Source organism: Zosterops lateralis (genome assembly GCF_965231275.1).
Source record: "Zosterops lateralis genome assembly, chromosome: 2".
Classification (NCBI taxonomy): Eukaryota; Metazoa; Chordata; class Aves; order Passeriformes; family Zosteropidae; genus Zosterops; species Zosterops lateralis.
Window position 1 is genome coordinate 52,996,587 of NC_139763.1, and position 283,498 is coordinate 53,280,084.

General features: G+C 35.8%; 1 protein-coding gene across 2 annotated transcripts; it reads left to right on the forward strand.

The window, feature by feature from the left end:
• Positions 1 to 4,862: 4,862 nt before the first annotated feature.
• KLHL1 (kelch like family member 1) lies at positions 4,863 to 193,996 on the forward strand (the record flags this gene model as incomplete). 2 transcript variants are annotated; one of them, XM_083854480.1, is made up of 11 exons in its annotated part: positions 4,863 to 5,341; positions 62,285 to 62,467; positions 70,197 to 70,333; positions 85,495 to 85,691; positions 119,664 to 119,876; positions 138,090 to 138,276; positions 153,677 to 153,901; positions 175,716 to 175,878; positions 189,507 to 189,719; positions 192,786 to 192,957; positions 193,914 to 193,996. In XM_083854480.1, 11 exons carry the CDS (start codon positions 4,863 to 4,865, stop codon positions 193,986 to 193,988), a joined length of 2,244 nt encoding a protein of 747 aa, XP_083710606.1. In that variant the 3' UTR covers positions 193,989 to 193,996. The 2 variants fall into 2 exon arrangements, with proteins under 2 accessions (XP_083710606.1, XP_083710607.1); XM_083854481.1 differs by lacking the exon at positions 62,285 to 62,467.
• Positions 193,997 to 283,498: the final 89,502 nt, after the last annotated feature.

The window sequence follows — 283,498 nt, forward strand, 5'->3', positions numbered from 1 at the left end:
TCTTAAGGGAAATTCTCTGACCGTTTAAAAACTGCTGTAGGGTGTGTTTATACAACTGCCTGTGATCACGATGAAACAGACAGAGAAATGACTGTCCCTCAAGCTTATATAAGATAAGCAACTGCCCTTCTAGGCTCCTGCAATGCCAAATAAAATGTATCTGTTCAAGTCACCACTGGGGGTAATTCATATATAGTTTTTTGGTTTTTTTTTTTTATCCGGCATTACTAAGGAGACACTCATCAACAACTGTGGAGAAGAAATTTTTTTTACCACCTAAAATAAATGCAGCTGGTCATGTCACCACACTTCCAGAAACCTAGCCTGTGCTGAACTAGCTCACTTTTAATTGTGAGAAATTACATCACTTAACTTTTTAACTTACTGAAGGCAAATTAATTCTCAAAAGTTCAATCGCAGTTGGAAACTCACTACAAAAAAACCATACACAAGTACTGACAAGTGAATCAGCTCTAGTTTACTTTTTGTCTGGTTTTGTTATTCTTTTCTTGCCTTTAGAAAACAATCATAATAAATAGGTGTAGGTATATCTATGATATTTTAAATATGACTTTGCATACTATTATGGGAGGAAAATCAACTCAATAACTTGACTCGGAGGAATGCCACAGCATTATTTGTGTACATTATAAACAAATGAAGAGTTTAATTTCCCCCTACTACCATCTATTCCAAGTCTCTCAGTTTACTTATCAAAATAGACTCAGAATATAGCTACATACCATAAAAATTGTTCAAAGGCTTTGTAGACTTCAAAACTTTACATAGTAATTCTAAAGTATTACTTATTTGCTTGAACCACTTAGCACACTGACATTTTCTGCACTGAGTTTTGATCTCTCAATGGATGTCTTGTCCCATCAATTTCTTTTTCCACTTTGAGTACTCTATAGTTGTTTCACAGCATCTTTTTAACACCCTCTAGGCTCTGAATGTATAATTAACTACCCACAAAAAAAGCATCTTTATAGCTGAAGTGTATGTTCATTCATTCGTGTGAGAATTCCCACACTGAAGTGAGAACTGTTGTAAAACTATTCATTCTAGTATCATCCTTACTCAAAGCACAGTGCTCTCTCTCTCTTTTTTTTTTTTTTTTTTTTTTTATTTTTTTTTTTTTTCTTTCTTTTTCGGTGCTTATTCTCAATGAAATTTACCATCTTCTGGATTAAAATATGTGACAGGATAAAATTCAAACACAAAATTATGCCTTATCCTTTTAATTTGCTGAGAGGTATATCCCTTCTCTTACTAGTAACTCTCTCCCCAGTACATATATAAGCTCATCACTCTCAGATGCACTTGCTGCATCTTTTGACTTTATGTAATGCAGAGACTCACACAGACTAAGACTACTCTTAATCCTAAGGGGTTTCTTTGCATGATGGCTCCCCTGTTGCTTGTTTTATCCATCAATAACCAACTAAAACTCAACTTCAGTCCTAATCCACCAGTTCTCCCTGGGGTACAATATGCAAATAGCTTGACATAAATCATGTGCCTAAAACTAAACAGTACTCCAAACCTTTGCAATGGAAAGAAGGAGAAAAGAGGGTTAATAAAATCTGACTCTTTTGGATACCTACTCAAGCTTCTTTTCTTTGAAAGTGCTTTTCACTACTTGAAAGATTTATTAAAAGGATATATATCCCTAGGCCATTTTTCCTACAAAACATGAGCATGAGACTTCCTTAGGGACATGACTATGCGAATTTATTTCATTTGAAGAGCATTAGAAAGGCAGAAACACAAAGAGAAAGTGTCAGGAATCTGACTCATAACAGGAACATAAAGATTAACCACTTTCATCTGTTTGCCTAATAGATTAAAAAAATGAGCCATGAATACTTTCAAGCAAAGTCTGTAAAGTATTCAAGATTTGCATGGCAATGAATAATCCAGGGAAACAGTATCGGGGGTGGAAGTTGAGAAATGCTGTTTAATAAACAAAAAATACAATAGGATACACAGTATGCAACCAACGGACAGGAAAGTTTACCTCTGATGGTTATTATTTTGGCTATACTTCATGGAACTACTGAAATTGTCTGCCCGGGGAGGTGGTGGAGTCACCATCCCTGGACATATTTAAAAAAAGACTGGATGTGGCACTCGGTGGCATGGTTTAGTTGAGGTATTAGGGCTGGTTGGACTCGATGATCTCAAAGGTTTCTTCCAAGCCTGTGATTCTGTGAACACATAAGCTTTGGGTGGAAGGCTGCAAGACATCAAAATGTTTCCCTCTGACAACTTAAAACACAAGTGTAATTTCATAGTTCTGTTCATATGCCTATGTCAATCCCATATGAGTAGACTAACATATTTGACTAGTAAGCTAATTATTTTAGTGTAATTCCTATGAATAAGGTCCCTAGAACTCCAGTAGGAGAACCATTTTTTCTTCTTCTGGATGGAGAAGCAAGCCTAGATAGATTACAGATTTAAGGTAATACTTTTATGTACCAAATGATCAATTTAAATATTAATGCAGATTTTAAAATTACTAAAATTTATAACATGGCAAGGAAATGATGCAATTCTCCTCAAATCAGAATATCTGAATAGACCTGATCAGTTAACAGGTATTAAACACAGAAGAGATAGCTTTCTGTCTATCCATACATTCATTGATTAAAACTATTTTATACACAGATACTCTCATCTTTTAGAGCGTGTAACTAGACACTAAATAGCCAGTATTCACTGGAGATGATTTCATATATTTCAGCATAAGAGATGTATTTCTAGACTCCCAGAAATTACTGAAGTTTCATCTGCCCTATTCTAGATGAAGATTTCTAGGCATTTCTTCCTGCTGCTCTCCTAAGCAGCACATACTCGGATCAGTTCCTGGATAAAAATGAATTGTCTTCTGTTTGGTCTAGGATGGCTTTTGTCTCTTTTTTATCACTGAATACTGAGAAAAAAGCTGAAGCACCACAGAGTTTTCAGTCCCGCTGCTGTGGCATAAATCAATATTTAAAATGCACAGTGGCAATTTTTCTTCCTTTGAAAGCAGGACTTGGTGCCCTGAATTCTTTTACTGTTAAATCCAAGACTTTATCAGTGTTAAACACAAACCCTAATATTGTTTTGTATCCAGAAGCACTACTTCACTGATGAACAAAACAAAACAGTAATGTACTTGTCATGAAGTAAATATAACAGTAATAAAATTTTTAATTTGTGTTTGATTTTTGTGCTTCCCTGGAGGAATTTTCAAGCTATAATACTTTATGAATGAGGAGTTAAAACATTCCAGCTCAAGGGAAATAATTCCGTCAACCTTATTTCTTGATTTCACTGATTTCAAATAACAAACTTTTGAGAGCTCATGAGTGCATGGGTAAAGCTGGCCAATGTAAACATTTCTGGTTGAAAATGCAACGTATTTCATCACTTTCCTATGGATAAATCTTTTTCTAAAACATTACTTAGTAAGGTACAGGAGAATTGCAGGTATTCTGTGTATCATCTTATTCCCACCAACTTTTCATGCGTGGGGTTTATGAGCCAGCAGGTGACGATATGCAATTTTACTGCCATATCCTTCTCCTGCATTTCACAATAAAGCTTTTAATTCTGTAATTACGTCCCCGATGCAGTGCACTCTGTGACACCCCTCCCAAGTGGGCAGATGTTCCTAAGCAGATTTCTTACATTGTGAAAGGAACCTCCCTTGGGTTTAGCACTGTCAGGCTGCATTAAGAGCAGGTATGAAAGGTAAGAAGCAGATGTGTTGTGCTATTTCTGTTTGACACACCGTCCCTCCAGCCAATGTTTTCTACTGGCGCGGCAACACCGAGCCAACAGGCTAATGAATGGAGCCTGCAGAACACATCGTTAACCTGTAACCCCATCCAGTCTGCATGCACTCTATTAACTCTGTACTCCAATCATTCACGTTTTTGTGTTTACTGCTGCTGATACATTTTTTGTTGTACTTTTATAATATCCAGCTGTCTCAGAACCCAAATGCCCAGGTGAGGAGACCCGCACTGGAGGGATGAGGAGGCAGTGATGGGCAGGTAGTGATGACCTCCCGACTCACCTGCACGACCGAGCCCGGAGCATCTTTCCCCGTCTCTCACCCCGCCGGCCCCGAGCACATCTGCGTCACATGCAGGGGAGGGGCGGCTGGCTGAGCGGCGCCCAGATAGACAGAAAATTGTATACCCAGGACCTTGACAGCCTTACGGGCGGGATTTTTTTTTTTTCCTTTTCCCCTCCTACGTACAGTGCATATAAAGGAGCCCCGATTTCCTTCTGTGCCAGCTCTCGGGCTTTGCCATCCCAGAATACGGCGGGCATGGGACTCCCCAGAGAAACGGGATGGGAAGGCGGGAGGTGGAGAGAGGCTTCCAGGTGACTTTTCCCCTCTGTCTGCGCTCGGTCACGGAGCTCTGGGAGACTGAGGGAGACTGAGGAGGTGCCGCCCGCCCCCGCTGTGGCTGCTGTCGCTCCTGGGGGCTGCAGCTCGCTCCCGCCGAGCGGATCAGCGCATCCTTCCTTCCCCGCAAGTGTCCGTCCCCCCTGAGAGATGTCTCTCATTTCTGCCTCTCTCTCCTCCCCTTTCCACTGATCGCCGTGCAGTTCTCGCCAGCTCTGGGCATCTCTCCCTCTTCCTCCCTTTCCTGCTGGGTGTCTCTGCTTCCTCTCGGCTCTGTGCATCGCTCCAGCCCTCCTCCCTCTCTCGCTCTCTCCCCGCACTGGTGTGTGCGCGCATCTCTCTCTCTCCGCCCGGCGCCCGCCGCTCCGAGCCCTCCGAGCCCGGCCCTGCCCGAGGAGCCTCTGCCGGAGCTGCCCGGCCCTGCCCGGCCCTGCCCGCCCGGCGCGGCACCATGTCCGGCTCCGGCAGGAAAGACTTCGACGTGAAGCACATCCTGCGCCTCCGCTGGAAACTGTTCAGCCACCCCTCTCCGGCGGGCGGCCCGGCGGGGGGAGGCTGCCTGCCGCCCGACAGCAGCTTCGAGCACTGGGGACCGAGCCAGAGCCGCCTGCTCAAGAGCCAGGAGAGAGGCAACGGCGTCTTCTGGAAGAAATCCGCCTCCTCCGCCTCCTCGGCGGCGGCCCCCGCGGCCGGCCCGCCCCACGGGACGCCGCTGCCCGCCGCCGGCCGCCCCACCGCGGGGCACGGCCCGGGGCCGCCGCCGCCCCGCACCGTCTTCTACGTGGAGTCCCTGGAGGAGGAGGAGGAGGAGGCGCCCGGCGGGATGGAGGTGGCCCGGGAGCCCGAGAAGCCCCCGGCGCCGCCGGAGCGGGAGGAGGCTCCGGGGGGCCGCGGCGATGGAGGCGGCCGGGCAACAGGTGACGGGCACAGGTGAGGGCAGCGCGGCCCGGCCGGGCACCGCGGGCTCTGCGGGCAGTGTGCCGGGAGGGCGAGGGCTGGGGACGGGACGGTTCCTGCATTTCAACTGGCAGGGGTTGGAGGAGGAGGGAAGGGCTCCCGAGAGTCCCGGGAGGAACCGGCCCCTCATTGCCGAGGTGCCCGAGGCAGAGATGCTGCCCTTGGCCTGCTCCTGGCCTTTGCCCTGTTCTTGGCCTGCCCCTGTCCTGTCCTGTCCTGTCCCTGTCCCTGTCCCTGTCCCTGTCCCTGTCCTGTCCCTGTCCCTGTCCTGCCCCTGTCCTGTCCCTGTCCCCACCTGTGCCCCGCTCCTGGGCTGCCCCTGCCCTGCCCCTGCCCTGTCCCTGTCCCTGCCCCTGTCCTGTCCCTGCCCCTGTCCCTGCCCCTGTCCTGTCCCTGTCCCCTCCTCTGCCCCGCTCCTGGGCTGCCCTGCCCGAGGAAGGTGCCTCCCAAAGCCGGCGCTCCGTGCTGGGGATCGGCGCTCCCCAACTTTGGCAGAAGTTTATTACAACGCTGGCGGGAGGTGGTGGTGATGTTCTGGGTACTGGAATGACAGGTGAAAGCTCGAAAGTGAAAGCGTCCGCTTTCTTGAAACTCGGTGTTACAGCCTACCTCAGAGAAAAATAACACAAAAAATTTAATAGTTATCAACAGAGTTGATAACTATCAATAGTTATCAACCTTAGAGGATGTAAGAACAAGACATGTCCAGATTCTTGTGTTTGATACAAATGCGTTAATGTTCAATTGAGTTTCCTTCCCATTCCTTGCCCTCCTCACCCCCAGCTGAAACAGAAATTAAAATAATTTGAAGAAGCAAACGTAGCTAACAGAGCGCTTTCAAAAAAACTTTGATACGGATAGTCCTAAGGGTAAAATGATTCATTGCTTTAACTCTGCTTGCTCCTGCCTCCCATGGTTAAGATTACTTCATTTTCATTTTGCTTGTGGTTTTTTTTTTTTCCTTCCTATGGAGAGAAATGTACTATTTCTAAACATGAAAAGAAATGAAAGAATTTTTTATGTATATATTGAAAGTAAAATGTATACTATTAAATATTTTATTACATTAAAGGACAGCACTGTGCGTATGTTTGGATTAGTACAGCTGTAGATAAATATATATGTGTGTAACTTTGAGTATGTTACACCTTTTAAGAGAGCCCTAAAGCATATATTTTCTCCTTGAATCTCTCATTGTTTTTTTTTTTTGGTTAGGATGGTTAATTTCAAAGGAGCTACATAATTTAAACACATGGAATAACTGCTAAGTGACTTAGGGTATATTTTTAAAGCAAAACCAATACTGAAGTTTTTATAAACCTTGGAAGTTATTCTGAGCAACAAGAAGGTGCTTGTCTTAGGATTCAATTCAAATTGTTATCAGATACACTTGAAAGGTAAAACACAACCTTAAAACTGTATCTTCAAGGTTTTTGAAGAGGGAATGGGAGAGGTTAAAAACTATTACAAATATAGTTTCATTCTATAGACTTTTCATTTAGGTGTGTCACCGATCTGAGATTCTGTAGAGATCTGCAGACTAACAGAAACTTCCTGTGTTTTAATGGCACCACTTGATTTGTACAGAAGAGTCCACTTGATAGAATGTGTGTGACATTATGTATCTGATTATCTATCTCTTACTGCTCTTGATTTTCATAATCCATTTATTCCATGTTCTTCATTCATTGCTACTGAAACAACACATCTAGTCATCAGTAGCTCATGAAGAAATATACTCAGATTTGTTCAGATTTAAAATAACTATGTCAGGAGATGTGATTTTATTATGAATGAAAATGCCACTTTTTAAGGTACAAAAATGTTTAAGGTAGTTTTAGAGTCTAAGGCTTGACTTTCTGTATCTCATCAAAGAACTTTTCATCTACCTCTATGAACTTTGTATGTTATGTCAAGAGGTGGTCTAGTGCTCCAGAAATGACAGTTCTGTGCTTATAAGTTCTATGGTCCAACAATCTTCTAAAGCCCTGGGAAGTTACGTCTCACTCATTCTGTAGACAAAACTCTTTTTATAAATGTTTTTTTCTGCTGTTGACATAAATGTACAAGTGAAAACTCCTTTTTTTTTTTTTTTTTTTTTTTTTTTTTTTTTTTTTAGTGTCTACTTGGTATCCTTGTATCTCCATAAGAGTTTTGGTTGGATTCTTGTTTGGGAGTTTTGTTTATTTATTAGTTTATTTTTATTATTTGTCTTTCCCAGTTGATCTCCTCAGCTTGGTACATGAATTTTGAATTTTGTATCCTTTTTCAGCTCGTCTAGGTTTGTTTTTCAGTGGAGTTTTAGTTGCTGTTTCTACATCTAAGCTAAACACTAAGCTAGAGGATCTTGAATTCTTGTTTTAATTGTAATGTTCTGTTAGATATTGTGGGATTTATTTAATGAGAGATTATGATTGTATAATAATAAATACATTCTACTTTACTGATTTGGGTTTTTTGCATGTTTCTGAAGAACATCCTGTCATGTCAATTGTACAGTACATCTATGCATAAATAAGGTTATGTGGATAGTCTTACTGGCATTAAGAAGACAGAAGGGTTAGGTAGGGAGTGTTATAAAGTACTTAGCTATTGTTCTTTTCTCCATATTGTATCTGTAAAAAGAAAAAAAGCTTTACAGGTAACAATTAGTGTTAGAACATGGTCTGATTGCTTGAAATTGCTTGGAAATATCATACCAAATTGGTTTAGAGCTGGCATGACAAAATTGTCAATAGATGCAGTGGATATTTAAAGATTTTTTTTTTTTTTTTTGATCTTCATTTCCTAAGACAAAACTGTTAAGAAAAAAAAATCTATAACACGAATTTATAATTAAGATTTACAAATCACCCACAAAATGCTTGGAAAATACCACTGCAAAGATCCATCAGAGCCCCCAAGTTTATAATGGAGATTTTACATGATCATGATGGCTCTTTTCAGGTGACATGTTAATCAACCCCCAACATGAATGAGATTCACTCAAAAGGCAAAGAGTTAGTGTTTTAATTCCTCCTTCCTGAGGGGGTGGTAGCATGTTTTGCTCGCCTTACACTGTTCAAATCCTATGGAGATGTAATTCCTCATGAGCCCTTGGCACTGTTCACAACTACACTCAGTACATGCCTCACAAACTAGTAACAGGTTTATTTTTACAACAGCCCTATTTTACAGTGCAGGGGTAAGCCAGAAAGAGAGAAAAAGAAAAAAAACCAAACATTGAATTGATTGGTTTCAGAGCATATAGCAGTTTTCTCCCACTACTTTCTCTGTTCTCAGTTGCACCCATAGATGATGAGCCCATCTGCAATCCAGTCCCAGATTCCTCTGGTTGTGTGCAAGAGGAGTGGAGAACACAGGATTCAATTAACATTTTGTTTAAGAGACAGTTCCAAGAAGAATATGCCAGATATGCCTAACCCATGTAAAGCAAGCGCTGTCTTTCATAAAATGTACAAGAATTTGAAATTACAGCTTCTGAAAGAAGATGGCAAGTCCTCCCACCATTAGATACTGTCTGATAGTGTACTGTTAAGCAGGAAGCAAAAGGACTGAGTACTGTGCCTTCTTCACACAACAGAGTTTCATGCTCAAATATTGAGTCACTAGAAAAGTAATGAGGAAGGCATTTTACTGTGTTTCTGTCAAGTTTGTCAATGGGAAGTAAAAAAATTCAGTATTAATGGAAATCCAAAAGGTTAATGACTGAGAGAATGATTTTCTAATTCAAACATTAACTGAGAAATTTAGTTTGCAAGTCTCTGTGGTCAAAACTATTTATTTAAATTAAATAATTATGATCAGTGTAGAATCAGGAACATAAAAATGTGCATGGTTAAACTATATGATCAAAGCTTTTGTATAAGCATTTTTTTTGTATTTTTCTGTTCTGAGCCCACAAATCCTGCATTTTGATGCTTTTACCCATTAGTCTCTCCCACTTCCAAGTCTTCCTTTTCTCCTAGCAACCTACAACTTTGTGGTTGGCATGCTGCTGTAAAAGTTATGAATTTGAAACCTGTCAGGAAGAGCAACATTCTCAATTCAGCTTTCTAATTTAATGAGAACATATTTTGACCATTTTAGAAAATGCAGATAAAATTGTTATAAAAATTTGCTACTTGACTACTTTGTGTACTCATGAGAGGTTTCTGGTCTCTGGTTTCTAAGTAAATGGAGTTTCCTGTTTACAGCTTTCATCTTGGTACTTTGAGCTTACTAACAGAGGAGAATCAAGCTACCTTCCTGTGTCTCAGTCTACCCTGTGAGCTCTCACAACTTCAAGTATTTTCACAACTGATCATGGCTGTGGCCTTTCTGAGGTGGTATCCACATTTGAACCATAGCTTTTGCTATGATAACCAGATCCTAATTAGATACTAAACAAGTCAAATTAACACCTGCTAATGTTTTTATACTATGTCATATGGACTGCTTTGTTAAGAAGATAAATTAATGCTTGGGGTGAAATATAGATCACACAATCCTGCATTTCTGCGTTACGGAAGTAGAAGAGAATAATCCTTTTTTTTTTTTTGTCATGAGCCAGTTTTTCAACTTGATTATGAAACTTCTAAAAGTGGTTATATAACTTGTATGCTTTTATATATCTTACTTTTAACTTTCACAACAAAAGAGTCAGGTTTCCTGCACAACACAGGCCACAGACCTTTCTCCTCCAAAGCTCTTATTCATTCTCAGAGGATCTATGCTCTGTGCATGGGATGCAGAAGAATCAAGTGATAAAAATAGTCCAAGATCATGTAGCTGAAGACTGTATATATATACGTGTATGGAATTTGATAAGTTACAAGGATAACCTAGGTCTAGAATTTCCTAACTTTAAAAACTGGCTTTGGTACTTGTAGAATAGCATTTCTAAAGCTTGGCTGTTTGGTTTGGTTTTTAACAAAAGAAGCAGAAGAACACACAAGTCACTTCATATGCTTTCATTTCTTTTGTTCACTTGAATGCAGAACTGAAACTTGAGGATTCAGTGAGTATCCCATTGGCACTTGGGCTGCTAGAATAACTGACATAAAAAGAAAGGTCTTAATTTTTATGTGGGTATTTACAATGGTGATTGTGTACTTTCTCTGCAGAAGGATTGAGGAATTCAATAGCTGAAGAATCTTTAGAGTTTTCGGCTTCATTTGAGATGCTAGTGACAAGCAAAGATTCATATATTCATATAACTTTCTTCTTGGTGCTCCCAAACTTCCAAACTTACTGTCTTTTGTTACATGCTTTTTTTTTTTTTTTTTTTTTTTTTTTTTTTGTTTTGTTTTGTTTTGTTTTGTTTTGTTCCTTCTTTCTACCGTCTTAAAGGATTCCCAGGTTCCTTCTTCAAATCCTAGGTTTCTTACCCAGAAATCATTACTTGGTTTTACCAACTCCTCTTACCATCTGCTTCATTGATTTACTTACCAAGTTACTTTCTGTCCAGTCTTGCCTGTATCTTGTCCTAGATACTTCCAAAAATAAAGTCAAATTTCCTCTAGTTATTTGACAGCTTTCTGGACATCTCATATTCTCCTGTTTCTCCCTAACTATTTTGTATTCTTTGAATTTCAGTATCATTTAAACCTTCCCTTATCTCCTTTGTAATTTTTAATAAAATTCTAATAGAATTCCCCTTCCTATGTTTTCACCTCAGCTCCCCATTTTACTTTGTTCTCTGATTTGTTTCATCACTGGCTGCCAAGTTGATGGTACTATTTTCTGTGTTTAATGGGTCAGCAAGACACTTTAGTTTGAGTAACTCATTCAGTCCATGATGGGGATTTATCTTCTCTAATCTTTATCTTAGATACACATTTTTGAATAAGGTGAATTATCTTTCAGATGTCCCTATTTCTCTTCACTGCATGTAACAGTAGTCTAAAGTGGCTAGTTCAGGTTCAAATGTTCAATTTAAATGTTTCATGTTCAATTTAATTTGATAAAAAGAACATCATTTGAAGTCTACATTGCAAATTCAAACTGTTTAAAAAGATAGAATAAAAGGATCGAATTAATTGAATCTATTATATTTTCACAATGTTAGTAAAAAGCATATCACTCATCTCAATGAAAGTGTGGATGCTGGTAGAAAACATGAGCCCATTGAACAGACTAGGAAGCAAAGGAGCAGTTTTTTGGTTGTTTTTAACCATATACTTTCAACATTGACAAAACCAACCATTCTTTTTTCCTCTGAACTAACTTGCACTGTTTTACAGGAATATTTTTTAAAAATACAGCATTAAGAAAAGATTTGGCAGTGAAAATATCAGTTGCACAGGGAGTGACTGAATCAGTAAAATACCTCGAGAAACATAGACCTCTTAAGGGTAACATCAAAGAACATTAAAAAAGGGAAATGCTTTTTCAAACTTTTCATAGTCTAAGTGAAAGCACGAAAAGAGAAGAGCCATCTTGAAAATTCAATTGATGGTGAATCTTTATATATAAGTCTGCAGAAATACCGTTGCCTTGAATATAATTTTTTTCCTCAATAAAGCCATTTTCAAAATAATAATAGTAGAGGCCTATATAAGTCTATATATGCATGTATAAATACTTATCATCTGCATTTCTCTCTTAATGTAAACATAATAAGATTTATATATATTAAAAGTGCATATACATATCTTTTTAATAAATAAGTTAGAGTTGATTCCTCTATAATGTTTTCATGAGCAGTGAAGTTCACTTCCATATTGTACATGGAAAAATTTAGAGCATATTGTTGGAATCTCTTAAATTCATAAGAATGCTGCTGATACATATAGATAAGCATACTCTTAACACATGATCATTGCTTTTTAGCAGCTACTTCTCATCTTTGTGACACTTTTTTTTAAACCCTGTTGGAAAGAGTTTAAGAGTTTGCTCTTTCGTTTCATATCTTGCATTTTTCAAGTGACAACTTCTCCTTAAATGTTATGCTGTCATGTTTTGGCAGAATTTCCTAGCATACAAATTTCCTGGTGTTTTTAGAACGATTTTTTAGAATACAGAATTGATGACCTAAAGTAAACTACTTACACTAGGGAAATAACATTATTAAAAGTTCCAGAAAGGAAAAAGTTCTGTAAAGCGTTCAGAACTGCTGCAACTTCATCAGAAAGATAGGTAACTGTGTAATCATACATAGTAATAATGAAGAAAAAACCCCAAACCCCAAATCCCCAAATGTTAAATTTACCAAAAATTTAATTTTAACAGTATCTAAAATTTCTGATTTTTATTTCAAAGAGTCATAATTTATCAATAATTTAAGTCAAACACAGATCCAAAATACTTAAATGTTATGTTTTTTGGTAAGAGTTTTAGTAAAGCTTATAATTTTGTTTAGATGTTTTTCCATTAGTATTTAAATATTTTAATTCAAAATTTTCAAAAGTGTTAATTTTAACTATAATATCAGGTTAAAACATTATCATCACTTACACTTTAAAAATAGTCTTTTAAGTGAAAACATTTTTCTGCAAAATAAAAGAAAGTTTCTCCAAAATTCTTGTTAAAACTTACCTGGAAGTTTTGATACATACTTCAAGTTTTTGTCACATTGTTCTTTCCATGTCTTCTATTTCTAACTGAAGTCTTGAATATTTGTGCTGGCTGTGCTGAGGATTACTGTTAGTTAGACCAGTGTTACAGTTCTATAGCCATAGTGATATAAATTCAAGGCGTCAGAACTGATTGTCATGAATAGCCTGATTTTCCAATTTATAATTACCACATTTGTAGCCTTATTACTACATTTGTAATCAAACCTCCTATTTCTTTATTTTTCAGTTCTTTACTGTGTATCTCCCTGCCATGTTTTGGCTGTCACACAGACCTTTCCTACCAATTAGGATCTTGAATCCACTCCTTCATTTACTCAGGCACATCTTATCTCTTGATTTCCATGTTCACTACTTCATGTGAAATTTGATCTGTTCTACTTGACCCATGAAAAATATTGACTTCAATTAATTAGATAAAATATAAAATAGATGATGAGTATTTAATGCTCAGAAATGAGCCAACAGAAATACACAGAGAGAATTAAGACTTGGTTCGATGTGATGTGTATTCCAAAGTTTAGACTTCAATTTATTATATTAAAATGAAATGTTAGAAATAAAACATATAAGATTATGTAAAATTGAAAATAAGAGGTTTTATATTTTAGTGTTTGCCATTATCTCAGAATTTACTTGAGAGGTGGAAATGTCTTTTCAAAACTTAAAAATTATTTATTGAATCTAAATCAACAATCTTTATCACAAGAGATTGATTTTCTGAGTTTAACAAGGCAATGATTTTACTCTAATAAGTAGCTGGGTATAATTCACAGAACACATCATCTGCAGTTCATTCTTTTTTTAATTGTATCACTCAAGTTTTGTCTTTGACTATGTTTCATCAACATTAAAATATTCAACCTTTTGTAACATTTGTATTTTCCTGTCATCTGTTTTCATCCTTCTCAATCTAACCATATGGAAAAAGCAGCATTGTTTTGACCTTGGTATCTTTTTGCTGCTATGTAGATTTGCTTTGTGCATGAAGGAAAGCAAAACCAGATCAAATAAAAAAAACATGAAAGAAAGATCCTTGAATCTGAATGGGTATAATCACACGCAGCATCTTTGCCGAATACAGTCTTAGGACTGAATCTTATTTGGCCTCCTAATTCTTTCTAGAGATTCTTCAATGGTGTAAGTGATCTATACCTAAAAACAGAGTGTTGAAATATGTGAGGAAAGAAAAGTACATGATGCATACCTCATGAGTAGTTCTGTTGTGCTGTAGGATTTTGTTGAAACTATAGTTTCTCAGATTTTTTTGTATTCTAGATGGGAATAGGTTCTTTCATAGCACAAAGGTTGTTTTATCTTCAGTAAGAAGAGAGAAAACATGATATTCCTGCATCTGTATTTGCAGGAATATATGGCACTTCAGATACTCAACCCTCACTTCTTAGATGGAATTCTGATTGCCTACAGAGATGTAACTTCTTTTCATGTTCTAGACCAGTCAGGTACATCACCAGTCCAACCCTTCAGGCCAATCTGGTTCACTGCTTTTTTCTCATATTCCTTGTTATTTCTCTAGTTATAAATTGGAATCTGTAATGTAAGTGTACCTCCATCCACTTCTAATTTCCACATGCATGGCTATATTTTTATTCGTGCAAATGATAGTAGTTTATGAATGTCCAAAAGATTAAATTTATAAAATTATTTTTATTACAGAGTTTTTTAATGCTAATAATCATGTTAAATGCAAACCTTCTGTGTGTATTGTCTGGTGGCTCTATTTATGATCTCTTTATTTATTGAGTTCTCTTCTGTCAGTTGTTTCATCATAATTTTTACTATTAACTTATGCACAAAGATAACCACTTTTTATATCAATTATCTGAAACTCAGAACAAAAGCAACCCTTCAAAGTAGCAATAGTAAGAGCAACTCCAAAGTAAATGAGAGATCAAAAATAGGGAAGGAGAGAGGAGAAAGGAAGAGAGAAAATAAACAATATAGAATAAACTACTCAATATTTTCAGTTAGTGGGAACAGTTTTATAAATTATTTCTACTCTTCTATTGATAGACATAAGGACTTCAAACTACTGTCCTATCTCAAAAGTTGTTTTTTTAATAGAAGATGCTTCAATTAATAATTGTTTGTTAATCAACAATGCCTTCACCAACATATTTGATGATAATTAGTTCTCCTGAATTAAGTTTTTGCGTATCTTGACTCAGGTATTTTAATTTAGAAGATTAATGACCTTTGTTTGAAAAGTAATAGTTTTTGAGAGGATAGAAATGTAGATGAAAATGAATGTTTCTGTATGCTGTTCATCGGAGATGTAAATAGAATTTATGAAAACTGCTATAAAAGGGATTGAAGAGGAAAGCCTTAACATGCAAAATTAGGATCAGGAGTTGCATCAGTAGGAATTCTTCATATGTTTATTTTGCACCCAGTACTTTCATTTTAGTCAATAAGGACTAAATAATGAAGTAAAGCATATGCTTCTTAAAAAAAAATGAAAAGAGTCTTAAATGATTCACCCACATGTTATAGGAGAGAATTAAAATGCACAATAATCTTGAAGAAAGTAAAAGACCTCTGAAAAAATGAATATGGAATAGTGCAACTTGCTATCCTGTCACAACAATAATCAGCAGAGATGTGAAATAGGATCAAACGTCTAGATGGCATTCTGCAGAAATGTTGCACTTAGTACAAAGCAAGTAAAATATGAATCAAGTATTCCATACTGCTGCTAAAATTTAATCACAGAAGTAGATGAACAGACACATAGCCTGTGAAAAAATAATTCCTATTCTCTGATCTGTTTGGTTAGAACCTCAGCTCCACTGTATTGTTCAGCACAGTCAAGAAATGCATGAATCGTTTGAAGAAATTCCAGGTAAAAAAAAAAGAGTTACTATCATTTTAGGAAACATGTTGTACCAAGAAAAGATTATCACAGGAAGGAAATGTTATTGTATTTTTTAAATGCCAAACGGATTTCCTAGTAGTGGTGTGAACTCTTTTAATATCTGGGATTGTAAGATGATAATAAACTAGACAAACTTCTGTCAGTCATGACGTGTTTAGACACGACAGTCTTTTTGCCTTGAAGAAAGATGCACATTCAGTAATTTCTCACAGACTGCCAGTACTTTCTATGAAAAGATGGCCTGCAGATGCTGACAAAGCATAAAAAAATTTGTATGGGGACATAAAAGTTTTTATCATTCTGTTTTTACAACAGTCATTGAATATATCTGTTAGAATTTAAGTACATCCTCTCTTTAGGTTTTATAACTTTCATCTGATTTGCTCTTCCACTGGAGTACTGTGGTGTGCCAAATCTCATTACTGTGCAAAACCAAAATCAGTCCCCCTCATTTGGACATTTAATATAATGCACAGACTCATATCTTAGAAAGCTTAATGTGTAGAGAAATTTCACCAGTTGAAAGTGAATGCCAGTACTATTATTTGTGGGGGGTTTGTTTGGCTTATTTGTTTTCGGTGTGTGTATTTTTCTTTTTTTTTTCTTTTGTCGTTGTCGTTGTTGTTGTTTTGGGTTTTGGGTTTTTTAAGACAGAACACTGAAGCAAAAAATTACTTAATTGCATGTGGAAATTTATAAACTGAAACTAGCTATTTTGAGCCTGAGTCCTTAAAGGCAAGATCCTGAATCTCCATCAAGTAAATGTTATGGGAAAAGATATTTACCCACGTAATTAATAAATAATTAAAATTATTAAAAAAAACCTCCATAATGAAAACTTATGTATTTAGTTCGTTAGACTGTAACTCTAATTATATGAAATCTAGTGTGTTCTTTTTTGTGCACAGGCTTCGTTATCCCCCACAATTATCCCACTCTATGTCATATTTCTCATTACATTATCTTAAAAATATTGTGGAAAATATAATGAAGTTTATTGCTTCCAGACAGTGACTTAGATACAAAATAAAAACTTAAAAGCAATTTTGTATAGTTTCCTGATAGCAGGAAGTAATGGCTAATGCCTTCTCTCTCACCACCTTGAAAGCTGACAGGTTGATTTGACTTCAGGTGATGCTGTTTTCATGACAGGCTTCAAACATTATTAAAACTGAGAGTTGAAGTAAAATCATTTTATTTGTAAGACTCTTAATCCTCTCATAGTAAAAGAATACGCATCATTAAGAGTGTAATGCATAGAATGAAACATGGTTGTCAAGTCAAGGAGATTTCTGTCTGAAGTGTCCCGTTTCCTTTGTAGTGATGACTGGAAATGTAGCAAAAAAGAGGCATTGAGTAATTAGGAAAGGAAGGAATGTGAATTATCTTATGAACTCTAATCTAAGAGGCTTACTTCAGAAGGAGAAATTCATTGGAAGGTTTCTTTCCAAATTTTGGTGATTAAGAAATGATACAGATGTTTATTAAATCTTTGGTCTGCTGTTGGAATTAATTCCTTTGCGCATGACACAAGAATATTTTGAAAGGATTAGTGAAAAAAAATATAGAAAAACCTAGAAAAGTTGTGAGATTAATTAATCTCAAATGGAATTTAGAAAGTACCCTTTTTGCCTTTTTTTTTTTTCCCTGCAATCTAAGTTCTTTTACAACAGAGATGTGTCTAGGTGTATGTTATTTTGCAAGGTGAAGTCATATAACATCTCTCTTCAGAGACTTGTTTTTCCTCTCTTGCCTTTTTGTGCAGTCTAGACAGAGCCACTCATGATTATTGTACTGTTGGAAAAGCTCAATATACTTCAGAGTCTTTACTTAGCTTGACGTTTTATGTCAGCATATGAAAACAGAAGTTGAAAAAACCAACCCAATCCAACAGATGGTTTGTGCATTCTGCTATAAGCAGTTGATAGATTCTCTTTCTAGTCTATGCACTGTCTGCTAAAAAGTTTTCAAGAAAGTATGATTATGGCCTAAATCGAGCAGAAAAATGTCAGTGTGTCTTTTTTTTTTTAATTTATGTTAAACTCTGAGGAGTCTACATCTTTCAAGATATGTATAGTTGTATGTTTCTGTGATATACAGAATATAGATATTAGATATGTAGATATAGTAAGTCAAACCAGAAAAATGCTGATTTCTACAAGCATTGCTGCCTCTCTTTGCAAATGTCATGTTTTACTATCTGTTGCAAACTTTGCTGTCAGGGCCACAACACTGTAATGAAACTTTTATCTCTGTATGTTTGAACATATTGAAATAACAAGTAGATGGGTCTCACTTTCCTCACTGATTTGTATTGATTTTTAAAAAATATTTTTTCATTATTTGGTCCAAGATTTCCTGGAGAAAATACAGATAGTAATATTGGCTTTTTTATCTTTTGAAAAAAAAACCCGACTGCATTGGGAGAGAATGTGATGGAGCTCAGAAAACTACTGTTCCCTTTTGTGTGCAGGTGAAATTTAATTTATCTAAGATTCCTTACCATTACCATAAAAGGCAATCTTTCTGTTAGAAAACAAACTCTAGCATCATATCAGAGCAAACAGTAGTTGTAATTACTCCCTTTCCACTTTTGTGAACGTTTCTCTCTTCAGGAACATAGCTTTGTCTAAAAATACCAAAAAAAATGCACCAAAACCCTACTTTATGTCATGTACAGTAGACAATTTTAAGAATATCAAAACTCAATCTAAAGCTGATCTTATTTAAAGATAAATTATCTATCAAAACAGGTGTTCCTAATGACTATTCATGTAAATATATTGTATGCCTTGTCTTTACTGTGCAGTATTTCAGAAAATCTTGTAAGACTATGCGTATTTTTGCCATAACCTTTGTCTTCCAATCCCGATTTCCTTTATCTCATGCTAATTCATACAAGAATGTCTGATGAGTCCATGTAGCAAATGATTACATTAAATTAGTCCATGTAGCAAATTTATTTAGGCTTGCTTGAAAATTAATGGAAAGTGAAATGTGCTGAAAGTAGGAACAAATAATTCTTGTGTGTACAATTTGATCATTCTATTCTAATTCAATTCACTATGAATAGAAGGGTCAGTCAAAAAAGATTTGATGTTTCTTTTCTGTACACAAAGGAGAGATGAACATGAATTTTTCCATGAAAATATTTTTGTGATAAAATACTGTTTTATAAAGAAATAGTGTGAAGGAGTTATTCCACTGCTACCATTTATTGATTAAAATTAATAATTAAGATTTTCAGAATTACTAAAATTTCCTATATGGCATATGAAAAAGAAATTCCAGTCTCATTAAAAAAAATCACAGATCATAATTAGATAGTTAAAAAGCCTAAAAAGTATGACAAGAACTGGTACTAAAGTATTCAAATTATATGTTTGATTGAGCTGATAAGGACTTTTTATTTTCTAATTTTTGCATTCTGATTCATTAAATCGTCAGGGTTCTGACTGCATTGTTAGAATAATGGAAAATTACTTATTTCCATCAAATGGCTCAAGAGATGATTTCAAATTTAATGGAAGAAGAAGAGAAATATATTTTATTATTAATTCTCAGATCACAGATCATATTTTGGCGAATTTGGCCACCACATGAATGTTTTTAAATTGTGTACTTTTTCTGAGCACATAAATTCTTTCCTGTGAATAGTTATCTTGCTTAAGTAATCTTTTGGGTTTTAGAGTCTCCTTTGTTTATATAGACTTGCTATATGATTGAGAATGGATAAGTAATAAGTAACATAAGTAATAAGTTGTGCATGGATGGACTTTAAAGTATTCCATGCCTTTTGAAGAAATATGCTAAATTAGTCTTGTATCAAAGTTTATAATTTACCATCAGCATAATATTTCAGTCTTATTTTCCATTACTGCTGATAACTACTCAGTAAGATGCAGTGTCAAAAGGAAATGAGCCATGGAGATCTCATATATAGGAAATAACATTTTTGTTAAAAGCATAATAGAGGCAAAAAAAGCAGTATTATTCTTCTGCTAAACCTTTTGTCACATGCTATGTATTGTCCCTGCTTTATGACCTTTTCAAATGGCATTTCATTTTAAATCTCTACATTGTATTAGAAACTAATTTCTGAGATTAAAGCAACATTACTTAGGTTTTATAATTAGAAAATTAAAGAGAAATGTCATACAAACCAGAGGAACTAGATTTTTTATAAACCTCCCCTGACTGCTATAACTTTTCTTGCTATTACTTTTGTTTATTGGATTACTAGGTCAAAAACAATTTAATGACTTTTCTAAATTTTCTTTGCTAAAACTGCAGGCAGCAAGCTTTGATGATCCTCTTTCAGCCTTGTTTCTCCAGTGATACATTAGTTTCTTCAATTTAATTTTACCCATCTAAAAGAAAGACACATAGTTCAGTAGTCATCTAGTCAACTTAATGTACTCAGTGTTTGAGTATAACTTGTCTGAAAAAAGAAGATGAGCATATACTGCACAAGATGAGTCCTCTCTCTGTGTGATGAGAGGGAAGCAGGATCACAGTTCCTGAGTGAGATCATTATTGAGGTAGAGTATCTCAATGCATCATAGCCATTTACACTTAGATTACCCATTTTGGTGTATCTTTCTATGTTCTGTAGTAAATGGAGAAAAAAAGAAATACTTTAAGCCATGGTTCAGCTGATGTATATCAGATGTCTACAGTAGTATGGGTTAGATTGTGCTTAAGAAGTGCTTAGATTTCTATACTACCCATTCTATGTTTCCATAAAGATGGTCCATGAATAGAATAATGAAGAATAGACTAGGGCAAGGCAGAATCTGAACTTTACTCTTCTAATGTGCCTAAATTTCTGGGAAGGCACCCAAGCCTCATCATCTTAACCTAAAATGATAAAAAGAATGAATTAAAAGATAATAAATACTACTTTAAAGGTAGAAATAAAGAATATTTTTTAGCTGCTGTCTTTCATTTATAGATGGAGTTACTTCAGATTACATATAATACTCCATAAATGAAGGTATTAGGATAAAAATGTAACTCAGAAGGTTCTTAGATAGAAAACAAGAATTGCACAGTGCTGCTAAAGAAAATTATATAAACTATATTATAACAAATATTCTACAAATTAGAAAAAACAAATGCAAAATGAAAACTTCGTAAGTTGAGTTACTCTTGTAAGTAACTTGAAAGTGTTATTTTCAGTCCAACACACATATTTTTCACCTATAGACCTATAAACCCTCCACCTATAAATCCCCAACTTTTTAACATTACTGAACAACCTGCTGAATCATCTATTTGAATTATTTTGTATTTAAGAGCTGCATATAAGAATTTCATACAGAGATACTGTTGAGAACAATTTCAGACAGAAATATTGTTGAGAGCTACTGGATGAACATTTCTGAATTCAAACAGAATGTACTCAGATTGAGGTCCAACCTTAGAGAGCCCCATAGCTATTGACAGTTCTGCTCCCTACTGCTATCGACTAAAATACTTTTGATGTCTGGTGACCAGTAGTTCCTGATCAAATTTTGAGATTGGCCAAGACAAACCAATTGAAAGTTTTGAAAGAAAGTTCGTAACAATTTTATTGGATCTCAATGGTTATTTTCCTTTCCTTTTTTTCTTTTCTGTTATGCGTTGACCAAAAATAAATATAGCATGAGAAAGGAGTATTGGAAAAGCATATCCATAAAGCAATACAATGAAATCTGTATTTTTTTACTTTCTGGTAGATACACTTGCTGTCTTTTAAACAGAAATTATCACAAGCTCAACTCTTGTCTTAATATTTCATAACCTTAAGCCTTATGAAACTTTAACTCCCATATAAAATTTTAATAGATTGTAGAAGATGCTGAATAAGAATGTTTAGAAGGGGGTTCTTTCACAAAAAGAAAAAAAGCACTGAAGTAATTGTGAATATTTCATATTGTAAGAACTAGCTTCAATGTCAGCCTTCATTTTTTTGAGAAAAAAATTCCATCAAAAGGTTAGTTATAACCTTTGGAAAATGTTACTTTAGTAATACCAAGCAGGGAAGCATATGAAATGTTTGCAAGCCTTTGTGACTTTAGTACGCATGTTTCGGATGTCAATTAAAAATATCATCACTCAGGGAAAAGTGCATTTGGAAATAAACATTGGCAAAAACTTTGTCCTCCAGAAAGTATTTTGAAGGAAAACAAATAAGAGGGAAATGATTGATATGTATTTCAAAATGAAGTCTGGAAGCCTCATTTCATTATGGGAGGTAAATAGCAGCATTTGAGTTTTCATTCTGACTGACTATACCATTTTGCTTGGCTTCATTAGTTCCTCTAAATTAGAAACCAAAATAATGAAGGACAACAAAATTTAAGAAAGTCCACTTACAAGATCATGCCTGAGATCAAGAGTATTTGGCCACAGCTGGATGGGGTAGTCCATTTATGCCAAGTTCTTCCAGCCGCAAGTAGGTTGCTTAAGGCTATATGTGGTGGTACTATATTAATAAATTCTTTGCTAACTGGTATGATCAATGCCTATCAAATATTTTTGTGTTTCCTATCCTCAACTCAGAAATAGCTTCAAGGATTGAAATGAGGGACATTTTGTTTTGAGCTGTCATTTCTTTGCCTCCTTTCCATGCCCCAGTTGCTCTGTAGTTTACAGCACTGTCAAATATGGGTCACCTTATCACTGACTACACAAGTTGTGACAAGCATTAATGTGAAGGGGAGTTTTATTCAGAATAAAAGAAACAGCTTCTCAGATTATCTTTCCTTCTTTTCTCTCACCCTTTTTTTGTCCTGTTTTTTTCTTCTCATTTCACAGCATTGAGCTGTATTGCTGTCACAGCCCTGTGAAAATACTACTTTGTAAACTGCAAACATAATAACATTGCTGGTCATGACAAATGACTCAAGTCAGTCTTTCCTATTAAGTCCATGTAATGGCTGCAGTATGTACTGTGCTGTACTGAAGAATTAGAGTATAGCCTCTGCAGGAACTAACCTACCAATTTTTAACCAGAAGTAAATCAGACAATGATGAATTGTCTTCTTTAGGAGTATTCATAAAGTCTCTACTGTGCATTTTCGGTGGAGGCAAAAGTTTCCCAGACTTCTGCAACCTTGTGCAGCTTCTCTGTACTAGTTTTCCTTTTATCAGGTTCTGTTTCTAATTTCATTACATTCAAATTTCCATGGGGACTTTGAGAAGGTTTGATACAATAAAATGATATAAAATTGACTCTTCATTTTACATCTGGAAAGTGTGGGCTTTAGAGGCATTACCAGTAACTGACAGGGATAAGATGCTCACCAAGGTGCATGTGCCGCATTATCTTAAATGTGTGGTATCTGATTCAAGAGGTGATTATAAGAAATATTTCTTTTAAATAGTATGACTTTGGTGTTACATTATGCATTCTAGATTACATATAGATACATACACAAACAGATGAATTTTCTATTCCCACAGAATAAAGATACTGAAAATCTCTGAAAATGAAACTATGGCTGTATTTTAAATTCTAAGAAAAAAATCATCTTTATTAAGAGAATGCTAAAATAAAGAGGATTAAAATTAAATTACTGCCGTATCACCTTTTTGAGAAGTTAAAGACAAAAACTTACTGCCAGATCAAAGATTCCAACATCTGACTTAGTATTAAGTAGCTGCTAGCATATATTGACATAAGGAAAGAGTATGAAATAGTATACCACATTTAGTAAGAAAATAAAATTATCCACAGTGAATCCAGAGTTATCTTCTAAGTGGTAATAGCCAATTTTTAGCCAATTTAGAGCCTATTGTTTCCTGTATGTGGTGAGTCTTCCCCAGTCTCCTTGATTTGGCAGTGGTCACTTAATTTAATCTAGTTTTATCATTCAAATGTATTACTCAGTCATTTAGAAGCATGAGATCTTTCTTAGGCCCCTATGATCAGGTTAGATGTGATTATAATGAGTAATTTAAATAAAATATTTTATATACTCATTTTTCTTAGGTAAATAATTAACAACAAACCCCTCAGACAGATTGTTCAGGGATGTTTCTGTGGAGATCTCTTCAGTGTGAAAAATGACCATTCATTTCAATTCTCAATTCCAATCTTTTAGCTGATCATTAATTCATCAAAGATCTTATTTTTCCTTTAAAATAGGATAGTTTCCTTCAAAGGTGCTGAGAGGAGGACTTAACCAAAATTTTATTGAAAAGAAAATATACACTGTTCATATTATATTCATATAATTGCTGATTCCTTTACATACTAAAACTTGTAAGCTCAGAATTCTTCCTAGTAACCCAGTTTGAAACTGTAACTTATATATTCAGGTGTATATGAATCCTGTTTCTTATTTCATTTTTATACTAATTTCCTTGCAATAGAGGTAAGACAATGACTAGACATCTTCTTACAGTTGATGTCACAGTAATAGGTTCTGTCCATTATTCTGATACCAAAGGTGATTCAAGCAATAGCTTAAACCACAGGAGATTGCTGTGTATTTCATTAAAAAATTGCAGATGAATAGCAAATTATCCAGACAATTTATTGTTTTCTATTTCATAAATCCTTTTATTTAGCAATTTCATTTTGTGACTACTTGTCAAATTTTGTTTCCAGTAAAGAGAAGACATCTGGTCAGAGAACATACACGTCCCTCTGTGACTGAACTCTATTGTAAATAGACCATTAGAAAAGATACATGAAAAAAACCCAAAACAAAACTGAATGAAGCATAGGACTTCCCCTATATTTTTAAAACCTTGAAAAATACATATTTTTATGCAGTTTCTTTCCAGATATGATTCACTCCTTCAGTGTGTGATACTGCAATATTTCTGCTATCCATATCCTGTTCTTTGCTAGAACTATCATCTTCATTTCAGGAGAGTCTTCAAAAAAAAAAAAAAAAGGAACAGGCATCTAAGAATATGAAACTAAAACATTGTTTGGTTTTAGAGCTGTCATTCTGTCAAGCTTTTTGAAAAATGCATCAAAAAATACAAGTTCATAATAACAAAAAAATAGAATGGGAAGGAACAATTTATTTCCTCTTATTTTCTATAATTTTCAATCATTTCTCAGTATACAAGGCAAAATTAGAGATATGATAAAGACTTAATTTTTAGTAAAAGTTAATCCAAAGATTAATTTTTTGTAGAAATGCATAATTATAAAATCAATTATATTTAATTTCTGTTATCAGATGTTTAGTAATGAGTGTTTAAAGCTCATCAAATAGCCTTCTGGCTTTGTTAGTACAAAGAGATAATGTGACATCTCACACATAGATCATTTGATGCTCAGTGAAGCTCATTTGAGCTACTTAAGTTTTACCATTTATTTGGGAGAAGGATTAGCTTCCTCATTACATTACTCATATATAACAAAGTGTCTTTGGGAAGGAAGAGCAGAAGGAAGGAAAACCAGAGTAATTTAAATGCTGTTTAAAAGTTCTCAGCATTTGGTTATTCTCCAGATAAATGTCCATGGAGGTGTACTGTCCCCTAAGATAAAGGTCAAAGTTCAGGAGGCAGTCCAAGCCCAGGACATGCCCCAGAACATAAGCATGCCTGTTACTGACTGGGTTGGGAGTCTAATCTCTCTGGGTTCTGGGACTTTTGGTTGGTTGGGTTTTATTTATTTAACTTCTAAGTTACTTAGCAGAAAGCAATCTGCTTTAATGCTGGAATTCTGATAAATACTACTATATAACCATATTACCTCTTGAGTATTCTGGAAGCTTCTGATAATGCAGGAAAATAGTATGAGAAAGAGTTTCTCCCTTTTGAAGAAGTCAGTTCAAGTGGTTTGTTTATTGATCTTTCAATGCCTATGTTTGTACTGTACTGTAACTGATAAATAATTGCAGACTCACAAGAACTTGAAATATGATGGTGAATTACACTGTTAATGAATTCTGTGCCCAAAATTTTCCTATGAAAATTTTAGGTGAATAAAACTCAAAAACAATTCTTCAGTAAAATGCAGTCACCGACATTGTAATTTTATTTCCTTTTTTAGGAAAGTTTGAACATATCTCTGTGAAAGATTGTCTTTATTCTTTAAAGGTTGTTGGTTTTTTTTTAATTATTTATGCTGACTAAAGGATTAAAAAGGTCTTCATAAACTTAAAAGGCTAGACTAAAAGCATAGTTAGGGAATTATGTAATCACACCTAATTTCCTGCTCAACTTTTAAATGCACCTAGTAGGAAAAATTCAGAGTAACTCACAGCAGCCAGCTAACATGAAGCACAGGCAAATCGCGTTAACGTAAATTTATATATGTATACATATACACACACATACATACTTGTCTATTTGATCAAAATATACCTTTCTGCTTAGTGGAAACTCTGTATAGGAGATAGGCTTGGATGTTGTTACATTAACCATTCATTTCTGCACATGAACAGTCATTCCTCCCCTGCCATTGAGGGCTGAAAAACTGGGGAAGAGGAGATTAAATAACCCCAAACAGTCCTGTGGAGAATACCAGAAGGGTCAAGCATATCCCATGACACATAATTTGAAAAAAAAATTAATCAGTTTTAGTAACAAATATTTTTGAGAACTATACAATGCAATAATGCTGTAAATTATTTCTATAATTGATAAAAAGACTACGAAGTTCAATGCAATAATTCCCATGAGCCTTGTAGAGTTTTGAATTAAGAACTCATCTCTAGAAAGACTTACTTCAAAATAGAGCATGTGTTATTATTTAAAAATAAATTCAATGTGTTACAATTTAATTTTATGAATAAGATATATACATAAAATATTAGAAAATATGTTTCTTTTTTTTGTTGTGCAGTACTTGGCATCAATATGCTTTACTGAATATATGAAAATACTTTAAAATATTTGTATCATTAAGAATTTATGACTTTTTAAGTAATTGTGCTTTAAATTAAATAATAAATCAAAATATTTGGAAAGAACATGCCAATTGTTTTGGTATGACTCTCAGAAAGATAATATTCTATGAATTTATGCCAGCCCTGCAATGCTATTAAAAGTACCATCTTGATGTCAATCTAAGAAACATTATGTTACCTATACAATAGTTCAAATTTTAAAATTGCTTTTAATTATATTATTTATTCTATATGAACTGGTAAAATTTAAATAAGAATGTATTTGCTTTCCTTAATGAGATCTTACAATAAGAGTGTCTTCATTTCAGTTACTCTTCAATATGTAGGGAAAATCACATTGATCAGACCAGAGGGACATCAAGAAGTCTCTCCTAGGAAAAAGGAATGAAAAACTAACACCTGTGAATTCCTTCTAAATAAGATTCTTACAAAACAGCAGTAATGTTTTCATGCTTGAAAATTTTATTTTCAACTTCTGACTACTGAACCCAGCAGAATTGAAGGAGCCAGTCCTCCTCCTTTACACAACAGTGGAGTTGAAAAGGGAAAAATAATTGAGTTTAACTTCTTTTAACTAGCTGTTTTACTAATGTTCAGAATGCTCTGTAAACAAAATCAGAATAAGGATTCACCAGAAAGGCCTTATAAAGATACAAGTTGTAGTTCTTATTCTGTAAAGTGCTGCCAGCTGTTAAAAGTTATCAGTGTTGTCAATCAGTAAGGTAAAATGTGTGTGTGTTGGAGGACCAAAAGCATTGTCGATTGTCTTTACAGTGCTAAAGAGGGAAGTGAGAGCAAAAGATGTTTCTCTCCTACATATCTCCCCACCGTGTTCACGAAAGAGCCCATAAAGGCCCTTAGCCTTGCCTAAGCACATGACTGGCTTTAGGCATCTAGTTGAGGCATAAAAGTGAGGAATACAAGAACTTACCATAATTCTTCTAGAAAAAAAGAAAAGTATTTCCAGGTTATCTAGCACATTTTCGGTCCATTACAGCAGCTAACTCAGGTGATAAGCAGAGCCTTTCCTTTCCTCATTAGCACCTTCAGCTTTGTGACTCCTTCAAAGGCAGGCAAGAGAAAAACAAGGGAACATATGGTAGTGCTGTAAAAGGTACAGAATCAGTCTCTTTTTGTGGAGGGTAGACTGAGAAATTGCTCCCAGCAGACACCTCCTAATGTATTCACTCTAAGCAGTTGCTCTCAGTATTTGGCCAGTGTTGGTCAGTATTAAGCCATGAAATGTGGAATCCTGCTTGAAGGAAACATAGTTGTGTATTTCCATGAGTCCAAGATTATTCAAAAAATTAGATTTGCTGTGGTATTAAATTTCTTGTAGTCTTCTCTTGCTGTCTTTCCTTTGTTCTGCCTTCACATGAGCCTGTGACATGAACATTAAAGAAAGGTGCAAGTAGAGTTCGATATCAGGGAGATGAAATGACATTTAGAAACAGCTTTGTTTTTATTATGGACAAAAATCCAAATAGGTATAGATTTTTACATTCTAATTTAAGACCATAAATCTCCTGCCCTTTAATGAGACTGTTACTGTCACTGATTGTTGCAATTTCAAATACCTTTTTGAAAAATGTATGAGGTTTTAGAAACTCAGAAACAATCAAGTATTTTTTCTACTAATTAAACTGAACACGTTTGTGTGTCAGCCACATTTAATTGAGAGTGTTCTGCATGCATATATGTTCAATACTGCAAAATTGTCATCCATTAAGATGCTTTTGCTTAGTATAATATCAGGATAAACAGAGTCAGCGTGCCTAACGTAAACAGGAATAAAAATATAAAAGCAAATTTATGTCCTCAGGCATGAGCATACATAAAGCATCCCAAGGAACAACATTCTAAAAAGGCCCTCTTTAAAGATGTACTGAAATGTTACAGTGGTTATTTCTTGTTTAAAAATGGATGGCAAAGTATTTCTAAGCTGAACAGCAGGCCTGTAGACACTTAAATGTTACTGAGTTAATTAATCTAAAGTAAATCTAAACGGCCACATATTGGAAATCCTTGAATTAGAGCTGTCCATTAATGTCTTAAAATTTTCTATGCATGGATTGAAGCAAGTGAACTCTCTGTTCCCTTTTACTGTTGTATTTGCCTTCAGGATTGTTGATCAATCTGTCAATCAACAAGTATCGCAGATACCCCCTTAGAATAAAATTTGTAGCTAAGCTTGTTATCCTTAAGCATTAAGCTAGAATTGCACACAGTTGTACTTAGGCAGCTAAATGTCAACATGTCAGTCAGGCATTGATCCATCTAAGTCTCTTCAAACATCTCTACTAAGAGACTTTTGAAATAGCACTGCTAATATTTCATTCAACAGAATAAAATACTTATTTTTTTAATCACTATTCTTTTATTTCATGTGATTTTTTAGAGCAAGAAAATGCACTTTGAGATTCTGATCTGGAGAATGTACTTTAGAAATACTCATTTGTTTATCACTCCCATGAAGTGATGCAATCATAATCATAATATTGTCATGTGCTTGTTATATGAGACAGCTGATGGCTTGTGTGGCACCGTCTATCAGCTATATACAAATAACTGCTGAGGATAACAGTTGTGATACTCCCACTTAGCAGCTTTGTTGGGACCCTCTTGGCTTCAACAGAATGTCTTAAAGAACAATCATGAAATGTGAGCTGTTAGGAGAATATTTATCCATTGACTACCCTACTCTTTGAGCCCTACACAGTGTCCATGGTTAATGAAATGAGGAGTTCCTTTTCATAGACTTTTCATAAATCCAAAGCTCAGAGCTTATATGCCATTATTTATAATTCCTGTTGCATAGCTGGATGCATGTACTCATCCACTTAAATGCTGTTGGATTTTGCTGATTTCATTAAATACATTATTAAGAGTCAGCAGTAGCAATATAACTATTAAACTCAAGATTTTTTTTTTTTTTTTTTTTGCATATAATGGTCAAAACAGTACCTGTTCCAGTTCCTTTTTAATGTAATTTTCAATATTTTTATCTACTTTTCAGGACCAGTAAAATTTTACTTGCAACTTCTGACCACTGAACCAAACAGAATTGGAAAAGCCAGTCATTTTACTTTTCTCAGTTTCTGTGATGTAGACATTTGAATGTGGTCAAGCACACATCATTAAAAGAAAACCCAAATAATACATTCAGAGGCCTCATAATATCCTTGCTAAAGGAAATGTCTGTAAATGTTCAGATGAATACTGCTCTAAGCTCCACCAACAGCTAAGTTCAGTTCCTCTGCACAGATATCTAATGCACAGATATCTAATGCCATTTGACGTGCTTTAACATGTCTGAGATGTGTTCCATGGGGTTGACAGGTACTGTACTGGATCTGGAGGAGACCATTCTTTATGTGACACCATCTGAAGATCAGACAAGACACGTGAGAACACCTTAGATTGCTTCAAGATGCTGGAATGTGGGCAGCTGTACTGATATCATAACATAAAGAATGTCACAGTGACACCTTTATGCTCAAGGCATAAAGACTTTTGTCAGTAAGAAATAACAATTTTAAATATACAGATTTGTCTTGTGTTTACTTGGTGAACAAGTGTACTACAGAAAAGATAATTTTTTAATCCCACTTGTAACATTACACATTTTACTAATTTCTCTATTTTAAAACAGCATAATAGGGTGATAATTAACATTACAAAATACTTGTTTCTTACTTCATACATGCATGCAGCAGCCTTTGTTTCTAATATTAAAAAAACAAACAAAAGACCTCCAGCATATCAAAGAGGAAATAGATTGTACTGTAATTTGGTTTTGACTATTGTAATTTCCCTTCTGGAAAAAAAGCCACCACAGTTATGAGCCATACTGTGATTTATGATGACATAGCACAACTATTGTATTGAAAAACCAATGTTCCAATAGAGGAATAAAAGTTGTTAATTGTGATCATGAAAAGAAAAAAAACCTTCCTGAAAGTATTTAAGTTTCATATATCACACCTGTTTCCATTTATTATTTTCTCACCTATATTCTAAAATAGAGAGCAGACACATTGTTTAATTTTTGCTGTTTCTTTACGTGTTATAAGTTCTTCACTTAAATGGGTGCCTCCATCCTGAAGTTATTCATGCTATATATTCACTTCAGATGCCTTGAAATTTCAAATCTAGGGAACTATTTTTGTAGATTATTTCACTTTCAATAGACACTCTACTGCAAAGGCTTATTTAATGGGACACTCATCAACTATGTTCCTTGAAAGAAATATTGTCTCTTACTTCAGGAGTTTGAAAGCAGCAAAGCAATGGATTTATAACAATTAAATCAAGGAAAGATCATTGTGTAGGCTTGAGACACATGGAGCACATACACAGAATTTCACTGTGTTACTTTTATTCTCAAGAAATAAACACTGATCTTATAAGATTGTGGTAAGAGATAAAGCCTATCCTCCTATCACCTGTATTTGAAGAATAAATCATGTCTAACCAATCTCTTTGTTAGATTGACTTTCTCAATTAATTAAAACCCAGGAAAGATTTTGGCATTTAAACTAACTGATAAATGGACTATTGATATATGATGTAGGTGTAATCTGCCTCTGGTAAGTGTTCAGCTGCTTAAAAACCAATCACGGGATTGGTGATGGGTTATTAAAGACTTGTTGTTAGCTAAAAGGATATTTATTATAGTTATGTTTGGAATCCACTTTCATCCACTATTTTAATTGCTTGAATAATAAAATAATACTATCTGCAGGTGAAAAACAAAAGAGATTTAAAAAATTATTTCTATTATAAAAGTCTTATCTCTCATTGATTTTGAACCATTTGGAAGGAAAGAGGAAAAAAAAAAGGAAAAATCTGGATTTTGAGACACAATTTTCACACACACACGCAAATTACCCATGGCTAGTGTTTTACCAATCACAGATCTGTATATCCCACAACAAATGCAAGGTAATTTACATGAAAATATTTTTCTTGCAACAGTGATAAGCTATTCCACGTTTTTAGTGTCTGTGGCTAAGAAATGAAATTTCGGTCACTGATGTGTAGTCTTTTGGGAACATGTTTAGCCTGAGATATAAACACCACAAAAGATTATAACAGATATCTCTCAATCTCATTCACTAAGCAGTTTTGAGAATTATCCAGATATCTTTTAGCAATTTTCTAGGTTTGCTTAATTCTTACTAGGCAGATGGTCAATTCTTTATTTTTTAATTTATTTCATTTTAATATTTAAATCAATTTTATTTTAGCTCTTTGTCTGCTATATCAGAATCCCAGTACAGTTTATATAGTGAGCATTTCTCATGTCTCCTGCTCGGCCAAATGCATCTAAATGATGAGCACTTGTCCTGCTCAGCAGAACCCTTCTGACTCACCCTGAGGAATGCACCCTCATGTAATTTACAGAACACCAAGAAGACCAGGAACAAGAGTGTCACCCCTGCCACCCATTTTCTGATTTTATTGGACTATTTAGTGTGCAGTGGAACTAATTTGCCTTGTGTTCCTGAGTGATGTGTATGCACAAATGCTGTCTTGGTACCAGTGCTGTTTGAGAGACTTAAAGTCCTCAGCCTTCCCCAACAAGCTGATGCCAGGTTTCCTAAGCAACCTGCTATGACTTGTTTACTCTTCCCCTGCCTTCCATTAGCCTTCACGACCTGCTGTCCAAGGGCACTGTGAGTGGTGTACCTCTGAAGTGGCACCTCCTGGTGCACAGCTAATGTACATGTATGTCTCCTGAGTAATCTTAGGTCAATTTAGAATTGTTCTGCTTACTGACAGTATCATCGCACAAAGAAACACGCTGTAGCAATGCTGCATGTGAGAAAATAAGGAAACAAGACTGGCAAAACAAATTAGGATCTTACTGTAGCTTCTTTTGAGACCATGATAGTGATCTACCTCTGGTGCATGCCTTTTCTCATCTCTATATCCCAAAGTCACACTACAAGCTAGTTCAGTTATTTGGCGCTGTGAACATTTCACAAGAATTTATCCACAGGTGTCAAACTCACAGCTGTCATTATGAACCATCTTCCCTTCTGATAAGTCAGCAGCTGTCCTGCAGGCTCATCTTTCTCCCTGCCTGACTGTCTGCTCCTAAGGATTTCAAGCAGCCACTCAGTTACTCTCTTCAGTAACACCAGGTTTCTAAGTGCACTTGCCATTAACTGCAGGAAAAGGAGCAAGAGCTCATCTTACTGAGCAGAATCCCAGACACTGAAACCAGCTGGAAAGCGAAGAAGTGATAATAAAATTTGTGGTATTGTTGTTGTCAAGCTAAGGTGCTTCCACATAGAAGCTCAAGAAAGGAAAATTAATGCTCCCTCAAGATTTGTGCAGTTGTGAGACTATTCTAATTTAGGGTACACGTCTGCACATATGCATGTGTGTGTATATGTATACGCAAGAGATATTTGTGCAGTGCAAGTGCAGTGCAAACCAACTTGGCAAAAGTCACTGTATGCCTCTGGATGAGATCTGCACTGTTAGGATTTTTTTCTAAAAAAGGAAAAAGGAAACCTGTAATTAGATTTTTTTTTTCTTTTGGAGATCAGAGCACTTTTACAAAGCTATTTACCACACAGTGAAAAACCTCTGCTGCAATTGTGACAGTAAACTTATTCCTCTTCTCGTCTGTTCTCTCATTCCATACAGGCAGTGATGACAGAGTTTATTTTTCAAGAGTAAACAATTTTTGTACTTACCTTTTCTTGTTTATTTATTTACATTTTTCAGATTTATTAGAGTATTCCTAGGTTTGTTTGTTTGTTTTAATCCAGTTTTCTGAAATCTTTGCAAGAAGGAATCTTTTAATAAGCATATAGGTTTCTACTTTTTAAGATACAGCTAGATAGTAAAATAAGCAATCAATCTGTGGATCATTTGTTTTCTCAGTTCAGCATATTTTCCCAGGAATCAGCATGATTCCTGCCATAACAGTACTTAATGAACCAGTACTTCAAAGCCCTTCTATTTGTTGTTATTTTGGCCACTGGTAAGTAGGCTATTGCAACTAATGCTTAACTGTGGCCAGATCTATGAGAAGGAAATGACAGTCCATATAGTTTTATGTAGTCAGTAAAGAATTTCACAGAAGCTTAAAGGTTTTGGGTTTTTTCTGAAAAAAATCAATTGCAGCTGAGAAATCCTGTATTTTTGCTGTTGCTGTTGTTAGATGTATACTGAATGATTGCCACAAATTAAGAGTGCACATGCCAACCAGAAACTGTTTCATGTAGCATAAATGCAGTTTTGTTTTAAGAGAGATTATAATTTTATAGCTAGATCATATTAACAAATGTAGATAGTCATAATTAATTTATGCTACTGCTTGTCCTCATCAAACTCATTGCTGCAGAGTCTTTCATCCTTCTCCCTAATCAGAAATATGAAAAATTCTCCCAAAAGGCCCTCTTCGTATCTATTCCCTTTCCAACCCACACCACTGAAATATTCCTAATAATAAAGTAATGAGAACAAGCTCACAGGACATGAAGTAAACAAGCTCTGGAAAATAAGCTCCAGCTTTCAGTTGCCATTTTATTCAAAGTAGCAGTTTCTCATTATCAAAGCATAATTTAAGTGCATGGTATTTTCCGTGAAAAAACAATAGAGAACAAGGGAGAATAGAATGGGAAGAAAAAAATAAACTTTACAGAACATTTTTGTAGAATTGCCTTTTTTTAATTCAAACAGAAAACAATGTTACCTTAAAATTTTCACCTCCCTTAACTTCAAGACTGGGTGTATACAAATGATTTTACTGCAAAAGTGTATCTCATATTTTTGGGAGGGTTGAGGCGAGGGACAGCTGCCTAAGGGAAGCAGAACAGTGAGAAGAGGGTGACCACAACACAGACACTGATGGGGCACAGCCCTAAAGGATCTGAGCACAACAGATGGGGACCAGGGCTTGTAATGGGTCTGTTGCTAACCCCAACACAGCAAACAAGGAACCACAGCCAGGGGGCTTCAAAGGGGATCAAGACTATAAGGAGACAAGGCCAGAGAAAGGCCTGGAGACAAAGCTACAATATAGACAGCAGTGTAGTTTTACTTTTAAAACAATTCCCTTTCATCTTTATCTTAAAATATTAACTATATTCTTGCATGCCTGAGAAATCAGCAATAACTCAGAAAACTTGAATCAAACCTGTATGACCACCAGTCTCTGTAAACATTGGAAGGAAAAGTGCAGTCTTCCATTTTTTATTCCCCCATGAAAACAGTCTGCAGGTGCTTGTGGGTCCTTCAATTTAGATCTAGTTCAAGACATTAAATATACAGTCAGGACTACAGGCATACAGAGGAGGTTAAGTATTGTCATAGTCAAGATGGCCACTGCACTCAGAGTGCTTCAGTAAAAACATCCGGGGGCTTCAAGTATCAGCACCACGTTATCGAGAAGCCTTTCATGCCTTTTCTATGTAGCAATTCTATGGGCAACTCCACGCAGCTCTAGTTCTTTCTCTCCTTCTCTTTTCCTGTTGTAATTCCAGCTCACTGCTGCCTATCCCTGGCATGGCTGCCTAACCCTGTCTATCCCTTGTACAGTGGCTGACCTTATCTGTCCCTCACACAGCCTCCTGTCCCTCCTTCTTCACAGCACGGCCAGCAGACTCCAATTGACTATAAACTAACTCACTCTTTTATCACATCCAGCTGTGAGGGCAAGGCTGTTCCCTCTCTTTGGTAATTAACACAGCTGCAATGTATCGGAGGCAAGATTACCTTTAGTACTATCTCCCCACATTCTGTCTCCCCACAAAATATATCAATGAAAAATTCTGAGCAGGACTAAGAAACAAAGAAAACAATATTTTTGTATTTAAAACATTAGGAAGAAATATACTCAGCTGACCTCAGAACCTGATAGGCAGGGCATAATGAAAATACAGCAGTCATATGCCCGATATAGTGCATTTGTAAGTTTACTTTGATTGAAATGCTATCTGATCTGGTTTTAATTTGTGAGATCATTGTTAATGTGGAACTATTAAAAGTACATAATAGATAGCAGACATAGTAACAATATGCATATTGAAAGTGAACTTCTTGATCAAATCCTTGAGTTAATCTTTAAAAAAACCAAACAGAATGTTGGCGAATATGTAGATGTCCAGAGAAAAGTTTGTTTCTTCTAACAGTTCAAAAGGCCAGCTACATGTTACAGACAAACTAGTCTCATTTTAATCCTAAGAAAATATTACAGAAGTTGATATTGTATGCACTATGAATTAAATAATTCAGAACAAAAGAGCTTAATGAAAGATAAGTTTTATCAACTCAGTTAATTATCTTTTTTCAAAGGAAGAAATGGATACAATCTTGTAACACACTAATAATACATTTTGACACCTGTAAGGTTTTATGTTAGCCCTTCATAAGGTTCTAATTTAAAAGAAAATAGTTGGGTATGGGTTTTTTTATCAGATAAATGAAGTATGACTTGCATTGAGTTCATTAATTTTCTCTGCTCTAGACTTTATGCTGTCAACATGCATAAATATGTAATTATTTTAAAGGTAATATATGAATGTATTGATGCAATCTGCACATTATTCTGAAATTATAGAATCTTACATAATAATTACAAAATAATATGATCAGCATCTGTGCTAGTAATACAGTAATGCAAAGGGAATCTTTAGAATACAAACTATTTCAAGTAGCCATGTATATCTGCTAAGAATATAGAATATATTCCTGTGTAGGAATAGCATCCTTGAAGATAAAAATAAAGAGAGGGTCAACAAATTTTGATAGCAGAAAGAAGAAGAGATCAAGAAAGAATATATGTGGCAATGATGATGACATCATAGAACTACACATCCTGCGCTGGTATGTGTTTTGAAAAGAGTGTTGATCTGAAAACCAAACAAAGCAAAAAACTTTAGAGAAAAAAAGAAGAATGATCTGATAATTATGCATTAGAGAACATTAATAAGCAGGGTAATTTATTTTCGTGACTGAGAGGATTTACAAAGAATTTGATCATCACCCAAATGCTTGTACGCAGGAAAGCATTTTTTTGTGTACCCTAGTCTATGCAAGGCAAAAGCATCGCCATGTGATTTCTGCCTTTCTGGATTTCAGAACTGGTATTTGAGTTGTCTTGCAAATCCTGAATCCTTTCTGAGCAAGCAGAATAAGTAGGAATATTACTTATTTGAAAGCTGTGTGTGTTTGTACTGAACTCAATTGAGTTCTCATGAATGTTTTTTCCACATGACTGTGGGGAATTCAGTACTAAACTGCTGCAATCATTCTCTTCTGCATCATGTAATGTGTTCCCATGTGTATGGCTGCATTCATCTTCATGTATGCTGGGGCTCTTGCTGTCCTTTGCTCTCAGGCTTGTTGGTAAATATGCATTTAACCACAGCTTACTGTATCTTTGACTTAGTAAAATGTTTCTTCCAGGGATATTAGTAACAGTTTGGACTCTAGAAAACATTCAAGAAGGCGTAATCAAGGAGGCTGATCTGACTCAGCTTGGAAGCTCCTGGCAAATGTGCACAATAAATAAAGAAGCTGTGGATTAATATATATTTGGAGATAAGACTAGTTTTTCCATTTATTCTATTCTTTACATATTGAGGCAACAATTCAGTTGTTTCAGTTTTATGTTTCTGATGCCAACAAATTCCATGTATATTGAAAATAGTATCTCTAATCCAATAAAATATCACATGCTTTTTTTCCCCCCTCCAACTCCCCCTGCCCCCTATTTGCATTGTCACCATTGAGCTACAGTCTTTTTTAGAGGAAGCCAGGAATTTCCTATGTAGAATCCCTTAAATAACATAATTACACTGACTGGTAGAGGTATGGGCTCTGAGGTTTATTGAAATTATTCCATTCTGTCTTGTCTCCAGAGAAACAATGGAATGTGGAAAGAGACAGAATAAAAAATAGAGCACAATTTATACTTATCTCTGATTCTCATTATACCTTTACTGAAGGACCATTTTTCTAATGAAAAGCATGGGTCTCAAGCTGCTGTAAAGGGTTTTACTTTAGTGATTTTGGAAAAATATTTAGCTAGGCTTTTTTGTTCTTACTTGGTTATCCTTTACTTCATGAAATACAAGATTTAAATGAAAGGAGGGTTCTGTTGTTGAAACATTGTATTAATATACAGGAGATTTAAGTTTAGGTTTTGGCTTTACTTCAAGCTTTCAGTGTAATTTTGTGGACAAGTCACTTAATCTCAAAATTGCCACATAATCTGTGGAATATAAAGATATCTGTGAATATAAAGATATTCTTACTTTTCTTTTTATTATGCCTGAAAGGTAGTAGTATTCTAATAAAATGTGCTATTAAGCTCCTTGAAAATAGGGGGTTTCTTGCCAAATATTGCAAAAGATATATTTCTACATCTTTGTAATCTCTTTACATTTTGGTAAGTTGCCCTATAACTTAAAAAAAATAAAAAAAAATAACAGGAGCAAAAACAATTAGTTGTTTAAGAATTAGAAGAAATCTGATAAATCCTCTTCATGATGAAAGATTTTCTTAGGACACAGCTATAAAGGCTGATGTATAGACACATTTAGACATGCTTGTTTATTCTACAGCTGATCTGTAAAACGTGTTTTAAAGACAAGGAGAACCTGAATCCATAGGATCATGGAATCATGTAATTGTTTGGGATGAAAGGCACCTCAAGATACTTTAGATCTCACCCCCCTACCATAGGCGGGGGCACCTTCCACCTTCCAGGTTGCTCAGAGCCCCATCCAACCGTGCCTAGGACATTTCCAAAGGTCAATGGAAATGGTAGCATTGGGATTTGTATGCACTACCAGTGAAAATGTTAATTCTGATAAAGGACTTAACACTGAGGATATTAACTAATTGTGCAGCCAAAGGCATTTTCTCACAAAAAGTATGTTTAAATTACAATTGGTAATATTTTAAATATTTGAGTTTTTCATTATTCTTTCCAAGATATAAACAAATCAGCAAATTAAAATCTTCAAATATGACAGAATGAAAGTCTGGTACAAGTGAAAATGAAGACTATGGTTAAATATAATTGCAGGATACATTGTCATATTTTTTAACTGCTGTACATTAACCTGCTTTTAGGCTGTGCATTACATGACTTTGTCTAATTAAGGTTTGCCCTAAATGAAAGAAAGAAAAGAAAAAACTGATGACACATAAACTTCTTCTTTACTCAAGATGGAGAAACAAGAGAGAACAATAAGAGACCCATCAGAAGATACTGGAAGGATACTGGGAGTGGGGCAGATTCTTGAGGAATAAAGTAATGTACTTGGATTAAGATCAATGCTTGCAAGTATCAACTATTTGTAACTCCTGCTCATCATCTACATCTTTCTTTCTTTTGTTAAGGGATTTTCTTTAAAAAACAAATAAAAATTTTGGTTTATTGTTTTTGTTTACGAAACTGGTTTTTAATCTAAGAAGACACATTTCAATCAGTGGGGAACACTGCTCAAACCTCACTTTCTCCAAAGAGCAGTGTTTCTTAATCTGAACAAGAGTGCTTCTTAAGGGCATAAAATCAGACATGCATAACGATCATGAAGAGAGGAGATACAGGTCTTCTAAGCCGTGTCATTCAATGTTTATGCCAAAGCATAATTATCTATTTAGAGTACCTGCTTATATATTAAAACAGAACTTTGAATTAGTTGCATTCTCCCAAGGAATCTGAAGGTTTTGAAATGGTTAATTCTAAGTAGTAAGCAAGTAATGTGAAGTGGTTTTAAGGAAAAGGAAAAATAGTGAGGTGATTCAGTTGAGCTGAAAAGTGAATACTAAAGACATATCTATGGAAAGACAGATAGCTTTGAAGAAGAATAATTGGGGAAAAAAGTGATTATGATTAGAAGGATTAAAGTCTATTTAAATATGTGTAGTATATTAAACGTTAAATGTGTCTTTCAAACATTTGTAAAAGGAGTTAGATTAATTGTTTCTGTCAAAGATGTGTTTGCTATTGACAAGATGGTACAGGACAGCTTAAAGAGCTTTCGGCGATTAATTATGAATGCCAGTTTGAATCCTTTAGAATATATATCTTATCAATATACATAAAATGTATGCACTAAAAAAAAGCCTTTTAAAAACACATTAAAAGCTGGGGGGGAATAACTCAATCAACTGATGGCTAAGTCTTTATTTCTGCAAAGCTTAAAAGTAGTGTGAGGAGGCTGGGGAAAGCACGGTATTTCTGGTCCTTGGTCTTGAAATGAAACATCCCAAAATGACATGTTACTGTATTTTTTTTTTCCTCAGCCAACATTAAACTTGACATTTGTATGCATTAAAATCTCAAGACAAATTATAAAGGCAGAGTTGTGAAAACGCAGCGTAGTAACAATTTCATGTTTAAAAAGCAGAATTTGTTGCAATTCAATTTCAAGTGACTTTAGTCTGGAAATGTATAGTAAGTAAAAGTAGTGTGAAGTACACTGAAATAGGCTTTTGGCTTTCTGTCCATGTATAACGTGGGAGAACTCTGAGTGGACAGCAGTATAATATCATTCTACAGAAGAGATGCTGTTGTATTGTTGTTCAGATAGATGTAATATCACTTAGGTGTAATACTGTATTCCAAGCTTAAGAATATAACAAGTTCCTGACAGAAATTCCTTCTACATGATCTTCTCTAGAGCCATAAATAACGTGTTTCAGTTACATGATGTAACATAGTCAATGTCAGTGGTCAGTATTGTCTGGAGAGGGCTTCCAGTTCAGGATAGTGTGTCGTCACATAAATAAGAAGGTTTCCTGGGCTGGACAGCCACAGAACCCAGAATTCTGGGTGTCAGACCCAGATCTCCCACTGTCTGAGGAGATCCCTCTTACCCAGAGCCATTACAGACTGTTACTTTTGACAGTTGGACTCAATGATGTTAAAGGTTTTCAACCTAAGTGATTCTGTGATTAGTTAAGTCCAGAATGGGTATATGCCTCTTCATCTCTGTTTTATATTTATGTTTGTCTGGAGTAGTGAGGGAATCTCTTTTATGCTCTATGACTGTCTTTTCCAATCCTACGCCATAAGAAAATTCAATCCCATTTCTTTCATTGATACTCCCTGCTGGGTCAATTAAGTGTCTCGTTATCTTAACTGTTATGAAACAAACAAGTTTTTCTGTCTTCTACATCTCTACCTGTAGGTGCACTTATTAGTTTCATTTCTGAAAGTAATAGGCATACTGTTAGGCATCTCATTATATCTATGAGTGTAATGAACTGTAATTTAGGCTTATATCCTTTGGATTTTGTTCACCCTGTAGCAGATTTTACCTGGCATTATTTTTTTACCAGTTTGGCTCTTTTTGGTCAATCAAGGGTGAACTGATGTAAAGTTACAGTATCTGCTATCTTGGTTCTTAAAATCTGCTAGATCTCTGGTTTTAGAGGTCAATGAGCCAGCCTTGTTGCACACATTTGCAAAATTTATATAAGAGATGGGTCAATGCTCAGACAGTATTTCCAGGAGTAAAGAGAAAGGGTAAATTTATGTTTGTTTCAGCCATTGACAGGGCATGGCAACAAACAGCTGTTAAGTTCATTAGAGGTCATTTTGTATAACGTGTTTCATCTGTGAATTAGTTTCCTTTTAGGCAGCATAATAGAGCTTGATGGGAAGGCTAAATTGGCTCTGTTTTTGTGTCTCTTAGGTTTAGATTTATACTTTAAGCTTTATACTATAATAATTTGGAGTTAGTAATTTATCAATAAGAACTGGAATTAAATTAATGTGGAAAGTTCATCTTATAAAAATGTACTCTTCTGTTTCATTTGGTTGCAAGAGTAGAATAGTTGATGCTTAGGTATGTAAGGATAAATGCCATACTATAGTTAATATGTGTATCTTATCAAAACATCGTTAGGAAAATAAGAACATTTTAATGATAGGCACGTTTGGGGTTGGTTTATTTTTAATTGGGAAGGATAAGGATTAGATTTCAGTTGAGTTTTTTTTAATTGCCTTTTTTTTCTTTAACAACAGTAGCTTTTATTTCCAATTACATTTTTGTTATAAAAGCTGCCAGCATTTAAATGCATATCCATTTCGTCTGAGAGTAGAACTGTTTGGTGTAGAATAGTTTTATTGTGCTAAAACCTTTAAATAGATTAAGTAACTGTATCATCCTTTTAAAATCAAGTAAAATCCTTTTGCAAGGATACAAAGTAAATTAATTGTAAAAGTAAAATTTACTTCATAGTAGTATAAAACTTTATGTACCCCAGAGGTTATCCTACTAGATTTGCAGCTCTGACACGTAGCAACTTTTTTCGTGTGTTGATACTACAGTTATGCAAGAATCTATTCTTAGTCTTCCCATTTTAAATTATTCCACAAATCTAGATATAAAATACAGCTGTGCTAATGAGTAAGCACTGACAGTGAAAAGTGCATATTGGACTGTAAAGGAAGACCTTGTTAGGTGGTTTAATGTTACAAGCTCTGAGAAGTTAGGAGTCCTTTGTTCACCTTTGCTAATAACTAGCGTTCTCTTTTCCCCTTTCCTTCTTGGAGAGACTCTCTGGGTGAAGAATGACAGTGTACTTGTGAAGAAGTGTGCACATTCAAGTATTCAGCGTTTTTTTTTACCTAAATACTTTAATCTAAGTGTTTTAATGGGATTTAAATGCTTAGATTTTTAAATGTTATTTTCCATTGTTTATAATATTGTTCTTTAAATTGGCTTCTTGGTTTAATGTACTTAAGCTGCTTGCATGTGGACTTTGAGCCTAGTTTGTCTGTAGCTCAGAATAATCTGCTGGTATGTTTGAACACACAGACTTTCAAGAATACACACCATGACAATTGAGACAAATCCTTTTTCTTTCTGTAAAAAATCCTCCCAAGAACTTTCAAAATATGATCCACCCTACTGTCAAAGTACTAAACCCTGCTGCTTCTTACCTCAAGCCGTGATGGAACACAAAGAAGAAATCTACTCAATCCTAAGTGTCTTTTCCAACCTAAGTAATTTTATGACTCTGTTTCAGCTATTGCAACGCACAGTTTCTGATACATTTTCTTTACTAATATGGGTGCAGCTATTGAAATTTATTACATTTGGCTGCCTACTTTACATTATTTACAGAAAATGCAGCATTTTGCTAAACTACAAACATGATCTGGTTAATTCTGGCCTTCACTTTTTCTTGGCCAGGTTTGGGAGTTTTGGGAATACCACTTCATATGTTAATTACACAGTTTCTCTTTTACTAAAATGCAGTTAATAACGATAGGCTTTATTTAAGAACACTGATTTTTGAATGTGCAGAATATATCTACATAATATATGAGTTTAATGGAAATATTAGATTGGTAAGAGTAAATTAGTATGAAGGATCATATAAAATCATGATGATTAACACATTAGTGTTAATCTTTTAATCTGTTTTGGTTTTGAATCTAATAAAACCAAAGCAGTCAGTTCTTTGCATATTTATGTCTTTCCTAAATGTATCACATATGAAAAGGCATTGTAAGTAATTGAGTTTTTTAGTTTTTCAATAACAGGTGAGCCAAAATCTCTGGTTGAGAATAGCTTGATCTAAAATCCAATCAAGATAATGCTACCATTAGTTCATTAACTAAACTTGTCTGAACTGATGTACAGTGGATTACTGATATCTTCTGAGAACTAATGTCTTAACCATACAGTTCGTGCATCCTTGGAAGTTTGTTTTTTTTCCCTTTCAAACCATTGTTAAGAATAACTAATTACAGCTACCCAGACTGGAGGAGGTCAAAAAGTCATACTCTGATCTGACAGCTATGGTCATAATTACTGTGCAAAATGCATGTGAAATAGATGAACTTCACAGTGAACCACTTGAAACGTCACAGATGATCGCTGACCTTATTGAATTCCTCTTGCATCTCTAGGTCACTAATACTGCTAACTGTGCTTGATACAATTTTGCTTTCATTCCTTCTTTTGAATTGCACTGATTAGTTTTTATGTTAAACTAAAAAGTAAATGTTATATGCCAGAACTCTTGCTGGGTGAATTGTATATATGTGTCTTTGTGTGTTTGTTCATATATACCTACATGCATATATATATATGAAAAATGGTACATACAAAATGCATTATGCACAAAAATGTATAAATATATAAATGCCTAATAGATTAAAGTCAAAGGAAAACCCAGAATAGAAAGTGTTCTGGCACGTCAGATACCTGACTAGTCTGTTCCCTCTCTCCATTCAATAGCTTTTCTGGAGTGTGGGAAATTACAGGTAAAAGGCTAGATTTTTACTTTTCTTTTAAGAAAATGTAGATGCTAATTTCTGTCTCAAGAAGCCACCAAAAAACTGTAGGAAAAAGTGTTAATGCTATATTTTAATATCTTTTTCTCTACTGCTTGAGGAGTGTTAAATGATGCTCATGCAAAGAAATCTTGCTTAGCCTGAGGACTACTGTTTCTTTACCTTAGGGAGAAGCACTCTTGAGGTCCTTTTTCCACTAATTGCTGGTGACGTATTTTTTCCATAACTTTTTGATGTGTCTTACATTAAAACACTTTTTGAATTGGAGAACAAAATCAAGTTTATTTGTGGTATGAGAAAAAGAATGAAGGGGTCTATACCAGCAAGAGGAGTGGCCTTTGACCTTGGTATTTCCAGGTGCTAGAAACTGGGCGGTTGGAGTGTCTGAGTTGGGCTGCTGGAGACATCCAGAAGTTGCATTGGGCATAATTTCTTTCTCTTGGATTTTATTATGCTCCCTCTTATAATGACTATGTTATAATTATTATTAATAATTGCAGTTAATAAACTGTTCTTATCTCAACCCACATGTACTTTTTTCTGATTCTCCTCCCCATCCCCCTGGGGAGCAGAGTGGGGCAGGCAGTGAGCTCACGGTGACACAGCAGTGTGCATTCCACCATTTAGAATTTCTATTAGAACAAAAGTGTTTTCAGATATTGCAGATGTATCCTAAGTGTAACAGCACAGCATTAGATTTGACAAGCACTTCAATGAAACCATTTAAGTATTAAGGTAAATTTGTGATGTGGGATTTGTAACACAAGAACGTGACTTAGATACACTTTTGAGTTCAATATTTAGTTTAAACTTCTTTTGCATTTCAGCAATGGTGCAGAAGGTTTTCCACAGAATTAAGAGTTCTGTCATATATAATCAACTCGCTAAATAAACTAACATATTAAATGTTTTCCTAAATATTTTTATAGTCTGAGATGCTTGAGGAATTATGTACTAAATTGATTTTTTCTTAATTTCTATTATAACTGGTTTTTAAATCATCAGAAAAGATACTCTCAAGAAAAAAAAAATGAACAAATAAAACCCAGACCAGTAACCTTTTAGTATCTTTTATTGTAAATAGAATGATACTGTGCCTTTTTAAAAAATTATATACTTGTGCCAGCCATACACATAAATAATTTAGTAATAAATTTGCATTAAATTAAAGTATAAAGTCATAATGATAAAGTAATCATTAATTGCTTAAGGGAAGTAAGCAAACTATTCCAAAAGCAAGAAAAGTGATAATGAAATGTCATTTCAAGAAATTTGTTACAGAGACAGCATATAATGACAAGAATAAGGATTGGAAGTTAGGCTTTTTCAGTGTTTAGGTTTTTCAGTGTTTTAGGGATGAGATTCTTCCAGATATGCACAAGTAGAATAATCTTGAATAAGAACGGTTTTGGAAGAAGACTCAAAGGGTTGTTTTTGTTGGTTTGGTTTGTGTTTGGTTCTTTTTTCCCCAGTACTTCATGCGCCTTTGAAATAACTCTTCTTGATGCCTTGTCAGTAGTGGTGTTTTATATCGGAAAAGTCTGTCCAGAAAGAATGACTAGTATTTTACAATCTGTCGCAATTTCATGTTATGATTGAGAGATTTCATACCATTATAGGATGAATGAGTTGCTCTTTTTGACAGTGAGAAAAAAAGATCATGTCAAGCACACTGGAAAAGCTTCAATGAAATATGAATCTTGGAAATCTATTCCTGCCAATAGCATAATGCATCCTTGACAGATGCCCAAATACAACAGCTGAGAAGCCCAAAAATTAGTGGGCATGCACACATCAATATTTTAAATTGAATTCTCCATCACAGCAAATCTTGGCAGACATCAAAATCATCAGCAGGTGTATTTCTTAAATAAGAGTCAGTCTCATATACAGTTGTACCTAATTTTGTGATATATAGTATGCAATGATTGCAATTATCCAAAAAACATTTAGTAGTAACTGCTATATTATGGTTGCACAGTCTACAGAGAAGATATACTAGTTTGTTGCTCTGTTTAATAGTAACTCTTGTTTTAGTTTCTGGCTATGAAAATGTGGTGAAAATGAATATTAGGATTGTCAAAATAATTTGGAAATAAAGAAATTCTACTCCACTGTAACATGCATAAAAAATACAGGTGTACTGCTTTAATCTTTTATTAGTGACCAAAAAAAAACCCCAAAAAAACAGGTCTAGTTGGGGATTTACTGGTGTGGAGTAAAGTTTCTTGACTTTTAATTGGAAGTGTCAGTGGTTTTCGTTAACCTGTGAAAGAAATGCATAATCAAGTAGTTATTGTTAAAGTAATTATAGTTAGCATTACTTCCTGTTGAAAGAAAATACTGCATGGTATAATGTGGTAGATAATTTTTTGCTTCGGAATAAGAAGATTAGCAGAAACCTTTGTGTTTGTCCTTGCACTCCTAATGAAACATGGGTCATGCTTACAGGGATTGATTTGTCTGCTAAGTCTGGGAATGCAAGTTGCTCAGGTACAGGAAGAAAGCTGACAACAAAGCTCTCATAGCCTACAGACATCTCTGGCCAAGAGACTGAGCTATAACATTGCCAAGTTGTCACATTCTGCTCTTAAGCATATGTGTACGGTAGTTTGATGTGTTCCACTTATAAAACCTTTTCATACAAGTTGGATTTTTAAGTGATGACTAAATGAAATGAATTCCACAATTAGAGCTCTTTAACTATGCATTTTGTAAACTACTCATCCCAGGCATCAGTTTCAAAAGTGAAAAATTGTCATATCTATAATCATTCTTAGGGGTAGGCTAGTAATTACAGCTTTAATGTCTTCTCTTTTGTCTTACAGCTGCCAAAAATATGGCAACATTCAGTCATGACTGGAAATGGCTTTTCAGCAAAATAATCTCAAGCAAATAAATGGATATGACAGCAGATAATGCTTTCTATAGCTATAATATATAATATTATCTGTTGAATTGAATAAATAATGAACTTACCAGGGCAGTGCAAAGGACTAGACTGTCTGTACAAATCACAGAGCTATTTAAAACGTTTCAGATGCAATTAGTTACTTATAGTTGGGTGTTTTGTTCTGTTTTTTTTTAAAAATTTACTTAATTTTTTAAACTAAGGGTAGGATTTCCTGTTAATTTACTTCTTTTCTCCTCAGACTTCTGATATGGAGGAATACTCTGGTAGCAAAAATTTTGACACACAGCAACAAACCCTGGGGAGATAAACACACCGTGTCCCTTTTCCTGATGTGAGATTGCCATAGAACTATTCAAATCTGAGGACAGAAGTGAACACTCCCAATAACCTGACAGACTGATTGGCTTCTCAGAAATGCCCTATGCTAGCATATTCATTTGGGTTCTATATGAAACATGGTGAGGTCAGACATGAATTAAGACTGGTTTTGTTGCACTAATATGAATTGCTTGTAATAAATTCAGTTTGATTACACTAGTCTGTCTGTAGCTTGATTGGATTTAAAGTAATTGAAGAACAATCTTAGTTCAGCCTCTATATTGTTGTTCTGTAGATTGCCGAATTTGATTTGTTGAAAAAGCAAGTTTTATGTAAATCTCTATATCTTTGTGCAACAACAGCTTTTCATTTTTTTGATATTTAATCTGTTGTAATGTTTTTAATTTGTTCTGATTTCATTTAATTTGAAAATTTTGAACGTGTACTAGAAAACACAGGTGAAGGCTATATATATATATATATATACACACACACGTACATACATTTGAACTGATGTAGTAAAATGAAAAAGTTCTAAATATGAATCTAAAAGACTGTGGTACCTACTTGATTACATTCTTCATGATCTTTGGCTGTTTAATCCCAGAGGGATATTGGTAGTAGCTTTCTCAAGTCTGAGGCATACTAAACAGGCTCTTTACAGTAGGCAAGACTTTCTATACCTTCTGAGTCATGTGAAGGAACATTCTAAATATATTCTTAGAACTTAATTTGTCTAAGTAGGATTGCTTTCATTTAAATAGGCTTTAAAATGTCATTAATTACTGAATTCAGGTAATGTCTAGATTCTTTCCAGTTTAAAAAATCATTTAAGTTGCCTTTGTTTGTTTAGGCACTCAGATATGTTCTACTGTGTTTGCATTTCATCCAAAGAATGACTAAGAATCAGTGAAAATCTATCTTTCTAATCTTGGGTGCAGACATAAATACTGTTTCAGATATTTTTAAAGTGGGTTGATTAGAAATAGATTTCTGTTTTCTGTTTTTATATTAATCTTCCCATTTCTAGTGAATATTAGATTGCTCAAAAAAGATGAATAAGTAGTAATATTCAAATGCACTGCTATATTTTATAACATTTTAACATTTATAACATTATAGCATTTTTATAATAGGATATTATTAATGCAATGTATTCAAATACCTAGTATTGTGATGAAGAGAACATTCATGAGTTATAATTCTAAGATATTATTGCACAATTTCAGGTATTTTTCTTTTGATACGTTGTATAACTATAGAACTAAGTAGAGTTATATTCACAATCAGTGGTCATTTTAAAGAGTGTTTCCAGAGATACGGGGTCGGATGGATATCACATTAATTATGTTTAATGTATAACCCATAATAAAACCATTTAATTGATTCATGAATGATCTAAGAAGTTTGAGAAAGTATTGTGTATTTGGCTTCAGCAGTCATATCTTAATGCTGTTTAATAGCTTTATAAAGGTTGCAGATGTTTCTAAAGATGTAGCATTTTAAATTATTTTCTTGAATAATATGAACTTTAATTTTTTTGTTTTTTCAAGTATACTTGAACTAGAATTTTATTTTTATCCCAAAGTTAAAGAAATAAGTATGAAAAAGCCTATCTGTCACAGGTCTTAACTACTGTTTGAATAATAGTATAATTCACAGCTACACTATTCTATGTACATGGAATTTGATTCAGATAGTCAGGGAATGGAAGGCTCTGCAAATTAGTCCATATGCACCGAAATTAGCTTGACATTTGAAAACATATCTTCAGAAAGCAAAAGCGAGTACATGCAAGAAAAAGAATAAAGTAGACTTGAGACTTGACTAGGCAGACACTTTTTGAGATGCAAACAGTGGCAGTATAAATCAGCCTGGTTTATAATGTGCCTGATTAAAATAAATCTTATTCTAGTCAGTTGTTGTTAATTTTGAAATGGGGGGGTCACTGAAGCTAGTTGGAAGTGAATGCTTACAATTCTGTGGACCTGAGAAAAATAAGGGATTACATACTTTGTAATAGAAGTGGGTATTTTTAAAACACTTGACAAGTTAATGAATATTCCATATGGATTAAAGGTAAAATATAGCCAAATAATCGTTGATACCATGCTTTAAAGCTGTCCTAAGACAGTAAGAGAATTTATGTAATTTCTTTTATCTCCAGTCATCAAAGAAATGCAAGAGACATGAATAGGTTTTATCTCTATGACCTGCAGTTTGTTTCTCTTATTCTCTAAATATAAAGTGAGAAAGAAAAGAAAAGAAAATGGCCTCAAAACAATTTCTGTGATGTAATAGCCTAAGAAAAAAAGATGGGAAGCATATGCAGCAATCAGTGTTGTTACAACATACTCCTGGACACTCCTCTGCTCATACACCAGTGTTGCGTTATAGAGAATGTAGGGAGAAGCATAGTTGTTCGGAAATCTAAACATTCCTTTTGTCATCACTGGAGCTCAGCTTACAAAGGAGGCTGTTGCTGCAATGTTAAGTACTGAAATGGCTAAGGATGAATGCCCATGAGGAAAAAAGATTCTCAGGTTCCTTAAATGTTTAATGCAAAAGGCTAAGTACCACAAAATGGACATCCATAAAAGCCATCACACTTAGAGTCCTCATAAACTAACTCATTTAGGACAGGTAAAAAAATAATAAAATAAAAAGATACCTTTCTTTGTATCTTGCCCTTTTTTTTGTGTGTATCTCTGGAAGTACTTCCACCTGTGTCTGACTGGCAGGCAGGACTGTCTCATATCTGTGTCCCACTAAAGATGTGGGAAAAAATGTGCAAAATTCCCGATCACAAAAGTCTGGCTTCTTTGTGCTATTTGCAGCTAATTCTGTTAATGCTCTGCTCTTGATTCCTTTTCCAGGGAAAGGTCTTACTTTGGGTTTTACAGACTCATCTGTGAAGGAGAGAGTAAAAGTATTTCAGCTACTTCATCTTTTAGGAAAAACTAAGCAAAAGGCAGAGGGGTACAAAAAATACCTTTGCTTTAATGGGAAAAAAAAAAAAATCTGAATTCCAGGTTTTGTCTTTACGTTTGTGTCACACTTTGGATAAAAAGAAAAAAAAAAAAGAAAAAAAAAAAGAAAAAAAATCACAATCAGTAATACAGAAAAAATAACATTGGGAATTTTTTCAGTTCTGTGAGGTAAGCATTAATTATGCCACAGGCTGCTCTGTTGCTCTCTGTAACTGTACATAATATTGAGGCTTCGACTGGCGGTTTCATACCTACAAGTTTGCAAATTAAGGGCAGTATTTAATGTGGATGTGTGTGTACTTACCTTTTTATTTGACTCAGTGTAGCATATCACTCTCATTGCCTGATTTCAGCCTCTCTAGATAGTAATTTTACAAATACTGTGGTAGACAAAAGCCATATTAATGGCTAGGTGTTTGTGCTACCATGCATGCATATGAAAAATTCATTAGACCTTTTTTCATATTGATCATAGGATGAAGAACACAGTCTGGGTTTGTGCTGGGTTAATGAGTGGTAGCTATTATCAAATATGTAGACTTTAATTGCTTGCAAGTCAAATTCACAGTGTTGTAATGATCCTGCAGTGTAGAAACTGAAACCATCAAATTCATCTTAGACAGGATTCACCAAATTGTCAATTTTAATTGCTGTTTTCAGGATTAGCAAAAAAATGTACTGACACTTCAAAACAGCAGGGCAAAATCACCTAGAATTTATTTCTGTATTTCAGACATATCTTTTTCACTGATTTACAGGTGCAGTGAAATTTGTGAGAGTCATCAAAAGATTGTGACACTTGATAGATCTGTAATAAATAACAGGAAGAGATTGTATGCTGCTTTCCCCTGAATGCTGTGCAAGCTCCATAAAAGCTTTTCTTGAAACAGGACATGGGCTGAATCATTCATACAGTTAACTGAAGGGCAGTTGTGTGCATAACGTGTGTTGTGATCTCCCACTTCAAGTGCAGTGCTTAACTGAACTAGAATTTTAATCTGGGAATTTTAAAGATCCGGTTTCCAGTGGTCTTTGGCATGATTTCCATCACAGTCATAAAGTGTTTTAAGCTCTGACATGCTATCTTATGCTGTGGAATATTAGCACATAATATAGTAGCACAATGAAATTTTATTGAAATGTATACTAAGCTCAATATTCATAAAATACTTGCTTAGCCTTATTTGAATGCCATTGCCATCAGTCACATATCACTTCTGTTTATATAAAGTCCCCATGTCACAAATTAAATGCTGGAAGAAAATGTCTCTTAATAAAAAATAGATCAGCATCCTTGTGTGTGTTTGTGCACACACTGAATGAGTAACTGTGTCAGCTAATTTATCTAGTTTATCCATGTAGATATGGCCATTCATCATGACAAGACAGTTAACACATGACACAAGCATCTCTCTTAGGCATAATGCAGACCATCCATTCAGAAAATAGGGCACTGTTACAGAAGGAAGCAAAAGCAGCTCTATTTTAGGTGTGTCACTAGTAAATTCAGCACTGCTCTTTTATAATCTGAAGTGGTGTTACTCTGAGTAGCATGGGATAGAAGAGAGCTTCTGTGTCAGTGGCACTGGCACTGATTTTTATATGATGTTTTAAAGTGGCAGTTCTTGGAGAATTACACACTACTGATAGCAGCTGTTAATGGAATTATAGCCAGAGCTGCCTGAAAGATATGGGAGTTTTCCTCCATAGCATATTAGAAAACTCTCCTGTGTGTAGTGTTGGCTTAATCAGTTTCTGAATGTACAATCTTTAGTGTGTATGTTTGTAAAAACCTCATTCTCTTTGGAATTATATGCATAATTGTTAGGTGGTGATATTTAAATGATATAGGAGAACTGCTTTGTAATGTTATTTTTGAGCATTTAAGAAACCACAAAGGCTCAGTGCAGTTTGTCATCTGGAATAAGATGTATTAACAACTGGGCACCAAGGAAACTGAAAGTCTGTGTTTTGTGAGAGCATGAAGCCTGTGTTTTTGCTATCACTGCTCAGCTGATAATGCACTGTGGTATGCAATACGTTTCCATTAATTTTGAGCTATTAAGAAAAGGATTTTTTCTCATTTTCACTATGGTCGGTTTTCTTCCTCTGCCTGAGAAGCAGAGGAATGAATAGCCATCATGAGCATTTTACATCTGCAAGAAGACAAGGAAATACATCTCCAACCTCTTGCGTTTAACTGCTCAGGCCAGTAATATTCACCTCCTGTACAACAGTCTTTGTCCTTCGTCTCAGACTTCCCAGATCATAACTCCCACCAGGAGGGCTTCCACTTCTGTAGGGAAGTTGAGGTTAGCTTAAATTAAGTTTTGAATTTCTAAGTCCTAATAATCCTTTTCATTCAACTTTTGGTTAGTAGAAATGGGGAATCATAAAATGCTCGAAAATATTTAACCAGAGTATTAAAAAAGTTTCATGGAGTCAGTCTGTCTTCATAATGGAACTGGTGTATCCCCATTGCATTACCAACTGGGCAATTAAAATATGGGTGGACTGTGAATGCATTGTGACTACTTGATGCCTGTGATGAATGCAGGATACTTTCCTGTTTTATGTATTTATTTGACATAAGAGCATAAGATGTTTGGAAGACAATAAATCAACTTTTGGGTTTGGTTTTGTTTTTAATGAGAAGCAAGAAATCTCCCAAATATAAGGAATTTCATTTTTGCAGTGACATAATTTTATTTATTCATTGTTCCAACTCAGAGTCAAAATCTTCATTAACTGAATATGGTGAACGAGGGCAATGATCTTGGTGGGATTGGGGAAGAACAGAGAAAGAATGCCTGTTTAAAGAAGGAACCTTGCTTCTAAAAGAAGCTTATTCCTGGTCTAAAGCAAAGTTGCTTTCTTTCAGCAGGAATTTTGTCTACTGCTATGACACTAAAAGGAAAGAGGGAAGGAAAGCAGAGCAGCTGGGCTATACTCTGATGAAGCAAGCTTGCTCGAGTCTTGAACTAGAAATACAGAAGTATTACTGTGAGCAGCCTAAGAAAAGGTGGTTATGCTTCTTGGTTGTTCTCCAATAGTGTATTTTTCTAAAAGTTGAGGTTTCCTGTGGCATTTTTCTGTATTGTGTTTTCAGGAAGAATGAGTTACCTCCTTTCAGGAAGCAACCTGCTTTTGACTAAATTTTCATTTTACTAAAAGCATGCATTGGGGAATTTTGCATAGCATGAGCAAAGCAGTTGCTAAAAACTTTTTCAGTTGGAAGGGGTAAATAAAATGGATATTTTCTCAGTAATGGCATCATTTCTGCCTAGGCTATCTTTCATTTTCCCTCTCAGAATACATAAACTGGAAAATAAACATTCCCATTAGTAGTACAGACCTGTAACTTTTCAATATATGCACCTAGTATCTGTTTGCAGGGCTTTCATACTTGTGGGCTGTTTCCTGTATTCTCCATGATCAAAAAATAAATTCATACAGCAAGATCCAATATAATAAAAAATTCTCTCAGCAATGCGAATGTGTAAAATATATCAGCATGTGTCCAAGTCATTAAAATATGACTATGTGTTACCTAAGAGAACTCTGAGTTAATCATTGATTTTCCAGGAACAGCTGGAACAAACTGCTCCTTCTATTTGGGCGTGCAAAGCTGAAAAAGCAGTGGATGCAGCATTAGCTGTGTGTGGGAGAGAGCAGTCCAACCAGCATCTTTTCCTGTTGCATAGCAAGACTGTTTAGAGGCAGAATCGATTGAAGGTATGGGGTTGGGGGCAGAAAGTGTAATTTGTCAAGGAAGTGTGATGGCTGCTAACTTGTGACAGAGGTTTCTAGTGGTACCATTATTACTATAGCTGTCAGGTGCCTGGCACCACCAGTATGATGAACCTTAAAAAATCAGCTTTCCTTCAAAAGTTTTCTCTGGATTTTAGAAAGTACTTAGAACTTGAAATAGGGTTTATAGAATGATCATCTTTGTGTTGAAATAAGTTTCAGAAAGGATGGGTGATTTTAGGTATGAATTTTCTGCTGTGCTACACTACAGTAAATTGTATTTTAACATGGTGAGAGAAACACTATGAGATCTTAGTTACATTTCAAAGGCACTTTAAGAAGCAATGAGTAGATTTGAATAAGTATTAAAAAAATAAAATATTCCTTTGATTGGTGCATATTTTGCAGAACACATGAAAAAAGAATAAAATATTCAGTGTCTTAGATCCTATCAGGCAACTCAGCTATCAGACAGGAAAATAAATTTGTTTAGTTTTTATTTGTATTTATAATTTTTCTGTCACGATTTAGAGATTTTTGATTTTCAGGGAAAAATAAAAAGTGAGAGCATGTGAGAGAAAGAGTCCTGCAGATGCCAAGGCCAGTGCAGGTGTGGGAGGAGATGCTCCAGGCATTGTTGCTGAGATTCCCCTGCAGCCTGTGGTGCAGATGATGGTGAAGCAGCTGTGCCCCTGCAGTCCACGGAGGTTCATGGTGCAGCAGAGATCCACCTGCAGCCCTTGGAGGAGCCCCACACCAGAGCAGGTGGATGCCTGAGGGAGACTGTGACATTGTGGGAAGCCCATGCTGGAGCAGGCTCCTGGCTGGACGCATGGAGAGAGGGATCAACACTTGACCAGATTTGCTGGCAGGAGTTGTGACCCCAGGGGTGCCATGCTGTAAGTTCTCGAAGGACTGCACCCTACGGAAGGGACCCACCCTGGAGCAGGGCAAGAGTGTGAGGAGTCCTCCCCCTGAGGAGGAAGGAGTGGGAAAGTATGATGAACTTACTACAATCCCCATTCCCCATCTCCCTGTGCATCTGAGGGGGACAAAGTAGAGAAATTGTAAGGTTGAAGCCAGAAAAAGGGAGTTATTGGGGAAGGTGTTTAAAATATGTGCTTTATTTCTCATTATCCTCCTCTTCTGATGGTTATTAAATTAAATTAATTTCACCAAGTTGACTTGTTTTTGCCTGTGATGGTGATTTTTTGAGTGATCTCTCGTGTCATACATTAGGTGTCTCAAAAGCTGTTAAAATGAGATCTGAAATTCTGAATTAAAACAAAGCGAACCCTCCCCCCCCCCACAAAGCAAACAAAACCCCACTCCAAAATATCCAAAATACAAAAATAATCTTAAAAGACTGAATTGAATCAATTATCATATGTGAAACTGAATGAAGTCAGTTCCCTTCTCTTTACTCTTAAACTTGCTCTTTACTAAAAGCACACTTTGGGGAATTTTGCATAACTTGAGCAAAACAGTTGCTAACAACATTTTTGACTGGAAGGTTTATATAAAATGGATATTTTCTCAGTAATGGAACCATTTCTGTCTGGATATCTTTCATTTTACCTCTCAGAATACGTCAGTTGGAAAGTAAATATCCCCGTTAGTACCACAGACCTGTAAATTTTCAGTTGGAAACTTCTCTATCAGAATGCTTTTATGTATTACATCTTTGCAAAAATTCATAAGTGAATAAAATTGATAAAAGCTATCTTTATAAGTATTTTGTATTTTTTTGAAGATGGTTTATAGTTGTAATATAAAACAATATCAAAATGAAACTTTTTTAACCTTGTCAAATAAAAGCTTTACAATGTGGCATTTTTCTGTCTATTGAAGAAAAAAGCCCCACCATCCTAACCCCCCCAATCTCTGACTTAATTAAAAATCACCTAACGAACAAACTTCAGACTATACTTAATTTTTTTCTGCAAGTATTAAATTTATTTATTAAGTTTGAAATCATTCTATTGATAATTGTCAATGCTCACTCTCAATCTTTATTTGGAAATTCCATTTTTTTTAATACTAGTCTAAGCTGGGCTGGACTGCTGAGCCAGTTGTTCATCTGTGGAATCTAAATTGCTGGGAGCTGTAAGTATTGCAGAGAGGTGCTGAAAGTAATATTGACAGAAATTAGAGCACAATATTGGTAGGAGTACTAGTAGAGATGAGCAAAACCTTACGCTGTTTTTAACACTGGGCACTGGACTGTGGAGCAAGAGGAGAGGAAATAGGAAGCTTGAACTAGTTGTTTAGAAGACTATAGACGATAAAAGGTGAAAAAGTATGAATAGATAAAGGATCAATTGAATGCTTAAAGAATGAACCAAACGTCATAACAGTTTAAGTGGTTCCTGGGTCATAGGACATGGAACAAACTCATTTCATCAATAAAAGTATTAAATTCTGGAAAAAATGGGGGAAGACTGAGGGAAGCTAAAGCATTTATCATCAATATTACTGAATTCTGTAAGTAATTGCTTTCAGAATAATGAGGTGTTTTAGTAATTTTTCATTAATTTAATTAATTTTATTTAACATTTTATTTTTACAACAAGAAAAGGCAAAAATATTATCATTTTAAAAAGAACCGAAATCTAAAAAAACCTGGTATTTCAGGAGGCTATGGGATTTTTGTGTTGGTTTATCACCACTGGCAATAGAGAGGTCTATGCTTGTAGCTTAGGTTAGGTCATTATCTAGTGAAGGATCATAGATAAAAAAAATATCTGAGAGTGTTTTGAACTGATTCTCCCTTTCTCAGGAGAGAGTTCACCAACATAAGTCCATCCCACAGGCAGCAGTTCTTCACAGACTGCTGCAGGGAGGTCACTCCTGCATGGGCTGCAGTCCTTCAGGCATAGACTGCTCCAGCATGCCCCCCTCCCCGAGAGGGTCACAAGTCCTATGAAAGAAAACTTGCTGCAGCATGTGCTCGTCTCTCCACAGGTCTGCAGGTCCCTGCCAGTGCCCTAGTGCAGCATGGGGCTCCCACGAGTTCATAGCTTCTTCTCAGGCCTCCATGTGCTCTGGTGTGGGATCCTCCATGGCCTGCAGGTGGATCTCTGCATCCGTGTGGATCCCCATGGGCTGCAGGGACACAGCTGCCTCACCATGGTCTGCACCACAAGTTGCAGGGGAATCTCAGCTCCAGCACCTGGAGCACCTCCTGCCTCTCCTTCTCCACTGACAGGAGGTGTTACTACTGTTTCTGGTTTGCCCAGCCTTGGCCAGCAGCATGTTCACTTTAAAGCTGCCTGAAATTGGCTTTGCTGGACATGGAGGAAATTCTAGCAGCTTCTCACAGAAGCTACCACTCTACCCCATCCCCACCAATAAAACCTGGCCACACAAGCCCAATACAGCTCCTAAACAAGGGAAGTATTTTTTCTCTATAGAAGCAGTTTGGTGTAGGTAGTCTGTTTTCATTGTCCTTCCCATCTTTCTGAAGAGCTCCTCAAACAATTTATCGAAGATCACACAGTGAACTGGTAGCTAGTATTTTGTTTCTTGTGCCTGGTAATACTCTAAGATGTACAGAAGTACAGAACAGTAGAGGATTCAGCTGTATTTTTCGCTGGGAACACAGATGTCCTATGACTGTATTTTGCCTTATGGTGTTCAGAGAATGAGTTACGTTAAAAGTACCTTGATTCACAAATTGCCTTAGGAGGAGACACCATTGTAAAGTATACATTACTCAGGTTTATCTGCAGAATGAGTTTATAGTATGCACTGGATTCTTTTATTATTATTATTATTTTACATAGAAAAGGGTTCTCTGAGGCAGCAGCAATACATCTCTGAGCGAATCTGGTAAAAAAAGTTCTATTTGATACTCTGATTATTTTTGTATCTGGTACTTCTACCTGCTGAAACTCTGAGCAGAGCCTGTAGTTGCAGATATGATTGCTGGTAGCAGAATGAAAAGCATTGCTTTTGTTCACAAACAGAACTTTAGCCTTGCTGTTGCAGTAAGAAAACTGTTTAAAGTCTTACAAAACTCCCTCTTGCCTTTTTGCAAGTGATCACTAATGAGAGCCATGACTTCTGACAGTCCATCTTAGATGGTGCAATTCCACAGGCTATTGATTTCTAAGCATTCAATAAGTAATTTTTGGAGAAGGAATTGTGTGAAGATTTTTTTTTTCACTCTTACATATGGAATACTTCTTCTGGTTTTGCAAGTTATAAATAGCAAAGCACTGTTTCATTCACTGAAGAACTGGATGTATTTCGTTTCTTGACTATGTATTTTGGATATTTACCCAATAATAGACACTAAATTAAATTGAACAGCTTTTGGATAAGTTTGCATGATCGATCCTGCATAAGTCAAAACTGAAAAAAGGCTAAATACAACAGGATTTAATATTCCAGTGACAATGAAATTATATTACATTTTTCTGGTTAAAGAGTTCTTTATTTGGGGCCAGGGCCTTCAGTGGAATGAAGAATAAATGTATTCAAATGGAACATTTTAAATACCTGAGTACTCTGCAAAGTTTTCTGCTATACTCAGTGATATAAATCTGCTGTTTTCTGAACCTCTGTGAATATAATTTCCAGACTGTAAACATTTCTAAATCTTAGCCTCTGTTTACACAGATAAATGTGGTATAGTTTCAAGTCATATGAATACTCTATTTCACAGTACTTGGTTTTTTATTCCTTGAATAAATTCCTCAGGATATAGTTTAGCTACTGATTTTACTAATTACTTAACAAGAAAATTAGCTAAAGCGGTGTGCTTTTTAACTCCTTGACAACATTACTGTAAGCCAAAGGTTTTAATTTCTCTATTCTTCTCAAAATCAGTTGTTTTTTCTTTCTAGTAAAAGAGGAGCATTGTGGAGTCAGATTTTTTAGATTCTCTAGGGTACTGTTTCTGTTTACACTGTTGTAAGGTTTGTAATGGCTCAAAGACTGGATTTTTCTCTACAGCTTTGGGCTCTTTAATAATTTCTCTTTTAAGTGAGAGCAGGATGCTGTTCTTAGCACTGAAAATAGTCTGTACAAACTTGCTAAGGTGGATTTTTTTCTTTTTTTATTATGCAATATGCAGTCTAGTTTGCCATTTCATAATAAGCCATTTAAGACTATTGGTAATTTGCAATGTTTGTAATTTTTATAGGCAGTTTAGTGTTCTCATTCTGCAGTATCACCCTTCAGTGATACTTCAGAACAATGCTGTAATCTTGAGAAAGGTTTGATTTTCTTATTTCTGTGCTATTAACTAAGTAGTTTAAAGGGTTTAGTCTGGATAACTACCAAATGTTTGAAATTTCCACACTGAGTTCAGGCTTTGTACTTGCCAGCTGAGAAAGATTATGGAAAAAGTCCACCTGGAGTCTGTCCAGTTCACTGATTACAGGATTTTGAGGTACAGAAATGCTGAAAAGGGTTTTGAAAGACTCAGGGAATTTTCCGTCAAATTTGTGTTGGAGTTGCTGCCGAATGCAATCAAAAAGCCTCTCACTCCATTTGTGGTTCAATTTGCTTGCACCTAAACAAGAACAATATATGCAAAGAGAAAATGTGATTTTCATATTGCTAATTGGCCCTGAGTACTTATATATGCCTTTCACAAACTGGTAATTGGTAATAAATAGTAAATAAATGATAAATTTGCTTTAACTAATTCCTACTTTAACAAGTTGCTATCTTATTTAAAGCATTGATTATGCAGACAGAGCATTTGTAATGAAACAGCTCCTGAATAGGACAAGTAGCAGGCTTTTTATCTGGGCTTTCTTAGAAAATAAATAAAAGATTAACTTATTGTCTTCTACTAAGCTTATTGCTTGCTATTTTTCATGATAATATTTAAAATATGCTGGGTCTTTGGTGGCTTGCTTTTGAGCAGTCATTTGCTGACTTGCTAAGGGGCATATACTGAGTTAGAGGGTAGAAAATGTTGCTTAGAAATGGCTAGCAGGAAAGAGCAAAATTTTGGCAGACATTGCCTAGCAATTCAAGAGCAAAACAGACTAAGCTTATTACAGTCCAATCTTACTTAACAAGACCAGCATAAATTCAGTCAGAGTACTTCTCTTTTTATGACCTGAAAATGACAGCATTTTGAATAGCCAAAAAGATTTGGGACTAGTAACCTATCAATTCAAATGTAAGCTGACCTAGACCTACCTTTTGAACTAACAAACAGTATGAACCCATTAAGATCTGCTCATTCCTGTTACTTTCATTTCTCAGAACTGCTGTTTTTGTCACTTCTGAATTCCCCAGAGGAGAGGAAGAAATGTGTCTGTTTAAACCTATAAACCTCATTTATTAGGCATTAATTTATTTCTTCTAAATTACTTGACATTCTAATTCTCCACTGATAAAGCTAAAAAAATCAGTGTATGGCTACAGTCAAAGGGAAATGGAAAAAAAAAGCCAAAAAAAAAAAGGTGAAATATCTGCCCACTGCCCATTCTAATGGGCTTAGCTCTATCATTAGAGTTTTATGGGAAAGCATCTGTGGATCAACCAAAGATGTGAAAATAAACTTGAATTTGTGATCAACATGGTTTGAGTCCAGATTAGATAGGAACACATAAGCAAATTATGTCACTCACAGAATGAATGTGTTTGTTTTATCCAGGAGGAAATATCTGGCATGAAGTACTTGACAATACAACAAAATTAGCTATAACAGAATTAAGCAAATGTTTCTTTCTAAATCACCAGTTGGTAACTGTTTCTGTTGAGGAATCACATATAATAACATTTTACCAGTTCAGTTTCTTATAGAAAGGCTGACACATATTGTAACCTTTGTAGCATAAAAATAAAAATATCAATAAATTTAAATCAACTGATATTTTTTTACTGTCCAGTTTAATATTGCAAAAGTGAATTTACTTATTTTAAAAGAAGTGTAAATAAATCTAAGTTACTTAATTTTAAATTATAACTCATTCTGTTAAGTTAGTACCTGTACATGGCACAGAATAGGTGTTGGGGTGGTGAGATACAGACATAGTTGCATTGGTTCCCTGTAAAATTATCTGCATGTCACCTTCAATTAGGCAGGATTCCAGCTACTTGAAAGGAGTGCTGTGAAGCCTAATGATTCCTGTGACAGGAAGATGGACCAACCCTTCCTCCTTAAACCTGTTGGACCTTGTACAGTGGCTGTAGGGGACTATGTGGAACATTTTTGGATAAAAACATAATATAAAAGCAAATCACTATAACATCTCAAGAATTAGGTTTGGATCTTTTTGGTTATTATTTTTTATTTTATAACTGCCTTTCATCCCAATTTTTAAGAATTATCATGTTTATGTGCTTTTCATTTTTTTCCCAGCACCAGGAGTGTAGACTGCATTTCCTTACATGTCTTTCAATATCATATTTTTAAGGTAATACCTACTGAATTCAAACCTTGAGTAAGGAAACTGTTGTATTATACTGTAAATAAAAAAACATTTCTTATGTGCTCCTTAATATTTATATTTCGATAGAATATATAAAATAAGATGGGTTTGAATTAATTTACAATACTGTTTCATATGATGGACTAAGATATGTTTTCTATTGCTCTTCTATTGTTTATGTAAACTCTTTTGTATATATCTAGTTAAAGAAAAAAACCCAACAGCTTTCTCTGTGAAATCCTTCATTTTCAGCACTGCAAGTCATATATATAATCTTAAGGCTTTCATTTGAATCCATCTCATTGCATATTTGTAAAAGAAGAGGGTATCATCTGTGTTGAGAACTATTTAGAAATTCCAGCATAGTTTCCTCAAGGACTAGTGCTGCCTAACACCTTGTCTGATTTTCCATTGCAACACTGAACTCAGTAAATTCAAACTAGGAATAAATGTCTATATAATGAACAAACAAACAAACAAACAAACGTTTTTCATCTGTTTATTTGGCCTTTTTCTTCTTTCTTTTAAATATAGATCATTATCTTTGCAGGCTAAATTCAGTTTTATTAATAAGTCTTTTGGGTAAAAAGTAGGTTTGTAATTTTTCACTGTGTAATTAATCAGAATTCATTATAAATTAAGTCAATTAGGGTTTTATTTTTCTTTCCCTAGAGGGTGTAAAATGAATGTGAATTTGAGAAAGTGAACTAGAGTAAGTGCTCAGAATCACTGGAAAGATAGGATTGTTTTTTCCATTTCTCTCCCACTGCAGTAGGATTTTTCCATCTTATATTTACAGTGATGAGAACAGGGAAAAGATGTACTTGTAAAATGTAAAAAAGATGTAAAAAAGATTTACTTGTATCAGATTCTAGAAGCTGTGATGGAGTCAAAATTTGGTCATATTTTACCAACATGGAGTTTCTCTTGTGGTTTACAGACTGTCAGGAGCCAACCACTCCTTGCCACCCCACTGTGACATGGATTCATGTAGCTCTGAGGAATTCTACCAGGCTGTTCACCATGCAGAGCAAACCTTCAGGAAAATGGAGAGCTACTTGAAGCAGCAGCAGCTCTGTGATGTTATCCTGATTGCTGGGGATCGCAAGATACCTGCACATAGGTAGGAGATGAGCATAAAATATTGAAATTACAAAAGTAAATTGTTTGGGTATGTGTATTCCTTAGAACAGTGTTTCCTTTTGTTCATTATGATTCTTTTCTCTTGCTTTAAAGACAGGTGTAAGTGGCTTTAAAAGGTGAGTTTGAAGGTTGGGGCTTTGAACGTAAGGGTTTTTTGTACAGATTTCAAAAGTTCAAGTAGCACTCAACTAGCAAACTGATGGTGAGTGTGACTAACAATTCTCCCTGCTGTGATGCTATTCTTATGTGAAGAGAATGTAAATTTCTGAAATCGGATGCTGTATAGCTACACTGAGCACAGCATCATTTCTAGCTTAAGACCCTGATCCTATGAAAAGTCTGTCATACAGTCTCTCAGGCACTTATAGTAGAGTACTGAACATTTTCTTTGTATGACCTGTGCCTTTCAATGAACTAAAAAATTTCTTATTTACTTTTAATTATTGGATAAAATTATTATTATATTATAATTTCTAAAATTCTGTGAGATTGTCTGGTATTAAAGCAGCAGGTATTTATGAAACTATACTTGGTTTTGGATAAAAATTAGAGCTTAAAATAGTTATTTGTCATTGAGATTTTTGTCTCAGAAATAAGTTTTCATTTAATGCATGGAAATAAAAGTATGATCCTAGAGTTTATATTAAAATACAGAGAATAATTCAGAATTTCCAGGTGAGCAAGTATTTTTGCATCTGAACTCTGCATAAGGCTGCAAACCAAGGGTAATCTATTCCCTGCTTGTGTCCTGATTTCTATGGTGAGATGCTAAATTCAGAGCAGGATTATGGTTCCCCAGCAGGAAGGCAGAAAAACAGACAGTCCATTTCTGAACTTGGACCTTACAAAGTTCCTTTTACTCTGAGTGAATATGGACACAGAGACTATTCCTGTTGAACAGACACTGGATAGTCTATATTCCAACTCCTATAACAGTAAGTGAAAGAAAGAAAAATGCAATATACAAGATGGCAGAGCCAAAGTTGTTGTTCAAATGCTAAGAAGTAAAACCAGACAGAATCTTCATTAAAATATTTAAATCATGGGGTTTTTTAATTAGTTTGTTTCAGTTCTTCTACTATTTTTAATTATTATTAATTATTGTTAATTATTATTAATTATTGTACCAATTATTCTTCTAATATTATTATAGTAATTATTATATTAGTTATTCTTCTACTATTTTTAAACAACTGTTTATATTTGGATGCGCACCTCTTAATAGTAAATTTAATTTCACATTTGTCATTTCAATTCTACAGCATAAATAAATCCTTCCTGAGCTGGAAACATGCCCTAACAAGAAGACTAACCATGAAATAATACCCCTAATCTTATTTAAATTTTCTAATAAACATTTGGACACCTTTACATTTCATTTTCTACTTCTCTGTGGTCTGCAGTCAAAAGTACAAATCTCAGATAACTGGAAAAGTTTTAATAGTGTTTATTTGATGTTGGTTTAGACAGGTATGGCTGGACAAGCAGAGTGAGCTGTTTATTTACTGTAGTCATTACAATCCTAGAAATAACAGATTCAACTCTTCCTGCTCAAGTCAGGATCAGCTGAAAGGTTAGACCATAGAGGTCATACCCAGTGAGTTTTTAAATATCATCTCTGGTGGATGTTCCTTTCTTGTTACCTTGTTCCAGTTTTTGTTATCTTCACTGTTTTTAGTGATACAGGATGTGTCATCCAGGCATTTGCTCCAAGATCTTGGTGAGGCAAATGAGTCTATAGGTGCCTACATCTTTCTTCTCAGGGACTGACATGGAAATTGACTTTTCCAGTCTTTGCAGGAGAAACCTCCTGCAATTATCATGATCCATTACAGATAGGACAGAGTGGCTTTTCAGTAACATTGTAGAGCTTCATCCAGTATTACACCTTAGACTTGTCCTCTAAACGACACACCATACTTAAAATAAAAATTAAAAAAAAAAAAGACTGAGCAGTACACAAAATCTTTCAAAAGCTTTCCATTTGCTTCCATTTGCTTCCAAGGTATTTACAGAAACCCTTCTTTACTATCAAATCCCTTAATCTGTACCTGACCTTTGGGCCTCTCTAAATCTGGGGTTTTCTTGCATTGAAACAATGTTTCTATATTTCTTCCACATCATTCATCTCTGCTTTCATTTTCCATGTACTCCTGTTGTGCATTTGGGAAGTAAATATTGTTCAGAACTGTAGTGACATGATCATGACCAGTTGTTTCCAAGGTAAATGAAAATTGTTAATCAAGTAATAATCACTTGGGCCAACATAAAATTAAGAATATGTGTTTGCCACCAATGATTTGCTTGTTTTGAGTGAAGGCAGCTTACATGAATTGCACTGGTTTTAGATACTGTGCTTGAAATGCTGTCTTCTGAGGACAGCTGCTGAAGAAACATCAAAAATGCTGTGAAGAAAAGAGCTAAAGTCACTGCAAATGACAGATAGACCTTAATATTTGTGCTGGAGAGTTCATTAAAACTTCCATCTAGGACTGCATAAATGTTAAAATGTCTCTAAACTCAGACTGTAGTTTAAGACATCTTAATTAGTGATGCTGCACAAAACAATATAGGAACTCTATGCTGAAGGGAAACAAAAAAAGAACAAAAAGCTAAAATTCACCTACCCCTATCCAATTAAAACAAAACACTCCCAAATAACAGAGACTGGATTCAAGAAAACAGAAAATTCAATAAAACCAGAAAATGCAAAGGTGTAGAAGGGGAATTAGATCCTCAGCTTACAGTTCTGCCTTTCATTGCACCTGTTGAGAAACCAAGAAATCTACTTTTGTTGTTGTTAAAATATAGTCAAGTATAGTTGAGTGTATAATGAGAAATCCAATTTTTTGTTTTCTGTTTCCTCTTATTATCAAAAAAGCATAAAGATTTTTTCTTTCTAAAAGTCAAGAAAAGGATCATGGGGGACTCTTACCATGGCAGAAAAGGTAGTACAGAACTACTGGAAAGTTACCAATAACATATGAAACAAAGAAGTACTTTAGTAAGGTCACCCAAATCTTTCTAGAAGTATTCTAATGACATATGAAGATAAATTTAATGAAACTCCTTCAACAAAATGCAGTTAGCATTGTCTGTTTCAGTGCTCTGAGTGGTAACAACTTTTTCAGTGCATTTTGGGTGCTACTATAGAGAAATTTTTTTAAAAAGTAGTATTAGTATAATGAGGAAAAAAATATTGGAGAAAGTTTAGCTGAAAAGTAAGATGAAAGAATAAAGAACCAGGCAGAAAAGAAAGGAGGATTAGGCAGAGGAGAAAAGGAAGTCTAGAAGGAGGGAATGAAAGAGCTAAAATGCACATTATGTAGTCTGCAGACTTGTTTTCTGGCACTAGTTGGTAACAGATGTATGTGGAAAACACAGACTAAAAGCAGTAGAGCAGCCCTGTGTTATTCCCAGATATCTGTAAGGTTTGAGGAACTCCCCATATCAAACATTGCATCTCAACAGAGCTGTTTGACACAACACACTGTCCATGAGTTTAAAAAACAATTCATTCAAGTAATATGTTTGGGAAAGAACAACAATAGCAAAAAGTCCTGCTATCAGAAGAGCAGCAAGGCAATTTAGATAAGCTTTTAATATTAACCTTGACTGATAATCTTGATATGGGGTTTGGGCTGCTGACAAGTTGAATATGAGTCAGCAATGCCCTTGCAGCAAGGGGTCAACCATGCCTTGTGGTACACCAAGCACAATATCACCAGCCCATCAAGGGGTGATTGTCCCTTTCTGCTCTGTGCTGGTACAGCCTCACCTTGGGTCTTGTGTGCAGTTTTGGGAGCCACAGTATAAGGGGATCACACTGTTGGAGTGTGTCCAGAGGACAGCATCTAAGTTGGTGAAAGATTTTGAAGGGAAAATGTACATGGAGAGCAGCTGAGGTCACTGGGCTTGTTCATCTTAAGGAAAACAAGGCTGAGGGATGACCTCATCACAATCTACAGCTTCTTCAAGGGGAGCAGCAGAGGGCAAGGTGGTGATCTCATCTGTCCGGTGACCAGTGACAGGACCCAAGGAAATAAAATGAAGTCAGAGGAAGTTCAGATTGGATATTAGGAAAAAAAAAAAATTCAGCAGAAGTTTGGTAAGTCACTCTAACAGGCTTCCCAGGGAAGTGGTAAGAGTTCAAGGAGCATCTGATCATGTGCTTAATCACATGGTTTATTTTTGTTTTAGGAGCCTTAAGGGTCCTTTTCCAGCTAGAGATATTTTATTACTGTATTAAAGCAGAATACTAATGCTATTACCTTATGGACTGGAAGAAGGTGCAGTAACTGAAATGGACTTCAAAGGGTGAAAGAACTTACTCTCTTTTACTTTGAAACCAGTCCCCCTTGTCATATCACTACATGACCATATAAAGAGTCCCTCTCCACCTTTCTTGTGGGCTCTTTCAGGTACTGGCCGGCAGCAATTAAGTAATTCCTAAGCTTCTGTTTTCTAGGCTGAAATAGCCAAATTCCCTCAATCTTTCCCTGTGGGAGAGGTGCTCCACCCCTCTACTCATTTTGGTGGCCCTAGACTTACTCCACCAGGTTGATGTCCTTTCTGTGCTGTGAATTGTACTACTATTCATTGAATGTGAGATTTCATTCCTTTCAGAACTCAGAGCTTAAAATAGCAGCTTTTTAAAAGAAATAATACTTATGAATGCATTTGTATGAGTCTATAGAGATATGTATACATATGCATACTTTCACAATGCCACCTGTCAAAAGGTAAATGAAAATTAAAATGTAGTGTGGAAACATTCTAAATATTGCCATTTTTTTCTGCAGAATCTTTGTAAATGGAAGCTGTTCTTATGCAGTCTTATAAAAGACTTATAAAGACTTATAAATGACTTATAAAGGTCTTATAAAAGTAACCAGAAATTTATCAGGCTGAAATTAGTTGTAAATGGAAAGAAGACACTTAATCTGGAGAAAATCTTTCTGGGTTCACAAACTCATTTTAAGCCATGAGTTACCTGCTCTGAGTCTCAAGGATGAAAGAGTTTATTATGTATTCTCACTGCCAGATCAGAAGTTGAAAAAAGTGACATCCTCATCCACCTGACCTTTCTTGATTAATAGGTCAGCATGCCTTTAAACCAAGATTTAGGGCTATTTGGAGCTTTCTGATGTACAAAAGGCAGCAGATCATTACAAATTAATTGATCTCTTTGATTTCTCACTTTTGATCTTCTATCTCAACCCTAGAACACAATAAAGATCTACAAAAGGTGTCACCTTTTAGAATTAAGTGTAATTAGCAAGTTCCTCTCACTTGAGTTCAACTTGCAGAGCACTTCCAAGGTAAAAGTTAGCATCTTGAAATCAGTTAACTTTTTTTGCTTGTAGTAAGTTGATGAAATAGCTGATTCAGTATTTCCGTTAACTATTGATTAACATAAGACACTTAAAAAAAGCAATCCTGTTTTTTTTTAATCAATCTGTTCAAAAGCTTGTCTTGTTTCTGTAGGTGAGCTGCTGTATCACAGACCCTTCTGCTCATTTAAGCCATTTAATAGGTGGTACGAACCAGTAGGGATAAACCTCTAAGAAAAATGGGTAATGCTGGGGATCTGACATGTGTCTTATATATTTTTCTTTTTCTTTTTTTTTTTTTTTTTTCCACTTTGGACTGGCTCTTGTGTGTTCCTGTAGACTGAATGCTCCTTTGCAGCTGAAATCCATTAGATAGCTTCTTTGACTTTACTCATCCAAATTGTGGAAATTCATGTATTTTTATTGAAGTTTGTGAAAGAGAATTAATTCTTTCTGTTATTTATTTTCTGCCCTCCCTCTGTTGTTTTCTGTTTGTTTTATATATATATATACAGTAAGACTCTATACACACACACACACACACATACACGCACACAGAGTAAGATTATATAATAAGTAGCTGCTGAACATAAATTATGTGAATTTGAAATACAAAATATTACTGTTTGAAAATATTTCCACTGATCATAAACTGATGTATTAAAATTTCTCTTCATTCATTCGTCCAAGGGTTTTGGTCTTGCTTTTGGCAAGTGACCAAGTTGGATACCCATAGCTGAATTTAAATGATGGCTAGTAAATCTGAAGCAACAGCTAATGCAAGATGGCCTCAAATGAAAATCTCAATCACATACCTAAAATCTATCTCCGCTCTCTGTGAGAATTTTTATCTCATAGAAAATCATCAGTATTTAATGCTGTTTTTACTTTCTGTCATTTTTGTGATTCTTTATTTAAGCATCTATGAACAATAAAGTCACTTATTTATAAATGGTCAGAAAAATCTTAGAAGATTTACAAAGACAATAATATATGAATAAGATAAAATAGAATAAATAAACAAACATTGAAGCAAATATTCGTCCATGGTGAAAAAATAGTTAATTAGTATTTTTTGGTGGCAGCACCAAAGTCTATTTCTAAGTTCATCTTTTTGTAGTCATCCACTGACTTTTAGTCATTACATAAATATAAATGTGAACTGTTTATGAATTAGGATGTTTACTTTTAAAATTCATGATTACTAGAGTTGAACACAACATGAAAAATGATATTATACCTATTTAGTAATTTCCCATCATTAGAGACAAAGATCATATATATGTCTTCAAGCTGCCCTACTTGTTGGTAGAATATAGCAGCTTAAAGCACTGGAAAATTATGAAGTCAATTCAAGCTGTCATATTTTACTTAGCTATTGGGGTGAGCTAAGAGACCAAAGACAATCAATTACCATGGCAGCCGATAAGAATTAACTCGTTTATCTTTGCAAATTTTTTTTTAATAATAATAATTTGCCCTGAACAAACTAGCTAACAATATACAAAAGGCTATTTTTTTTTCTCTTGGTTTCCAAGTTCTCCAATTGTGATTGTTGTGTCTTTTATTAATTTGTTTGTATATCGTGTTTTCAAATTAATACAGAAATGTGGCCATCTTTATGGAAGCACATGGTATGCTATTCATAGCTGTACCACTTTTCTATTTCAAGATCATCTGTGAATATTCAGTCCTAACAAGATCAAAATTTCACTGTAGATGGTATTTGGAAGAATGTCTTTACTTAAGGCCCCAGTAATTACAGTCATACCTGATACTTGGTGTAGTATTGATATATCTAGATCAGATCCCTAAACAGCAAGCGGTGCACATTTTGTAGGTATTTTCAAAAATTTTTGGACATGTTTAGTAAGAAAAACATTGTCTTACACATTGATTCTATTACTTATTTCTTGTGAGTATCGTGTTAAGCTGCTAACAGTTTAGTGGAAGATTTTTAGATTGTCTAAAGTCACATGCTGTTATTAAAGTTTATAGCAAATAAGCCTTTAAGAACAAAGAAGAGTACCTCTGGAGTATGGAATGCCTGTCATTATTGTCTTTGATACTGAGAGATTGTCTTGTTAACAGTTGGGACATCTGCATGATTGGAAGATTATCAAAAAACTGAGTGCTAATTTCTATGTCTGTTTTATAGTCATATGCTAAAGTACTACTTGGTTCATATCACAGGAGGCAAAAGCAAATTAGAATTAAATGTCATTCTGTGTTTTGCTGCCAATGTGCATTAATAATATATTCCTCCTAATAATTTTTAATTATTATGAAAATAATTTAAAAAGAAGTTTATAAATATGTGAAATTTCAAATAAATATGTTCAAGCAAATTATACCTGTTTCTAACTTTTTTTACAGACTTGTCCTCAGTTCTGTCTCCGACTACTTTGCTGCCATGTTTACAAGTGATGTTTGTGAAGCCAAGCAGGAAGAGATCAAAATGGAAGGCATAGACCCCAATGCACTGTGGGACCTTGTTCAGTTTGCATATACAGGTATTGTGATGCATAGGTTATATACTTCCTATAGAGGCAAATGTTGATATTTTTGTGTGCTACATTCCAATTAATTGTATTTTTGTTTAAATATTTTTCTTTTTAGTCTTAATCATCCAAAACGTTTATTTACCATTTCTAGGGATGAATTCAGATTATCTCTTATCACCAAACTGTACACTATTTTAGACTTGTCAAGTTTAATAGGACGGTCAAGAAAATGATACATGTTTATTGGTTTTCAAATACATAGAAAGAGTGCCTCATATGCACATAATTCAAATTACATAAGATCACTGAAGGAACAGATGCATTTTTTGGAAGAATAATCCTATGTTGCTATCTTAATCAAATCTCAGTTTAAATAATTGCATAAATCTTTAAAAATTTGAAAGAAAAAAAATTTGAAATTTAAATAAGAAAATATTTTAAAAGTTTTTTTTATGACCTATATGTTTTCACTTTAATTTCCTTTCATATGCTGGTACTCTGTTTTGAAGTGTAAACCTACGAATAACTCACAATTCAGAGTTAATAACTCAAAGCTCTCTTCTGAATAGTTTTTGCATTTTAATGCATTTTAGATTTGGGGTTTATTCTTCTTGAGCACATCTTGTTATGCACATTGTAACTGAAGTGCATTAATCTGAAAGAAAGAATGTTAGTGTTGCAAAATAAGGTAATTAAAAGAGTGGAAATGCCTCTAAGATTTGCCTCGAATCAAATAAGTATAAGATATATACTGTTTTCTATTTGTTTCCTAAAGGACATCCTTATATTGTTTAAATTAACCATATTTTATCATGATGATTCTATCGTATATTCGATTTAGATTCAATTTTAAATGGATACTACAAACCCTGCAGTTTTAATCTGCTCTAAATACACATATAATAATTTAATCACAAGTTGCTGTTCACTTCAATATATTTAATCGGGATATGTTCTGGGTTTTTTATGACATAATAGCTTTACCATCTTAAAAGAAAACAGAAACGGCAAATAAACATAATTTAAGCTAAAAGTACTCTTTTTGAGAATAATGTTTGAGAAATAAAAGTTCTAGGAATGTAAGACTGTGATTTATGTAGTACTCTACATGTTAAAAACATGTAAAAACATGTTAAAGCCATGTTAAAGTGGCTTTGCCCCTCAGCAGTGTGCATCATTATTGTGGTTTGAAAGCAAAATGAGTGAGAGGCTCCAAGTCAGTCATACAATTTATTAAGAAGAAATGTAAAAAGGTAAAAATAAAATAAAATAAATGCAATAGCACAAAGGACCGCTGACAGAGTCAGAATACAACCTGAGCAGGATGGTGGAAGCAGTCCAGATGAGGTGGTCTTCCTGAAGCAGTGATCCTGTAGAGACATCTGGTAGCTCTGCTCCTCTGGGAATCCAGTAGATAAGAGCTGCTTGTATCTTGTACTGTCCCAAATCCCAGATTATATCCAGGTGGGAATGCTTGGCTCCTCCCCCTGGGTGGAGCATCTCACAATGGGATGATGAGTCGTGAAGTGGGTCCTTGATGGCCCATTAAACAGAGATAACTCCTGGAGGGAATTACCTGTGAGTCATGGGCAAGGCATTGATGGGCCATTAGCAGAAGACACACCAAAGGCAGGGGGCCTGGGAAAACACTGCCCCACTTGGTTTCAACAGTTCATGAAGATGGTGATAGAATAAATACTTTGTGTACATCCTACACTACAGCCCAGGACAGTCATCCAGAGGGTTTCAAGCTAGGGATCCATGAAATGAAATATTTCACATTAGAAGATAAAATCTGATTCCTTGGTGAATGAATGGCACAGGAATACTGGGGCAAAATCAAGAATACCTTGGCACATAACAGCAAAAAAGAGTATGGGTAATGTTAAATCATTTTGTAGGAGGAAGGTTAAAGAAAAAGGAGGTAAGAGAAGGGACAATGTTGTTCCCCTGGAAAGAAAACTGTGGAAATACTCAAATACTGTATGGTTGTTTTGCCTCAGTTTTCACTAAAATATCACTTGGAAAGATACAAAAGAGTTGCTATTGACAACAAGAGATAGCATGTAAGTGTAGATTAAGGAGAAAAGAAGATTCAAAGGAATGGGGGCGGGGGGGGGGAAGAGAAACATTTTCAAGATGAATGAAGCTATCTAAGAACTTTATGGTTATCTCTGAGAACTTTTGAGACTGGATGAGGCAATGAAAAAGTAGAAGCAAACCTCTGCTTACTAAAAACGTTTAAGATTTTCAGCTCTTATATGCTCCTTGATTTCTCTATGCCATGTGATGCACTCTGTTCAGTGTATAAGATGTAAAACTTGAAGGTCTCTTTTTGGTGTGAGGTAAATAAGGGCCAGACTTCACAAATGGATAAAAAGAGAACTCCACAGCTAATATAATTCACATTTTTTAATTTGCCTTATATGAATTTGCATCTATAATATTTGTTCATTTAAAAAGCCCAAACTGCCTCAGAAATGGCAACATTATGTACCATTGTAACATCATCTTGAAGAATTAGAAGCTTAAGATGATAACCAAGATCTCTAATGTCTTTCACTTGCAGTGGTAATACACCATTATTCTTTTTTTCTAACTCATTGTGGAGCCTAAATAAGACTAAAATGTCTTAAGTTTACACTTGCAAGTTTCACAAATACTTACTGACAATGGAAGAGTGATGAGAGTTGGGAAATGTGAGACAATTTTACATGCTAAAAGAGTAAATATATTGGATGCCATAGTTCATTCTGTTTTGATTACTCTATCTTGTGTTTCTCTTCCTTTGTGTTCTTTATCCTGACTTATTCTGATTTGTCCCTATTTATTCTTAGCTTGTTTCTTTATCTCCTGAAGTTCACGTGGGATTGTTTCTTTCTCTACTCCTTTTCTCTGCATCAGATACCTTAGCAGACACTTAAATTTCCTAGCTACAATTATGCTAATAAACTAAACAACACTGGGGAAGGTTTGCAGGCACTGGAACACAGTTGTCTCTATTGACCCTGGCAGTTTTGACCAAATCCAAATAGCAATCTCTCTAAAAAATGGTGGGTATACCTTGAATACAGAGCTTATCACTGATGTGGCCAGCCTTGCACAGAGAGTCAGAGCATTCAAAAGTGCTATGAAAAATTCAGTGATAACTCACTTGATTTGTGAATTCTTAGAAAATAGTCCCAGACTTATTCAGTTTATTGAAATTAAATAAAATCTAGGCTTCTCAGTTAATCATTCTGTTTTCCCTTGACATTGCCAGAGCAAAACCTTAATTTTTTTCCCCATTTTGTTTCCATCACCTCACATGATTTATCTAGATTCATAGTTTCTTATCTCCTTTTTTGCACTCTGACTCCTTATGTACCACCAGTCTAGCTCATGCCCCCTTTCCCTTTGAGTCATTTCACTTTCCTTGTGCTGCGTGGATATGGACAAGTGGAAATTTAAGAAAATAGCCGCTGTTTGGATACCCAGAAACACAGAAGCCAACAGAAATTCCCTTTCTGACTTTCGATCTCTAATCTGGAGCATGCATCTGTCTAGACTTAAAATGTCTGGAGATTCTGGCTGCCAAATTCCAATTACTGACTGCACAATATGTGAAAACATTTTCAGCAACTCATATCTGTGACGAGTTTAGCTCTTTATTGTTTCATCTCAGGAACAGAAAACAATTTGGACAAATGGGCAGCTATTTACTCCTATTTTCTTTTTCCTGTCACTACCTTCTTAACTCAAGGAGCTTAAAAAAAAAATCACATATAGTTGCTCCTGTTACAGAGAAGGCTTGGGGGCAGCTGAACATACCAGAAAAAATACAGCTGAACATGAACCTGTTTCCAAAAATGTAGAAGTTAAAAGTATTACTATGCAAATATGTTTAGATGTGATTTAAAGATGGAACCATTTTGATATCTTATTATGTGTAATTCAGTCAAGTTTGTATTTTTTTATAATCTAGTGAAATTATTTCATTTTTACTGTGAATCATATATATTAAGTAGGAGTTAAGGAAGGATAAAATATATGCGTCTATGAAAAGTATTATTATAGATGAAGATTTGTAAACTGATGCCAGACCCTTCACCAATATAATCTAGTATGGTTGCAAAATACCAGAATTAAAGTGCAGCAAAGGGGAGATTTTGTACACCAGGCACAGAAGGAAAAGTAGTCCTGGGGTGCATCAGGCACAGCATCTCCAGCTGGGTGTGGGAGGGGATTATCCCGCTGTGCTCTGCACTGGGGCAGCCTCAGCTTGAGTTCTGTGTGTGGTTTTGGGCACCACAATATTAAGAAAGACATTAAATTATTAGAGAGTGTCCAGAGGAGGGCCATGAGATTTGTAAGGGGATTGAGGAGAAGCTGAATTCACTTGGTCTGTTCAGCCTTGGGGAGACAACATTGCAGTTACAACTTCCTTATGAGCGGAAAAGGAGAGGCAGGCACTGATCTCTTCTCTGAGGTAACCGATGCAAAAACCAAGGGGATGATCTGCAGCTGTCTCAGGGGAGGTTTAGGCTGGATATTAGAAAAAAAGGTCTTCACTCAGAAGAGTGTGGGCACTGGAAGAGGCTCCCCAGGGAAGCGGTCACAGCATCAAGACTGAGTGTTCAAGAAGCATTTGGACAGTGCACTCAGGCGCATGGGGTGACTCTTGGGGTGGTCTTGTGCAGGGCTTAGAGCTGAACTCAGTGATCTCTGAGGGTCCCTTCCAACTCTGCATATTCTGTGATTCTGCGATTCTGTACACAATTAGATTTCTAAATAATTGGCAAGGTAGAACTACCTAGTGATGAGCAGAGCATCAAGTCTTTGTACACCCTGGATTAAAACAGCTCCTGAGTGAAGGCACATGCCGATCTAAGAGTAGTTACAGGAAGGCAGAAGATTAGACAACCAAAAGTACTGATTTAAAGATAATAAAGGGTGTTGAAGTTTCTGTGAAGATTCAACGTGAATAATTATGTAATTTTAAAGTTATATGATCGATGTACCTATAAAACAGAATTTGATAAAAGCTAAAAAAACTGGTGTGTGTTAAAATATGCTCTATAAAGTCTGTATTATGTCAGTCTTTGGGTTGTTTGGAAGTCTTTTGGGATTTTTTAAAAATATATTTAACTTATTTTTTGTAAACAAATTAATAAGGTAGCAACTACATATTGTTTTATCTGAAATAAGCCCAAAGTTTTCTAATGACATAGACTACATTATAATGTAATTACAATTTATGTAATTGAAATTATGTAGATGATGTAAATATATTAAAAAAACATCCCATCAAAATTATATGCTTCTTGTTCTATACCTAAGCTCACAAGGATAAATCAAAACAGCTGTACCACTGTTTTTTGTGAAGGATATATTTGACCAGTAAAAAAAATATGCAACTTCATTAATCTATCCACACTTTGCTGCATTTTGTTGGTTTATTTAGACAAAGTATGTTTTTGTCTGTAATATAGCAGAACTGTAACTTAATAGGAAACAAAACTTCCTGTTTACATATCTACTTCTTGTGAGCCAGCTGAGGAAATCTGAAGCCAATGCATAGGTGCAATGGCTGTGCAGAAAGCATGTTTCATTTTTCAAGCAGCAAGGTGATTGATAGCAAAAAAAAAAAAAATGACTGAGATCTCAGTGCCCTGGGATAGATGGATATGTAATCTTTGATCTTTTAAGAATTCAATATAAGCAGTTACACAGAAGAGTGTTTTGTCACCTCATTTTCTTAGGTAATGCTTCTATCTTGATCTTAAAACTTGAGTTTTCATTATTTTCAATTGTGCTTCAAGAGTTCAGAGAAGACTGAAACTACAGATTGATATTCTGTTGTTTTTCTGCTATTGGTGACTGTGGGAGCCCTTCTTTGAAGATACAAAAGAGCTGTGATGTTGCTATAGATTTCCTATATCGGGAAATCTAATTAGCATCGGGATATCTAATTAGCATGCATTCCCGACAGTGATCAGAAGAGTAGGTGGTGCTTTCATACCCTTAATGAAACTGAAAAAGCAAAACCCATTTGAGAAATAGAAAACTAAAATTCCTTGATTTATTTATACATATCTGAAAAAAATAGAGAATGTATCATACATAGAGGAGGTTCAAGCCCTGCTGTGTAGCTTTTAATTAGATTTTTTTTGTGAGATTCTTTAATTAAAGTTTTGTCAAGTGTCTTTGTCAGCGTTATAGCTAATAACACAGGGCAGACAGCAGGGATGTAGCAAGTAGGAGCATGCCTTTAAAAACAAGGACCCTTAGGTTCTTTCAGCATGGAAACTATATTAATTAAATATCCCAAGGAGGCTTCTGTCTTGGTTTTATGTGGGTTTTTTTTTTTGGTTTTTTTTGGTTTTTTTTGGCAGTCAGTTGTCTATTTGAACAAACATCAAGGACAACTCTTAGCGTACTTTCTACTTATGCCAATTAATAGTGTCAGAGTCCAGAGGTTATCACAGCCAGTGGCTTATGCAACAACATGCTGTTTGAATGTGACTGCCATAGTGTGGAGGATGACAGTATTTGGAGTAAAACTGAGGCCATTTCGTTCTCATTAGCCTCAGTGCTAGAGGGAAGTCCCAGACAAGCTTAACTCAATGGATACAGCGTAAGGGATTTTATTAAAAGCTTGTGCTCAGAGCATGAGCCTGGATTTTAGGTACTGGTGGCATTTTTACAGTGTTTCAGGCTACTCCTCTCTAGTATATATTGATCACATTGAGAAGTGGAGCTACCCTGATATTGTAAAGGTCCTTGTCTCTACCTCTGTGACGTGGTGAATTTGTTCAAGAGTTATTTGTTCTATAGTATCATGATAGAGATCCCAGTGAACGTGGACCACATCTAAGTAGCACTTTCTAAGGGAGACAATTACCTGCTGCTGTCCCACTAAATTTTCTTTGCCATGTATTCAATGATCGGCTTTGCACTTGCAGAGAGTAGGCCCTTAAATTTCTAATAATTTAGATGGAATATAATTTGTTCCAGGAACTCTGGGATGAGTAAAAAAGGACAAATTAAGGTAAGTGAATGTATCTGAAAGACTTTGTCAGCTGTTGTGTAATGGAGAGTACAGAAAAATGGCCATATATCGTACTAGATGCTCATAGACCTTAAATAAACTTAACTTCTGGATATGGAGAATTCCCCGTGAAACTATCTTCTAGAAGCAGATACTTGTCATACTTTTCAGGAGTCAATAAAGAGAGTGTTACAAAGAGTTATCCAAAGATTTCTTTATCAGAGTTGCTCTAGTTTAGGAAGTAGGAAGTGGTAGTGATGGCATAATCTGTAGAGCCATAGTTCAGATTATTTGTCCATGGATGTTCCACATTGACTACACTTCAAAATTCATATGTATCTTTGTTCCAGTTACATTTCAGATTGACATTTTCATATATAATGTTCATCATAAGATTCTTATTTATGCACCTGAATTAAATTCTCAGCTATCCTGCCCATGTGTACAATGCAAGAATCTTTCAAAGTTTCTCAGTGTAGCTGTAGGACTAGACTATTGTCTTCTGTCCTCTGTGAATGTCAGGCTGCTTGGGAAAAAATACCTTCCTTCACCAAATATTTTTTCTGATCCCAAAACAAACTGTGGGTTTGAAATAATTCAGGTCTGTAGGAAGAACTTCAGAGACACATTTATCTTAAAGAGCTGCAGAGGCTGACTGCCTCCTTAATTTTTATTTTTTTTTAAAGCCAGCCCTACTCTGCAGATATTGTTTCTATCTGGAAGAGATGTTTTCCATTCCTGTCACTGAAACACAAAGTCCTTGCTCATTCCTGGAGCTCCATACTCCAATGAATTGTTATTCCTCCTTTTACCCTGGATACTTCATTAATGGACAGAATTGGCAATTATGTATTAGGAAACAGCTGTTGTCTCATTCTTTTGGCAAAGTATATGAGAATTGCTTAGAAAGGAGCTCTGGACTGGATATCCATAAATTTTGAGGGTTCAGAACGATCTAGAATATTATGGAGAGATAGATAATGATTGTGTTTCCTCGTACTGTGATACAATCTGCTATTCTGGAGAAGTCAATAAAAATAAATTCAGGCAGACACAGGGAAGCAATGAGTATGAAGAGGAAGAACAGATAACTGGGTGCACTGCAGGGTGCATTTTTAAAGATATTCTGTGTAGGCTCAAAGTTCTTCATCTCCAAAGAGAGATTAAAATAAGTACTGAACATTAATACAGGACATGGCTGGAAAGTGAGTGTTCCTTTGAATGGAGTATCATCCCTCTGTGTTGCCATCTGGTACATGCCAGCCTGTTGCTTAAATGGCATCAGTGAAGTGGTCAGACAGGCTGCTGTAGGATGGCCTGCCTCTTTAATGTTCCTTTTTGGAGGTCCTGCATTGGAGATGTGTACCCATATCCATTCTCTTGAGCTCAGCTGCCTAGCTGTGTATCTTCAGTTCTAAAACAAGAGCAAAAGAATCATGAAAATTGCAATGGTAATTTTTGAGAAAGGTCCTCACCTTTCAGGTGTTTACTCCCGTTCCTGTATTGTAAAACACATTCACTGCCTTTCTGCTCTGTGCTGACAGCAGCTGTGATGAAGTGTACTCTCAGAACAGGATGCGACTGGAGTACTCACTTCTCCCAGCAGTGCAATCCAGCCCAAAGATTTCATTAGGCTGTAAGGTGGGCTCATAAGCAAAAACCTTTTCTTGGCAATTGGTGCCTCCATTTCTGTAACTTTTTGTTCTCTAAGCATGGCTTTGAACTGCTCTGTACTACTGTAGCACAAGCTGCTAAAATGTTGCCTGAGACATTAAGAAGCTTATTCTGGCAGAGGTGAGTGCTCCTGCTTCTGAGCAATCTTCAGATGTGGAGAATAAAATACTGCTCCTTCAAAACTGAAAGCTGAGCTCCTTTGTCCTTGAGACATTTTTGTTCTTTTTTTTCCCCCACCAGAGGCCAAAGCTTGACTGTTTTCTGTTTAATAGAAAGGTCATATTTCTCCGTGATGTACTCGAGACTTGGTACAAATCTTGTGAAATGAAACATTCCTCCCATTCTTAAGCAGAAGTTTGTTTTTGTTTACAAATGTAAATTCCTGGAATGGCTTTTGATGTGTGCAGCATGATGAGCAGAACATGCGGTGTGGAAGCAAACATAAGTGCTGAAGTCCATAAAAATAGTTAAGGCCTTATAGATGAAATGAGCTTTTTGGAATAATTCTTATCATCTCCCAGCCTGTTTTGTGAAAGACTGCAAGATTTGTGCTGTTTGAAATTTAATTCGTAACTACTATTTGATATTTTTTGAGGTAGCTTTTATCTTGGTTTGTTTTTTTTTTTTTTTTTTTCTTTAACCTGTGAGTTTTTATTCATCTATTTATATACAGAATGAAGCTTAAAATTTCCAAATACAATGCCTGTATATTAGTTGAATTATTGGTGACAAAATTACTAACATAGTGGTCATCTGTGCAAGTACAAACCAGTAATATTTAGCATATAATCCCAAGAATTATGTTCATATTTTAACAATTTTTCTAAAAACCGTATCTTCTATCACAGAGTGCTTACATACTGTTCTTCACATTTGATAAAAAGGTTTTATGAAGGTGAGGTTCACAGCTAAAATGGTTTGCTGCTTTTAGTCCTGTTATTTGTATATGTATCTTACAGGTGACTAAGTTTAAGTATATAAAGTGAGCTAAGGTGTGTGAATGGAATAAGGAGAAAATAACATTTTAACATTTCTCTATAAAAAGCTGATGTACATGAGTCAATGGGCAAATTTTCTTTAAAACCTGACAGTTATACAAGAGAGGTGTTTTGGCTTATAGTTTTGAAGATTTTTTTTTCAGCACAGGAGATGAAAAGGTAGCACACTGTGGATTATTTTTGTTAATATAGTTTTCTGATCTTTAGCCAGACATTTGCAAGATGTTTCCTGCTCAGGGGGATTTTAATTTGTTAATAGCATTTCCTTATCACTCTGCAATGTTGTAATTTTCCATGCTATTTAAATAAAGGGAAGTGGCAGTACTGATGAAGGATCATGTGATTGAGCCAGTTTAGTCCACTTTCTCAAAGATACATCATTAGGTTGTAAATAATTGTGCAGTATTTTAAAAGAGAGAATCTAATTAATTTATAAGAATTTTTATATTACTGTGATGGCAACTTTTTCATTTTTTACAAACTGCATATTTACAGCTCTGGAATAATTAATGAAATTATTTTATGCATAATAATACTTAAAGAAAGGGAGCCTACAAGAGAATTGGAATGGGAGTATATACAAGAGCACACAGCGACAGGACAAAGGCTTCAAACTGAAGTACAGTAGGTTTAGATTGGATAATAGGAAAAAATTCTTTACTGTGAGGGTGGTGTGATTCTGCAGCAGATTGCCCAGAGAAGCTGGAGATGCCCCACCCTGGAAGTGTTCAAGGCCAGGCTGGATGGAGGAAATCCAGTCTAGTGGGACATGTCCCTGTCCACGGCACGAGGGTTGAAAGTAGACAATCTTTACAGTCCCTTCCAACCCAAACCATTCTATGATTCTAAATGAACACAATTAGCCATAGAATGCCTACTTCCTCAAGTACAACTGATGAATGTGGTCTGCAGCAAATAATTAATAGAAAATAAAACACAGTTTGATCAGAAGAAACCTCTGCTAAGTGAATATATTGTGTCTTGTTTTCTTTTCTGAACACATCTTCACCTTTATAATAAGTATAGAAGACAGTACAACCTAGAATTTATCTTTTAAGGCATAGGTCAAACTGGAGACTAAAAGATGTTCTGCTACACAGAAGATACTTTTTATAGTATTTTTCATTGACTGGTGTTCATGGATAGGCATAAAAGGTGATTTTACACACTATGTCACTACCAGGAATTGACCATAACAGAGAGAATTGATCATCAGAATTGAACCTAAAGAGTGTTTCATCACCTGAAACCTGATGGCTTTACTGATTCCAGTGCTGTGTTTGGGAGCAGATGGACTGAATTCATATCAACAAATATGACTATCAGTAGTGTCTCAGTAAATCAAATGAGGGTGCTCCTTTTGTAGCTGAAATCAAGCAATAGCCATTCAGGGAGTGATTATTCTTATTCTGCAGTACATGACTGAAACATAGCAGGTGAAAACTACTCTAAGACCTTCTATTTCTCTCTGTGGACTGTAAAAGGAGATCTTGGGTGATTAGGTGAGGTGGCTACTTCAAAGTACCTAAGACTTGGAATGATTAAGATAAGCAATGGCAAAAAGGTTTATTTTAGCAGTGTGAGGCATAACACCTTTTTAATGAGCTTTTTCAATTCTTCAATGGAATTAGATGCTGTTTCAAGAAAGCAATTTCTTATTGTAGTCAATTAATCTACCATGCATAAGATGAATAAATATTATCTTGATACCATTTACTGCCTTTAAAAAAAAATTAGACCTCCTAAAACTGATTAGCCTATAGAAATAATTCCATTCAGCAGCATTTTGAAACTGCAACACAACTGATCAAGACATGTGAAATAGAAAGGTTAAAAAGATAAATACATGATTACAAAGAATTAGTTTTAGCCTTTATTTCTATTTCCTTGGCACTTCCCATGATTTCCCTTGTACACAGTTACAACACTCTTAGGCATGATGAGGAGTCTTGCTATGAATGGGTAAGTAGGTAATTACAAAAGAGGAAAAGAACTACTGTGCACATGATGTAAAATGATATTATGATGTCTTACAAATTCTTAACATTCATTGCTTATACACAGAGAAAATGGTCTGTACCTACTGAGTTGTCTCACCACAGGTCCAATCTTTTGGTCAAATAGCTGTGGGAGGCTGTTCCTGTGAGACACACTGACCTTATTAATATCATACAAAGGTGGGCAAAGGTGCAGTGATCCCCTGTAAACTCAATGTAAACTAAAATAGTTCTAATGTATAGTCAGCAGTGCAGAAGAGAGAATAAAAGAAGGAAAAAAAAAAGACAACAAACCAACAAAATTTAAAAAAAACAACCAAACAAATAACCCCAAACACAACCAAAACCCCAAAACAACAACAACAAAAATCAAACTAAAACCACAAACCAACCCCAAGTCAAAACTGTCCCTGAACTTGGGAAAAGACTTGGAAACAGAACAGGAGTATCTGTAAATGCTTATATTATCTCTGCTTCACGTTTGGTAATGAGGTAATAAAATTTATGCAGTCATTATGAGAATGCATGCTAAAGGCAGGCATTTTAATTTCTGCATAGGCAATGCACATAAAATTTTTCACAAATACAGCTATCATTTAGAATAGCAATTAGAATACATTAAAAGAACTTTGATTGTTTTTTCCTCATATTTTTTCATCTTAATTAATGTAATACAAAAGGAGATTTTAAACTCTGGTTAATTTGTTTTTCTCAGACTAAGGCACTTGTGCAAGCTTCTTATTGCATAAAAAATGTGAGGGGGAGGTGAATTGAAGAAGCAGTAATATTAATGCCCCTTGAATATCCCATTAAGCATTTTTAAATAGATGCTTGGATCTTCTAATTGCCAATATGAAACTGTTAGAAGATTTCATATTTTATATACACAGCCCCTTAACAGCTTTCTTTTTTCAAACTCTGACCATGCTAGACACTTGAGATCCCAGAGGAATTTGCATAAAACTGTCATAGCATTCTTCTGAAAAAGGGAATACAGCCCTTGTGAAGGTGTCTTGATATTTAAAAAGAAGATAAGTAAGACTTGGAAAACATTTAGCTGGATTGAAAACCTATCTAACATTGAAGCTAAAAGAATTAATAACAATAAACTCTTGAACTCCTATTAAGTGTACTTTTCTAGCTTTTATCATAGATATATTAAGTAGTAAATAAGTATTTCTGAATTTAGTCAAAAATAAGTCAAGCTATAATATATTCCTATCCCCAGATATCCCAAAAGCCATTGTTTACTTCTATTAAAATTACTCTATTAAAATGTAAAGCAGAAATGTGTTTGCACTCTTCTATAAAAATGTGAAGCATCTTCTTCAAAACATCCATGTTAGTTGCATAAAGAAATAGATGATTCATAAGAGAGACAGTATTTTTTATTGATTTAAACTTAGTTTAATTCTACTGTTTCTCAACTAAGACTGTACCAGGACTAGTGCACCTTAAAGTGAACGCATAATATCTCAATTTGAAAACAAATAGATCAATGTGGTTTCAAATGATTCCTTTGGGTTCCTCTCCCAAAGCTTCCTTTAGTAATAAAAAGGCCAAAGCTGTGAGACTGTTACCTTTCCTCATAAAGTAGGATATTGAAAGTGATTCTCTCTATAGTTACATCACTTTGCAGATGCTACCTGGATCATTGTAGGGCCAGAGACTTTCTTGTTCATTGTCAAAAAATAAACAGCATGTAAGAAAAAGAAATTTAGAATTCCTTTTTTGTTGGTTTTAGTTTTGGTTTGTTTCATTTTGTTTCCATTTCTCAGTTCATCTAATTTTCAAAGGTGTTTTGCATATTTTTAGGTTTTTTTAACTTCTCATACCAGGATGTTCAGTTTTAACCTGAAAACAACTATCTTTTGAATGCTTCCACTTTACACAGTGGAACTGTCTTCCAGAGTATAGATTGTGTGTTGAGCCAGCCATTACCTGCAGGCATGCAGCAAATGTGGGAGTGTCATTGATGAATATATGGGTCAGCCAAGAATCTGCTGCTGAGGGTGCCTTCTGACCACATTGCATAAAGATGTGGTGTACAGAAATTGTGAGAAAAGGTTAGATAACATAAAGAGAAACTCATGTGGCATTAATAAAAGAATAAAAACAAGGAGAGGAAACCCACTGAAATTAGGCTGTGCGCTTGATCTGATGCTCTGACCTTTGCAAAATGGTGTATTATAACTAAATCTAGTAAAGTGTAACTTCACAGTTTCCATTTTATATTAAAAGCTCCAGATAGAGTGAAAGGAGAAAAGATCAGCTGTGCAGTGTTAATGTTACTGTATTTTGAGTTTGGTATTGCAACATATAGCATCTTTTCAATGGCATGCTGTTGTGAAATTGAGGATTTTAGAGCTCCTTACTGCCATGCAATAAAATTATTAATATTTTTAGATTTTTTTTTTTTGTGACAACAAATACGAAGTTTTTGTGGGAAAGAATGAGTTTATCTAGGTGTTGAACTATACCTCTAAGAGTAAGATCAATATACACTTAATCCCCTTATAGTCGGAAATGATTTTTCAAGCACAGCACAATGAAATCAGAGGTATTTTTTGACAATTTGAATTAAATTTGCAATTTTATTTTCTCATTCTTTACAGTTCTCTAAAACATCCTTGTAATTTTTAGTTTGCAGTTTTTAAAGTAATTAATGTAAAAAATTTATACAATTCTAATGTAAAAATAAAATTTAATATTATGGTTGGGGGGAGCATTATAACAAGAATTACATATTCCAACCTAAAATAAATGATTCTTAATGCTTATTTTATTCTATTTTACCTTTTATTTATTAAAAAGTGAGTCAGTCTGCAAGGTAAAGATAATGACTTGGAAATTACAGAATTAAGTGTAATATAGGTACTAATTAATGGTTCTTTTCCCTAATATAAACTATTTTAGAGAGACTATGTGTTATGAAAATCCTGCCATATGTTACTCAGATAACATTAATCCCAAAGTCACATTAAAAATAAGAAACACAACGTTTGAAGACTGTTAAGCCTTGTTTTGAAGATATATTTATGGGTTTATTCATACTATAGTAGGCAGTTATTTCATTCTTTTCAGGGAAGTAAATGGCTGTGAGGGTTGCTCTGTGCCACTGAAGATAACACACATTTTATCACGAATTTCAATGAAAAAAAAGAAAAGAAACCCAACAAAAAAACATCCACAGCCTGGTTGATATCAAGATATTTCAAGTCTTCTCTTCCATTTCCCACAGTACGGTCTCTTTTTTAATGCCTGTTATATAGTTGAATTAATAGTAGTTTAAAAAGAAGTATTTCTAATACTGTAATTTCCAGGTCAGTGGGGTGTTCAGTCAGGGAGATTAATCCTTCTTTTCTTCACTTTTTCTGTAGAGTTATTTATATAGAACATCTTTCAATACTGTATCTTTTGTAAATACTAAGTAAATAAGTTTGCATTTGTTATCAATATTTATTTTTTTAGGCTGCCTGGAATTAAAAGAAGACACCATTGAAAACCTCCTAGCAGCTGCCTGCCTCCTCCAGCTCCCCCAAGTCGTAGAGGTGTGCTGCCATTTTCTAATGAAGCTTTTGCACCCATCCAACTGTTTGGGAATACGAGCGTTTGCTGATGCACAAGGGTGCACAGAGCTTATGAAGGTGGCTCACAACTACACCATGGTAAGGCTGTTTTGGAATATCTAAATTATAGTCTTATGAATCTTGTATACCTTCTACAAGTAGAAATACCTTGTTAGTTTTTGGATTGAAATTATTCTGTATTTGGAACTTTATATTATAATTCGTCCTTTTGAAACCATCAAAAGTGATGATTCCTACAAACTTCAGTGAAGTTATGGCCACTGGCCTTCTATGATGGATGCACTGTTTGCTGGGTCAGAACTGTTCATAACCTATTTAGATGCATGATCACATACAGGTGATAATAGTAAAGTGTATGTAAAGTGTTATAATACTTTTTAATCACTTTGGTTCAGCTTTAGGGAAGCTTTGTAATTGACATTGTTTTGCATGGAAACACTATGAAGGGAGGTTCTGTTGGGTAGTGGGTTTGAGGTTTTTTTTGTCAAGAATTTTAGTCATCCTTTTAGTCATCTCTGAAGTAGATTAAGACAGGAGGTTCTAGAAATAAGGGATTTTATCTGATAATATTTAATATTTTTTTCTAGTTTCATCTGACAGAACAGGTATGGAATTAATGTCAAAATTTAACCAGAATCAATGAAGAAAAAATATGCTACTTATTCAGAAATTAAATCATATTGGTAGCCATTTGATTTTTCATAGTTTGACAAAATTAAAGACATCTGGCTCAAGAAATTAAACTTACATAAAGAGTAGATTATATATCATTTATGAGAAATAATGGTTTCTTTAGGTCTCTACTGCAATTATTATTGAAGTAATAGAGCACATTTCAATGAATCTCATTCTCTTGTTCAGCATTTATGTCCTTATTTTATTTAGTCTTTTCTGTAACTAATAACACATTACCATTCACAGGTTAACTGTGTTTTTTACCACTACAGTTCAGGTAGTTGTACCCATGTTACACTTCTGGAGGGAGGTGTGTGCTAGTAAGTTAAACCTTCTTCTGCCAGCAGAGAGAAATAAGCTGTCAGAGTAGCATTCATTTGCTCTTCTTTGGAATTAAATTGTATTAGTAAATTGTAAATTTGATTGGTGACATAAAGGCAAACCTCTTCAATCAGATTGGTCAGACCAGAGGGACAGCAAGAAGAAGTCCCTCCTTGGAAAAGGAATGAATAACATAGGTATAGTTTACAAAAACATTTTTCCTATTTACAGAAAATTCCCTGGGAAAAGAATTTCAGAAAACCAAAACATCTAGGGCACGAAACCAGGGCTACAGTGTATCTCAAATTTTAGCTCTGTGAGTCTTCTACACTGTTACTGCAAAAGCTTGTTGTGAATAGGAAGTAATAGTACCCCCTTAACCCTGGAATCTTGTGCACTTGTTTGCTTGAGATGAAAAACCTCAAAGCAACAATAGTTCTATACTGGTGTAGGAATGGGGAGCAAGACAAAGGTTTTCAAATAATCGTGGAAAAATGGAGTTATAGGTGTAGCTTATATGGTAGATTGTGTAATAATTTTGAGATACCACTCAAGTTAAATCTCATCTTCAAATAATTTTGCTTCTTAGCTAATTACATAGTTGAAGTTAAATATTCATTGATTCATTTAAAAAAAAAAAAAAAAAAAAAAAAAACACCAGGTAATAAAACAGTAGCTCTCTGCTTGCATTATACCTGGCAAATGTTATACAGCTTTTCTCCACCGATTACTTTTAAGGAGAAAATAATTCACTATTGTCTTCACAATGGCATTTTAATGAAAATCAATATATTTCCATGAAATATTTTGCTTCATTGTTTCTATAAATGTTTTAATCTTCATTTTTCAAAGAAATCTGCTTGTCTAGTCTCAGACTTGATATAAGTTCTAAATTACACTGTTGTTATCTAACTCACCTTGTGCTTTCACACAGCATGATATGAGGACAAGACATTTGAGCTCATAAATTTCTTTATACTGAAGAAGAAAAAGCTTCTAAAGAGCAGACTAATTAATTTGAGAATCCAGTTTACAGGAGATATATAATTTGAAACACATTTTCTGTCACATTGAATAACTTCTATTTCCCTAACCATGAAATCTGTGGAAACAAAGAATACAAATTCTTATTTGCATTGTACTCACAGGTATATCCTATATAATGTAAATAAAATTTGTTAACCATAAAGTTATATATACCTTTCCATGAGCAGAGGTGTAGTATCCCTGGTGTTTACTGGGATATTTAGTCTTCTGTGTCAAATATCAAATTATTATTTTGAAATGCAAAATCTAAGCAAGGAAGAATAAATGTATTCATAGAAGAGGGGAGAAAGTGAGGAAATGAAGAAAAGAAAAGCAGTGAAGGAAAACCAAATAGCACTTGAAAAATCTTAGAAAATACATTTCCATATAGCAAAATATGAGATTGGTGGAAGAAAAGAGGAAGGTAGATTTCATAAAAATTTGTTGAAAAATGAATGTTGGAGATTTCTATGTTTTCCTTCTCTGTACTTTTTGGAAATGCAACTTTGATGGCAACATTTTAAACAAAAGCTTTACAAGGAAGAAGCTAACATGAGAAAAAATGTAAATTGTCATTAATTTCCTTTTTAAGCATGTCAGACCTAATGCAGTTTGTTTTATATCTGAAGTATGAAAATGTCCTGCCAGTGTTTTATGGTGGGATTTTTATTTTTTAAATTATTTTAATGAATCTGCTAGTTTGAATGGCAGCATAAATATCCATGTCTCTTGATTTAAGGCTTCTGTACTTAATTGCAATCTGGGTTGTTACTGGCTTGTCAATTTCTGAAAGCTTTCAATCTGCAGAACCATATGTCTGATAAGTTTAAATTCCTAGTTTATTGCCAGAGTTAAGTTAGATGATAGTTGGGTGAAATGCATGTGTGATGTCTCTTTTAAAAAACATAAGAGCAGCAAAATGGAACCTATTAATAAGCTGAACCAAATTATTTCTTCTAGCAAACATCTTTAATGACCATTCTTTATTCTTCCAGTCATAAGGGGCTTCATATGTAGGGAAGCTAACCTCTAAAGTCGACAATTTATCAGCTTGTCATACTTGTCAGAAATTTAGGTCATGCTGTATGGACTTATTGGTCTCTTTAGAAAACAGAGTAAAGGGTAATTTGAAATTGTGATGGCCACCTAGTTGGGTTGCAATTGTTTTTAGAGTAGAAGATGTTTTCAAATATGCTGTAATTTGAACCATTGTGTGCTTATTGGTGAAGTCCTATAATAGACCATACTAGATTAATGGACTCTGTGGCTTTAATGTACCATTAGCCCTTCTTTGCTAGATTGGTAAATACTGAAAGAGGAAAAGTAAATCGTGTTTTTCCTTAAAAGGATAATTGCAATTTGGTTTTAAAGCCTGACAAATTATGAAAAAAAAAAAAAAAAAAAAAACAAAAAACCAACTCATACTTGGTCTGATTTTGAATACAAATTTGCTTTCTCTCTCTCAGTAAAGGCCACGGTTCTGCTTGTGTTACAATGTATAGATAATGTTTAGAAATTGAGAGTGTTACCTTCCAAGATATAGTACCAGATTCTTCATCTCATTATCCTGCCATTTGACTTAAACCTGATTGCTTCAAACAGAAAATTGAAATACTCGTAGATATAGCTGTTTAATCTATCAGTGCTTCACCTCTCAGGAAACTTCACTTAAACCTCAGGGATCATTTTGCATCTTGAAACTGCAGCTTGAGAGTTGAAATGATAGAGCTTGTTCCCTATTTTTATTTCACCATATTTCAAAATGAATTGCTAAACATAAACTTGTAAAATCTTCAAATTACTTTGATGCACTGAGCAGAAGAATGGCCATAAGTAAAAATTCCTTGACCAGAATAACATAAAGGAATAAAGTGATTGATGTGAGTGTAACCCAGTCATAATGTTAGCAATATAAAGGACCCTAACGTATGTTACAGTTCTAAGCTTGGGAGATGCAGAATGTTTACAAGTGCCTTTGAATTAAGTGGTAAGAGACGTTTAGCTTCTCAGAGATGCAGTTCTGTGCTTTGCACTGCAAGGGTCATTAGTCCCAGCACAACAAAACATTATTCAAACTTAATTATGAGCACGTAAGTAATCTCAGTGACATGTACTGACTCTATATGGGCTCTAATTTACTGAGAATTCTGATTGTACTGCAGATGGAGAAACCATTTAATTTAGTTGAAGTGTATGCCTTATGCAAATTTTTAATGATCTTTTATGGCGAAGAGCTTCTGTGATCATTTTATTAGTTATGTTTATTATCTAGGTTACAAAATTTCACAGTTAAAACCTGTTGGGCTGGAGTGGGGGAGGAGTGATATATAAAACCTTTCCTTTCCATTTACAACAGTTTATCCTGAAGCATATTGAAATACTGTAATGTTACTCCATATTCAAATTAAGAAAAATATTTTTGATATATTCCTAGATGATCATAACAGGCATTAATGAGTTGTAGTTGTACATTCAGACATCAGGGGTTTATTTCAGTGTTAGTATAGCTTTAACTGAAGTCAGATAACAAGGGAGGTAAGAAAACTCTCTGCTATCATAATTTAACAGTTCTTTAATGTCATAGTAAGGAGTAGGATCCCTCAATTTAGTGTTCCCACTAAATCACTCCAAACCATGCACTGCTCACTCACTCTCCCTATTCCTTCCCCGTCCTCCTGCAGAGGGACTGGAGAGGAGAACTAGAGGCACAAAAGGTGAAGATCATAGGTTGAGATAAGAACAATTTATGGGAAACAGCAGTGAGATAAGAAAAGGAACAGTAGCAGCAATAATACTATACAAATGACAAAGTGTACAAGAAGAAGGCAAATGATTCACGTGTTCACCATGGGAAAACCCCACACAACAATACTCAACTGTTTCATCTACCACCTACTTGACCTGGAAGGGAGCTTTTCCCAAGTCCCTGGAAAATAGTATGAGGTGGTGTAGAATAACCTCCAGGTCCTAGCTGCTCACCCTCTTAGCTACTGCAACAATTAACCCTGGTCTGGCTGAACCCTGTCTGTACTGATTAACATCATGTATGTACAGGGTCATAAGGTTGCTTTCTACTATTTAATATAGCTGACCACACACTGCTCAATAGATACTGATCAGATAACAGCTTTTATAACTTCAAAATGTGCTTTGTTTTGATCACTTTGACCTCTTTAACACCACATTGGTGACATGTGGATAAACAGACAATGAGGTGGATGGAAAGCTGACTGAACAGAGAGGCCCAGAGACATGGGATGTGTAGTAAAAAGTCGAGCTGGTGACCAGTAAATAGTGATGTTCCTCAGGGATAATTTTGGGGTCCAACACTATCTAGGAACTTCAGTAATTATTAGCTGATAGGATGGAGTCCTCTCAGCAATTTTGCAGATGTCATCAAACTGGCAGGAGGAGGTAGGTGATTGATATGTTTGAGAACAAGTCTGGTATTTAGACGGCATGCTGGAACAATGGGCTGAAGGCATAGAATCACAGAATCATTAGGATTGGTAATTACCTCCAAGATCAAGTCCGCCTTCAAACTGATACCACTATACCCACTAAACCATGTCACAAAGTGCCATTTTTACTTATTTTTTTTAATACCTCCAGGGATATTGACTTCACCAGTTCATTGGAGAGCCTCTTCCAATGCTTCAGAACTCTTTCAGTGAAGAAATTTTTCCTGATTTTCAACCTGAACCTCCCTTCGTGTAGCTTGAGGCAGTTTCCCTCTCCTTGTCTCTAGTTGCCTGGGAGAGGACACCAAACCCCATTCAACACAAGCTCCTTTCAAGTAGTTGCAGAGAGCAATAAGGTCTCTCTTGGACTTTCTTTTCACCAGGCTAAACTACCTCAGTAACTCCAGTCACCCCAATAAGATTTATGTTGCAGACCCTTCACCAGCTTTTTGGCTTTACAGTCATTCATCCCCAAGCATGCAGTGTTGTTTGGGGATGAAATGTTGTTATGACCCAAGTGCAGTACCTGCACTTTGCCATGTTGAACCTCACACCATTTGCCTTGGCCCATCAATACAGCCTTTCCAATCCCTCTGCAGAGCTTTTCTACCCTTCAGCAGATGACACTCCTGCCCAATATTTTGGTTCCTGCAAACTTACTCAGGATATACTTGATTCCCTCATCCAGATCACCAATAAAGATGTTAAAAAGGCCTGATCCCAAAAGTGAGAAACATCACAGAGTTCAGCAAAGGGGAATGCAAAGTCCTGCAATGTAGGGACAAATAGCCCCATGCACTCCTAGAGTCTGGGAAGCAACTGTCTAGGAAACAGCTGTGCAGAAAAGGACACCAAGTTGAATGTAAACCAGCAATGTACCCTTTCTGCAAGAAGTGAGAATCAGTGTGGGTGAGGGTGTATCAGTGAGAGGGAGAAAGTTGAAGAAGGTGATTCTTCCCTATTTGGCACCCATGAGACCACACAGAAAGTGTTGTGTCTGCTTTTGTATTCCTCAGTACAGGAGAGACATGGATATAATGTCCAGGGGAGGTCACAGTGCTGGTTGGGTGCTGGAATAGTGCATGAGGGAAGTCTGAGGAAGCTGGGCCTGATGAACCTGGGGTACTGAGGGAGACCATACCGCTCCCTGCGTTTACACAGATGACGGAGAGAATACAGACAACAAGGTGCCAGGCTGTTGTTGGGAGTGCAGATTAATAGGAAACAGACACAAATTAGGATACAGAAAATCCCAACTGGATATTAGGATTATTTTTTTTAGAACATTGAGAGTAGTTAAATAATAGGAAAGTAACAACCACCGGAATTTTTGGGATCTGTTCTTGGAAGTATTCAAGACGTGACTGAAAATGTTGCTAAGTAACCTGACCTAGTTAAGACATGCACTGAGCAGGGACTGTGACTAGATGAGGTCACTTTGAAGCAAAATTATTCAGTAAGGCTATTAAATATATTTCCTGTGTGCTTTCAGTGATCTTAGATATGAGCTGTGTATCCAGGGATGACACAAAGCAAAAGTGCAGATTTATTTTTTTTTTAATTTTACTTTTCAAGCAACGTGCAATGGATGGTTTTCCTGGAGCTAGCATTTAACTGACTTTTATTAGCAGTAAGCTATTGGTATCATGTTAGCAACAAGTTAACATTAACACACTGAAATTTTAAAACATTCTGCAATTTTCTATTTCTTATATTTATAGTACTAGCTTGGAGTAAAAATTTTAATTACATCTCTGTTTAAAATACTTCCTAGATTTACATAGAATGCTAATTTTAAAGAAATCAGGGTCCCTTCCCTTGACTAGTTAAATTCTGATTTTTAAAGCTGTTATTCTAATACTCTGTTTAAAGGTTGCTTTTTTATAAGATCCTTCCTCTCTCTAGCATCCCTTGCACAAGTAAATTAAGTTGAAAATACTCCAAAGATACAAGTGTAATTAAAATAAATAATATTACTAGAGATACAGAAATTAAAATGAAAAACATTTGGGAACTTACAATCCAGTATCAATTATGCCTGACTGGGAAGTATATTTTTTGAGGTTTAGAATTTTCTCTGTTTTGTCCCTTTAAAGCCATACTAGTGATACAAAAAGTGAACAATTGCGAAAGTGCAAACACAAGCAAGAGTCACAAAATCCTTGCCACTTTAAATTCAATCACAAAATTTGATCTTCTATTTCTCTTTACAGGATGACTTTCTTAAAATATTTCATTAGCTTTTTCTTAATGTAAACTATTATTGCTATTATTGTGACTCCTACTCCCAATTTCTTTTTTCTTTTTTTTGTTTGTTTTTTCTTTTATTTTCTTTTTTCTTTTTTTTTTTTCTTTTTCTTTTCTTTTTTGAAGATAAACTGTACTTTATAGATCAGCTTTCACACTTTCAGTATTTTTAAGATTCTTACTTGAAAGCAATAGTCAGCACTTAGCTCAGTGTGCTGCTTTCATTTTAAGTTCTCCTTAGTTCAGCTGTGACATAGCATGTTACAATACCACTCCATCAAGACACAGTTGGAGAAGAGGAAGTTAAGAGCGTTTCAAGAACTAGCATATGGACAGCAACATAATTAATAGAAAATAGAAAAGACAACTGCTGGTAGTAAAATGCTGTGAAATCTGCAGGAAAATAGTTAAGGAAATAGTCCACAGTGCTTTAATCACAATTTGATGGCTTCTTAATCATCAGGAAGTTGAATTTGGTTGCCTAGATGCTACATTAAAAAGGTTAGTATGGCAGAATTCTGTATGATTCCTAGAGAAGGCTGCTCTGAAAAACAGTGCTCTCAGCTGAATACCATTTTTACAGTATACACAAGTCTCAACTTCCTATAGCTTTAATGTTGTTTTTAATGTTCTTGTAGCTTGAATGTTTTTTTTTTTTTTCAAATTTATTCTAGTTCCAGAAAACTGAACATTTAGCAGCAGTGTTAATATCCCCTTGAACTAATACCTTCTATGCTTTAGACATATAATTGCCTACTAAGGGCATATAATTGCCTGCTAAGGGTACTCTGATACGTCTCTTATTAGTATTATGACAATTGTCTGTGAGATCAGCAGATCTACATCTCAATCTCTCAAGTGAAGAATATATCCATTTATAAATCTTGCTTTATCTGACTGAACTATAGGCAACAATAAACTAATGCTCTTCGAGGCAGCTCAGGACAAGCAGACTCAACCTAACAAGCACTGGTGAGTGCCTAAAATCAGCATGAATCTGTTGCAGTGTGCAAACTGCAGAACTGCAAACATCAGACTAAAAAAAGCACTCCAAAGATAGTGAATCTTGGAGGATTTTCTTGGCTTTCATGGAAAACAAAGAAGATGAGAAACAAGGTAGCTGAATTTTGTAGCTGTAAATTCAAACCTTTGAGTCTGTGTACCAGTGTAAAATCAAATATCTGGCATTTTTGCGTGTCTTTGGTAAGGTAAAGTATGTGACTGGGGATAAGCATTCTTTCTTTGTTTTCATGAAAGTATTCATGGCTGGGTAAATAAAACCCCTACATGAGTTCTTAGATTGTGTGTGTATAAAATTAGTTGATGGCTAAATTCTCTGAAAATGTAGTATGTATTGGATTTCCAGGTCAGGGGTACCAAGAAAGCATGACATAAGCTTTAAGTGCATTTTCTCTCTGATATTCCCAAGACTTTAACATTGAGGAGGAGTCCTTTAGGGTAGAAAGAAGATCCACTATTGCTTTCTGTGGGCATTTCAGACAACAAAGAATATAGTCTAACTGGAATATGTACCTGTTGGGAAGTGAAAAAGAGCTAACATTGGACAGGGTGATTGAACTGGTACTTTTATGGGGAACTCTGGTAGGAAAAACAGAAGGAAAAATACAGGAATGAGACATGATAGAAAAGAGGATCTTAGTCTTTGGACTATGGTTGAAGTAAACAGAAGAGTATATGATCAATAAAAATTTTACTCTGTAGAAACTCCAACATCAACATTCTTTTCCCTATTCATTGCTCTGCTTTCTGAAATCATCAGTAGCTCAAATTGTTAAAATGACTTGAAAATATTCAGTTTGATCTTATCTGCCAATAATGTGTTCAGTATAATGCAGGGCAGACATATCATTTCTCTGTTGACTAAGAAAGAATTTGCAGTCATACAAAAATAAAGACAATGAAATCTCAAGGAATGGTATGTTTTTTGATGCTTCCAGTACTGCGAAAAAAAAAACAAAAAAAAAAAAAAAAAAAACACTTCAGAGTAAAGGTTAGCACTGAAGCCCTAGAGGTCTTTCCTGAAGCAATATAAGAAACAGAGGCTTTACAGTGTTCTGTCAATGTACAGGAACCCTTCAATACAATAATGACAGATATAAGAGAATCTTAATACAGAGCTACTGAGAAGAAAACATCACCTGCAAGTATTTCTTCCTACCTGGAGCCAGGAGAACAAAAGAGTGCATGTTCTTACTTAACACCATTGATATTAAAAAAAACCCAAAAAAGCCATTATAAATAGATGAGACTTTGATCTCTCCATTTCATTGGCATGTTACTCCACCCTGAGATTTTTATATGCTAAATATAAAATATTTCATTTTCATATTTCATAAAGTATTTCATTTTATTCATGTTCAGAAAACTTCTTGTGGAATTGCAAACTTTCAGAAAGTTTTTTCTGTTGAGGAAACATCACAGCCTTGTCTTAATAAAGACTTGGGTGACTGGATATAACGAGCTGTAGCAGACAATACAATGACAATACAACTCATTCTAACAGAGACAGAGTATGACAAGCCTTGGTACAGGCTGTGGGTCAGCAAGCAAGGGAAGAGCAAAACCTGAAGCTGCCAGAAAGATGTATCATATCGTCAAGGACTGATTTTATTTGTGGCCTGTGTGGCACCTCTTCAGTAAGAGGGATTGGGACCAGGAGGGCAGGGAAAGGGGCATATTGTTATGCAGGCACCCACCACTGAGCTGCAGAAATTACTGTGTTTCCCCGGGTTCCACTGTGGCAACTCACATTTAGGGCCAGATTTGGTAGCTGGAACTGTGTGTGGGCTGTATGTGTGGGAGTGTGAAGTTTTTCCTGACACAGCTTACCTGCTGCTTTGGTTCAATTATTAAACTGAACTTTTGCAGCATCACATTGTCTGGTGCTCTTTCTCCCTGCCCCTCCTCCTTGACAACTGTTCATGGTGGATTTTTTTCTTGGCATCAAGAAATAACAGGTCATCTCATATTGATTAGAAAACATTATTACCAGAAAGACTTTCCTTTTTTTTTTTTTCTTTATGAAAACATATAATTTAAAAGCAGTTACATTTTTGTAACTCATTTAGACTTAGAGGTTTTAAAGACATTGTAATACATGATAGCTACAACAGAATTATATATATATGTCTATATCTATACATATATACACACACACATAATATTCAAAACTGAGTATTTTTATCTAAACATAATAAAAGTGCAATTAAATCTTTATGGAAGAGCTTATCAACCACATTGAGTCTGCCTTTTTCTTACAACCTATTCTGAAAAGGAACAACAAAACTATACAGCACCAATAAGGTGTGATTTTTGTGTGAACAACATGTAAAATGCAGGAGGCTAAGCCTGGAAATATAGCTGTATGTAATTAATTACATAATTTCCTTTTTTGCCTCTTCCTGTCTTTCACAATGTCATTAATTTCTTTCACTTTCCTTTGCCTGTGTCCTTCTCTTCTTCCTCCCTCTGTCCTTTCAGCTCTCTCTCCTCCTGCTTCCACCTTCCCTTTGTCCCTTTCCTGTCCCTCCCTCTTTCTCTTCCTGCTCCCTTCCTCGTTGATTCCCATGCTTTGCTGTCTTTCCATACATGATGGGTTGTACCTCTTGGTCACTTAAAGTAGACACACTCTTAGTACTTGTCCATAGTAATTCTGTTCTACACAGAGAATACATAATGGAAACCTTAGAAATTAAGCTGGAAAGGCAGTAAATATTGATAAATCCAAAAGGATAACTGGAAATGACAATGTATGTTAGCTTCAAGTATGCTTTTCATTCATAAGTATATATATATAAAATATATAAATATGTAATTATGTACATATATAATACATAAGCTATATTATATATAATTACAGCTGTCAGGTTCAATGTGATGTAATTATAATTATAAAAGACTTGATGCTGTCTAAGCACTGCTCAGCAACAGGAAAAACAACCCTGTGTTATCAATGTTGCTTTCAGCATAAATGCAAAAGTAGTCCCATATTAACTACTATGAAGAAATATAGCTCTATCCCTGACAAAATCATTATGACCAAGAAGTTTGTTAGTTTCAGAGTGGAAATAAGAAACTCGTTGACCTCATCACTTAAAATACTCATAAAAATATTTCCAAATTTTCTGAAAATGTAACCAGTGCTGAAATGGAATGAAAACAGTAATTATTGTTGCAAGTGTTGAAATTTTCTAGGGAATGGGGAACTTTTATCCATTCAGCATTCCCCTAGGTAGAGAAGACTTTTTTCAATTAAAAGTTTTAGATGATCCTCACTCCCATGAAGATTTGGAATCTGGAGATTCTTTTTCTTTTTTTCATGATCAGGCTTGTCTTATTACTCTATGATCCCACTGAACATGACCCCAGTTTTGTGACATCCAGTGTACTTGCAGCCTAGCAGCTGCAACTGTTCTACAGAATAAGATGAATGGGTCAAAAATTAAAAGAAATATAACAAGGAAGGAAAGATGGGAAGAAGAATAAAACCTCTTTGTCCGAGTTATTCCTTTAAATAACTTTGAATCTTTCGGAAGTACATTTCCAAATGCCTGTCTGAAGATGACTGCTTCTGGATTACTTCAAAAATTAAAACATGCTTCAAAAGAAGATGAATCAGTTGCTTCTCAGAAGGAAATAGCCTTACTTGATTTTGAGATCATTATCACATCTAGTACTTCTAAAAGTGTTTAGAGTAGCAAAAAATAATGTAATTTAAACGGATATAATTTCATTAGAGTCATTAAAGCTAATACTTGTTTATACCAGCTGGCAAACATATACTTCTAGAATCACCCTATTGAGATTGTTTCAACTGTTTTTAAGGGTGTTGTATATTCCTCCATTACTCTCCTTATATTTTTTTCTTTGCTTGCAGCCCCTGGAATTATTTGTTCAAAATGGTGCCATATTAACATCATATACCTGATGTTAACCTGTTTAGCCAGGGTGTTTTACAGGATTGAGCATATTGATATGATCTGAGTGTCCTCCATAAGGGAAACATTCCTGAGAGTAAAATGTAGAGAATTCTGTGGATATTTCCTGGGGCTTTTCTGTGGGATGAAAAAGTTGGAAAATCTATCACTTAACACTGATGTTGCTAAAAACCGGAATTTGCAAGGATATTCTGAATGACTGTAGTGCCCATAATAAGACTGACAGTTGACTCAAGGTTAAATATAATTACTCAAAAATACTCAAGCCACTGAAGATTAGACTTAATATCAAGAAACTGCATTTCATTCTCCCCTATATCATTGTTTTGGAACACTAGAATTTTCAACTTCAGTATGAATCCAGAGTTACTAAACTCTCAATTTCTTGTCATAGACTTGACTGGAAATTTTAGTGCTCAACAGAAAGTGTAAGTCATGGTAGTTGCATATTTACATTCTTTTTTTTCCCAGTAGTTCATGTTTGTTGTCAATATTTCTATTTCATTCTTATAACTCCCCCTGGTGGATTATGTAAAATATAAAAAGACAGACTCTAAAAGAATATGCCTCTAGAGGCTGATTTTACAACTTTCAGTACTAAGAATATTTCAGTTAGTGTTTTATAAATGTATGCGCTATTTATCTTGATAGTGGCTATATGTATTACTTAACTTGATATTAATTCTCAGAGAATCTCTGAGGTTTTTTGCTTGTCTGTAATGTGGGTGTCCTCTGTCATGAAAAGGAGAGTTTATTAAAAAAAACCCAAACAACTCAAGCCCAAATAAAACCCAGTTCTAATAAATTGAACAGTCTCAAGGCTGTCAAAGATAAAAGGACTGTCAGGGCATTAATGAGAAATACCAACCACAGAGAATTGTCTGGGCTGGTTACTTAGCACTAACATTATTTTTAATGTGCCCACAAGTGAGTTAATTACATACTCTATGGAAAAAAAAAATGAAGAATGAAGTGTCTGAATTTGAAATTATATTCTAGAGTAAGAAGGACCAAGAGAAGAATGCTACAGCACAGGAAACTCTAATGGAAAAGAAACATCATAGTGATACGTAATTCCTTATGCACTCAGGTTAAGACAGAGCAGCTAACTGGAGAAATTTTCATTTAATGTGTGAAACTGAATTTTATACAGATAGCAACTAGTTGATTGCTGTGAATATCTTCCACAAGTATGAGATCATATGGCTTTTTCATTAAGAAAGTGAAAAGTAGTTAATGGAGTGGCGAGCAGGTAATTAGTAAGAATTAGCACCTATGAAAGAAATTTTGATAAATTGAAAATGGAAGAATATTAAAATAGTGAAAAGTGTCTGTTGGAGACCTGTAGAACCAGATTTTAAAATAAATGCTGTTGTTTTTCAAGTTGTAAAAGTGGGATGTTTTATGAGGAATTGTCGTTGTGGAAGATTTGAAGGTGTAAAAAATGTAGCAACTAACTATTACTAATAAAAGTAGGGGCCAATCATTTCTGGAGATAGTAGTTGCCAGGTTTCTTTACCAAATAATTACTAAGCCAATGCAAATTTATGACCTCATGGTTTGAGAGTGTGATTGAAACATTGGTTCTCAAAGATAAAATTTATTCATATGAAGACTTTACATAAAAAGAAGGATAAACAAAAAATGGGTAGTACTTAAAAGTCTTGATTGCAAAAGTAAAACGCTATTATAATAAATTAGTCAGCTTGACCAAATAGTTATTTACAACCTAGATATTGAGGAGATATAGATCTTTAAAAACAGAAGTATAACATGGTATGAAAAGGTATGAAAAGTTTTGAAACTACTTGAATTTCACATTCCTAGAAAGAGGGGAAATGCTTACACAGAGAATTCTAAACAAATAAATAATTTCCTCAAACACAAACCCACAAAACCAACTTTAAAATGAGCTAAGAAAATACAAGTAATGAAAAAATCATTGCAGAAAAAGTAGAAATCAGTAAATACAGACATAGTGGAAAGTGCCAGGAGCAGATTTTAATTATTTCTTTTCAAGAAATGCAGGAAAAAAATAGAAGATTTTAATTGCTAAATCAAGAAAATAACAGTGTAATTACAGTGAGATGGTGAGTGTGTCTACCACTAATTGTATAAATGTCATGAAACTTCACAGGAACAGAAATTTGCTTATAATAATTGCACTAGTTTCCCACATGTAGACAAGAGCGGGATGTGCTTCAATGGGAACTGAAGTTCTTGAAAGGAAATTTACCACAATTAAGATGAAGCTAAAACTTGGAGTTCAAAATATATGTTAGTGATACAAGTATATGTATGTGTCTTTTTACATACATATATTTTTATATATCCATATCTATATCTAGATAGATACAGATAAACACCCAAATATGTGTGTGTGTGTGTGTGTATATATATATATATATATATGTATATGTGGAATAGATAAATAACTCCCTTCTGTGTCAGTCTGATGCTGTGAAAAAAAAAATAAAAAAATTAAGCTAATTTCTGGATGCAGTGGTGGAATTTGGGATATTTTGTATAATTCTCATGTCACCATTTTTAAATAGCACTTGACATTTTGAGGGTGTGAAGAGGGGAGACACACAGGATTATAGGACAAGAGAAAATGTCTTGCAATAAATATCTTAGAGTGCTCAGGCTGTTTCAGCTTATTAAAAAGAAAAGAAGATGAGGTTCTTGATGACAGTGTATCTCCACAGGGAGAAACTAGTGTGAACTAAAGAGCTCTTTAATCTAGTTGAGAAATCTTAGCAAGAGCCAATTCAGTTTAGATGGATTGGAAATAAAGTACTTTTCCATCAACAAGATTGCTTAAACACTGGAATGAACTGGGACAACTGCAGTGAAAAGCGTTGAATTCTCCATCTCTAGGTATTTTCATCTCAAGATTGAATATGTTTGAATAAAATTGAGACAAAACAGAAATTATTCTTAGTCACAGAGTAATTGGTGAACTGTATATGCAGAATGTATTTGGTATACAAACCCCCCCCAGATTAATGACCTAACTAGTTTTCCTGGCTTTAATTCTAAATACTTGTGTCATCCTAATCTATTTTTTTTTCCTTGTTAGTGCTTGATATATCCTGTTAAAAAGGTGCAGCAGAGGAGCAGGCTGCCATTCTGTTAAGTCATGAATACTGAAAACTGAGTGATGGGGAATTGTGTGGGACAGAGGCCAAGTTCTCTTTAACAGCTGCTCAGCAGGGGGGACATTTTAGAAATTTAGAGTGTCATTAGAGAAATTTTGCTAAATAAGGAATCCGCAGTATCAGAGAAGACAGGAAATTTCTTAGCTCAGGAGGAAGCTATAGCTTAGAGGCAGTGGACTTCTTTTCAGGGCATTACAGAATATTTTAAGTTGGAAGGGACCCACAAGTATCATCAAGTCCAACTCCTGGCCCTGCACAGCACCATTGCCAAGAGTCACACCATGTCGCTGAGAGCATTTTCCAAACACTTCAGAACTTAGACAGACTGTGTTGTGACCACTTCCCTGGGGAGCTTCTTCCAGTGCCCATTCACTCTCTGGGTGAAGAACCTTTTCCTGGTATCCAGCCTAAATCTCCCCTGACACAGCTTCAGGCCATTCCCTTGGGTCCTGTCATTGATCACCAGAGAAGAGTCTTCTTGCAGAAGATACAAAAAATTTGTTGCAGCACAGAAATATGCTGTAGTTCAGTCAACAGGAGTACTAGTTGATTGTGGTGTGCCTACTAAGGGAAAGATGCAGGGAATTTACCTCGGTGTTCCCGTGATTCTGGAGCCTTTCCTAATATCTAACCATTCTTTTGAAACCTTCATTGTCAAGTGTCATGAAGGTATGACATGAACACATAACTCATGTAATCTTAAATAAACTTGAATAGGCTAAATATTTGAGTTAGTTTGAAAAATACTTTAATGTATGGATTTAAAAATGTGAACAGAAATATGTGAATTCATGTAAATTCTCATAGGGATGCTGGCTATCCAGGAAATGAAGAATTGATTTATATAAGTAAAATGTCAATATTTCTGATACTGGAGAAATGAGCTACTTACATGTTACACATTAGAAACTATGCAAGTTTAAATTCAGATGATTGGTAGTTTACATGAGATGCAATACTTCTAACAGCTGCCATTATATCCCAGTGACAATAAAGAAGAGTTTCCTTTTCATTTAAGAAAGAATAGCAAGATTTCTTTATAGTTAAATGTTTCTAGGGAGAATTTATAAAAGACAGTGCATCCAGGTGGTTTCCTCTAGGAATACCTGAAACTTCCTTTTTTTCTTACATCCTTGGGAATTTATCTTTCCATCTGAAAGGTAAAATGTGTACAATATGCAGTGTCACTTCAATCCTTTTACAAAATTCAAATGGTAAATTTCGCTTATTATTAAACTAATGGAAACAATGAGTCTTTTTTGTGTATTTTGTTTCTGTTAATGTCCTTAATATATTGTATCTGGAGCTGAAAAGCACTGAAGAATATAAGACAACATTAGACCACCAAAATGTCCTGCTACTTCTAGTATGTTTAAATAAATTACATGACATTAAAAAATGCATGCAGCCCACATCGAATTTCAGTTTTCCATGCAAACATAATTGTCAGTAATGAATAGCTTTATCTGAATTAAAAAATATATATTAATTCATCCATGAATTCATATTTACACCAGTGCATACTTATTATTGACCTTTTAAAATTCATAATACAAACAAAAAGCCAGAGTTAGCTTGTATGACTTGGTCATGTTAATGTTGGTTGCCTGGTCTAAGCTTGGTTTCCAGGCCTCTTCTGTCATTAGTGGAGAAATAGAAGGTTCTCCAGAGGATATTTAAATGTCTTCAATCTCAGGGTAACAATAGCAATTTAGAGATTAAATATGAAACAATTTTTTGTAATGATTATATAAAATGTGGCTTCCACATTTATGGAGACGAGTGACCTCCACTTGTTCCTCTCAAAGAGTAATTCTCTTGCTCATGGTTCATTCAAATTCTGCATCTTGATAAGGAATATGTGACCATATAGCCACTAGCCAAATGTAGCCCCATCACTGTAACTATTCAATTTTCACTGTTCAGATTATTTTGTAGATGTAGAAATCCTAAACATCAAAGACAGGCTCCTGAGTTGTGCTCCAGAGACCAGATACTTCAGAAGTTGTCAAATTTCTTTTGGTGTTTTCCGGTTTCAGTGGAAAGGGTCATCCTTTCAAGCAAAGACATTAAATTCTAGTGGTGCCTACAGTTCCACATAAACAAGGATAGTTATTCTGTTTGCATTAGTTGATTAAGCAGTGATTTCTTATTTGCTATACTGATTTAATATTTATTCAGCACATTTATTTGTTTTTTGTTTAAAGCAGGTTGGAATTTCACTCATCCATTCCTTTAATAATGGGAAAACTGTCATAGATTGATTTAAGGAAAATGAGGTATAAATGTTATCATGTATAACATTTTCTTCATTGATTAAGCTTAAAATAAAAAATATCCTTTTCATTTCCATTTAATTCCCATTACATATCCCTTATATATCTTTATGCAACACACTCTTGTTAATAAGAAAAGAAATATAAAATAATAGCACATATTTCAGATTTATTTGATTCTAGGAATTGCCTAACATCTATATTTATTTAGCCTATATCTTCTTTTGTTTCAGTATGACAAGTGTTATATGCTTTATAATTATGCAAATTTTACCTGACAGGTTTCTAGCCTGTTGAGATTAGAGGTGCCTAGGTTGGGAAAGCTTTAAGAAGGAGAACTACAGGTTTATTTAGCTACTAAATGCAAGAGACAAAACACTGTTCATTATTCCATGTTAATGTAGATTTAATAGATAAAGGTAAACAAGAACTTACTTCCTAGTGTTTCATAACTTTCTTTCTTATCTTTTAGATTGTGATCTGTTCTAGATGATGCTGCTTTAATGTGATGCACTACCAAAACATTTATTTTTACTTTGCCCAGTGTTTAATTTTCATTTCTGAATTGACACCAAATGAAATTTTAATTTAATCAGATATGTGGAGTATTCTGTGCAAGATTAAGTCTGGTTATTTCTAAGTAAAGGAATGCTGTTCATTTTTTTTTTTTTTTTCATTTAGCTAATTATTTATGTTATGGAAACAATCTGCATTCTTGGAGCAGAACTTAGGCTTTTGTGTCCACTGGAATATTTTATCATTAGAGTCAATAATGAAAAAGGACTCTTAAGTTCTACCAACTTATTCTGTGACTACATCTCAATTAAACTATTAATTATAAAAAGTACTCCTTGGGAGGTCACTTTTTAAAATTTATATTGTTATTTTAGCTCAGCAATTAGTTAATTAGGATTTTTTATTTGATAAATTTATCAGGAAAAATGTGTATGAAAATCAACTCATCTTTCTGAACCTTCTTTCATCAGCACATTTCAATCAATGTCTGTTACGTTTTATTTTTTTACATCTGTGTTAGAATTCTGTAGTCTTCCCTGCTGGCAATGAGTTGGCTAGACAAGGCTGCTCAAGAAGTTAATCTGATGTGATTTATAAAATAGATACTATTGAAAAGACATGATATCAAAAATCAAAATATTTTTCACATATTTTCATTATATTATTTTGAGGTCCTATCAATTCTGAGATGTTATTTTAAACTTCTTATGATTTAAATTGATCTTTATAAATACAAATTTTCACAGGCATACTGTAACCTTTGGCATAAATGTTGTTCATGTGTAGTGATGATTATTAGAATTGCAAAGAATCTTTTCCATTTGTGAAACTAGGCTACATCTGGACTTTTTATGTATCACTTCCTATTGCAAATAAGGAGTTGAACTGTGATTTCTGTTAATGCTAGTTAAATTTTAAAACAAAAAAAGAAATAATGTAAATTTGCAAAATGCATTTGTTTAAACTGCATTTTCATGAAACCGAATTTTGCCAGTGGCACTGGTAGTTCAGTATAGCCTAGTGCAAAGTCTTAAATAGGTCTAGGCCTGTCAGATTTTTTTATTGTTTAAAGAGCAATGTTTTGTGCTTAACAGTAATATAATTGTACAGAAGGTGAGAAGCTGTGCACTACTAACATTAACTAAAGAAACATTTCTCCCTTCAAACCCTTTCAGCAGGGTTATATCTAGCCAGTATAGCTGCTGTTTGCAGTAGGGTTAAACAAAGTACAGTAAAGCCTGAGGACACTGCTGTCACAGCCAGGCAGGTAAGGAAATTGCTTTTCCTCAAAATAGAAAGGTTAATGAGAATTAATAGTTTCACTTGTGTTTCAATAAAGACTTTCCTAAAGGTAATATAGTGTTATTCCTTTCTTCTGTATCCTGCACTGAACTAGGTTTTTAAGGCTTCTTGTTAAAAGTTCAAAGCTGTTTCACTGACAGTTATATCCTTTTCATTTTCTTAAACTTCCAGTATGTGCTAAGAAGGTGCTGATACATCATCTCCCCACATATTTAATTTGTACAGAAGACCTCTTAGTTGGCATGTAGTAATATTATAGTGTTCTGTGACTAAATTCAAGCTACATCAAAGCTGGTTTTTTATTATATCTCAGATGCTTTATATTTTATTGTTGGCTTTGCTGTTGTTTACAGGGGTGGGACAAGTTGTTCTTTTTTGCTTTCATCTAGGGTATTTTCTCGAATGCTCCTAAAGGTTAATCAGTGTTCTTGTTTCGCATGTTAAACATACCAGAACGTTTTGGATTTATCTTGGTCGATTCTTACATGAACAATTTTTCTCTAAGATTTATTTTTAAAAAGTTATTATACCAGTCTTTGGATTGCTGAATGGAGAGCAACACACAGTCTACACATCATCTGAATGACATGCAGCTAAGGTCAACATTATTAGTTTTTAATGTGTGGACTCTCTACTGAAATTATTAAAATATTCTCTTTTCATGAAGGTGTGTACTGCATCTGTATAAAGACCATCCATATAGTCAGTTGCATTAGCCAGGGGATCAAAAGAAATTATTACTTCCTTCTACTCATGATGCTGTAATGGAATGCATTTTCCAGCTGGTGGCATTTCAATTGATGAACAAATTGAAGCAGCTATGAAGCTGAAACTGGAAGCACACAATATATGAAGAGAACCTAAGGGGCCATTCACAAAGAAAAGAGCTAAGAGAGATGATATTTTCAGCTGCCTACCAGGGGTTATGGAAGAGACAAAATCATTCTTTTCTTGAAGGTGCAGAATGAGGTGACATTGGGCACCAGTCCTAAGTTCCAAGTGAAAAACACAGTGAGAGTAGTACTCACTGTAGCCGTTTTCTCTGAGAGGCTGTGGAATCTCTGTGCTTGGAAGTATTCCAAGCTAGACTGAACAAGGCTGTGAGCATTCTGTTTCATCAGCCAACCAGATGCAATTTCTGAATTTCCTACATTCCATTGCTGTGCAATCAAGGGAAAATGTAATATTCACATAGCACTCAGATGTAATTATTTGTGACATCATGCAATTTTCAATTTTCAGTAGAAATTTTATGAGAATAGAGCTATGATTCAGATCAGATTCAAAAGCCTGTGGTGTAATGTCTGATACAAGTGTATGTTTATACATTTACATGCCCATAGATACATGCATTTGTATATGTATTTATATATTTGGGGTTTAACTGACCAAGTTCCATTTATGAAAAACACCATTTAATTGATAATACCCATAATTATCGACTTGCTACTCATGTAATTGAAATGAAGATAATTTAAAATAAATGTGGTAATTCTTGTAAATTAATACTAAATAGTAGCCTCTAGACAGGTGGCTTTATAAACTAAGCATATTCTGTGCACAAATTTGTGGTCAGAGCAATAAAAACTGTATCTGTGGCTCAAAAAGCCAAAACTATCAGCCTAGGAATGTAACTATAAATTCTATTTCATCCTGTAATGGGCTTACTGTGGGGTTAATAATTAGTGTTTCACACAGAAATTATGCTACATATTTAGAAAATAACAACTTGTACATGCAATCTCTTCCCATAAGTGAAAACTGTCAAAACTGTGGAAATCACTAGCTGTTATGAAATATCTCCTTCTACTTGGAATTGGACCTGTGACAAGATTGTCTCCAAACTTAATCAATTTTCCATCAGTCTTGTGCTTTTCATAAGACTGAACACACTGATTGTTTTGATTCTGAAGACATGAGCCATGTTCTGACACACAGAGCAAGAACTAAAAGTATTGCTAAACTTCTCTGCTAGTCTTCTGAGGATCTGTATTTTAGAGACATCCAAACTTTTTTATTTAAACCACTTTAATTCAGCTGTTAAACCTATACAGAATTCACTATGATGGTTGTTAGACAGCTTGGCATAGGTTTAGACAAAATCTGAGCTAGACTTGTAAAGTTCTTAGGGGAGTAAATAAACTTTATGTTAATTAGGATTTGATAACAATTTTAGAAATATATTTTCTTAAGCATTTATTCAGAAGTACACCTGATAGTTTAGCTATTGGCAGTGAATCTTAGAATATTGCTATGGCTTCCTCATGAAAGCTATCACAATGTACATTCACAGAAAGGATTTTGCAAACTGGTTTTTAAACATTGCATTTTTCTCATTACAAATATACACATATCAGCATACATTCATGAATTCTGTAGAATAAATTCCTGAATTAAAGTCCTAATCCTCTTTTTTTTTTCTTTTTCTCTTTTTTTTTTTTTTTTTTTTTTTTTTTTTTTTTTACATTTTGGCAGCTAGCTAAATTGCATTTGAATAACATATGTTCTAAACATATGTTCTTAAGTCTTAACATTCTTAATCTGTTATATGCATCAGGACCTGCTGAGATGTATTGCAACTGACTTATTTTTTTATGCTTGGTAAAAACTTCTTATTTTTAAGAAGTGAAATCCAGAATATATTTTGGAAATATATTACATAATTCAGTACCTCTTATTAAAGATTTTTGTTAAGTACCTGCTGGAGAAAGTGTGTGTATATATATATAAATATATATATGTATATTTATGAAAATACAGATACTTTGATTCATTTTCATTCAGAATATTGCTGTACAATGAAGCACAAGCACAGAATAGTATCTACTGCTGTCTGGTTTTATGTTTAACTATAACTGATAAGAGACAAGAACTTCCAGAGTTTACCAATACTTCCAAGTTTTCAATAAAATTCAAAATTAGCTGAAAATTTGCTTATTTTAAGTAAGGTTGTATTTGCTATGTAACTTTCTAAGTAACTTTCGTAGTAAGAAGAAAAAAAAATACTGGAGAGGCTTTAAGGGACACTTAAGACACAAATGACCTTGAAAGAGAAAATAGGATATTATTTCCTTCAAGTCAAGATTTCATCAAATCTATTTCAGCCGCAGGTTTAAAAGCAGAACAACAACAGCAAAAAAGGGAAAATTTACCTTTTATGGGCATGTGCTTAAATGATGTAGTTGGCTGCAAGGGATTCTATGAAGGCAAAACCTAAGTAGATTCAAACTGCTGTTAGATAAATTGAAGAGAACGCTGCAAAGATCTAAGCATCTCATACAGAAAATCACTAAAATTACAAATTTTCAAAATTTTTGATACACAGAGAAGATTGAGTATTCACTATTTAAACTCCTAATCATTTTCAAAATTGCATCTGGTGACTGATCACAAATGTACCTCTTCCTCTAAGCCCATGGAGCCTTTTTCATGTCCCATGAGCACTTAAACACTGTGTATCACCTAGATACCTAAATTCTGTGCAAGACTATCAGCTATCAATAAGTTTATCTGAATAGATGCATTTTTAAATATAATTGGTAACTTCTAAAACATAAGAGAATCGGAAGATCCACTAGTAAAAATTGAACAAATTCTCATGTTATTTCAAATTCTTCATTTTAAAGAATATTTCTATTTCTATTCTGCTATGTTTGGTAGCATAATTTCAGGTGTAATATCATGTAATAGTTTCTGTTTATTTCCAGAAAAAAAGTTATGTTTATTTGTGTCAGGTCCTGCACTTGAGTCACAACAACCTCATTCAGCACTACCATCTTGAGGAGGAGTGGTTGGAAAGCTGCTCAGCAGAGAAGAACCTGGGCCTGCTGGTCAACAGCCAGCTGAATGTGATCCAGGTGGTTGAGAAGCATCCTGGCCTGTATCAGCAGCAGTGTGGCCAGCAGGACCAGGACAGCGATTGTGCCACTGTACTTGGCACTAGTGAGGCCCCACTTTAAATACTATGTTCACTTTTGGGCCCCTCACTACAAGAAGGACACTGAGGACCTGAGGCATGGCCAGGGAAGGAGCTGATAAAGGGTCTGGAGCACAAGTCTTATGAGTAGTGTCTGAGAGAACTGTGATACCTGTGATAAGATACCTTATCACACTCTACAGCTCACCTGAAATGAGGTGGCTGTGAGGAAGGGATTTATCTCTTTCCACAGTAACAAGTGACAGGACAAGAGGAGGTGGCCACAAGTTGCACTAGGGGAGGTTTAGATCAAGTATTAGGAAAACATTCTTCACTGAAAGAATGCTCAAGCATTGAAATAAGCTACCCAGATAAGTGGTGGAATCATCATCCCTGGAAATGTTCAAAAGGTGCATGGATATGGCTCTTGGGGATTTGTTTTAGTGGTGAACACAATGGTGCTGAGTTAATGGTTGGATTCAATAATTTTAGAGAACTTTTCCAACCTTAGTGATTCTGTATTCCTATGGCCTTGGACACAGGCTAATGAAAAAACCACCTAAACAATCAACAGCAAGCCACAGCTATCAAGTTCTCTTTGGCTCCTTTCCTTTCCAAATAAAGAACTTACACTAAGAAATTAATGTGTATTACTGTTAGTTGACAGCATGAGAATATTTGATGTTAACTTACACTCTTGGAAAGAGTGAAACATTATGTCTGTTCCTTCCAAATTTGTAATTTTAAAAGCAGCAATAAAACAAGAGTAAATGTCAGTATAATCAATATAATGTACAGGATGACAAATGTTTTACAATTTCATTTTAGTCTGAAACTTGTCTTTTGGGATTTACAGAGTAGATTAATATATTTTCAGCATTCATTTAATAGTTTTTTAAAGTGTTTTATCAAACAACCTAATGTGACAAGTTTTCAGCACCCTTATACCTTGACAATCACTTAAAATCTACGTAGAGTGCTTGTTTTACTTTATATACCATTATTTTGTTGGAATGAGTGTGGAAATTCCATGGTTAATGGTCAGACATCTTTGTGTGAATCATTCTATTTTGTGAAATATTGTGGAGTACAAAAATTTTAGTCATCTAGAAGAGGGTCTATATTAATTTTTATCATGATTCTTGAGCATTGATCTGGATTTAATAATGTGCTTGAAACTTGTAAGTGCTGTCAGAAAGTGATTACCATATGAGTTTCTTCAAACTTGCTTATAATGTGGAAATCTTTAGAAGTCCCCTTTCAGTTGATAGGTGGTTCTTTCCCAGAATCATGTTTGTGTTTTGATGTTTGTCTAATTTGAAATATATTCTCTTTTTCCATACTAAAATTCTCAGGAATGCTTCAGTTTATGCTGGATGCTAGTTGAAAGGTGAATCAGAGTTCAACAATGGAAAAGAGAGTATGAAGAGAATGATTCAGGCACATAACTCAAGTCTTTCCTGAATTTTGTCTTTTCCCTACTTTTTGTTGTTGTTGTTGTTGTTGTTGTTGTTGTTGTTGTTGTTGTTGTTGGTTTGGTTTGGTTTGGTTTGGTTTTTTTGTTTGTTTTCTAGAATGCTCTTGGCTGGTATATACTTTTTCAATACAATAATTTATTATAAATAACTCAGAAATGCTATCATTTTCATATGTCTCTGATACAATATTTTATATATTTGGCTTCAGTTAAAATGACTACTGTATAAGAAATATTAACATAAACTAGCATTTGTAAAGATTTCATTTGTCAAACAAAACTTTAACTGAAACAGTCTCTAGAAACAGCGTACATGACATGACACAAAACATATAAGCATTGAGATGCATAGTGAAGACAGAAGAAACAGTATTGTTGCAAATCTTTATGGTGTGGAGACTTTTAGAGAAAAGCATTTCTCCTTTAATGATCTTGCAATTACCCATGAGTGCATTTTGATTTTAATGGCTACCTGTTTTTAATTCAAGTTTGAAGAACAGGAATACAAAAAAAAAAAAAAAAAAAAAAAAACAAACAAAAAAACCCACTGTAGTGATCTGATTGATGTTCCAATTTCCTTTTGAAATACTATCCTAATTACAGTATTTATTAATCATTTGTTAAAGTAGAGACTTTTTTTATAGCCATGATCTTGCATATGCCTTCAGCCCTTGCTTTGTGCTGTATTCCATCACATTTCAAGGCTAAGTAGGGTCAGGATAGGTCATTGAATGATTATGAAATTGCAAGTATATTTTTAGGTGTTACCACAAAGAGTGTTAATGATGAAGTAACTTGTTTTCACTCCTGAACATTACAACAGTAACAAGACTGTGAATGAACTGTAAAAGCAAGGCCATAACCACTCAGCCCCTTTGAGTTATTAAAGACCCAAGAGATTATTTTGAGGCTTTTAAGTTTTGGTGCTAATGGGCTCATTCATCAGACTGAGAAATTCATAAGAACCAGAAACAGCATATGAGTAGAAGACAGACAGGTTCAAATGGGGCATTAGACATACATTTTAATGTTCAGAATGATTGCTTCTGAAAGCTACTGTGAAAGTGGCAAATTATCCATCTCCGCCTGTCTTTGAGTCAATGCCTTTATAGGAAGCAATCTTCAGTGAATCGGATGTTATTAGGCTCAACAGAAGGGTAACTGGTTTGAAACAAAAACTGAAAGGGATTCCAAGGCAGTTTCCTGCTTTGAGAAACCGTTTAACACAAAGCTGAAAGGAATTGCTGATACTCTAGAGAGCTGTGCAGCCTTTTAGAAGGACCTGGACAGGTTGTGGAGACAAACTGTCTGAAATTCATCAAGGGCAAAAGAAGGTCCTGCACTTGGGGAGTAATAACTCTGTGCACCAGTACAGGCTGGGGACTGACCTGCTGGAAAGCAGCTCTCAGGCCACAAAAAGGGCCTGAGTGTCCTGATGGACAACAAGCTGTCCATGAGCTGGCAGTGAGCTCTTGTGGCCAAGAAGGCCAACAGAATCCTGGGGATGCATTAGGAAGATCATTGCCAGCAGGTCGAGGGAAGTGATGCTTCCCCTCCACTCACCCCTGGTGAAGCCACACATGGAGTGCTGTTTCCAGTTCTGGGCTTCTCATTACTAGAGAGACATGGAGCTGCAGGAGCAAGTCCAGCAGAGGGCTCTGAAGATGACGAACATCTCTGTTATGAGGGAAGGCTGAGGGAGTTGGGCCTGTTCAGCTTTGGGGAAGAGACAGCTGAGAGGGGCCCTCGTCAGTGCATATAAATATGATAAGGGAGAGTGCCAAGGTGATGGTGTCAAACAAGAGGACAAGAGTCGATGGACAGAAACTGATTCCCAAAGTTCCCCAAATATGAGAAGGAATTTCCTTACTGTGCAGACGACCACACATTGGAGCAGGTTGTCCAAAGAGCTTGTGGAGTCTCCCTCATTGGAGATATTTAAGAACCATATGGACACAATCCTGTACAATGTACTCTAGGATGACACTACTTGAACAGAGAGGTTGCACTGGGTGACCTTTCCAACCTTCCCTTTTATAAACTGCATCTTATGTTATTACAGTGGTTCTAACAGACATGTTCCCATCCTATCCACTGGGAATCTGTTCCAGAGCTTAATGCTTTAACAGCAAGGAATTTTTTCTTCTGATTTCCAGTTTTCTTTTAATCAGATTTGATTTATGTGAGTTTCCTGTTAGACTTGTTACCCTCAATTTTCCTTGTTTTCCTCTTCTGTGCCTGTAATCAGTATAAACAAGACAGGGGCTCCATTAGGACATAAATACGCTCACCTTTACATAAATCAACATTATCATAAATCAGCATGTTATCAACATTATTCTCATACTGAGAATAGTATGCAAAAAGCAACACTGCACCAGCTATTAAGAAGAAAATGAGCTCCATCACAGCCAAAAACAGTACAGAAGAAAAAAAGGAAAAGTTGTGCTAGGAGAGTAGGAAACATTGTCATGGTGACTACGTTGTAATTTAAACCCAGAAAATTGTCATTCTGTTGTCTACATGAGAAGGGTTGCATTCCTGCTGTGGAAACAGCACAATTTAAACAGCTGGGGCAGCTCATATTTTCCATACTTGGGAAGTGCTAGGGATAAATCTTAGACGAATAACAGCAAAACCAATCACCAGAGTCAGTACCAGTATGTATCCACACTATACAATACTGCACCATTGTGACAATATGCACTATTATTCTATATTTTTTGCTACTTTCAGTCTTTTAAATCCAAAGTGCCTCTGGATGATTCACAGTACTGATCTGTTCTGCTATGCACTTAAAATTGTGCTATGAACCTTTGAGATGACAAATACATAAATCTGGGCCAATTCAAGTCGGAGAACAGAATCATAGAATATGTCAAGTTGAAAGGGAGTCTCAGGGATCATCTAGTACAACTGCACAGGACAGTCCCCAAGAGTCACACCGTGTACCTAAGAACTTCTTGAACTCTCTCAGGTTTAGTGTTTTGATCACTACCTTGGGGAGCCTGTTCCAGTGCCCAAACACCCTCTGGGTGAAGAATCTTTTCATACTATCCAACCTAAACCTCCCGTGATCCAATTTCTAGCTTTTCCTTTGGGTCCTGTCACTGGTCATCACAGAGAAGAAGTCAGTGCCAGCCCCTCTTCTTACCCTCACGAGGAAGTTGTAACTGCAATGAGGTGTCCTCTCAGTCTCCTCCTGGCTGCACAGACCAAGTGACCCTCACCCACTCCTCATACAGCCTTTCCCTCAATCACCATCCTTATTACCATCCTCTGGATGCTCTCTAACTGCTTAATATCCTTCTTATACTGGGGTGCCCAAACTGCCCCCAGCACTTGAGTGAGGCTGCCCCAGCTCAGAGCAGAGCAGGACAATCCCCTCCCTTGCCCGGCTGGCCATGCTGTGCCTGATGCCCCCAGGACATGGTTGGTCCTCCTGGCTGCCACTGCTGACTTGTGTTTGACTTGTCATTGACTAGGACCCCCAGGTCCCTTTCCATGGGACTGCTGTCCAGCATCTAATTCCCCTGTCTGTACATCCAGAGTTACCCCTTCCCAGCTGCAGGATTCAGCACTTCCCCTTGTTGAACTTCATACAGTTGGTGATTGCCCAGGTCTCTGATTTGTCTGGGTCTCTCTTCTTGTCTAATGGGAGTTCACAATGGGCTGAAAAGTCCATTCTCCTTAGGGAAGAAATTGCATGGTATTGTAAAGGGGGTGTAGTCTTATATGATACATAGCTGATACGAAAAACAGGGCATAAAACAAGAGCTGTGAAATTCAGTGTAACACAGAAGCAATAATGCCAGACCGAAATAGCTTGGGAATTGACCAAAATCAAAATTTTCTTTCATATTTATCACTTCAGAATGTATAGTATCAATATGATTAAATATGAAAATCAGATGCAGTATTTATTCATTTATTTAAATGTTCTCATGAAAACTTAGGTTCTAAATTAAAAGTAGTATGAACTTAAATATTATGGACATTAGTGATAGCGTAATATAGCCTAAGTGAAAGCCTAGTATATGGATATCTGTTTTTTGGCATTAGTTTATGTTGTTTTAGTTTTTCAATTGCTAAGGTCACAGCATCCAAATCACAAAAATATAAATAAAACATTTTAAATAAGACCTTACATCCAAAACAGACAAAAACAAAAGTTAAGCATTTTACTTCATTGGTAACTCTGATGCAGTAGGTTCTGAATAGCACTGTCAGAATATGACATTCTTTTTCAACAAATGAAATTATTTAATATTTTTCACGTTCTTCATTATAAGTGATACATGCTGATAAGTGAAATCAATGACATAAACATCAATGAAAACTAACTTTTGCAAGATAATTTGATTACATGTGGCATAATCATTACAAGTTAAGATTTAAAAAAAAAAAGGCTAATTTAATTGTGTTGGTGACATCATTATAAAGACATATGGTATTAAATTCCATTTGGTAATAATTTAATTTTATTTGAGCCTTTATGTTCTTATGAAACATAATCTATTAGATACCTGGGCAATTGCTTATCTACCTTTAAATATAGATATGTCTTGTTTTGTTTACATGGCTCTACTGTCCTAATACTTCATGCTTATTTAATGCTAACCTTATGCATTGCTAAAAAGGTTTAAAAGTGAAACAGCTCTACCACTGAAATCTTATAACCCCACAGTAATAGTTACTGCATGGTCTTTTTGAGGAAGTGGAAGAGTAATGAAGTGACACAGCTTTGTCCAAGCAGGTTCAGAAACTTTCATATTTTCTACTGTAAGTTACATTTTCTGAATTAAAAGCAAAAATCTACTACTCCACTTAATTAAAACATGGAAAGGCTACGTGAATGATGTGTGCAGAACAGACCCAGTGCATCTTATGAGTCTTACAAGAGAGTGAAGACGGATCTACAAAGCCTCCTAAAGTACTAGAGTCAAAAATTACACGTCCTGGAGACTCATACAACTTTTTCACATAATCTTTGACATGCTTAAATGTTCAGTACCCTTGTTCTTATAATGAAGGTTAATCTGTCCATGAGGACCTAGGCATTACTGAAAACACTTCACTAGAACAGGGTGAGTGCAAGTGGCCTCCACTTAAGCCAATGGAAAATGCCATTGGATATTAGGAAAAAATTCTTCACTGAAAGGGTGATCATAGTGTGGAATCACCATCCCTGAATGTATTTTAAAAACACAGATGTGGTACTTGGCACATGGTTTAGTGGCAAAGATGCCAGTGTTAGGTTAATGGTTGAACTGGATGATCTTAAGTCTTTTCCAGCCGTAATGATTCCATGATTCTTTAACTGTGTACCTCAATTCCTATTTTGCACCTTAATCTCAGGAGAATTTAAAATTTATTTAATGTATCCTGAAAAGACGTCACAGACATCTCTTGTATCCTCTTTCCTAAAGTGCAAAAATGAAGGTCAGTCACATTAAGAAAAAAAAAAAAAAAAAAAAAGTGGTCATTTTTCCACAATTAGCATATAAGAAATTATTTTTGTTGTGATAAAACAGCTAGCCATTGGAAAATGCTTTGCAGCTTTAAATGAAATGAATCTCAAGGAATTAATATACTATCTAGAAAGATTTAATGTTCATTAGTGCTAATAAATTAAAGGAAATAGTATTTACCTCTGAAGAACAAAACCCTGGCTTTTATATATAAATCAGAATCATATATATGACATGTATATTATATATATGGATATATATGGTATACTTACTATATATATGGCATATTATATATATAAAACATGATATATATTTGTTACTTTCTGCAATACTCATGCCTGAGTAACCTGAAATTAATGTCACTCCAAATGTTTAGAAAAAGAGATTTGAGCTTGTATGTTTTGTCTGAATTCTGATTCTACAATCAGTACAGAGGCTGGAATAAGTTCTCTTTAAGCATGTATGCAGATAAAAAAAAAAATTAAAGATGACCAAAAAAATCTTAATCAAATCTAAAATTATTGTTCTGAAGTTAAAGCTCCTCCTTTGAATGTTATTCTTAATAAATTAAGTTGTGTGAATTCATACAATGTGTTCCACCATCACAGTGCTTCTCTGTAATATTAGGTTTTTGGATTAATATGCTATTGCAAAATTCAGTGTTGGTTCCTATTAAGAAGTAGAGTTACTTTTTTTTCATAATGGGATTTAATATCAGTTGAACCAGGCTTAATTAAACTTTGTCTTATAAATCATTTTATTGAGAAACGCAATGAAATTTTGTGAGCTTTTTGACTTTTAAATTAAAATGAATTAAGCCAGCTTGTGGTTAAGTGCCTGCCTACAAACTAGTTCTCTTACATTTCCAGGCTATTCTAAAATGTTCTAGACACACAATTTAAACTTTATCAAGAGGTAATTGTTTCAAACCTCGTTCCAGAAAAATATACATTTTCAGGGACCTATTGACATTTAATGCAGTAATTTTAAAAATAACTGAGTCATGTTTTGATCCAATTATCAATTATATTAAGGTAACTTAACAGCATGGTTAATATAGTCCATGACCACATATAGATCTTTGACTTTCTGTTCTGTCAGCATCCTGTATATGTATAGTTATAAAGTAATTCATTGAAAGTTAAGTTTTACATATAAAAGCATTCACATTTATAATAATAGGCATAATTTTCAACTTTCTATAAATTATTCTATTTGCACTTAAGTATTTTAACTGTAATTTCATTACACATTTCAAGGAACTTCTGTCTCATTATTTTGTCATGTCTATGTCTATGCAATATTCATCTCTGCTGCCTAATATAAAATAATATGCAGTTAATTTTTAAATAAATTTTCTTCAGCAGTACATATCAAAAAGTATGAAGTTGGTGAATTAAAATAAGGATTTCCTTCTAGTGAATAAGTCAGGGAAGGACAGCATGTGACATAGTAGAGCCAGAGTATAATTCTGATGTTGTAAGTCTTGGACATTATTTTCTTGTATTTGTTCTAATGTCCAAGCAATACTGTGTTACTTCTATTTCAGTTTAGATGACCAGTCAGTCTTTCCCCTGGCCCAGACACAAATGAGCAATTATAGCAAGGATTGATTGGATTTTGATATGATAAACTGAATTTAGTGGGTATAGCAGTGGAATTATCCACTTCCCTCAGTTTTGAGGTTCTTACATTTAAGTCCTTTACTGATGTTTTGTCGTTCTTTCTCCACTTTCATCTTAAAAATTCTATCCAAACCAGCATAAAAAATTCATTATTATTTTTCATCTATTAGATGTTGCAACTTATTGTTCCAAATATTGCTTTTTAAATTTTCAGTTTATACAAAAATATAGTTCTTTTTCTTTGTGCCTCCAGTCTTCAATTACTTCACTTTCTTCTTATAATTGTCTATGGATCGAGAATATGAAAACGCATTTATGATTTCTCCACAAAGATAAAGCACCCTAAAAGAAATTTTTGGAGAAAAATATCTGTAGAATTGTGATTCTACTGTGTCCTGTTCATGTAGAGTTCATAGTTCAGGGAGTGCTTAATTCATTCCTTAGGATTCAGACAACTAAATGCAACACACTTTTTTTTGTTTGTTTGTTTATATGTTTTATTCATTTGTAGAGGGCTTTTCCCGTGTTTTTTTAGTTCTGTCCTGGTTCTGTCCAGGACAAGGTTACTTTTTTTTTACAGTACCCAGCAGTGGGGTGTAACTAGGACATAGAGGTTAGTCTGTAAAACCTTATGTTAGTATATAAAACCGAGGGTGGAGGGGAAAGGTCTCTTCCGAGGGGAAAGGGTTCTTTCTGGTCAAGTAAATGTGACAGAGGGATCCATCTAGTATTGTCTGTTGGGGATGAGGGGAGTGGGTGTGGGAGCCATGGTTCTCTGTGAATCTTTATCTTTCTTGTTCCCTCTGTCATTAGTATTGTTGCTGTTACTCTTTGTCTCCTTACCTCATTGCTGTTTCCTATAAATTGTTCTTCTCTCATCCAGTGACCTACACCTTTTGTGCCTCCAATTTTCCTTTCCAGCCCACTGCAGTGTGGGAGGGTGAGGGGGAAAGTACAGGAGCAAGACAGTTTTAACAGTTTGGAGAGTCTCAGTGGGAGCACTGAACTGAGGAGTACTGTTCCTAAACCACAACAGTACATTAGTTTTCAATGCTGTGAGATATTAATTGTTGTAAGCTATTTGCATGATAACTGGTTATTAAAAATCTGTTCTAAATAAGGTTAAAAAAATTTCTTAATTCATAGCATTGATCTTCCCCTCAGCCTTCATATGTGTAGACAGAAATCTAGATATTCCTAACTCTATATGACTGACAAGTTATTTAAGAAATAGTGAAAGAAAGACAGTGAAAATACCCAGGGAAACGTAATATATGCATGTAAAGACTTGCAATATATTTAATGTGCTCAATTACAACTGAGTTTATAAAAAATTTTGAACAATAGCCTTTTCTTATTCTGACAATTTTTAATTATTATTTTACCACATAATCCTCATATTGTTTTCAAAATATATTTATATATGAATTTCAACTATAGCTGTGGAACTCTAATAGAATATATTTTGTTTTTCTCATGATTCTCTGCAAGGATATGGCAGAGCATACCCATATGTGGGTATGGCAGATATTGACTAATCCTATGGCTTATTAGCTTTAACAGTTATTTTTATTTTCTTGCAGTATTACTGAATCTGAAATACTTTTTTTCTTCTCAGGAAAATATAATGGAAGTTATAAGAAATCAAGAATTTTTACTTCTACCTGCTGAAGAACTCCATAAACTTCTTGCCAGTGATGATGTGAATGTTCCTGATGAAGAGACCATTTTCCATGCCTTAATGATGTGGGTGAAATATGATATGCAGAGGCGATGCAATGACCTAAGTATGCTGCTTGCTTATATCAGATTACCACTCCTTCCACCTCAGGTATTTTAAAATTATGTGGTCATCCTCATCATAACAACAAGAACATCGTCATTACTGTGTCCTTGTGGAAACTCTCATCAATTTATAGCTGCAACTTCTGAATAATCTCTGTGTTTAAAAGCAAACCTGTTCAGAATCAGGAAAAAATGAATGGTAACCTTTCAACCAGGGTGATCTCAATAAACTTGAGGATTGGGCCAACACATTCACAAGAAGGGCAGAGTTGTGAAACTGAAGAAGAGTAACTGCAGATTTCATAAAGTGCTAAGAAAAAAAAGGCAGAGTAATAAGGCAGAACCTAAGAAGAACAAACAAATCAACAGCAAAAAGACCCCAAGCACGTGGGGTTTATGACAGATACCAGGTTGAGAATGAGTAAAACAGTATGAATTAAGAAAATTGTATTGTTCTACAACACAAAATACTCTGTCACCAGGCAGAATATGTATGGAGTTATTATTCCCATAATACCTAGTGCTCCTAAGGCTGCACCTACACTATTGTTTCCAATTTTGTACTCCACGGTTTGAATGGCATAAGAAAAAATTGGAGAAGGTCCAGGGGTTGGCTATTCAGATGGTATGTCTAGGAAAAGAGAAGCAGAAAAAGTGGGCTTGTTCAGTCTAGTGAAAAGAAGGCTAAGCGATGACCTAATAGCAACTTAAGACCTGAAGGTAAGATCATGGAACCACATTCTTGAGTGCACCACAAAATGTAAGAAGAGACAAACACTGTAACTTGTAGCATGGACAGTCAGATTGGACATTGGCTTGGGGAGGAACCACTTGGAATGCAGTGAGCAGCAGTTTTTTTAAAGGTTAAGTGACCTCCTTTGTGGAAGGTTTTCCTGAGTTAGCTAGACCAGATCACTAAACCCAGTGTTGGCAGAAGCCCTGATTTGAGTGAGTTGGCCTAGACAACCACTGGCAGTCATGTGGATCTCCACTCCTATGAATGCTTCAATGGATCTGTGATTCAGGTTTCAGCTCATTTTGTCTGCCTTTTTTTTTTTTTTTTTTTTTTTTTTCCCTTCCCAGAGAGCTAAATAGCAATTTTTTTTCCGTAATTCCATAAATCAATCATTCTCCTTTCAGTTAGTGTACTGGGCTTGGCTAGAGTGGAGTTAACTTTCTTCATGGCAGCTGATAATATGCTGTGCTTTGCACTTAATGATAAAACAGAAGGTGATAGTTACCCATACTGTTAATAGATCCCTTGGGGCAGATTAGAGTGAAACAACACTGAATGGCTGGTGTTTTTAAACGTACACATGTAGGCTTTATTGTAGAACAATTCGGTTGCACAATAAAATAGATATATAGCTATTTACAATATAAGAGCATAGAAATATCACTTAAAATATATAGGAAAGAGAAGAAAGAGATAAAAGTAGAAAGACCTCACCACCTGTAGGCCTCAAGACGAGACTTATTTGGGGCAATTTTGATGTCTGTTGAAATGATGGTCACCATTTTAGTCAAAGTGAAAGTTTCAGACTGGATCACCTGGTGATGGAGGAAATCCCAGTGAAATCCACAGCACACAAAAGCTACTTGGTTTATATTCACTCAGGTAGGAAAGCCCAGATACCTCCCTTTGAGTGAAGAATTTCAACTGGATGATGTAATGTGGATAATTTTGGGACACTTTGGGAGTCTTTGACACCTTCTAAGATACAGCTGCCTATTACATCAATGAATTTGAGTCTCTTAAGACCCATTATGGCCCATCAGCAGAGATTGATACCTTCAGGCTATGTGTGAATGTCCCAGTACTCCCCTGAAGGGGAGTAGCCACAGCTGAACCACTTGAGTAAGGACAAAGAAATAGTATTTTGCCTTGCAGGATTTGCCTCTGTCCTTGTCTGGTTCAACACCAGCTGTAGTCTGAGGTGTCAGATGTGCTTGCCCTCTGCACCTGGGAGGTTACTTTGCACATGGCAGCTTGTTCCTGATTGTTTGAGCCATCAGCATTCCAATCTCTCTTCCAGTGTCACTTCTGGAGTGCCTCCTTTATCTTATCTCAAGTTCCCTTCACAGTCCAAATTCCTGTTAGTAGGCACATTTGGGGAGATGTGCGTACTGATGGTTGCAGATGAACAGCTGGATCCTTGCAGTTTTCTGCAGTGGGTTAAAGTCCTAGGATGATTTTATCAATTTTTGAGCCATTAACCATTTCAGTCTCTTACACAGTGCTGGTAACACGTGTTTTGGCTATTTCTGAGCTGCATTTATATAGCAAGGATGAAGGTGACTAGGGACTTGAGTACCTGAAAACAAAAAAGTTTAAAAACTGTTTATAAGGAAATTTAGAAAGAAATGTTTTATAGTGTTATACTGGTAATTCTTTTGAACTTTCTGTTCTATTTAATCTGGAAATTAAGTCTTATACACTGGCACTGATCTGTAATTGAGATCATAGATGTATCAACTGTAATGCTAAAAAAGCAAGGTCTTTTTCAGAATTAGAATCAAGATATAACAGATTTTAAGCAAAAATTATTGAGAACTGAGAGTGAAAATTTATTTTTTTTATTACCAAAAGGTGGAGTTTTTTTCCTACTATGGTTTATACTTAAATATGTATAAAATAAAACCTTCTGTCATTTTCATTGCACTGAAAATTAAATGTAGAGCTCTCTAGGAAGAAGCCAGGTCAAAATTAGCAGCTAATTATTGGACCTTTGAAAAAAGAAAGCCCAAAACTATTTATGTTCCTTACTTTTAAATATGCTTGAAAAGGATGAAGTCAAAGACTACAAAATTATTAACTGACTGGAAAAATTGTGCTGAAATCCACTTAAAATGAAAGTTTGAATCTATAGTCTGAGTTTCCATGATACCTCATTTCATTCTCAAGGTGCAGTAATTGGCAATGTAGTCAAACTTAGGTAGTACAATATCAAACAATGTAATTCATAATTTAGGAGAAGGCAAGCCAGTATTACCATGTTAAAAGGAAACCATCATGAAGCTGAAAATTAAATAATAGAACCTGCAATATTGCCAAAGGAACTTTTTTGCTTCTTTGATTTGCCTGGAACCATCTTCTAAACTAAAATGGTTCCTAGATCTTCATTCAGGTCAAAAAAGAAAGACTGGTGGTTTGGCCAACATAAGAACTTATTTCATAGGTTATAATAGGTAATAGTATAGGTAATAGGCAATATTATATAATAGATAATATAATAAGAAGAATAACTTTCAGTAGGTGTTCCAGATATTTTATGTTGACCGTACAGAAAACATAATTTATGCTCATTTTCATTCTGAAAGAATTTGGGGAGAGTAAAAACTTTGTGGCATCTTTAAACCTTATTAATGCTGAAGTATTTTAGATTATTTATTTGAATTGTTAATTTACAAGTTTATCCAATATTCTTCCTGTGACTTTTGATAGCATTCTTTACACAGAGTAAGTTAACTAAAAAAATTAAGAAACAAACAAAAACTGTATTTAAGAGGACCTTTTGTCAATTTTTCAAAAAATATAAGGAACTACTTTTGTGGCTAAATGGTGCCACTGTTGTCCTTGATTTTCAATTTTTGAATGCATTTTAAATAAAACCCTTTTAATCTTGAAAAAAAACCCCAAAAATATTACATGTAAAACAATACAGAAACACTACAGATAGTTTATATACAAGTGTGTGTGTGTGTATCTTTTTTTTTTACATGATATAATAAACATATTCATAATCACAGAATCAAAATGACAGAATGCCTGAGGTTGGAAGGGACCTCTCAATAATCTTTGGTCCAATACTTCTGCTCAAGCAGAGATAACCTGGACCCATTTGCACAGGACTGTATCTAAACAGTTTTAAGTAATTCCAAGGATTCTTCCAGTGCTCAATCACCCTAACAGTATAAAAGTGTTTCCTGATGTTCAGAGGAAACCTCCTGTGTTTCAGTTTGTGCCCATTGACTCTCATCCTCTGGGCACCACTGAAAAGAGACTGGATCTCTCTTTTATGCACCTTCTGTTCAGGTATTTTTGAACATTAGTAAGATTTCCCAAAGGCTTCTCTTTTCTGGGATGAGCTGACCCAGCTCTCTCAGGCTTCCCTCATAGGAGAGGTGCTCCAGTCCCTTCATCATCTTTATGAGCCTTCATTGTATTCTCTACAGTATGTTCATGTCTCTCTTGAACTGAGGAGTCTAGAATTGCACACATCTCTCCTGGTTTGACCTCACCAGTGCTGAGACTAGGAGAAGAATCATTCTCCTTGACTTACTGTCAATACTTTGTCTAATGCAGCTCCAGATATCACCTGTCTTCTTTGAGGCAAGGGCACAGTGCTGGCTCCTGTTCTGCCAAGCTGCTCTCTGGCTGAGTGGCCCACAGCATCTATTAGTGCATGAATGTACATTACACATACATATATGCATGGACATACAAATATACATATGAATTTATTTAATTCTTTTATAGTAGAATGTAGTTAGGAACTCTTCTTAGAAGTGAAAACTTATAATTGTGGAAAGATATATCCATTAAAATATGATTAGAACAGTTAAAGGTGTTCTCACCTAGTTCCCTAATGATATGTGATATAGTGATTTCCATTCCCAGCTCTCAAGGAGCAAAACATCTAAATTCTCACTAATTGTATATAGACAAAAGTCTAACCTTGTCCACAAGTGAAGCTGAAACATTAACTTCTGGCCATGAAGACTGATGGCATAGAAGAGATTATATCTGTGTCACTGAATTCTCCTTATCTTTCTCTCCACCTTTCCCAAAACACTGTAATTTATTCTATGTTTGTATCTCCTATTCCATGACTCAAGCTGTAGTGTGAAAGATTCAATGCAGTGCAGCAGCATAGTTGAGCCTCTGCCTATTTTGATTACCAATGATGTAATCACATTTACTAACATGAAAAGTTGGTTTCTGCTATTTGTCAGTGCACTGTGTAATGTATCTGTTAATGTTGATGCTACAGAATGAGCCAAGAATTTGTGCAGCTTCTTGATGCTACAGCATGAGCCAAGAATGTGTTGGGGAAAACATTATTTTTATGGTGTTTTTAAAAGTGTGAGAAGTTGCTAATGATACTTGGGCTGCTGAAGGAATTTACAAGGAAGAGAAGTTAACACGATACTGAGTACCTAGAATAGAATGACAGTAAAGATGAGGATATTTAGTGTTTTTAAGCAAAGATGTGCATGATGAAAAGAGCACAAATATTTCCATATAGAAATGCTTTAGTTAAAGCTAACTTGTATTCCACCAATCTGGTGGCTTTAAAAAGGCTGTTATTTGCATCTGTCTATAACAGTAGATCACTGGTTTAACTAGCAAAGCTAAAAATAGCATAGAGTAAAGCAGAGATATTACTGTCTTTTCCTCTGTAAAACTTTCAATAATATCACTTTTAGAGGGTTGCAAATCGCATCAGTAGGATAATGCATAGTCTTTAAGTATTAAATACACTGTGGCTCAGATTCAGTGAATCTGTTATAGACATCTAAATTAGATTTCTTGCCCAGGAACAGAAACAATACAGTCCTTATAAAACAAAATACTTAAACACCATGTAAGCCACTGGAGAAAGAGTGAACAGATCCACATGAGTTCTTTTCTTATGTTTTCAGAGGTGCTGTAGGTAAACTGTAGGAGGCACTGAGCCTCTAAATCCCCGTAGAATTCACACATTACATCTGACTGTACATGATCTTAAAAATGTATATGAATTTGCATGTAATTGTTGAGTAGAAACCCTTTACATCTTAGCTTAGATAACTGACATGATCGTGTAAACTTGTGAATTCCTTCCACAACTCAGCTGGCATTTGGCAAGGAAGTATTTCTTTGTACAACTAAAAAAACCCAATTAACCAGGCAGTTGTCAGACAGGTTCATTAAGTTCTGACCTTTTCAACACATATTGAACTAGAGGAAACAACTGAATGTTCCTTTGCTTAGCAAAAATGGAGGGTATCATTCTGTGTCAGTCAGTCTTTAAATTTGCCTCTGAGAGCAGTGTGATTGATAATATGAAATGAGAGGTTTTCTCAGTTCTCTGTCTCCAGTGTCACTAAACAAGTGCAGCTGATAAGAACTCACACCTGAGTAGAGTTCTAGGCTTTTAAGATTGGTTCCTACCTACTGGTTTGGCGTAAATTGTAAGAGTGTGTGTAATCTCTGTCAGCCTCTGCCTTTCAATCATTTCTAAATAATTGCATACTAAGAGATTATAACTTGAATTGGAAAAGACTGAAGGTATGATTCAGTTTCTTATTCACTTATGTGTGCAGGCTTCTCCACATCAGCTAGATTCCTAACTTCTCACTATAGCCAATGAAGATCTGGTGCACTTCCCAACACATAGGAACAAACCTGTGTGCTGATTTGAGAAGTTCCATGGATTATCATGCTGCCTGGATCCAACCAATTTTTCTAGAAACATTCCCTTATAAATCCAGTACTACATTTACTGGCTCTGTCTGGATTCTTAGACATCCTGTAGCATCTCAGGTGCTAAATGCTTGGTCTTGTGCAAGCGCCTTAGGCATCACTCAATTTAAATGCCAGCCTCTATCAGAATAGTATAGATTTGGGAATGTGAAGAAATTTGACAATAATTTAAACTAAATATTTATGTTAATTTCAAGTAAACAAAGATAAATTAATTACCTTAAGAATGAATAACTTCCCAGTCCCCAAAATATGATTTTCTGGCAAAATTCTATGATGATCTCCATATTCCTGTCTTAACTTATCAATGTAATAAAAAATTTGGCTTGAAATCTCCATTGCCTGTATAATGACACTTAGTGGGGTATAGCCAGTAGAAACAAGATAAGCTGGCATTTTTTGATTTTCTTATATAGATCATACAGTAAAGTTAACTTTTTAACTTTTTTATAGAGCTGCTCTGACTGTGAGTGTAGTTTGTCAGGTGTTACTTTACCTGAACAAAGATATGATGCTTCAATGCAGTGTGCAATATACAGTCCAGAGGACTTTTTTGCCTTTTAGATAGTTCTAAAATTGTCTGAAAATCCTGTAAATATGGCTGTGATATTTTTATGTGGACAAATGACATATGAACATTTGTAAATAGAGAAAATGATAACTGCTCAACACAGTTATGTGTGATGTCCATTTCCAAACACATTTTATTATCAGTAAAGTTTAGTAAATACCAGTCAATATTAGTAAGTTTTAGTAAATGCTTCAAAGCTGTCACAAGGTGCTGTTCAAATAAAGGAGTATGAGAACATAATTCTATAACACTATTTCTTTATCCAACACACAGGCAACTTCCCTGACTTTTTGTTCAGTTTCTCATGATAAACTGAGCATATGGTTTGCTACTAAATATTTGGGGGTAAATTTATTTAATGGAAGACTGCATTTTTCACTAATTAAATATATAAAAATACATCTGTTGCTTATTCTCTGCATTTTATGTGAAATGCTTAGGAGAATGTATGTTTCTTATGTCCCCACTAGAATGTATAGACTGTGTTCATGTGAAAACACATAGTTATGGATAAATTAGATTATATTAACTGTCAAATCAATTAGAAGCTTGGGTGATATAAATAATAGGATATCTTTTCTTGGCGTTTGAAATAGCTGCTTGCTTAAATGAGTTACATTCATAATACAATTACATTCACAAAATGGTGTCTTCAGTTTTGAGAAGACATGTTTTGCCTGTTGCTTATGTTTTTACAAGGTCATATGATCTGTAGTTATTTTTTGGCAGGTTTATATCTTTTTCACTCTTACTGACTATCAGATTGACAATCATATTGTTGTGGGTTTACCCTGTCTGGATGCCACTCTACCTTCTCCTCCACAGCTGGACAGGAGGAAGTACTATTAAAATTTCATGAACTGAGACAAGTTTTGCTGCTAGTTGTTGATGTTCCATAAATCATGCCTCCAGAGGTCATGGAAACATAACTTATTGAACATAGTTAGGACAGAGATCAGTCGCTGCTGTCAGCAATTGTTAAAAACAGGTAATTTTAAAAGCAAAAACCATTATTGCTGGTGATGTCATCAAAATCTGTCACTCAGTTAAAGAAGGAAGGAAAAAGGGAGGGCTAAGAAATAGATTGCACTTACCCTCTGCAATGTTAAGTCCCTATTATTTGTAGTCTAGTGCTGTTTTCTGCTTTCTTCCTTGTCTTTTAGATTGATTCAGCATAATAGACAAGCACAAAATAAGACGCATTTTCTTTTCTAGTTTCAGTTAAGTCATCAACATTTCAGAGATTGTGTATGTCTTAAAAGAATTCTTCATATTCAACATTTCTAACATTTAAACAGAAATATACTATCTGGAAAAGGTGCTTAAATACAGTCCCCCCTCTGTGATGTTTTCTCATCCATCCTTTTTGCCTACTTCTAAGACTGAAGGTTGGATTTGAATCAGGAAAATATTATTTATGGGGAAAAAAATGCTTCTTTTATGGTCCACTTCTTTGTACATATTCTCATATAAGAGTTTTATGAAAATTACATAAATTTTGGTAGGCTACAGCTAACTGCAGTTAAAACGTAACTAGAGTAAAAAAAAAAAAGCCAGTAATTTTCAAATATGGGCTGTTAGCTGTTATTGACTGAATAATGTTTGTATTTCATTTGTTAACATCTGTCATGCTTTTACCTAATCTCCTATTTATCACTTTCAGAAGAAAAAAAAATTGATTCAGGAGAACTTCAAATAAAGACATCTGTCTTCAAACAAAAGGAGACCAGCCAACATTTTGTCAAAGGCCAACCTTTTTGTTGCTTATGGTGTTGGGGTATTTTTTATATTTTATCTTTATTTTATTGTTTGTTTGTTTGTTTGTTTGTTATTGCGGTTATATTAACTTTTTGTTTCACTTCTTTTTGAATGAATTTTGGCCTTTTGAATGAAATTTGATATTTTCTTATTTCCTATGTAGTATTTTAATACTATGGCAAAATATACATAGCTCTCAGAATTATGAAAGATTTTTCTTTCCTCAAGGAGTAGAGAAGAAAAAGGTACTCCACAAGCCATTGATCTTACATAACTTTACCTAGAAACTTAATATTTACTTTAAAAAGCAATTTATCTTGAAATAAAGATATTTTTCTTCATTTTTTGGAGAATGAGCCTACCATGTTGAAGTAAAATGTAGATCTGTGTATCAGTAGAATTGAATCTTAGATTTTTGTCCTCCTTATTTCACCCTCTCTGTAAAATACATAGATTGATAAAATTGTTGTGAAATTATGTCACTAGAGGCATAAGCTGGGGTGGGAGGGTTTAAAACAATTGCTGTGTTCCTAAACTGAATAATGTTTGAATGAATAATATATCTGGTTGATAAGTCAATTGGTCAAATTAGTACCAGTTTCAAAGACAGACCTGGTTGTACAAGGAGTTCAACAGAACTCAATATGTGTGCCAAAAAAGCATGGGCATATTTAAAAATTAAGTTAAAATTTTAACACTGATAACAAGTGTTTACTTCTTATAGAAAATAATACAAAAGATGATAATAAATGAGTTTGTTAAATCATAATATTTGGAGAAGAGTTAATGTTGTGAAAGTGATTTCAATACCACAGTTTAATTACTTGCCACAGATGCTACCAATGAGTGTTCCAATTCCATTACTTAGTTTACTGGAGAGGAAGAGGGGGGAAAAGTCAGTTTCTTTATTTCTGTATCAAATGTACACCCTCAGGGAATGTGTGTGTACATGGTTGATTGTTTCTCTAATAAATTCTTTAGGGTAATGTAATGATAAGTTAAGGAAAACAAACTTCAACTATGCTTCAACTATATTAATTTTTTTGGTTTGTATTTTGTACTCTGATGTGGAGGAGGAATAGGGAGGACTTGGTTATAACTGAAGGATAGAAAGCTAGTTTAAAATTTCTTCTAAATATGAAACAATTTTTAATGTGTTGGGGAAAAGGAATTATAAATCAATTAAATACTGAACACATTTCCTCTGCCAGTGACTGTGGTCATCAAAAATGCAAGCTTAGTAGATGTCAGAATTCAGATTTCAGACAGAAAACACAATTAGATCTTTTTTCCAAAATTGCAGTCTGAGACTAATCACTATTACTGCTATGTGACTGATCTCTTTGCATTACGTTATCACCTGCATTCATACAGAGATCACAGACTTGCAGTCAGACTAATGAAAGTCTGTGGTGTCTAAGCAGTAAATCCTAATGTAGATTATTTATAATGGAAATGATTAGCCATATGTTTCAAGGCAGAACTGGTCTAGAGTTTCTTAAAGATCCTTAAGTCTGCTGCATCTTATTGCTGAGGAGAAAATAATCTGTCTGAGAATACAGAAATCTGAGGGATTTAGTATAGTCTTTCTTCCTGAGTTGGTTGAGCAGCTGGCTTGACTAACACAACATGAATAATTTAGTCCATAAGCAACACAAATATTGAATATCATATACTGAATATTTGTCTTACTACAGAAAAAGCCTGTAAATCTCTGAGCTAAAAAAACTTTACTGAAATCATTAATTAAACATGAATAAGAAAAAAAAGAACTTAAAACAGATCCAGAATGTTCAATGAGCTGAAAAAAGATGGTAGAGAGCAAAAGGAGACGTGCTAAATTTGAAGTGTTATTAATTGCAGATATTTTTAATTATTTTATTCCTAAGACAAAATATTGAAATTATTGTTTTAAAAGCTAGCAGAACCTCAAAAAATTAGAAATAGGCTTTTTTAAAAAAAAATCATTATAAGGTTTCTGATTACAAGTCAAGTGAGTAAAGCAGATGGTTATGTTGGATTTAGCTCACTACCTTCAATACCTAGCAAAACAAAAAGGTCTTTTAGTAATATTGGAAAGGTTCATATGTATAAAATGGGATTTAGAAATGGAGTTGAAACTTCAGCTACATATAGGATCAGTATGAGACCTTGAGTCCTCTATGTTTAGAAGTCCTCAAAAAAGTTAACAAAACTTATAGTTTTTTCATTGTTTAAAACCTAAAGGGGAGATTGAGGGAATGTTTAAGTATTTTCCTTTTCTTTATATAAAATCTACTTGCAAATCAGGATCTGTATAATAGATTACACTATTGATAATAACTCAGAGTGCAAAAATTGGCAGAAAATAATTTTGTGATTGCAATAGTAATATACTCAAGATATAGTAATTAAAAAAAAGTTAAGCAATAAATATATTTGCAGTAAATTCACAATTTTATAATTCTTGATGGAGTGTCTTCTGCTGTAAAAAACCAAGGGGGTTTTGTATATAAAATTGTCCCAATTTTTAAAATAATCCATAATTTCTGATGTCTTTTTATGATGACTATTCAAAATTTTAGCCTGAATTTTAAAGGATTTAAAATTTATTCTTGTTCTCCATCTTAAGCATTGTAATAATGTATGCTTAATAAATAGTCCCAAATATTTTCTCACATAAACAGTGCAAACATGCTTCTCTTCTCATTCCTATTCTCTTAGGGTTTTTCCATGAATACTTAATTTAGTGTGTATCAAAATAAGATTGACTGTATATTTCTCCTTATTTGCAAATATTACTGATGATTGAAATATCTTGCTGATTTTACTTTTCGTTAGTTTTTCTTACTTTATTTTTCTGAATAGTTAATAATATTACTACTGGACACTACTTAAATATCTAATGTAAGCATGTAAATTAATATCTTGCATTGTCAGGAAAGCCACATATTGATCTCTTACTAAAATCTGTTCTTTTCAAGAATAAATGTTAAGCAGAATATTTGCTTTATATTGGAATAGCAAAAATTAAAGTGATATTGAAAGAAGCAAACTATACTTTAATTCCATTCCCCAGTACCTGTGATTAATTTCATAATTATCTTTCATTTTTTCCTTGAGCAAAGGAAGAAAGTTAATTTAGAACTAATCCATAATATTGGATAATTTTGGATTCTGATATAATTTCACTTTTACAAGCATGTTAGCAGCTTCACACAAGAAGTATGTAGTTTGGATGCAAGATGCAGTATGAATGTTTAAGATGGGGAAAGCTGGTGGTGTGGTTTAACCCCAGCCAGCAACTCAACCTCACACAGCTGTTTGCTCACCCACCACCCATGGTGGAACGGGGAAGAAAATCAGAGGAGTAAAAAGGTGTAAACTCATGGTTTGAGATAAAGACAGCTTAATAGGTGTAGCAAAAGCTGTGTGCATGAGCAGTGCAAGAAATTTTACACCAAGCAGGTGTCCCACCATCTCCAGGAAAGCAGGCTTCCATTACATGCAACAGGGATTTGGAAAGACAGACACCATCAGTCCCATTGTCCCATAATTCTTCCTCTAGATTTTTATGCTGAGCATGAAATACCATATGATCTGGAATATCCCTTTGGTCAGCTGGGGTCAGCTGTCAGAGCTGTATCACCTCCCAGTCTCTTGTGTGTGGTGTGGGGTGAGAAGCAGAAAAGGCATTCATCCTGGGTAAGCCTTGCCCAGCAATAGCAAAAACATGCCTGTGTTACCAACAGTGTTTTCAGCACAAATCCAAAATACAGCCCCACACCAGCTATGAAGAAATGTAACTCTATCCCAGCCAAGACCAGTAAACTGGTAAGAAAATGTACTGTATTTTTTCAACTGAAATGGCAGAAACAAGGAGATCTGTTCCAGTGTCTCACAATGAAACAAAAAGCCAAAAAAAATTAAATTACTTAGATCACTATTATGTCTATCCCATAAGTTCAAAGGTTTTTAACAAAGTTTTCATACATTAAACAATAATCATTTTACCTGGAGAAGTGCTATCCAACAGAAGTAGCTCCAAGTTTATTCCTTCTGTAAAAAAAGAAGTAACACTTTCTGGGAGACTTTTCTTTTTTTCTTTCATATTTGCAGTGAAGCATAAATAGCCTGACTGATATTTCTTAAAATTTAATTTGCAGTTGCAATAGTATTACAGGCATTTCTTTCAATTCTCTTATAGTCAGAAAATAAAAAATTTCAAACAATTTATTCCTTTAACATGAATCAATAGAAATAGTTGTATTTTTATGTGCCCTGGTTTAGGGAAAAAGTCACCTCAGGACAATATGGCAATATTTTGTTGTAGGAACAACAACCCCTACCAGCTTTAGACAGATAAAAAATTCTTCTAATTGGAGCTTTGTCAATAGACACACAGCTTTCCTAACATGTAGAGCAGCTTGAGCAGGGTAAGACTGAAAGTACACTGAGAACTATTTTTGTAGTAAGTTTCAAAGCAGTATATTTATTCTTTCAAAAAACTCATATGAACCCTTTATTTGCTTTTCATTTTAATCTGTACAAAGAACAATCATGACCTTATATTTCAGAAGTCTATTCTTCCCTGGTAGCAGCACTACTGTGATCATCAACAAATAACCAGCCATAACAAATCTGTACATGGAAGAAGACTCATAAAAGGACAATGATGGCTAATCAAACTTCTTTCTTGAAAATTTTTCAAAATGCAAACTTTAGGTCATTAATTCTTCAGATTTTTGTTTCATATGCTAATGTGATTCTCTGACTCAAGGTTGTCAAGTGACTTGGGATATATTTTGGATCAAGGAGGAGACTTGTGATCTTTTTTAAATGAAATAGGCCATGAAAATCCACATTTCAATTATTCACAATGCATTTAAAGGACTTTTAATTTTGTTCCTCTGTTATAATTATTAATACTATTAAGAGAATTCTAATCCTCTGTTCTGTATGACATTGGCATGTAAGTTTCTAAGGGCAGAGAACTCTTTAGTGCTTCTCAGAGGGAGAATGGATCTAGACACTGGGATAATTTTTAGAGAACTAGAAGTTGCTTTCTGCCTGTGAAGAAATTAATGTGTTTGGGTATGAAATGTAATCCTAATCAGTGGTGTACAGAATAATTATACATTGTTAAGTATTATTCAAGATTCTAAATCATAATAAATACTCATGGGCAGATACAGACTACATAATGCATAATTTGGAATGATGCTGTCCCTCTTTTGGAAACATCTATCTCTTGGATTACAGATTAAAACTTTTGCATGTGCTTAGTATTTAATTTTGGCATACATGGAGTACTTTCTCACTTTGTTCACTTTTATAGCCCTAATATCTGTCCTGGAGGAAATGCCCATGTTTTTTTCTTTTTAGTGGTAGGAATCCAGTGGTGTTTCATCATCTTCTCTTTTGGATATTACTCTGTCTGATGCACAAATGAAGGTGGAGTCTGAGGTTAGTTCATCCTGCCTGAGTGAATATTGCCACACTTTACACTTTTCACAAGATAGAAAGCTCTATCTAAATAACCAGGGGGTATTCTGTGCCTCCTCAGAGGTATAAGGTCACTATGAAATCTTTGGTGAGGCAGCTCTTTGCTTCTTCCATTGCCTTGTAGTCTCTTCCAAGAGTGGAGTAAAGGAAAGAAGTGGTCTTTTTCTTTCCAGGTAGGTGGTATCCCCTTATTCCCTGGTAGTGGCTGAATTTCATCCTAGATGGCACAGAGTATAAAGGAACCAGTTCCATCTCTCAGATGATCATTTATTAGAATATATGCCACTTTGCTTAAGGTCATTCAAGTCAAGTGTTCAGATCCCCACAACCATAGCTGCAAATCACTGGGGTAACAGACAGGCTGGGAGACATCTGTCAGGAAGCAGCAAATGCAGAGCTGCTCATCAAGGAAGGAAGGAAGGAGGGAGCTGAGGGTAAGAGCAAGGCAGGTGACAGTCGGTGCAGTCCTGTGGTGCACCTGCTGTCAGTCACTGAACCAGTACCCAAATACTCCTTTTTTCCCGTTGGGCTTGATTTTGCTTTGGTAGTACTTGAGTGCTTTACACTCCAGATCTCAAATTGAATGGGTTTCACCGAGTTGAAACATTCCTGCTCTCTGCAACATGGTGCTGAAAGTCATTTGGAAGTATATCTAAGAAAGGACTTTTTGGGACTTTTAACTGGGAAAAATGAGAAACATGATGACATAAAGTGACAAAAAATTCTCAGGATGTTGCTACTCTGAGAAGTTCTAGCAATGGTAAAGTTAACTATGCTGGCGTGGCACATTATTCTAGTCTTTTGAGAAGCTACAGCTCTGTGAATTTCCACATTATAAAGCCCAGCAATATTCATTTAATATTAGATACAATTCTCTCTTAATGAAGTATGTCATAGATGTGGAAGAGCAAGCTGAACATAATACGGTTTCCAGGGAAATATCCTTATTAACTGAATTTCCTGATCAAGTGCATCCTGATTTAATAAAAATATATTGATTGTTTTGACATAATCAGGAAGGATAACTATGGAGCAGAAAAACTTTGAAGCAGATTAGTGAAATTTAGACAACGTGAGACAGCTTTATATAACTTCTGGTTTCTAAATAGTAGCCTCAATTTAAATTAATATTTTTGTTATTCATAATTTCTAGCCTTAGGAGATTCAGAAATACAGTGTTTATCACAAGTTAACTCATGTTCTAGAAAAGTTAATAAGAGGAATGAATAATTTTTTTAAGGAACATGAACAAATGTTTCCGTTCACCTTAAAATTTTAATTATATTTTTCCATTTTTTTCCTTTTTCTATTCATTTTTAAGATGAATTTCTAACTTTAAAGACAAAGAGATTAGGTTTTTATTTGTGGTTGGTGAATTAAGTCTCAGAATTTTGGGACAGAACAGTGTTCACAGATTATTTCTTCATTTGAAACACCTGGTATTTGCTTTAAGAACCTAAGCATTCCTGGGTAAAGGAGTAGCGGTCTAAAAAGAAATTACCAACATTATTGTTGGACTTTGATCCTTACTGGTATGATGAGCTTGCCATAAAAACCTTTGTCATCAATTTCATTAATTCCATTAAGCATTAAAAATCTGTGTAACTTAATTTTACTTTAAATTTTTACAGAGAAACTGGTAATTTGATTTCTTAGCTCTCTTGTGCTTGTATTCTGTTTAGTTGATGTTGACAGAGTACGATGTTTAGTTCTGTAGTCCTGAATGTGTGCTAAATCATTTTGCAATCCTCCTGCCTAAAATCTGGACATGATTTGTCTTCAGATCTTTGATTTTCTAGTCTACTGAGCAATGTGCTGAACACTGTAAAGGAAAAAAAGTCACAAAAAGAATAAATGAAAATTCTTAAGATTATGAGATAAAAATTAACCTAGTGTTATGAAATATCCCTAGCACCCCTGTTTATAAGCATACTTCAAATATTCTTATTTAGTAACATTAATTGAATAATAACCACAACGGGCACATACAAATACACAGAAACCTTTATAATAGAATCAAAGAATCATGGAATCGTAGAATCATAGAATCCTAGAATCATAGAGTGATTTGGGTTGTCAGGAACCTTGAAGATCATCTCATTCCACCCGCCCCTCCTACCAAAGGCAGGTGCACCTTCCACTATATCAGGCCCATTCAGCCCCATTCAGCCTGACCTTGAGGCCTGAACCTCCAGGGGTGGTGCATCCACAATTTCTCTGAACAACCTGTTCCAGTACCCCACCACCCTCAAAGTAAAAAAAAAAAAAAAAAAAAAATTCTCCTTATATCTAATTTAAGCCTACTCTCTTTCAATATGAAACCATTCTCCCTAGCTGTATCACTGCATACTCTTGAAAATAATCTTGCCCCATCATTCCTGTAAATTCCCTTGGGGTACTGGTAGGCTGTAATTAGGTCACTCCAAAGTCTTCTCTTTTCCAGGCTGAACAATCATAATTCTCTCAGTCTTTCCTCATAGGAGAGCTGCTCATTCCTCTAATCATCTTGGTGGCCCTCCTGTGAACTCCCTCCATGTCCTTCCTGTGCAGGCACCCCAGAGCTGGGTGCAGCCCTGCAGGTGGGGTCTCACCAGGGCAGAGCAGAGGGGCAGAATCCCCTCCCTGGCCCTGTTGCCCACACTGCTTTAGAGGCAGCCCAGACACCTTTGGCTCTCTGGGCTGGGAGTGCCCATGGCTGGGTCATGTCCAGCCTCTCACCCAGCAGCACCCCCAAGTCCTTCTCACAGGGCTGGTCTTGATCTGTTCATCCCCAGCCTGTGTTGATACTGGGCGCAGTAACACATATTGCCTTTCTTTCAGCCATAGACTCATTTAATGACTGATGCCTAAAATCAGCAGCAGACAACAACTGTCTACATGTGCCAGCTGTTAATGTTTTAGATGTCACAGAAAATGTGTTATCTGCCAAAAGCTGACAGATTGACAAAGGACATTTGAGCTTATTCTGCAGCCATCGAAGTCAAGATGAAATAGCTGAGAGTTCTTAAAAGGAATCTAGCTTCCTGTCATTAGGCAACTGCAAAACAATTTGCATATGTTTGCATATATATGTCTGTGGGAAGACATCCTCAGACTCCAGAAATTAAAATCTCCTGCTTCCTGGCCTTTAGCTTCTTCTCTGAATATAATTTGATCTCCCAGATACATGTTCCATGATACCTAGAAATTTACTGCACTGTACAGATATGCTGTTAAATGCAATTAAATCTTGGTCTAATTTGGATGCCTTAGGTTATCTGAGATACCTACATGGGTCTGGCAGATACGGCACAAAATCTGCATGAGCCTCTTCTGGCCTGACATCAGTGAGATCACAGAATCAAAGAATCATTCAGGACTCCTGAGTGGACCTCAGGAGTTCTATAGTCCAACTCCTGCTCAGAGCTAGGTCAGTTGTGAGGTTAACCCAGATTTCATAATTCAATGGGATGTTGAAAATTTAAATGGTGATTTACAACATCAGAAAAGCTGGTAGATATATATCTACAGGTAAGTGAATCAAACACAACATTTACAACTTGCAGCCTTCTTCTTCGAAATGTAGTAGAATATTCTTTTTCCTGTATGCTCTGAGCACTGTTGGTTTTGGGGTGGGACATCATTTCTGTTTGGTTTTAAAAATACTGAGCCTTCTGGGTTCTTTCAGTGTTGTTCTGGAAACCATAAAAAATAAGTCAGCCTACAAGAGAATGTTTATTTTTCTTCAAAGCCTTCAGTAAAAGATAAGTAAGATTGTAGCCTTAAGGGCTGGTGAAACACTGAGCTTAAAGTCCTTTAAAAATCAATTTACTATTTAATTTTATCTCTTATGTTCTAAGAAAAAACAGCTCTGCAGAACTATGTTATAGAATGAAGAAACATACTTGTGGTATCCATTTGTGTTTGTCTCTCATTGCATGGCATTGTTTTTCTAGGAATTTCTAGAATTATTTTTATTCACCTATTGTCATTCACAGATACTGGCTGACCTGGAAAACCATGCACTTTTTAAGGATGACCTAGAATGCCAGAAGCTTATTCTGGAAGCCATGAAATATCATCTTTTACCAGAAAGAAGAACTCTCATGCAAAGTCCAAGAACTAAGCCTAGAAAATCTACAGTTGGAACACTTTATGCTGTTGGAGGAATGGATAACAACAAAGGTATTATAGGACATTTGTTGCTTTATAATTTATAATTCACATTTTCCTTATCAGAAAATGGTGAAATAACTTTCTATTCCAGGATTGGTGGGGGGATGTTTAAATCAATCAAGAAATGTTGCCAAGATTTTTGTCTGATTAAAATCTAGTGATATTTAAGGAAAAGCATAATACAGTTAGAGAAAAGAAACTGAGTTTTGAGTTCATTCTTTGTTCAAAATTATTATGATTTTCAGGAAGAAATTTAACAAAAAAAAAATCTAGAATGACTGTAATATACTTTAGTTATAGATTTCTATAGTTTGTTTTTCCTTTATAAGTCAGATACTTGTCTCAGGTTTTTTTAAACCTATGATAAAAGGCAGTTTGATATGCAGTGTATTCGATCCTGAAGTAATTGTCTAAAATATTATGGATGATTCAAGGGTTTTCCAATGCAGAAGTTTTTAAGTCTTCTAAAGAAAGAAGATAACTACCTTCAACTAGATTCATAGTTTGTCAACAGATAAAGGAAAGTAAAATTACCCCCATTTTTCTGTGAAGTAGGAAGAAGTGAAATTTTATTAAAGGATTTTGTTGTTATTTGTTTGGAATAAGAGTTATGATGATAGGTTGTGCTTTCATTTCTGGTAAGTTTAATCCACTGATTTCTTGAATGGAATGAAACAAAATATTTGAACTAAAAGCTAGTTATATTACAAGCTTATAGACTCAAAAAGGCTTTATTATTATTATTTTGTGATATTCACTAACAATTCCACAGCATTTAAATTTTCATCTCCATATTTAGACTGAAGACTATACCTTCAGAAACTCTATTTCTAATATAAAATAAACTGTATTTTAAAAAAGTATACTATAGAATTGCATCTTCAATATTTCACAACTCTGTGTCTAGGTGTTGTTATTGCAGTTATTTCACTAAATAGTGGAAATATTGTTTGCAAAATGCCATGGCATGTTTTTCCCATCAAGCTATACTGGTGATTAGAATGTATAACATCTGTGCCTGTGTGAAAAATAAATGGGTGGCATCAAGAGAAGTATGACAAGCAAGTCGGGGCAGCTGATGGAATGAAGCTGTGTCAGGGGAAGTTTAGATCAGATATTAGGAGGAGGTTTTTCATCCAGATGGTGATTAGGCACTGGAAGAGGTCCCCAGGGAAGTGGTCACAACACAGTCTGTCTGAGTTCAAGCAGTGTTTGGACAATGCTCTCAGGGATGTGATGTGACTCTTGGCAGTGGTGCTGTGCAGGGCCAGGAGTTGGACTCAATGATCTTTGTGGGTCCCTTCCAACTCAGCACATTCTATGACTCTGTGACCCTGTGATTTTGCCCTTTGACCCTGCTATCTTGAGGCCCCACATGGAGTACTGCATCCACCTCTGGGATCCCACAGTGACATGGGGCTTCTGGAGCGAGTCTAGAGGAGGGCCACAGTGTTGATCTGAGGGCTGGAGCGCCTGAAAGCAGGCTGAGAGAGCTGGGACTGTTCAGCACAGAGGAAAAAAAGGCATCAGGGAGACCTTATAATAATGCACTTTCCAGTACCTAAAGGGGCCAACAAGAAAGCTGAAGACAGAGATTTTACAAGGACATGTAGTCATAGGACAAGGGGCAATGACTTTAAACTGAGATCATAGGTTTAGATCAGATATTAGGAGGTAATTCATTACTGGGGGAGAGTAATGTTGCCCAGAGAAGTTGTCCCATGCCTGGAAATGTTCAAGGCCAGGCTGGATAAGGCTTTGAGCAAAGTGGTCTAGTGAAAGATATTCCATATCGGGGCTTAGGAATTGGAACTAGATGATCTTTTGAAGGTCCCTTCAAACCCAAACTGTTCAATGATTCTATGAAAATAAGAAATTGTTGATGAAAGAACCAATACATATATATATATTCTTAAAGTAGCTGCAGATTTTTTTTGTCCTTTTAACATTTATAAACAGTTGTGTAGCTAAATGTTAGGCATGGATGTGCACAGAACATTGTCTTTGGATGATAAAATACAAATTTCCTCTAAGGACAAATTACAATAAACACAAGCATTCAGGTAGGAAATGACCCAATAATAAACCCAATTTGGGTGCAGCTGTATTTGTTCTCATTTACTATTAGAATCTGTTCCTCAATAAAAATACAGAAATATTTAGGATGACAGCAAGAGGCATATCACCATTACCACATCTACATACAGCCTATTTTGCAGATTCAGGTCAGGCAGAAGCAGTTCATTTCTGTAGCAGCAGGAGAAAACACAGAGCAACAGAGGTTCAGCTCTCTGTTGATGCAATCTCTGACTGAAAACTAGCAGGACTTTTACGCAGATTTACAGCAGATAAAAACTGCTTTGACGATGGGCTCGTTATGGCAGAGGAGCATCTGCATAGCAGGAGCCTGTGTTACAGCTGATGCAATATGTATTCCCAGCAACCCAGGCTCTGCAGCTGTGCCGTCTCAGCTTGCATCTGTTCAGCTCATCCCTCTTGTGATCCTGCTGTGTTCTTGACTAGCTTTTATGCCCAGTGAGTCTTGTTTCCACATGTCCATTCAGGAGGCCTGAGTGCTGTTTTCCTGCTTTGAAGAGTCACTGAGTTCATAAATCAAGCCTGGGCTGGGAGATGATGTTGATACTGTATTATCTCTCCTCAATAATTAGTAATTTATTTTTTCCCCCACAACTTTCTTCACTGGAAGGATAATACGGATGGTTGCAATTCACAATGATGTATTTTTAATACTTCCTGATGTTTGCTACCAAATGTGAAACCATTGCAAATAGTTGGATGAGCTAGACAAATTAGCAATTTATTAACTAGCATATAAAATAGTGGCTAAGTGCAAATATTATGAAAGCATTTGAAGGTTATATGGCTCATCACATAAAAAGTAGCCTAGCATGCTAAGTTTGTTTTGAAATCTCTTCTATAATTATTTCCCTTTCTATAAAAATGAAGTGATTATTAACCTCCAGCAAACAGCAACTGGAATTTTGCCTGATGTGAGAAAGTAATGCAGCATAGTACTAAATGGATAGAGAGGAAAGTATCAAAGTTAGATAAATTTTTAATTTTAATTTCTTAGAGAAACTAAAAGAATTTAAATCTGTTTCCACACACCTTTGCTTATTTATTAATTGTATTTTAAAGGTTCATATTGGAAACACATTTTCTTAGTATGTCTGCATTAATGGAATGGGATGCATTAATAGATTGTGGGTATGTCCTCCTGACAATGTTCCATTCACTTTACCCATTAATATCATCACACTGATTTCTCTAATTTGGGTTAGCAGTATTTAATCATCGAATAGTATACAGAAGTCCACATATAGAGGAGGATGATAGACTGAAATAAATGAGTAATTGCACAAAGTGGACATACAACAATTTTTAGGAATGATGAAGCACTGACTTCCTGCAGCCATCCTGTAACGCCAAATGTAGAGCAGAAGCCAAGTGGTAGAACATGATGTATATGGTTTACATTAGATGATGCTATGGAAAATTATGAGCAGGAAAATATGCAGCAAGCGGAGATTGGGATCAATAATCAAGCAGTGTTGCAGTGATGTCAGAATAGTGATTAATTTCTCCTGACGTGTTCTAGCTTATCTCACTAGGCAGTAGTTAGAATAATAAGGGACAAGGAGAACTTGCAGAAAAAAAACCCCAAAGGTGTTACAGTAACTATGATCCAAAACCACTGATATATATTGCTTTTGGAATAGTCCTAGACTAGTTCCTCAAAGTTCTAGACTAGTTATCCATTTACTGAATCGTAGTCTTTAAGTAAATACGTGGGAAAAAGAAATTAAAAGTTGCATGAGCAAGAAATTCTTCCATAAAAATGTGACAAGTCATTTTAAAAAGTGATGGAATAGTCAGTTTACTGAAACAGTGATATAAAATGTGTGTTTTTTCATTAATCTTGTGACTAGATATAAAATCTGCTGCAAAAAATAGCCTAGTAGTAAACAGGTACGGTTCATCATTAGTCTGTATCAAGCAATAATGAAAGTTCTTTTATTCTTTTATAGATACTTTTTAGAAAGATCTTTGCTATTGACACACATATATTAAAAAAAAAAACCCACCCTTTTAAATATCAAATTTACGCCTCCATTAATTTGTCCTTAACCATCCATGTTGTATATTTTTTCCCTTTTCTTTAATGTATTTTCAATCATTACAATAATCCTTTTTCCTTTATAAATATGGTTTCTCAAATGTGGTTTATTACTTTTATATATATAAAATTATTTCACAGGAATGTCATCTAGCATAGCTACATGAAGTTACTCATGTTCTAGTGAACTTGGAGATGTCCTTTTTTTCTGGGATTTTTAGTTTTGGAGTATTTGTGGGGTTTTGTTGGTTTTTTTTGTCTTGGTTTTTCTTTTTTTTTTTTTTTCCTTTTTGTTTCTAGCAAGACATTTCTCAAAGCAGATTTCCTTTAACCTTTATTTATTTTAATTTTATATTTTTCATTCTCATAGGCATATTTTTTAAAATGCTGAAAGAAATATTCAAAAACCTATTGTAAATACTGTCCAAAAAAAGGGAAATATCATGTTTTCCCTCTTAGGTAATTCTTCTTGAGATAAGTGTCAGAGTTGACTGTGACTTGAATCTGCCTCCTTCCTCTTCAGTATAAAGGGAATTTGTTAAAAAAAAAAAAAAAACCAAAAAAAACCAAAAAAAAACCCTATCAAGATTATATGGCATGTTGCAAGTTGTAAAAATTGCTACAAACTACTCTGTCTTCACATACATAAAACATTTGACAGCATTCATTATCTACCCATTTGATGCACAAAACTATCTTGAGTAAACATCTTATCTTCATCTTACTTGCATTTTCATTAGAAATATACAACGTGCGGTAACTGTGTTTATTTTCAGTATGTGGGTACTTAAAGTCCTGTATTTGTATAATATGCAAACAGCAAAATCTACTTAAGAAGATCAAGTATTTTCTGTTAAAATAAAGAGAAGTGCAAAGTGTTTATTACAGAATGTTTCTCTCTGATGTGCTTTTTGAAAAGTTTTGTATAAGTATGCATACTTTGTAAATGTACTTATGTATGTGTATATATCAGCCCTGGTCTGACTCCAGGAGCAGTCTCTGTCAAGCAGGAACATAAACATGTTACTGTTACCTGTTGCATAAATAGATGTTCACAAAGGAACTCAGAAGGGACAACTTGATGGTCCTTCTTGCAATCCTATTCTTTTTATTGATAACATCACATATATGTCATTACTACTCCTCTGTTTGAGTTTCTTCTGCCTTTGGTGATTTTTTTTTTCACCTGCGTTTTCTGTGAGGACATTTGTTATCTTAAAAAATCATGTAGTCATAGCCTTAAAATACCTCAGGAGGACAATAAGCCAAAATAAATTGTGCCTCTGACATTCCAAGTAGCTGTCTGAATAACAGTTTTTGTTTAGATACCTACAGTTTTTCTCTGAAGTCTTGTCTGCTCTGTTTAAGTAGCAATTCTATCTCAGCCAAACAACTGCGGTGGTTTCGTGTATCAGAAGTGAGTCATTTTACAAAGATAGATGTGAAGGAGCAGTGAAGGGTACTGGGCTTGTTTAGGATGCAGAAAAGGAGGCTCTGGAGAGATGTTATCACTCTGTACCGCTACCTGAAAGAAGGTTGTAGCAAGGTGGGAGTTGGTATCTTTTCCCTACTAGCAGGCAATACAACAAGAGAAAATGACACCAAATTTCACCAGGGGAGGCTTTGATTGGATATTAGGAAAAACTTGTCCACTGAAAGGTTGTTAAGCATTGGAACAGGGTGCCCAGGGAAGTCGTCAAGTCTCCATCCCTTGGAGGTGTTTGAAAGATATGTAGATACAGCACAGAGGGACATGGTTTAGTGGTTGCTTCAGCATTGCTGTGTTAAGGGTTGGCAATTATTTCCAACCAAAATGAGTCAACGATTTTGTGTTGACTCAGTTCCATGTAATACATTTCACTATTCTTATAATGTCTGGAATTCTTTTATTTTTTTCCCTTTTTTTAAATTTTTTTTCCTCAAAAAATTAACACATTTAACAGGTTTTTTTTAGACATAAAAATGTGTGTTAGCATAATCCAGTGTTTTCCCAGACATTCTCTAGCTAGCAATGGAAGACATTAGAAATAGAAAACAATTTACCTTAAATCTAAAATGCACTAATAAACAAAGTAACATTCCGTTAGCTTTAGGTTAACATTGTACAATGACCAACTCTGTTTTCTTTTTTCATGCTTTCTGGAAGACTGAACAGGAAAATAATAATGTATATAAACAGGAACAACAACACAGAGAAGCATACTCTTGTTGGAGTAACCAAGATACCATAGTAATATCATCATGGTGGGTTTTCTTGAGAAAATTAGAATAGCACAGTAAATGGCAGGCAGGCTATGCAGAATGAATAAGTAAAATTTTCAGTGTCTGCACTGCAAATATGCATTGAAACTTAGTTTTCCTTATAGGTTCCTTAAACAGAAAAGATGTAAGTTAGCTGTTTAAAAAAAAAAAAAAAAAAAAAAAAATCCACTACTTTTTTTAAAACAGAAAAACACACCATGGATTTGAGAAGAATTAGTTTGTCTTTTGCAGAAATTTGTACTTTTTAATGTAGCCCAGAAGTTCATTATTGAATATATGTTTGATAAACTAAAAGAGAGTCTGATTTTTAGTTTGATTTCCACAATAATAAAAACAAAATAAAACATTTCAAGATATAGATATAGATATATCTTATATTTAGCTAGCAAGAAAACATTCTGGAGACAGAAACCATAATTAGTGAAACAACATGAAGTTGACATGAAGGGAAGCACATGGAGAAGCACAAAGTCCTGTTCCTGAGAGGAACAACCCCTGGAACCAGTATAATTTGAGGGCAACCCAGGTGGAGAGCAGATTGGCAGAAAAGTACCTGGGGTAATTTTGCCCCACACGTCTGCCTAACAATTATTCAGATATTTGGAAAGAGCAAAATTGCATGTGCAGATTTGATCCCGTGTAACAGAGTTAGGGAGCATAGGAAGCTGTACAGAGCACAACCCTCTTCATCCATTGCCTGCTCCCTGGCAGACGTTGGATGGCAATTTTAAAGCATGTACTGTTTTCAGAGATGAAGATATGAAGGACTACTTCTCCCTGATTTAATTTGCTTTAGGTTTCTCCTGAAGGCATTGAGAAAGATATGCCTCAATATTCACTGCAGAGGTGAGAGATGTTCCCAGTGGATTTCCCGTCTGGAAGGTGGTACCATGAGAGGTCACTTTACATACCTTGCTACTAAGACAATGCAGTGCATCTCTTTGAAGACTGGGGCTGTGTCGTGGTTTGAAAGCAAAATGAGTGAGAGGCTCCAAGTCAAAATACAATTTAATAAGAAGAAAAGAAAAAAAGTAAAATAAAATAAATGCAATAATACAAAAAGGACCACTGAGAGAGTCAGAATACAACCTGAGCAGGGTGGTGGAAGCAGTCCAGGTGAGGTGCTCTTCCTGAAGCAGTGATCCCATAGAAAGGTCTGGTAGCTCTGGTCCTCTGGGAATCCAGTGGGTAAGGGCTGCTTGTACTATCCCAAACCCAGATTATATCCAGGTGAGAATGCTTGGCTCCTCCCCTTGGGTGGATCATCTCACAATGGGATGATGAGTTGTGAAGTGGGACCTTGATGGCCCATTAAGGCATTGATGAGCCATTAGCAGGAGACACCCCAAAGGCAGGGGGCCTAGGAAAACACTGCCCCACTTGGTCTAACAGTTCATGAAGATGGTGATAGAATAAATACTTTGTGTACATCCTACACTACAACCCAGGATAGGCTACATCGAGAATCAGGAAACAACCATTTTGGAACAGTTATCAGAAAAAAAGATGGCCAAAATAACAGTATTTGAGGTTTAAATACCCCTCTATCTCTTTTCAGTCATCAAATTGCTTACCTCTTCCTCACTCTCGCCAGATCTCACTGGAAATACTGGTCAGTCCTTTAGCAGCATCTCAGACAGGTGATGAAAGGACTTGAGCATCTCTCCTGTGAAGAGAGGCTGAGAGATTTGGGACTGCTGAGCCCAGAGAAGAGATGACCTCCAGAGGTCCCTTCCAACCTCAATTGCTCTGTGATTCTTCAGCATGTTAATGTAATTGTAGAGTAAAAGTAGAGCTTGGCTAATTACTTCACCAGAGGAATATGAAATACACTGGCTAATCACTAATGAGATAATGAAATGTATAAATCACACTAAAATTCTCTTCTCGTCCAGTTCTTATAAGCATTAACATGATTACTTCCTTCTTTTCGCTCCTATGATTTTCAATATGTTCCAAAACATTCAGTCTCATAGGCTAATTAGCAGTTAAAGTACTTTGATTTAGCAGTGCATTTCAGAATAGAAAAAAACAACCCATATTTTAACACCATCTGGTACTTTTTCAGTACTTATTTTATATCACTAAGTTTCTGGCTTTTTTTTTTTTTTTTCCCAGTGTAATTATCTTCTGAAACTGCTGATTCAGTCACAGTTTGAAATAAAAAGAAGATCCTGAAGTGATCTACTCTGAAGCCTCCATGGCTTCAAATATGAGAGAGGAGCCAAAGTTATCATACACAAGACAAATTTTATCATTACACAAACTTCTTGCCTTGTCAATCTGTTGCCCTGGAATTCAGTTCTGTTGGTACAAACTATGGGATTATGCAGGCAGCACAAGAGGCTTCTGCATTGTGGGTGTGTTAGGGGGATTATTATCCCAAGAACAACCCTCTGTTCCTGCTCATTGCTTCCCTGCAACTTATTCTATTGTCTGACGTTTCCAGTACAGATATCTTATTAAAATGTACATTAAAAAAAAGATAAAACTTTGTGTGATCTAGAGAAGACACATGCCTGGCAGATGAATAATTTAGAGAAATTCTATTCTATCAGAAACTTTATCTTTTTTTATGGACCAACGAATTTTTCTTCCCTGACCACTGAAGTTTCATTAATGGTTGCCATCTGATGATATTGACTTTAGAGTAAATCACCACAAATTCTGAGTCTTGTTCTGGAAACAGTTCAGTGCTGGAACCACCCTCAATAGTTAGTGTGGATAAGACTTAAAAATGGTGCCACCGCCCAGTGCAGTCCTCCCGCTCTAACTTGTGCCTTCAGCCACCTGACAAATCTCCTTGCCAAATTCTAGGAAATGCTCAAAAAAGTCTCTATTTTCGAGCACAGGAACATCCAACTAATCTTCAGTAGAGCTTTCACCTAATTTTTAATACTCTGAACTGGAAAACCAAATAAACACAATTAACTTTTTGAACTACAGAGGACACAATATAGAATCCAATCAGCATTATTTGGGTCCTACCCATGAAGATTAGGAATAGCACCCTTTTCAGCTGGCTTACCTTAGAGGGAAGTAATTGCAGCAAAATAAAATCTGCCAGAAACTGAGCTAAGGGCTAAGCAGTGTGAATGAGCATCTCTATATGAAAGACAATGAAAAATAATGAAAAATGGCTGGGGATAATGGGAAATTGGTACTGTTGCAACACTAAACTTCTTAGTTCACTCATTGTTTAAACCAAATAATGACCAAAGTAGCTTATTGATTTAGCTATGCTGCATAATGATCTGCCAATCAGATGAACCGTGTGCTTAGAATCCATATCAGTCATGCAGTAGATAAATTGCAATATTAGACACCTTCAATTGAAGACACCTTCAAAATATGAACTTACAACCTTAAATTTCTTAACATTATTCTTAAGGAAATCCCTCAAGATTCTAGTTACAGATACACATGTACACATACATACAAACACAATTACACGGTTTGTGTAGGTCACCATCACCTGCTTCCCACTGGTGGGAGCTCTAGAGGATGCATACCCCCTACTGCTGAATATTAATTTCCCCTAGAATTTGCATCTGTCCACATGTAGAACTTTCATTTTTATTGTCAACACATTATTTGCACAATTTTCAGTGGAAACAGAACTGTTTTTAAAGAAGAGGCATGAATTTGATGCTGAGCAAAGGTAGACTACCATACTGCATTATATAAATCATTAATAAAAGGAACATTTGCAAGTTTTAGACTACATGAAAATATAAAACAAATCATTAATGTTTTATGCAATAACACATAATGCTATATTATAAAACAAAGTGCACAACATCAAAGACATTGCCTAAAATCACTGTTGAAAAGCTGTCAGCTCTGATACTCTCAAAGATATAAAGGTTAGTGGAAAAAACTTGTATTAGTTTTAGAGAATTCTGCTCATATAGAATAATTGAATATTCCCAAAGGTTCTCTGATTTTTTGCTTCATATCACTATATGGCAAATACTTCTGACATTTAATACACATTTTCGCTAAGAAAAACAGTAAGATTCTTTTTTGTGTACATATTATAGATTTTTGGAGTGCTTAAAGGAATTTCCAGCAGTCTTATTACAAAGTGATGAACTGCTACCCTATGCTACCATTTTCTGTATAGCTATTTCTTTACCAAAATATTCTCCTTGGTATCTGCATCAGTAACCTCCTTAGGTCACATTTGTTCCACTTCAGTCACCATCTTTTCAGTGCAAAATGTAATGTTGCAGATCACTAGATCAAGGTCATAGTTTGGCGCCTACTCACAGCAGCGTCTCTAAATCTTGAACAAAATGATCAGGGTACATGTCAGCAACAGCTTTAGTAATAGCAAAATCAGCAGAAAGTCTTATGCGGAAAAAAAATGTAGACATTTTCTGATGATAAATATAGAACTCCTACCCTTCTTCATGGGTTTAAATAATGAATCATTCTACCAATAAGGAAAAAATAGGTACTTTTATGTGGAAATGTTTACACCAAATACAAAGATAGTTCAGCAAGGGGAATAGGTTTGGGATTTTCATCTGCTTCTGAAGCAATTTTCACTTTGTTTGTATGAAAAGTTCTGCATTTATACCTAGCTGAAATATACACATTGCATTCATAGTCTCAGACAATCTTCATTACTTCATGTAGCCTATGACAGCTTGTTCAAAAATATTTAAAAATATTTTTGAAGGACAGGTTTCTAGGTATTTATGCATTTAACTTTAAATATTGAGTTGCAAATAATATTGCTATCCAAATATTCTTTTTCACTCAAAAACCTTGCTATATTATTAGTCTTCTGTCATCAACTATGCAAAAAATGTGAGAGTGACCATCAGGTTTCTACAAAAATCTTGATTTATAAGTCCTTAGCAAGGAAATGAAACATGCTTAATTTTAGAAAAAGACAAAATTTGAGAGAAGATAATTAGAGGATCATTTGAAGGATTTCACCAAAACATTTTCACAAATTCATGTGCTTAAAAACCACAATTAAAACAAAGAAATAGAATTTTATATTTAGTGCAATGGTGTACTCCTCTGCAGATAAAGGTGAAAAAGTGAGAACTAGTACTTTACTGTTTCATCAGAAACAAGGGGTGGTGGGATTGTTTTCATCCCTGCTGCATTCACAGAGGAATTGCCAGCAGCATTTGAACATTAATGCAAAATTACCCTGATCATCTACAGCATTTCATTTCTGAAGTTTTCTTTCTCTGTAGGTCTCTCATTACTTTATAGACCTTGATTAATCAGGGTTTATAATGCCCATATGCACAATACACAAATACACAGAACTAATTTCATCTGATGCCCAGCTGGATCCTAAGTAGAATTTAAGTTAGGAAAAAAAAAAAAAAAAAAAAAAAAAAAAAAAAACAAAACAAAACAAAAAAAAAAACACCCACAACAAAAAAGTTGAAACATATCCAGAATATCAAGAAACATCATTATGTTCTTACCAGAAAATATTTGTGCTGCCACAGTCATGAAATAGTTACTACACACTTTTCTTTATTGTGCAAATAGCTATTAAATTAATTCTGTTTCACCTCACTGTCTTTTGCATATACTCTTTCTTCAGTGCTACATCCTGAAATTATTCGGTTCTAGAGGTCTATCCATCTGAAAAATAAGAGTTCGTGCATGTGTGTGTGTATAGAGGAATTGTCCAGGTGTGTAGTGCTTTTATTGTAAAATCTTCAATATTCTGTATGTTTGTTTTTCTTTCATCTTTGGAGTTTCATACCCACTATCTTAAAGACAGTCTAGTAAGTAATTTATTTCCTTTTTTACCATTAGACCACTCAAAAAGCACTAGTGATACCCAAGTGAAGGAAACAACAATAGAATAAAATTTTAAATGTAATTTCATGTACTTTTAAATATAGTTGATATTTCTATTTGGGTCTATATGTGTATTACTTATTCTGTGGTATTCCACCTGCTTTGTTTTGTAGGAAAATGTGTCTATCTCTGCATAATCAGCAGATATGCTTCAGCTCAGAATGAATAATGATTTTTTCCTTTATTTATTTTATTCATATTTTCACACTAAGCCAGTATCTCCAATTTCCATAAAAATATATACCAGTCACTTCCCAATGACTTCCTTCCATCCTCATGTTCTTGGAAAATTGGATTTTCTGGTTTTCTGAAACATGTAATCAGAATTACCTTGGTTTGTTCATGGAGGTTAGATAAAAGTCCTTGTCTACTGATTTCTGACATTGCTAAGACATCCTTCCACAGTCTGTACAGACTGGGGTAGGCAATATTAACCAAAACAGCTCATGTCTTTGAGTTTGCACAGTTTAGAAGTTGCTTCAGTTAGGAGTTGGCTCTGCAGACTGACATCCACATTATGGCAGAGAGAAGTTTCTTATCTCAGCTGGCATGTGATGCTACCAGTTTTTGCTTTCCACTGGAACCAGCATCTGGATGAGTGACTGTTCCTCCAGTGCGCCACAGCTTGGTGGTTTAAAAGCCTAGATACTGATCTCACCTTAGAAGTGATGAGAGTGAGTCGAGGTAGGGTTCTGTCCCTCTCTGTGATAGTTCCACATTATGTTCCCTCCAGATCTGGCATCAGAGTGAGTCATCCTCCTGCGATGTAACTATTGATTATATAAGCACTGAGCTTAGCAATGGTGAGGCTGCACATCAAATCCTGTGTACAGTTCTGGGCCCCTCACTGCAAGAAGGACATTGAGCTCCCAGAGCATGTCCAGAGAAGGGCAATGAAGTTGGTGGAGGGTCAGAAGTCTTGTGAGGAGTGGCTGAGGGAGCTGATGTTCTTTATCCTGGAAAAAAAAGAAGGCTCAGGGAAGAGCTTATCACTCTCTACAATTTCTTTTCAGGAAGCTGTAGCAAGGTGGGTGTCAGTCTCTTCTCCCAAGTAACAAGTAATAGGACAACAAGAAATGGCCTCAAATTGTACCAGAAGAGAGGTTTAGCTTGGGTATGAGGAAAAATGGCTTCACTGAAAGTGTTATCAGGTACTGGAATTGCCCAGGGAAGTGATGGAGTCTCTGTCTCTGGAGGTATTTAAAAGATATGTAGATGTGACTCTTGGGGTTTAGTAGATAATTTGGCAGTGCTGGGTTAGAAGGTGAATGATTTTAAAGGTCTTTTCTAACCTAAATTATTCTGCAATTCTACAATTCCATGTTCCACTTAGACTTCTGGAAAAGACAGAACTACTCCCCAAGGTCATAAAATATAATCTGCTGTTTAAATGCTAGAACAGATTTCCAAGAGATTTCTCCAAAACCTTGAGGTTTATTAATTTCTTAGCTCCAGAAGCCTTACCATAACTCAGATCTTTAAGGTCAATAGAGAATTAGCAGAAAAGGCTGTGAGAGAATCTAAGAATGACATTGATGTTGTTTTGAATTAAGATTCCTAAAAAATGGAAAACAGATGTTTCGTTGTCTTCACTCTGCTACAGGAGATTTTAGCAAAAGTAGCTCAAAGGTGTTGTAATCAAGATAACACAATGGCCTTGTTTGTGCTTTTTGATGCGCCCCTGGATACTTTAGAGCTTCCGCTTTTATTCTATTTCAGAGCAAATTTGTGATGACAACATTTGGCAATGTAATACTTTCATTCTCAGAGTATTACATGCAAATATATTCAAGCCATAAAATATATGATAGATGAAAAACCAATATTCCAATATGTTATTGATTTTATATACCCAGAGGACCTGGCTCCTAAATAGCTAAACTAATTTGTCTAGTAAAATCCTATTGGTATCAAGAATTTGCCTCCTGGATGCATAAAATCCTTTTACTTTCAAAATCAAAACTGTTGAGCTAAAGAAAAGAACCTATTCCTTTGTCAGAAATACCAGTTTTCTTCCTATGAAAGGTAGAAATTTATTCTTTTATAGTCTAAGCTGTGTGAATATTTGACCATATGTATGGGAATGAAGAACAGCCTAAATATTATAAAAAGAAATTCTCAATAATCTGCATTTAAAGATATCCTAAAGTCTCTGTTGATGATGTCTTTCAGTTGCTCCACCACCTTTTTGTTTTGTTTTGATTGCAATCAAAAAATAATTACTGTTATTTAAGAGGTCTTCTTTTCTTGTCTGAACTGCAGTCTAGAATGTGTCATATTCATGTACCTGTTAATGATTTTATAGGACCTATCTCACTTTGTGTAGATGATTTTTGTCATTATTCTCATTGCCATTTTTATTGTTAGTGTTATATCATCCTATCATCCTCATCCTCCTCATCATCATCATTAGAAATTAGCAAGCACCTTATTGGATAAATGGAATTTAAACAGTCCAGGAACTCCTGGATTAGGTGCTCAGTGTGTAATACAATAAAATATATTGTCGCAACTCAGCATTACAACTTAATGAATATGCATCTTTATAATATGCCCTGCAACACCTCCAAGAAAATGTGTCAAATAAACTGTACATTTTGTTGTTTCAAACATAAGTATTAATGAATTTTATTAATGAATTTACAGCTGTCTGTTTTAAACTAGGGTCAAAAAATAAGTATGTCTCTCTAAACTGAATGCAAAATTTGCTTCATATATATTGTGGCTTAATAAAACTGGGAGGGAATATAATACATCCAGTTGTAGTGTACATTATTGCTCCTGTGCTACACTTACATACAAATTGAATTTAAATTATGTCTTTTTTAATCCAGGTAACAAAACTATTGTTTTCATGATGTTTGTGTGAACTTGGTTCATGGCTTGTTGGTTCCACAGAATGAATTAATCCTAACAGAATTATTTTCCATAGAATTATAACATTTTATTATAATCCAAAGGATTAGTTCCAAAGAGTAAGGCTTCATAATTATGTTGATTTTTTTCTGTAGGATATTTAAACTTTGAAAGTGAAGGACTATTATGTGTATGTTAAAATAAAGCACTGGCTACATTTCAGATGAATTATTAAGTTATTCTCTTAAGCATGAATTTGAATGCATCTATAATTTTGATATTTGTAGTTCTGCTTTTCTGTCTCATCAGGAGCTACAACTATTGAAAAGTATGATCTCAGAACAAACATATGGATTCAGGCTGGAGTGATGAATGGTAGGAGGCTTCAGTTTGGTGTTGCTGTCATCGATGACAAGCTGTTTGTCATTGGAGGCCGGGATGGTTTAAAGACATTAAACACTGTTGAATGTTACAACCCAAAGACCAAGGCTTGGACTGTGTTACCACCTATGTCAACACACAGACATGGCTTAGGTAAGAAAAAAAAAAAAGATTTAAAACATGCCTCATTTTTTTGGTTATGTAACTTTTAATGGAAAACTCAGTACTTTTAAGCTATGGTAGCATTCTGACCAGTAACAATAACTGGGCTTTGCAATACTGTTGTTACAAGGTATAGAAAACTGAACTGTTCATTATCTGATCTGTTAAAACCACATGGTGTGATAGAATTATTGAAAAGTCATGGAACACAGAAATGGAAGACACTCATATGACTTGCTCCAAAAGGTGAGGATAACCCAGGGTCTCATTAACAGATTGCTTGGGACAGTTAGACCACACCGAATGATCAGTGTTTGTAAATATACACATGTAGGGTTTATTTTAGAACTATTTGGTTGCAATGGGAAGAGGGTATGTAGCCATTTTGGTTATTATTATTATCTGTACTAATATAGCAATATGAAAGCATAAAAATAACATTTAATAAAATGTATATGGAAAAGAAAGAAAGGAGAAGAGTAGAAAGATATTACCACCTGTGGATCTATGATGAGACATGATTGTTGCAATTTAGGTGTCTGTTGTTTGAAGTGATTACAGTCTTGATCCACTGAGAGTGGGGGAAGCACACAAAACACAGAATTCAGTGGAGGGGAGCTTTACACTGTCTTTTCCAACACTGTAGATCATGTGTTGATCCACACTGAAATGAGACTGGGAGTGCTTTCAGGGGAAGGTCTTCAACAGTTTATGACATGACAGCTGCCTCTCATGTCAGCATAGTTGAGCCATCAGAAGGGATGAATGGTCCCATGCCTATGTGTGAATGTCAATGTTCTGTGTGAATCTGACCTTCCAAGGGGGTAAGGTGGCTGGAGAGGGGGAGGAGGAATTTTACAAATGAACCAGCTTGTGTAAGAGAGGACACTCTCATGATAAAAAGAATTATCCTGCCTCTGCGAGGTCTACTTCTTATTGACCTCCAGTGGTGGGTGGTCACCCCCTCTGATTTATGCACACCAGAGGCTTCATCATCACCTACCCTAAAAATTTATCTCCTACTCCTTGGGGGATGCAAACCCTGGCCCAGCAAAGCACCCTACCACCTCCACAAATGGGCAAGTGCTGGAGCCATTAACATCTTCGACTCTCACAGACAGTGTAGGGATGAAAGTGTTAAAAGCAGTAGAATGGCGAGGAGGATGGCAGATTTGCCCAAGTGACCTTGGAGTCTGGAATGCCAAGGCCTGGAGAATAACAGTGTGGGAACCCCATATACATATTATGCCTATTGCTGTTTATCTCTGTTTTGAGAAGAAAAATTTCTGTTTAGAGATAACATAGTAGCTTTATGGGTATGTTTGAGCTCCCTGTTTTGGGAGAGAGATCAAAGCTCAGAGGTCATAAAAAGCCCAGAGGAGATCCCAGCATATTGATAAACTATACATGTGTGGGTGCTTGATAAATGGGTGCAAAAAGCAGCCTGGTCACCTGCTAGGATTGGACTAAGTTGTTGTGTTCCTGTTTGTGTCTCTGCCTGGGTGTTGCTTCGGCATCCTTTGGTTGGGAAGGAAATAAATAGGAAATATGCTCTTTTCTTTTCAGTGGTGGTTTTGTGGTAATTATGGCTGCCTGCCTGTGTTGACTCACACAACACACTGTCATCCTGTCCATTCCCCTGAGCTCCAATCAGCAAGTCCTTTATTGTGCTATTGCATCAATACCTCACAAAATGATCATGCTTTCCTGCCCTTCACTCATGTCATTGGACTTGTAAAGTGTATATGTACTGTTGCTGTTAAACAAGTCTTACAATAGAAAACAGTGATGGGAATTTGTATCAGATGGCATCATGGCACTAAATATCTCACTGATTTAAAATAGTTTCCTAAGTTTAAATTTAATTGTAAACTAGAAAATACATAATAAAATACATTAATTACATGCAAAAATACATCATGTCTCTTCTGCCAATGTACCAGAATTATACAGAGTCAGTGCAGTTCCCCAGGGTGGTAAAAATGCAATGACTTCAGCTGTAACTGCAGGAAAGTAGTAATACAGCATTAGGGTATGCTTAATAGCAAAAATATTTGTCTCAGTGACAAAAGAGATAAATCTATGCTAACAAACCCTTGGTGCTCAGTTAAAGAAAAAAAGTAATTCTAGACTATAATTTTACAGATGCTTTTGGTCAACAGATTTAAAAAATACCATTATAGTTTAAATTGAGGAGTGCTGAGACTATGATGGGAGAAAACCTGGTATATTTTCTATACTAGGAAAAAAGGAACAAACTAGGCATTTGGCCATTTGAGTTTTTGTTTGTTTGTTTGTTTGTTTTTTTTAATACTATAAAATAATTTTTAAATTTTTATATTGAAGTAATTCAGGCTTTTTGTAAACAACATGCAAAATGAGGAAAGAAGTCTAAACTTGGACGATTAAATGCAGTTTGTTTGGGAGGCATTAGAAAGGTGTTCTTTATTTGGAATTATGTACTAATCACATTATTACATGAGGAGCTTAGTTAATAGAATTTAATTGCTTTTTCATTTAGTATCCCATAAAGGTATTTCAGTAAGTTCCCTTTGTAATGAAAGTTAATATGAAGTAATACATATTTTATTTTTAATTATTTGTTTTCTAAACTCTATTACGTTATATCTGTGTAGTAATAATGATAGAGCAGTTTGAATTGGATTTTGTATACAGGATAGAAACAAGCACCCATCCTTTACATGGATGTCTTTTTGTTGACATAGCAAAAAAATTGTCAGATCTAGCCCATTGTAACTAAGACCACTATCAGGTAATACAATTCACTTTATCCTGTCTTCATATAATCTTCAATTGAGCCATGTGTATAGAAGCTGATATGTGTAGAAATGAGGAAATAAAAGTTGACAGGCCTATGTAGTGGAAGTCTATAGTGTAGGAAGTGATATGTTAGGCAGTTTCAAAGCTGCCAGTTGAAAATGAGTGAAAGCTCTTTTAATGGCAGTGTTTGAAATAAGTGGTGTTAAAGTACAAAAAAGAAAGGGCAGTCCGTGGGATCCAAAACTATTATTTAAAGTAATAGTGATTCTAATATCCCTGCTGAGTAGTCCATAAAAGAGGATGGAATAAGAAAGAGCAATAAGACACCAGAAAGGTGGTGAAAGGCAAAAATGAAATATGGAAAAGGTGAAACCTGACAAACAGGAGCCCCAAATCAAATTCCATATAGGAAAGAAAGAAAGAGAGTGAAAGAACAGAGACGTGAAAAATGTAAAACAGACTGTGGTTTATAAATTCAGCAGTTTTATGAAGCAACTCTGCATCCACTTTTTCAATTTCTATGCTGAACTTAATAGTCTCTGTAGAAGAAGAGACAGAAAGGAAATATGGAACCAATGATAGACTAACTAGAATTTTAGATATCAAATCCAGTGAAACTGTGATTTTAAAAAAATCAAACCAAAAAGCTAAAAAAATCGGTACTTGGCTTGTCTTAACAGAAGAAACAATTTAAATGCCACAGTGAGAAAATTAGGCTTCCAGTATAATTAAGGGACAACAGCAGTCTTTTCAGGTAGGTGTTCTAAATTGTCTTGTTCTTTCAATGAACTATATAAAGTGTGTCTAAGCTTCTATTTTAGATTTTGACTTTGGAAACATACTGATCTCACTATCCATAGTTAGACCCTCTTTGCAAGACAGTCAGCGTGGGAAGGAGGCTGACAGGACATGATATTACCTTGTAAAATCATGGACGGCTCAGAGTGGAAGCAACTTACATATTTTTCCTCCTCCCTTCTTCGAAGAGAGTATCTTGCCAGTTGTAATCATCTGAGTGAAAATGCTATAAAAATATTAATAGCTGATGGGAAAGCCTTAGATTTACATAGGGTATAGGCCTAGGGTAGATAGAATTTACTCTACCCAGAGTGAATGGTCAGAGAAGACCTAAAGAATTTCCATTTCTCAGTTTATAAAGGCTCCAATCTATTGTTCTGAAGAAACTAAATATGTAACATTTATGCATTTTAAAGGACCTGAGGGGTATGCTTGAAAATAGAGTGAATGCTTGCTTATAATCTGGATGTCATGAAACTGGTATGTGCAGGAATGAATATCTAAAAGACTAAGATTGAAACTCAGAAGTGGAAAGAGAATACATGTAGTTAGGGAGTTATAAGATAAAATATCCCAGAATATCTTAGCTGTTGCTGACAAAATATCAAATGGCACTATGTGTTTGCACGAAGGTCTATTTCTGTATGTCACTGAAAGGGAATGACCCACTGTGCTTCTTAGAAACCAGCTTGATTTTCAACTTTCATGCTTATTGCTCTAGAATCCAACTCATGAGTCAGAGGGAAGGGAAAAAAATTTTCTTGGGAAAAGTACAGGGATTCCTCTGTACCTTTCAAGTAGTAATGAGAAATACTAATAGAGGGAAAGATTGTGGAGAAACTGAACTATTTACTACATAGTAAATCTCAGAAGTAAGAAACCATATATAGATAACGAATATAAGTAATATAAAATATAAAAATCTAGACATAAAAATAATTATTTTAAGCATGTATATTCTTAAATCACTAAATGATAATTTAGAAAACATTTTATCTGCTTTTAAAAGTTGCAGTGGTTCGGCTTTCCAATGGGTGCAGCTCCGGCCAGCCCTGCCGCCACTACATCCAGGGGCCACTTTGCCAGAGGCGTGGGCAAACTCGACCAAGGTGCGGATGGTGCGCAGAATAGAAAGGCGGGACTCTCAAGAGATGCAACAAGGGGATGCGTGTCCCCGAGGCAGCGCTCCGAAGAGAGACGCTGGCCTCAAGATGGCACGGCTTTTTATTGAGTAGGTTCGTGGGTGGGATCGCGTGGGACCAATTAAAACTCTTTGCCAACGTATAATGAGGGATGCAGAACTTTTGAACCAGTAACAGGTAACTTGGGGAGGAGGAATACATGATGAGGGGGTGGGGAAGTTATATAACTTAAAGATTGACACTTAACCGAAAGGTGGTAAATAACTATTATGGGATGGGGTTACCAGGACAACCAGGATTTTGGCGGGAAGGTCTGGGGGAAGGGGAGAAGGAGAGTCTGAGTGAAGGAGAGAAGGAGAGGGAAGGAGAGGCCATCTTAAACAATAGTAATAAATACAAAATTATAAAACACAAATTATAAAACCAAACTGGAGCAGTAAAAACCCAATTGGAATTGAATTTAAGCACCACCACATCTCCCCCTTTTTTATTTTTTTGTGATGGCTTTTGGTAGTGTCTGCTTGGGGGATAGATGTTCTGTTCCGTGAGCCACCTCTCATCATCAGTCTCGGGTGAAGAAGTCCTCTGGGCCAGGGTATTCCTCATCTTCCCATGACGGGAGCTGCTGCATCTCGATCTTCTCGACGGGAGGAACATTGGCCCAGACGTTCTTCATGCTGAGTGACGAGGTGGCTGCAGTGATGGTCTTTTGGGTGACTCGTCGGATGATGCCAAATGCAATTCCAATTATAAGTAACAAAAACAAAATTAGGAGTCCTGTTTTAACTGCAGAATTGACCCAGCCTGAGAGTCCCCAGTTACCAAACAGTTGGTCAAACCAGTCCTCCTGGGGCTCTCAGTTGGTATCTGACTGGTCTCTCCTGTAACTTAAAATATAACAAAATAAATTAATTAACAAAAAGCCAGTGAGGAATGGGGAAGGAAGGAGCGGACCTCTCTTCCTCCGGACCAACGGGCTTCCTTTTTCTTCGCCAAGCTACATTTTTCACTTGATGATCCGATCCTTTGGAGGCCCTGGGAATGTAAGGTTTCACCCACTTGGCCGGCACCCATTTAAGTCCGGTGGGTGTCGATACGCAGGCGTATCCGCGTCCCCAAGTGATTAAATCATGTGGACCTTCCATTCTCATGGTCTCCGGGTCCTTGACGAGAACTGGCGGCTTGGACTCTAATTTCAAATTTGGATTCCCTCCAAAGTGCCTAATTATTGGGGGATTCATAAGTTCGAATGAACAATTTAGAAAATTAATTGTGTGCAAGGCCCTGGCTAATCGAATTTGGGGTGACTCCAATTTTAGAATTTGTCCCTGTTGATTGAGGACTCTTTTGATGTTTTGGTGTGTCCTCTCCACAATTGCTTGGCCTGTCGGGGAATAGGGGATGCCGGTTTTGTGTTCTACTCCCCATTGCTGGAGGAAGCTGCGGAACTCCTTGGAAATATAGCTTGGCCCGTTATCCGATTTGATGACCTTAGGGATGCCTAGGAAAGAGAAGGCTTGGAGAAGATGTTTAACAACATCCCCTGCTTTCTCCCCTGTATGGGCGGATGCATAGACTGCTCCAGAAAAGGTGTCCACAGACACATGGACGTACTTCAGCCTCCCAAACTGAGAGACATGAGTAACGTCCATCTGCCATACCTCGTTGCTGCTCAGCCCTCGGGGGTTTACCCCGGCATGCAAGGTTGGGACTGCATGTCGCTGGCAGCTGGGACACGTCGCCACAATGGCCTTGGCCTGATCTCGGGTTAGTTTGAATCCTCGGACCAGACCTGGCACAGTCTGATGGAACAGTTGGTGGCTGAGCTTTGCCTGCTGGAAAACGTTAGGCAGCGGGGCCTTCGCGACAGGGGCAGCAAGAGCATCAGCCCTCCTGTTTCCCTCCGCTATGAACCCCGGCAAATCCGTGTGCGACCTGGTGTGCATCACGTAAAACGGTTGCTCTCGGTGGGAGATCAGCCTTATTAGCTTCGAGAGCAACTTAAACAGAGCAATGTTAGTCACTTCTTGGAGAACTGAGTTCTCCGCTCTGGACACTACACCTGCTACATAACTCGAATCGGTTACCAAATTAAATGGTTCAGAGAACCTTTCGAAGGCCCTGACGACTGCGGCCAACTCAGCAATCTGAGGGGATCCTTCCACCTCAGCAACGTCAGACTCCCACTGCTGAGTCTGAGGATCTTTCCAAGTCACCACTGACTTGTGGGACCCTCCGGACGCGTCTGTGAAAACTGTCAAGGCATCGAGCGGTCTTTTGCTCTGAACACTCCTTAAATTTAATTTAAATTGAGCATCCGAATTAAAAATTTTGTGGGCAGGCCGATGGATTGAAATTTGACCAGTGTAACTGTCCAGGGCAAACTGAAGTGCTTCGTTCTCTTGAAGCAAGTGCTCTAACATTGCCTTTGAAATTTGGCCCGAATTCAACCGAATTGGTACGTGGATCACCTCAAAGTCGCAACCAGCCAGTTCTCTAATGCGGATTCTGGCTTTCCGGATTAATTCAGCCATCAACTCCTGTGGGCATGTCATCCTCTTGGACCTGTGATGGCTGAGAAAGACCCATTCTATAATAAGAAGAGGATCTCTCCCGCCTCGGTCCTTCCGGGGTATGCTGGTCACCCCGTTGTCCCATTGGAATATCATTCCATGGAGGTGCGGCAGATTTCCTAGAATGACAAATCGGAAAGGCAAATCAGCATGGCATCGATTTGCCTGTCTGGTGGACATCAACTCTTGAACCTTTTCCAGTGCTTTCTGTGCCTCCGGGGTGAGTGACCTAGGGGAACTCAGCCCCTCTCCCCCTTTCAATAAACTGAAAAGAGGTGCTAGGTCCTCGGTAGTGAGACCCAGCCAAGGCCTCACCCAGTTCAAAGCCCCACACAGCTGGTGCACATCCGCTAAGGTCTCAATTTTGGTTCTGATCGCCAATTTTTGCGGAACAATGGTCCGCTTATTAATTTCGAGGCCAAGATATTTCCATGGTGGCATCTTTTGAATTTTTGCCTCCTGCAACTCAAACCCTGCAGCAACCAGTGCAGCCACTGTCAGGTCAAGCGCATGCGTCAACAGGTCGTCGTTGGGGGCGCACACGAGCACGTCATCCTTATAAGGAAAGATGATGGCCTGGTGTGCAGCTGCACGCACGGGGGTCAGCAAGGAAGACACGTACCACTGGCAAATGGCGGGAGAATTTTTGACTCCTTGGGGAAGAACCCTCCAGTGATACCTCTTCCTTGGGGCCTCTCGGTTGATGTTAGGAACCGAGAATGCAAACCGCGGAGCATCGTCGGGGTGAAGAGGAATTTGGAAAAAGCAGTCTTTAATGTCAATCACGGCCAAATTGTAATTTTGGGGCAACATGGCTGGGGAAGGCATCCCTGGTTGGAGAGATCCCATGTCCTCGATGACCTCATTAATTTGTCTGAGGTCCTGGAGAAGCCTCCATCGGGTCTTATCCGATTTCTGTATTACGAACACCGGGGTGTTCCAAGGAGAGGTGGTCTCCTCTATGTGACCCTTCCGGAGTTGCTCTTCCACGAGCTCATTCAGCGCCTTTAACTTTTCCTTAGAAAGCGGCCACTGCTCCACCCAAACTGGAGAATCCGTTTTCCAATTCAGTTTTTGGGTGGGGCGCAGTTCAGTGACCGCAGCCTGAAAATTTTGTGGAGGGTCAGGGAATTCAATTGTTGCCCCCCACTGGGCCAGGACATCTCTCCCCCACAGGGGTGCTTTGTAATTCAAAACAAAGGGCTGGATGTTTGCCAATTGCCCATTGGACCCCTTAATTTGCACCATGTGCTTTGATTTTTTTGCCAATTGAAGGCCTCCAACACCCTCAACTTGCTCCACCACTGTCTGCAACGGCCAACGTGACGGCCATAGGTGTTCCGGGATTACCGTTACGTCCGCCCCCGAGTCAAGGAGACCTTTAATGATGGTGGTCTCCCCGCCCACCCTTAGTTTGCACACCTCCTCAGGTCTGTCATGTGTAATTTTCACGACCGTATTTATCTGGGGGTGGCAGGTTTTGCAGTCGCCCTCAGGACACACCCTTTCAGGGAGTGATGGTATTGCCTGGGCGACTATCTGTCCCTTTGACAGATAAATGGGTGGAGTCGTGCAGTGAAGCCAGAGTTCAAACCACTTGGGATCCGCAGGAGTGGTTTGGGGAACAATCTCGATCTCTGGCGGGGTATGTTTACAATCCCCCACGACTACATATGTTGTGCCAATTTTGTGCCAGGTACCTCTATTTCTAGATACCGCCACGCGGTGCCATTCATCATCACGGATCCACAGGGCATCAGACAACTGAAGATGAAAGGGCACTCCCTCGCTTGTTGTTGTCAAGGACTTTCCTGTGGAAAGAACAGGCACATTCGGGTCAGAATCATCAGGTGAACGACTCCTCAAAGTGGAGTCCCTTGTCTTGTCCAGTAAATTCCCTCTCAGAGGGCTCCTCTGCTGCCTCTGGGAAGAAAAAGTCAAGTCCGTTAAAATGTCATGTCCGGTACAACTCAAATCATCATTCCCCATTCCTCCTCCCCCGGCTTGGGCCACCCGATTGGGGTCATCGCACTGGGTGGCTCCGCGCTCCCTTATTCGTTTTTTTGCTGGGAGCGTCCTCCCCTCCCATTTCCTCCTCCTCCCTCTTTGGCTTGTTTAAATTCCTGAAACTCCCGTCTCAGGGGACAAGCCTGCCACCAGTGTCCTTGCTTGCCACATAAGGCGCAAGCCTTGTCAGCTGAATTTCCAGATGGACGCCTCCCTTTTGGTACCACGGCCGCGTTGTCCTGATGGCAGGTTGGGCTCTCTGCGGTTGCTGCATTCACGGTTTTCCGTCGCTGTTCCGGCCTTTCAGGTTTTGCTGATGTCATCAAGGGGACCACCTCAGTTACCACTTCGACATAGTCCTGTAATGTCGGCTTGGGAATCCGTGGAAGGGTCAGCATGGCCTGTTTGCAGACTTCGTTGGCGTGCCTGAACGCCAGCAACGTGACCAGCCTCTCCCTTGCCACTTCATCCTCTTCCTGCTGCTCTATGGCTACCGTTAGCCTTTCCACAAACAGCAGGAAGTTTTCCTGAGGTCCCTGAAAAACATCTGAATACGATTCCATGGGGCCGGAAGGCCGCATGGTGGAAAACGCCTTGACAGCAACCTTAGCAATCTGTCTCAACAACGGCTTTGGGAGGCTTTCAGCTTGCTTCTGGGGCATCTCCCATTCTCCCTCACCCATCACATGTGCCAGCGTTATCATGTTCCCTTCATTGTCCACAGCTGTGTCAGGGTCATTTGACCACCCTGGGAGGGCGTCCTGCAAGTGCCTTTTCCAGGTTGCAAACCAGAGCCGATACTCAGTTCTGGAATGCAAGCACTTGAATAGGTACTTGATGTCATGGGGGACAACCTCACTCCCGGTAACTTGGCCATCTAACAAACCAAGGAAGTACGGACTCATGCGGCCGTACTCCTTGAGGGCCTTCATGAGTTCCCTGACAACATTCTGGGACAACTGCTGCCACTTTGCCTCCTCATGCCCTCCCCTACCCCTCCTGTAGGTAACTGGAGCGATAGAAGGGACATGGGGACCATCACTTCCTGGATCCCACCCCTCCCCCTCCTTGCCCCAAGCGTGGGAACCGAAAGAAGGGGCGTGGGAACCGGGAGGCAGTGGGCGGGACTTGGGCGTCACCGAGGGGAGTGGCTTGCGACGGGAGGGGGGCGTGCCAGGGTCTGGGAAAGGCACGCCTTCGGAGGAGTGGTTTTGGGAGGAGACTCGGGAGGAGCGGCAGGTGGGGGGGTCATAGGAAGGGGTTTCAGAACAGTGACAACCTCGGGGAAGGGTGGAAGGGGACGGAAAAGGGTTGGGGGGGGAAAACTTGGGGGACTGGGAAGGGGAAGGGAACGGGAGCGGGGCCATGGCGGCGGCGGCGGCGAGCGGCGCCCCCGGCAGCGGGCTGGTGGGCAGGGCGGACAAAGAGAACGACCGCGTCAGGCGGCCGCCGCCATTCCGTGCCTCTGCCGCGCGAGCGCTGCGTGCCTGCGCCTCTGCCGCATGGCTGCCACGCGCTCCTTCCGCGTGGGCACCGCGTGCGCATTCCACGCGCGCGCCGCGCGCGCCTTCCGCGTGGACGCCGCATGCGCCTGTCGCATGGGCGGGGCGTGCGTCTGCCGCATGGACACCGCGTGCGTTTGCCGCATGGACGCCGCATGCCCGTGCCACGCGGTCGCCATGCGGTTCTTCCGCATGGACGCCTGCCACGCGGTCGCCGCGCGGCTCCGCGCCTGCCGCGCGGGCGCCGAGCGGCTTTTCCCCCGCGCCTGCCGCGCGGGCGCCGAGCGGCTCCGCACCGGCGCCTCCCGCGCCCCCCGCGCGGGCGCCGTTTAGCTCCGCGCGGGCATTTTGTGTGCATTCTTCTACATTAACACTGAACCGAACTCGGGGTTTGTTTAGGGAGGTTTGGGGAAGGGAAAATTCCTCGAGAGCGTGGCCAGTGCTCTGTCGGAGGTCCCGGGCAGACTGCCCTGTCTGTCCCGGGCGGGGGGAGGGCGTCCTGAGAGCGCCAGGGCTGGCGGGCTGGGGTATGCCCGCTGCACCTCTGAGGATGCCACGGCGGGGAGAAGGGGAGCGGGATACAGAGCGGGAAGAACGGGGGGAAACAGAGCTTTCTTCGGGAGACCGCTCTTTCTGCACTCCTTTCATGTTTTTTACGGCAGTTTGAATTTGCCGCGACCAGAACAGGTATTTCGCCGCATTTTCGTCCCCAGCGGCAGCTAAATCGGTAAGTTTTAAAACGACGGGCTGCCAATATCGGAGCTCCGTCACAACTTCCGGGTTCGTTACGGGGAAATGCAAATAGAGCGTGCGCACAAACTGCTTCAGTTCTCCTTTAGAAAACTTAACCTTATTAAAACTGAGAACACCAACAAAACAACGAAAAACGTCTTTCTGTTCTGCCGAGAGCCTGGCACCCATTCTCCACTTCCAAACCGTTCCGCAAAAAAAAATAAACTGAAAATCAAAACCCAGCACGAAAAACTCCGGTCAGGCAGCCCCCCCCACTGCCTCCGCCCCGAAGGTGCCTCGTAAAACAAAAAAAAACCCGCTTTAAACCCCGTCTGTGCCCGTGCGCAGACAAAAAGCGGGGGGGCTCCGCGCCGGGATCCGCCGAGTTCGCCGCGCCTTCCGCGGTCCCGGTCCAGACCGGGAATCGAACTCACGTCTCCCGCGCCCGGGCTGGCAAAAAGACGAGCACGGCGCCGCTCCCGCGATCCCGGTATCCCGGTCCCCCGACCGGGATTCGAACTCGGGTCGCGGCGGTCAGAGCGCAGAGCTCTAACCACTACACCACGGGCTCAGCCATGTCGCTCCCGCCTCGCGGCTTCCCGATACCTGCCGCGGCGCGCCCCTGTCGCTTCCCCCGATACCCGAGCGAGCTGCTTCCCGCTCAGAGCCGCGAAAACTTAAAACATAAAACAACAAAAAGAAATAAAAACAGGAACCGAAAGTAAAACCCGAGAGAGGAAAACAACCCCCCCCGAGCGCCGCGCGGCTGATCCCCCCAGGACAGTCTCTCCTGGGCTGGATCTTCCCTTTTTGGGTAGGGTGAGGGCGAGGGGCTCACACGCTTACCCGTCCCTGGTTCCTGCGTGGGTACAGCGGTTTGGTCTGGGGTAAATCCGCACTGAAGAGGACCCCACTGGGTGCTGTGGAGCTACCCTCTCCTCCCTCCCGGGAGCGCACCTGAAGGCTGCTTCCACTAGGAGGCGCGACGACAATGAAAAATCCGTAAAAGGTCCCGACGGACCGGATTTGACCGCGACGCTCTCAAACCGCGTGCGCCGCGTCAGTGCCGTCGCCGTCGAGCTGCCAGATGTTCGCCCACACGTGACAGCCCCGCATTGGGCGCCAGCTTGCAGTGGTTCGGCTTTCCAATGGGTGCAGCTCCGGCCAGCCCTGCCGCCACTACATCCAGGGGCCACTTTGCCAGAGGCGTGGGCAAACTCGACCAAGGTGCGGATGGTGCGCAGAATAGAAAGGCGGGACTCTCAAGAGATGCAACAAGGGGATGCGTGTCCCCGAGGCAGCGCTCCGAAGAGAGACGCTGGCCTCAAGATGGCACGGCTTTTTATTGAGTAGGTTCGTGGGTGGGATCGCGTGGGACCAATTAAAACTCTTTGCCAACGTATAATGAGGGATGCAGAACTTTTGAACCAGTAACAGGTAACTTGGGGAGGAGGAATACATGATGAGGGGGTGGGGAAGTTATATAACTTAAAGATTGACACTTAACCGAAAGGTGGTAAATAACTATTATGGGATGGGGTTACCAGGACAACCAGGATTTTGGCGGGAAGGTCTGGGGGAAGGGGAGAAGGAGAGTCTGAGTGAAGGAGAGAAGGAGAGGGAAGGAGAGGCCATCTTAAACAATAGTAATAAATACAAAATTATAAAACACAAATTATAAAACCAAACTGGAGCAGTAAAAACCCAATTGGAATTGAATTTAAGCACCACCACAAAAAGTGTTCAAGTGTTGACTACTTCATTGATTCAAAATTAATGAAATGCTTTACAATTAATGTTTGTATTTTCAAAAGGAATTATTGTTTATCAAATACTTTTGCATTGTGTGAAAGCTTAGGGCATAAATACAACTCCACAATTTTTGAGATCTAAGAATTTGTGTAGGATTCAGTTGCTTAAATAGGTATGTACAATGGAGTAGAACAACTGAGATGACATAATCTGATTTCTGTGGGAAATAGAAGCGTAGCATGTTTAAGATTAAATGATTTGTGGCTTAGGCTTGTTGCACCTGTTTCTCAAGGTACAACAAATACTATTGAGTAGACTGGAAACTGAGAATCTGGTAATGTAAAAATAACTTAGATTCCAGTTGCACAGGCACTTTTAAAATAAAGCCAAAGATGTTGTATTGGATATTTGTGTATGTGTGTATGATTTGAGAGATGTCAAAAACTTGAAAAACTATTTAAGATAAAAAATGAAACAAAAAATAATAATAATTTTTTATCAACACCTATTTAAATAAGCCAGCATAGCAATGAATTGCATAATATCTGAAAGGGCAAGCAGTATCATAGTTGCATCAATGGAACTGCTTGCCAGTTTACTAATTTCTGGCAGAATTACTCCTTCATAAAGCTGTAAGTTGAAAAAAATAATTATTCTGTATAATAACATTTCTTTACATAAATATTGACATGAAGTAGATATTTTTAATCCTATTTTTCTCCCTTGGTGAAATAAATAAAATAATTTCTAACAATAAATTTGTAAAATTTCAATAGATTTTTAAAATAAGCCTGCAGTGCAATATAAGAAAAAGTATCAGATACTAGAAACCTTAATAGATCCACAATAGCAAAACCAGTATGGGATTACACTAAAACAAGTGAAGGAGAAACACATAGGTAACACATATCTGATAGTAGAAATTTATAATGAATGAGTCATTGCAATAAATATTATGTATATTAAAGATGCATTTTGTGAGATGAATATGGAAAGCAATTACCTCTACGGTTTTTTTTATACCAAATAAATTTTGTTAGGAAGCAAAGCCTTTGAAGAATGAGTGCTACTAAAAGATTTTTTAAAACAGTTCCACCTGGAAAACATAGGCTGTAGGGTTCATGAGCAGAGTAGATCAGATACACAGCAAAGTACCTAAACTATTAACTGTACAGGCTGTCTGAGTTTTACCTCTTTCATGAAACATAACATATGTTGCTGCTTACTTAATGCTGGAAATATAATGATGAATGATACCTCTCTTTAGACCTAGTTTGAAAGATAATTTTGAAGTCAGTGAGAGCTGAACTTTCATATTCCCTTTTAAAAACTTTTGGTATGGCAGTTAAGCAATGATATTATTTTAGATAGTGCTTAAGCCCCAATAAATACACGTTTTTCTGTGGAGTTAAAATCTGTCAGAAAGCATTCCAGGAAGAGTAGAAAGCATTGAAATAGATGAGAAATATAAATAAAGGCTTGATCTAGCCTTAACACTTGGATCCATGGTAGCTATAAAATAAACTATAAAAATGTAGAAGATAAAAGGGATCTTTGCTCTTCCTTCTCTGCTATCTTGCATGATAGCTTCTTGTTTTTGTGTATCACCATTCCTACCATACTAAGGAGCCAAAAATGGCAAACTTACATCTTCCATTAGCATACAACAAAAAATGTCAGGATTTCTTCTAGGTCAGTTTTGTTGTTGTTGGCTTTTTTTTTTTTTTTTTTTTTTTTTTTTTTTTTTAATTTTACAACATAATAAATCCAAATATTTTGCATGTTGTCTGTTTGTAAAAGAAACCAGTCTTTGGAGATTAAAAATACAGAGCTGCAGAGACAGATGCATGAGAATTTCAGATTCCATTCTGGACATCAGGGCATATATGAACCTGGAGGCCGGAGATAAAAGGCAGGAAGAAATAAATGTCAATAAAATGAAGAGAATTAAATTAGCATTGAAACCAACAGATTAGGTCATACACTATTAGTATGATAAAACTGTAATTATTTATGATTAATTAATTTCCCAACATTGTGGAGCAACTATTTATAAAAGAAAAATCTCAAATGATATAATAATATTTTTGCATAGTGTTTGTTACAGTGCCAAACAGCTAGATAAAGGAAAAATTTCCAGATACTAGTTAGAGCATGCAGACAACTGAAAATATCATAGCACTTCATCCTATCACATATGTGATACTGACCAAATTGCACTGAGCTGGGCAGTGGTACTCCAGATTTCCAGAGCATGATGCCATACAGTATGGAATATGATTTTGATCCGTTGTGGTCAGATGAAAAAGATTCATATCCCATAAAAGTTCAACTCAAGATCCTATTGTAAATGTCTTATTTTTCTGCAATTATAGATCTTTCTGGGTACATCAGCATCTCATAAAAACAATGTTATTGTTAAGATGTGTGTTCTCCATCTTCACGTGGTGATTACTATGAACAGAAAGCCCCACAACCCATCATCTCCTAAAAACCAGAACAAATAAAAATGCCCAAACCTATGGCCACCTAAGCATTCAGTGGAAGAGCCACAACAGACTGGCTTACCAGAGCACAGCAATGTTCTGATATAGCTGTATTTTTTACCCCAGAAGCAGCTGTTAAGAGATTAGTTTGAGAATCTTTCTTTTAGGCAACATTGACTAGTAATATCTGCCTCTATGTAGTTAAATTATTGTTATTTTTTCCATGTGAAATCTTAGGAAAAATATGCCATTCTGACTGCTTTCACTTTGGGTTGCAACAAGGCCTGAGCATTTAAAAGTATCTTCTCTGCAATATTGATTTGCATGTGTATGAGATTTCTGCTTTGGATTTTTCTCCTAATCATGGGGAACATTGAAGGGAATTTTTTTCTGAGTTATTAAGTACCTTTTCTTTGTACTTTGCACCTTTACTAAGTAGTAGATTGTGACCCAGTTAACTAATCATAACAGCACCACTTATAATAATTTATGAGTCATGTTCTCAGGATAATAGTGTGGCAGAGTTGAGAACCCAGTGTCTTATCTACAAAACTAAATGTAAATAAAGGATCGACAAGCAGATCTTTGCTCCTATGAATTTGCATTATACAAGCAAGTTAGTGTTGGCCCAAGAGGGCAGTGATATTATTATAATTCTTTAAATCAGCCATGATACTTACTTGTGAATTTACATAGGAATAGGTATTTTCAACATTGAGTCACTGAATATTAACTAAGGAAGGTAGGTCAGGTCCAATTCCCCAGTTAATGACACACTAAGTTCCAAGACTGGCCTATGGCAGTCCTATATGCAGCATCCAAAGAACAGTGTTTGTATTTCCCACTCAGTTAATATTATGGCTTTGAGAAATAAATACAAGATTTAGTTCATCATTTAATTCATGATGCATAATTTAAGTAAATTGGACTTTCTTTGATATTGCTACTATGGAAGAAAAGTGGTTTAAGACTTAAAGAGTGAAATAACAGAGTAAGGAAAAGAAGCAATATTAATGACAATTAATACAGAATTGTATAAATATGCTTCTTTGGGTGTGGCGGGAAAGGAGATTGTTAAAAATGTGCTTCTACCTGGACACTAAATAAATGCAGAGCTTAAAAGGGTAGAAGAAAATCTGGATGTTATTTGATCAAGTTTCATACTTGGATAACAAACCACTGATTTGTCTTCTCACATTCAATGTCATGATATAGTGTATGTTATCTTCTTGAAAGGTAATGTCCTTATTTAAAGTAAAAGTTGTTGGATACAAGTATATCCTTGCCAGTTAAAATTTCATGTCTCTATAAATATCAAAATGCAGAGACTATAGTCAATTTAGCACCAAAGGTAATTTTTTCTTCAACATTTTGTATCCAAGTGTCAGTATGAAACTATATTTACAATTGTTTTATAAGAAAATGACACTTTTTAAAATTTTACTCTGTAAAATTAGGTTCATTAAACAGATAAGGAACTGCAGAATTAAAAATATTATAGGCAGCGCTCCTTTATTTTTTAACATTAAAGAAAAGCAATTTAAAATCCCATTCCAGTCTTCAAGTATAAATAATTGGAAATGTACAGATCGAGCACCTAATTAGGCATAATAGGGGTTTTGCTGCATAGCTTTGTGAAGGCAATCAAAAGGAAAATGCCTGCCGTTGCAAACTGGACAATTAATTTTTTAGATCTCATTTAGTTTAGAAAGAATGCTGTTTGCTTTTACAAATTCCTAAGTAAAAATGCCTAGAAGAATTATTTTCTTTTAGGTACTTTCTTTATTCAGGGAAACATTAAGGTTTCTCTGCACTGTACTTACTGCACTTAACTACTCAAGATATTGCTGAAAACCTGTCTTCTCTTAAGAAAAGAAGTTGCTTCCTTTCCTAAAAGGGATGTTCATAGCTGGTTCAGCTCTTCAAGTGTATGAGAACTAGGAAAGACAAACTATTCACAGTGTCAGGTAAATGAAAGTAATTCATCAAAATATGGGTAGAACAAATTACTCCCTCAATACCAAAATTATTATTTTCTACAAATTACAAAAGTAAGATCTGATTCCACCAATTTCCAGTTTCTTAGTTCAGATTAATAAGAACTTTGGTTATTTTATTATTGTCTTAGAGTAAAATACTCCTTTTCTGAATGTATTATTACTTTTGCCAGAAAATAACAAAGCACTACTATCATGTGAAAAATTAAATCCAAGAGGATTTTTTCTTTTCTTGTGCCTTAAACTGGTTTTGGCAAATTGTTGAGAAAGACGTACAGGAAGAAAACGTATGAGGAGGACCTTCTGTCCTTTCTCTTCTTTTGGCAAACTCTCCTGAAAGAGCTAACAGCATTATTCTTCCATGCAATTTGATTAATGACCAATAAAAGTTCAAGTGTCAGCTGGAAATAGTTATTTTCTCCATTAGAAACAGGAAAAGCCCATTCATGTAGATATTTTACGATATCTACATTCTGAGTGTAAATCTAGGAGAATGTTTATTATATTGTGGACATAGATGACAGAAAACAAAATTATGTACTAAATTATGTACAAAAGTATTTGTACCAACCAAATTATGACATTAGTTTAAGATACGTAAGGAACATGAAAACCTGTCTCATGAAGTTGAAATGAACTCTGATCTTCTAACATACTGTTGTTGACTACAAAAAGATGAAAAATCTTATCTCAAGAGACCAAGCAGAAATTGGTTGCACCATTAAAAAAAATAGAAATAAAAGGTATATAGAGTTCAGTACCTTTGCTCTTTAAGGAGGAATTCTACAGTGTGCTAATAGGATTGGAACTCTGACATTTCAACACAGACTACTTAAATGAATTTAATTTTTTTCTTCTATTAAAACAAATGACCTGGAACATTCAGAGAAGAGAATAGTACACTTCATCAGTTTTACTGGAAAATATTTTGCTTTGTGATCTTGGGGAATGTGTCCCTTAAGAATTTGCTTGTGGCGTTGCCATTTGCTGTTATCTTGGACTGTTCAGTAATTTCAGTCAGAGAAGAGGTGTACTGCAGTCCATCCTGTGTGATAAGGAGGCTACAGGCAACATCTTTAGGACTACTACCCTTTAGTCCATATGTGTGATGTAAAAATCACATAAAAGGTCTAGCATCTAAGCTTAGAATGAATTTAAAATAATTCAAGCTTGAATTCAATGCTTGAATATTGAATTCTTCATATAAGACACAGTCTCTCTGATATGAAATGTGTATTTATATACTTGGGTGAGATGATTACGTTATCATTACTACTCATTAGAATATTTTGAAACATATTATGCAAGCACTGCCTAATGGGGAAAGAAAATACTTCTGTGTAGCTTAGAAAGTTGCCAGCCTGGCTTCTTAGAAAACATAAGAATCAAATGTGGGGCTTCATAGATAGGGGGGTCTAAACACAGCTAACAGAGATGCAACCCAGCTCATGCAACAGTTTGTGCAGCAGCTTCCACAAAAGGGCACCAGAAACTACTGAGAGCAGTATATTGGTTTCTGCAATGGGGAAAAAATTAAAAGGAACTGTGCATCTCACAGGGTTCTGTCTGCATTGTATAAACTCAGAAAAGATTTCATGAGAAGAACAGAGCCATTGAAGACTATTTTCTGTATAAAACTCAGTAACTTAATGTTACTTTTCTCTCTTTATAACAAGAAATGCAGAGAAAAAGTAACGTTATATTAATGCAATGAGCATGTATCTCATTGTCATTAAAAAAAGCAAGAAAGTAGAAATCCATGAAAAAGCAGGAAGAATGGTATTTTGATTAAGGGGAAATCAGATTTCCTACAAAAAGTGAATTAAAAAATTGTAATGGCTTAATTTCCATCAGGAAATAGATGAGAATAATATTCAACTATGAAGGACTTGAAAAAAACTAAATGAATGAGATAAAAAAGGTAATTGAAGTAAACTCTATACCCTAATGAAAGTGCAAATAAGTTATTTAAGGAAGTAAAAGCTGGAAATTTCAAAACTGATGAGATGTGTTTTTATGTGCTTCATACATTCCTTATGAATTTCACTGCATTACAATACAACAGTGTTTAAGTGTGAAGGTGAGAGAGGGTTTGTGTGTTTCCACCACGTAATTGGTGTGAACATCAATTATGTGTACATGTATGTGTACAGAATTTTTTATCCCCAAAAGAACTTGATTTTCTGTTTAACTTTGCATTTAATGAAGAGTATATAGATGAAAAGCTGAGGAGAATCATGTTTTTAAACCATATATCATATTAAAAAAAATTCTTACAATGTAAACCTCTTTGTTAAACATTTAAGAATATTTAAAAATATTAGATACTGGAGTAAACAAAAATTCACCCCCCAAATGCATGTATTAGCATATAATCCAGTAATATTTATGTGACCACTGACACATCTTCCCACATGTTGTTACTGGTTGTATTCTGAGATAATGTATTGAGCTATATGGATCATGACTTCAATTTAATATCCACTTTAATATTCTGGAAAAATTATAACTGGAACATGCGATTGAATAGAAAGAATTTCTAGGCAAGGCAATGAAAACAATTGGAGAATGAGTTCTATAGAAAAAATAAAAGATTCAACCATCATTTGGGGGATTTTTTTTCTAAGGGTTTGTAGGATTTTTTGAATTATTTTCTTTATTAAGTTAAAAATATTGACAAGAAAATCAACACTCAAAGTGCAGCAACACTTTCTGTGAATGCTGAGATGAAACATGTTCAAACTCATTGATAAATATAGTTTTAAAGTAAAATAATTTTTAATGAATTACTTTTGTGAAATAGAAAAAAACATTCTTCCACGGAAAGTGGAAACTTCACATTGTTTAAAATTAAAGATAAACTTTGCTGCAAGAAAAAAAAAAAAAGCCCAACAAAAGCCATTCTCTGAAACTTTAATGATCTCTTTTTTTTTTTTTTTTGACTTTTTGATGAGTTCAAGTTGTGTAAAATGGAGTGAAGAAAAAAGAAAAGACATTGACTTAGAAATAGGACTGGATTTAGCCTGAGATTTTTCAGAGTGATGTTCATTTGGGATCATGGATTCATAGAATGGATTTACTGGGCTCACTGCCTTGTAACAAGTGGTGCTTAGTTATAACTTACCTTCCAGAGCCTTCTTAGCTTATCTGAAGAGACTGTGGGATAGAAAATTCATCAATTCTTTTGACTCGGTTAATTTAAACCCCTCATAGTTAAGAAATTGTTTCTTATTGAACTATTTTCAATTTTAGTTTTTACACATTACAATTTTTAAATTTTTTCTTCAGTAAATAAAAGAATCCTCATATATCCAACATTATTTTTCTGTGAAGGTGTGTGGTTTGTTGGTTTGTTTTTGGGTTTTTTTTTTTTTGATACAGTGAAAATGAGGAAACAGCTTACATTTCTCAGTCTAATTACTTGCTCAAGCCTTCAAATATGGTTTTTGATTCTCTACCAGTCCATCAATCTTCCTGCTACTGAAAAATTGTATAGTTTCTTCTATGTGATTGACAAAAATGGTGAAAAAACAGACTCCAACCCCTGTAGAAGCAATTCCATTCAGTGGAATTCCAGTGAAATCCCAGTGAATCTGGCAATTCCATTCCAGTGAAATCCCCCTTAGATTGACAATAGACAGAGATCTACCAGGTATCCAGTCCTTACTTTATTATGTGCTTTACTGCTATTCTAAAGAGCTAATTCATGATCAGAATGCTGAGATACTAAAGGGAATGCAGAAATCTAAGAGGATCACATCACTGACAGGTTATTCTCTGAAGCAAACACTCTTCTCAAGAAATGAAATTAAGTTTGTTTGACAAGCCCTGCTTTTCACAGAACCACATGGAATGGCATTAATTTTATTCCTGTTTGTTAATTCTTAATTAATTAAATCTCAAATTGGTACTTCCATTTTCATTTTGAATATATAAGTTCATTTGTTGGTTGTGTTTTGGAAACTTTTTTTTTTTTTTTTACTACTGATAGAGGAAACATACTTTTATCTTCTCTCACTTTCTCCTCCATTTTAGGAGTTACAGTGCTTGAAGGGCCTATTTATGCAGTGGGAGGACATGATGGTTGGAGTTATTTGAACACAGTTGAGAGGTGGGACCCTCAAAGTCAGCAGTGGACATTTGTGGCAAGTATGTCAATTGCCAGAAGCACTGTTGGAGTAGCAGCATTAAATGGCAAGTGAGTAGGGTGTGCTTACACAATTGAAACACTGCTTTTGAAAACCAATGAAGCTTATTTGTCATTGCTTTCCCTTATTAAGTTGCAGTGGCATTGAAATGTTCTGGAGTAGATCTAATGGTCAAAGCTGCTTTCATCACCCTGTTACTCTACAAGAACTGGTTTCAATGGTGCAAAAGCCATGCAGCAGACTAGCAGAAGCAACATCTAGACAAATAACCCTGGAAATATTGATCTAAAGCCATGAAGAGCTGCATATGGTTACGCATATATAGTCCAGCTTTGTTTCTTTTGCACAGCTCACCATATATTTAATGCTTCCCAGTAAATAGATACTCAATTGCATTTTGCATGACTTAGGTCAAAATTTTAAATTAAAAGAGATGCTAACTGTGTCTCAGAAAGTTAGGATGGACATGGCTGAAAACTAAAAAGCAGTGGTCTCACTGCAAAAAGTAGAAATATGCCATTGATTTTTTATTCTTTTTATCTGACTAGCCATCTTTAAAAAATATCCAATATGCCAAGAACTGCAACTTGAAATTATATGTAAGGACTTTTCAACTTCCTGTGCTATTCTTGCTACGTTACTGTTCCATGCAACTGAAATGTCCTGCATTCCTCAGCATACTGGAAATTAATATCTCATTTGAGGAAACATGATGTTGGTTTTAACATTTGGCAAAGAAAAAGATATTTTTATATGGAAGTTCTGAGGAGTTTTTTCTTGGTTATTCATTATGATTTCTTTCTTCTGCAGTGAATTAAATAAGTAAATAAATGAAATGCATCAGATGCTCTTTGAAGTGAGAGAGTTACAAACTATTCTATGTATGTATCTCTCACACTGCTGTGGGCCGTTTACATAAAATGGATACTTGGATGCTAAATATTTCAAAAGTGAGTTTCTTAAAAGACTTGAAAAGGTTTAGCCACTTCTTTTGTGCTTTAATGTGGGAAACTATTCCATTTGTAATCTGCCATTGCCCTATGGTTGACTTAATTTGTTTTCCATTTAAATTAATTTTAAGCAGAAAAATGAAAATTTAAATTTCTATCAGCTTATGATGGAAATAAAAAATGTAAAGCTTTCATATTCTGATCTCATCAGGCTCTGAGTGAGGTGATTGATTAGTAAGTAACCTCTTAGTAGTTCACAATGTATTGAAGTGTTTCTGAAGCTCACTTGTGCAGACCATGCAAGTAAATTATCAATTACTTTGCTGCTCAAACAAATTGAAAACAATACTATCTGAATTTGGCAAAACAGGGTGCACAGAAATTAATGTTATTTCACTGAAATACATTTTTAAATATAAACTGAAATTCTTATATCAACATCTCTCCTAAAATGTGAAAAGGATTGTGTCAGCATGTGCATTATAACCTAATTTGAAAAATATTTAATTATTGAAGCAATAAAATCCTACTGAATTTCTCAGAAGTTCAGAAAAATAACTATCTGAAGGGTTTTTTTTGTTTTGTTTTTTTTTTTTTGTAATTTTAAGCTGAGTCCATTTCACAAGGTTCCTTTCTATAATCATGTTGCCTTATTACATTTCGAAGTTGCAGTACTGTTTCACCAGGAGGGCTTAATGGAGTGTTTTCCTCTCCCCTCACAAAGGTCACCTGGTTGTTACCTCCAGATTTCCCAGAGTAATAGGATACAATAGTTACTATCCTTCAATGAGGAACACAGGCAATATTCATTTTCTTAAATGTCTTAGTTGTAAGGAGAGCTAGAAAAACTAATAAAAGATAAAGGTGGTTTTCTAGATAAAAGAAAGACATATGACAAACTTATTTTACCAGAATTTCACAGAACAATTTATCTGGTGCTACAAATGAAATAAACACTTAGGATGACAAAAAGGTGAATAGTACAGGGATTTGAAGAAGAAAGGGACTGTATGCAGTAACCAGGATGTCGCAGTTGTTCCTGGAATTCTTTAAAGTTCTGTCCTGAGTTAAAAGAGCATAACAGCAAGAGCAAGTTAGTTAAATTACCAGACTATTCAAAATGGCCCCAAAGGGAACAATATCATATGGTTCATGTTGGACACATGAATACACAAGTATTTGGATCACCTTAAGAAGCAATGCAAATAGAATATTTAGTAGTTTAAGTGTGAATTAAAAAGCCTTGTGTTTGAAGAAAATTAATGTTAAGAAGTGAAAGAAGAGGTGAAAAAAGCTGTATGTTGTTAGCACAGAAAAAGAACAGAAGAAATCTGGGGGAAAAAAAGGAAATGCTACTGAAGAATACACAAAGTTGTATTAATATTGGAAATGTTTATGTTGTATTATTGTGTGGAACTCTGGTCATACACATTGAAGGATGTTCAAGTGAAACTGCAAAGGACATATTATGTGTAGCATGACTATCAAGACTGTGTGTCATACCAAAGAAAAGCCACAAAACTGATACAGATGGCAAAGGAAAAGATGCACAAAATAGCTGTAATTCCACTGGGAAAATAGAGATGAAATAAAAGTAGTATGGGGACAATAAGATCGTGTCCACAAAGCTCTCATCAGGTTCTAAATGCCTGTTTATTGATTCATATAAAGGGTAATTTATAGTTTTGTGCAACAGCAAAGAGTGGAATCTGAGAATTTTCCTTTTCAGTAATATTTTTGTCTTCCCAAGTCAACAATTGGTTCTGGGTCGCACTAACATTGTATGCTGAGGCTTTGGAGAGTCCATATCCTTCATCTTCACGTGTTTCTCATAGTCAAACAGTGACACAAGAGTGGAGTGTGTTATCCTTACTATATATAAAAAATATCTTTTTTTTAACTTGATGTCATTATCAATTTTAATATATTTTAGTGAGTGTTGCAGGACTTACCATGACTGTAAGATTTCCTGGGATGAAATATGGTTAGTAATTCCTTCTGATATGGAAACAGCATCATCCTTTCTGCCTTGTTGCCAACCTTGCTGCACAGACTTGAAGAGAAAGAGTGCATGAACTTCCTCAGATCAGCAATAGATATGGGTGCTAAAATATTAAATGTGGGATGGAGATCTACACTTTGAAAAAACTGATAGAGGATGGTGCTTTTTATATGCAGATAATGAGTCAGAAGTTAGGATGACTTATTTGAATTCTTCTTTGGGGCTGGAGTAAGTGGCCTAAGTGGCGTAAACTGTAAAAGTAAATTGCACTAGTGTGCAATTTATACTTTGTGAGACTAGCATTCTACAGTTGTCAGCAGATTGTGCTGAACCAATAGAGCATGTCTGAAGTATAAGTTAGAAGCAAGGAACTGAGGAACCAAAAATGTGGATAATTCATCTTTTCCAGAAACATTTTATGTTTTCAGTGAATTTTTCAAGCTTTTCTTAATTTTAAACACAATAATAATAATAAAAAAAAATATACTTGACACCTTCAATCCAATAAATACTAGTCCTTTATTATCTTAAAATGTAAATGCCTCCAAATTTATAGCTAATACCATAGATATTTCTTAGACTTATATTAAAAACCTCTAATACATGAACCACTCATTCCCTAAGAACACGAACCACTCATTCCCTAAGAACACTAAACCTTTGTACTAATTTAATTTCAGAACATATTTTATGTTAATTGTGTTGATCTAAGTGAAAATGAAATTTAGTTTACACACTTTCATCAGGAATACATACTCCTCAGAGACATTCTCTGTATCATACAGATTTCTCTTATGCTGAACATTTTTGTGTCACTACCATATCTGAAGTTTTTCTATATTGCTCTATTATATGTCCACAAAGACTGCATTACAAAAAAAATTCCTTAGTTCCTACTGGTATGTTCGAAATTATCAATATTTTTTGAAGCAACTGCAGCTTTCATGGCAGAAAGTCTGGCCCTTTAGTTTTGAAACATTTAGCAGATATCAGTAAAGCTGTGTTACAAAAGAATAAAATACTCAACTTTTGATAAAATCTGCAGGCTGACTTTAAATGGTAGAACATCACAGCAGTGCCTTAAGTGTCAAAAATCATGACTTTGACACACACTGGCAAGCACTTCAATCTCATGCTAACATCTTGTGGAGTCAAGGAAAAGGAACCCTGCCCTTTACTGGTTGCCATATCCTCAAATTTGTGCTACAGTGAATTTGATATTTCCTCCTGCTGCTGTTGTTTTTATTAAATACCACACACTATTGTTGGTATATGATAGATGACAAAAAGCAAGGAATTGTTTAATCTTAGCTTTTATAAATACAACTGTGTGTTCTTTTAAATAATATTTTACTTTTATGTGAGGAAAAAAGTAAGTTTTATAAGTATTCGTTGTCTCAGAAGGAAAGTAAAAGAGCAAGGAGAAATGCTGCAAGAAGTATTACTCCCCATCAATATCCATCTGACCACTTACCATTTGTTGTCACAGGGAAAACAGGCTTGACTTGGGGAAAATTATTGCAATTTATTAGTAATAAAAACAGAGTCTGGCTAGTGAGAAGCAACCCCAAACTTTAAAATGACACATTTCTTCCTTCCTTTCCCAGGCTCAATTTATGTCTTATATAACCCTATAACCCCACCCCTTACTGGTGCAGGGGGATGGGGGTTGTGGTAATTGCTTCTCTCTGCCACTCCCTCCTCACACATTTCCCTTGCTCCATCACGGGCTCCCATTGGGCTGCAGTCCTTTGGGAGACAACCAGATAACCTACCCCAGTGTGGTGACCTGTATAGGCTGCTGTGCCTGTGACTGGTGATTGTCTTAGGCAGGAAAATGCAATGCCAATACTACAGGCAAGATGCATAACCTGACCCAGAGAGATCGTTTTTTACAGGAACAAACCCCTAAGCATAGATCCTCTTAATCCAATCCAACATGTTTAAAATTGGAGTTGTTTGGCAAGCCTCATCTCTCTTCATCGATTATGTTTCCATCCTTTTTCCTGTTTGCCTTAGACACTGATTTTTTTTTATATTTTTGTTGAAAGACAGTCCAATATAAAAAAAAAAAAAAACCACAGCAAAAAACAAAACCAAAAAAACCAAAAAACAATAAACAGTGCTTTTCTTGTTGTGTCCTTTAAGTAATTAGTTATTATCAATTGGTAATGTCAAATTTTGTCTCTTATTTAACTGTAACAGATGGAATTTAGGTCAAATTTCACATTCTATTAATTCTGCTTAAGTACTGATACTAATTGTTATTTTTTAAAAATGATTTTGTATATACATATTTATTATTTTTTCCCTTCACATACATGCAAATTAATTTGTTACATTTTCAATTTTGCTTGTTAGGTAAAGAGACTTTAATAACTATGTAGCTTTAATATTTTTTAATAGTTATTTATCTTTTTATATTCAGTTACATTAATTCAGTTCCACCACTTTTGCAATAATTGGATTCATTTAGTAATGGATTTTCATAAATTGGATTATTGTTTTGGCTGTGCTTTCCCAGCTATTCTCTGTTTCATTTTGAATGGGAAATTCAGAAAGCTAGCCAATAGAGATGTTGGCATATACACTGTGGAATGTTTTGTTTTCAGGTCATTTAATGAGAAAAACTGGAAAGAAACTTGTGTTATTTAGATCAATACTATGCCTGCTGTAAATAGCAGTTGCTTTATTTTAATATGTCCCTTATGATAATTATGCACCATTACAAAGTAACTACAAGAAAGTTTAGCCTGCTGAACCCTAATTTTTAAGAAAAATAACAAAATTCAAGCTAGATTAGTGTGAGCACAAGAAAGGTTCTTAAAAGTATCTTGTAGTTAGTCACTCACCAGGAATATGATTGCTTTGGACTGACCTTGGAGAGACAAAGGTTAATAATAATTCCACAAAGTCCTTAATAGTAGTTCAGTGTTTGGCACAAGAGAATTAGGAATATATTACATTCATATAACAACCTACAAAACTTGATTGTATGGCTGATTACAACCTCCTCCAGAAGTTCTGCTCCTTTGGCTTTCATGCATCATATAATAAACTATCTGTGGCATTTTCTCTTAGCAGAATCATTATGGCTTATTACTAATTCAGTGCCCTGGTCTGATCTTTTGTACTTTTGCACATAAATTCATATTTCTTACATGGGGGTCTCATGCAGCTCAGTAAATGTACCATTTAATTCAAAGTGCATCATATTCTCTCTTTCTCAAGCAAGATTTAACTTGTTATTTTACATCCAGCCTGTAAAATAGGAGACTCTGCGCAGGTTTACTTTTTTTTTTTCTGTGGGACTAGGCTAGCCTTAAAAACATACAAACTAGATAAATATACATCACTCTTAGAAGAGAACAGTGAAAAATCATGAAACTTTACTGTAAAGCCACTATTTTTCCTGAAGTCCAAGGCAGATGCTTATGTACCTAGGATGCCTTCCTCTTTAGAAACTAACTGATTGGTAGGAGACACACCCTGATCTGCAGTGTAGGAAGTTGATGGGCCTGTTTTTCTCTGGCTACACTGTGGCCAGGGTCCCACATGCTTGGACCACATTTCTATTTTGAATGTTTACTGTACATCTACATCTTTTAGTGTGCATGCCTCCACTGTGCCCTTCTCTTCATCCATCACCCATTTTCAACACACTTATTCTCCATTTTCATCACCCATTTAGAACAACATTTTTAGACTAGCTGGCTGTTGACTTGTACAGCCATCATGACTGTAATTTGTGATAAGGTCTGTCATTCAGGTTTTGTAATAAGAAACCATTACAACCACTACAGACATTACATTATGTCTGTAGTACATAATTCTTTTTTTCTGTAAGTTTTGTAATGAATGATAAATTCTGCATAGATGTACATATGATCTAGTATGGTATGAATTCATTTGGATGTGTACGGGTACATCAGACCAAACAGACGTAGTGAGTTAACTTAGTCCTAATACCTGGCAGAAAAAGGCAGTAGTGCCACTCCATCTCATTTAAACTTTTAAATGTAACATATGCACTAGTCTAGACAGTGGGAAGCAGCGTGGATAATGCCTGAGAAAATTCACAGCCTGTTTTTCAATTGTGCAGTTTCCACAATTAAGCACAAGTTTTTAAAACAACATTCAGCAATCACTGTTTTCTCTCTTGTAGTCAAGACTGCAAGAGGTATTAATATATGCTATTCTAACAGAGGTATTAGAATAGTCTATATTCTAGATTATGACTGACCTCTGGCTTTTCATTATTATCCTTAGTGGGTGATGAAGTCTGAGAATTCGAAACTGTCTCACACAGTACTTGGTGCCTGTATGCTGGGACAGGAGAGAAACCCTTGTGCAATGCAGCTGGAGCAGTCTAGAGATCCTCCCCATACCAAGTGTAGGCATTAACTTAGATCACACACACACACATATATGCACACATATGCATTCCTGTGTGTTATCATGTGTATTCACATACTTCCCGATTACCACATATATGTAAATCTGAAACAATATTTAAATATACACATCTGACTGAAATTAAAGAAAGCTAAATATTAATTTAATACTCAACTAAATATCTTTATGGGCAACATTTAGCCCTTACAACAGATACCAAATATTTACTGTGCTCAGCAGAATAGAATACCAAGCCATCTCCACTCTTAACTTCCTATTTTTCCAGTTTGAAACTTGATTAACTTCTTAATAACTAATATTGGGGCAGGATGAAATTTCTTTTGACTCAGTAGACCAGCTTCTGCTAAATTTTGCATTATTGGTTGAATTTTTTTAACTGAGAAGGGTTTGTTCATTGTAAAGATCACAAGCTAAATGATCTAAGACTTTTTTGCAAGTCATCCATATGATTGCAATGCATGGATAATTTTCATACTTCAGCAAAGACTAAGAAACTCCTCAATATTATTAAAGAAAGGAAGTATAATGTGCTTTAATCGTGGTTTTTAAGGCTCAAGTAACACTTCAAACTTTCATGCCAAATTAACAAAACAAGAAAGTATGACCAAAACCACTATATATCCCATCAGTGCTAATTTTTTTTAATCATAGCTTTTGTTGCTTGAGGTTTTTGTTGCTCTTATGCCTTATTGATGATTCACTTATTTTTTTACCAATCCATTTGAACTAAGAAAAATACCTTAATTGGCATACATAGTTATTGTCATGTAAGAAGAAAAAAAAAATTTCAAACTGCATGCTTTCTGCCCACAATCTTCTCACTAACTACAAGTGAATCAGTATATTAAGTGTGACGTAGATATTTTGCATGATGCTAAAATATAACAGTACTTTTTTTGGTTAAAAAAAAAAAAATAAAAAAATCATGCTGTCACATGTCTGCTTTCATCTCCCTAACCAGACTGTATCTCAAATTTGTCTGAGGAAGTTATTAGCTATTATTAATGAATTTTGTGAAACTCTTTTGCAATAGGAAGAATAGCAAACATAGTTCAAAGACTAGCTCACCAGTTTTCAGCCTTAGAATTTTTTTTGTTGAAAATTTTATCTCTGTTCTTACTATGCTTTACTCTAAATGTACTTTGAGCTATAAATAGTTTTATAACTTAATTTGAATCCTGAGAAGTTATTTCAGGTTCTTTTATGACAGTTTTTATGCTGCTGCTGTTTTATAAATATGATGTTTATTAACTTCTGGTTTTAATCAAACTCTTTCTTTCAGAAAAACAATTATTCTGTATCCCACTATGGGAAAAATGAGACACATATTGAAATTATTCTTCCTCAACTGTGGAAACTACAAAAAGGTGTAGATACTTTTAAATATTTTGGTCAAAATCATTAAATAAATGGATAAAAGATGACACAAAATATGGAACAACTGTATGGTCTAAAATTATTAAACTCACAAAGAAAATCAGTATCATAAACATTATCTCAGTCTAGCACAAATTCTATAGATTCACTAAGAATTCCAATTTAATGACAGTTTCATTGTATGTTTTTTAATAATAGAGCAAATAAAGGGCCTCATGCACATGCTGTAGTAAATGATTGATTTACAAAGACTGTTTTGCTTTACCTACTTTATCACCTGATAAAGTCAAGAATGTTTTTTCACTGATGGAATCTGCATTGATTCAAAGGTCTTGAATCTTGTAGCCCATATAATTCTGATTACAATTAAACTTGCTTGAAACAAGTTCTTTCTATTAAGAAAATAAAATATCCAGTGTAGGAAGTCAAGCTTTTTCAGAGCAATATTATCCATGCAAAGAGTGCTTTTTCTCTTAATATTTTATGCCACAGAATCATAGAATGGCTTGGGTTGGAAGGGACCTCAAAGATCATCTAGTTCCAACTTCCCTTTTGTGGGTAGAAACACCAGCCATTAGATCGAGTTCCCCATCTAACTCACCAGTAGTTACTACTGATTTAATTCCAGGAACTTTCTCTATAACTATTTTTTTTTCCATTTTTGGGGGGTCAAATTCTATTTTTAATTCACATCATTACTGCATTACAAATACACCAAGTGCCCCTCCAAGTTTACACACAGAAATAAGACTTCATTAATGCTTTCCATTCACAAAATTACTGTATTTTCAACTTTTGCCAGTGAACTACACTGGCTTAATCAAAGCAGCATGGATAAATATCTCTCCTCTCCTATAGTGTTATTCCTAGGCCAGGTATGGACTCATTTAGCAATACAGTAGTCCAGCGCTGATGAAAATTATTACTGTCCCTCTGTTCTACCAAGCAGGTATCTTTTGTGCCACAGTAATTCTCTGCTGCTCTTTCAGACACACTGAAAGGCCAGAAAAGGGTACAAAAGGGCCTAAGCTAAAGACTGGATGAAGTCTTTGATATTCACAGTGAAAGAATTTTGAAAGGGAAAACCTCATTAAGAAATGCAGCAAGGGCATGATTCGACTGGTTTCACAAGCAATACCCACCTCACATCAAAGGCACTCTGGTCTTTTGAGGTTGGCTTGTCAAACTGAATTTAAAACTGGCTCTTCTGAGTAGTTATCAAAGGTTTGTAATGACAGAACTGAGATAAATGCTTTTGATCCAGCTGGTCATGATTTCTCCTAATGTTTCCTACTTTGAAACCTCTACTTCATTTTTCTAGCCAATTATACATATACAGTTATAAATACATGAATGTTCAGGCCTCTCTCTCCATCTTAGTAAAAGAAGTGACAAAACCCTGAAAAGACAGAAGAGGCTGAGCTTGGCCTAATTTCATATCTGTGTGCAGTGTCAGAATCAGCTGAAATGTAGACCAAAAAAGAATAGAAATCTATAATATCTCCACAGGCAGAACTTTCATTCTGGAGATAAAAGTGCTCAGTACTGGATGCTTTCTTTTCCTTGCTGATCTTTCTCTCTAAGCAGAGATATATGATTATTATTTTTATGATAATTCTAGTTTTGATGGGATACACCATGAAGAGTAATTTAGCTAATTCAGAGAAATATATTATATTTCTCCCTATAGAACTTTTATTACAAATTTTTGCCAAGCTAGACAAAGCTGAAAAAATTGTTTAATTTAAAGTCATCTAATAAAATAGGACCCTAAGCACTAAAAAGGAAGTATGACTTAAATAAATTTAATTACAAATATTTCAAAAGTTTCAGATAGCTGTACAGTATCCTGAATATTCAGCATTTGTTGCAGTTTTCTCCAGTCTTTGTGAACATAGATTTGGAAATTTGACTGAAGACTGGAAGCAGCTTCTGCCTGAATTGTTCAAGCTCAGCCACAACCAGAGCTTTAAAACAATTACTTCATTTCCAGCTTTGTCTGAACTATTTTTATTTCACCTTTGTGAAATTAAAAAAAAATAAAATTTATGATTCCTTAGAGAGAAGAGATAGAAACATAATCAAACTCTAAAATGTTAGTTCAAATATATGATTTTGAAAATGAATTTTGTTCTGAATACAAGAAAGCATTTTAGCAACAGACTAGATGGTCCCAATCACTGGCCAGGTTTTATCAGCTACTTATGAACAGCATTTGCTGTCTTTTTACCAGCCATTCAAGAGTGCCTGCCTTCAGCTATATTTTATTAGCTGTCTTAATTGCAATAGAGGAATGAGAAAGTATGTTTCACTCTCAGTGTGCAAATACCAGTATGGTTCTTCCGAGCTGATCTCCCGGCCAGCTCTGCTCTTCAAATACCATATAAACAAGTTATTCCTTTGGGTCCAGATTTCAGACCTGAGGCGTGATCTTGCCTGGAAGGAGCAGACTCACACTTGGTGGTAATTAGGAAGGTGTTTATTCAGGCCAATGCCCCCAGTGCCAGTGTATGAGTGAGGATTTGGGCTCTTACCTGCCCTTAGAGTACAGGGGCGTTCCCTTTGGAAATGAGGGGGAGTGGCTTAGGTACAGGGGCATTGACATGGCCATTTTGGGGCAAAAGGAGTGTGGGGATACCTGAAGTCTTGGCTGAGCCACCTGGCCCTGCTAGGGCCATGAAGTACTAGGGTGTGTCAATGGATAATGTACAATGGGAGGTACAATGTGCTGTGAGTGGGCTATTGAGAGGATAAACGACAGGGGTTTGGGAAAAGGGGGTGTGGGTAGGGATGAACTATTACAGAAACTCAATAACAAAAACCATACAGAACTTTATAAAACTCAAAATCCACTGTAACATATCAGCTTATTGATTTATTTCTGTTAAAAGACAGTGGAATAAATAAGGACTTTTCATGCCACAAGAAATATCAAAGTGGTAGGGATTTTTACTAGGGGTACACAAGATTATTTGTACTGAAGTCTGCAGAAGTGTTAGTTCTTTGCAATATTTTACATGGTGTTCAGTGTTTATGTGTCCAAATATCTACTTAGAAATATATTTGAAAATCTCAGAAGTGTTAATCAGGGTTTATATTTTTGGGGTTCTATTCACTTACTGACATGTAGTTGGTCTACTGACATTTAAATTGCTTCAGGATGCCAGCAGTCATTGTTTTTTCCTACTGGTTTTCTACTGTACTATCTTCCATATCTCTCATCCTGGAAGGAATGTCAACATACCTTAAATGTCACAAAAATTGTTTTATCACTGTCTATGGGTAGCTGAACCAAGTCACATCTTTGAAAATAAAGATAACATCTTTCCAGACACCTATATGTAAATGTTTATATTTACATTTATATTACTGTAAATGTTTTTGGTCACATGATTAAATATTTTTTAGTGTTGTTCTTTAGGCTCAGCTGACTACTCTGAGCATAACAGCAAGTTAGACACTGTAGACATCCACAGATTAACATGATTGGGTGCCTTAATATTGATTTCATCCATAGATCTCTGATAATCATAAATAAAGTTAAATATATTAGGTCTGGATCCAAAGAAATAGTTGTAAAAAAGAAGTATATTTGCTTTAGTATCTCTCATAGAGGAGTATGGATTCCCCTGGGTGCTTTAGTCAGAGTTCAGGTATGTCTGTCAGGCACTACCAAAATGTTCTCAGGCTTCAGTGACATATTTAGTGGTTGTACAGCACTTCCTTATTCATCAGCATCCATACCAGTGAAATGTAATGGCAAATGCACATTTAAATGGCTCTGAATTCATGGAGTGCTTAGGACAGTAAAAGCTTCCAAATGAGTAATTGCTTTACAGAGACAGCTTTCACATCCGAAATTGCTTAGTGGTTGGACTTTAAAATAGCCTGTGTTTCTATTAGTTAATCTCCAGGCACTGTATAAAAGGCAACAGACTGCAAAAAGATTCATACAGAATGAATACAGCAGGGTGTTAGGGAGAAAGAACAATCAGAGCTATTTCCTCCTGGGACTCATTATAAAGGGTAGAACGAAACAAGTTTCTTGCCTGCAGATACTTAGAAACACAACAACTTTTTTGTTAAGACGTATTTTTATCATTTCCAAGTTTAAAATACTCTTCAGAAGTTGTCCATGACTTTCCAGCATAGCTCTATTCTCATAAAACGTCCTGATGAAGAAAAACAACACACCGTGCTCGAGGGTTATAATTTTCTTGCGTAGTAGACATGTTGCTGTTAGTGTAGGTAAGAATTTTCTTCAGCATAAGCAAGAGCCTTGAAACTGAGGTAGTACTTTTTAAAAATCCATGTTTAAACCACAACGTGATAATCTTATCTGCAATGCATTTCATATTTAATCTCTACTATATTCTAAGTGTAAAATTCATGCTGAACATTGATAGATTTTTTAATGTGGAATTTGTTGAATCAGATCTAGTTTTCCATGTTGTTTGTGCTTCTTAATACTTCAATGCACAGCAAAAACACAGAGAAAGTATAATAAATGGATTGCATATTTATTTGTCTGGATTTCCAGTTATAAATTTTCACTTCCACTTCCATCTCATAGATGATGAGCTTAGGCAGCAACCCAGCTTACATTATTTTTAAACCTATAGAGACAAACCTGAATGTCAATGGTGCTCTTGACTGTATATGCAGTAATGAAAGAATGAAAATATTCATTAGCAGAAAGAAAAATCTTCCTTTTTCTCTATGTGGACAAAGCACTAAATAGCACGTTAGTTTGGTAATAATATTGAAAACATCTGTGTTTGTTCACTATATGAGCTTCACATGATTTAAAAATATTATCTATTTTTTTTCTATTTTCTAATGTCAGATAAAAACCCCAGATACTACTTGTTTTTATTTCTGCAATTCTGAGCTCTTGTTTTATCAACATTTTTATTTGTGTGGACTTTCTTAGGTTATATTCAGTTGGAGGTCGGGATGGAAGTTCATGTTTGAGTTCAATGGAATATTATGATCCTCACACCAACAAATGGAATATGTGTGCTCCTATGTGTAAGAGAAGAGGAGGTGTAGGAGTGGCTACCTGTGATGGTTTTCTTTATGCAGTTGGAGGTCATGATGCTCCTGCTTCTAATCACTGCTCTCGACTGCTGGACTACGTGGAGAGGTATCAAACTATATACATGCATATTTTAAATACAAAATAATATCTGGTAGCATTAATTTTTTTAACTTAGTGATGGTAAAATTAAGCAGATGTCTAGATAATCCTAGAAATGTCTAATTAGTACTTACTTGAAAAGTTCTATAAAGGTCTGTGAAAGACAATCTCTTTGAAACTTATTGTCATCACTTTTTATTCAAAGTACTGTTATAAATTACCACAAGCACAAAAATCCACTCTTTTCACATTCCATTTAAGTAATTTTAGAACATGATATTATACATTGCAGTGTCACAAACTAAAAATTGTAGAGATAAAAAATTTTTCCTTGAAATAATTTTATAACTGGTGGACTGTACTGAAATGTGAAAAACTCTCATGCCCCTCACAGTGATTGATTAGTTTATAAGATGACTGGAATGCAATTTAGTGTGTCTGCATTTTATTTGAAAATAATGCATTATTTTCAAAAAATAAAAGCCCCTCAATATCTAGGGAAAACAAAGAATAATAAGTGATGAGGAGATAACTTTATTATTTTATATTTCTCTGAAAGTTTTTCCTTCTGTAAATATTGCAGGCCTGCTTTTTGCCTAAGTATCTTCTTTTTCTTAAGGAATGGGTCTCACCTTCAGTCATTTTGTCATTCTGAAGCAGCCCCTGGTAGAATGTGCTTTATTCCAGTACCAGTATGCTCCTGGAAGACTGTCAAACAAGACATAATATTTTCACATTTATTTTTGAGATTTTGGTAATATAGTGACAGCAGATACGTGGTTTTTTAGAGCTAATGCTAAAATCCTGCTCAATAGTAATTAGGCATTCCAGTTTACTCTCTTCTAAGGATGCAATTTTAAAGGATTTCCTCTGGATTCAAGCATTTTGAAATAAAATAATAGTTATGTTTCACTCATTTTCTCAAGCTGGCAAAGTGCAGTCTTCTATTCCTTTTTAAATGTAAAACAACTGTTTTCTTCATAAAAATTATAAATTTTTCAGGATATTTTGCAGATTTAATAAAGCAGGTTTTCTTTCTCAAATGTTACTCAAAACTTGATGGATTCTTGAAAACATAGTCATTTGACCTATAGTTTTTTCCCCTTCATCTCACCTTGATTTCAAAATGGATTTCTTTCCACATTCAGGAGCTTTTATAATAACCCTGCTCAGCCTGGGGCATACCTAGTTATTATAAAGATGACATATACACTTGCTTTTAGCAGCAAAAAGGATGTAAGAAATCTCAGGTATTTTCCTGGCAATTACAAAACCAGCAAGTTCTTGTGCAGTTCTATTTTGTTGACAGAATTGAGTTACAGGGATTCATTTTAGCCTTGCATACTTGTTTATTGGAAGAAGAAAAAAAAAGAAAAAAGGACCAATGATGATGCCAGTTTTATTGTTTTCCAGCTTTAACTTTTGTACCTCCTCACCTTGGCCCTTTTAATTTAAGAGCAGTGTGGGAAGGAGTGTATTAAACATTTATTACCTTTAGGCAGGCAAAGATACTGTGCACACTGGTGCATTTAACTGCATGGGAAACTGTTTCAGCTAGAGGCATTTGATGTTGTTGAAAAACTCACACAGTCTTTGAAAAAATCCACTAAAAATGTCAGATTTTTAGCTTGTTGTGTGTTCATTTCCCTTCCACATATTCAAGCAATTTTTTGCAGTATTTTCCTGTAAAGTTAGGAAAGATATTTATCATATATCTAGAAATTTGACATCTTATTTTCTGAGAAGTCCCCCAAATGCCAGGGTCAGCAGCTAGCACACTAATAGATTTTTTTCTTAAAATGTGTTTACCTCTCAAGGACATTATAAACAAGGCTACAGACAATACTTATTGTCCAAATTAAAAGTTATATTTATATAACTTTTCAACCATTCTGGAAAGTTATATAAATATAACCAAAAGTTATATAAATATAACCAAACCAAAAAGCTGTGACAAGCAAAACACTATAGCATTGCTGTTTCAATGCTTGTATTAAAATATATATAAATATAAATATAAATATATATATATATATATAAAATATTCACTGTTCAAATATGTAGGACTTCAAATAGTATCCCCACAAAACGCTTCTTGATAATGTGACTTATTAAAATATTTACATGTTTAAGCAAATTAATAAAATCAGACCAAGGATTTATAGACTAAAACTGCTTATTTTCTCCACTGATCACATGATTCTATTACATAGTAGATTTGCTTAAGGACAGATAAAATCAATTTTATTTGACTGTGATACATTATTCTGTTTTACTAATACTTGACATCTAAAAATTAGGTATCGAGTGTAACCTAATACTCCAGACATCCTTGATAACAAACTATCAAAAGATAATTAATATCTGGTTTATGCATGTCCACAAGAGTTACAATGGAATGACTTCGAAATGAAATAATTTTACCTTGTTAAGAAACATCTAAATGAAAACCTAGGTTAAATATTTAATTTTTAAATTAGTCATTCTACAAAAGGATTTTTCCCTCAGTTTTAAAAATTCAGTAGTGGTTATGTCTGAAAATGAGTATTACTTTCTTTACTTGAGGAAATACCAGGAGATACTAATTCTAATTCAATTAAGCATTAGCATACATAGGGAGGTTTTTAAAACTGCATAGTATAATTTCAGAAGTGAAAATATACTGAAATTTAATTTTAGAAATAATATTTCTAATATTCTTATATGCTACAGGGAATACCCTACTTTAAATGTATACATAACATAAATGAATTTTAAACACCCATCTATTCAAATATTGTTCATGCTTCTTTCTTAGATCTCTTTATGACATACTATCCTACAAATACCTTCATTTATTCTAGAAGGTTAGCTAAGCAAAATTTTTGAATCAGCAGCTAAAAGGTTGAATTGGGAACACAATAAATCTGTATCTTTTCTTTTTGCTGTTAGGCAGATTTTTTTTGGATGGGATACTAAAGGGTAGGGGTTTTTTTTCCCCCCAGGAAAATAAGAACTATATTCAAGTGAAAATCAACATATATTGATGCTTTTCTTCCCTCCACATACCCAGTTTCATTTTTCTTTGCTCAGGTATGACCCAAAAACTGATACATGGACAATGGTGGCTCCACTGAGTATGCCTCGAGACGCTGTTGGTGTTTGTCTCCTTGGTGACAAATTATATGCAGTAGGTGGCTATGATGGTCAATCATACCTGAACACTATGGAAGCATATGACCCTCAAACTAATGAGTGGACACAGGTAATTTTAAAGTTTATTTGATATATACACGTGTGCACACACACATATACACACATATATGTATGAATTTCCTGTTGTAAGTTTTCTTTAAACTTAGTGCAGAAAGGTACATACTTTGAAATCATGATCTTATCCTCAAATAGGCATTTAAAATAGGTGAGATGCATTATACTCAAGAATGCCTATTTCTTTTTATGATTGCAAGGGGGAACTTCTGTTGACAAGCTTAAATGTAGACATAAATGCTTTAAAGTTAGTGCAGAAGCTCATCTTTTTAATCTACTATGAATTACTGAGAAGAGCATTTTTATGATGTCCTGTAGGAAATAAGAAATTAATTTAGAAAGATTCTTTTCTCAAAATCACCAGTTCATGTTTAAAACCATTAATAAACGTACTTGGACAAGTAGTTAGGAGACATGCAAACAATGTTGTGATTCATACAGTTCCACTAATTACAGTGTGTTGTTACATATATATATAAGCTGACTCTACTGTGATAGTTTCAGCCAGATTCAGTCCCCTAAAGGTCTTGATACTTGTCTTGTCTTAAATACTGTTTAAAATTGCCAAACATATTCTAAAGACACTTGAACCTGTTTAGGAACACTGGAACCATACATTTCTGTATTGGTAGCTTTCACCTTGCCTCAAGCACTAAAGTGGAAGCATCAGCCACAGTCTATAGAATATAGAAACCCATTGCATATCAATGGTTCACAAAATTGATGACAACTCTAAAATTAATTCCTGCTTTCTGTTCTCACACTTTCAAATGAAAGATGTCAGGTGTGAGTAAGCAATTTTAAATGACAACAGTAATGTGGGTTTTGTTTATTTTTAGCAATTTATACTCCCATTAGTTTTGACCATTTTAAAATAATGTTGACACAGCACTTTGACAATGTTTTCGTGGCCTTTTCCTATTCAGTTAATTTGTGTCTGTTTTTCTGCAGATGGCTTCCTTAAATATTGGAAGAGCTGGTGCCTGTGTTGTAGTCATCAAACATGACTTTGTCAGCACTGCTTAGAATTTTACTGACTGTGAAATGATTATTTTTCTATGAGACAAAGAGAACGATAACTTCAGAAGAACAAGGATTTACACAGTGAATACACTGTTGACCACAAACTCGAAGAAGTTTGGAAGTGACAAAGATTAAGTATTTATGGCCTATATAATAATAAAACTGTTCACAGTCAGTGAACAAGAAAAAAGCCCCCAGAATATTGTAGGCGTAAATATGTGAATGTAGAGTAGTAAGTTCAGGTTTTGTTCTCATGAATGTATCCTGAAGAACTGGATGATCGTGGGAAATCTACACAGAGAGTGGAAAGGAATTAAAGGACAGTTTTTGTGGCTGCAAGAGAACTGCAGAAACATGGAAGTGTATTTAATCAATTTTAAATGGTGTTTTTTAAAAGAGAGCAGTGGATAGTAATATAATTTTTTTTGCTGTTCAGGTCTTGTCTTCAAATGGATCATGGTCTTCTCATTAAAGTGAGCTGTTTGACTTAACTGAAAGGAAGAGGGCTGGATATTCTTAGCAACTGAGTTTTGACTCTAGAGTAGGAAGAAATACAAAACTAAAAGAGGACTTTTTTTGTAACTTCAGATTGTACCTCCTCACCATTGTTAATGCATCTTATAAATGAGTCTCTTGAGGGGGAAGCGTGTGTGTTTAATCCACAAATATATAAAGCGGTCCTGTGGCTGCTCTGGGGCTTTGTTGCAAATATGGGAGTCAAACAAATTCTTTCTTAATCTTATATTCAATTTAAGCATGTGGGCTCTAACCTCATTGATGCATCTACTGCACGTTGGAAGCTCATGACAAGCTGGAAAATTCATCCCCTTATTTCATTGCATCATGTTAATGGATGAACCATGATAAGAACAGTCTATAGAGCCTCTTCTAACATATCAAGAGGGAGAAAAATCCTAGATTTTATTTCTTTCTGATGCTTGTACATACACAAGTTCGCCTATTTAGAGCTGCCTATTTATGACTTTCCACTTATGACTGAAAATAACTGCAAGTCAGGAAATCAGAATAAATGCAAGTGAAGTAAGGAAAATTAGACCATTTGATCTAATAAAGTTCATATAGTAAATATACTAGTGTCATCTGTGCTTCCCTTTAGGGTTGATAATTTCTGCCAGTAATGAGAGTTTGAACTTTTTATTTGGCAGTAGCTTTGATGCTGATGCTTTCTATCTGCTCAGCGGAATCAATTGGAACCTAAGGACACTTCTGGAATATGAAATTCTTCTATTCAGGGATGCACAGCTTCTGGGAACAGGGCACCAAATCTACTCCTCTAAAGCCTTGCTGATCCCATAGGAAACATTTCATGGCCCAAAAGCAAAAAGCTCACAATCCTCTGTTACTAACAATTTTGAGAAGGAATTCTGGTTGCACTAAAATGAGTTGTCTTAGTGGAAACCTCTCTAATCATTTGAGATGAAAAAATACGTAGAGTTTCCATCTTGGAACATTTGATTTGAAAATATGTCTTTCCTTCTAACAGCATCAAGGTCTTTGTATGCATGGAGGTCTTTGTTTACTGATATAAGCTGAACTGCAATTCTGAAGCCCAACTATATGGATTTAAGTATTTTAAATATTTCTCTGTCTTAATTTGGAATCATCTGAAAACACTTCAATATTCATTTTCCACAGCCAGTTGCCTTTTGAATTGCAATTAGTCTTTCACAGACAAGTGTATGAATTTTTCTCCAGCTACAACAAGTTGTTGAATAAAAAATGTCACTTCTCTAAAGATTTTGCTTCACATAAATGCAAGTTTTGGAGAACAAATGAAGAAGATTCTAGAATTATAACTGTAATTAAATATAGACATTGGCATTCAGTTGTCCTACAGCAATAGCTAAAGACTTAGAAATTGAATTTTAATTCTATTCCTAGAAATTTGTTTTGATTTCATTGTATTATACATAATAGAAGTATTATTGCTCTACCTATACACTGATCTTCAAAATTGGATTATTTCTATTAATTTCATTCTGGGGCAAACTTGTTTAAAGTTCCTTGATCATTATTTTCCTCCATTTATCCTCAATTTCATTTTTGATTCTCAATTTCCTTTTCTATCTTTTCAATTTCCTTTTATTTTACCAAAATGATTCTCATGTGAATTTTTTCAGCCTATTCCACTTCTCTTATTCTGAAAGAATAAAATTAGTGTTTGTATTATTTTGATTATGTAAAATCTAGCCACAATAAGAATTAAAATTGGCTTTCATATTCTTTTTATACAACAGCTACAAATTTCTTCTAAACAGAATTTATTAAGAATTTTAATTTTTTTTCTTACCATTATGTTTACTTTTACTAAAAGTAATAATAGTTTAACCTTTGTTTTCAAAAGGAATATATTTAAATCCAAGTTCTTTATAATTGTAGCCTTGATTTCTGTGGTTCACTAAGGGGTTTTTTATATTTACAGTTTTTTATTATCGACAATGATGGATGCTAGAAATATAATCCATATTAGGAAATATCTGCATATAAAGATGTCAATTAATAGCTATTTTTTAATGGAGCTCTTTAGTATTAACATTATGTCATCCAATTTTATAGAAAAGTTTTGCATTGTTGTCAAAGTCACAAATAAGGTAAAAATATTGTTGCATTGGCTCTAGTTGCAATTGTTCAATAATTATTTTAATATATGTTCTTGCAATCAAAATACTGATATTGCTTAAAAAATCAACATAAATTAAAAAAAAATCCTTTTACATATAGAACAGACTTTTTATTCATATGAAACTTGTCCAATTAAGACAATTTTAGGATGCTTTCAAGGACTTGCCTGCCTCATACTTTTACTCTTGTTAAGTTAACATTAATTGATGTAAGGCAACCATTTTGGTAAAGACAAAGGATCATTTCCTTGAGTACCATTCTCTTCTACAGAAATCTGCCATCAGTTGACCATTATTTTAAAAGTACTTAAAATATATCTAGACAGCTCTATATATTATTCAGATACTTTCAATACATTTAGAAGGCCCACATAAATTCCCTTAAATATGTTTATGTCTTAAATATTTTCTATTACTTCAACAGAAGTAAATCACAAGATAAATTTAAGCTTATACAAGTTTTAATTATGTCCATAAGCAAACACCAGAAATTGTGCATTGTGATTATGAATGAAATACAATTCTTCCACAAGAGTATTTACATTCTAGAAAACTTTCCTTATTATTTTGCCCACAATGAGCTGGGGAAAACAAAATGTGACCTATGTTATCTATGAATTTGTATTTGTTACTTCATGAGGAGTAAATTGAGAAGGCATTTCCACCAAGGCTTCATAAAAGCTCTTGCAACTGTTATCAAACAGTAGTAATAGATTGCATCATTTAAATTCCTGAACTATCCAATTCCTGGATTTTTTGCATTTACTGTACCAAGAAAATGTGCATATACTAGGTAATGCAGGCTCACTGCCAGCCCAGAATCTCAATATGTTGAAGTAACTCCAGATATATTTTTTTAAAAGCAGATTATCCATTCAGTATATCTGTTCTAACTTAAATGAGAATGCATAAAATGTTCAGCAGAATAATTATTCTTCAGCATTGTTCTAAATCCAGTGTAAAGTTGCTCAAATTAGCATAACCTTGCAATTCATTGCAAATTCCCTCATTATAGTTCTTCTTCATAGTTCATTGGGACTGGGTGCAGGACAGAGAAACCACTGAAAATCGTTAAGTCAGCAAAAGTTTGATTTCCACATGTAAGACTCCAGCTGTCAGACATTAAACCATAAAGAAAATTACTAGCTCAGGTAGGAATTGTAGTGACAGGAAACAATACAGCTTCGAATCAGTGGCTATTCACAGCTTCACCTTGGGGAATCTGTGCAGCTGCCAAATTCATTGCCTGTTCAGGGTTGCAAAAGTAGTCACAGCTGAGGTATAAGCAAGTTACACTTCTATCACCCCATATTTTCCCAGATTTCCTGTGACAAAATGATGCTTAAAAAATGCAAAAAAAAAAAAAAAAAATAATAATGATGAGAATAAAGCCTCTCTTGCAGAAGCCTAGTGCTTTCAAAATTAGGTCTGAATCAGGTTCATTCTTCTCTTAGGTGGCCTGGGTTGTGTTGAGTCTGAGGACATCTTTAGTGAACTCCTTCTAATGTCTCCAACAAAAGTATTCAAAGAGGGCTGCCTTTGATGGCCTCCAGTAAGAAATGATGTTCCAAAGGCGAGATGTTTCCATTAAATAGATGAGCATTCATTTTAGTCACCCCCACATAAGTGTCTGATACCATGTGAGATGCCAAAAATTATCTAAGTCGTCCGCACCGGTCTGGCACATATGACACAAATGAAGTCATGGAGTGGTAACAGAAGTTTGAGTGGGCTGTAAAGTATCCCAGATGATATTAGATACCTTTTTGTAGGCAAATAGAATCCATGATCTTTCATATATATATATTTATGTATGCATATGCACCCAGTGCCACTAGTTATTTGAATCTCTTATCTTACAACTGACCTATGTGATGGGACAGGCTGAATTTAAAACTATTTTACTTCAGGTTGCTTAAACTTGAAAATATTAACCTTGATTTTCTAATGAATGATACAAAATTGAACATAGGTCTGATATCCATTAATACTCATTAATGCTGGCAAGTATGGGAAATGCTACCTTGTTGAGATCCTCTTTATAGGGAAAATTATCTTTTTTTGCATCACTTCAGTCAAAAATTTGTTCTGTAAGCAAGCCAGGAGTAAATCACCCTTATTTAGCAGTTATTGAAAAAGAAAATCACCTACATTAGTTGCTATTACCTAATGTAGGCATTTTGGTTTTGTTTTTCTAATTAACAGTAAAATGTTTCAGTTCTGTAAAGGTTTAGGTGGCACGTTTCAGTCACATAGTGGAAAATCTCACATATAGACATAGTGTGAAAAAGACTATTTGGCTTAGGTTTTGGGGTGCTGTTTTGGGGGTTTTTTTGGTCGTTTTGTTTGTTTGTTTGTTTAGGGTTTTTTTGTACCTCTGCATATTTTCCAGGATATTAATTAATTTTAAATGGTAATTTGTCTCACTTGAAATGTAAAAGAGGAAGAAGACTTGCAATAGCAGACTGAATGATTAAATATCCATTTTGTAATATAGAGGGTTCAACTGTCTAAGCATCCACATCAGAATTATACATCCAAAGGATTTTCTTATAGCCAGAGTAGAAAAATGACTATTTCCAGAACATGATGCATCTCATTAATAAGGTGAAATAAATCACACTTTAAAAATATGTTTCTCTGCAAAAGTGTCTGAAATGACTAGTTCTGACGGAATTACTTAAGTTGGATCAGATGCATCTCGACCCTTTGATAAATGCCTAAAAGGAACTGGCCCCACAAACATTTATTTCCAGTAAATATGATGGGAATTTAATTTAGAATATAACTGCAAGACTCAAGTATGCATTGAACAAAACCTGATTTCCCTGTTCTGAAATCAAACACTCTTACGATATTCAGGGAGTGGATAATTTGGAGCTTTGAAATGACATGTAAAAGAAGCAAAATATATCTCTGTTAACCTAGAGGTAGGAAAAGTGTTTAAAAAATTTGAGCTGCAGCTCTCGGTTACCTAAATTTTAGATATCTTAGATTTCAGGGATACCGAAGCAATTTAATACAGTAGCCTGCAAAACGTATCTATATAATTAAACTTTAGAAGCTTTCAGGACATGAAATAGGATTGTTTAAAAACTTAGGACTGCTGTAATCAATGGGCATCATTATTCCAGGCCTTTGTGTAGGAAGAGAAAAACTGGAGAAAAGCAGGCACCTCCCACCAAAAGAGTTATCTCATCCAAATGTAGGCATACAGAAAAATCACCTGCCTGAAATACATTGTTTTCCTCTTTGATTTATAAAGGTGCCAATAAGAATAACCAGAATCAGGGACCTAAATTAGTAGAAATACCAACAATGAAGTGCAGAAAAATGCAAATGTCTGAAATTATAAATCTGCTTGACTTGCTTATAGATTTATCCACGTTATTATTTATCTCACAAGTAGTTTACACCATACTACATATTCTTTGACAGCTCTATGTATATAGACAATTAAAGAGATATATTTTGCCTGTTACTTTTGAAAAAAGTATCCATTGTACAGCTATTGTAGGTGAATTTCTTGTTTTTATGAAATTTCACAGTTTTGTGCAGTTCTGCACTAAGTGCAAAAGCACTGTGTTAATTGTTCATTTCATTATAAACTGTGAATGTTTAGCAGCTTCTGAAAGATCACATTCTTCACTCACAGACCATATTCTTTACCCTTTAAAGTCAGATGCTTATTTTTTTTTATTCAATTTTTCAAAATTGTGGCTATATTTTACATAAGACATTTTTATGCAACACATGTTTATGTGTCTGGAACCTTGAAGAAAAATACATGTCAGGATTCTGCTGGAATGAGATTAAAAACACACAAGCTTTTATAAATGCATTTTCTATGTCGGCTAATTAACATATCTTTGGTTATGTTTAGTTGACTTTAGGGAACTGATTCAGAGTTCTTAAAATATATATAAAGATAGTGAAATCAAGATTTTGGTTTAAAGAATTTAAAGAATAAACTTTACTTGCTTCACCACTGTCTTTCCCCTCTTCTTTCCTAAAAAGCAACAGCAACAACAACAAAGCAACCAAAAAAAATCCCAGAAAAGTTCTATGTATTTTTTAATTTAGTTATGCATTTATTAATTTATATTGTTATAAATTATAATTAATTGTAAAATTAGAATTAGGCAGAGGAAGAGCTGCAACCAAACTGACACAGAAGTAACTGTTATGCATACATTGAAGGTTTTCATTAACTGGGAAATAAAAGATCGTTTTTCTAGAATGGTCTAGTAAACAAAGTGTCAGGAGACTTATGCTAATGGATGACTCATTGTTTAACTAAAATGCTTCCCCTTCACATTGGATACCAAAATAACTTGTATCAAATTATGGCTGCTTGCTTTGAGGAAGAGAGGGGAAAATGAGATCTAGGTCTTTAATGCAAGAGGGACATTTTTTAAAGCAGGAATGATGTGGTTAACAGCATGTCACAAATATAAACTTTCCAATGCTGTCATATGAGCATGCAACTGTTTGCAGATGTATTATAGGATTTTTGCATCAAATGGATCCAGTCAGAAGTTTTGAAGGTTTAGTCAAGAACAAAGTCAGTATTGAAGAAATATCTTGGGATGTTGACATATGAGTTTACTTAAGGGGACTACAGAGGAAAATAAGTGTACAATGTTTTGGAATGTAAGACAATAAATACATTAAGAAGATGTATAAATATGGTTGTAAATACATTCAATTAAGCTGTCCTACGTTTTGCAATATTTGCAGAGCAGTTTACTGAATGTTATGCTTTTACCATGGTTGTGTTATATCTTGGACATGTATGTATAGAATGCAAGTGAAGACAATAGAGCACAATGTTAAACTCTTAATATGACTTTGTTTGACACAAATTGTTTCTAAGAAATTTGAATCTTGAAAATGTCACTGTGCAAAAATAAACATGCCTGTTTTTATGTGTTGCAGAGGTGATTCTTTTAAGTGGGTATGATAATGCAATTAGGGGTTTAGCTTGCATATTTCAAACTTGTCCATATGCAGTTTCACTTGTGTAGAACCAGAGGGCAAAAACCTTAGTACTCTGATAAACATTATTATTTGTTGTTTATCCTTAAGTCAGACTATCAAGAATATAATGGGATGACAAATAACATCATTAAAAATTCAGACTTTCAAATTTTTTCGATCACTTTTTATGGCAAACATAATGAATGAACTTCTTTCCCTCCAAAAGGCAAAGAATTCTACATGCAGAGCTATGTGATCGAAGTAGATCACGAACTGCAGGTGAGTTTTATATGCTGTTTAATATGACCAATAAGAAAATAAATTTTCAGTGGAAAAAAAATATACTTGTTCTGGCAAAACATCTATCTTGAATCACATATGTTTGAAGAGTTTTCTTGAATCACACATATTTGGAATGGTTTAGCATCCAAAATATTAACCTGGGGTATAAAATAAATCTCTCTTATAGGACCTTGGAGAAATTCATATTTCTTGGGTCTACCTCCAGATTCCAAATTTATTCTGAATTTATCTTAGAGTGAGATCCAGCATCATTCTACTGTCTGGCTAGACATTTCAGATTGACTGAAATTCAATCAATTTGTTTTCCCAGTTTTCATGTGTAATTTGGGAGAATCATGTATTCTCTATTTTTTAAATCTATTCCCTCACTCTGTGAAACATGGATCATATTATATACTTAAAATACACAGGATTTATGAGAAGATACACTGAAATATATTGAAGAAGATGTGGGAGGGATGCATGACAGATAGGTTAAAAAGTCTGCCAAAGTCAAATTTGAATAGAGACTCCTGAAGCATAAAGAATGCATGTACTAGAATTTTCATTAAGTCATTTCAAACTCCTTGGAGAGACAAATACTTTAGACCTGAGTGCATCAATAAGCATGAATTTTGAACGACTGATACCAGCCTTTCTATGGTGGACAGTTTTAATGCATAAACTTTGCTGAGTATGCACTTCTCTTTAACATTTATCTTAACCTATTTTGGATGCAGGATGAAGTGCCAAAATTCTTTTTTGTATGAAATGCTAGAAAATATTTAAGCAAGAAAATCTTTTTGTTCTCAGCTGAGTTTAACTTTGTATACAATGAACATTTGGCACATAATTTACTTTTCTCATGGTCTCAGCATTTCTCTTGAATAATATACAGTTAAAAAATGGGTAATAGTTTATGATTTAAATTAATGAAAAGGAGGTTGTCAAAAGCAGCCATATTAAATCATAGATTTTTTGACCTGCCAATACAGTACATGGCCAAACCTGTCTGCCCTGTTAACACAACTTTCCAAAAGGAATACAGTGGGGCTTGAGCCCTGATCACTGTATTTCAGATCCTAAACAGGATAATTTTTGGTTCTTGGAATCAAAAAACATTCTCTAATAGGAGGGAGAGGTTTTATTTATTAAACAGAGACCTTGAATTATTTAATACTTTATGGTGCAAGATTCAGTGTTGAATCCTCATATGAAAATGTAAGACCTGTGAAGAAATCTGTGCTTTCTTACTACTTACTCTTTTATGCAAACTTTCCTCTTTTTTTTTTAACCCATGTTTCATCCTACTCTCAGCTAACAATTACAGCTTTCTGTCCCCTTCATATGATAATTTTGTTCCTATTAATAAGTGCTACTGTTTTGTGTTTCCTTTCTTTTCTCAATTTTCTTCTTATTGTAGCACTCAACCTAATCTCTGAGAACTCTTCTTATTGATTCTTATTATCATGGGTTGCAATATCTCCTTCATGTCACTTTTAGCTGGAGCTCATAGATATGTTCTCTCTCTCAGTACATTTCTTTCAAATTCCTCTTTTTTTGTGTGTGTACATATACATCATCAAGAAATCCTGCTTGCACTGTACTGAAAATTGTTATATTACAGCCATCCATCCTTTAAAATTCTTTCCTTTTATCCTATTGTAAGCATTGGGAAATTTTTGTTTTATGAGGATGAATTATTAGTAATATCTACCTTCAAAAAGAAAAGAATTGCTAATTATACAGTCATGAAGACTTTGTTTTTCTTCATACTATCCAGAGGCAAAGTACTCAAGCTGCACAACATATTGCATAATTTCTCTGTCAGGAAGTTTTCCTATATGTAAAAATCAGTTATTACTGTTCATTTTCCTCTCATGATTGCGTTCAATGAAACTGTGAGGAGTTGAACACGGAGATTCAGACTTTACAAGAGATTCTTGTTAAGCACAGTGAAATGAAGAACTACAACCATTAGCAGCAAAGAGAAGTCAGGAAAAATTGGTAGACAACACAGACAAAATAATTATTCAGAGGGTCTGACTGGGCAGGAAAAAATATATTTAGAGGAGTAGACAGAAAATAAAAAAAACCCGTTAAAGTAGGAGGAGCTACATTTTAACAAAATGCTTAGAAGTTAACTGGAAAATTGATTAATAAACTTCAAAGGACATAAACTCTGCATTATTCCTATATCAAATCATTTTATCACATTTTGGCCAGGTCCTCAATTGTCCTGAGGGGACACTGCAACTTCAAAAAGTAAATTTTGGAAGCTTGGCAGTAGGAGGTACCTAAAGCTGATGCCATTCATTGCTAACTGTAAAGGTAAATGAAGATTCTCAGGAAAGACAAATGAAGCTAATGAGCTAATGAAGATTAACTTTTCTAATAACATTCACAAAGTTCTCTCGTCCTCTTTTTACAACAACATACTATTTCCTCTGGGAAAAAATGTGCAGAAAGAAACCATATTGGCATCTTCCACAATTTCCTTTTGCCCAAGGACTGAAGAAGTGTTACTTTGTGAATTCATGGTCCTACTTTCTCTCTATACCCTCATGTTTAACTTTTACATTTGCTATTCTCATCTACTTTGCAGCTGGTGCCCAAACTATGATGAGGGGATTTCACAGAACACAATCTCCACATTGCTGCAAATGTGCCATTAGGCAGCAAAGAATGAAAGGTTCATTGAGCCAGAGAACATGAGCACAAGTGTGAGAAGGAATATGACTTTCTAATCTATTAATCTGGGCATTCATCATGCAAAATTTCTGGAGTTTAGCTCTGCATAAAATGTTTCATATATTACATTTTGTAGTTTATGATCCTTTAACATTAAAAAGATATTAAGCAAAATAATCATCAATGTAATGATGTACTGGATCTTCTTATTTTCAGAACTTCCTCTCGTCTAATTTAGATAGTTCTAATCACTTATGTGCTGATTGGCTATGTACCCTGCATTGTAGCTTAGATTCCTGATCCTTGGCAGTTGTAGGTACATGAGCTTATATTTACACTCTCTGTACAGTTATATATATTCTTACCTCTTTGAATTACTTAAGGCAAACTGATGAACATAAACCCAGATATTTAACTTTCAGGAGATCTATTAATAGAAGTTCTAGGTAATTTTAACACAGTCCTACAGACCTGCATGTCATCAGAGGAAGTTCATGTATAACCAACCAATAAATATTTTATAAGTCTATTCTTAAAAAAAATTACATGCCCCACCAATGCACATTTTCACTGTAGATATGAAATTTAAAGTTCATTTAGTATTTGGTGGCCTGAAAATTCCTTAAATTGAGAGGCACAGCAAAAAAAAAAAAAAAAAAAAAAAAAAAAAAAAAAACAAACAGGTTAACAACAAGAAGTCCTACTCTAAAGGAATTTCCAGAATTTTAAAGGTCCAAAGAAATAAAACTGTGGGTAATTTTCTGAAGACAAAGACGGTATCTTTGAAGCAATGGAAATAAATTTCCTTGACTTTATCCAAACTAGAAGATAAAAATGTATTCTACTGAGTACACTTTCTTGCATTTCCTAACCTACACTACTAGGATCAGGAAACTGATAAATTTGTAAAGCAAAGAAAGATCATTTGAATTATGAAACCTGCTAACAGGTTAAAAAAAAAATGAAGCTATTAATACTTTTGTTTCAAAATCTATGATGGCACTTGTCTATAATGGCACTTGTCTATAATGGCAGCCTGTGGCCTGTGGTGAGTCAAAGAATTAAGCAACACCAGGGTATTTTTATTCTTGTTGTGTTTTACATAGCCTAACTACATATGTTACCTACCTATAACTAACCATCTCACTCATGCAGGTTTTATTGGTGTTGGTTTGAAAATATAGCAAATTATTTTAACTCAGAACATTAAATAACAGAAAATTGGTGGCTTTTTCTACTCGCTTTATTTTCTTTTTGATATTATTATATTGCAAGTCAAGGATCTTCATCAAACAGGCTGACATAAAAGAGAGGCTGTCTGAGCACAGGCAGAGCTCTTCAGAGTCTGACAGATGCCTTCATCTGATGCCTGGTACCATTACACCAAGATATGTTTGGGGTATAAATTACAAATAAAAATACAAATTTCAGTCTGCATAAAACTGGCTTTGAAGAGTTTGATGAATCCCATGGTTGTATAGCACAAACACAAAAGTGATCACTAAAATACCCTAGTATGACAGTAGAAAGAAGTCTAGAACTTCATTAAGTAACTCAAGCCTGTGTTGAACAAACAGTTCAGACTAAACATCAAAGGCCTTCTGCAGCTGATATTACTGGTAAAATGAAGTAATAACAAAAATTCCTTTATGATTTCTCCTGTGTATAAGGAGGAACAAAATGAAGGGCTTTCTGTTGTATAGGAAAGAAGAACATAGATTACCTGTTGGAAACACATCATCACAGAAGAACATTATTTTGAAAGTTCCAAAAAGAAAAAGAAAACCTGCCTGTAAGAACACAGAAATGTCTGCACTATTTCTCGTGAAAGATCCTTTGACCCTCTAATTTTATGTTTGAGTAATTGCCACCGCTGGGAGCTTCAGAAAAAGGTTTATAGGGTTATATTATCACCTACTCCTGCCCAACTTCTGTCAATGCCTGAAAACTTGGGTAGGTGCACTAATTTTTGTGTTGTAAAAAATCAAGAAAGAATGTAAAGAATTCCTGTGTTGTAACAAAGAAAGAATGACTGCTCTTTCCTTGTCCTCTCAATCACTTTTCAATTTACTTTATCCATTATTTTATATAATTCACTATCTTTCATCCATGGCATCTTTTTCTATCTAAAAAGACATATTCTTTTCATTTTACAAAGCTTACTCTGTAGTTTCAGTTATCCTTGTCAGCCTGCTACTACTTTTTTGAAGTATATTATACTATATCATGTTAGATATAGTTCCTAAACTGGATCTCACATTTAAAATTTAGGTATGTCCTGGAGGTTCAGTGGCATCAGTATGTTTATTTTTTTTTCCTTTATTTTAGTAGAAAGTTGTGAGATATTTACCTTTCATGGGTCTGTGCATTATGATGGACTTATTGTAGATTTATTCATAAAGATTATATAATCTTTAAAGATCATTAGATTTATTTGTAAGATCTCTTTCCTAAGAATAAATAATTTACAGATGTTTTTAATTTGTTGTAATCAAGGCCATTTCCCACACAGTATTATCTGTATTGACATTTAATTTTATCTAGCTTTTTACCAATGTATTAGAACACTCAATTCAGGATTTGGTTTTACAGTCAAGCATAATTTTTTATCAGTTGCAAATGTAATAATCTTTCACCCATTTTCTTTTTAATCCCTGCTGTGATCTTGGTTTCATCCCATGATGAGTTAGTTTCTTTAATAAGTTTTACAATGTCATCTTAAAAAGTTTTGGAAATCGAGGTGTACTTTATTGAAAAAAGTCTTTCAAAGATTTCTAATTTATTTTTCAGTCTGACTTCCTTTAAAATAAAAGATATTGACTTTTCCTGATATTTTTAAGCTAATAATTTTATTCTTTACCAAAATTTCTAACAGTCACAGTTACGTAAAACTAAGGCCTAATTTTATGCAGATATCCGTATGCCCTCAAATCTTCTTGTTAACTCATGTATTACTTTGCACATGTCATTCCCAAGGGTAAATTAAAGTCAGTCTTATTATTTAAAAAATTTGTATATTGTATCTTACTTCCTTTAACACTCTGGAGTGAATGCCATTTGCTTCTGGAAGTCTCCGTATTTTACTTTATTTATTAGCACTTGGTCTATTCTGATGATGCCTGCCTTTAATAAAAGTTCTACCTCAGTAAAGGAAAAAATTCAAAGTGGCAAATTTCCAGAACTTCTCCATAAGAAATGTGAACTACTGAAATAGTTTCACTTTCTACAAATGTAGAGTTTTTTTACACTTCCTGTGTGTTCTTTTATATCATGATCATCTGTGCATATGGTAAATTCTTTTTTCATTCTTCTGAATCTGAGAAGTTTAAATTTGTTTCTGTTAATAAGTTTGAGGAAGTATTTTCTCGAATTTTCTTCTGGCTATTTTCATTAAGAATTCATATTTATCTCTTCCGTTTTCTTTGTTTCATCATATCTTTTACCAAGTGAAGATTTCTTTTACTTCACACACATATCTCCTTTTTTTTCAACAGTTTAATTTTTTGAGGTGGTTTTGATGGGTGGAAAATATTTCTACTGAGGTCCCAATGCAGTTATTTTACACTTCACTTTGATTAAAAATGGTCATATTACATAACTGATTCTCACTAGTATATTACTAGACCATTGCAAAGTCTTTAATGAAAATACTATTTTCTCCTTCTGACACAAAGGGCTGACAAATACCAAGACTAATGGATGATCCTTCATACGACCTATGAGATATCTAAGAAATGTCAACAAAGGGTGGAGGAAAAGGTGATTTGTGTATTCATTTCCTGGGATTTACTCAGCAGGATATAAATTGTGAAGTCATGTAATAGAGCTTTTATGTCCATGTTACTCTTTTTCCTTTTCATTTGTGTGAAATTCTCCAGTAGCACTAGGAAGATACTGCTTGCTTCAAGCTGGTATGATAAACATTTGAAAATATTGTGTAGCTTCAAGTATGTCATCTTTCACTGTTAAGCCTTACTTTCACAAATGTGGTAAAATTTATGAGTCAATGTAATGGCATTAATCCTTGCAATGACAACTACCATTTCATAGGAAAAAGTAAATTTTCAGTAGCAGGCATGTTGATTTCAAATGATTGCAAAACACTGTAATGGTCACAATGGTTTCATAAACCATTTTATCAAAAAGCAGAAAGAATTTTGTTTAATTTAAGCAGAAATTATTACAAGTATGCCAACAATATAAAATAAATGGCCAAAGGTTTTAAACCCTTGTACAAGACCAATACTGTGGTATGACAACCTTTGCTATCAAAGTTAATAATGAATATTGAGCAGGCTTCTGATGCATGAAATACACAATATATGGAATTTTCAACTCATTTCATTCAGTTGCCTTGAACTAAGAAAAGAAAAATGTAAATTGAGTAAGACAAGCTCACTACTTATTCCATGCATGAAAATGAGCTGGATGTGGTTTGATCATAATCTTTTCAATAAGTATGCTTGCATGGAAACCCAAAAGGCCATAAAGATGAGCTTGTACTTTTAAAACTTGAAGACCAGTTTCCTAAAATGAATAATAAGATATCAGACAAGGATATATCTGTTGCTACTACAACAGAGAAAAAGTGAAATGTCACATATTTTTGGTCAGAGAGTGGGTCTGGTGGATAAAAGAGAAGTCTTAGCTTTATAACATTTACTGCGTATTGTTGTGGAAACCATACAGTAGATCTGGGAAAACCACAATTCTTTCTGCACGGTGTTTCCTTGAGACTACATCTGAGTCTTACTTCCATCTTTGTGTTAAGTACAGAGAGTAGAGAAATCATTATAGAAGTATAGAAGTGACAGTGAGCTATCAGGGTTTTTAAAATATATAATAAATTCATTTTTTAAAAGACTTTTTAGACATGTCAGCCATGGGCACTGGTTTTTTATAGACCAAAAAAAGAAGGTTTAAGGAATAAATATAACAAAATAAGTATTTTAAATGTAAATTAAATTTGCATTAATATGTGTGCTTGCCATTTATAAAATTCTATGGTGAGAGTATTATTGAAAAATAAAAATGAATATACTAAAAAATTAAATTTGAATATTTTATTCACTGACTGCTTTTATCTCCACTCCTTAAACATCCCTCAGCAGATCATCCCATTTCATTGTCCTTCTCAGTCTCTTCTTCATGATTTCTCCTTTCCTCTCCTAGTTCTTCAGTCTTCCATTTCTTCAGTGCCTCCTTACTGCTGAAGGAAAAGTTAGCGTTAAAATTCCTTGTACTTCTATTCTCCACTGAAACCCCATGTTCCTCAATAACCCTCCCTTCTCTTCCTATTCCTTTCTATAATGTTTCACTTTAACTCTCTTCAGCCATATTTTAGTTCATTAATGTTAAGGCATGGAGAGAAACTATTCTTCAAAGCAAATTACTTTCTCAGGCAGAAAAGGAAGAAGTAATAAGAATATTTCATAGGATCTAGCTGTGTCTCAAGGCTGTCTGATTTTTTGCATGAAATGAACTAATTTAGATAATTACAGAAAGAGGAATAATACTAGAATTTTCTCTTTTTCTTCACTGTTCATAAGGAGAGTCTAATTAAATAGCTCAGAAACAGAAGTATGATGCGCACAATTAAACTTTAGTGAGAGGGATACTGCATAAATGCCAACTTTTATCCTAAGGTTCAGATTCAAAAACAATGGCATGGCAATCTTTAATAATTAAATTTGTTAAATTTGACAGCAGATCTCTTGACTCAGAGTGGCTTCTGATTCTAGCAATTTACAGTAATGAAAACTGACAGTCATAAAATTAGTCTCTAGAAATACTCATACGGTAAGATAATGGCAACTGGAAATTTCCGTGCAGTGATTTGTAAACACATTCTTCCATGATTTATACCCAATATTCCTTGATAGTTCTTCCTCTTCCAAGTAATGAATGGCTCTTCTGCTCCACTTGGACAACAAATATTCCTGATAAAAATTTTCCATAGCAACAAAGTGTATTATGTGAGAATGGAGTATTTAAACTAGTAGACATACACCTTAAAAAAAAAAAGCCCTAAAATACAGTATTTCTAAAACAGGAGCCTTGTATTGTATCTGTTACAGAAGGGAGGAAAAAGTTCCTTTTCCTTGTTGCAAGACAGACATAAAAAGTCAGACTCCACTACAGGGAAAATCTGAATTCATAGAGAACAGTCTTGCAAGGAACAAAACTGAATCCCACTGGGAAGAAAGAGGAAGGAAATTATTATGTCTAGAATTTTCAAGTGCAAACCTAAAAGATGCAGATTCATGAGATCCACATAGGTTCTGTACATATGGTACTCTGTTTTACTTAAGGACAAAGACTGTGATTGGCAACTGAGTTTTCAGCTTGATAGCTTTGGCCCTTGTAGAAATTTTAGTTTAGACTGTGGTTACCACAAGTTTGAGTTTTCAGTTGGAGAACTAAGGTGACAACCAGCAGAGAAGGGTTTAAGGCATGGCTTTAAACAAACTCATCATTTATAGTGAGATGACAATGTTTTTATGTGAAGCTGTCTGAAAAACAGAGAAAGAACTTTTTTAGTGGCATTGTAGTAATCTCAGGCATTCTCAAAAATAAAATTTTGTGCAACATAATAGAAGAGCCTCTCCTGGATATTTCTTCAGTAGGAACTTGAAATATTGGTCATATGATCACCCTCTGAAAAGCCTGAAAGGTCAGAACAAATATTAATTAATATTATTTGGGATTATTTTTGGTTTGCTAACATTGCTGAAACAACCTCTAAGAGCAAAATGTCAAAATAAAATAAGTAAAGAAGTAATTTGTTTGCAGCATTCAAACACAGGTCCTAGAAATAATTTTCTAAAAGGAATGTAGGGGTTGGCAAGGAAAAAAGCATATAAATATATTATTTATATATATTTTCAATCAGTACAAGTATTTCAGATTTCATAAATGTTTTTCCATAGCTAAATCTTGGTGAGGTGAGACTGACTTTTATTTTATAGAGTTAGAAAATATTTAAATGCAATTATTATAGATGTTTGTTTGTTTGTTTTGTATAGAACTACTCTTTATACACATATATAAATACAAATACGGACAACACTCATTTAAAATTCCTGGCTGAAATTTGAACAGATGTATCTGTATTTCCAGGATAGTCTCACATAACTACTTACCTCACTTTTGAGGGAGACTATGCACTAACATACACCATGTGATGACTCTGAAAATAAAACTGTCCTGATTAATTTGCCATGATACCTAATACGCAACCTTTCAAGATCTAGCAACAGAACGTCGTAAGTATTTTAAAAAGGATGGACTGCGTCTATTTCTTACAGTCATTTCTTACACAAATGTCATCAAGTTACAGTCAGTGGCCTAAGTGTCCTAAAAATTTTTAAAGAAACATCTTCAATTTTGCTGTCTTTAATCTCAGAAACAAATGAACATAATTTGCTGGAAGACATTCTGTGACCATCCATAAACACTAAATCTTGCTTTTCTGGAAAAATAATTTAATTTAATTCCATGATACAGGGCTTCATCTAAAGATGGATTTTTTCTTCTTGGTTTTTTGTTTGGTAAATAAACTGATGGATTAGCATCTACTATGAAAAATACCACATATTTACAGTGCTATATTAATTTGAATTATCTTGGAATTGCTTTAACTCAAACACATCATGTAACTATAATACTTTGTTCAGCAGGTACTTGATACCCAGCCATATTTTCATAATGACACACATTCAATCTTTTGGGTTCACATACACAGAACATGCAGTAGCTGGATTAACTTGACAACAGCAGTGCAAGTTTCAGAGTTTCTGAACTCGTAATTAATAAGATAATTTTTTTTAAGGATTTGAGGGGGTGTGGTAGTCTTTTTTCTTCTCTAACATCCTGAAGTAAGAGGTTTTATCTTATCATGTATTGTCTGTAGATTAATGAACTCAGAAACAGCACACACACAAAAAAAAAAGAAAAAAATTGCTGATGTTGGACAGAGATACTATAATTCTCTGTGATTCAGAGAAAAGTAAATTGTGTTACACTGAAGTGTGTGTACAAGTCTTTCAATTGAAATAAGGCAATTGCCAGAGGACATGCTTCTCAACATTCATACCTGATCTTCAGTTATGATTTTGTTAATTTTGTGAATTTTTCTGCCACTTCTGTATGTATTATTCTTAGTAAGTGCTCAGAAGGAATTCCATAGGAAAATAGCACAGAAATAGATCATATTTTTAAAATAAAAAATAGTGAAACTAGTGCAAACTCAGTCAAAGGACTGCTTGCAGCTCTGTCCTCATGTCTCTTCATTTGCTGCCACATAAATTTTCTTAAATTTACATTTTATTACCTTTGTCCTTCAGAATCTTTATCTCTGTAGAGGAGCATATTCTCTGTTAATAAGGAGTAAAAATTGAATACAGTCCCTGTGAGTTCCTGATTGTCCTGGGCATAACCCTACATATAAATGTGGATTTAATACTGCTGCAGTTCACTGAACATCCGAAAAGATAAATGTTCCCTGTGTAGACTACTGTGATGACTTTGACATTGCTGGACATATATTTCCACAGGAGTGACATTTGCTGAGGAGACAAAAGAAGGATTAAACATTATAATTGTACTTTGACAAGAACATATGACTTCTGGGATGGATTAATACTCCTGCAGAGGATTTTACTACTATGTCTGACAATACTGCCTCATGAACTTTTATTCTGGGTGCCTTTTTTCTTTTGCAGTAAAATGATGCATGAAGTGCTCTGAAGAAACATTTATCTTTATTCCAAGCAAAATATACTGTAAATTTATAAAAGGTTAACCAGATCTTTCCACTGCCAGCAGAATTTGGTCATCCCATCTGACCTTACATCAGGTCAGAGATCTTTATTTTTTATCCTGAATGACCTCTCCTTCTGCCTATTAATCTCAGATAACTGAAATTTAGGGGGTTTTTTTCTGCTGTATAAGTCTGAAATCTTGGTAGACTCCATTTAGATGATTGGCCAAACTACATATAAACAGAGCTATTTCTGGTCATAATTATAATCTTTTTTCTGAACCTCTGCAGATGGCCAGAGTCACATCTTACATTCACAGGAATAGTAACACTGCCTTCAGTGATCTGTCTTGAGTGATTTCAATGGGATCCTTATTTACATGAACATTTGAACCAGCACTGTCTAGGTTCTTTCTTAGAGAAGATTACAAGAGTACCAAGATTACCAGAAAGGCTGCAAAACAAAATGAACAAGTCCCAAAGAAACAAGAAAACAAAATAAAAATTAAAAATGCTCCAACCCAATCCCTGCCCAAAACCCAACGCAACCAACTGACCAACTGACCAACCAAAAAAGAAAAAAAAAGGGAAAAAAACCCCCCCAAAATACACCAACAGAAAAATTCTAAACCCCACAAAAAACAAGCAATGAAATAAACAAACAAACAAAAATTAATAATAATAAAAAAAAGAAAAAAAAAGAAAAAAAAAAGAAAAAAAGCCCCACAAAATAAACAACCAAACCTGTGAGGTTTTTATCTTCTTTTCTTCATTTTAGAGCTGGGATAAATACATGGGAGTTGTAGTTTTGTGTTCAAACTCAGTGTTTATTAATTCTTATCTATATTACAGTCTCACAAGTCATGAGCTCTAACTAGCAAGGTAGAAAATGAAGTTGTCTCTGACTCATTCCAAGGTTACTTAAGCATAAACTATCAAACAACAAGATGACACCTAAATTATTTATACTTTTAAGTCAATAATTGACCACACAAGGTTCACAACCCTTTTCCACCCAATTTGAAAAAGACACCCAAGACCAAGAAGAAGAAGGTGAAGAAGGAGGGCTTAAACACCTTAAATGCCTTAAATATTGTTTCACATATACTACTATATGCTAAAACCTTGAAATCTCAGTATCCACAGTTTCAACACAAGCCCAAACAAAAACAAAACAAAACAAAACAAAAATCAGACAACACCCCTCCCCCCAACCCCCCTCCGCAACATAAATTAAAAACCCAAACAAACCCAGAGCAGAAAGTCTAAAACTCATCCTCATTTCATTATGTTACGGAAAGGAGAGTCACTGTTTTCAGACTAGATTTCCAGCTTTAGGATTAAGGTTAGTGTCTTGGTGGTTTCCTCAATGAAAATTGACTCTACACAATTCCACTTGGCTCCTTTGAAACCATCTTCTGTTTGTTGTGAGTTTTTGTCCAAAGCTCCATTGTCTGCTCTCATCCTCCTAACCAGTGTCTTAGTCTGTGCATGAGCGGCAAACTCTTTGTTCTATGCTAAACTATCACCATTTCTCCTTTCACTGCCCCAGGAAACATCTTTTCCCAAAGCATGCTAAAATAGCTATAGAAGTTCATCCAGTTTTCCTGGGCAACCAGGGGAGTTCCACCCGACCTTCTCATTCTTTCCTTTAGGGAACACAACACCACACAAGGGAGAGTAAATAAAAATATGAGCTGTCATATTGATACTGCAACCATGTTGGTCTCTCAAAAAAAAGGTTCTGAGTAAACAAGGTAGTTCTCTATAAAATTCTGGTTTTACTTTTTACCAGGGCCTGTAGTGACAGGACAAGGGGCAATGGTTTTAAATTAAAAGAGATTTTTAATGTACATAAGTAAGAATCTATTCTTCCAGTGATGGTGGTAAGTCACTGGAAGAATTCATTCAGAGAAGGTGTGAATGTAAGATCACTGTAAGATCAGATTGGATGAGGCTTTGAGCAACTTGATTTAGTGAAAGATGCCCCTGACCATGGTAGAGGGGTTAGGCCTAGATGATCTTTAAGATTCCTTCCAAACCAAGGCATTCTATGATTCCATGGTTCTGTGATCCTTTGTCCCTGGCTCATGCTTGAAATTAACTATTTGTGCTGATTTACAAACAGAATTACAAATAAATATTTGGATAAAATTTTCTCATTCTTTGTTTCTGTAACTTTGTGGCTGATACTTATTAAGAAGATATTTTGATGGATTTTCAGATGTTATTGGTTTTCCTCTTATTCATAGAGTTATAAGAATTAAAAATCCTTTTTAAAGAATCTTGAAAATTTTAATGATTACCTAAGTAAGAATTTCTGAATTATATTTCTGGAAATACAACTTTTCTGTCATTATTAAAGTTATTCAAACTCCTATTGATCAAGAACACACCAAAAGATCATCATCCCAGAATGCAGTTTGATTAGTCTCAGGATTTCCCAATAGAAAGTTCATCAAAGCATTCAGACATAGCAACTGGAAAAGAAATCCCTCATCACAGAGGAATACGCCCACACCCATGCTTCAGGTCTGTTTGAAGGAGATACTTTGAGAGTCATACACTGAAAGAAAAAGATCATTTCAGCTGTGCAACTTCAAAGTTTCTCTAATATAAATCAGATCTTCACAAATACTAAAGTCCCAAAAGGCAGAAAAGGCCTTTTGGCAGGGAAAATTCATCTCCACTTTGAAAGAGGGAAGTAAAAATATTGGAGTTTTATTTCTTAAAAGGCCCCATGTATAGACTGACACTGTATTAAAAAGAAATAATTTATATAAATCAAAGCAGAATTCAGGCCAGGTGGGATTTTTTGTTGTTCATTTGTTTTTGTTGCTATTGTTGATGTTGTTGTTGTTTGATCTGAAAAATTGATTAAACAATAAATTTTGTGTAAGCACCTTCCACCACTCAGATCACAATGATATCTGAGGAGCTAATTATATTAGTATTTGTTTATGTACATGAATGATACACATTGTTATCTAGCAATCTTGTATTGTTAAAATTCAGATCAATTTCTAACATGTTCAAAATCCACTTACAACATTAAAAAATTGTTGCAGAATTCAATATATAATTAATCATTCATATTTTAACATCTATGAGGATTGGAGGAAATAGGAAATCCAGTCAGATGCCAGACACGTTTTTTGAAACAAAGATGAAGAAGGTTGAGGACCATTCACTCACACTTTGTTTATGCTTCAAAAGGAGCAACTGAATTGAAAAGAAATCAGATATTTTCTTAAGATGGACACAAGTCATCAGCAGTCCCCCAGAAACACACAAGACCAACAGAATCTTGGGCTGCCTAAGGAGAATCATTACCAGCAAGGATGAGTGAGGTGATCCTTGCGCAGTAGTGAGACACATCTGGTACTCTGGGTCCAGGTCTGGGCTCCCCAGTGCAAGGGAGACATGGACATATAGGAGCAGATCCGGTGAAGGAACACTAGAATCATTAAAGGACTGGAGCATTTGTCACCTAAGAAGAGGCTGAGCCAGCTGAAACTGTCTCTCCTGGGGAAGAGAATGTTCAGGAGGCCTTATCAATATGCATAAATAGTTAATGGGGGAGTTTAAAGGAGAGTTTAAAGAGGCAGAGCCAAGCTCAGTGGTGCCCTGCAACAGGACAAGAAACATAGAAATATAAAATATACCACTCAAACATAAAAAATTAGGATATTCAATGAAAGGATGGTCAAACAGTGGAACAGTTAGCCCAGAGAAATTGTGTGTCCCCAAGTTTTCATGGGTAGTATTTTGCTGCCTGATTCATATTCCTTTGTCCAGATATGCAGCCAGCTCCTCCAGACATTTCTTAATCGATTTTCCCTAGCATAATGATCTTTCTTTTCTGGAATAGTCTTTCAGGTCTGAATTCTTACCAATCCCAGATAAAACTGCCAAAAGCCACAGTGTTGATTCATTCACTTAATCTCAAGTGTGCTGAAAAAATAATGTTCATCTTCTATCAAATCTCACCCAAATTGAGTGGAAACTCACTAATTTAATCTTTCTGCAGCTCATTTGCTATTCTGTAAAAATGGGAATAATGTTATTACAAGGTAATGCATGATTGTAATTAATATATGTTAATAGATTCTAATCACATGGTGGTGACAGATGGAGAAATTCAAAATAAATTTTGCCATTTATTTTTAGAGCAATTTCTATGGAAAATTTGGACTGGAAAAATTATTTGAAATTATGTTAAGCATTAATCAGTTTGACAAAAAAAAGAAATGAATGGTTCATTTTTGTGTCCATGCTAACCTTTTGTGTCTTCTGATTTTGTTAAGATCTGTCTAAAGAAGAAAGTAAACACTGCATTTTAATGCAGAAGCAAGACACTAAAACAGTGAATTAAAATTTCCCATTCAACATTAATTTTGGTATTTCAAGCCTATTAAGATCTTCACCCTATAAAGTAACTTAACATTTGTTTAAGATGTTTCTAAAATATTTATACAATCTGCAACAAACTTAGTTTCATATATTATGTTTGGTATTTTGTAAAGATTTCAAAACAGGAGAGGGTTTCTATTTTGGGATTAATTATCTGAATTTTTTTTTTCTTTTTAATCTCTTGTTTCCGTAGGATTTTTTTTTTTTTAACAGGAAATTTATGGGTTTTTGTTTGCTTTTTTGTTTTCCCTAAAATATATATAATGTTTGTCTCAGGATACTTGTTTGCTAATCTATACATCTTCTTTGCATCTGTAGTAAACTGGAAATGCATATAAGCAGGCTATCACTAAAAATTAAGTTTCTTTTCTAAAATATTTCAAGTTTTATAAAATAACTGGAAAAAATAGTAATATTTTAATTAGTAAATATTTAATTACTTTGGAACTAATTATTTAATGGCTTTGGAAATCTAGTGTTAAAATACACTCTTTTAATAATTTAACCAAAATATCTTTTTATCATTGTTAGAATACATTTCCATGACCACATACTTGTGATAAGGATTTTATTTTCATTTTAAAATTAAGTTCTTACATTTTCAAAAAAGCAGTAATAGATTTTATTATTACTGTTCATGAATTACAAAGAGTAGCCATAGAAATTGTAATAAATCTTATTTATATATGTATAGAGATGCAGATATGTATCATCCCCCTCCCGAAAAAAAAAACCAAAACAAGAGCATATCTTTAGAAATGCTTACCAAGCTGTAAAACTCAAATATTTTTTCATTTTTTGTGTGGAAGTAAACAGTTTTGCAGAGAAATCCAGTGCCACATGCAGTAAGGAAGGCTGAGGATAGAGGAAACTTACTGTACTAGCCATATTAGAGTCTGTTGTGAAAGGATGTGCTGTTGCATTTCATACTTTTGTGCAGACATTTGCCCCTTAGGATTGTATCCTATCAGGGATCTATCTATGACTTCTAAAAGGCCAGTGAACATTATTGAGAAAGGCAGGTCCACCATAGGCAGACTTAAATTCTTCAAGGTCTGAGTTGTTACTGGTTTTTTTAATGGATTTGTAAAATAAGATTACCTTGAAGTAAAGAATTTGACACATTTTTAATATGTATGTTCTCTCTAGATTTTTTTCTTTACTTTTATATCATTTCCACATGCTTATTCATATAACTTTTAATTAAATATCACTAAGACAATGAGATCCATAAAGCTCAGCAGGTTTCACTGTCATTAGTGAAAGTTTTATTCTTCACTTCCTCATCAAAATTTATATGTAAAAGTAGTGGTCGAATAATCTTAACAAGATATATTGCAATGCAAATCTCAGAAGGTTAGTCTTTTATTTTTTATATCATATAAGCTTACTACATCTAGGCAAAAAAAAAATCTCTAAAATATTTTCACTAAATATAATGATGTAAATTTCACAGCATGGTTTTACAATTATTTGATTTAAATATATTTCATAAGGTAATACCTTTTCAAGCTACTATAGTTTCTTCCTAGCACTTTAAACTAAAGCAGACTGTAACATCCTGTCCTGTATATCCTGTAATATTATTTTTAATTCACCAGTTGAATCCCATCGTTTTGGTATATATGTAGTTCAGCTTACATGTTGCAAGTGACTTGTAGCAAAGCTGATAAACCACACACTGTGTCCAGATGGCTTTTGAATATCTTGGAAGGGGGAGACTACACAACATCCCCAGGCAACCCATGCTTGGTCACACTTAGAGGAAAAAAATATTTCCTGATGTTTAGACAGTATCGCCCATGTTTTAGCTGGTGTCCATTCATTTTTGTTCTGTCACTGGACACCACTGAAAAGAGCTTTGCTCCACCTTCTTTACACCCTCCCTTCAGGGTTTTATGTACATTGATGGGATTACTCTGAGTCTTCTCTTCTCCATGCTAAGCAGGTAATTTCTCTCATCCTTTCCTGATAGGAGAAATGCTTCAGTGCCTTCATAGTTTTTGTCATCCTTTGTTGCATTCATTACATCATGTCCATGTCTCTGTTGTACTGGAGAGTCCAGACATGGACACAACAGCTCAGGTGAGACCTCACCGAGGCAGAATAGAGAGCAAGGATCACCTCACTTCTCCGGCTAGCAATATTTCATCTAATTCAACCCAGAATACCATTAACTTTCTTTTCAGCAAAAGCAATTCATTAGTTTATCCATGACTTGGTGACACCAGGATATCCAGGGCTTTTTCAACCAAACTGCTTTACTGGTTGGTGGTCCCCCACATATACTGGTTGTTCATCTATAGGTGCAGGACTTTGGATTTCTCCTTATAATGCTGTCATGAACCCTAATCACTAATTCTCAGTATTTATATGTAAGTAATGCCACAGAAATTCATAAAGTTGGACAGTGTATGAAATGAAAATTAAATTTAATTGAAAAAGAAACGAAAGAATTAAATGTTTGGCACAGCATAGAATAACTATAGTGAAACATTTTTGGAAAAAAATGCAAAATATGAAAGACTTCTCCGGGATGAGACCTTTACTTAATGTAATATTAGTGAAGAACAAACTGCCAAATACTTACAAGAGGATTCATGTAGTTTTTGAGATAGAAATAAATGTGACAAAGTTTTCTTCATTTTCTAATATTATATGTTATGAACTTTTTTTTATTCTAAGGTTTCTGCTTTATATTCTAAAGTAAACACTTCTGCACTGAAACATAGTTATATAAGAACAGAGCTTGCACTATAAGTACATCTATATCTCTGTGTATATATCTATAAATACAGCATTTTAATAATGTAAATGAAACTTTACATAGGATGGTACTTCACTCATTTTTTTTCCAGCTATTTTCCCCTTTGTATTTTCTTTTAGTAAAGCGAACAACCTTCCACGACTCTTCACCTTGCAAGATATTGCCCAAAAACTAAACAAAAAATTAACCCTTGTGATCAATGTTCCATTCCTTCAACAGCCTCAGTTTAATTAAAACTTCATTCTTAGCTCAACTTGTATTTAAATTCAATTTGAAAATATAACAAGGTTATATTATTTTATATTGCATACAAGGTTGAGGATTTACTATACAAAACTATAAACTGATAATCTTTTGTTCTACCTGTACCAAATAGAAATATTTTAGACTGGACAATGATATGATAATTAATTTCGGAAATTACAATTTTTTTCCGCAATTTAGGGATTATTAGAGGTTAAAATTAACAGACAGTTAACAGTCAGTCTGTTAAGGTTAACAGACTGAATACAAAATACATTTTTTCTATCCTTGAATTGGCTATTTTTCTTTCTTTTTCCAAGAAGATTCAGTTTTGTGGAATTGTACTGCATTATTTTGTTGAAAAGAATTGGTTCACTACACCACACCACAGAAGCTGACAGTTGCACTAGAGAAGGGAAGGCTCACTTGAAGAGTTATCAAATCCAAACAGAAGACACTATAAGCTGCAAAAGAGTGGGAGCTATGTTCATAAGCTTGCCTCAGGCAACCCAAATGTTCAGTTCACTTTTACTCCTTATTTGCCACAGAAAGGGAGTATAAAAACTAGGGTAAAAAAAAGCCTTTGATCATACTTTATTCCTCTGGAACCTTGCTGTATCTTAAGTAGAATGATGTCGACTATTTGTGAATGCGAAGAGTGATCTCTGGAAAGCATCAAGTCTGTCCAAAACCCCTGAAGTAAAATTTTCATATGCAGTACTTCTGAAGACACATCTCCATTGGAAATGCCAATCCTCTACAGCACAGTTAAGACTTAACTATCATTTTGTTTAGGTAGCTGGCTTTAAAATACTTCAGTTGCTATTGGAGGGAGGGGGAGCATTTTTTTATTAATAATATGTATTCAGAAGTCCTGAGGGTTGGGAGGAGTAAGAACCCACTAACCCCCAAACAGAGATCTGTTATATTAACTGAAGTACAGAGCAGTTAGGGATAAGAAAACTACCTGCACCAAAATCCTCTTTTTTGGCAAGCCTACTCAAAATCAAGGCACAAAATAGGAAAAGTTGCATGATTGCAAGTATGTAATAAATGGACATGGATTATTTGTGTAGCCAACCTTACTGTGATTTTCCCTGTCACATTTGCAGTGCAGGCAGAGAAGGAGCTTGAGTGCACAAGTGTGCATTTAACCTCTTCTGCTACCCATTCTGCAAGTGAGACAGGTCATTATAACAGGCAGCAAGTGAAACAGAAAGGGGAGGGAAAAGGATGTGTCAGGTGAAGATAATATCATCAGAGGCAGCATGATGCATAGCTGTTAAATGAAAACATGCTCTGTAAGTGAGATTTTGAAAGACTGAAACGTGATAAAATTGCATATTGCCACAAACAAGGACTCCACAGCCCTAGATACAGCCCAATAATTTTGCATACAAGCCAGGCTGTAGCTGGCCAGCTCAGAGAATATGCTCAAATTTCACCATCTGAAGCAATGTTGATGGAAGAGTATGTCACAATCAAGACTGAAGAGTAAGTAGTGTGTCCAAGAGGATTTCTACTGAGATACTGGAGTGTGCAGTGAGATCCCTCTATCTAGCAGCTGACAGGCCTGGCTATGTTTATGGTCCTGGCCACCTAGAGAACAAGTGGAATTAGGAGCCATCTGAGGATTTTTTTGAGAACAAATTATTCTTCCTGTATTTGAATTTGATCTCTCTCTAACACAGATAAATGAGCAACTGTCTCCTCGCTACACCACAAGCATGAACTGATGCCTCCTGTTCACTGGCATAGATGTTCAAGAGAGGACTAATTGTCCTGAAGCTGATGTGTCTGGGTTATCTGAAGAGCCAGAGCTGCACAGTCCAGAGAGCAGGAATCTGAGGGCTGGGTACAGGAGGGACAGACCAGAGGTCACAGCCAGGTTTTGATGAGACCCATGCTTGTGTATGTGCCTCAGGGGGTGAGATCTGACCAGGCAGCAAGTAAGAGTGAGATCAGACCATTTCTTTTGCTCATCCTTATGTCAGTGAGGTTCAAGTGTAACGTGCTACCAGTAAAGGCACTGCAATCTATCAATACATGGGCTGAGGTGTGTGAGGACACATACAGGTCCTGCACTCCATCAGATTCAGTCAAACCTTAACAATTTACACAAACTTTGCTCTCTGCATCTCTGTGATTAGGCCAGTGAGTCAGAAGTGATGCCAAACTAGTTAGTGTGGAGAGGCTAGCTGAGAAATGGGAAGAAGATAAGGGACACAATAGCTCTCAGATTAATATTGTAACTAGAAGCTAGGACAAGGCCAGCATGAGGATGAGGGAGAGGAACTGAGATCATGAGAAAAGAGGAACTAAATGCTACAAGGCGATACAACTGTTACAATATGCTGATATAACATGAAGTAAACTATTGTGTAGTCACTACCAATCAGGAGCTTGGCTTTTGCAATATGTATGAGCTAATTAAGCAAAGTATATAACTTAAGACTGTACTTGAATAAACTGAGTTCTGCTGATGACCTAATGGTGTCTGCGTCTCCCTTCTCCGACAAATGGCGCCCGAACAGGGACCTGAATCTGAAGCTGCCTCGCGTCTCGCATAAAAGAAAACGGGGGAGCACGTCTGCCTGCGCCTGGCGAAAGAAGAGCTTCCGCGCCCCGGTGCTCACATCGGTGAGGCTGGTAGAGAAACGGCGAAAGAAGAGCTTCCGCGCTCCGGTGCACGCCTGCCACGGTTGGAGAAGTAGGGTTGGGGCCTGATGCAACCGGGTCGGCGTTAAACGAGGAAGGGATAATGCTCTCAGGAGCTACAGAGGTGGTCCTGAGCCATACGTGCTGCCGAAGCTGGAGGCGATTAGCCGGAAAGTTGCAACAGTACTGACGACATAATGGACAGGCAAGCAGCATATGATTTATTTATGACAGGGTTAGAGAAACGGGGGGTCAAGGATGTAAGGAAAGATCTCCCAGGGTTGTTAGAATGGGGATATGCTAAAGGCTACTTTATTAATCCCCATTCAGTACATGAGCTTTCTGAATGGCGAAAATTTAGAAATAAGATATGGGAAGCAAGTTTAAATGATGATAAAACAGCCAAGAAGTTAGGGAAACAGTGGCGGGCAGTACATAATGCTCTGCTGCAACACCAAGTAGAAAAACGAGCAGCTCAGCAGGCAGTAGCAGCCCAGGGAATGAATCTGACATATTCATCAGAGTCGGACTTTCCCTTGCCTCCTGGATGTACAACAGTACATCTGTCTCCAGAGCAAATAAGTGCCACCAAAGAGGATACGCTAGCTGCAGACTCTGTACCATCAGCTCCCCCAATACCTCCAGTCACTGCGGGTCAGCTGGCAGACTCATGTCCATTACCATGGACTGGGGAGAGCGATGAAACTATTCCTAAAATTGAATCAGATTTGACAGAGGTAATGGCCAAGAATCAGAGAGAGGTATGGAGTGCACTAGCTAGAGAAGGAGTAGAACGAAGAAATGCACAGATGATAGAATCAGGGAGCTCAATGGCATGCAAGAACAGAGGCACAGGCTCTGTTAGGACCGGAAAAATGTTGAGAAGTCCTAAAGCTCGCTAGAGCTGCTATGGATAAGGTAAAAGATCCACATGGAACCCCTATATATATATGAGAATAAAACAGGGTAGAAAAGAACCATTAGGTAAATTTGTAGATCGACTAGTAGAAGGAATAGAAAATGCTAGAGTGCCACTCTATATGCAAGGAGCTATGTTAAAACACTGTATACTTCAAAATAGTAATCAGGCTACAAAAAACCTAGTTAACACCTTGGGAGCTAATTGGTCTGTAGAAGAGGCTCTAGAGAAAGCAGCATCTGTGCCCTCTGGGCCTCAGGCATTTATTGTAGAGACTATTAAAAGGCTAGGTGAAACATTTCAAAAACAGGCAGAGAGTAGTCAGGCTCAAGTTTTTGCTGCTCTTGCTCCACTCCAAGCTGCTGTTACAGCAAGTCAGCTGAAGTGAGGCGGAGAAGACCAAGAAAGGTGCTACTGTTGTAGAGGAAATCGGGAAACGGCAAGACCAGCGCGCCATCAAACACAAATAGCAGCTGTGCAGCAGCCAGCGACCTGCACCCCGCCACCTCCGAAAGCCTCAGCCTGAACTTGGCAGCCACAGCGGACATATCTATTAAGGACAATCACCCTGTGCCAATTCCCACTGGAGTAAAAGGACCAGTAACCTATCAGGGACAGTCGGTTCCTGCTTTACTTTTGGGATGATCTTCTACTTTTTTAAAAGGATTGGACATTACTGTGGAACTTATTGATGCTGATTTCACAGGCGAGATTTGTATTTTAGCACGGACACTGTATCCTCCAGTGCTCATTCCAGCTGGCACCCGGATAGCTCAATTGTTACCATTTTCGACCTTGGCTCCGAACATCGCTCGGAAACACAAAGAGGATACTATGGTTTTGGCTCTACAGGAGGATCAGCATTCTTAACACTGGACCTGCTGAAGTACAATATATTGGTTGAGGTCACAAGTGTGTGCTTACACCCACAGGTCCTGTGTGGATTCCCAGCCGCTGGACGCAAGCAGAGAATGACAGCACCCAGCAGTCCAGCAGAACGAGAGCGGCACCGCCTGCTCCTGATCCTTCAACCTGTGATAGCTCGGCTCCAGCCAGTGTGGCCTAATCCTCTAGTAGTAGAAAATAGAACTGATGTACTAACATTGTTGCATGAACTACAAAGCACCTGACTACAATCAATTAAGAGTTCTAACTGTCTGCACTGCGACAAGCCTAATTGTGGTGCTTGGGTAAAAATATATTGTGGGGCTTGTTGCAGACAGTGGTGGGTCTTTCAACAGCAGCTTGCACAGCCATGGCGCCCATGCTGCTCCTTTTATTGGCATCGTTATAATTGGCAAACAGCCATAAAAAATTATACAGGGTGCAGTACTGTGCCAGAAGCAGTAAACCTTGTTCAAGATTTAGGTCAAAGAGATAGGCTGAAATTGGTATTTTTAATAGAAAAAAAGGTGTGTCGCCTGTTGGCACAAAAAGCTACTCTCATATTGCAGACAACCTGCAAATATGGGGTGGGAATACCTCATATGCATCAGGTGGATCCTGCTAATTGAAATATGTGTTGTCGTCGCTAAGCTCACAGAGCTACCAAAAATAGATGAAAAGCAAAACATGTGGGTCACTTGGGTTAATCAATCTGGTCAGGATAATTTGTGTTTATCACCTGCCACGCCTTCCAATCCATTTCGCACTTGTCTAAAACAAGAATGTGCGAGAGAAGCGTGGAAAAGTTACATTTCTCATTGGCAAAACGAGACAACAGCACAATGGGAATATTGCTCTTGGTTTGCTGAAATCATTCAGCAAAGCAGTACTTTTCATCGTAACCCTCTCCTGCCTATTGATTTGGCTATATGGCTCGAGAAACGCCATCTTCTTAAAGCCCTTGTTTAGCAATTAAAGAAAAAGGGTGAGAATAGGGGAGAGGAGAAAGACATTCGGGTATTAGAATGGTTACAGCCACCCCTACAATTGTGGAGAGGAGAAAGACATTCGGGTATTAGAATGGTTACAGCCACCCCTACAACAATGTAAAACTGTTTTTCAAAAATCAAAAATGTTAGCAGTCCTTATCCATAAAAGCAGACAGCGTGCACGACAGATTACGGGGAATGAACCAGGCACTATTCTCTTGCCAATAGCTCGAGATATACTGCAATGGTACATTAAAAATCATGAAAAGGCGGGTCTTGCTCTGCTGGGAGGAGGGGCCACGGTTGTGACAACGGTAAAGTGGCCCCCACCCTTGCGATGGGTGGGAGAACAACAGTGGCTGAGCAAACCTCTGCGGAGTGAACAGCCCATCCCAGAAGCAATCACAGTTTTACAGATGCTGAGAAAAGGTCACAAAAAGCTGCTATTATATGGCAGCAGAGAAATGAATGGCAAGAAGTAATATTGCCTGCTGAAGAGGGGGATTCTTTACAAACTTTTTCGAATTTGTTACTTGTGCTTTGATCGGTACCACAGGGAGACACCCGTTACTGCACTAGAAAAAGATACAGGGCCTCCCACCCACTTGGCAAGCCAGCTGTTTGAGTCTCCGGAACAAAGAATAATAGCCGGAGTACGCTGGGAGATAAAGCATCACGCTGCACGCTTGCTTGCTGCTGCACGCTCAAATATTTGTGCTACATGCTGTGGTAAAACAGTAAGTGTCCCCAGAAGGTGGGCAATTCCAGAAAATGACTGGGATGATCTTTGTGCTCGTTTTGCTAAGATGGGGCATAAATCTAAAAAGAGAGGCAAACGCAATGCCTCCAATATGAGAAAATGCTAATGTGTGGGTTACTTGGGCAAATGCAACCAGGACTAATGTTTTTTGTCTGTCATTAGCCAGTGTCTCACAGCCTTTCAAAACCTGCCTGATAGAGTTACCCCTTAATCTTACTAATCCAAAGGACAGAAGATTGTTTAGCAAATACAGTAAACTTGCATGTTGAGCCATAAAGCAGGCAAATGTTACTACGAAAGTCATATCAGCACTCACTCAGGACGTAAACAGCCTGAGACACACGGTTCTTGAAAACAAAGCCACTATTGACTTCCTTCTTCTTGCTCAAGGACATAGGTGCTCTGAGTTCAAAGGGATGTGTTGCTTTAATTTATCCGATCATAGCCAATCAATACATGCACAACTGGACTGGCTAAAAAGGCACACGACAGAGGTTAAGCTTTCACAAAATCCCCTAGATGATTGGCTAACCCAGACTTTTGGTCTAACACCATGGCTAACTCAGCCTTTGAAAGAAGAGCTACGATTTTTGCTTATGATTTGAATTGTGAAGGTATGTGTTGTATGAATTTGTCTGATCACTCACAATCGATTCACAAACAAATTCAAAAGCTTCAGAAATTGACGCAACACCTACAAGTTAGCAATGAATAAGATATTTTAGATTGGCTAAAAGGCTTAGGATTGTCAAGATGGTTGCGTTCATTACTCATGTTTGAACTGTTGTGTTTAGCTGTGCTTATGATGCTAGTTGTTTGTATTCCATGCTTTTGTTCATGTATGCAACAAGTGATGAAGCAGACAATGATTAAAATGTGGCATAACACGCTGTTGGCACAAAAAGAAAAAAGAAAAAGTGTGGAGGATTTGGTTGAGGAATGGTTGAAAAGAAAAGGCCACAGTCGAGTAGATTTAATAGCGCTGTAAGTTTAGAGCAAGCCTAAAAACATAGCAACTTAGAGAATATGGAAGAAGTATAGAAATGTAGCAAACAAAATGCTGAGATGGCGGCTATTTGCAAATTCACCTCGGACGGACGAGTTCCAAGGGCCCAGGACTCGTCTCCTGAAATCTGCAGGTCGGTGATCAGGAAACCTCTGAGCTGAATTTGAAAACACCTGCACTGCATTCTTCGATTTTGGTAAGACAGCTGAGTTTAGAACACGGGAGGAGGGAACTCTAAGGGAAAAAACCTTTGGAAAAAACCTTTTCCGTAGCAGCAGTGTAGCGAGGAGGGAGAAAAAAAAACAAAAACACCTCACCCGCTGGCCTGCAGCCAGCACCGGGTTTGTCTGTTGCTTGCAGCAGCCTTGAGATGTGAGTGGAACAGACAGTTATGTGTTATCCACAAAAATGTAAAAGTTGGCTTCCAACTGTGCCTATGATGATAATAGCTGATAACCAATGATGAGCTATGATTTTTGTTTATAATTTTAATTGTCATTCTATGCGTAGTCATTCTCAAATGCTTGAATCCATTAAAGAAAAAGGGGGAATTGTGGAGAGGCTAGCTGAGAAATGGGAAGAAGATAAGGGACACAATAGCTCTCAGATTAATATTGTAACTAGAAGCTAGGACAAGGCCAGCATGAGGATGAGGGAGAGGAACTGAGATCATGAGAAAAGAGGAACTAAATGCTACAAGGCGATACAACTGTTACAATATGCTGATATAACATGAAGTAAACTATTGTGTAGTCACTACCAATCAGGAGCTTGGCTTTTGCAATATGTATGAGCTAATTAAGCAAAGTATATAACTTAAGACTGTACTTGAATAAACTGAGTTCTGCTGATGACCTAATGGTGTCTGCGTCTCCCTTCTCCGACAAGTTAGCAATCCACAGCCACTGCAATTCAGAGACAAGCAGGGAATACTATGTGGGAAGCAGAGACAAGCAGACACTATGTGGAAAGTAGTTAGGTAGAGTGAAAGAACCATAAATTAAAGATAAGAATGAGGGGTTTGAGTTAGTAATGTGTTTCCTTCAACAGATGAACACACTTAAATCCCAAACTGTAGCAGTGCAAATGAAATCTTGTGACAAAACATTCTTATTTTATTAATACACAATGTAGTAAATATGAATGTTACCATGTTAATTTTTCATTTACAGTGATAAAATATAGAAGTGCAATATATAGAAATATTATATGGAAAATAATTTTTTCCTATGAAAATAGTGTGATTAATTACAGTCATACCTCTCATATTTTCAATGTTTTAGTAGGATCATGTGTCAAGATATTTTACAATTCTTCAGGTTTTCAAGTGTAGAAGTTATTTTAGAGTAGGCTCACTAGTGATAAACCCTAAGCCAAACATATTAAATATTTCACTTTGTTACTGCAGTATGTAATATTAGCCTCATTTAATAGATGAATTTGGAAACAAAATTTATTGCTATTGGTTGTTTCTGTCAAACATGATTAATTGTCTCACACAAATAATTAGGTATTTCTGTATCTGTAGATGTGCCACGTGCAGAATGCACTCAGATAATTTTAATTCAGTATTCTCTATATTTCAAGAAGTCTCTCAAATTAAGATAGCAGAATATTTTAGCAGACAAAATCCATCTGTGCTAAAATATGTTTGGGAGTAGTATATTTTAGCATTATGATGTTCCTTCTAAATTATGAAAAAGCTGTTGCTGTTGCTGGCACCTGGATTATAAGGTAAAATGACAAATCCACATGAAGTATGTATGGTCCAATTTCAAATACATATCTGCAAATTTTTATCTTGCTTATTGTAAAAGATAATTCTTATTTCCAAATAAAGAGATGCAATAAAAAAGTTATAAAGCACAGAACATTAATAAGTATTGATAATAAATAAAATGTCAATAAAATGAAATAAAATAAAATATATTTTCTTTATATATAATCAGATGCTAGAAATCTTAGCAACTGTATCAAACATTCCTTTGTTACTAGGCAATGCCTACCAAAACTCTGCAAGTACGCTTTTTTTTATTACTAGCATCAGCTAGTTTATATCAAGAGTCTTTTGTCTGAAATTTATTTTGCTTGCTAGGTCGTTTACTGGCTTACTTCTAAGAGCACTCTATTATAGCATACTTCATGTTTTGGAATGACAGATGTCATAAGATCAGGCTTGCTCAGTAAATCAAGGAAAATCTTGCTCTTCCGTTTCCTTCGAATACACTCCTTTGTACTTTGAGAGGAGAAATGACCAGCTTAGAGTAATTTGAGGATTTAAGATATATATCTTGTAATACCATAAACCTGTAAAATATGAGTAGTTGAATACAGATGCTAGCTATTTCACAGCTCAGTTTTTAATATCATAAGGTTAGGTGCTGAATTTCCAAAGCAATGCAAGGGGATTTATTGGTATTACGACTGGATTTGAGGGTAAGTCAAAGATTTAATCCCTATGTACTCCTCTGTTTTTAAAAAAACAACAAAAAACCCCCAACAAACAAACAAACAAACAAACACCAAACAAACAATAGATTTCTAAACAAAGAACAGGATTTTTATGTAGTAAATTTTAACCCTAAAAGAAAATAGAACAATCCACTCACCTTATGCTTGTGTTATTTTAACAATATATCTTGTTTCATCTGTTCATAATAATATGAGCTGAAGAGAGCTGGTAGGTCTTTAAGAACATTATTCTTGAAGTGAAACAGCTCTAAATTCCCACATGTAAGAAACTGGACAAGGACAAGGACAGCAGGAGACCAACATGGCTGAATAAGAACCTCTTGGTCAAACTAAGGTGTCAGAATGAAATACACAAGGACATTTATTCTGGGAAGAATATAAGAACATTTCTCAGATTTGTGCAATTGGGATTAGGAAAACTAAAATGTAGCTTGACAAGGGATACAAAGAATAATAAGGGCTTCTAAAGATGCATTGCTCAGAAATAGAAAATTAAAGAAAATATGCTCCCCCTGGTAAATAAGACAGGGCAACAAGTAACAACCAACATGGAGAAGGCTGGGGCTTTTTTCCCCCCTCTATTTTCAATGTTAGTTTATTTCCCCATACCTCTAAAGTAAGTCCCTGAACCTCAAGGCAAGGCTAGTGGGAATGAAGTCTCTCCCACTATAAGCGAAGATCATGTTCAAGGTCACATAAGGATCTCAACATACACAAATCCACGGGAACTGATGAGATGCATCCCAGAGTCCTGAGTAAACTGGCTCATGCAGTTCCTAATTCACTGTCCATCATATTTGAAAAGTTGTGGCAGTAAGACAAAGTCACCAATAACTGGAAAAAAAGGGAACAGCACACCCAATGCTAAAAAGGGCAAAACAGAGGCCCCTGGGAACTATTGACAAGTCAACCTCCCCTCTGTACCCAGCAAGATCATGGAGAATATGTCAAAACATATTGAAGACAAGAAGGTGGTTAGGGACAGGTGACATGGATGCACAAAGGGCAATTTGTGCCTGAATCATCTAGTGGCCTTCTATGACAGAGTGACTGTATCCATGGACAAGCAAGAAGACTCTAAAATTAAAATATTAATGGTGTTTTTTCTTCAGTCATTGGGGGAAAAATCCATAAAGAAATGTGTCAATAGATATATAGAAATGGAAGCACTTGTTTTTCGCTCTTTTTTTTTTTTTTTTTGCATTGTGTTTTCAATAACTGGAAGAAGGTGGGTTCCCTTATGTTGAAGAAATTTCTTTGCCCCAGGCTTCCCAAAGCAGACTCTCAGACATCGGATTCCAGAAAAAAAAAAAAAAAAAATTAATAATTTAGTGGTACAGCAATAGGAACAGCTTGAACATGGTGCCTCCAGAGATGGACTGAGAACAAAGAAATTCCTGGACCTTTATAATCTTACAGTCTGTACTACTGATCCTCACAGGCTCTTACATTTGATTCTTGATCGAGTGGTGAGTTTTGGTCTGTGGTCCTCTTTATGCCTTAGTGAATTGGATCTCTGTCTCATGGCAGATCATTATCTGTTTCTTGTCTGGACAGGTTATGCTTCTGATCACAAGCATGGCTTCCTTATCTCCCCATTTACATTACCTTCAGGACCTCTATTTATATAACAGCTCAAGGTAAGTTAATGGGAGTTGGGAGCTTCCTGCCTAAGGCTTCAGCAACTTTACCATATTGTGCCAAACTTGCTGAGACAAAAGAATGTAGTTACAAGAATGAAGTTGACTAAAATGAACTAATGAATTTATAACATCTCTGTGTACACCCTTCCTGTGGGAGATAAGGGGTGCTCTGTTTTTAAATGCACCTCTGCTGGCATCATCACCTTGATGATGGATATATTGCTGAGAAAACACCCATACTTGCACACTTGAGGTGTGATTCCTGCAGTATCACCCTGAGTGCTGCACCCTGCAGTGCCACTCCACTCACCAGAGAACAGCTGCTCAAACTGCCCCATGTCTGTTTTGTCCAGCATGGGGAGGGCTGGGGCACTGCAGGGTGGTTTCCAGCATTAAGACAAGTTTGACTGCTACTACTTCCTTTATAATATCTCTGTACTCAGATTTTTCTTTAAGTTTTCTCCTTACTTGTTTGAAAAGTCACTTGGTAGTTCACTGCTTACTGTTTAAACCAGTGGATTGGTCATCCTTCTTTTTCATATTTAAAAGCCTGTCTTTGTCACACACCCTCATGAGAGTTTTGGTTGGATTGTTCACCCCCATTTTTTACCCTCATTTCTATCTTAACACCTTTGCCAATCGTGGGCTGTGTGAGCTTCCCTAGAAATTCTCTCCTATACTGAAGTAATACCAATAGAATTTTATAAAAAATATTATCCAGACTTGTTAAAAGGTCATTTAACATTTTGGAAAGTCTTTTCCATAAGATCACCACTATATGGATAGGCTTAATATGAAGTAATATTTTTTAGTAGCAATATTTCAGTAATGGTGGTAAGAAGTAAGTTTGACAAATTACTTAAACCTAGAATATGAGCAAAGGTTTTAATTCTCTCATTTTCACTAGAAGGTGAATATGCACAGGAAGATATAAAAAACACTTTTAATAAAGAAAATAACATCTGTAGAAGTTATACTTCCTACAGACAATTCTTGATACCTGAAAAAAGTAAATTTAAAAAGTTTCTTGTTTCACTTCTTTATAAATCTCAGATGATTTAGCAGCTTTTTTTCTCTCCTAGAAATCTCCTCCCTTGATCATGAGTTTTTATAGTATTATATGAAAGATAGCTTAATCTTTTGGGTAACCCTGAAAACATTCATCAATCTGTTCCTGAGTTACAGGGCTAATTCTGAAACATGTATTTACACCACTGAAAATGGGAAAACATGTGTTGGTTGCCTCCCAGTGCTGGGAAGGGATGCAATCATACTTAATTCTAGTCTTTGCCAGGATAGTCTAAAGAACTTCCTAAAACATTTGAGTGATGAACTTATAATGAGAGAGAAAGTGTTGCCATTTCTTGTCCCACAATTCTGTTACAGGAAAGGAAAAGCACCAAGAAATTCTGTATATTTTGATTCAATAAAATACATTTAATTATAGTTTAAAACTATGTTTTTCTCAGTTAGTGTTTCCTACTGAGGTAGTTCCCCCAGTTTCCTCTTTCTTCAGCAAAAACTAATTTACAAAAGCTGTAGGGCTTTAGTCAGCATCACTAAATGAAAATCACCTGCATTACCCTCGCTCCAAAAAATTTTCTGGCTCTCCATAGAATATACCCATGCAACAGACATCAGTTCTTCCAGTCCAAATTAATACCTCTTCTCATTCACTTCTCTTTTACTCCCCCTTTTAGCAAAAGTGATAACTTTTGCAAAACTGTTTTACAGAATGTAAGCATCTTTTTAGTGAAGTACAACTAATAGAACATGACTCATGTATTTAAAAGTTGGTAGAAAATCTTTTTTCTTTCACATTGAGTTTAGAAGTTAGTGATTCTACTGACTTTTATTAGAAATTATAAGGCTCATACCATCTAATTTTAATCATCCAGTTGTAATATACTGACACCTCTGCTGTTAATTCTCTTTCACTTTATTATCTACATAGGGAATTAAGAACTAATTTCCAAGTCTCAATCACATTTCAGTTACATGTTTAAAGTATCTAAAGCAGATAGTGTGAATAACCCCTTATCTGTTTCTGCTGCTACTCAAAACGTGACCTATCCTAAGCTGGCATTTGCCACTCTCTTCTGTGCATTAAGAACTACACTGCTTCTCAGAGACAGGCAAGAATTACTAACCTTTTATTTTGTTTGTGATTTCAGAACAGACTTCTCAAAATCTGGGATTCTGTGGGTAAATACTGCATGGTTGTATTGGTTTTCTGCGGCTTAGGTAGGGAGGGGCTATGGATGTGGTTTCTGTGAGATGTCTAACAGAGCTGGCTCCAAGATGGGCCTGCTGCTGGGCGAGGCCAAGCCCATCAGCGTTGGTAGTAGCAGCTCTGGGATAAAGTATTTAAGGGCATGGAAAAAATAAGTGCAATTGCAGCAGAGAGAAGAGTGAAAATATATTCGAGAAACAGCCTTGCAGGAACCGAGGAGAGTGATGGAGGGGGAAGAAGTTCTCCAGCACAGGAGCAGAGATGCCCCTGCAACCCATGGTGAAGATCATGGTGAGGGAGGTTGTCCCCCTGCAGCCCATGGAGGTCCATGGCAAATCCATTTGCAGCCCACAGTGGACTCCAGACTTGAGAGACTGTTTGCCCGATGGAGGCTGTTACCCTGTGGGAAGCCTGCAATGGAACAGGCTCCTGACAGAATCTGCAGTCCCATGGAGAGAGGAGCTCACATTGGATCAGGTTTTCTGGCAGGACTTGTGACCCCATGGGGGACTCTCACTCAAGCACTCTGTTCCTGTAGGGCTATACCCCATGGAAGGGATGCATGCTGGAATGGTTTTTGAACAAGTGTAGCCGACAGGAAGGACATGCATTGGAGAAGTTAATGGATGACACTCTTCTGTGTGATGGACCACACACTGGCAAAGGAGTGAGGAAAAGTGAGGAAAAGAAGTGAGGAGACCTCCACCTGTAGAGGAAAGAGCAGTAGAGATGTGTTATGAACTGACTACAAGCCCTGTTCCTCATCCCCCTGCACCAAGGGGAGGAAGGGAGGAAGTAAAAAAATAAGGCTTGAAGTTAAACCTGGGGAGAAGGGAGGGATGAGGGAAAGGTATTTTTAATATTTTGTTTTATTCCTCATTATCCTACCCTGATTTAATTGGTAAGAAATTAAACTAATTCCCCCAAGTCAACTTCATTTTTCCTGTTAACTGGTTGAGAGATCTCTCCCTGTCCTTATCCTGAACCTTGAGCCTTTGTCAACATTTTTTCTCCCCCAGTGCAGCTGAGGAGGGGGGTGAGAGAGACTGTGGAACCCTGGCATTCATCCAAGGTGACCCCACCACAATGTGATATAATGCTGGTACCATGGGATAGATAATGTAATCAGAAAACTAACAGAAATTAGTTACAGATTCTGCTTTTAAAGCACTAATCCCAAATAGATGATAATTCTTTTATTTGAAGAGAAATATCATTCTCCTATTTTTCCCTCCATCTATGTGCCAGTGAACAAGCTTTTACAAGTTGTTATATACACTATCCATCCAAATAACTGGACTCTGATCATTGCCATTTCCCATGAAAGCAAACAAACACTGCTCTTTCCAGTTTATATCTGCTCTGTTAGTACATTGACAGAAGAGGGAAACATTTTAGGGAAATGTAATTTAGTCATGTATATTTTAGGTGAAAGTGGAACAAACCCTAGCATAGTTTTGGATTGGAACAAGTAACACTCTGCCTGACAATTTCTGGGCACAGCTCAGGAGCTGGTATAAGCCAGGATCATTTTCCATATTCAGTTTGGAAGTTGCCAATTTTTTTCGGAGGTGAAGACAGATTAATAAAATAGATATGGGCTGTTGGCCTGAATGCCAGAAAAAATTCTGGGCATGTTTAACTTACTGACAGATGAAGTGCTAATTTAGATGGATTAAATCACCCTTTGGAGGTCTTCAACAGTATACATCTCTCTCTCATAACATCATTATAAATGTATATGTTGAACATAGCTAAAGAATATGGTATCCTATGATTCCACAAATATCATAAAACCAAGTAGAGAGTTTCATGGCAAAAACCAGAAAAATTGTCTATAGAAAAGAGAGAGAAAATTTTGGCAGAAGGTCAAACATGAAGAGGACAGAAATAGTAAGAAGGTTAGTATTTGTCACCTATAACAGAAAAACTTAGTTCAGGACTAGCCTATATCTATAAAATAAACTTACTCATCAGAAATCGATAACCCATAACTGCAGAAATAATTGGAGTTTAATAGTCACAGAGTGTAATGCATGCCTTACTAAGGGATTCCAGAAAGAGGAATTCTACGATAAGTATTCTGAAATCTTCAAGGTAAGAAACCTCTTAGATCATTGAGACAGACCTTTAATCTAGCCTACCATGTTCCCCACTAAGTAATTTCAAAAAGTTCCACATCCACATATTTTTTAACACTTTCCAGGATAGTGATTCCACCAATTAGCCTTGGCCCATCAACCCAGCCCATTCAGATCCCTCTGCAGAGCTTTCCCACCCTACAGCAGATCAACACTCCCATCCAAATTGCTGCTGTCTGCAAATTGACTGAGAGTCCTCTTGATGCCCTCTTCAGGCTGTTGATAAAGATGTCGGCAGGACTGGCCCTGATACTGAACCCTGGGAAACACCAACTGGATGTATATCCAGTCACCACCACTCTGAGCACAGCCATCCATCCAATTTTTTACCCATTGAAGAGTAAATCTTATCTACACCATGGTAAACCAGTTTCTCCAGGAGAATGCTGTTGGAAGAAGTATCAAATGTTTTACTAAGATCTAGTTATACACTAAACTCGTTAATAGAAGTGCTTAAAATAGAGATTTGTTCATTTTTTCTAGCTTTCAGATGATAAGTAACAGTATAAAGCATGATGTAGGATCTAGACTTGGTCACAGAAACTTCATTAGGTAGTAATTTTCTGTATTTTTCATTTTACAGAATAAAAGTTCTATATATAAAGTCATTTTAGGTCCAATGGTCTTTCAACACCTTCATAAGCGTCTTGGATGAAGGACTCAAAAGTATATTCTGTAAGTTTGCCAATAGCTGCCTGGGAGCAGGCTGAACATTGGTCAGCAGGTGGTGAACAACTCTTACATGCATCACTTGTTATTCTTGGGTTTTATTCTCTTATTCCTTTTCATTATTATTTTTTTATTATTATTATTACTGTTGTCATCATTAGTGTTGTTATTCTTTGTTTGAGTTATTAAACTCTTCTTATCTCAACCCAAGAGTTTTACCTTTTTCGTGACTGTCCTCCTGCACCTGGGAGGGGGTGGGGAGGGAGCAAGCGGCTGATTGGTACTTAGTTGCCAGGTGAGTTAAACCACAAAACATATATCCTTGTAATCCTTATTTATTTTTCCTTATCCAAAGAAAAAGATGAAGACAAAATGTTTGAAGACAACTGTTCTGAACTGGAATCAATTATGACCAAAAAGGGAAATGAAGAATGATATAAAGCTCCCGAAGTTTAATTTTACCTCTTACAAAATTCCATGTAACACATCGTTCCCCAAACAAAAGTAAATTTGCAGGAACAAGCTGAAAGATTGCTTTCTCATTAAAGGAATAATATTCTTATGAGAAATGTTGTGCATGTGAAATGGAATGTGAAGTGTTATCTCAGTTGGCATCCTTAAACAGAAAAAATGGAAGTTGTTTAAAGATCATGGTGGACTCTATCTTCAGAAAAACCAGATGATCTGATCTACTCAGAGCAGCAGTGAAGCTTAGTAGACGAGGTCTTTGATAAACAACACTGTCAGAAGAGGTGGATGTCAGCTGTTTTGTAAGTTTGGTAACTACGAAGTGTCATGGCTTTTAGGTGAATCGATTATAAGTAAACTTGAACAGAAAATGGTTTTCCATGAACAGAGAACTTTTGCAATTTCAAGGAAAAAAAGTATTTTTAGTGAAATAATTAGGTAGTCTCAAAGTATTTTGAAGTATCAGAAAAATAGACTGGGTATTTAGACTCTTGTTCAAGTCATGACTCTGAGTTAGGTAAACTGTGGATCTAAAGGTTATTTAAGCACCAATTACCCATTAACGAGGTGACACCTATATTATGTATATTTCTGACCCAATAATGAGCACCCAAGGCCCGCAATGAGGACCTTTTTCACCCAATTACAGAAAACCACCCAAACCCAAGAAGAAGCAAGAAGAAGGTGAAGAAGAATGACTTAGACAACACCCAAAATTCTCCATCTTAACTCACATGTATTACTATATACTAAAATCCCAAAATCTAAGTTTCCAGAATTCCAACACTAAAAGTGGGTTTACCACATCATGGATAGCATAGCTGCGTGCTACTGGTTATTCCTGTTTCTCTGTATGACTGGTTTTAAACAGCAGCAATGACATAGTTTAGTACTACTTTACCTGAAAAAGCTTAACTGCAGCTGATACATTTGTGAAAGACATTGGTGATTTAATCAGAATTTAAGAAACAATCTAATGAAAAAAAAAAAAAAAAAAAAACAAACAAAAAAACCAAACCAAACCAAACCAACAACAACAAAAAAACCCCATCAAACCCAGAAAAGCAAATCTTTTCCTTGCCTAAAAATATGCTTTGAAATAACTCCTTCACTTAAGTAATAAATGTTAAAATTTACCCAAATTTACATTTTAGAGAAATCTACAGTATAGTCATATTTGAACTGCTATTTGTCAATATGGCTTTTTGTTGTCTATATATTGCTTCCATATTTTATTTTTGTTTCTAAATAACAGAGTACACAAAGATAACAAAAAGCTGTTATATATTTAGTTTTTTGGTTTATTTATATTTATACCCATTCCTCGGAAAAAAAGTTTCTTTGGGATAATTTTTTGATATGGACTCTGTAAAAATTGATGAAAAATAGTACCTAGATTGTGGGCTATGACTATACTATCTAATCTTTGAACTTTGACATTTGTACTAAGCTATTTTGCATACAACTTGCTTAATTTACTCTTTTTGTCTGATTTATCAGATTTTGTCCTAAGGAATATGAAATTAAGACAGTGCTACTTATCAAATATCTAATAAAATATGAATATTCTAATTGCATTTATGAGTGGATGAAGTGATCATTCACAGTAGGATGGCAATTATAATCAAACACTGGCTTTTACTACACAAGGGAAAGGTCTTCATAATGTTAAGTATCAATTCAAATAGAAATAATACTATATCAAATATATTATACTTCATGGACACTTGATTCTTCACCTTTAGAAGATAATAGAAAATTCAATTATACCTGGACAACCCTTAGAGTATATTAGTTTTGAATTTTTTCAACAGTCAAGAGGAAAAATTACTTAAATAAGGATGAGATTTCACTCATTGAAATAAAAAAAAATAAATTTCTTTCTCAAATGGGCTAAAAAACAAACAAACAAACAAAAAAACCCCCAAAACAAAACAAAACAAACAAACAAACAAAAACCCCAAAACAAAACAAAACAAAACAAAACAAAACAAAACAAAACAAAAAAATTAAAGATTCCCATCCCTGATTAAAGAGTCCTTGCATTTGCAGATTTGAAATAGATCACTAATGTTTAAAAAGTATCTAAACAAATCCCTTTTTGAGGACATGCAAGAAATGTCTAATGTTTTGGTGATACAGCAGGATTTATTTAAAGACAAGCAGCCAGTAAACTGCAAGACTGTGACCAGAGAGTTTTTGTGCAATCCCCACAGGGTGTTCTCTCCTTAGGATGAACCACATTACCCATTAGAGTTGGCAGGATGGGCAAGGGTATGTGTGTGTGTGTGCAAGACTGCACACAAAGACCTGGCTGTTGTTTGTTGCTGTCACAACAAATAAACACAAAATTTATCTGAGTGAAACAACATGGAAACTTTTTTGGAAAGAGAGTGGTGGCCAAGGTGACCTCCTCAGGACCCTTCAGTCCTCCTTCATCCTCACTGATGAGAACACCAGTGATATAGCCACTAAGAAAAGGTACTTGAAACGCTCATGTACCAGCTGGTTTCCACACAACTAAGATATTTTAAAGCATCACTTTTCATATCTTCATCTGTATGTCTAGAAAAAGGACAGAATTTTCATCAGTCCAGAGAAATATCATCTGACCTATATCCAACTCTCAGATAAAGAAATGGTATTAATGTCTATGTGCTGTGTTACATGTTGCTTCCTTTCTGTGAATCTGTTACAGCAACTGTTTCTTAAATTTTGGGAGGAAAGAACATGTTCTACCTTGGTTTTACTGTAGAAATGGAAATGTAGTGAAAACCAGAAAATTTAATTTTTCCAGAGAAAAACCAACCAGAGATCAAAGTATGGAGGAGACTTGTAGGTTATGTAGTTTGTGCTGATGTCATTGCACCATCCCTTCTGCCTCCTTAAACTGCCTCAAGTGAACATTTCTCTGGGAGTGTTAATAACAGATTTTTATGTCCCTTGGGTATAATAAGGCCTCAAATAACATACCATGCCATGAAGGAGCATCAGTGAATCCTCAGTCATGGAAAAGCTAGAAAAAGCACTGAACTCCCAATGTGTTATGCCTCCAGACCTTCACAAGGTTACAGTACATGCAGGCTACAGTTTAAAATTACTTTTGATAGACAATAGTTTCTTCACTAGAGTCTCTCTGCCATGAACTGTGTTAAATTACTTTTGTCTTAATGGTTTGAAGAATTCTCTGTAGTGCTTATTTAATTAGAGAGTTTCTGATTACCTTTTGTAAATAGCTTTTTCTTCCTTCTGTAAGAAAATAATGATAAATCTACCAGGCCACATCCACCCTAAAAATTCCAATATATTTCATTTGAAGAATGCAGCAAAAGAAAAAGATCACATTAAGATGCAAATATAGTAACTTTCAGTTTTTCTTCTCGGCAGAGACAAACCAGTTCCACCTTCACAAAGAAAGTCTGCTGGAAGAAACTCTTCCAGCAGAAATATGTGCACATGTATTTTGCAGTCAGAAAAGTAGGAATTGAAGAGGAAATTGTACAAAGTAAAATTTTTCTGCAAAATATTGAGAAATTAAAATATTAAGTATGAAGAGCATAGTGTAAAAAAACTATGCTTAAACCCACAAGGCAGAGGAAGCCAAAGAAGTCATGAAGAATCAGAGACTTGTTATAAGCCATGTTAGATAAAATTTATACAAAAGGAGAAAACTACAAAAAAGATATCTAATCTATCTAATTCTTTCTTTTTTAGCTGTTATTGACTGAGATAAAAACTGGTAAAATGTTGTGAGACATGGCTCTTTCTTTTTAACTGGATAACTGATTATTCTCTAATCACATAGCAATTTTGATGAGCATGTCCTAAACATCTGGATGGAACTCTGCTCTTATGCAATGTTCACTGCAAGTAAGAAGACTTACTGTTCTATCCATCTACCTGTCTTTCATCTATCAACTCAGCAGGTGAATGGTATCCAGGTCTTTAATCTGACCTAAATCATCAGGTAAATTGTTCATCATATACCAACCTGTTTATTTTCATGGACATTCAACATATGCTGTGAAAAGAAAGCCTTTCTGCAGTTTAGTGAAGATTTTCGGCCAAATGACTTCAACAATTCTCATTAGTGAAAAGAGAGATTAGTTATCCTATAGCACCAATACAGCACTTATAAAAAGATACCTAACAGAAGGTGAAATTGTGGCCTTTTGAGGTATAAAATAAAATAGAAGCAGAGGTCTTACTTTTTTTATCTTTTCTTTCATTATTTGTTGATATGCTTTTCTAATTTGTCAACTTTGTCAAACATTGCTATTTCTGCATCTGTTGCAATGTGCATTTTCCCAATAACTCCCAATGCATTAGGACTCTGGATCTTTAAGAGGGCAACAGTCCATACAGGCTACAATTTAAAATAGCTTTAGACAGACAATAATTTGAACAGCAGGGCCTTTCTACTGTGAATTGAGTTAAATTGCTGTTGTCTTAATGGCTTGAAGAATTCTCTGTAGTGCTTATTTCACTGAGGAGTTTCTGTCTGCCTTTTTGTAAATAACTTTAGCTTCCTTCTATAAAATGCGCAGGTAGCTGTCTTTTCAGATGAATTTCCATAGTTCATGGCTTTTAAAATAAATTCAGTCACTTCTTTCACTCATATCTTCATAGGATATTATTAGCTTATTTTTAAGTCTTTTGAAAAGCAGTGACATACTGTCAAAAATATAGAAATGCCTCCAGTAGATTCAAACCTGTGCACAATTCCGTTGAAACAATCAGGGCAAATTATTTCTATTTTAATCTTGATGAATTACTAGTACAAAAAAATTTCATAAAAAGAAAATACTGGATACTTATACCAATCCAATTGTTTCTCTCAGGAGAAAACTAACATTTACTGTACTGCTTCTACTATGACATCTCAGAAATGTTTCACTTAGAACACTTAAGGCTTGAAGTAGTGCTTCATATGGTTAAAAATTTGTAGTTCAATTAACTCAATTTCTGTTATAAAAATCCATTTCACTTGACCCTAAGTGTCTAATCTAGGATACAAAAATAAAATAAGTAAGAATCTAATAAGAAGGCAGGTTTTTCCATTAAATGCCATCAAAGAGATCTGCCTTTTTCTTTGACTACATTTGCAAGTTAAGCACTTTTTTAACAGAATAAAAATCTGTACTTAAATTATCCATTCATCAGTATTTCGCCCTATTTTTGGAGGAATTTTAGAGGATTTCTTAATCTTTTTCTGTATTTCTATTCTCATATAAAAGTGTCAGGTAAGTATAAAAAAATCCTCAATTCTGTGACTAGGTAAGTTCCCTTTTTACAGTTAAAGTTGACGTGGACAGAAGGTATTAACATTCACCAATTTCTGTAAACAAACTTGAAAACTATCTGAGCCATATGCATTTCTACAACAAAATTTTCAGATCATATTCATAGCTAATGGATAAACAAGCAGTGGGTCAACTCCCCAAATAAAACTCTTATGTCTCTGCAAATCATGTGAAAACTCTCATTAACATTAACAGAATAAGGAATTCAATTCCAAATAAGAATACTGTTAAAGGCAATGATGTGAATTATCTGTGCCATGGTACAACATTTTATTAGGAGTCAGTGCCTTGTAATGTAAATTATAGTAATCTGCTGCAGCACAGTAATTCATCTAAAATGTCTGACTAAACTTGCACTCCTGTAAAAAAATATTGCTTCATGGTGATGTTTTTACTTATTTTAAAGTTTATTATGGTATTTTGGAGTGGTTAGGGAAAGACATAATATATATAATGTATAAATATTTATAATGTATAAATAACAATTTTTAATACTGTAGATGTGCACATATAAAGCCTCAATTTTTTATTTTTAAAAACTCTTGGAGATAAGTGCAAAAGGAGCTAGATCTGACTACTTAAATAATCTTTGGGGTCTGATTCTGAAATATGAAACAGATGATTTTTCATCCTTCCTCTTCACTTATAACCAAAAATATTGCTAAACTATCAGGTCTGTATGTATCAACAAAAGTAGTTTAGTTAGTATACATTAAATCATCCGTGTAAACATATGCACATGTAAGTAAGAAAGTAACTAAAAAATCATTACATAAAAGCTTATATTTGTGGTGGTACACAAAATAGTGTGTACACATGATCTTTTTTCAGAAGATGCTATTGCTGATCTCTGTCAAGAGAGAATAAAATCAATAGAACAAACATGCTCTCACTGGTTCTAAAGAAACATTCTAGAGAGTTGGGAAAAATCCCACAAGAAAAAAAGATTGTGGTTTTCCTGACTTACAATTGAACATAAGGTTACAGTTCTAAGTATTATTTAACAAGAATCTTGACATAAAACTTAACTTATAGAAATTCATAGTGAGTAAGTCTTAACTATAAAAAAGTAAGTATTTTTTTATGAATACCATTACAAAATCTACAAGATAAAAAAATCAAAAGAATGCCTGCAAATCATTAACTTCAATTTTATTTATAGTGAATATTTTCCACATGAAATAGGCTGTTTTCCAGAGAACTGCAGTCAATTTGTGCAATAGTTTTATAAAGTCTGTATATATGGATCCCACATGCATCATAAATTCAATTCCAACACAGTTCCTTTCTATATTCTTTACTTTTCTTCTTTTTACTGACACAGAAGAGGAAGAAAGGTAACTTTTAAAAGAACTATTTTAAAAACCTGTTATAAAAAAAAATAAAATCAATGGTTCCTTCCATAAAAGTCATGCAGGCAAACAGAAGACTGGAATACTTTGTGAGTGACTGTACATCAGATGGAAAAAATCAATAGTTTCCGTAAAGAAGGTATCCTAAGGGACAAAAAGCTTCAAGGTATGAATAGAACAGTAGCTTCAGTGCTTGGAATCTACAGAAGTGATAATACATTTTCTAATCCCTGCCCAAGTGTGGGTAAAAGAATGCACTGTTTCAAAGTTTTAATGATCCAGGGTGAATATATTACACTATCTTTCCCGCTGAGTTGCCTGAGCCCTACTTTACCTGTGGGATGTGTTAGAAGACAAATCAAATAATTCAGAAAACCTCACATCTTAGCCAGTAATGTTGGAATGGTGTTTACCCTTACTTCTGGGTCCTCTAATGTTTGCTGAAATCTCGAACACTTACCTCAGGCAGCAGCTTGATATTTACTAGCAAAAAATTTATTGGTAGGAAGGAAGAAAAAAAAAAGTGTAGTTTTTGTAAATCTGTTTTGTGCATTAAGTTCACTTTGAAGTACAAAATATACCAAACCAACACAGGATCTTCAGGTGTCTGGGATTAAGTGTTTCCACTGGCTGATAGTATTCTTACTCCAAATCTTCATTATCTTTCCTCTGTTCCAGATTCCATGAAAGGAAAACTAGAATTGCAGAGTAATAGCATTCCCCAGCTGACAACATCACACTCTGCTTACAGGGAACTAGGGTGGAATAACTTAGACATACACTTGCTGTCAAATTTCTTCATTGTAATTGTCTTTCTTGATGATGTCAATCCATCATCCATGTTGCATGCATGGTACTTTTCTTCAAGACAAAACAAATCACAAAAAGATGACTTTGAGGACATAGTTCACACCAAAAATTATTCTCTAAAATCAATAAAAAGAAGTTCAACCTGGTGTAGGCTCTTTCGTCTCTATAATATTACTCACTATTTCCTAGAAATACATTAAGAAAAGTCATTGAGAAAAGAAAAAAAATGGACTTACATTAAGAAACTGCCCCAGGATACTAAATATATGCTTTACTTCTCATGTAAGAGTGCTGTGCAGAAAGAAGGGAAGGAAAAGCAGGTGGCTGAAGAAAATGAAGACGAGAAGAATGGATAACAGACAGTTAGCTGAAGACAGAAAGAAAAAAATACAAGAAAGAAAGATTGAAAGAAAAAGAGATGGAGAGCAACAAAGATGGAAGGAAAGACAGGTAGACAGTAAGACAGGCAGATGAGAAGACAGAGAGGAAGTAGGATAATAATAATAATGTGTTACAGTATTTTAGACATTTTAAACTGAAGAAGTTATGCCTTAGGAAGGCCATGAGGCTGAGAGCACTCAGGACTGAATATCCAGAAGTTTGATCATCTGATTTTAGAGATTACCTAAGAAATATGTCTGGAAAGCATTCTGATCCGCCAGACTGTGAGGGGAGTGTGTGCCCCTTGTGTTCACTTCATTTCTCAGTATCAGGTGTAGCTATAGTGAATATTGCATAGGGATACTAATTAATATCAAAAACCATTTGAAGAGATTATTTCAAAAAATAAAGAAAGGTTTACCTTAGAGATGTATAGATTGCCACCTTTTATCCATAAAAGTCATGAAGACAGAAATGGTAGTCTTTGAGGAGAGTAAGTTATCTGCCCTTCAGATGCACATATCCCAGCTTGGTGCAACAATCTTCTGTCATCAAGTTTAAAGTAAGCTGTGCTTCTGTTGGGTCTGTTAGATAGACACAGACAAAATCTGTTCAGCCTGATTCTTTTGTCATGAAAAAATGAAAACCACTGAAGAAGATCCTTACATCTCTGAGAGGCTCCCTGCAGATCTGCAAATCCCAAGCAGCTGCAGGTGTCAAGCAGCATGGTTAAGAGCTGCAGAGTATTTTAAGTTTCAGCTTGGTTTTTTTCCTTCTATGAGTGCCAGTCAATTCATGCTGTCCATTTCACTATAGTGGTTAGGAAAAAAACCCGACACATGTGATACACTGCATGTAAAATATCCTTGACTCTATGTATAATCTAACCATATAATAAGAAAATCCAGAAACATCTCATGGTTGCACCATAAAGTTTGAATGACTCAGATTTGTCATGTATTTGACACTCCTTTTTGATTTCTTTTCTATAAACTTACTGCTACAACATAATACCTCCATATTATTTAGCATACACAATAATTTCCAGTCCTTATCTAGGGTTCTTTTCATGTCAAAAAATGTATGCACAAGTAGCAGATAAGCAAATATTGATGTATGCTTTCCAATCATTCTGAGGGTTGTCTTGGGTGTTTTTTATGTGCTTGCTAGTTTTGCAGGTTTTATCTTTAATAGTCAGGCTGATCTAAAATTATAGGCATTATAATTTTCACAAAAATCAGTGTTGAGATATGGTTTTTCAGTTGAAGAGGAAATCTGATCATGTTTAAGCACTAGGTTTTCTGTCATGTCTTTCTAAGGTGCCTATTTCTCTATTTTCAAAATGCATTTGGCAATGTAGCTAGCACTGTAATTGATTAAGTGACTGCAAAGCATGCTGAATGTTTTCATTCTTTGAGGAGAAGCCTTCAGAAGTTTTCCTGCTCTACAGCTCCTGCTGTGCTGAATAATAATTTTACTTTGCAAAATGAAAGTGATAATGATGAATCTTGCTGAAATTCCCGATGGCTGTTTATTTAAGCAAACAGAAGGGAAAAAAAACCCTTTGGTTATTTAAAATTTTAATACAGTATTGCCAGAGGAAATAGAGACATAATTAAAACACTAAATAATGTCTAATCTTGCAATGTAGGAGTTTGCTAAAATTCACAAAACATATTTTAAGAAGTAAAATATAAATTCATAATATACAGTGTGGGATTTTTTGTTCAGTTTTCTCAATATGATTCAGAAATTTATTGTTTTTTTCTGTAATAATGAGTATTAATTTCAGAAATGTAAATATTTTCCACCATAAATTATGAAATCTATCAATTAATCTCAGGATACTTTGATACCCTAGTTCCATATGGAGAAACTTAAAGATTGGAAAAGTATAGGAAAATACAACATAGTAAAAATAATTTAAACAATTTAATTGAAATGATATATAATTTCATAATGTTTAAAGAAAATAACATTTCTTTATTTTTTATACTTGAATATTTCATAAAAGAAATTTAAAATATTCTGTGGGGTTTTATACCATCAGATAATGTGTATCTGGAGTCTACTCCTGGGCTCTCATTTCCCAGTCAGTTCAGTGTATGCTTATTTACTCTTAAGCTGTCCTTTTTAGTGAAGAATCACATTAAGACGCAACATGACTGCAGTTCTCAGAAAAGTTCATTCCCCAGGAACCCTACCATGCAAACAAAATGGAAAAATTAGCCTCAAATTATTCCCTTTACTGTGCAAATTAGCAAACTATGTGCTCTTAAAAACCACTACATGCTCTCAAATGCCACTTCAGGATATGTTATATACAGTTTTTGGTATATTGTCCTAGTGAGTTGCGATATAGCACTTATCTGAAAAAGTACTAAAGTAATGACTTTTTCCTGAGGGTACAGAAATTCCTGAATATGGCCAGTCCACCCTGATAGACCTTAACTGATGACTGCAGAAACAAGAAATTCTATTACATTCTAGCTGGAGGACTAGGGATTTATCCAGCATGCCTTTAGTTACAACGACATGAATTGTCTTGTGAACTGTATTACTGTATTTGAGAAAGGTTCCTACATTTCCTATTAATTATTCGAAGTGTTACAAAATAGCAGCTGCTACTTTAGATCCAGCTTTTTCTTTACAGATATCATTGAACAATCTGTAGAGCCCTCAGAATTTGCAATTGTGTGGGAAATAGATTCATTTTAAAGAATGCCAAAGCAATACATTAAATATTACTATTGAATTATTCAATTGCTTTCACAGCCTTGGGTGTCTTGGATTTCTCAGAAGTACAGAAATATTAATAACTACTTGAACAATTTATGTTATTGCTTGACAGAGGATAAGTTTTTTCACTTAGTCAGCATAGCCAATTTTAATTCCAAAGAACAGTAGTCTTTAAATAACTAGAAAGTTGGGGAAAAACAAACAAAACCCAAACCCACTGCCAAACAAAAGAGATAGATAGAACTTAGCTGATGTAAATTGAAGGATTATTCCAAGAAGTTGAATTCACTATCTTGTGGTATGATTTGGTGTGGTTTGGAAAGAATATTAAGTAAATTTCAAGATCAGAGATAGGAAAACACAATAATGTGAAATTATTAAACAATATGCAAGTGTGGTTTTAAAAATTAAATAATCAAAGGATAATGTTGTTATTCCTTATTTTATTGAATAGAGACATCCAGAAAATTACAAATTTTTAGATGTCTTAATTTGCATTTCTATGTTTAACAAATTTCACAGTAATATTTCTTGTTGTGATAGTATGGTCTACTAGAGGTCGTTAAAAAAACCTGATTGAGTTTTTTAAGACTGTACTTTTGAAAGAAAGTAAAAAAAGATATTAAATGGTCAAAAGTAATTACAGCAACAACACAGAGATATGTATTTATCACAAATGAATAGAGTATTTATCAATTGTTCTCTCTAAGAAATTAGCTCCTACATATTTTTTCTCTGTCAAACAAGTCAAACATGAATTAACTCTATCAGAATTTGGGTATTTTTATCATTATACAGATAACTTGTGAAGTCTGCTTTGTAGTAATATTTCTATGAAAGGTCTTGCAAAGAATTCTAAAGAAAATATCCATGTCAAAATAGTCACTTCGTCATTAAAAAAAAGAAACATGTACTGTTTTTCAAAAAATTTCAAATCCTACTTCCTTTTCCAATTTTGAGGAGATTTTTAAAGAAAAAAATTAATTTGTGCTACTTTTAAAAATTATTATTCCATTTGTATAATGAGTTCTCTGTGAGAAACAGATAAAATAGAAGCTGTGTGAATTCAAGACAAATTTTTTTTCCAAGTGAAGGGCAAGGACTCATTATAACTTATAAAAGCTACTTCCAGTGACAAAAAATATACCAGACTTTATGTTATGTTTTCAGCATTAGAACAGCTTTGGAGGACATTTTAACAGAAGACACTTATGTACCTCCTATTTTTGGGTCAGAGAGCAACTCTCTTGTGCCCCTCATAAATCTCTTGCACGCAATATAATATATCTATGTCAGTGGTGCACCTCACCTGATAGAAATATGAAATGAAATGAAATGAAATGAAATGAAATTAAATTAAATTAAATTAAATGTGTACAAGATACATGCCTAAAGTTGTATAGAAGAAAATTTTGAAGTATTCTCTAATTAATGTGGTCCTTCTGTGTTGTTGTGATTTTCCTAGATCTGCAGCTGACCTTGCCACATAGAATCAAAAAGTTGATTAGGTTGGAAAGACCTTTAAGTTCAAGTCAAATGATTGTCCAAGACTGCCACTGAACCACTTCCCTAACTGTCACATCTACAAGCCTTTTAAATACTTCCAGATATGGTGACTCCAGCCACACTTCCTTAGGTCCATAGCACTGCATTGGGTTGTTTAGACACTAGTGCAGGATCCTGTGCTTCCTCATGTCCAGCCTCATACCGCTGCCTCAGCCCATAGATCCAACCTGTCCAGATCCCTCTGCAGGGCCTTCCTACTCCCCAGATCAACATTCTCACCCAAATTTATGTTGGGAGCTTCATTGTGCTCCCTGTGAATGTCTTCTAGTTCAGAGGTCTGGGTGCCCAGAGAGCAACTGGTCTTGCTAGTAAATACTGAGACAAAGAAGGCATAAAGTACCTCCCTCAGCCTTTCCCTCAGTTTTGCCACTTACCAAATTGATTCTTATCAGTTTTATGTAGTACGTAAATACATCCCTATACTAGACAGTGCAGCAGTATAGCAGCCAATCTTTTTTCTCTAATAAACCAGCTTTATGAAAGTAACAGGTGCTTGGTGTGACTATGCTGTACTGTGCTACTAAAATAAATTCCATACAAATATCAGAACATACAATATTTATAATAAGGGATTTTTGTCCTGCTCAATTTAAGCAATTTTTTTTTTTTTTTTACCTGAAAAAGGACGACAACATTTTGTTTAGGCTTATATGGATTCCACAATTGTTGTCGCTGTTCAGGATTAAGAGTTCTATTCCAATTGCTGTTTTCACAGAAACGTTTCCAAGTCTGTTTTCATCTTTGCTAGTCTTTATACTTTTCCATATCTTTTCATACCTTCTGGATTCCATTCAAGAACTGCACACACTATATTATGTACTAACATAGACATATTAATATATTTTATTTTCTTTTTTTACCTTGATAAAGTAATTTTTTCAAGGTGCAAAGCCCTATTCAGAGGTCTTCAATATATGTTCAGGAAAGCTGGATTGTATTTTTAATGTGAATTTCTTGGGAATTATATTCACAATGTTTTACCTATGTTTTATTTTCTGATAAATCCATAGTATAAAATCCTTTGGTAACTCTTTAACCTTTGACAAAATATAAAAATTTTTTCTTCAGTAGTCGTTTTCCAGATCATTACTTATAAAATGCATATTTTGCCAAATATGCCCATACTCAGCACCTGAATATCCTCATGGGATTCCATTGGTGAATTTCTTTCAATGTGAAGCTTCCTGTCTACTCCTACAAATTTATCTCCAGTCTTTTCACTAGTCATTGTAGAACAGTTTTCTGTTTCACCCTATCATACTTTATTCTCTTGAAGTCTTGTGGTAAGGGGTCTATCCAGCATGCTTCTCCTTCAGGGAAATCTGGAATATAGAGGAACAGCCTTCCATACTTTCTGTCACAGATATGAAGTGCGACTTAGGCTTACTCAAGGTAAGATTCAGAATAAACTGATAAATTGCATGATGTAGAGGTAAATTCATAAAGATTGATACTGTTCTGATAACAAGTTTCCTTCCACATCAGTCATATCAGCTCATTTTCTAGGCCACCATAGCCCAAGAAATGCTGGTCCATAAATCTCCTCTGTTCAGGATGGCTTATGATTAATTGATCCTGCTGTCTACAATAAGCTGGAAAATATGTTGTTAAATAATTTTTCTGAATTTTAAAAATTAAAAAAAAAAAAGAAAAAAGAAATTATCATATCCACTCTTGTCTAGGAGAGCAATAACATCTCATGAAGATACCTACCCATGCTTACATTTTATGACTGTTTTTAAAGAACACCGTCTTCTGAAATATTCATTTGCTTGTTACAAATAATTCTTAATGACTCCACAATTCAGACTATATAAAAGTATTATCTGAAAAAAAAAAAAAAAAAAAACCAGAGAAAAACAACAACAATAACAAAAAAGTCCAGTAAACCACTGAAATTAAAGAGAAAAATCTTTTTTTAGTTTAAGAGCAGCATTACTTGGTTGCACATTGAGTTCAGGATCTGAAAGTTGCTCTATGTGTTTGTCAGTCTTAAGCCCCTGTCCAGTTCTCTAGTAACCAAATGTAAATTGCAGCAAAGCCTGGAGGGGCAGCTGTGTCCTGGGGAGCATCAGGCACAGCGTGGCCAGCCAGGCAAGGGAGAGGATTGTCTCATTCTGCTCTGCACTGGGACAACCTCACCTCGAGTGCTGGGGGCAGTTTTGTCTTCCAGAATAAGACATTAAGCTATTAGAGAGCACCCAAAGATAATGAAGGGCCTTGAGGGGAAGCAGTATGAGGAGTTGCTGAGGTCATTTGGTCTGTTCAGCCTAGAGAAGACTGAAGAAAGATCTCATTGCCATCTCCATCTTTCTCATGAGGGGGAGAGGAGGGGCAGAGACTAATCTCTCCTCTCTGGTTACCAGCAACAGAACTTGAGGTAATAGCCTGAAGTTGGGTCAGGGAAAGTTTAGGTAGGATAGTAGAAAAAAGTTCTTCACCCAGAGGATGGTGGGAACAGGCTCCCCAGAGAAGTGATCACAGCCTGACAGAGTTCAAACATTTAGACAATACCCTCAGGCACATGGTGTGACTCTTGGGAAGATGCTGTGCTGGGCCAGGAGTTGGATTTGATGTTCCTTCTGGGTCCCTTGCAACTCAGCATATTCTATGACTCTGTGATTTTATACGACATCTTCCTTTTATGAATTTCAGAAAATTATGGTTTTCCCCATCTAGTGGGTCCAGGTAAGTGTCAGTTTGATCCTTCACATGAGGGAGGATTAAGGGGAAGAATTTTATCTCAAGATGAACATTTTATGGTATCTATTATTTTCAGTGATAATGTTGAAGGTTGATATGGGACATTAATGGCCCTTAGGATTTCAATATTTGAGATACATCGGCTTTGACTTTGACACGAGAAAATTAAAGTGGAAAAGCATCTTCAGGTTTTAGAAATTTAAATGACAATGTCTGCATTCAGAATTCTACATTTTAGATTAAGCTAATGGCTCTCTGGATCCTTTAATTGATTAGTGACTCCTTTCATTTTCTAGACTTTGTTGTTTAGTATTATATGAGATGGCTTGGGGTATCTTGACCATCAACTGCCATGTGAGAGGGATACAAATACAAAAATAAGTCCTGCCTTATATGTGGTTATGAATAACCATGTACCCTTAGGGCATCTCAAATGTCAAGATACCCCCCCATATGAGAAGAAATGATTTCTTAAATTTTCATTTGGCATAATCAGGGAGCCAAGTGCAGTCTTACTTTTGACAGTCTATGAACTGCATCCCACACCAGCTGCCTTACACAGACAACATAAGGTCCTTTTCGATTCAACGGAGAGTAATAAAAAGTTGTGGTGAGCAGTTTGTCTCCTTCTAAGGCATCACAAAGTAAATAAACATCTGGAGTTTCTGTTTCTAGGCCATGGCTGTATAGGTTACTAGATCAGATGTAGATATGGGATATCTAAGAGAGCGAGATGTAAAACCATTTTCTTGCTTGTTCTTACGCCACTCTTTGTAGCCTCACTTTGCTTCCTGGAAGAATCTTTGAGTGAGAACTTCAAACACACTTTGTAACAATGGAGAAAGAAATGATTGAGAACAATTTGTATGGATTTGCCAAGAATAAGTCTGAATGACTTGATTGCTTCATAAGACAAAATTATTGGATTTGTGGGTGAAGGGAGCAGAAAAGGTGTAATTTGAAAGGCGTCACGGTTCACTGGTTCTCTCACCCCGGCCAGCCCTGGCACCACAGCGAGAGAGGTACCATCCAGTGATATAATCACCTTTGGGGTCCTGGGGACTTGGTTTGTCCTCAGGCTGGAGGCAAGGATGGCAGTGGCAGGAGAAAGAAAGAGGGACACTGTCAAGGGTTCACCAAGATGGCTTTATCGCCCCACAGGGGAGACAACCAGAGCCCAGGGAACGTGCCTCACCAGATACCGCCCTTTTATCCGGGGTCGGAACAGGGGGATGGGTTCAGCAGGGTCCAATCAACCACAACATGGGAGTGGCTTGGAACATAACTGGTGGACACAATAACTAATCAGGGTGACGTGGGAGGGGGAAGCTGGGATCCTGTCCAATCACTTGATGCTTTCCCTGGAAATTTCCAGACGCAGGGAGAAGCCCTGGAGTGATGGACAGGACCCAGGGGTTATATAACACAAGACTGACATATAACTGTAACTAGGAAGAGACCCAGGGGCAGTAACTGAGGGGGTACATGGAATGAACCACTTACAGAGAAATATCATATGAATAAAATAAAAATATGTAACAAACAGAAGTAGAAAAATGCACTGCCCACAAAAAGGCAAGACTTTCAACAATCTCCCACAATGTTCAGGATGTTATAGCATGGATGGGAAATCTTGTAAAGACCTGGCTAGATGATTAGGCTGAGCAGATAATCATTAATGGTTTGCACTCTTCCTTAGATGTAGTAATCAGAGGATGCTGCAGAAGACTGTACTGGGGCCTGTCCTGTTCAGCATCTCTGTCAGTGACCTGGAGGGGATGACACAGTGTGCTTTCAGCAAGTTTGCATGTGACATGAATCTTGGATGACATATATGCTCCAGGGCAGGGCTATCTTTCAAGACAGACAGGAGGGAGAAATTAATAAAACTCAGCAAGCACAGAACCACAGTCCCATCCCTGGGAAAGAAAATCTCCTGACATCAATACAGGCTGGGGACAGGCTAGTGATCTACCTTGTGGAAAAGGCTTTTGGGAACCCTTGGTGGGCAGTGACTAAAGGTTAGCCAGCAATGTGGCCTGGATGCAGAGAGAGCCCACAGTCTCCTGGATCATATTAGTAGATGCCTAGGTAGTAGATAACAGGAGGGGCGTATTTCCCATGTTCAGCACTCAGACTACATTTAGAAAATTATGACTAGTTTTGGATTCCTCCACTCCAGGAATGATATTGGCAAAGTGAAGCAAGTTTATCAGACAGAGCAGGTTGGTCAGAGTGGGAACACTTGCCTGTGAGAAGATTCTGTGTGAGAGAAGCTGGCTCATCTCAGAGAAGAGACTCTGGGGAGGGACCTCACGGAATTCCTGACATTACCCACTAGGAAGTCACTGGGACGATGAAGCCAGGCTCTTCACAGCAGTGTATGAGAAAAATATCTGAGACAAAGAGCATAAATCTGAATGAAATGGTTGACACTGGATATAAGGAGCACCTTATTCCCCATTCCCAATGGAATAGATTGCCCAGAATAACTGCCCAATAAATTGTGTAGTATCCAACCTTGAGGAATTTCTACATCTGACTGAATAAAGGCCTGAGAAACCTGATGTAACCTCACGCTTGACCTGCAGTTGCCAGGAGGTTGGTCCAAAAACCTCTTAAAGTCCCTTTTTGCCTGTTTTCCTAAGGCTGATCTCTTGATATATGTTCCAGATTTATGAAAAAAAAAAAAAAAATGTAAAGAACATTTTTATATCTGGCCATTTGTTTTCTGCTTTCTCAATAAATTTCAGCTGCTTTCAATATAAATTCCTGAAATAATTACCTTACTTGATTTTTATAGTCAAACAAGCTAAATAAAAGTCCTCTGATCCTACAGTAGATTAGACAAACCTAAAATGGCAAAGAGACACTGATTTAAATGTAGAATATGCACTGAAAATATTTTAATTCTAGGAAGATGAATTCCCATCCAGAAAGATCTAATTTAATCAGTTGACTTCATGTTTTGGAAGTTATCTCTATAGTGAAAAATCAAAAATTTGAACTTAGTCTTTGGCTGGAGTGAACCACATTTATTGTTCTTGATGTATTGAAAGTTCTGAGGAACTTTTGCTGCTTTACTGACAATTGAATCTTGCTTAAAAATAATATTAGTAGTATATTATAAAAATTTTGTGAGACAAAACTAGATTGCAGTTGTTTTGATTTTATGACTTAGTATTATCTCCAAATTATACAAATAGTTAATGCCTGCTCCACGATTTAGTAAAATGTACAAAAGGACTAACAAAAAGAAAGATTTATTTTGTAAATCTCCTGTAAACTGACAAATATCTAGTACTTTGTTTCTAATGCAGGTATAACTGTCAAATAGTATACTTAACAGGGACTTCTATTAAACACATGCCTGATACGGCACTGTAAATTCATGTCTGCTGAGCCTTGCAGAATGAATAGATTGATAAAAGCTATTTTCAGCCAAGTCCAAATACATAAATGAAAGAATGTGACTTTATATGAAAAGCTGCCATTTCAAACAAAAATGATTGGCATCTTCATTGTGAATAAAACACTCATTACAAGAAAAATTTCTCCTTAGAAATGAGGAGGAACATAATTTAAGTAACAGAATAATATAATTTAACTGGAGGAGAAGATGTATTATGTCAAATGGTTCATCAGTCTGGTGTTTCATAATTACCCCTTGTCAAGTTTTCAATAGAGTTTTGCCTGATTTAGTTTTAAATGTTCAAGAGAAATAACGCACTTCATTTCCCACAGGAGACTCTATTGGCTGTGAAAGCTCATTTCAAGGAATTTTTTTCAAGTTCAGTTTAATACTCGCTGTTTCTACAAATAACTGGGAGTTATTAATATTATTTTTACTATTATTGTTGCTGTTGATGCTATTGTTAGTATAATCTTAAGCTTTACTCTCTTCTCCCTTGATATTCTAAAATACTGTTTCTTTTTTAACCCATATGTATAGATTACTTTGAAATAATGCTCCTGTATGTGTCCAACTCCAGGCACTCATCAGTATCTTTAGATCTGTCTCAACACAGTTGTTCAGAAGAAGAATGATACCTGCAAAAAAATACTCTCTAAACTTTTTGTTGTTATTCATTGCATTGTGATTGCTATTTATTTTAGGGTTCATTCTTCAATTAGGTTTTCCTTGTTCCACAACATCAAATATTTTTACAGTCCAAGAAAGCAGGGGATTTTTAAAATGAAAATTTGGTAAGTGAAAACCATTTCTGATGTTTCCATGCAGAGAAAAAGTGAAAAGTGTTAGTAGGCAAGATATTCAGCAGGTAAGTGTGTGAGGACTGGTGGTGTGGGAATTTTCACTGGGTTTCATAATCAATGAAACCACTAAACAGTGGAGTTATATAAACATATAAATAGCTCTATTTTAGTTTTATCATTAGAGTGATAGTAGCAGGCAACTGCCTTCTGAGAGGTGCCAAGGCACCTATTTGCTACTCTGATGTGTGAGAGGTGTGCTGCTTACCAGGGGAATGTTTCAGGGATTTAATTGAGAGAATACCAAGCCTCATACAGTCCTCTGACTATTATTCACTGCTAAGGTTTTGTGTAGGCACAAAAGATACAGCCAGCAGCAGTATGAGCCTCATCAAGAAGGATTACAGAGTTAGAGGAGTGGCAGTAAAGGACTACGGAGCACAGGTAGTTTTTGCATTCTATGAAAACCATTCAATGACTATAGCTTTCGATTATTCTTTTGCAATAATACTTCTGCTTTTTTTCCCTCAGGTTAAAGGGGTCCCAGATCCCTGTGAACAGGTACTCCTGCATCTGTGTAATGTGCCAACTGAATTAAGAGTTCTACATGAGAACTTAGATGTCTCTCTGTACATATATCCTTGTGAAACTAGAGTTTGTGCTGCATTTTATCTGTAATGAAAGATATTGTTTTATCATATATATTTTATTTTAGCCTTTTTTTTCTATTATTTACTTAAATTTTTAAACCATTTGTGGTCACATCCAATCTGGTATTATTAAATCCTATTTTTATTTCCAGTAATTTCACATGATTTCTTTCTCCCTTTTTCATACAGAATGATTATTGTTCAAATTCTGTTATTTAATCCTCTCTACTCTGCAATTCTTCTAACACAAAATGTGGAATACAACAATAGCTATAAAATCACTTCAATGAGAAAGAGTAAACAAGCACTGCCATGTAGCTGTTTCCATGGATTTAGAAATGGAAATTAAACCTGTGAATGTTAAAACGTCCTTTTGACAGGTTGTTACTAGCATCAGTAAGTGACCTCTCATTAAACATAATCATTATGTTTAATGATTACCAGGTTTTGATTGATTTTTGATATTATGGAGTCTGAAGGAAACCAGAGCAAACAAATTAAACCACACAAGGATGCTTTGGAAGACACACTGGTGTTTGGGATTAACTTAACTTTGGTTACTGTTACAGCCTCTCTGCCTGGAGGACCAGAAATATGAAATTTTGGCTTGCAAGCAAATACTCCTGTTAATATGCTGCTATACAGCTGGAATCCTAATGAGCACAGAATGTTTGTGAAACATTTTAATTTTCCCCCCATACTGTCCCAAGTATATTATCTCGAGCTGTCAATCTCTCCATTACATAGTAACCGGTTTCAGCAGTCAGAAAGCACAGATGTTTCATTTTTACAGTGAATGACATTAAATATCATGCCAATAAAAAACACCTCTTTCTTACTTCAGCAAGTAGACATATTTTAACTTTCTTACATTATAGGAAAGAAAACTGAGAGCATAATGTGGCCCTGGAAGTCTTCATATTACAATCTACTATAATAACTGGGTAGGCTCATTTATCTTTGACTTATCTATGCTACCTCTCATAACAAAGTTATCAAATTTTAATATTTTGACTAGATTATCTATTTTATTGAGTCTTATTCATCTCACTTGAGCACTAAGAAATGCACATATTTATTTTTAATTATTGGTAAAGACACATAAAATGTACCTGCGTGGTACAAGATAACCCTGAAAAGCAAGTAATATTCCTGTGTCCTAAATTGCACTTCACTGTTTAGACATTTGTCTTTGTAATTGCTGTAAAATTCTTCAGAGAAATTTCCTCCCGGTAAAAAATAAATATATTGTAGATGTGATGGTATTTATAAAATTATAAAACAAGAGTCTTATGTGGCAGAATGCTCTTGGAAACTGTAAAAGCAAACTGGTCTGAAATGAAAAGTGAAGTAAAATGTAAAAGCATTTCAAACATAAGCTGCTGTATCTGCAGGGTGAAACAAGGAAGTAGACTCTGAATTGTTTATGCAGATAAGAAGAGATGGTGAAATGCCCTGAACTGTAATCATGTGGGATTTCAATTATCCTGATGCTGAAAACAATAAAAACTGTGGAGTAGTAAAAAAACAGACAGACAAACAACAGCAACAAAAAACCCAAACAAAAAAACCACTGCAGACAATCAGAAAAAATAACCAAAAAAACCACAACCCTCCCAAACACTCTCTATCTCTAACCATAAAATATGAATACCTAAGCATGCTTCTTTTGACTGCTGACTATTCAGCAGACAGGCACTAGCAAGAATCCTGAAAAAGTGAACAAAGATAAATGAGGTAAAATGATTCTCATTTTATACAACACCAGTGGGGATTCATCCCTGAGGAGAAGCAGATTCTGGTTTTGTCAGGACACTGTCCTCACACCTCTAATTTTTGCCTAAGGCTTGCCAACAATATCACTACATCCCTGGAGTACAACACACTCTGTTGTCAACCAGTATTCAACATTTTAACCTCTGTGCTGAGCAGCTTTAGGCCTCTGGACATCTCTTTGTGCCTCTAGGAATCATTATCAGAAAACAGAATATCCTTTCTAGGAATCAAGCAAATTATTTCAGAAATAATATATGAAAACACAATTTCATTTTCTTTAGAGAAGAAAGTATTTTAAGTTTCTCCTACATTTCTGTTAAGGGTTGTGTGTCAACCCTTATGTCATGTAAGTGTTTGATTATCTTGTGAGTAAAATAGCGGTACTCTTTCAAGTATAACATGAAATGTTCATTCAGGAAACGAAACAAAGGGCAAACTGAAAGCAATAGGAATGTGACAATCAGAGAATATTCTGAGTTGGAAGGGATCCACAAGGATCATCCAGTTCAGCTCTTAAGTGAATGGCCCATACAAGGATCAATCACCCAACTCGGCACTTGTAGTACCATGCTGTAACCAAGGTAGATGTTGTTATCAATTCTTGGCACACGCATCACTGTTTTTTAAGCCATGATAAGTAATTTGTCTTCGTTTATATGTTATTGCAAGATTATTGAGGATGACAGGGATCTATCATTCAAAGAATTTGGAAAATTATGAGAAAATAATTATGTATTGAAAATTTTAATTTTATCTGAAGAATTTTTAAGAGTAACTTCACAAAAAAAGAGAAAGAAAATGCAATTATTATGTAATAAGTTCATAGACTTTCAGAAGAAAATGTATTTGATTACTGAGAGTATATTTAATTAGTAAGAGTAATTTTTTTATTGTTCTTATTACAGTCAGAAAATACCTGTTTATTTAAATTAGATATCAACTTTAGCCCCTCTTTGTTTCTATTTTAGTGATGTTGCAATGCATACTATTAAACTCTTCAAACAATGCAAGCTAGATCCTGAAACACTTCCTAACTGAAGCTGTCATCAAAAATCACTGGAATTATGTGGAGTATTTAATACTATGTCATGAAATAAAACAAACTTGTCAGTTTTATAATGATACGAAACCAAATGATGAAATTCAAAAACTAAACTGGCATTTGAGAAGAGTTTTCATGGTAATGAATTTTGTATGTGGAGGTGCTTCATGCAGAAAATCACTGAGGCATCTTGGTGCAGCTGCCAACCACCTGGTAGGAAAGACATATCTGACTGTTGTGGTCAGAAGGCTGATTTCCTGATTTTTATAAACTATTCAAAAAAAAGACTCTGACGTCTGACGACAGGTTGGAGCCTAATGTGATTTTATGTATCTTTAGGTTTCCTGCTCCTGAAATACCACTGAAATAAAACCAGAAAATAGTTTAGATTGGAAGGGAGCTCTGGAGTTCATCTGGTCCAAACCCTGTCACAGTAACTTTGAAGCTGGATTAAACTTCAAAGTTTAATGAAGTTGCTCATTATATTCTTTGATTGATGTTTGAATATCTGAGGACAGATTCAATGAGCATTTCTGTGACCCAATTGCAGTGTGTGGGTTTTTTTCCTGACAAATCATGATTTCCCTTATTGCAACTGGTATCTATTGTCCTACATTTTATAGCTGCACTTGTCTAAGAACAGGGTGACTTCTTCCACACTATAAGACAGTATAGGTATTTGAAGGCAACAATAAATATATTCCTTAGTCTTCATTTATTATGATTGAAGAAGTCTAGCTCTCTCTTTCTTTCCTTACCTCTCATATTTAAGAATATGAACGGCCACAATATCTACAGGGCAGTTCACTGCCTCATAGTTTCTGTTTTCACAAATGAAAACTCAGAGCAGTGCTAATGTTAGTTAGCAGCTAGAGACAGTGCTTCATATTAGAAAAATTCAGAATCAAAATTCTATTTTTAATCTGTCATTTAGAAAGTGCAATGATTTCCAAAAGTGCACTAATTTGCACTTTTTTTGCAGCATCAGCATCAGCCATATGCAACACTGCACTTCTGGACTAGGCATAAGGACCAGATTTGTGTTAAATGTCTCTGTTCCACCACCTGTGTGGTTGTGCAAGTATGTACTGACATCTGGTGGATGTTTGACCAAACACTTCAATAAAATTCTGCGACTGCACACTGCTCATTCAAAGAAAGTACTTAGAGTGGGTTTCACTGCATTAGTTCTGAGTCCTCTTTCCAACAACACCTATGGGAGAAAATAAAACCCCAGTAAATATTTCAACATCAAGATTTCTGTTTCTACCATGCTATTTGGGGAGAAAATATTTCCAAAGAAACTGTAAATATTTTCTGGTTTTATTTGTAAAAAAAAGTCACCTTTTAAAATATATACGACGGCCGATCAAAACATTTAGACACATATGACTATATTCACATATATCCATCTGGAAGTATGTGACAGAATTTAGCTCATCTCTACTTCAGAAACCCCCACATTATAACATTTGCTGGCTGCTAGTTTATGAGTCATTAATGTGTACCTACCTGATCTGGAACAGATGTTGTTTGAGAATAAATGAGTGTTCTGGTAGACAGTACCTAAATAGGAACCAGCAGTGTGTGCTGGAAGCCAGGAGGGAAGACCACACCCTGGGATGCAACAAAAACATCATAACATCTTAGTTGGCCAAAAGAGTTGATTATCCTGCTGTACTCAACATTGGTGTGGCCACACCTGGAGTGCTCTGTGCAGTTCTGAACCCCACAATTTAAGATGGATGTGAAGGTCCTTGAATGTACCCAGGGGAGGGCAAAAAGCTGGGGAAATACCTGGAAGAAATGTCCTGTAAGGAGTGGCTGAGGAATGTCCCATGGGCTTGTCTAGAAGAGGAGGCTGAGGGGTGACCTCACAAGTCCTACAGCTCTCTACAGCTTCCTGAGCAGATAAAGTGGACAGGAAGGTGCTGATCTTTTCCTGGTATCCAGTGCTAGAATGTGTGGGAATGGTTCAAAGCTGTCCTGGAGGGGAACAGACTGGATATTAGGAAAGTATTTCTTTGCTGAGAGGGTGGCTAAATCCTGGAACAGGCTTCCTGGAGAAGTGGTTGATGCCCCAGCTGTCAGTCTTTACAATGCATCTGGACAATTCCCTTAAGAACATACTTCAATTTTTAGTCGGCCCTAAACAGGTCAGGCAGCTGGACTGTAGGATTACTCTATGTCCCTTTAACTCTCCTCTCCTCTCCTCTCCTCTCCTCTCCTCTCCTCTCCTCTCCTCTCCTCTCCTCTCCTCTCCTCTCCTCTCCTCTCCTCTCCTCTCCTCTCCTCCCACTCAGCTTGCAACAGATCAAACAGATAATCCACAAAGTGAACTCTTGTAACTCTGATTTAATTTTGCATGCTCTTGAACATCTGCCATTTCTTACTCTCAAGTAATTTTTCTTTTTCATCTTCCATTTATCACTGCTGAATAGCTCTTTTTCTACCTTCATTCCTTCAAAGCTCTGATTTCATTTTCAATCTTTTTGCACTTATGCTCTGTTTCACATTGATAAAATCAGTGCAACATCCACCACTAATGAAGCATAGAAACCTTACTTGCTGCCTATGTATTTTAAAGGCCATTAAAGTTTCCATATTAGAAGATGACAGATGATATATGTCATCACAAACTGCTCTATGAACAGACAAGCTATACAAGCTGGCTGAGTGTTAAAAAAGATATGAAGAATCAAGAAGATAATGATTAAGAATTTTTAAAAATCTACTGAATATTTGATAGGAAATAAGAAAATGTAAGAAGTAGAGGAGTTACTAATTTAATATTTTTATTGAAGTGTGCCCTCATTTAGCTTCTGATGATGTATTTATCTTTCAAGATATTCATACAACATAAAAAAAGCCTGTTTTCATCCACATAACATGGAAAAAATATTCCATCACTTTTAACTGCTTGTTATGATTTTTTTACCTTTTTAGCATTAAGAATTAGCTTTTAAAAGACAATTTTATCTTATAAAGATTACAAAATAATTAGGACCTAATAAATTATTTATCCTTGAAGACATATACTTCTCAGACTAAGAGGTACCTTATATAATTAGAATTTTAAAACTACTGGATTTTCATTCTCAGAATTCAACTCACAAGCCTGTCTTTTTTGGCAAATTCTAGGGCCCATTTCCACAATAAGGGAAGATTGGTTTTGACAGTTCCATCTGTAAATTCAATTACAATTATAGTTAGTTTAGAGAGTTGATGTTCCTGACTTAAAGTCATAAGAATTTCAAGGAAAAGATATCCTTGACTACAAAAGATGTTATGTCTTTTGACTGTCTTGAGTCAGGCATATTACCTTTAAATTCTGTTCAATATTCTGAAGAATTTAAGGGGTGGTTATTGTTTGAGTTGGTTTTTGTTGTTATTCTGTATTGTTTGATTTTTCATTGTATGAAAAGGAGTTTAATGTAGTTACATGTCTTCTAAAGCAGAAGCTTTCAGTGAAATAATACACATAATTACATTGCAGAAAAAGCTCTGGTCTAACAATACAACCTTTTGATTTTCCATGTCTATTTATTGTTCTATGATCACATTACTTGACTACTGCTGAAAAGAAAACCAAAGGTTTAATATTTAGCATATAAAATTATAAACATCTGGTGTTTTGAAGATAAGCAATGAGAAAAGTTTATTTTGCATATGAAGGGAAAAAAATCTCACACGTGAATTCTTAAACTCAAAGTGCCAACAATCTGTATGTTTCATTTATTTCTACATTTTTATTTGCTATTTTTCATGGTCAGAGATTCAGTGGAAGTACTTGGAAAATGTAGATCCTCTTCTGAACAGGGATGGCAAGATAGTTCAAAATGACATGGAAAAAAGGTTGAGGTATCCTGTGTCTTCTATGGCTCAGTGCTCATGGGGAAGTATCCAGTCCCCCAAGTATCCATCTGAAATAAAGAATGAAAAAACAAATAACAGAATAACTTCTAGGATGAAAAAAAATGAAAATTAAAAATTGAGTGAATAATTGCTTATTTGACATCCCACACAGCCTTTGGGGACAAATCAGCAGAATACGACTGGAGAGATGTATCATGAATGGAAAGCTGGATGAACTACCAAGAAGCTCAAGCCAAGCTTGAAGGGAGGTAATTAATGGCTCAAAAAGCTGAACTGACAAATTGGACTCCATACACTGTAAGATTTTTTCACCATCCATTTTTTCACCATTTTTTCACCATGGAACTCTCATAGGGTGAGTGGGTCCTAATCCCTCCTTGGCTCTGCAGTTGAGTCTTGGTTGGTAGAACATTGCAACTGGTGCAACAGGGTCACTGGTGCTCTGTGCTGGTATTGAAAGGCATGTGTAGTACTTTTGCTTTTAGCAACTCCACAACAGAATGGGGAGAACAAACACTGTAGAACAGCTTCTTATTTTCCTCCATCTCCAAGGCAACTATACTAAAAACCCAATGGTTTATTTTGGGCCTTTGAAATACTTTGCTGAGATAATTAGTGTCTGCCAAAGATGCAAGGAACCTCTCGGCCATCACAATAGGATGCTTTTGCCACTCATTCCTAGTTCGGCTCATTTCAGATTCCAACATGTTTAGCTGTTGAGATCCTCCTGTCACTCTGGAAACACAAATGGGTGCTTGTTCCTGCATAGCTTCAAGGCATAAGGGTACACTGTGCACCAGTATCTGGACCCTTTATCTCTGTGAGTCTGACACGTCAGGCCGTCAATTCCACATATACCAGCAAATCTGGTTGTCCCTCTTCTCCACCTGGCTAGTGGCCAGGCCTCTCTGATTCTGATAATAGGATTCTCCACTTAGCTCTTTTAGAAACAGCTTAGAATTCCTTCCCATTGAATCAAGACTAAGATCAGCAGTTCTACACTCTCTGGGCTGCTGCCCACTGGAGATTGGAGCAGCAACTTTCCTGGAAGAATTCCCACTTGTGAATGTTTTTCCCTGTGATTTCCACACCTATGCTTCTAGGGTAGAGGTAGTTTTTCCATCCCACCTCTTTATCCTGTTTCTATGGCGCACACAAGAGACTGTATGATGTACACCTTCTATACCCTTTCTCTGGAGCAAAAAAAATACTTACTGTTCATAGCCGAGATGCAAGGTGGGAAGTAGAACATATCCTCTTTTGATTTGCAGGAACCTCTGGGAGAGTTTTACTCACCCTTTGGACAGTTTTTCCATGGCCCAGATGCCAGCCTATAGGGAGAAGGGAGGTTTTCATTGTATCTCCAGAGTTGGTGAGACAATACATGTATTGATAGTGACTTAGTCTCTCCAGGTCATTACTGCCATTGGGTTGTCACACGACAATTGTGTGCTCTTTTGAATTTCCACCACAAGGTTCATCTGCATTGGACTTCTGGATCTGCAGGTGGCTGCATGTTTTTTAAATCATAATATATATTATCTCTGTCACAGATAATTTCCTCATGTACTAGATACCTCTCTCCATTGTGGCCCATTTATCTGCGTGACATACAATATTTTTCTTGAAAGAGATTCCTTTCCTTCACACTTGACAGGAGTTGTCACCAGAAACTCAGGACTTGTGTGCCTTTTCCAATGGCCTTATCAAAGCCTCTTTCCCTAGCAAATGGTGCCATCTCTTTGACCTCCCTATCCTCTAATGGTCTATTATCACAGCATCAAACAAGCCAGGTGATAACATGCTGAAATTTTTTCACATATCCTGTAACACACTCAGAGACAAGAATTTGGTGTTTACCTCTTCTTCTGCTTCTTCCTCCTATTCTTGTAGAGACCCTGTTTTGCTCTTCTTTAGCCAGTAGCAAGGTGACTTTCATGTCCATTTCTGCCTATAGAGAGAGGTGGGTGATACTGGCATGGATTGGTTCTCTGGTTCAGCTGTCTGAGCTGAGTCTGAGTAGCTGCCATGTCCCTAACCAGGGTTTGAATAAACACAATGCTCACCACCAGGCTTTGTGTAGCTGCAGTGGTCATCGCAGGGATTGGAATAGTCACAGAGTTGCTTAACCATAAACAAGATGCAAACCACATCCATGGTTCCTAGCAATAGGACTATGTTTGCTTCAGTATCCCAAGGATATTCAAAATTTTCAAAATTCCTAAACACTATTGCAATTGTCCTGCAGGAGAAGGAGAAGATTTGAGAGGATGTCTCCTCTGCAGACTGTCTCTCTTGAGCAGGCAAAAGGTGTAATTATTAATAATTTCCGATAGATGGCTCCCGAAGAACAGAGCTGATGGTAATGCTGAGTACAAACACCAGATTAGTTTCAGGGCTAGTAATTCCATCATATCATAAGGCAGTGTTGCAAAGTTCAGCAACATGATAACCTTAGCCCAGCACCCAGAGGTGGTAAATAGCACAACAGGGAACACTTTACTGCAAGTAAAGTTAAATGCAGCTCTGAGAGCAAGCACAACTCTGAGAGCAAATAAATATTATAACCAGCAACTATTCAATCTATATAAACTTATAAAGATTGTTTCAGCATGCTCTTGACATATCTGTTGATATATTAACCCTTCATGCCCCACTTTGTGTTCCAAAAAGGACTTTTAACCCCAGGCAGCAAGTAAACACCATTCAGCTGCTGGCTCACTCCTGCCACCTCCCCCACTGGGATGGGGAAGAGACCTACGAAAAAGCTAAAAACTTTGGTAATTTTATTAAAGTTTAATAAATTTTTAAAATAATAATAATAGTAAGAAAAAGAAAAAAAAAAAAAAAGAAAAAAGAGAAAAAAGAAAAAAGAAAACCCAGACAAAACAGGAGATGAACAATTGCTCACTACCATATGATTCCCCTGACCAACTGGCCAACTCTCTCATTTATATATGGAGAACAATGGATTATCATGTTGTTCACTTCAGGTCAGGTGTTCTGGCTGTGCTCCCTCCCAGCTTCTTGTGTGTGTTTGGTCACTGGTGGAGTATGGGAAACTGGAAGTCCTTTATTTAGTGCAAGCACTACTAGCAGCAACCAAAGCAAGCTTCAAAATTTAGGTAATTTCTTCACAGGAAATGACCTTTCCCAATTCTTGTTCTGTTTTTTATGGTCCAGTGCTAAATTGAATCAGAAACGCTTTTGGAAAAAAAGAGTATCAGTAAAAAGCTGTGTGTGTCAGGACAGGGTCTTGGGTTAATTTGTTGCCCCCCTGTAGAGACCAGGACACCCCATGAATGATCTCCCCACACCAAGCAGGTGCCACATAGAGGTACAGTAGAATGATAGCTCAGGGCCAGGTGGGTGGAGTCTGAGAGCATCGTCCTGTAGTGCAGTAAATACATTCATGCCACTGGTAGTAGCAGGCCATGGCTTTATTCTGAGTTCACCTAGCCTTGGGACGAAGGCTTGTTAGTCTTACTTTTTTAATATGTTAAATCCCTAAGAATCTAGCCTCTGAAGTCAGTTAAAATACTCATTCAAATAAGACTACTGACGATTCTTTTTATTATTTATTGTTGAATCAAAGTGTGTTTTGAGAATTGTGATATTAATTTTACTTGTTTTGCAGGTAATTTTTTTAATATTGGGAAACTCAGCAGTAGTTCGATTTAGGTCCATTTGTCTTTTTCTCTCCAGCTTTGATAAGAGAATTATTTTAAGCCAGGAATGCAATGACATGTTTTTTTCCAGCTAGTTTGATAAAGCTTTAATATTTAAGTCCCACTATAAATTCCTTCCACTCTTGAGTGACCTCGGTTTTTACATCTATGTCATGCATAATAATTTTCTAGACTGCATCTATATTGGTAACTCAAACAGAACCAGGCAGGCAATGTAATTGTCTATATTTTTAAGCTCTTAGACCCTTCTCAGGAACATTTTTGACCTGAGCCAAATAGCAAACTCTTAACTAATTTATAGATATGGTTTAGAAATTTGAATATTCCAGCTACTGCGTCTTAATGTCAGCTGGCATTTTATGTGTAGCCATTCTCTTCTTGTTGCTAAAAGCATTTATTAATAGATATGGGTAATTCAATTTAACCCAACACCCAGAAAGGTTTCTGACTTCTGTTTAATCTGACATAGCTATTGACATAGCTTTAGCTTCTGAGATTGAAGATTTTCATCCATCGTGTTCTTCTGGTGATATATGATATACAAACTAGAGATTGGTGTACTTCAAAAAGAGCTTGACTAATTTGCAAGAACAGCTTTTTTGTTTCTAGGGTAAATTTTTACCCTTTTCAGGAAAATGTTTATTTCTGTATGGAAAGTCATAAGCATACAAAAATCGTGCAAGGGCTTGCACATATGCTAAACTTAATTTCTTCAGATACCTTTCATGAAACAATAATCTTTTTTGATATAGCATCTTCCATCTGAGGATGTCAAATCCTAAACATTAGGAAGTGAGTCAGCGAAACCTTGTAGCACAGCAGTGAGCTAGGGAAAATTGAAAGCTGGATTTATCATTTATTATAATTGCAACTACATATCAGTACATGATTCTGAGAAGCAGAAAAGCCATGTCAAACAAGTCTCATAGCCTGCCTAAAGACATTTCATCACCATTTGATGAGAACAAGTTAGTAAAGAGTAATTAATCTACTTACCAAGCATTGGTGAGTGTAACTCCCATTAGTACTAAACTCCAGACTTCCATTTTCTCCCTTTAACAGAGATTTAGTTTCCATTATTCAAATGTCCAAATTCTGCATTAAATATGAAGAGTCTAATCCTTGATAGCAATCACAGTATCTTTGTGGCACCATTTCCCAAAGCTGTTTGGCCGAGTACTCTCTCCTAATCAGCAGACATACTATTGAAAATCCCTTCATTCTATTTTAAGCCATCCTATTAGAATAAAATACAAGAAACTTTTCAATAGCCTATGCTTTGGTGAATAAGATTTATTTCTCCAGATTTATAGCTATTTGCTGCATGGCCAGGTAGAGTTCTGTTATTGTTTTTCCTACTACCTCAAATTCGAGTAAAAAATTATTTTTAAAATAGTCCTCAAAATACCTGAACTTGTTACAATGCAGAAACAGTTATAGCCACAAGAGAGAGCTCTTGTAAAAACATAAGCTTACTTGAGAAAGAAGTACATTTTGCACTTTAACAATGAAAAATAGTTTTAGTAATTAGTGTTTACTTTAATTATTATATTTCAGGAAATTAAACAATGATATAAATTAGCACAGTATTCCCAATTCCATTTATATTCACCTTTTTATTTGTTTTTAATTAAAACCAAGAAATAATAAATAGCGTATGTAGCGACATGTTTTTTTTGAAATAACAAACTATGTTATGCAATCATATTTTCTTTAACATTTGATCCCTTGCTCTTTGCTTATACAGTGCAATGACCCTTTGAGGCAAAACAGATCAATTCAAATTGAAAATGCAGCTCCACTCCCAGTAATGTGTTTGCTTTACAGAATAAGGTTTATATCTTTAAAAATCTTCCTCATGCTATTTGTGGATTAAATTACACCTTTTTTGGTGCTTAAATACCAGCTTATACCTTTGGGGCCATTAGGAAGACAAAGTTCTCCCTGTCCTAGAAGATGGTGCTTTGTAAATTCAAAATAGAGTGTGGTACACATAGTTGTAAACCAGTGGAATACTGCAATATAACAGTAATTATATCTTGGTGACAGGTACCCTATCTTGCTCAAAACCAAATTGAACTTTGTAGAGAGAACACAGGATTACAGCGGAGCTAGCTCTTCCTTCTTAATTTGATTTACCTAGATTTGTTGAAATCTAAGTACAGCACTGCCCTAGTTTATGTACAAATGAGTATCTGTTTGTGTCACATCTTTCCCTCATAAAAATCATTTAAATCCAAAGGAATGAAGCTACATTTGTTAACTGTTTCCCAGAGAACTGTTCCCCTGACCAGAGGGTTTGGCCTGTGGTTATGTATAGCCCCTAGAAGTTCAATTTATGTTCACACAGCAGAAAACTGCCTCAGTTGGAGAATGTGGAGAATGTCTTTTATGTTTACAACCTTTTCTCACTACTTCTGATGACATACTTTATTCTACTCTCATTAAAATCAATGGCAAAGCTCTGTTTATTCCAGTCACTGCAGGATCTGGCCATTAATATGTTAATTTCTAATCTTCTCTTCCAAATTCTACCATCTGCTTTTTTCCCCTCCATTTTGAATTAAAAAAATGTGTTTTACAGACATATTTTCAGTTACTAATGTTATTACTTTCCTTATGCCTGATTCTCTTCAGCTGAACTTTCCAGATGGTATCCAAGATCCAAGCATCTTTACTTTAGATTCTTCATTTTAAAGTTGCTACTGCATGATAAATATTGAATTACAATAACAACCTTTCTCAGGTACCAAAATAGCTCACCCCTCTGATCTCATTATTTTCTTCCATTCTTTCTCTAAATATAATAGCTTTCTGTCCTCAAATTGCAGTGCTTAAAATATCTATGACTCATTAATTGTAAAAAAATTGTCTTTTTATTCATTAGTAGTAGAGCTTTTCCTTGAATGTCTCAGCAGTGGCCCAAGACAATTTAGATAAAAAAGCATTATTTCTTATGTCTAGACAGAAATGAATTTGTAGTTTTGCCCTTTTGTATGGAAATAATGGAAAATTGTTGTCATTTGATGTAATACATAAAAGACTTCTGCACCTTTAATCTGCAGATCAGATATTGTCAACATTCCCTTTAGAACCAAGGTGACCACAATTCATCCAAGTACTTAAACAGATGTTTTTCCTTAATTATGTAATTTTGCAGTAATTGTGAATGTATTTAAAGTTACATTTGTGTTCAGTATTTCAGGGCTTTATTATTTGAATGGACAGCAAAAAGGTTATTTTTCTTTCTTTTAAATAAAACATCCCCAGGCTTCATTTTCCCTAATAGAGACTTCACACTAAATAGAGATCACTAAATTCTAAGCCTGGAAATAAAACCCTTCAATCCATAACTAATACTGAGTAGCAGATGGAATCATCAGACAAGACAAGACTACATCTCTGATGATACCCAGTAACTACAGACATGAATAAAGTAGACATTTAATCAGAAATATTTATAGAACATACACTGTTACATATGTCATCTATGTTCCATAAATTTATGAAACTTACAATCTTAAGTTCTATACATAATATACATACTATACATACATACATACTATATTACAGGTTTCCTTTCTCTTCCCAGAAAGGTTTATAATACTTTAATATTTCCTTATACTCAATAGGGAAAAACAAAACAAAACAAAAGCTCATTTCAGGTTCAATTAAGGAAACAACATTTCTTTTTCAGAAATGCATTTGCACATCAACTTAAAGTCTGTTGACATGAGCCTAAGGTTTTTATAAATCCAATACTGAGTCTTAAAATTCTTTCAAGCTAGTCAGGCTAATCCATGGTAATTACTAAAATTTGTACTGAAGATGTTTAGTTACAGAATGTCCGGGGGGTTTTTTTTGTTGGTATTTTTTTTCCCAGTCACTTCTTTTGTGCCTGCTTTCGAGGTACTTTTTCAGCTACAGCAGAAGCTGTTTTCAGAACATTGAGTGCCAGTCAAACAAGCTCCTACCTACCTACAAAGTGTGTGCAAACATGCTTGTAGTAATTCTAAATAACATCAGTGCATTCTGTCTTCATTAATTTCTAGCTATGGCCAGGCTCTGACATTTCCATCCTCAACTGCTGCATCTATGGCAGGTTGTTTTCAGGTGTGAATATGCCTTGCACATGCCATCTGTAGTCTTCCAGTAGGAGTTTAGGCACAGCAGTGGTCCATTCAAGTGATTTCGTTCCTGGTGGAATCATAATCAAAATGATTCCTTGGACACATCTACAGCACACCATCAGCACTGGCAATGAAAGGTCCTCCAGAGCTTGGCTCTTTAGGTGTATCTATCATTCCTGGGAACCATATAACCAACACAGATTACCTGTAAACTGTCCACATGAATATGTGGTCTAAGGGCAAAAATTTGTGATGTGAAATCAAGTATCAGTCATTCCCCCTTGTTAATGTAGAAGATGGTGATGTAAGTGCAATGAAAAATAAGAAAAGTTATGGTGTGAGAGGTAAGGAGTAGAACATCTCTTAATCCTGTTCAGCAAGCAGAAGAAACCCCAAATACTGGACATTAAGAGCAGTAATAATAACAAAGACCATTTACAGGATGTGTATCTAAGGACATGTGAAGCAATGAGTTTCTTGCATCTAGCTATCATGGCTGACAGGTCATTGAATTGTTTTACAGTGAGAAATACTTTTGTAGTAATTGCCAATAATTTGTTTATGAGCCAAGTATGTCCACAGATCCTGTTCCTGAATAAATCTCTTCCCATTGTATTTTCCACTTGGATGAATCATGGTTTTCAACACTTATCTTACTAGACTAAGCTAGTCATAGGGTTTTGTTCTCATATTGTAAAATATATTTTCCATTCATCTTCATTTCTTCAAGTTCAAACTTGTGCTTCCTGACAACATGGGATGAGAAATGAATGCAACTATAGGTAGACTAAGATTACTTTCTGCAAAAATATTACCAAGATTTTAAGACATTTATTTATTTATTTTTCTTGAAGTTCTAAGACTTCACTGAGAAATCAGTAGATTATTGTCATCACAGTGTCTCTTCATTTGTCATGACCTTTGAAAAATCAACCCCTAGTTTAGAGAGATCTTATGTACTTCAAGTTACAGCACAATTTCTGTGATATCGGTATTAGATACAATTTTTTTCTTTCAAAGGGCTGGTCAAATTTTCAAACTTTGTGTTTTGCATGGACTTCAGGACCTATGCTTGAAAACACAGACAATTAGAAAAAGAATAAATATTTATTGCAAGACTGAACCTGGGAAACACTGCAATGTCCCTTTCATTTCAGTAAACCAGCATTTAATAATCACTAAAATTGTTGCTTTATCCATTTAATAAATTTTTTATTAACTGATGGAAGATTTCCAAATTTATTTTTTTTTAATGATAGTATCATGCTGTTTGGATATCGAGTCTTTTCAATTAACCTTATCTTAGAAATTAATTTATTAGGGGGGATGTTTAATAACTCTAATGTGATATATCTTCAATGAGTTTGTTTTATGTTTTATATCATTGTCTATTTCCTCCTGTCTCTGATAATATTGATGTTGTTAATAAAAACTCTATTAAAAAAACCACTAAACATGATCTCTAGAATAAAGTAACTGGCTAAACTTGCTCATTCTACTTTTTTTTTATTTTTTAATTTTTTTTTTTTTCCTATCTGAACAATGTGTTTTTCTCCTGCTATATTGCCAGGATCTGTTAATGTCCTATTTAATATATTAGTTCCTTAAGTAGTCAGGACACAGATTTTTTCAGATATTCAATAAAATCATTACCAGTGGACAAAAATTTACTCACAGCTCACATATGATTTTCCAATTCCTCTTTCTCGTTATCTTTAGATTACATTTCCATTGATGTTGCATGCATCATCATCCTTTTTGAAACAAGAGCAGAACACGTATTTAGTAGGTTAGCAACACTTACATGATTTCTGATCTCTATCTTCCCCTCCACAGACTCTGGTCCAATTTATCTTTTCATCCTCTTTCCATATAGGTCTGGGGAGAATCTTTTTCCCCTAATTCTATTTTCTTTGATTTCTTAGTTGAATTTTAATTTTTGAACTTCTGAGGCACAACTGTCATGGTCATACATTTGCGGAATCACGGAATGTTTGAGTTGACCTTGGGACCTCACCTGGTCGAACCACCCTGCTCAAGGACACCTTGAGGCAGTTGTTAAGGACAGTGTCTAGATGGCTTTTGAGTATCTCCACCGATGAGATTTCACAACCTTTCTGGGAAAACTGTAGCAGTGCTCAGTTACTCCAACAGTAAAACAGGTTTTCCTGATGTTTGGAAGTCCTGACAGTGGAGACCACTGTAAAGAGCCTGACCTTGTGCTTTTTACACCCTCCCTTAAATATTTATATACATTGATAAGATCCTCCTAAGGTCAACCTCTCAGGACTGGCAAAAATGGCCTCAAGCTGAACCAGGGCACATTTAGATTGGAAATCAGGGAAAAATTTATTCACTGAAAGGGTGAAGAAATAGGCTGGCGAGGGAAGTGGGCCACCCTGAAACACTTTATTGTACATGTAGAGACTGGATATCTTGAGTCTGCTAGATAACTTTCTCATCAATCTACCTCTTATTGTGCAAAAGTACTGCAGTTATTAAATTCTCTGCCCTTCCACAGGAGATCTAAGAAAAACTTCACCTATATGCAGCCTTAGACTAAAGCACCTCCTCTGTTATCCATGGTTTTTAATTTTCAAGCAATATGATATGCATGAGGCTAACTCTCTTTTTAAATATTATTTTATTTTATTTTATTGCCTATTTTTGGCCTTATTTAGCTTGCTTCTAAACATCTTTCCCCTCCCAGAGATGTTGTTAATATTATGCTCCAGGTATATTAACCAGCAAGTGGAACTTCAATGAAAGATATGACCATCTATTTTACATTTTCCTAAAACTCATTCTAAGTTATAAGAGCATATCTTTAAAGAGGCCTATGTCTACTAACTCCTGGGTACACTGAGCTGAAGCATATCCAATATCTGTAACTGTAGGGGAGAAACAGAAAACTGTGCATCTGGCTCAGAGAATTTTTGAAGCTTTGCGACTCTGCCAGCCAAGATATATGTACTCCCTAGTAAAAAGAGTTTTTATATTGAATTTATATATCAATTGTCTTCATTTTATTGACTTTCAATAATTTGATCCTTCTAATAAACCTCAAACCCTTATTCTAACAGACAATTCTGCCTTCTGGAGTCTCTGTGGACTTTATATTTTATTTTATATTTAATATTCCAAATTATGCCATGAGGATGTTTGAATGAGATATCTACTTAGTTTGAAAAGTCTCCTGGAGCAACTAAAAATGTAATATTTTCAAAGGTTAGAAATATTTTTTTCCATACAATTAACACAAAACCATATTTTCATAGCTTTGCCTTAAGCTGGCACAAACTTTCTTAAAAGACTCCTTTGTAGGAGCTAAATGTAGAGCTGAAAACATTTCTGCTATGGTAACTTCAACTTTTCCTAACATCTGACAAGAACAGAAGATCTCTTCTACAGTGTAAGGAAAGGCATACAATTTTTATTCAGAAGAAATCATTCCTGCTTACCAAGCTGATAATGTATTCCTGACTCTTCTAGCAATTATTTTCCAGTTTTGGAAGATTCTGACTTTTATTAGATTCACTACTGCATGGCAAACATTTGACAGAGCTAAGGTCATTCATGGTGGGTACCATGGTGAGGAATTTTTTTGTTCTGTTTTTGGAACCAAGAGCATAGTGTAAGATGCTGAATAGCTTGAGACTGGAACTCACTAATGTGCAGAGATATAGCTTTTAGGTAATGCCCTACTGAAGATTTCCTCCCTACATAATTTTAATGATGTACTTTTTCTGTAAACTCCTTGCAAAACACCTATAAGCCCTCTATATCACTGCACTTTCATCTTCTTTGGAATGTTTGCTCCGTCAGTAAAGCTGCAGGGATGTGCATTCATCTCTCTGCATCTTTGCTGTGATTCTGCTAGTGGCACTATCCCTTCCTGGGACCTTAGAGCCCTCAAATTTTTCTTTTACGTCTCAAAGGGTTCTGGATGGTGAGATAATTTTTAGCTGCTAAGACTGTTTCAGGCTGCATAAGAATTTGTTGATATTAGAAATTTGGACCATTTTTCCTCCCATTATAAAAACTTTGATCACCATACAATCCTCGGATCTGAGGGTTTTGGTGCTTCAGAGTTGTCCATCATCTGAAAGCATTCTCTGAAGATATATTTCATTGGAAAATAAATCCAAAATACAAGCATATTTTTTTGAATGATTGTAAATAAGATTGCATCTTACACTTGCTTCACATTTCCCTCCAATGTTAGCATTTGACATGATTTCTCATGTGTCTTATACCCACAGAATATTTATCTTGGTTTTATGTGCCTGCAGTGTCTGTAGCTAGCATTGTCTTTTACGTAGTTCATGCAACCAAAAAAATGTCCCTCCTGTATGTCAAAATATATCCATGTGTGTTAAAATATATCCATGTTAAAAGATATCCATGTGTCCATGACTGTCATGGTTTAACCAAGACCAAACTCCATGCAGTTGCTTTCTCACTCCCCCACCAGTGGGACTGGGGAGAGAATCAGAAGGGTAAAAGCTAGAAAATCCATGGGTTGAAATAAAGACGGTTTAATAGGGAAAGCAAAAGCAAGAAAAAACAAAACAAGAAATTCATTCACTGCTTCCCATGGGCAGTCAAGGGTTCAACCCTCACCTGGAGAGGAGGGCCCCATCACATGTAACAGTGACTTGGGAAGACAAACACCACCACTTCGAACATCCCCCTCACTTTCCTTTTTCTTCCCCCTGCTTTACATACAAAACATGGTGCCACATGGTCTGGAATGTCCCTTTGACCAGTTTGGGCCACCTGTTCCAGCTCTGTCTCCTTCCAACCTCCCATGCACCCTCACATTCCATGCCAGCATCGCAGTAGGACAAGCAGAAAAGGCCTTGGCTCTGGGTAAGCCCTGCTCAGCAGTAGCAGAAACATCTCTGTTTATTTTATTATCAACTCCGTGTTCGGCACAAATCCAAAACACAGCTCAGTACCAGCCATTGTGAAGGAAATTATCTACCCCAGACAAAACCAGCCCAGTCATCCAATGTGTTATCTAAAATTACCCCCTCCTGTATGTTAAAAGTGCCTTTGCAGGTAGCTCTGAAAGTTCATGAGTCATTTACATGCTGTCCTGGGTTGCAGTGTAGGATGTACACAAAGTATTTATTCTATCACCATCTTCATGAACTGTTGAAACCAGGTGGGCTAGTGTTTTCCCAAGCCCCCTGCCTTTTCTGCTAATGGCCCATTAACGCCTTTGGGGTGTTTTTCTGCTAATGACTTCTGGGGTGTCTCCTGCTAATGGCCCATGAGTCACAGGTAACTCCCTCCAGGGGTTATCTCTGTTAATGGGCCATCAAGGACACATTTCACACTTCTCATGCTGTTGTGAGGTGCTCTGCCCAGGGGGAGGAGCCAAGCATTCTCACCTGGATATAAGCTGGGATTTGGGACAGTGCAGGGGCACTTACCCACTGGATTCCCAGAGGACCAGAGCTCCCAGACCTCTCTACAGGATCACTGCTTCAGGAAGAGCACTTCACCTGGACTGCTTCCACCATCCTGCTCAGGTTGTATTCTGACCCTGTCAGTGATTCTTTGTGTTATTGCATTTATTTTATTTTATTTTTACCTTTTTACTTTTCTTCTCATTAAATTATATCTCTGACTTGGAGCCTCTCACTCGTTTTGTTTTCAAACCACAACACATGCCCATTAAAAACTTAGAGAGATGGGAGGAGAGAAACTGAGCAAGACGTTGAATTTACTTACCATCCTGATAAAGGAAATTGCAATGCTATTTTCCTGCAGTTACTTTCCCTTTAACTCCTCTTTCTCTCATTGTGGCAATGGAAATATGTAATAAATATTGTTTACCTATAGAGCCAGGAATTTCACAATTTTTGAAAGGATCTATTATGATTTATGTTAGTTGCCTCCTGTCTTACATTTTTAACCATGGTAGAAAATGATAAGAGGAATAGAAGGAAAAAGGATAAAGTATGAAACAATAACATAAAATAATCATGTTAAAGGGCTTGTGTTTTCAAAAGATATTAAAACTGAACACCTTGCATATTATAATTGGATTTAAAGACTTTTAGTAGTATTTCTCCCTTTTTACCTTATTTTTTGTTGTAAAAGTTGCAATTCAAATTCCATTCAATTAGATAGCTGTTAAATGCCCAGTGGAAATGATCCTCAGGAAATGTTTTGCCTAACCTTGGATTATGTACTGGATTATAATGCTGCTGATAATAGCATTTTTCTTTAAATACATTGTCTGTACTTCAGTGTAAATCTTGTTTCTGAGACACTTCTGCTTGTCTTCTTACTGAAAATTTAAAGAAACCTTATGGCTTGAAAGGAACCTTCAAGTTAGTCTAGAAGTAGAAGGTACTTAGTATACATCAATAGTCTTGATGTCTGGAATGGTAAACCAAAGAATTACGGAATGATTGAGGTTTGATTGGGCCACTGTTAATTGTGTTGTTCATCCCACTGCTCAAAGAACTCAGAGGAGGTTGCCCAGGAAACAGTCCAAGATATTAAATTTTTTAATATCTCCAGAGATGGAGGTTCTACAGTCTCACTGGACATCTTATTTCAGAGTCTGACAATTCTCACAATAAAAAGTGTGGAGATTTTAATAATATGAAAAATTTTCCCTGGATTTCCTATATCTTAATTTCTGTCCAATACCTATTGGGTTTTTTTACTAGGTAACACAGACAAGAGTCTGGCTCCAAATTCTTTACTGCCCTTCTCCCCTGCTCAAATCAGTTATCCATACATATGCATAAGATTCCCTTTTTCCTCTTCAGGCTGAATCTTTTCTTCTCTAGGCTGAACAGTTCCAGGTCAGTCTCTAGTCAATGACTCAAACTGAGAGACAGTGTCCTTTTGCTTGACTCTCTCCAATAAATCCTTATCTCACTGGTACTGAGGTGCCCAGAGCTGGATGCACTATTTAATGGATGCCCATCCACAGTGAGGGGGACGATCACCTCCCTGCTGGAAACACTTTTTCTAATGAAGCCCAGGATACTATTAGCTTTCTGTGCTGCAGGGTCACACTGAAGTCTCCTTTTCAACTTGGTGCCTCAGGTTGTTTTTTTGTTTGTTTGTTTGTTTTTGTTTTTGACAAAGCTGCTTTCCAGATGATCAGCAGGAAGCATTTACTGGTATGTGAGTTTATTCCTCCACAGGAGTTTCCCTGGGTAAATATGTATTTGATTTTGCTGAACTTCATTAGGTTCCTATCTGTCCAAGTCTCAAGTCTGTTCATCTGAATGTCAGCACAACCACTGGGAATATCAGTCACTCCTCCTGGTTTTATATCATCTGCAAAGTTGCTGAGGGTGTATGCCATCCTATCCTCTGTGTTATTAATGAAGCTGTTAAGCAGCATGGGACTCAGTATTGGTCTCTGATGCACATTGCTGGTAACTGGGTTTTGGGGTTGGGGATTTTCCTTGTATTGGGTTTGTGTGGCCAGGTTTTAGTAGAGGGGCTGGGTTACAGATTGGCTTCTCTGAGAAGTTGCCAGAAGCTTCCCCCATGTCAAGCAGAGGAATGCCAATCAGTTACAAGACAGGTCTGCAGAAGGTCATGGCTGAGCTAATCAGAGGTGGTAGTAGCACCTCTCGTAAGATGTCTAAGAAGGAAGAAGTTGTTGTGAGGATTTAAGCAGAGACAAGAAAGAAGTAAGAATATATGATAGAAACAACTCTGGAAACAGCAAGGTCAGTGAGGAAGGAGGGGGAGGAGGTGCTCCAGGTGCTGAAGCTGAGATTCCCATGAAGCCTGTTGTGCAGACTGTGGTGAGTAATACAGTCCCCATGAAGTCTATGGAGGTCAAGGGGGGAGACCCAAGCCAGAGAAGATGGATGCCTGAAAAAGGGCTGTGAACCTTTGGGAAACTCATGCTGGAGCAGCCTTCTTGCAGGACCATGAAGGGAGGAGCCCAAGCTGAAAGAGATTCTCTAGCAGGACTTGTGACCCTGTAAGGAATCCAGAGCTGAGTGGGCTGTTCCTGAAGGACTGCATGCCATAGGAAAGGGAAAGTGCATGAGCCAATGAAGATTTTCAGCCTGTGGGAAAGACTCCCATTGGAAAAATTAATTGAGAACTGTCTCCTGTGGAGGAATGTTGTGCTGGAGCAGGGGAAGGACTCCTCTCCCTGAGCAGTGACAGAAACAATGTGTGATAAACTGACTGTGACCCCATTCCCCATCTCCCTGCACTGCTGGTAAGGAGGAGGTAGAGCCCATGAAGGAAGAAAGTTGTTTTTAAGATTTATTTTACTTCTCATTATCCTTCTCTGATTCTGATTGATAATAAATTAATTTAAGGTTCCTAAGATGAGTCTGTTTTTCCTGTGATGGTAACTGATGAGTGATTTCTCCCTGTGCCATCTCAACTCATGAACCTTTTCTTATACTTCTTCTCCCCTGTCCAGCTGTGGAGGGGAGGGATAAAGCAAGTTTGATGGATACCTGCCATCCAGTCACAGTAAACCCACCACACCTCCAATGGGACTTCATTCTGTTTATTACAGCCCAAGACCTTCAGCGTCACACAAAAGTCAATCTGTTATACAGATTTAGCTGAAGATTTATCATTGCTCCTAATGCCACAGTGGTGTTCAGTTTTTCACAGGAAATAAACAGCTAATTTAGAATACTTTGAAACATTGTTAATCAGACTTGAAGTTTTTAATTACACACAATAATTTTGTAATGTTTTAAACATAATGTATTTATGGAATAATTAATTTATTTGTATGCAAGTAAATGTAATCATATTAATGCTATAAAGACAAATTAAAGCACCATATTTCTTCATCATGTAAGTATCCAATCCCAGAATTAGAATATCCCAAATGTAATTAGAAATAAATGTAGTGTTTTTCAAAAGGCATATTATCATCTCTGGCACATAATCTTGCCACATTATTATCATAGTCTCTAATTCTGAGTAAACACATCATAAAGTTCCGAGGGGACCAAGGGAAGAAAAAGATGAGAGAAAGTAGCTCTAGAGGAGCAGCTTCATATACTTCAACAGAACTTGCAACATACTTAGATATGAGACAATCAGAAATCAGGAAGAACTTTTTTCTCTTCACAGATATGGAGAGACATGAGTTTAGGTGCAAGTTCTGTTTGTGTCTCACAGGACACACAGCTATGTGTAACTTGATGGGGAAAGCGGTAGTTCTCCCTCAGCTGGTCCCCACAGAGGCAGTAATCAACAAAGGTTGAAACTTTCTGCTGCATAACAGCAAATTCTGTCTTATGTCTGTGTAAGGATTTAGTCCTTACATACACATCCCATCTGAGAGACAAAACACATAAGTTATCATTTAAGTTATGCACAAACCAGGACTGTCTAGACTGCATGAGTCTGACATTTGACTCAGAATGCATATCTTAACTACTCCAACTTACTTCCCTGATTCCTTGTCCAAAAAACAATTTTTGCATCTGCATTAAAATTTTAAGAATTCTGTCCACTGCAGTCACAAACTCCTCTATCTACTGTGTGAATCAATCCTTAGGATTTCCTACTGCCATGTAGACAAACCTGTGAGTTGTTGGGCTTTGAAAATCATGATTAGAAGCATTATCCAAGAAACCTGTTGCAATTCAACACTGAGGGGGCAAAATAGAAGAAAAAAAGTAGCTGGAAAATGGTATCTGCGAGTTGCAAGGCACAGAAACCATAATTGCTCACCCAATATGGAAAAAGCCCATGAGTGAAATGTATCCACACGTCCATCTTATACCTATTTGGAAAAGTTATCTGACACAAGGTCCAGGCTTAGGGACAGAACCATTATCATCCTGGTGATGTAATAAAGCAGGTACAGGAATACTATATTGAGTGTAACTGGTAGGCTGGCTGGGTTACTGGTGTCTCCAGTATGCATTCTATCGAGAAAGCTCCAAACTACTCTGAACCAGACAGTTGCATCTGGCTTTGGCAAGCTCTGACATGCCATAAGCAATTCATCTTGAACGAAACATGCAGCAAGGCAAGGGAGCCCTCAGTACCCTGATTTGTACCTCCTCTGGAAGGAGCACCTGTTACTGGACATATGAAAAATCATGGGAGAAAAACACCTCCAGAGAAATAGAGGGACATTCACAGAGTACATTCACCACTTTCTTCCCCTGAAACCACATGCCCGTGAGATGCTGTGAGAGGAATAGAATAGAAATTTAGCCCCACCCAGATGGGTCTAGCCTCTGCCGCCTCTCTCTGCAACTAGAGCCCACCTGACACATCCAGTGCTGCACCAGTGAACCAAGCAGAGGAACCAGACAAATTCTGGAGACAGATGCGTTTTCCTTCCCCCATTCTAAAGTAACCTTGCTTAATTTTCTGCTTATGTAAAGTAACCTGAAACCTATTGTTGCTTCTAACGAGAGATCTCTAAAGGTCATATCCAATCATATCCAACTTAAATCATTCTGTGGTTACAGAGGTGGTTTTTTTTTTTTTTTTTTTTTTTTTTTTTTTTTTTTTTTTGTTTTTGTTTTTGTTTTTTTTTTGTTTTGTTTTGTTTTGTTTTGTTTTGTTTTGTTTTTTTTAACTCACATGATATTCAACAATGTTTATACAGTATTTACATAGGTGGTCATGTAATTTAGCCTACATTCATAAAAGGGTTCAAGTATTGATCTGTAGCCCATGGTTCATCTCTCCTTAGCTCTCTCTTCTATGGTCACTCAAATCAGAAATCAAGATCTCTGCAAGCAAGGCAGCCATCTGCTGACGGGGCCTCTAACATACAAAGTATCTGTATGCAAAGGAAAGGGCTGAATCAAAAATCTGTAAACTGAGGATAAAGTAATCTTGTCAGTGTTCCCACTGGGAAATCATGTGTACAAGAAAAAAAAAAAAAAAAAAAACCAACCAAAAAACCTCCTGATGTTTCTCCAGCACATTTCCAAATTGCATCAGTTTTCTGAGGCATGATGTCAACTAGTACACCACTGTGCTCAACTTTACAAAGCCTATCTGGTCTTTAGGGCCAGAGATATAAATATTAAGAGTTTAACATTTGGCAAAAGAAAGAAATTGTTTATTTATCTGTCTCGGGCACTAGCTACACATGTCTTTGCTCTACTATCTGAAATACTCCTTCTTGAGATTTTGGAACCATGACTAGAAAACTTTCTTTGTTAGCCCTACTGTTTCTACACTAGCAAGTATTCTGTATTTTAATACATTTTGTTTCTAACTCACTTTCTGGGTGAACAAGAAATATTTTGGTTTTGGTTTTGGCAGTAATTGTGCATACCCGTTGGCTTTGAAATTGCACAAAACAGAAACAGAAAAAAGTGGCATGGTGGACTGTCCAAGAAGACAGTATTCAAGCTTGCTTCATAATTTCTTTATACAGGCACAGATATACTGAATTATTTTCCTCAAAATTCAAGTTAAAACTAGATCTTTAAGGAGAACCTCTGAGATAAAGAATTTGTTAGCATATTCTGAAAGTAGTTCATACCAATTGTTTTCAGAAATGTTTTACTGGTTAATCTAGATGTAAAAAAAATGAAAGTCCATCACATTCTCACTTGTATATGACTTCAATGTTCGTTACATAAGAATCCATTTTCTTTTAGTATCCCCCGGTATTCTATGGTAAAAAGTGTTAATCCAACCTTTGAAATACTAA